Source organism: Pelophylax lessonae (genome assembly GCF_965119305.1).
Source record: "Pelophylax lessonae genome assembly, chromosome: 10".
Lineage (NCBI taxonomy): Eukaryota > Metazoa > Chordata > Amphibia > Anura > Ranidae > Pelophylax > Pelophylax lessonae.
This window is the reverse complement of record NC_138777.1, coordinates 5,857,252-6,145,609: the sequence shown is the minus strand read 5'-3', so window position 1 is coordinate 6,145,609 and position 288,358 is coordinate 5,857,252. Positions and strand designations below refer to the sequence as shown.

General features: G+C 46.1%; 3 protein-coding genes across 3 annotated transcripts in view; 1 reads left to right on the top strand and 2 right to left on the bottom strand.

Annotated features, from left to right (window-relative positions):
- The window catches only part of LOC309565560 (vomeronasal type-2 receptor 26-like), a gene marked incomplete at both ends in the record, with an annotated part of 39,968 nt that extends 2,822 nt beyond the window's left edge, over positions 1 to 37,146 (top strand). Inside the window, 4 exons of the mRNA XM_082270517.1 lie at positions 16,322 to 16,613; positions 17,076 to 17,885; positions 35,206 to 35,320; positions 36,404 to 37,146. Coding sequence (XP_082126643.1) covers positions 16,322 to 16,613; positions 17,076 to 17,885; positions 35,206 to 35,320; positions 36,404 to 37,146 — 1,960 coding nt within the window. The remainder of the gene's footprint in view (positions 1 to 16,321; positions 16,614 to 17,075; positions 17,886 to 35,205; positions 35,321 to 36,403) is intronic.
- Positions 37,147 to 81,573: 44,427 nt separating this feature from the next.
- On the bottom strand, positions 81,574 to 202,350 carry SWAP70 (switching B cell complex subunit SWAP70). The gene is made up of 12 exons (XM_082270753.1): positions 202,160 to 202,350; positions 171,803 to 171,943; positions 140,160 to 140,333; positions 104,975 to 105,202; positions 101,711 to 101,857; positions 97,394 to 97,502; positions 95,270 to 95,451; positions 91,956 to 92,063; positions 89,042 to 89,208; positions 86,471 to 86,669; positions 85,830 to 85,926; positions 81,574 to 82,239 (listed from the first exon to the last, which is right to left on the bottom strand). Exons 1-12 carry the CDS (start codon positions 202,256 to 202,258, stop codon positions 82,127 to 82,129), a joined length of 1,764 nt encoding a protein of 587 aa, XP_082126879.1. The 5' UTR covers positions 202,259 to 202,350; the 3' UTR covers positions 81,574 to 82,126.
- A 41,867-nt stretch (positions 202,351 to 244,217) lies between these two features.
- On the bottom strand, positions 244,218 to 280,197 carry WEE1 (WEE1 G2 checkpoint kinase). The gene is made up of 11 exons (XM_082270754.1): positions 279,725 to 280,197; positions 256,084 to 256,289; positions 255,912 to 255,975; positions 255,658 to 255,830; positions 255,243 to 255,364; positions 254,052 to 254,198; positions 251,928 to 252,023; positions 249,844 to 249,929; positions 248,891 to 249,061; positions 246,651 to 246,796; positions 244,218 to 244,396 (listed from the first exon to the last, which is right to left on the bottom strand). Exons 1-11 carry the CDS (start codon positions 280,088 to 280,090, stop codon positions 244,243 to 244,245), a joined length of 1,731 nt encoding a protein of 576 aa, XP_082126880.1. The 5' UTR covers positions 280,091 to 280,197; the 3' UTR covers positions 244,218 to 244,242.
- Positions 280,198 to 288,358: the final 8,161 nt, after the last annotated feature.

Below are 288,358 nucleotides of genomic sequence, written 5' to 3'. Positions count from 1 at the left end.
GGACCATGTTCCTGCCTGCTGCCTGGACCAATACATTCACTGTGCTGACCATATCTCTGCCTGCTGTCTGTAAGGAACCAGGACTTTTTATGGACCATGTTCCTGCCTGCTGCCTGGGCCAATACTTTGGCTGTGCTGACCATATCTCTGCCTGCTGTCTGTAACAAACCAGGACTTTTTATGGATCATGTTCCTGCCTGCTGCCTGGACCAATACTTTGGTTGTGCTGACCATATCTCTGCCTAATGTCTGTAACGAACCAGGACTTTTTATTGACCATGTTCCTGCCTGCTGCCTGGATCAATACTTTGGCTGTGCTGACCATATTTCTTTCTGCTGCCTGTATTGACCCAATAATATTTATGAGCCCTGTTGCTGACTGCTGCCTGAACCAATACTTTGGCTGTGCTGACCATATCTCTGCCTGCTGTCTGTAACGAACCAGGACTTTTTATGGACAATGTTCCCTGCCTGCTGCCTGGACCAATACTTTGGCTGTGCTGACCATATCTTTTCCTGCTGCCTGTAATAACCGAATACGTTTTATGGACCATATTCCTGCCTGCTACCTGGGCAAACACTTTAGGCTGTGCTGACTATATCTCAGCCTCCTTTCTCCACTGACCCTGGACTGTTTATGGACCATGTTCATGCCTGCTGCCTGGACGATTCCTTTCGCTGTTGCTGACCACATCTCTACCTGCTTCCTGGACTAATGCTCTGCTCTGTGGACAACTACTTTACTAAAACCATAGGTTATCTTTTGTTTAGTCTTTGTTCAGCTAGGCTGTAAAAAGGCTCACACGTGATATTTCCATACTCAGGAGAAGTAGCAGAATGTATTTTGGGGTATAATTCTTGGTTTGTCCATGCTGTGTGTTAGAAATATCTAATACATTTTAAAAAATTGTGTAAAAAAGAAAACTCAAAAATACTTTTCCATTTTCTTTCCAAATGTTTCAAAAACTTGGGGGAAAAGATCACTCATTATGCCTCATGGAATATACATTGGGGTGTTTGCTTTCTTAAATGTGGTTATTTTGTAGGTATTTTCATTGTCCTGGTGCTCCAGGCCTTCAAAAGTGTGATAGGTAGTCTGAAAATTAGATGTTTAATTTGTGCCCCTAGAACACCAAAAAGGGTTCATTTAGGGGGTATTTTTACTAGCCTGAAATCAACCTGCCTGAAGAAAACGGAAAATTGTTATCAAATACTTACCGTAATTTTCCTTTCCTGATGGACTCCATGGTAGCTTACGTGTGGGTTAGTCCCGCCTCCTCCTACCTCATAGGACCCTACTCCCATAAATTTTTACTCCGTGCCAGAGGCCGTGTTCCATAAACAGTCTACTCCAGCAGATGGGAGGGGACTCCAGCTGCCATGGAGTCCATCAGGAAAGGAAAATTACTGTAAGTATTTGATAACAATTTTCCGTTTTCCTGACAGACTCCATGGCAGCTTACGTGTGGGAAATAACTAGCCAAACACACAAGGGTGGGAAACTGCTGGCCAAAAGAAATTTAATTTGCACCATCAACAGACAGTACTTGCAAACCAAAGTTAACAGAAGACAATGAAGCTGGCTCAATAATGATTCATGAAAGTGTTAATGGAAGACCATGATGCCGCCTTGCATATTACTTCAGGGGTCACATGACAAGAAGCCGCCCAGGACGTGGACACCCCTCTTGTCGAATGCGCGGTCACCGCTTCTGGAGGAGCCAAGCCCTTAGCCTTATATGCCCATTGGATGGTCTGAACAATCCATGCCGCTATGGATCTTGAAGAGGCCCACAAGCCCTTGTTCTTTCCGTGGAGGAGAACAAATAGATAATCTGAACGCCTGAAGGATGCTGTTGCATCCAGGTACAGTCTCAGAATTGCACCCACATCTAATGGATGTGTATCCGGATCATCTGACGATTTGAATGTTGGAAGGACAATCTCCTGGTTCTCGTAGAAAACAGAGACCACCTTGGGGTGTGATCCCAACATGTGGATAAGAACCACATGATCTGGGAAGGAGGTCAGGAATGGTTCTTTGCAACCCAGAGAACCAATCTCGGAGACTCTTTTAGCCGAGGTGATGGCAACCAAGAAGGCCGATATCAGAGACAGATCTTTAATGGAGAGTTGCTCCGTGTGACTTCTTCTGACGTCAGAAAGGAAGTTCAAGACGAGTGGAAGATCCCATTTAGGGAACCTTGGCTTCCTCTGTGGCCTGAGTCTGGAAGCTCCCCGAAAGAATTGACGAACAAGTGGATGAGACGCCCAAGAAGTTCCTGTGAAGGCCGAAATAGCAGAAACTTGCACACGTAGTGAGCTAACGGATAATGGTAGGTCCAGTCCCGACTGCAGGAAACCAAGAATATGCTGGATATTCAGGTCATTGCATGACCCCCCCTTTCTTGGTAACAAAATCCATGAACTTGGACCAGATCCTTCCATAGACCTTGTTAGTGCACGCTCTTCTGGCACTTAAGAGAGTAGAAATTGCCCCACTCGGGCAACCTAACGCCTCCAGCCTTTCCCTCTCAAAAACCATACCTTCAGGTGCAGATGAGCCAGGCATGGGTGTAGAGTTTCTCCCTGGGACAGAAGGTCCGGCCTGATGGGTAGAGGAACTGGATCCCGAAAACTGAGGAGCATCAGCAGTGGAAACCATGGCCTGTTCGGCCAGTATGGGGCTATTGTTAGCACTTCCACATCTTCCATCCTGAGTTTCGCCAGGAACCGGAGAATGACAGGAACTGGGGGAAAGGCATATGCCCTGTGGAATCTCCAATGGTCTGTCAGAGCATCCGTCCCAAAGGCTTGGGGACAACGGAACCTCACATAATCCTTCGGAAGCTTGTGATTGCATGGAGATGCAAATAGATCCACTTCCGGGTGAAGCCACTGGAAGACATCGTTGTGAAGGCTCCATTCGTTGTTGTCCAAGCGGACTCTTGAGAGGAAGTCCGCTTGAACATTCTGTACCCCCGTAAGAAAAACTGCAGTGAGGTTGACCAGGTGTTTCTGGGCCCAATATAAGATTGGATCTACCTCCTTCAACAGGGAGCGACTGCGAGTGCCTCCTTGTCGCTTCACATAGGAGACCGCGGTCGTATTGTCCATCCTCAGGATCACAGAAGTCCCTTCTATTAGGTGACGGAATGCTTTCAGAGCGCAGAACGCGGCTCGCAATTCTAGAGTATTTGACACTACCCTGTGAGCTTGGAAATCCCAGCTGCCCTGGGCTATCTCCGTCTGACAGAGGGCACCCCATCCGGTGTTGCTGGCATCCGTGGTAACTGTGATCCAAGAGATAGGCATGATGGAATGGAAATTGAGGAGATTTTTGATCTGCAGCCACCATGGAAGGCTCTCCCGCATTGATGATGTTATGCGAATGAGGTGATTTTAATCTCCTGGACACCACTGATGGAGAAACCCCACTTGGAAAGGCCGCATTTTCCACTGTGCCCACTTCACCATTGGAGTCGTGGCTACCATGGTCCCAACCACTCTTAGACACTGAGATGCTCGAAGGTGAGGGCCGTCATAGCTAGGCGTACCCTGTCCCTGACTACCGGGATCTTCCCAAGGGGCAAGGAAATTCTGCCTCGACTTGTGTCGAACTGAGCTCCCAGAAATATTAATGACTGGGTAGGCTCCAGGTGGCTCTTCTCCATGTTCAGTAACCAGCCGAACTCGCGAAGAGTGGCTATTTCCTGAAACCTGTGTACCAGAAGTTGTTCTCGGTCTTGTGACAGCAGGAGCAGGTCGTCCAGATAATGGTGTAGACGGATGCCTTTGGTCCTGATCAAAGCCACCACTGCTAGTAAGACCTTTGAGAATACCCGCGGCGATGTAGTAAGCCCAAACAGGAGACAGACGAACTGTAGATGATTCTGATCTACTGTGAATCATAGGAACTTCTGGTAATCTGCTGCCACTGGCACATGGAAATAGGCGTCCTTGAGGTCGATTGACACAAGGCAGTCTGCCGGTTGTATTGCTTGACGGATGGTGAATAGTGTCTCCATCTTGAATTTCTCCATCTTGATAAAAGAGTTCAGGTGCGTGAGGTCTATGACCGGTCTCCAAGCACCGCTCTTTTTCTGAACCAAGAAGAGAGGGGAATATAGACCCTGGAACTTCTCATTGGTTGGAACTGGAACCACTGCGCCTTGAACCACCAACAGATCTACGTAAGACAGAAGGCCTTGTCTTTTCTCTTCTGACTTTGGCAATGAGGTTGGAATGAACCTCAGTCTGGGCGGACTGCAGAATTTCAAGGAATGGCCTGTTGATACTGTCTTGACGACCCAGAAGTCGTTTATCGAGGCTGCCCAGACGTGTTGGAAGCGTAGTAGCCGAGCCCCGACTTGCTCCGCCTGGGCAGGCACAACATCAAAAAGACTTCGTAGCCTCCCGACCACCAGAACACCCTCCTCTGAGTGCTTTCTGTCCTGAAGGCTGCGGTCTTCTCCAGTTCTTTCGGAATTGACGGCCAGGCTTATATAGGCGAGCATCCCTTGATTGATCAGCCCCTTGCCTGGGCTGAGACCTCTTCTGGTCCAGCAAGCGCCTATCCTGGGGAAGGAACCCTGACTTACCACCTGTGGCACAGGAAATGGCGCTTTCTAACTTGTTGCCGAATAGGGAGGACCCCTCAAATGGAATTCGGCACCAGGCCTGTTTTGACGCAGGATCGGCCAACCAAGGACGTAACCAAAGAGCCCGTTTTGCAGTAACCGATGAAAGCATTACCCGTGCCGCAAGGCGGACCATGTCTAGGGAGGCCTCCCCCAAAAAAGCCACCGCCAGCCTCAGCTCATGTACTGGCGAATTTCTTGCGACTTCTTCCGACACGCTTCTGAGTGTTGTGTCCACACTGTCTGTTCACACCTCCATTGATTTAGACAGGGCTGCGAGAGCCAATGCTGGCTTGCATGCCATTCCTGCTGACACATAGATGCACTTGAGGTCTGAATCAATGCGTCTCTCAAGGCCATCCTTAAAGGTGACTGTGTCTTCAAGCGGAAGGGTGACATGACGCACCAGATGCATCAGTGCTGCATCCACCAGAGGTGCAGATTCCAGGTGTTTAACCTCTTCAGTTTTAAACGGGTAAATTTTGTTCACTTTGGAGAGTAGAGAGTTTTTTCTCTGTGTGCAGCCCCATTCGTCTGTAATGATTTCGCCGACCTCCCCTAACAGGGAAAAGAAAGGGTGTTCCTTCTTGAGGTGCTTAAAATACCTCTTCTGTTTAGAGTGTGACTCTACCGGCTCATCCCACTTCAGGGCTTACTTCACAGCTTTGACCAAGGAGGGAACCATGGCAAAGTCAAAACCCGCACCAGGGTCGTCTGCTTCAAGCTCACCCTCAGAGTAGTCAGATGAGGAGTGACTGTGCTGGGAAGGCCCAGGGATATGAATATTTTCACCAGCCGGAGTACTCTCCATCCTGAGGGAGGAAGTTCCAGCACGAGCAGGATCCAAGTTTTTTAAGGACTCCTTAACTACTCGCCTGACCAGCAACTCCATCTGCTGGTTGCTGTCTTCCCTTTTCGTTTGCAGCATGTGCAAAACAGGGCTCACAGAGCGACTTTCCATCAGGCACCTGTGCCCCACATCCCCAGCAGGATCTTTTGTCAGAGTGGTGGTGTCCTGAAGTAGCTCCAGACTCTTCACCATGTCGCCTAGAGGACGACCGATGGTGCCTGGAACTTGATGATGAATGCCGCGTTTGCGACCTGGGAGGATTTATATCTTCACGGGCTGAGTGACATCTTTCAGACCTAGAAGGGCTTTAGGAAAGAAAATAAAGACTCAATAGAACAGCAGAAAAAAACCCCAAACATTACAGGTAGAGGAATAAAACCAACCTTACCTGTAATGTAAGGGCTGGCCACCAGGGGGCGGTGAGACATCCATATCACTTTAGGAAACTGCAAGAGATCATGAATGAGTGACATGCAGAAAGCAGGCAGGAAGCCTATTCAGCATAATCACAGCCATCTCTCACCTTTAAAAGATTCCTGCAGAGCACGGGGAAGCCGCTGGAAACACTGCTGAACAAACCCACAAACAGCTGAAACTGACAGCTATTTGAATTTGCTGCTGGAATGATGTCACCGCCCCCTCCCCCCACCTGTGCAAACCAAGCCTCGATTCAGATCGAGCCTGGAAGGCACCGCCCCCCCCCCCCCCCACCTGTGCGAACCAAACCTTGATTCAGATCGAGCCTGGAAGGCACCAGGAAGCAGTGGAGCGGAGGGGAAGGACGTGGAATGGAACGCCGTGCATCTCACAGCCAAACTAGACCCCAGGGAGAGATAATTAACAAACAACAGGAGAATATACACAAACAAACTGCTGCCATAGAATGTAAAGCAGGGGTACATCACCACTTCCACGACCAGACCTTGGACCATACGGACACCGCGGCTGCACACATGATGGGGCGTATTAATGGGCCTCCCGCTAATAGCTGGGACGATTGGCCAAATGTCGCTTTGCCTGCCATTGGCCAGGTTTGTAAGCTCTTCTGACAACTGACTCCACGCCCGTGTCCTAACCCGCTAATAGCTAGGGCGTGCTGGACATGAAGGGGACACCACTCGATCCAACGTGCAGACCGCCAGGCCTGAATCGGGAATCTTCATGAGGTAAGATTTGACCATAATCCTTTCAGGAGGAGGACAAAAAAGGAACACGGCCTCTGGCACGGAGTAAAAATTTATGGGAGTAGGGTCCTATGAGGTAGGAGGAGGCGGGACTAACCCACACGTAAGCTGCCATGGAGTCTGTCAGGAAATGAGGCAGTCAGTACAGGATTGATTTTCAATGATACGTACCATAGCTTGTGGACTCTATAACTTTCACTCAGACTAAATAATATTCACTGATGGGGGCTATGTTTACCAAAGAAATGTAGCAGTATCAATTTCAGTTTAAATTTATAAAGAAAATTTTCTCATTTAATAGAAATTAGGAAAACCCCCTTTTTTTTTTTTTAAAATCAATATTTTCTTTACTCATATCGCAGAAAATATAAAAACCAAGCGGTGATTAAATACCACCAAAAGAAGGCTTTATCTGTGACCAAAAAATGATAAAAATTTAGTTTGACTAATTTTCATTCAGTGTGACAGCACTGAAAGCTGAAAATTGGCCTGAGCAGGAAAGGGGTAAAAGTGCCCTGTATTGAAGAGGTGAATACTGCCCCTATCATGCTTCTTGTTTTTTTTTTTTTTTAATTCCACTAAATTTATGTTTTGTTTTTTTATTCCACTAAATTATGTAATATGTTCATGCTATTAGTATACATGCACAACTTTACATTGATCCATATTGATCTGAGAACTCAAAAATACAACTTCAGCGTCATATATGTTACAAAGGGCCTAATTCACTATAAGTTTGGAGTAGAGCTGCTCACTTCTCCAGAAATAACTCCAGCCTAAACTCATTAGCATCCTAATTAGGTAAGTGGCTAAGGGTTAAACCTTCAACTAGGTGCTTTAGTAAATTCGGAGTTGGAGTTAACTTAGACTGAATTCAGGTTTGGAGTTAACTTAGACTGACTTCGAGTTTGGAGTTAATCAAAATCCCTTTGTGTTTTTCATAAAAGGAAATTTGTCTATTCTGAATCACTATTACACAGCAATGTCATCTATTATGGTTTATTTTAATTTTAAGGTATAGTTATGTATCTTATGTGTTTTAATCTTTAGATTTACTAATAGCAGACTACACAGCTGTCTAATTTGCAATCTTCATTCTTTATTCATCTGAAACTTTCAGGCATATCTAATTGTATTCAGCACTTTGGTGTAGTGGGCTAAGCTCATAGACAAAGATTGCAAGGTCATGAGTTCAAGGCCCAACCACGATAACACCCTGTGTGCTCACAGTTGTGTGTCATTTTTTTTGGCCACATAGTAATACATTGGCTACATCCCCTAAAATTGCATGTCAATGGCCACGTATATTCAAGAAACAGACATGCATATGTGCAGGGTGCAATTATGCATTTGCCAAGTTTCAGTATTTATTTACAGTTGTCTAAAATTTAAGGAGGTGATGGCACACTTGGGATTTGAACTCATGCTCACAGAGTTTATAGACAGGAACACTAAAGACTTAACCATTGAGCTGAGCATGATTACCCATGGAATATTTATTCTCATGTTTCAATAGTTAACCACTTCCTTACAGGGCAGTTACACCCCCTTCCTGCCCAGGCCAATTTTCAGCTTTTTATACTGTTGCATTTTGAATGACAATTGCGCGGTCATGCAACCCTGTATCTAACACAAATGTATGACATTATTTTCACACAAATATTGCTTTCTCCTCCTCCTCCTCCCCCCCCACACACACACACACACTCCTTCCCCCCACACACACACACACACACTCCTCCTCCCACCCCCCACACACACACACTCCTCCCCCCCACACACACACACACACTCCTCCCCCCCACACACACACACACACTCCTCCCCCACACACACACACACTCCTCCCCCCCCCACACACACACACTCCTCTCCCCCCCCCACACACACACACTCCTCCCCCACACACACACACACACTCCTCCCCCCCCCCCACACACACACACACACACTCCTCCCCCCCACACACACACACACTTCTCCCCCCCACACAAACTCCTCCCCCCACACACACACTCCTCTCCCCCCCACACACACACACTCCTCCCCCCCCCACACACACACACACTCTTCCCCCCCACACACACACACTCCTCCTCCCCCCCACACACTCCTCCTCCCCCCCACACACACACACACTCCTCCCCCCCACACACAGTCTCCTCCTCCCCCCCCACACACTCTCCTCCTCCCCCCCCACACACTCTCCTCCTCCCACACTCTCCTCCTCCTCCTCCCCCCCCCCACACACACTCCTCCTCCCCCCCCACACACACACACTCCTCCTCCCCCCGCCATACACACCCATACACACTTTGCTGGAGTAAAGGGAGAAACCCTACCCATGTTCACACTGTACTGCCATTGCACACACACCAAAAATACAAGAAATGGATTACATTCAATAGACACAAAAGATATCTGAATTACATCCAGACAAATATGAAGAAAAGAAAACAAAAAAACAGGAGCTGTGTACAAATGAATAAGCTTTATTGAACATGTATAATACATCAGTAATCACTCAAGCAGGCATGTGAAATGTGAAATGTCCTCCCCCAAAACCCCCAAATCAAGTAATCTTTATTCAAATTACAGTGCAAAGATACAACATATGATGGATAGAGCTTACAATATCCAAAAGTCAAGCAAAATAAGTTGTAGACACCTTAGTATTAAGCATAAAACATACCCAACATACTTTTATGTTTATTGTTTGCATGAGCCTGCCTTTCCATTTAAATACCATCAAATCAGTAGAACATACAGCTACACAGAGGCATGAAAATAAAGACACACATACATAAAGACACACTTTGCAAAAACTATACAAAACATTTTGAGCATGAAAAGTATTCATCCAACAAAATACACTTACTGCAATATGGGTCCTTAGGCATGCCAGCAAACCCCCCACCACCCCCAAAAGCAAATTCGGACATAAAGACATGTGGCCCTGCCATAGGCCAAATGAGCTGCTCTTAATCATCCATTTATATAACCTTGGTTAAACTACACCCACCCAGTATAAGAAACGCCCAGCAAAATCACCAGTTCACTAATGAATGAGTGTTTGGCTGGCCATCTATGATCCAAGTTTCTTACAAGTCAATACACATAAGAAATGCTTTCAATAATCTCAGCATGAGCACAAAGTGGCTTTTTCATTTAGACTAAGGCTGGCCATACATGATCCAATTTTCTTACAATTTTCTGTCCAATTTTCTTGAAATTCACCTTCAAGTATGTAGTACAAAGGCCTGCCTAATTAGATACAAGTGAATGTGTTGTTTAGCTTTGAACTCACATTTTGTGGTTTGTGGTAGATCTACTAGAAAATTGTACAACAAAAGTTGAACATGTATGGCCAGCCTAAAGGGCCATACACACTATTAGATTTTCTGAAGACTTTTTCCTTTAGATTTACCTTTTCTATGTAGTGCAAGGCCTGCCAGATTGCATACAAATTGAAAGTGTTTAGGTTTGACCTCATATTATATGGTTTTGGTAAGTCTAAAGGAAAAAGTCTTCAGAAAATCTTATTGTGTGTATGGCCGATAATTATGGAAAGCATTTCGTATGTGTAAAAATGGAATAGAAAATCAGCGCAAATATTCTAAAATTGGTGAACCATAAATATACGTATAAAAGTAGATACTATAAATACTATAAAATCTTCATCAATCTTCAAAAATAAATATCAAAGTGCTCATGTGCCGAATAAATATCAAAGAAGAATGATAGTGGTGCAATTAAGTGATCCAAAGGTGATCAATATGAGTAAAATAAGATGAATTAATTAAAAAAGAATAGCGCGCAAATGCAAAAGAAATTACTACCAAATCTGAAGAGAGTCCATAAATAAAAATGGGGATTTGGTCCCACCATATGGCCATATCGTGCTCAAGCCCACTACTGCGTCAAAGTACCCCATTATCAGTGGGTCCTACACTATCCATGAAAAAGAGATGAATCCAGCCTTTCTAACCCTTGGAGATAATACTCCTTGCTGGGAAAGATGTGCAAATGCACTACAGGGGACTCCTCCTATATCCACTTGATGGTGGACACTGATTGAGTCTGATTGAGTCCCACCATATGACCAAATCCCCATTTTTATTTATGGACTCTCTTCAGATTTGGTAGTAATTTCTTTTGCATTTGCGCGCTATTCTTTTTTAATATACATGTCTTTTGGTTCATAGCTGCAGCAGCTTTAGAAATACATGGGTATGCTCCCCCAAATTTTTTGCTTGTTTATTATGTATTCGGTCTGACCAGACTACCGAGGTTGAGCAACCCTCCCCACCCCCCACACACACCTGTACTCAATCAGTGTCCACCATCAAGTGGATATAGGAGGAGTCCCCTGTAGTGCATTTGCACATCTTTCCCAGCAAGGAGTATTATCTCCAAGGGTTAGAAAGGCTGGATTCATCTCTTTTTCATGGATAGTGTAGGACCCACTGATAATGGGGTACTTTGACGCAGTAGTGGGCTTGAGCACGATATGGCCATATGGTGGGACCAAATCCCCATTTTTATTTATGGACTCTCTTCAGATTTGGTAGTAATTTCTTTTGCATTTGCGCGCTATTCTTTTTTAATATACATGTCTTTTGGTTCATAGCTGCAGCAGCTTTAGAAATACATGGGTACGCTCCCCCAAATTTTTTTGCTTGTTTAAGATGAATTAATTGCAACTGAGTGAATATCCTGTGCAAGGTGAACCACTGTGATTCAATTAGTTGCAAAGGTATAATTCCGATCAAGTGATCAAAGAAAAAGAGAAAAATGCAAAAAAACAAAAAAAAAAAAAACAAAAAAAAATGAATAAGTACCTTATGAAGAGTGAACCACTGCGACTCTTCAGTTGCACAGCGGAATAAATGAATGAATCAATTAATAGTGACAAAAGGTGACGATCATAACATATAGTTCCAAGTGCTGAAAGAGTGGAAGAAATAAAAAATATATATAAAAGTAAATAGTAAATAAGTGCCCAATGAAGGGCAAACCACTGCGACTCTTCAGTTGCACAACGGGAAAAAAATAAATTAACAGTGATAAATGTGATAGTAATAAATAGCTCCAAGTGCCAAATATATACACTGTGATCAGTGTGAAGATATTAATGTGTAACAGTCCCAAAATGAGATACAAGGACTGTACTCAATGCTGACAGGTATAGAGGCAAAGTTCATATGCAGTGCAGTGATCAAATGCTTCCGGTGACCCCCAGTGCGGACTTTGGTGAGCTATGAATCCATAAATAAGTGTTAAATAAGTGTAAATAAACAAAAAAATAAAACAATAAAATATATAAAATATATTTTGGGGATATATATACATACATATATATATATATATATATATATATATATATATATATATATATATATATATACATATATATATATATTTTTTTTTTTTTTTTTGGGGGGGGGGATGTTGAATTCTAAGTTCTGGGGTTCCACTGCATATGCTCAATCAATTTGCAAATTCTCAGATTTGCAAGCTCAAACACTGCTATTTTTCAGAGTGTAATGTGGCTCTATATAGGAAGCAACACCAATATGGCTCCCCACTCAACCAACAAATATATTAATTTCACACATATACAATGTTTTATTTTTGGGGAGAAGCCATATTAGTGTTGCTTGTCATATATAACAACAGACAGTTGTAGGTAGTTCAGGGATTAGAACACCCAAATACACTGCTGCATGGCAGATGTGCTAAACACTTGGATATTTTGGTCAGTTTATTTAATTAAGCTCAAACTCAATACATATTTGCAACATTTTGCAAAACACAATTTACACAAACATAAGCACTTTGTTATTTTTATTTCATAATATATGCCACTGATATTTTCTTAGCCTATCAATTTATATTTAAAATACTCATTTTTCACAGAAATAAATGTTTTAAACACCTATATATAATTTCCAGCATGCAGGATTATTTTTAAAAAATTGTTGATTTTATACAGTTTCACTAAACTAGGTTAATTATTTGGGAATTGTGGTCTCTGATGTTTTTTTTTTTGTTTTTTGTTTTTTGTTATCTTTATACCAAACATACATGCACTGGCACCTTAAAAATTAATATAGTTTGATTCGATTAGTCCATCAAAAAATTGTAAATAAAAATTATTTGAGCTTGAATTGGGTCTAAATAGAATACTGTATATATATATATGTATATAGATATATAAATATACATATATATATATTTATATATATATATATATATATATATATATATATATATATATATATATATATATATATATATATATATATATATATATATATTCTTCCTGAGGCAAATTTCATTAGCCTCAGGTAGTTAAGTGGTTAGCACAGCTGCCTTGCAAAAATGTATTTGGGTGTTCGAATCCCTGAACTACCTACAACTGTCTGTTGTTATATATAACAAGCAACACTAATAGGGCTTCTCCCCGAAAATGAAACATTGTTTATGTGTGAAATTAATATATTTTTGGGTTGGTTAGATATAGGAAGTAACAATTATATATTGTTTTTGCATATATATATGCATATGCAAAAACCCATATATTATTGTTACTTTCTATATCTAACCAACCCAAAAATATATTAATTTCACACATATACAATGTTTCATTTTTGGGGAGAAGCCATATTAGTGTTGCTTTTCATATATAGGCAAATCAATAGGCAAATCAATAAATAAAACATATATATATATATATATATATATATATATATATATAATTATTTTTTGGGCATCTATATATATATATATATATATATATATATATATATATATATATATATATATATATATATATACACACACACATATATATATATATATATATATATATATATATATATATATATATATGTATAGACATACATAGATATGTGCAAAAAAAAAAGATATGTGCATTTCTCTCATTAGTGCCAGAATAGCGCCGTTTTACCACGAATTTGCGGCGGTATTTGCTGCAAATCCATTATAACTCCCACTAACATTTTCAAAAATGTTATTTTCAGCCTAATTTTTGGTATGGAGCATGCGCACATGGGCTATCTGCCAGAAATTGACTCTGGAACTATTTTTGCATTTTACACTTTTATTAATATCTTTTTTTCTACTTAACTTTTTCACACAATTTAAAAGCAGTTTAGCTCAAAATCATATAACACATCTTTCCCACATATTTTTTATTTTTTTCCTGACATATTTTGTGATTTTGAAAAAATGAGTCCACCTTTTAGCTAGACTGTTTTTAAGTCCAGTCCTGACGTTATTTGATCTTAAAGCGGAGTTCCGGGCACAAAATCGGTATTTTTTTTTTGTGCCCCTCCGCTAGCTACACATAACCTGAAAAGGAATTGGATAGTTATTTCTTTTTTTTTTGTACACTCACCTTGTAATCGAAGATCGTAAATACTCACCTCAGGGTACTTCCTCCTCCAGCGCCGCGGCTCACCCCGTCACTTCCTGCCTCGCGATGATTCCTGTGAGCTGAACGTCATCGCTCCCAGGAATCAATGCGACGGCACCGGCCCCGCACGTCACTTCCGGGCGACGCCGCATTCCCCTGCTAAACAGCTTCTGGGCATGCCCAGAAGCTGTTTAGGAATGCGGCGCCGCACCGGAAGTGACGAGAGGGGCCGGTGCGGCGCATTCTGGGAGAAGAAGATGCGGAAGAAGACACCGAAGAGGACCGCGCCGGCTTCAGCTGCCCACAAGAGAGATGGAAACGCTGTGGAAGAAATTTTCAAAGTAAGTATTTCTTCCTGCAGGTAAGTGCGAACCGGGACAGATCAGAGGCTAGCCATTGTGGAATGTGCTAGCCCTGACTGTCCCGGGGGTATGTTCAGCAAAAAATGAGATCTGTGCCCGGAACTCCGCTTTAATGAATTTGACACTGCTCATAACGTTTCTGATGTTGTTATAGTGAATTGCATTTGCACCTAAAAATAGTCAAAATGGAGGTAAAATAGAACAAAATCACTGTTGGAGGTACAATGAATTAGGCCCATAGTTACATAGTTAGTGAGGTTGAAAAAAGACATCAGTCCATCCAGTTCAACCTATGATGTGTGTGTGTGTTTGCTGTTAACCGTACATTGTATACCCCTGTATGTTGTACATTGTATACCCCTGTATGTTTTACATTGTATACCCCTGTATGTTGAACATTGTATACCCCTGTATGTTGTGGTCTTTAAGGTGCCCATCTAATAGTTTTTTTGAAACTATCGATGCTCCCTGCTGATACGACTGTTGGCGGAAGAGAATTCCACATCCTTACTGCTCTTACAGTGAATAACCCCTTACGTATTTTAAGTTTAATCCGCCTTTCCTCTAGTTTTAGTGAGTGGCCACGTGTCTTATTGTATTCCCTTTCTCTGAATAGTTTGTTCCTTATGCTAGGGTCACCAGTACAGTATTTGTACATTGATATCATATCCCCCCTCAATCGTCTCTTCTCCAGAGAGAATAAGTTCAGTGCTTGTAGTCTTTCCTCAAAGCTGATGTCCTCCATTCCCCTAATTATCTTTGTTGCCCTTCTCTGGACTCTCTCCAGTTCCAGCACATCCTTCCTGAGGACCGGTGCCCAGAACTGGACAGCATACTCCAGATGTGGCTGGACCAGAGTCTTGTAGAGAGAGAGAATAATCTCTTTATTTCTGGAGTGCATGCCACTCCCAAGCCTGTTGTCTACCAGTACCCCCAGGTCCTTTTCCATCCTAGACTCACCCAGAGGTTTCCCCCCTAGTGAGTAGCTTGCTTTCTTTTTTTCTGGCACCCAAGTGCATTACTTTACATTTTTCAACATTAAACCTCATCTGCCATGTAGTTGCCCACCCCATTATTTTGTTCAGGTCCGCTTGTAAGGTTTCCACATCTTGCATAGAAGATATTGGCATGCTTAGTTTAGTATCATCCGCAAATACTGAGATTTTACTCGATATCCCCTCCTCTAGATCATTTATGAATAAATTAAACAGGATTGGCCCCAGGACAGAACCTTGGGGGACCCCACTTTCCACACCCGCCCAATCCGAGTACTCCCCATTAATCACCACCGTCTGGACTCTCCCCTGGAGCCAGTTCTCTATCCAGGTACACACCTTATGGTCCATACCAACCTTCCTTAGTTTGAACAGTAAGCGTTTGTGGGGAACGTGTCAAAGGCCTTTGCAAAGTCCAGATACACCACATCCACAGGCTTACCTTTATCTAGGTGGCTGCTCACTTCTTCATAAAAGGTTAATAGATTGGTTTGGCAAGAATGATTTTCCGTGAATCCAAGCTGATTACTACTAATAATACCATTTTCATTACTAAAGTCTTGTATGTGGTCCCTTAACATCCCCTCCAAAATCTTGCAGACTACAGATGTTAGGCTGACCGGCCTATAGTTACCCGGGATATATCTTGGCCCTCTCTGATATATGTACAAATTCTTCTAATAGTTGTTAATAAACTACTCAATGGCTGCATATGAAGTTTCAATAAGAGACAGATAGCCTGAAAGGAAACAACTCCTGCCAGGCTCTATTTAGAAAATCCAGCCTATGCTGGAAATAATTTATCCACTATAAACATTCTTTCTCATTTTTTTCTGTTTTGTTTTGCAGTCCTCAGCCACAATTTTATAAGACTCTGTTGACTTTCTTTTTTGCCATTGATGAAATTAACAAGAACCCTACAATGTTACCAAATATTACTCTTGGATATCACCTATATGACTCCTGTGGGGACACCAGGAAGGCATTAAAAAACACATTGCAGATTTTATCTGGACCGGGAAAGATGGTCCCAAATTACTCTTTCAGAGAACGTAAGAAAATACTGAGCTTCATTGGAGACCAGGGCTCTGCAACCACTGCCTCTATAGCACAGATATTGGCTTTATATCGGTATGTACAGGTGAGTAAAACCTTTTTATTTAAGAATTTAGACTTACAAGTTTTATTTTGGTTCTTCTGTATTTTTTTTTTTTTATATATATATATTTAACAAAAACCATTGATTTTCAGCATTTCCTCACTTGGCCTGGTAGTCATCATGGGGGTTAGTGTGTAATAATGGGAGGAAACAGGGAGCCGCACAACTGGTTGAAACCAGTTGTGCGGCTCCCTGTTTCCTCCCATTGTTGCTGTTCAGGATTGCGGATCCTTGCCTGCACCTGTGCTGGATGTGCTTGGGATTGCCCCCTCACCGGAGCGGTTCTCTTTCTCCTTACACGCTTGCGGTTAGGGTGTAATGTGGCATTTTCATTGATAATAAAAACCATCTGCTGAAAACTGAAATGTAAAGTTTGACCAGCCAGGTCCACCATGTTTTTATTTATCGTGCTACATTTTAGCATTGTCAATTCATATTTTATAGATAAGTTATGGTGCAACCAGTCCATCACTGAAAGACAAGAGGGTTTTCCCAACCTTGTTCCGGATGGTACCAAATGATTTTGTAATTTATTCTAACTTGGCTGAAATGCTGAAGTACTTTGGATGGAACTGGATCGGAATTATTCGATCTGATGATGACAGCGGGAAAGAAGGGTTCATTGTTTTGAGGAAAATCATGAATTTCTATAAAATTTGTATTTCTTTTGTTTTATTAATCGACAGCCACAAATCCCAAATTACAAAATTAGATGAAAAAGCACAGTCTTTTATGGAAACGTCTGTCAACGTCATTGTACTTTGTGGGACATTTTTTGATTTTGAGGATGACATTTTACATTTTTTAAGAGGTTATTTAGATGACAGAACGGTCATCCTCAGCCCTACTTGGGCAACAAGCATTATCCTCATTGATAAACACCCAGAAATATTTAATTGTAGTTTGTCCTTTGGGGCCAAGTCCACAAATATCTCAGAATTTCGTAGTTTTGCTAATGAATTCCAACCTCATAAGAAGCCAAAAGACAAATTGCTTGAAGATCTGTGGATGAATGAATTTGGTTGTTCTTCTATGGATAAACAAAGGAATCGTTTTTTTGAACATATATATAATAGGTTACTTCATGAGTGCAATGGCACAGAACATATTACTGATATCCAACACTTCCTTCATGGCGGTTATGCCTACCAAGTGTATCTCACGGTTTACTCTTTGGCCACCTCCTTACATGATATGCTTGAAATCATGAAGACACAAACATCTGGAAGTCAGTTATTTAGCTTTAAACACCAGGTGAGTGAGGCTTAGATAAATGTTATCAGTATTGTGACAGGAAGTCAGGTAAATCTGTGAGTGTTGTCACAGATGGGAGATACACTTTTGCTTGGTTTAGACAATTCACCAATTACTATAGGGTGTCGGCTGCAAAGGTAGCCAGGAAGGTTTAAGGAAGTTGAAAAACCTTCAGCTATTCAGAATGAGGAAATTAAGGCCTCTATAAGTTGTCCAGAGGAAGTCTATTGATTGCTGCCTCCTTACGCTGTGTGAGTAGAGGAGGGCAGTCAGATGTATGCCTCCTGAAGCTGTGTGAGTATAGGAGAGGAATGCCTCCTGAAGCGATGTGCGCTGAGGAGGGTAAAAAGACTGAAGACTTCTCAAGGTGAGGTCTAGGAATGTTTTCTATGTGAAGAGAAAAACAAATGGATGTTTTCTATGTGAAGAGAAAATCAAAGGGACATTTTCTGTGTGAAGAGAAAATAAATAGACTATTGATGGTCTGCTGTAGGATCAGCCAAGTCTGCCCAACAGTAGGTTGGGGAAAGACTCCTTAGGTAGGTTCCTGTGTGTGAAGGTAGCCGCCCACAGTGGCAAGGATTTATTTTGTGTTTTATTTTTATTTTTGATGTTTTGATGCTTGCACTTGTGTGAAGAAAATCCACACCCGCCACCGACCTAATCCCTCACAGTATATAAACCATTAGCGATTCCTATTGGTGATGGATACCCTGATTCTTACATCTGGCCCTGCATATAGTGGATTGATTCTCATCCTCACCTTGTAACGCTCCTGCGTTTTATGTATGATGTGGATTTTCAGCTGCAGAAATATTCCACTTCAGTAGTCATGTAGAGAAACGCTGAGACACCAATCCCAACTCCCAATGACTCATCATGTGTGGATGATCTCAATTAAGCAAGTAAATACACTCACTCAATAAGATGTTTCCTAGAGTGACTTATGTATATAGTAACACAGTGATGATAGGCTGAAGAGACAGGTTGGGTAGAGATGGTAGATGACAGACACTTGAAAGGAAATGTTCTTGAAAGTAAGATAGTAGCAGATGGGATGCAGATAGGTTTAGCAATCATGTATGGTAGCAGATGACAGAGTAGCAGGTGGACATACAGGAGAGATCAACCCAGTGCAAGAACAGGTGGTAGTAGGCTCAAGAGCTAGCAATCTTAGATAATGCAGATGTAGTAATAGTCCTTAGTATGCAGAGCTAGATAGTGTAAGCTTTAGTATGAAGGTTATAGAGGTTTCCCCTGTGGGGTACTTATCACTAATAGCAATGTAGCAGAGGAGAGGTTCGGCAAGAGCGGATGATCCGGTAGCGGGATACAGGGATCAGCGCAGCGTGGTTCCGACAGCGAGGTATGCTTGCAAGCATGAGAGCTTCAAGACAGGTTAGCATCAAGGCACAAAGCAGTTTGAACGAACACATGTGAGTGAGAGCCGGCGATCTAAATAGCCATCCAGTCCGGCGCTCAGTGATGACAGCATCAGTCTTAAAGGTGTATGCGCACCTTACCAAAAGAGAATGGTGGGGCGCATACACTTATGAAAGAGTAATTAGGGTACCCAAAGGTACCAGAACATTACAGTACCCCCCCCCCCTTAAGGCCGGCTCCTGAAGGCCTCTGGAGCTGGTTTGTCTGGGTACTTTGCATGAAAATTGCGGATTAATCTAGAGGCATGTATATCAGAGGTGTTTAGCCAGGTGTCTTCTTGGGGCCCATAGTTCTTCCATCGAACCAAGTACTGAAGTCTTCCTCTGTGGATACGAGAATCCAGAATCTCTTTTATCTCATATTCTTCTCCACCTTCAACTTGTACAGGAGGAGGAGGTGGGATAGTAGGCCTTATTCCTTGGTCAGGAACATGGGGCTTCAGTAGCGACACATGGAAAATGGGATGTATTTTGAGGTCTATTGGCAATGTAAGCTGTACTGCAGCTTTTCCAATAAGTTTCTTGATTGGGAAAGGTCCCAAGAACAGAGGTCTTTTCTTGTCTTAAATTTTTTGTTGAGAGCCAAACGAGGTCCCCGATAGCGTACTGAGGAGAAGGTCTTCTGCGAAGATCATAGTACTTCTTTTGTTGACTATGAGCGTGTGCAATGGTAGTATTAAGCAAACCCAGAGAGTCCTTTATTTGGGTAAGATAGTCTGAGGCTACTGGGTTATTTGAAGGAAGGATGCGTGGTGGAAGAATAGAGGGATGAAACCCATAGTTCAAGTAGAACGGACTCTGCTTGGTCGTACTGTGGGTTGCGTTGTTGTAGGCAAATTCTGCCAGAGGGAGAAGATCCACCCAATCATCCTGTTGGTAAGAAGTGTAACAACGTAAATATTGCTCGATGCATTGGTTGACTCTTTCAGTCTGTCCGTTGGTCTGCGGATGGTAAGAAGAAGTGAGCTTCCGCTCGATCCGTAGTATGTGACATAGTTCTTGCCAGAACTTGGAAATAAATTGTGATCCACGGTCAGACAGAAGAGTTTTTGGGATACCATGTAACTTAAAGACATGTTTCATCAGGAGTTCTGCCGTTTGTTTGGACGAAGGTAGTCTGCGAATAGCAATGAAATGTGCCATTTTTGTCAGATGGCCCACTGACACTAAGATGGTATTAAATCCTTTGGAAGGAGGCAATTCCACTATAAAGTCCAAGGACACAACTTCCCATGGAGTTTGGGGTATTGGTAGACTGCATAGTAGACCGGATGGTCTCGTAGTGTCAATTTTGGACCTGGCACAGACATTGCATGAAGAGACGAATTTTTGTATAGATGTTTTCATGTCAGGCCACCAGAATTGCCTGGTAATCAGATTAAGAGTCTTTGTCATACCCATATGTCCTGCCATAGGCACATCATGCGATAATTCCAAGATCTTGGTGCGTATGGTAGGTGGTATGTAAAGTTTGTCGTTGTAGTAGAGGAAGCCTTCTGCATCAGTATTTAGTTGTGGTGGGGGTGAATCCAAACTTATACCATGCAAAAACTCTTCCTTCAAGGAACGGACAACTCCAATAATGCGTTTGTGAGGTATTATAGGAACGGAAGGGATTTCGAAGTAGTTTTCTTCAGTTAGTCGTGATAGTGCATCCGCCTTTTTGTTCTTATCTGCAGGTGTGTAGGTCACTAGGAAGTTAAACCTTAGAAAGAATAGTGACCATCGTACCTGTCGGTGAGAGAGAGTTTTGTTAGTCTGAAGATATTGGAGATTTTTATGGTCCGTGTATATAAGTATTGGTAATTGGGTGCCTTCGAGTAGATGTCGCCAATTCTCCAGAGCCAATTTTATAGCAAGCAGTTCCTTTTCACCCACGGGGTAATTTATCTCTGGACTGCTTAGGGATTTAGAAAAAAAGGCGACTGGATGAAGTGGTGAAGTGTGAGTTGGTCGTTGGGAGAGTATTGCTCCTACTGCCATGTTTGACGCATCTACTTCCAGAATGTATTGGAGGGATGGGTCTGGATGGCGTAGTATGGGAGCAGAAGTAAACCTTGTCTTTAACAGGTGAAAAGCTTTATTTGCTTCATCTGACCATTTGAATGTTTTTTTAATGCTAGTGAGCTGTGTGAGGGATCTCACAATGGTAGAGAAGTTTCTAATGAACTTCCTGTAGAAATTCGAAAATCCAAGGAATCGCTGTAGCGCCTTGCGTGTGGTTGGTGTAGGCCAATCCTGAATGCAGGATATCTTACTCATGTCCATCTCGATTCCTGTTTTGGATATGATGTAGCCTAGAAACAGTACCTCTTCTTTATGAAACAAGCATTTTTTCAGTTTCACATAAAGGTTGTGTGCAAGCAATCTCGATAATACTAGTCTTACATGTCTTATGTGTTCAGACAGGGATCGTGAATATATAAGTATATCGTCCAGATATACCACAACACAGACATCTAGTAAGTCTCTGAAAATATCGTTTATAAATCGTTGAAAAACTGCAGGGGCGTTGCATAGCCCGAATGGCATTACAAGATATTCGAACAATCCGTATCTGGTTCTGAATGCAGTCTTCCACTCGTGTCCATCACGGATTCGAATGAGATTGTATGCTCCTTTCAGGTCCAATTTTGAAAAATAGGTAGCTCCACGCACCTGCTCAATGAGCTCAGGGATAAGCAGTAGAGGATAGCGATCTTTTATTGTAATAGCATTCAATTGCCTATAGTCGATGATAGGCCTGAGACTTGAGTCCTTATTGCGGACAAAAAAGAGTCCTGCTGCTGTGGAAGAAGTGGAAGGTCTAATAAAACCTTTTTCCAAATTCTCATCCAAATAGTCTTTGAGATGGGAAAGTTCATCCTGTGAAAGAGGATAAACATGACCGAACGGCAATTTGCTATTTGGGAGTAGATCAATGCTACAATCATAGTCTCGATGGGGAGGTAGTGCTTGAGCATTTTTCTCAAGAAAAACCTCAGAGAGATCCTGATAACATAGTGGTGCAATCTCATCTGTCACCACAGACAGGATCTTCCCGAAAGACGGGAGGTTACACGTACCCTCGCAATAGCAAGAGAGGAAGGTCAGGGTCCGTTCCTTCCAATCTATGGTTGGTTGATGTGTGTGCAACCAGGGAAGTCCCAAAACAATGGGAAAGTGGGGTGAAGGTATTAGATCAAAGGTAGTGGTCTCCATATGAGACCCGTTAGTAGTGACTAGGAGTGCCTGTGTCTGATCAGTGATCGGACCAGAGGATAAAGGAACACCTCACTGAGACAGGTTTAAGACTCACTGAGACAGGTTTAAGTTTAGAAATAATAGGAACTTTATTTAAAGCAGCAAAACGTATGTCAATATAATTTCCACAAGATCCTGTGTCAATCATGGTCTTAGTAGTAATCCTGTTCTGGTCCCACTGTAATGTTAAGCAAACAGAAAGGTAAGGGTTAGTGATTGAAGTTGTCAATCCCCCTAGGAGGACATGTGAACACTCACCCTTCTTTTTGTAGACTAGCGGACAGACGTTTATCTTGTGATCCGGGGATGCACAGTACAAGCAGAGATTACCAGATCGTCTTCTGGCTCTTTCCATAGTTGATAGAGGTGGGCGTATGGTTCCTACCTCCATAGGAACGGGGTCAACGGCCGAAATCTGAGAAGAACTGGATAATGGCATTCCCATTTTCTCAGCCTTTCTTTCTCGTAGTCTTCTATCTATGGTGATACTGAGTTGTATCAATGCATCCAGGGTTTTTGGCAGATCCGCTCGGGCGAGCTCGTCTTTAACGGCCTCTGATAGGCCAAGCCTAAATTGGGTTTTCAGAGATGCATCATTCCATTCTGAATCAAGGGTCCATCTCTTGAATTCTGCGATAAAGTCTTCTACAGGTCTCCCACCTTGTTTCAAGGATCTTAATTGAAGATCGGCAGTACTCTGCCTATTGGGATCATCATATAGGCTAGTGAGTTCTGCTAGGAACAAGGCATAGGAGTTGAGAAGCTGATCGCTTTTCTCAAAAAGAGAGTCTGCCCAGGCCCGAGGATTGCCTGTTAGGTAAGAAATAATAGTACAAACCTTAATGTGATCAGTAAGGTAGGTACGGGGTTTTAGCAAGAAAAGTAACTCACATGCGTTTTTAAATTCGCGAAATTTTTTGCGATCGCCTGTAAATACCAAAGGAGGATTTATTTTGGGTTCAGGGGACTGAGCAGTGGTAAGTTGTGTCAGTCTAATTACCTGCTGCGACAGAGCCTGATTGTCTTCTTTTAATTCAGCAAGTGCGTGTATTAACGCAGTTACTTGCTGTTTTAATTGTGTCATCTGAGTGGTTATTTCTACTGAATCCATTTGTGGTTCGTTCAATCTGTAACGCTCCTGCGTTTTATGTATGGTGTGGATTTTCAGCTGCAGAAATATTCCACTTCAGTAGTCATGTAGAGAAACGCTGAGACACCAATCCCAACTCCCAATGACTCATCATGTGTGGATGATCTCCATTAAGCAAGTAAATACACTCACTCAATAAGATGTTTCCTAGAGTGACTTATGTATATAGTAACACAGTGATGATAGGCTGAAGAGACAGGTTGGGTAGAGATGGTAGATGACAGACACTTGAAAGGAAATGTTCTTGAAAGTAAGATAGTAGCAGATGGATGCAGACAGGTTTAGCAATCATGTATGGTAGCAGATGACAGAGTAGCAGGTGGACATACAGGAGAGATCAACCCAGTGCAAGAACAGGTGGTAGTAGGCTCAAGAGCTAGCAATCTTAGATAATGCAGATGTAGTAATAGTCCTTAGTATGCAGAGCTAGATAGTGTAAGCTTTAGTATGAAGGTTATAGAGGTTTCCCCTGTGGGGTACTTATCACTAGTAGCAATGTAGCAGAGGAGAGGTTCGGCAAGAGCGGATGATCCGGTAGCGGGATACAGGGATCAGCGCAGCGTGGTTTCCGACAGTGAGGTATGCTTGCAAGCATGAGAGCTTCAAGACAGGTTAGCATCAAGGCACAAAGCAGTTTGAACGAACACATGTGAGTGAGAGCCGGCGATCTAAATAGCCATCCAGTCCGGCGCTCAGTGATGACAGCATCAGTCTTAAAGGTGTATGCGCACCTTACCAAAAGAGAATGGTGGGGCGCATACACTTATGAAAGAGTAATTAGGGTACCCAAAGGTACCAGAACATTACACACCTTTACCAATAGGCACAAATATAGTGGGCCATTCAGATAGGTCTCTCTGTATTTTGGTGTACCTTAGTCATTTATTATGCGAGATTATCAGCGTATGTACACTTTTCTGATATGCTTTTATGAGATTTTAAATATGTTGTTTCAATAAACTTTGTTACCTTTTATATTCTCTTTCATACTTGGGATTATCATAATTGGCATTATAGGTGACAGCGGTTAAAGTCCTATTTTCTGCTTTCTGTTTTTTTAATCGTATATACAGTGGGGATCGAAAGTTTGGGCACCCCAGGTAAAAATTTGTATTAATATGCATAAAGAAGCCAAGGAAAGATGGAAAAATCTCCAAAAGGCATCAAATTACAGATTAGACATTCTTATAATATGTCAACAAAAGTTAGATTTTATTTCCATCATTTACACTTTCAAAATTACAGAAAACAAATAAATGGCATCTGCAAAAGTTTGGGTACCCTGCAGAATTAATATCTTGTACTGCCCCCTTTGGCAAGTATCACAGCTTGTAAACGCTTTTTGTAGCCAGCCAAGAGCCTTTCAATTCTTGTTTGAGGTATCTTTGCCCATTCTTCCTTACAAAAGTCTTTTAGCTCTTTGAGATTTCTGGGCTGTCTGTAACGCACTGCTCTTTTCACGTCTATCCATAGATTTTCAATTATGATGAGGTCAGGAGATTGTGAAGGCCATGGCAAAACCTTCAGTGTACGCCTCTTGATGTAATCCCCCGTGGATTTCGAGGTGTGTTTAGGATCATTATCCATTTGTAGAAGCCATCCTCTCTTTAACTTCAGCTTTTTCACAGATGGCATCAAGTTACTATCCAAAATTTTCTGAAATTTTATTAAATCCATTTTTCCTTCTACTCGTGAGATGTTCCCTGTGCCACTGGCTGCAATACAGCCCCAAAGCATGATTGATCCACCCCCATGATTAACAGTTGGACAGAGGCTCTTTTCATTAAATTCTGTGCCCCTTCTTCTCCAAACGTACCTTTGCTCATTCCAGCCAAAAAGTTCAATTTTAACCTCATCGGTCCACAGAACTTGTTTCCAAAATGCATCAGGCTTGTCTATATGTTCATTTGCAAAGTTCAAACACTGATTTTTGTGGTGAGGACGTAGAAGAGGTTTTCTTCTGATGACTCTTCCATGAAGACCATATTTGTACAAGTATCTCTTTATAGTGGAATATGTACCACAACTCCAGTGTCTGCCAGATCTTTCTGGAGGGATCGTGCAGTCAAATGTGGGTTTTGAATTGTTTTTCTCACAATCCTACGAGCTGTTCTGTCTGATATTTTTCTTGGTCTTCCAGATCTTGCTTTAACTTCCACTGTTCCTGATGACTGTCATTTCTTAATTACATTCCGAACAGAGGATATTGACATCTGAAAATGCTTTGCTATCTTCTTATAGCCTTCTCCAGCTTTGTGAGCGTCAACTATTTTCAGTTTCAGTTTTCTAGACAACTGCTTAGAAGATCCCATGGTGCTGATTGTTGGGGCAAGGTCAGATGAGTCTGGGCATTTAAAACCTTTGAGATTGACATGACATGGTCTTCCCAGACGATGATTGAGAACAATCCATGACACTGGCAGGTCTCAGCCTTGCAAAGGGGGCAGTGCATGCTATAAATTCTGCAGGGTGCCCAAACTTTTGCAGACACCATTTTTTTGTTTTCTGTAATTTTGAAAGTGTTAATGATGGAAATAAAATCTAACTTTTGTTGACGTATTATAAGAATGTCTAATCTGTAATTTGATGCCTTTTGGAGATTTTTCCATCTTTCCTTGGCTTCTTTATGCACATTAATACAAATTTTTAGTTGGAGTGCCCAAACTTTCGATCCCCACTGTAAACCTTAGAGGTGGAGAATGGATTTGTTTTTTTCCCTTTACATTAACTTAGTAACCCTGTGAATAACAAAATACCTGTGTCTGGGCAGTTTTGCTCACTCCTCCACTGTAACTATGGAGGAAGCCATGGTTGCTGGCTAGGCAGGATTTTAAACATTAGTTAATTCACAATTCAAGATCTGACGCCTGCTGGAAAGTGATGGCAGGGTAACGTAAGCCTAAGATGTCCTAAGCTGCTCTGGAAAAACTCTCCATGGGGAGGAGAGATAATGACAAAGAACCCACAATGTAGTATACTAGAGTGCTAAAGGACAGGCTTGGAAGGGAATAGATCCACTGATGATCCTGAACAGAACTGTACAGAGACTTGATAGTAGCCTTCCTATGTCCTCTGTGGTTTCATCTGCATCTTTGTCCACTAAATTGGAGATGGATAGCCACACTTGCTGGCAGAGGGGCAAGCTAATGGAAGGCTCTGACTGGGGGGGACACACCAGTCCTGGTGAGGGAGCCTGGACAGCCAGTGGACAGGTGTACTAGATAGGTTGGAAGAGAGTCACGTTCCACATCCGGAACACATTGGACAGCTGGAAGTAGAAGGGACGCTCGGTGATGACGTCAATCACCGCGCATGGAAACCGGAAGAATCAGAGCATGAAAGGCACTAGAAGGCAAGCCTCGGAGGGTTGGTCCCATCACTATCACAACAGGTTTTGCGCGCATGCGCCTTATCAAGTCATTTGATTGCTTGACAAGGCGCAGGCGCACAAAACATGTTGCAATAGTGACTGCACCAACATTTAGAGGCTTGCCTTCCAGTGCCTTTCGTCCTCTGGTTCTTCCAGTTTCCAGGCCACATGCCCTCAACATGGGGGGGTGCTTTGGGGCAGGGGGGCTCTGCCCCCCCACCCCAAAGCACCTTGTCCCCATGTTGATGGGGAAAAGGGCCTCTTCCTGACCACCCTGGGCTGTGGTTGTCGGGGTCTGCGGGTGGGGGGCTTATCAGAATCTGGAAGCCCCTTTTAACAAGGGGGCCCCCAGATACTGCCCCCCCCATGTGAATGGGTATCGGGTGCATCTCACCCCTACCTATTCACCAAAAAAAAGTGTCAAAAAGTAAGAAACACAGGAAACAGGTTTTGTCACCTGTGTAATAAAATTGAATGACACAGGGAAAAACTATTAAATCTTACCTCTGAGGTTCACTTAACCAATTAAGCTCCAGAGCAATTTCTTTTCTTTGTCGCATACATGTAAAAATCTAAAGTTTTGTCAAAAAATTACCTAAACCCCCCGAACATTAAATATTTTCTTAAAGCTGAGGCCCTGAAGAATAAAAAGATGATAGTTGCGAATTTGTTTCACAAGATATTTCCACCCGCGATATTGCCAAAAACGATGGTGCCCAAAAATCACCATAGGCGACGCTTTAAAAGCCGTTACAGCTCATCAGAGTTAACTAAGAGCTCTTGTACTAGAATTATTGTTCTCACTCTGACGTTCACGGCGGTAGGTCACATGTGTGGTGCGACCGAAGTTTACATACACATTTGCACCCTGGACGTTTTGTTTTTTTTTAATTTTAATATAGTTTATTATAATTTTCTTTTTTTTTTTCACATGATTGCTATCACAAGGGGTTATGATACAGGTGACAGGTACTCTTCTTGGAGACATTAGGGGTCTCCCCTGCCCTTCACACCATCTAACCAAGCACAGATCGGCTTGGCACAGTATCGGCTTTGCTAGCTAATAAAATGGATGAGTTGGAAATGTTAGTACATGAGGAGGACATAGACCTTGTGGGAATAACGGAGACTTGGTTCGACCCCTCACATGACTGGCTGGCCAATATTCAAGGGTATTCGGTGTACCGGAAGGACAGGGTAGGAAAAAGAGGGGGAGGGGTATGTCTCTATGTCAAGAACAATGTAAGGGTGATAGAGAGGAGTGACATTATGGAAGGGATGAGTATGGATTTACAATCTGTGTGGGTAGAACTCCATAGGGAAGGAGAAAAGGGAAAAGTAATTGTTGGGGTTTGCTACAGGCCACCTAACCAAGGGGAGGAGGTAGAGCTGGAATTTTTAGCACTATTGGGTAAAGTGGCAAAACTGGGATCAGTCATCATATTGGGGGACTTCAATTATTCCGACATTGACTGGGAAGAGGGGACTACACACTCACAGAAGGCCCGTCTATTCACGGAAACCTTACAGGATAATTACATGTTATAGTTGGTGGACTCTCCGTCTAGAGAAAACACAGTCCTGGATCTATTGATCACTAATGACCCAGACCTAATCTCGGAGGTAGGAGTCCAGGACTACCTGGGCTCTAGCGATCACAGGATGATCACATTTAGTGTAAATAACAATATAACAAGGCAAGTGGGGAACATAAGAACCCTTAACTTCAGAAGGGCAAACTTTCCAAAATTGTACTCATTGATGGAAAGGGTAAACTGGGACCAAACCCTGGGATCCCTGACCACAGAGGAAAAAGGGGAATGCTTTAGGAACATATTAAGCAAATGCATCTTGCAGTGCATTCCTATGGGAAATACATTTAGAAGAGACAAAGCCAAACCTGGCTGGCTAAACCGCAGCATTAAAAAACTTATTAGGGGAAAAAAATTGGCCTTCAAGAAATATAAATCAGAGGGCACAGTATCTGCCTTCCAGCAATACAAGGAGGCAAATAAGAAAAGTAAACACAAAATCAAAATGGCTAAAATCAACTTTGAGAGAAAAATAGCGGAGGATAGTAAAAAAAAACCCAAAGAAATTCTTTAAATATATCAACAGCAAAAAAACTAGGGCAGAGCATATTGCACACATAATTAACGATGATGGGAGGATGGTTGCAGAGGACACTGAAAAGGCAACCGTGCTGAACGTTTTTTTCTCGTCAGTCTTTACACAGGAAAAGGAGGGGTACACTGACCATGACTGTATGGTTAGTAGTAATACACAGGACTTGCCACTATGGGTGAAATCAGGGAAAGGCTAGATAAACTTAACACAAACAAATCACCAGGCCCGGATGGCGTACATCCGAGAGTACTCAAGGAACTCAGTAAGGTTATATCTAGACCACAGTTCCTGATCTTTGGAGGAAAGCTAACGTGATTCCGATATTCAAAAAGGGGCAGAGGCATGTCCCGGCAAATTAGTAGTATGTAAACTTCTGGAGGGGATGATAAGGGACTATATCGTAGAGTTTGCTAAAGACAACAGCATCATCAGCAGTAATCAGCACAGGTTTACAAATGGGCGTTCTTGTCAAACCAATCTCTTAAAATTCTACGAGGAGGTGAGCTGTGAGCTAGATAGGGGCAGACCAGTGGATGTGGTGTACCTGGATTTCGCTAAGGTGTTTGATACAGTTCCCCACAAGCGCTTAATTTATAAAATAAGGTCTGCAGGCATTGACCGCAGGGTTTGCTCTTGGATACGGAACTGGCTAAAAGGGCGTGTCCAAAGGGTGGTAATAAACAGCGCATACTCAGACTGGTCTGAGGTAGTAAGCGGGGTCCCCCAAGGCTCTGTCCTGGGACCAACCTTGTTCAATTTATTCATAAACAGCATTGAGGTCTGGATCAGTAGTTCGATATCAGTTTTTGCAGATGACACAAAATTGGGCAGGGCAATAACTGCACAGCATGAAGCAGATATCCTAGAGAATGACCTGGACAAAATAACGGAGTGGGCAACGACACAGCAAATGAGGTTTAATGCGGAGAAGTGTAAGGTGTTGCACTTGGTGACTAAGAACATAAAAACACAATACACGTTAGGAGGGGAACCCTTGGGGGAATCAAAAATGGAGAAAGATCTAAGAGTCTAGGTTGATGATAGATTAGGCAATAGCATGCAATGTCAAGCGGCAGCTGCCAAAGCCAGCAGAATATTAGCATGCATAAAGAAAGGGATGTATTCCAGAGATGAGACTATAATCCTTCCACTTTATAAAACTCTGGTCCAACCGCATCTGGAGTATTCTGTCTAGTTCTGGTCGCCAGTCCTCAGAAGGGATGTGTTGGAGCTGGAGAGAGTCCAGAGAAGGGCAACTAAACTGATAAGGGGATTGGAGGACCTTAATTATGAAGAGCGTCTGCAATCGCTTGATTCATTCTCCCTGGAGAAGAGACGCCTGAGGGGGGACATGATAGCAATTTATAAATATCTCAATGGGGATCTCAGCTTAGAAAAAAAGCTATTCAGTCGAAGGGATTGCATGAGGACTCGAGGGCATACAATGCGGTTAGAGGAGAAGCGTTTTAACCTCAGGCAACGTGGGGGGTTCTTTACTGTTAGGGCTACAAGATTTTGGAATTCTCTACCACAAGAGGTGGGTTCTGCATTTCTGTGGGAAGTATGGTTGCTTTCAAAAGACTCTTAGACGTACATCTCAAGGATCAGAACATTCAGGTCTATGTGAGATGATTACAGCCACACACACACCTACACAGGTTGAACTGTATGGACTATTGTCTTTATTCAACCTCACCTACTATGTAACTATGTAACTATGTAACTATGTTTCCTGGCTGTACTGGCCAGGAAAGTGTGTATATGAAACTGGAAGTGACATCACTTCTGGTTTCATTGTTTGCAGGTGGGATCAAGACATGGATTTGCCTTGGTCTCACTGCAGTCTCTCAACTCCCGCCGGCGGTGGTGAGCACAGGACAGCCCGAAAAACCACGGGAAGAGGGTGGGCCACCGGTGGGATGCGGGGAGCACCTGGCTCTGTGAAAGTGGTCGCAGCTATGGAGCTGCCGCATCACTTTCACTTTGAAGCCCGTCACCGGCGCTACAAATCCCACACAGGCTGATCAAAGATTCACTCTATAGACTTACATAGCACACCCAAAGAGCTGAACTAGAGAAAATTTGACATATTCGGTTGGGTGGACTTTAGAGTAGCTTGCCAATCTTAGTATATACTAGACATATAGAGAAGATGGAGAAGTGGTAGCACTCAAGATATTAAAAGCACAGCTAGTTATGGTGTTGAATAAGTCCAGCATTCCAGAAACACGAGGTCCATGGTTCAGCAAGGGTTAGCTTCAATCAAACTTTTGTCCTTCTGCAGAAGTTGCACCGATATATACAAGCTTCATACTACTTCTCTGAAAACACTTTACGTAAATACTTTAATGAAGATGGAGAATTTGTTACACAATATGTTATCCAAAACCATTTATTAGTCAACAAATCTATTCTCACTAATGATGTTGGATTTTTTGAGCAATCTAATGCTAGTGATCAGAACATTTTTATCAATGCAAATTTAATAAAATGGAAGAATGACCAGAAAGAGGTAAGATTACCAAGGACCTGGAATGAGTAAGATCCCCGTAGACTCCTTGACATTGATCGTTTCCCTATCACTGGCTTGTCCTGATTTGTTGTACACTGTGGAGTTGATTTATTAAAACTGGAGAGCGCAAAATCCGGTGCAGCTCTGCATAGTAACCAACCAGCTTCCAGGTTTTTTATGTCAAAGCTTAATAGAACAAGCTGAAGAACCGTTGTTGAAACTCACTACCTCTAACAATCATTTTTGGTTTGGAGGTCATTATTGTTTACAGAATAATGGGGTAGCTATGGGGGCTAAATATGCCCCCAGCTTGGCTAGGTATATTGACGACATCCTTCTCCTATGGGAAGGTACATATAAGTCTCTCCAGTCTTTCATGCAAAGCCCTATTTTACAGCTACCGACTACTTCTTTATACCATTGGACAGCTGCCACCATCAATCCTGGCTGCAGTTAGCCCTTAAAAAAAGCCAGTTTATGCGTATAAGGCGCAACTGTACCACCTTACAAGATTTTTTCACACAGACAGACATTCTGAGAGAAAGATTTTTAGAGAAAGTCTATAAAGGTGAATATTCAGAAGATGTTGTTGTTACTGTGAGGGATATGAACCACAACTCTTTTAGTGGAATCCTTTAGGCATGTCTGTGGCAGAAGTGGTGTAGCCTTTTTATGGGGCATCAGAAAGGCCCAGGGGCAATTGCCACCACCCCCCCCCCTGCCCCCTGGCCCAGTCCTCCCCTGACACTGAAGCTAGACAAACAGGAGGAGAAAGTTGCATTTTCTGGGTTCAATTACCATTTCTAGATGTCTCTAAAAGATAGTAAACTTTCACTTTTTGAGTTTAGAACTACATTAGGAACAATAGTCTGCAAAAGGGAGTTTTCAGGAGTTGTGCTTTATAACTATCTACTGAAGTCTAACTGAAAATTTCTTTGACAGCTAAAATGTTTGCCGGTGATGGAAAGCACCCTACCCTCTAAGAAAAGTCTATAACATATCTTTTTTTTTTTCTTTGTATAAATATACCCCATTTTACCCAGTTCAATTTAAAACGGCACTTCATACACAAGTATTATAGCTGGCAATGCACCATGACCTTATGTTAAAAATAAAGGGAATATATTGTTACTTAAAAATATCACTTGAAAAACCTTTTGTCTAGATCCCGAGATCGCAGTGTTCTGAAGACTGTTTACCTGGAAACAGACAAGTGCCGAGCTTAAATGTACATGAATGTTGTTATGGTTGTGTCCCATGCTCAGAAGGAGAGATGTCCAATGAAACAGGTGAATTTTACTATTACTTTCTAAAACTTCTGTTGGTGGTAAAACCAATGCAGGGAAACCCATAGAAGGCACTGGAAACAAAGTAATGTTGTATTAACACACTAAAAAGTCTAAATATATTGCCATGTGCCCGTTTTTTTATTTGCTTGATAAACTTTCACATTGTAAACCATATTTAACAATTAATCTTTTTATACATCACTCATCCTCCATTACAAGAACCCTGAAATATTGGAGCGCCTTCAGAAAATGTTTAAAAATATTGGTACCAACATCCCAAAGTTGATTTATACAAAAAGAGGGACAAGTTCCCCATTTAACCTGTCTCCTCATGAAGGGTCAAACGGGACTTTCTAGGTACCTTAATTATGCAGACAGATACAAAAAAAAAACTTCTAAAAAATATATATATTTTTTTATTAAACAAGCCATTTAAAAACATTAGCACATAATGTCATAATTCAGCATTACCTTAAAGAATATATATATCACAGATGCCTACTCAGGCATTTCATCTGTTTACGTTGAAAATAAATACACATTATACAAGGTATAGCCATATATCACCTTCATGGTAGATTATTAGGCAATCCCCAACATGTTTCGTAGATCAAGGCTGCTTCATCAGGAGGGTAATGATTATAATGTATAAACAAGCAAAAAATTGGGGGAGCAAACCCTGAATATGTATATCTAAAGCCGGTGCAGCTATGGACCAAGCAACATGTATATTAAAAAAGAATAGCGCAACCATGCAAAAGAAATGACTATCAAATATGGAGACAATCCATAAATAAAAATGGGGATTTAGTTCCACCATATGGCCATATCGTGCTCAAGCCCACCACTGCGTCAAAGTACCCCATTATCGGTGGGTCCTAAACTATCCATAAAAAAGGGGTGAATCCAGCCTCTCTTACCCTTGGAGACAACACTCCTTGCTGGGAAGGTGTGCTAATGCACTGCAGGGGATTCCTCCTATATCTACTTGATAGAGGACACCAATAGAGTACAGGTGTGTGTGGGGGATGGGATGCTCAACCTCATAAGTCTGGTCAGACCGAATACATAATAAACAAGCAAAAAATTGGGGGAGCAAACCCTGAACATGTATATCTAAAGCCGGTGCAGCTATGGACCAAGCAACATGTATATTAAAAAAGAATAGCACAACCATGCATAAGAAATGACTATCAAATATGGAGACAATCCATAAATAAAAATGGGGATTTAGTTCCACCATATGGCCATATCGTACTCAAGCCCACCACTGCGTCAAAGTACCCCATTATCGGTGGGTCCTACACTATCCATAAAAAAGGGGTGAATCCACCCTCTCTTACCCTTGGAGACAACACTCCTTGCTGGGAAGGTGTGCTAATGCACTGCAGGGGACTCCTCCTATATCTACTTGATAGAGGACACCAATAGAGTACAGGTGTGTGTGGGGGATGGGATGCTCAACCTCATAAGTCTGGTCAGACCGAATACATAATAAACAAGCAAAAAATTGGGGGAGCAAACCCTGAACATGTATATCTAAAGCCGGTGCAGCTATGGACCAAGCAACATGTATATTAAAAAAGAATAGCGCAACCATGCAAAAGAAATGACTATCAAATATGGAGACAATCCATAAATAAAAATGGGTTATTTAGTTCCACCATATGGCCATATCGTGCTCAAGCCCACCACTGCGTCAAAGTTCCCCATTATCGGTCTGACCAGACACCGATGTTTATTATGTATTCGGTCTGACCAGACTTCTGAGGTAGAGCATCCAACCCCCCACACACACCTGTACTCTATCAGAGTCCACCATCAAGTAGATACAGGAGGAGTCCTTTGTAGTACATTAGCACATCCATCCCAGCAAGGAGTGTTGTCTCCAAGGGTTGGAGAGGCTGGATTCACCCCTTTTCTATGGATAGTGTAGGACCCACTGATAATGGGGTACTTTGACGCAGTGGTGGGCTTGAGCACGATATGGCCATATGGTGGGACTAAACCCCCATTTTTATTTATGGATTGTCTCCATATTTAATAGTCATTTCTTTTGCATGGTTGCGCTATTCTTTTTTAATATACATGTTGCTTGGTCCATAGCTGCACCGGCTTTAGATATACATGTTCAGGGTTTGCTCCCCCAATTTTTTGCCTGTTTATAATGATTATAATGTGTTTCAGAAGGAGGTGTATCGAGCGTTCACTGTGGCAGAGGGTTCCTTCATGAAGATACTCTCCCTGGCGGACACGGGGGATAAAATCTATAGCCAGGAGCTAAAGTTTTATAATCCAGGGTGTGAACACCAAAAAAACGGATCCCAATAGCCCTAACAGGGGCAACAGGTCTGGTAGAACATTTAAAATAGGGCTAGATGACACCATGAAGTAAATTTCTACTGTAAGAGATGGAAGGGTAATCCCAAAAGGCCTCCACAGATCCACAGCAGGAACAAGGATTGTTGCTGTGTGGGGGTCCCCGCCCAGCATCACCCTGGCTACAATGTCGCCCAGGCTATTGGGACCCTCCTGATGAAGCAGCCTTGATCTGCGAAACATGTTGGGGATTGCCTAATAATCTACCATGAAGGTGGCATATGGCTATACCTTGTATAATGTTAATTTATTTTCAACGTAAAAAGATGAAATGCCTGATTAGGCATCTGTGATTTATACAGTATATATTCTTTAATGTAATGCTGAATTATGACATTATGTGCTAATGTTTTTAAATGGCTTGTTTAATAAAATATATATTTTTTTAGAAAAAACATTTTTTGTATCTGTCTGTATAACTAAAGTACCTAGAAAGTCCAGTTTGGCCCTTCATGAGTAGACAGGTTAAATGGGGAACTTGTCTCCTCCCCCCTTTTTGTATAATTACAAGAACCCTGATGAGTCCCTTGCACTTTAAAAACATAAACCTTGATTATATGTTTTACTACGACTTTGCTGCTTTGGTGATATCACACACATATTACCGAACTCCAATGCATGCAGTACTTTGCTATGGACAGTCTCAGAAACCTAATAGAAAGAATAAAATGACGTCACTACCTACTGAAGACAGTTCCTAATTTATTACCATTGCCTTTTTCCGTATGAAAAAAATTGTGTGGACCTCTATAATATTTGTTCAATAGACTTTCTAATCTATATAAAATATAAAAAAAAAAAATCAAACGTTCTAAAAAAGTCCACAATTGGTTTTATTTTTCAGGAAGTGACAACTGCATGAAGTGTCTAGACCACGAATGGCCAAATGAGAACAAAACTCAATGCAATCCCAAGCAGATAGAGTTTTTGTCTTATACTGAGAACCTGTCTTTATTTTTCATAGTTATCTCTTTATTCCTTTGCATTTTAACTTTTTTAATAACAGGTGTATTTATCTCATATGGAGATACTCCCATTGTCAGAGCCAACAACAAGAGCCTCAGCTTTGTCCTCCTGGTGTCCATCATGTTGGGTTTCCTCTGTGTGTTCTTGTTCCTGGGTCATCCCATGGATACAACCTGCTGGCTACGCCAAACATCTTTTGGATTTCTTTTTACTATAGCGGTCTCCTCTGTGTTGGGCAAGACTGTGATGGTTTGGCTTGCCTTCAAAGCAACCAAACCAGGCAGTGTGTGGAAAAAATGGGTTGGAGTAAAGCTGCCCAATTTTGTTGTCTTCATCTGCTCATCATTCCAAGTTTTAATCTGCATTGCATGGCTGTCGATCTCTCCACCCTTCCAGGAGTTGGACAAACGCTCATATCAAACAAAGATCATCATTCAGTGTAATGAAGGGTCAGTTATCGGGTTTTACTCTGTCCTGGGTTATATGGGAATGCTGGCAGCTTTCAGTTTTTTTTCAGCATTTTTAGCAAGGACATTACCGGACAGTTTTAATGAAGCCAAATACATCACCTTCAGCATGCTGGTGTTCTGCAGTGTCTGGATTGCCATGATCCCGGCCTATCTGAGCACCAAAGGGAAATATATGGTGGCTGTGGAGATATTTGCCATCCTGACTTCAAATGCTGGACTTCTACTTTGTATTTTTTTTCCAAAATGCTACATAATTCTTTGTCAGCCTAACTTAAATTCAAAGAAGCATTTGCTTGACAACAAATGCAAATAATGTTTTACAGTGACATTAAAGATTTGTACCTACATATGAAAGTTAATACAGGCCTTCCACGAGAATTGAATATCTGCTTTAGTGATGGTCCTCCACCACCCTAATTAGATATTGGCTAAAACCACCAATTAAAAAGAAAAGGCCTTTTTCCTAACAGCCATTTTTAAGCAAATATGTGGGTCTGTCAGTAAAGCTGACCTTTCTTTTTCATGGAAGGTTGACTTTAAGGCTTGAACACAATGAATGATGCACCAAGTAGTATATTTTCCTTTTGCAATGTTGCACCACAGGCATGCACACCATTTGTAGTGCTTTGTTTTAACTTTATATATGCATTTTTTTTTAAGATAATAAACTTGTTCACAAAAGATGTAAAACAGATATATTCGGTAATTTCCATGTGTAATATTTTTATTGAAATATTTGCACACAAAGTTGGGAAATATGCAACACGGAAGTAAAATAAAATTGACCACCACTCAGGGAGGAAAAGTAGGCAACAGTTACAGCTTATAACAGATATCAGAACATTGACTTTTTGTATCGATGCCATGTAAATTAGTCCCTGAGTGTATCAATTTAGAATAGAGAAAAGATTTAGAAAAGATTAGAATCAAAACATTATATCCTTATTCTATGGAGTTTGTCAGAGGAATCAAGATTCAAAGGAGTCATAAAGTATTGAATCAATTAAAATAATATAATTTTATAAATATTAAAAATGTATTCCACATACAATGTACAGTATATCCCAATAAAACCTCTAAGGAATGTCTGTATAACAAAATACTCAGCAATAAACGTGCGAGGAAAGCTAAATACCAGAAAATAAATAAATAAAGGTAAAAATAAAGAAAAACCTCAAGGGGAAAAAGCGGAGAGGAAAGGAAAAGGAAACTATCCTTCAGGCATTATTATTAAAATCATTTACATCGCAATCAACCTTAAGACCATGAGGTGTAAAGGACCTCAAAGCAAAAATCCATTTAATCTCAAGCCTAAAAAATTTCTCTTTAATGGCAATTCTCCTTCAATGGGCAGTAAATTTATCTATAACCAGAAATATAGTACCAGAGGGGTATTTGTTGTGTACTGTAGCAAAATGTCAGGAGACACTGATTCCTAAAGCCCCTTTTAATGTTACCTAAATGTTCCCCTAGTCGAATGCTCAGTCCACATGTGGTCCTTCCCACGTATTGAAGGGCACACCTGCCTTGTCACTGAAGTACAGGTATAAATGACTTGATAGGATTTTTGCGTAACTGTGGAGGTAAAGTAATCAATCCTTCTCTTCTTACCCTCATTGAATTGGTAAAAAAATAATTTCTTGCATGGAAAATAACCTGTTAAATCTTGAAAAAAAGATAGAGGTCGGGGGGGGGGGGGTCAAGTACATTAGAAGCAACCAGATCCTTTAAGAAGGATACTCCTGTATATTTATTTTGAGGTTGTGGCAGTCTATGACTCAACATTGTATAATTTTGCAAGATGTGCCAATATTTTGCAAAACATTTTTTTAACAGCAAAATGTTAAAAAAAAAGGAAGTGATAAAAGCACATGAAAAATCCTTTCCCTTTTCAAATTATGGCTTCTCCAATAAAAGGATTCTGAGTATTCAGCTTTATAGACTTTCTCTCAGAATGTCTGCCTGTGTGAAAAAGTCTTGTAAGGTGGTAAAGTTGCGCCTTATACGCATAAACTGGATTTTTTTAAGGGCTAATTGAAGCCAGGATTGATGGTGGCAGCTGTCCAATGGTATGAAGAATTAGTCGGTAGCTTTAAAATAAGTAGATGTGACAAATTAATTTTCATCATGAGATATTTTGAGGTCAAGAAAGTGGCCTGGCTAGCCTCATAGTTAAAAAAAGGTTTCTCTATCATTCCTATTAGGGCTTTGCATGTCTGGAGAGATTTATATGTACCTTCCCATAGGAGAAGGATGTCGTCAATATACCTAGCCAATAGGGCCAATTCTGACCAACCGTGGGCACAGATGGCATTCTCCTCCCACCTAACAATAAATAAATTAGCCAAGCTGGGGGCATATTTAGCCCCCATAGCTACCCCATTATTCTGTAAACAATAATTACCTCCAAACCTAAAATAATTGTTAGAGGCAGTGAGTTTTAACAACTCCATAATGATAAAATACAGATCAAATTCTAAAATAAAAAGACATGCAGCGCATCACAAGAAATCCCAGATTAGAAAAATGGAATCAGTGGAAATAGGAAAGTCCAATCAATGGTAAAGTCCAAAAGTGAGCAGAATTCCTCCAGTATATTAAGGTCCACTCCAAACAGGATAATCCAAACAGATTGCCATCCACCACGCCCAGTGAGATAGGAACAGCACTCCCCCAAGGTAATGAACCTACCAGAATGCTAGCAAATTACCGCAGAACAAGCCCACCTCTTAGAGGGCTATATCATTGGACAATCATATGTATGTAATATGTAATCATATGAAAAATACAAAATAGGGAGGACCATAGCGTAATATTGCAAACACTCAAATTTATTTAAAAAGAAGAAAATGGTTTCACTCACATGTGAACAATGTAAAAGCGCATAGACTGATAACCACCAACAGCCGTGACTGAATCCAGGCAGCGGAGTAACATCAGAACACTGTAAGTCACACACTCGTCAGCTGCCTGTGGACCGCACGTCACTTCCGGTCAGGCGCAGTGTGTCTGTAATCACCTCTTGTTGCCGTACAAAGCCGATCCCGACATGTTTCGTCATACAGACTTAAATATGGGACTGGCTGTACGGATTAGCAGTGTTAATTTGTCTGCTGAGGGATGGGTGCAACAAACCAATCATCTGGCTCGTGTCCCCGCTGCCTGGATTACTGCAAAACCTGCAAATAATACCAGTCACAGCTATATTTATATAAAAAAATTGGAGTTATTTCATATTATATCATTATCAGATAAAATATATAACAATTGAATAAAAAAATGACCGATGACATTAATAACTTAACCACTTGCTGACCGCTCACATGGAGCGTACTGCGGCAAAGTGGTTCATTATCGTCCAGCGACATAGACCTACGTCGCTGGACTCATCCCCTTGTGGGCGGCGCGCGTGCACCACCGGAGGCTCGCTCCCACTGTATTCAGTCACAGCGGGAGTCGGGACAGGGGAGGAGAGGCGGTGATCACCGCCGCTCTTCCCCGATCGTCAGGGATCGAGTAAGGAAATCCGCCCGCTTGTGTAAACAAAGCGGGCGGATCTCCTATGTGACAGACAGTCACAGATTACAGGATTCAGCATAGCTGAACCTGTGATCTGTGCCTGTGTCACCCAGTCCCCTCCCCCCACACACGTCAGTAAGCACCAGGCATACAATTAACCCCTAGATAACCAATAAGGTTAACCCCTTCCCTGCCAGTGTCATTATTACAGTAACAGTGCATATGTATAGCACTGATTACTGTAGTAATGTCACTGGTACCCCCAAAGTGTCAAAAATGTCAGTTAGGGGTCCGATCTGTCTGCCGCAATTTCGCAGTCCCACAAAAAAAATCGCAGATCGCCGCCATTACTAGTTAACAAAAAAAAACAAAAAAAATGACATAAATTTCCCGTAGTTAGTAAACGCGATAACTTTTGCGCAAACCAATCAAAATACGCTTATTGTGATTTTTTTTTACCAAACATATGTAGCAGAAAACAAATTGGCCTCAAATGTTAAAAAATTTTGATTTTTACATTTTTTTGGGGGGGAATTTCATATAAAAAAATGTGAAAAATATTTTTGCAAAATTGACGCATTTTTTTGTTTATAGCGCATGATCAAAAAATCGCACAGGTGATCAAATACCGCCAAAAGAAAGCTCTGTTTGTGGGAAAAAAAGGACCTCAAATTCGTTTGGGTACAGCGTCGCACGACCGCGCAATTGTCCGTTAAAGTCACGCAGTGCCGAATCGCAAAATAGGCCCTGGTCAGGAAGGGGGTAAAATCTTCCGGGGCTTAAGTGGTTAAATAAAAAAAAGGAAAACAGTAAAGTTAGCCCATATTTTTTTCCCATAATGTGAAAGATAATGTTACGCCGAGTAAATAGATACCCAACATGTCATGCTTCAAAATTGCGCAAGCTCGCGGAATGGCGACAAACTTTGGTACTCAATAATCCAAATAGGCGACACTTTAAAAATTTCTATAGGTTTTCAGATTAGAGTTACAGATCTAGGGCTTAAATTGTTGCTCTCGCTCTAATGATTGCGGCGATACCTCACATGTGTGGTTTGAACACCATTTACATATGTGGGCGGTACTTGCGTATGCGTTCGCTTCTGCGTGCGAGCTAACGGGGACAGGGCGCTTTCATTTTTTATTTTTTATCCTATTTATTTTATTTATTATTTTAGATTTTTACACAGTTTTTTTTAAAAAAATGTATCATTTTTATTCCCATTACAAGGAATGTAATCATTCCTTGTAATAGAAATAGCCATGACAGATCTTCTTTATTGTGAGATCTGGGGTCAAAAAGTCATCAGATCTCTCAAGGACACTAAAAAAGAAAAAAAAATGGTTTAAAAAAAATCGGCTCTTTAAGCCAGTTGCTAGGCAACGACGTTTGACGTCCTCCAAGACCATAGAGTCGAGCGAGGGCCATCTTGCCCTCACTCGACTTCCTGTCAAAGAGGATCCAGGACCGGATCGTTTTCACAGCTGCCGGCGGGTCCGGTAAACGGGAAAAAAACGTCTGGGACGCCGAGGGAGGGGGGGGGCACCTCATCCGCCGCACTGTAAGGGTGAACCCGCGGCGAATCCGATGAAAGCCGATCGCCCGCCATTTTTAAAAATTCCAGGGTTATGGCAGTTATCTGCTGCCATAATCCTGGTATTTAGCGTCAAACTCCCGACGTAAAACGACAGTGAGCTGTCGGTAAGTGGTTAAGTGGACTGAAGTTTCATTGGGCTGATGTTGCCAAATCACAAGAGAAAACTGAAGACTTTCTTCCAGGTGTATAGGAATCCCTCAGGAATAAGTGACTAAACAATTCTAGAAATTGTCAAAACACCAAAATATATGTGAACAACTTCGGAATAGGAGGGCCCACCTATCTATCTATTCACTCTGCATCCAATCAGGCAGGCCCTTGCACTACATCAGGGATGTCCAACCTGTGGCCCTAGGGCTGCATGCAGGGCCTCTGGAGGTATGCTGGGGATGCCATGCAAACATAGCAGTTGTGGCAGCTTAGACTGAAAAGCCCGGAAAATGCCCGCGTGGAGGGATGCCGTACAAACCGAATTGATGGGTACAGGATGTGTGTGCCAATGAGGTCAGCTGGAAAACTGCTTCCTGTGTCTTAGTGCCTCTCATGTCCCAAATCTACATACCAGGAAGTCATGGAAGTTTTCTACGAACACAGGAATGGTTAAGGTAAGGCTTTGTTCTAAAATCAAAGAAAGCATTTGTTTTTCTGCAACCAAGGTACAAAATTGGTATATTGGTACATAGGGGAGTTGGAATTTAGAAAGAAATTGAACTTTACCATTAAGGTTGTTGGAATAAAACATTTAATTAAACTGAAGTTTCAATGGGCCGATGTTGCCATGGCACATAATGATAGTGGCTGGTGTGTAAAATAAAATTTAAATACAGTGAATTACCAGTCACAAGAGAAAACTGAAGACTTTCTTCCAGGTGCACAGGAATCCCTCAGGAATAAGTGACTAAACAATTCTAGAAATTCTCGAAACACCAAAATCTATGTGAACAACTTTGATTTAATTTTATAAATATTGGTATTTAAAGTGATTGTGACCCTTATTTTTTTTATTAATAAACATGTCTGTACCTACCAATAGTACCAATAGTTTTGCACAGAGCAGCCCCTGGCGCTCTAGGCTCCTCCTCTTCTCTCGTTGCCACCATAGGAAGCCGCTTCCTATTGTAGCACACCTGTAGGCTCGATCCCAAGCATCGCTACCTGCATCAACATACACAGAAAGCATGGCTTGGTCCCACCCTTGTCACAGGATTTGATTGACAACAACAGGAGCCAATGGCTGCCTCTCTTTTCTGTAATGAAAAAGAGGGCAGAGAAAGACACTGCTCTTGGGCACAGCGCTGGATCAAGATCAGGCTCAGGTAGGTATAAAGGGGCAGGCTGGGGGGGGGGGATAGCTCCAAGCCAAAAATAATTGTGTGGTTACAAAAGCTGCTGTAACTCAGAGGAAATCCCGGACGATGCCCCCAAATGTAGCACTGTTCCCGTAGGGCATGTTGTGAAATGAATTGTTGGGCCTCCCCTGATTACCTGCAGACAGTCACTAAGGGACAGTTCACACATAGTTACATAGTTACATAGTTACATAGTTTGTGAGGTTGAAAAAAGACACCAGTCCATTCAGTTCAACCTATGATGTGTGTGTGTGTTTGCTGTTAACCGTACATTGAATACCCCTGTATGTTGTGGTCTTTAAGGTGACCATCTAATAGTTTTTTGAAACTATCGATGCTCCCTGCTGATATGACTGCCTGTGGAAGAGATTTCGACATCCTTACTGCTCTGACAGTGAAGAACCCCTTACGTATTTTAACCGGTTGCCGACCGCCGCACGACTATATACTGCGGCGGTCAGCCCCGGCCAGGCAGAGTGACGTAGGGGTACGTCACTCGCCTGTCACTGACTTGCGAGCCAATTGCGGGCGTGCGCGCGCCCGCCGAGGCGCGCGCCCGCCGAGGCGCGCGCCCGCCCCGGCTCGTTCACTGACAAGTCAGTGCGTGTGACCGGTGGACCCGATCGTCCGCCGGTCACTCACGATCGCTCCGGTGAAGGGAGAAAGGCGGACGGCTTATGTAAACAAGCCGTCTGTCATTCTTCCCTGTGTAAAAATGAAGATCAGACGGTTCTACTATGTAGGACCGTTGATCTTTGTTTTTACACCAATAGCCATGTCCCTTTACAGTTAGAAACACGCACCTAGGACACACTTAGCCCCTCCCTCTCCAATACAGTTAACCCCTTCCCTGCCAGTGTCATTTTTGCAGTAACAGTGCATATGTATAGCACTGATTACTGCAGTAATGTCACTGGTAACCCCAAAAGTGTCAAAAATGTCAATCAAGGGTCCGATCTGTCCGCCGCAATGTCGCAGTACCGTAAAAAAAATTGCAGATCGCCGCCATTACGCGTTAAAAAAAAACACCAAAAATGACAAAAATCTTTCCCTTTGTTAGTAAACGCGATAACTTTTGCGCAAACTAATCAAAATACGCTTTTTGTGATTTTTTTTTACCAAACATATTTAGCATAAAACAAATTGGCTGAAAATGTTAAAAAATGTTGATTTTTACATTTTTGGGGGGGGGGGGAATTTCATATAAAAAAATTTGAAAAATATTGTTATTTTTGCAAAATTGACGCTCTTTTTTTGTTTATAGCGCATGATCAAAAAATCGCACAGGTGATCAAATACCACCAAGAGAAAGCTCTGTTTGTGGGAAAAAAAGGACGTCAAATTTGTTTAGGTACAGCGTCGCACGACCACGCAATTGTCCGTTAAAATCACGCAGTAAAAAATTGCAAAAAAAACCCTGGTCTTTTAGCAGCCAAATCCTCCGGGGCTTAAGTGGTTAAGGTTAAACCGTTTCTCCTCTAGTTTTTGTGAGTGGCCACGTGTCTTATTATCCATCCTTACTCCCAGTTGCTCGTTACTCAATAAACAGTCCAGGGGTTTTGGTTTTGTATTTATTGTAGAACCTGGATGGGAGAAGGGAGTAGTGGGTAACTCCAATTGGAACTATCTACAGTTGATAAGGACAACTCTCACTTATATTGCCACTTTTATGGAAGAATTAAGTCGTCTTGCTCTCTCCAGCAGCAGACTTGATACAACTACATTATCTTCAGGACACCCTCTAGCATCCCCTTAAATGACACCCGTCCACTGAATCTTCTAGCTGAAGGGATGACCCTCTCAGGACAAGCCCCATGACACAGATCTGTACTAACTATCTACTAACTAGGTAGAATCAGATCCTTTCCAGTATCTCCCTTCCAGTCAGCTCTGCAGGACCTCAGGGGGCAGCTCCTCTCTGACTCTCAGGCCCTCAGGTTGACCCCTTGAGGCCTCATGGCAACTTCTACAGAGGAGGGGTAGCCGCCCCCTCCCTCTGGGACCCCGTTCTCCAGCTGAAAGACCCCGAGCACATGTGCCCTTGGCATTTATACAGTATCCCAGCATGCACTGAGGCACTTTCCTCTGCCAATCACAAGGACTTTACTAAATGCCTGTGCACTCAGTTGTCAGGTTTTCTCCCACTGTCCAATGTGCCTCCCTATTGGACCAGTGTGAAACACTCCTGACAAACTGAGCTGCACCTGAGCACCACGAGCAGACCTCACTAGCAGATCCTGCTCTCTGGTAAGCAGAGAACAAATATAGATTTACCTGCAATCTCTCTGGTAAGAAGAAAAAATCCAAAACTATACTCTCTCTCCTAGCACCTAGCTAGGGGGGTGCTACACAATCATGTTACCTGCTCTGTGCAGTGGATTTGCACAGGGCAGCCTGGCTCCTCCTCTTCTCAGGTCCCTCTTCACTGCTCCTGGCCCCTCTCTCCTGTCAAGTGCCCCCACAGCAAGCAGTCTGTCCATTCAGACACAGAGCTGCAATTCTGCCCCGCCCCTTTCTCTCCTGATTGGCTAACTGACTTTGATTTGGCCCTGCTGCTGTGTCTCAGCCAATCAGGAGGGAGAGTCCTGATTGGCCGAGAGACTCGTAGACATCCTTGGATAGAGAGGGGGCTCAGGTAAGTATTAGGGGGCTGAGGGCGGCTGCTTCACACCGAAGGCTTTTTATCTTAATGCACAAAATTCCCCTTATGCCTTCACAACTCCTTTAACCACTTCCTAACTGCCCACCACAGATATACTGTGGCAGGGCAGGCACTCTGTGCCAGATCACATACCTAGTGCATGATCTGACACTTCTGGGTCTGGGGCACACACACGGCTGCCAGTGAACCCCTCCCACTGTGATCACAACAAGCGGGAGCCTAGCAGCAGGTACTGCAGACTCGATGTCTGCCGGCAACCGCTGATTGCACAGTACGCAGGCAGAACGATGATCTGCCTATGTAAGCAAATCAGATCGCCGTTATGACAGTAAGAAAGGTAATAATCCTGTGTCTCTGCAAAGCAGGAACACAGATCTAATGCCTTTCCATAGTAAAAGCACCTCCCCCACAGTGAGAAAGCACAGGCTAGGCACACAGTTAACCCTTTGATTTCCCCTGATGTTACCCTCTTTCCAGCCAGAGTCATTAGTACAGTAACTAAGTGGAAAGGGGGAGGGAAATTTGGACTTTATATGAGACTCGTGACCAATGAGTCTCCATCCCTAATGCATGCAAGCAAAAACAAAAGCAAAGGTTGGGACCTTATATGAGGTGTGACCAGCAATGGATAATGGTGGACGTATCCCCGGTTTACACATCACCCATGATACAGCTGTTATCTATTGTAAGTTACATCCCTGTTAGGTCTTTGAGGTACATGTATATATACGATATACTGTTATTTATGTATTTATGTTTTTCCTAGATATTTTACCTATGCATACCCCTCATGAAGTGAATCTTCACGAAACGCGTTGAGTCAGACATAGGCAAATCCAAACATTACCAGTCTTTATTATGTATTGTATTATACAACCTTATTATTTATTTACTATGCATCAGAATGTACCAGGTTTACGCTGTATTTTTTTGTATCATATCTTGGACCATGTACACCTATATGTGTATCACCTATGTCTATCCCACTACCATGGGTTTGCATAATCTTTGTGAACACTTTAGTTTACTGTTAACTGGTCTATAGATTTTTAATAAACAGATGTATCATTACCCTACTGGTCTTTCTTATGACGTACTCTTTATTTATCCATTGCTGGTCATACCTCATATAAAGTCCCAAACTTTGCTTTTTTTTTTTGCTTGCATTAGTACAGTGACAGTGCATATTTTTAGCACTGATCACTGTATTAGTGTCACTGGTCCCCACAAAGTGTCAAAAGTGTCAGTTAGTATCCGGTTTGTCAGCTGCAATATTACAGTGAGGGATGTGAGTGCAGCGCTGCTTTAAAATTATAAATCTATAAATATATATAAAAAATATAAAATTGTGCAATGACTTATTGCATCTGTGGTAATCTTCAAAGGAATAATATGAAGTGTACAATCATAAAAATCTAATATTTATACACAATGTGTTCCAAATAAATAAATATATAAATAATTGTCCATAAATAAATCTTTCCAGAATGCTGTGACTTTTTCCGATATTCATAAAGTGCTTGAGTGCTCAAATTGTGCAATAAGCGGGGTTTCCCCCTTAAGATGTCTGCTTACCATCAACTGGATGTAATCAGGCATGGAAAAAAGGCTTTACACTCTGTTTTTCAATTGGTGAGTGAGGAATATTTGCTGGAACCTCAAGATTCATCGCCCCCGTATCCTCAAAAAGAGAAGCTTTTCATGGTGAAGTTTGTTTCAAACAACACATTTATTGGGTACATGGCGGGGATTTATACTCACAAACAACAAAATATAACAAGCAGAGAGCTGCTCGGTGGTGTGCTGCTCCCGCAGCATACGATCCTCCGGCCGGGGATCACGTGGTACTCGCTCTACCTATCGCTAGACGCGTTTCGCTGTGACACACAGCTTCATCTGTAGCCGCTCTCTGCTTGTTATATTTTGTTGTTTGTGAGTATAAATCCCCGCCATGTACCCAATAAATGTGTTGTTTGAAACAAACTTCACCATGAAAAGCTTCTCTTTTTGAGGATACGGGGGCGATGAATCTTGAGGTTCCAGCAAATATTCCTCACTCACCAATTGAAAAACAGAGTGTAAAGCCTTTTTTCCATGCCTGATTACATCCAGTTGATGGTAAGCAGACATCTTAAGGGGGAAACCCCGCTTATTGCACAATTTGAGCACTCAAGCACTTTATGAATATCGGAAAAAGTCACAGCATTCTGGAAAGATTTATTTATGGACAATTATTTATATATTTATTTATTTGGAACACATTGTGTATAAATATTAGATTTTTATGATTGTACACTTCATATTATTCCTTTGAAGATTACCACAGATGCAATAAGTCATTGCACAATTTTATATTTTTTATATATATTTATAGATTTATAATTTTAAAGCAGCGCTGCACTCACATCCCTCATTATAAAAAGAGCACCAGCACTTTTCACTGCAGCTAGCAGCTTTATGCACAGTACTTTATTTTAATATCCGTAAGCGCAGGGCCCCTTAGTTATACATGCAATATTACAGTGCTGCTATAAGTCGCTGATTGCCACCATTACTAGTAAAAATAAAATAAAATAAATATCTCAGAGTTTGTAGACGCTATAACATTTGAGCAAACCAATCAAAATGCGCTTATTGGGATTTTTTTAACAAAAATATGTAGCAGAATACATATTGGCCTAAAATGATGAAGAAATTCGATTTTTTCAACTTTTTTATTGGCTATGTTTGATAGTAGACAGTAAAAAACATAGGTGTTTTTTTTTTTTTTTTTTTCAAAACTGGCGGTCTTTTTTTTTAAGTTTATAGCGTAAAAAGTTAAAACTGCAGAGGTGATCAAATACCACCAAAAGAAAGCTCTATTTGTGGGGGGGGAAAAGGGCATCAATTTTATTAGGGTACAGCGTCACACTACCGCGCAATTGTCGGTTAACCACTTAAGCCCCGGAGGATATTCCTGCTCAAAAACCAGGGCCTATTTTGCGATTCTGCACTGTGTGATTTTAACAGACAATTGCGCGGTCGTGCGACACTGTACCAAAATGAAATTTACGTCCTTTTTTTCCTACAAATAGAGATTTCTTTTGGTGGTATTTGATCACCTGTGTGATTTTTATTTTTTGCGCTTTAAACAAAAAAAGAGCGTCAATTTTGAAAAAATAGCAATATTTTTCACATTTTTTTATATGAAATTCCCCCCCAAAAAAATGTAAAAATATACATTTTTTAACATTTTAGGCCAATTTGTTTTCTGCTACATATGTTTGGTAAAAAAAAATCGCAATAAGCGTATTTTGATTGGTTTGCGCAAAAGTTATTGCGTTTACTAACTAAGGGAAAGATTTACAGTACGGTATGTCATTTTTATTGTTTTTTTTTTAACTAGTAATGGCGGCGATCTGCGATTTTTTTGGGGGGCTGCGACATTGCGGCAGGCAGATCGGACCCCTGTCTAACATTTTTGACACTTTTGGGGGGACCAGTGACATTACTGCAGTAATCAGTGCTATACATATGCACTGTTACTGTAAAAATGACACTGGCAGGGAAGGGGTTAACTTTATTAGTGATCAAGGGGTTAAGTGTGTCCCTAGGGGCGTGCTTCTAACTGTAAAGGGGCGTGGCTTGTGATGTAACCACAGAGACGTACGATCCTACATAGCAGGATCGTATAGTCTCTGCAGTTACACCAGGAAGAATGACAGGAGGCTTTGTTTACATCAGCCGCCTGCCTTTCTCCTTCTCCAGCGGGAGATTGTGAGTGACCGGCGGACAACGGAGCCGCCAGTCACTCGCGCGGGGATGGCCCTGAACGAGCGGGGGTGGGAGCGCGCCTCCGGCAGCGCGCGCTCACCCCCTGCAGGCTCCTGGACGAGCGACGTAGTACCACGTCACTTTGCCCAGGAGGGGCTGACCGCCGCAGTAAATATACTGTGGGCGGTCGGCAAGCGGTTAAAATAACGCAGTGCTGTGTCGGAAAAAATGGCCTGGTCATGAAGGGGGTAAAACCTTCTGGGGCTGAAGTGGTTAAAAAGGGACCTCTTTTATATATCTCTTTATAATAATCCACAGATCTACCATAACCATGTTAGCTGGCTAAGAGAGCTGAATTCTTGAGTTGCACTTGTGTTGGATGTAACCCCATGTGGGAGGATTGTTGCTGTTGAAGTTGGGCCCTTGTTGTTTACTCTGAGGATTTTAGAAGAAATACTGTATTTACTATTTTTTTTTTTATCAAAGATTAAATCAGAACATGGATCCTTCTTCTTCAATGTAGATCTGTGGGTCTGATGGTAGCAAGGGTATCCAAAGGTTGGAAGGTACAGAATGACGTATGCTATTTTTGCCAGAGAAGAGTGAAGAGATTTCTTTAATTCTTTATGTAACCCCTTCCTGCCACCTGTACACATATATGCGGCCTCACGGAAGAGGGACTTTTTCTGGGGGGGGGGTCACATTGATAAATTGGAGAGTCATGTCATCTGCTGGTTTTGGTCCGCTGTGTTTTATCAGGTCGAAAGTCAGTGCAGCCCTCTAGCAGGAAATTCTAGAGCACTTCGTGCTTCAATCTGCTGACCAGCTTTATTGAGATGCTGATTCCATTTTCCAGCAGGACTTGGCACCGCATACACCGCCAAACCTACTAATACCTGGTCACATGATCATGGGATCACTGTGCTGGATTGGCCAGTAAACTCGCTTGACCTAAACCCCTTAGAGAATCTGTGGGGTGTTCTCAGGAGGAAGATGAGAGACACCAGACCCAACAATGCAGACGAGCTGAAAGCCGCTATCAAAGCAACCTGGACTTCCATAACACCTCAGCAGTGCCACAGGCTGATCGCCTCCATGCCTCGCCGCATTGATGCAGTAATTCATGCAAAAGGAGCCCCGACCAAGTATTGAGTGCATCCTATACTGTACATGGACAGACTTCCCATCCTATACTGTACATGGACAGACTTCTCCCCCTATACTGTACATAGACAGACTTCTCATCCTATACTGTACATGGACAGACTTCTCCTATACTGTACATGGACAGACTTCTCCCCCTATACTGTACATGGACAGACTTCTCCTATACTGTACATGGACAGACTTCTCCCCCTATACTGTACATGGACAGACTTCTCCTATACTGTACATGGACAGACTTCTCCCCCTATACTGTACATGGACAGACTTCTCCCCCTATACTGTACATGGACAGACTTCCCATCCTATACTGTACATGGACAGACTTCCCATCCTATACTGTACATGGACAGACTTCTCCTATACTGTACATGGACAGACTTCTCACTAAGACAACATTTCTGTATTCATTTTTTTTTTTTTTTTATTGGTCTTATGTAATATTCTAATTTTGTGAGATACTGAATTTCGGGGTGTCACTCGCTGTAAGCCATAATCCTCAAAATTAACAGAAAGAAATGTGCAAAATCTCTCACTCTATATTTGCAGCAAATTACCATGATATTGGCCCATACAGCTGTATATGGTTAATTTGCAAAAAGAAAAGAAAAGAAAAGATGGGGCTTTCGAGGCCAAATGGTAGGAGGAGGATCATGAATATCACACAATTTGTATAAAACACATCTTTACTTTACACATATTAAAAAATGTACATCAAAGGGGCATAAATCCCATACTCATATAAAAAAAGAATAAAAGAGAAACACAGGTGATGTTAACCACTTAAGCCCCAGCCCTATTTCGGACACTTTTTGTTCACACGTTAAAACCAGTATTTTTTCCTAGAAAACAACTTAGAACCCCCAAACATTATATATATTATTTTAGCAAAGACTCTGGAGAATAAAATGTCGGTCATTGCAATAATTTTTGTCACGCGGTATTTGCGCAGCGGTCTATAAAGCGCCATTTTTTTGGAAAAATTTTGAAAAATCACATTTCACTGCATTTAAAAAATACTAAACAGTAAAGTTAGCCCATTTTTTTTGTATATTGTGAAAGAACATGTCACGCCGAGTAAATAGATACCCAACATGTTACGGTTTAAAATTGCGCCCCCCCCGTGGGATGTCGACAAACTACGGTCAATAGAGATCTCAATCTGCGACGCTTTAAATTTATTTAACAGTTTCCAGTTTAGAGGTAGAGTGTAGCTCTTTTTTTTAAATTATTGCTCACACTCTGGCAATCGCGGCGATACCTCACATGTGTGGTTTGAACAGCGATTTCATTTGCGGCTCGACTTGCGTATACGTTTTTTTTTGTGCGCGAGCTAACGGTGACGGGGGCGGCTAAAATTTTTTTTTTTTTCCCATTTATTTTATTTATTTTTTTAACTTTATTACAGTTTTTAAAAAAAAAAAAAAAATCTGATCACTTTTATTGCTGTCACAAGCAATGTAAACATCCCTTGTGACAGCAATATGTCGTGACAGGTACACTTTATGGAGGGATTGAGGGTCTAAAAGACCCCAAACCCCTCCACTACACTTCCCTGTATGCAAAACGCCGAAAACGGCATTTTTGCATACAGCCGATTTTCAAATTTGCCGCCTTTTGCAGCACAGTAACCCGGAAGTGACGTCATGGACGCCGCCTCCGGGTTACGTCAACGGAGCCCCGATCGATGCCGTTTCCGGCATTCATCGGGACTCCATCCAGCTGGCGGACGTGCCGGCTGGGTGCTCGGGGCTCCCGGTGGGACGGGAGCCCCGAGCAAAGCCACGGAAGGCGGCGGGAGGGGGGGGGACGTCCCCTCCCGCCCCCCCGGGTACCGATCGAGCGGCTCCCGAGCCGCATCGGTCGGTACCGACGGAAAGCCAACCGTCGGCTTCAAACCACGGTACCGGAATGATGCCTCTAACTACCGCAAAGTTTGCTGACGTAGGCCTACGTTAGTATGCGGTAAGTGGTTAAGGGTCTCTGATGGAGCACGGTCTAAGAGTCCCCAGCAAGGCTTGCTGAGGACCCTTAGACCGAGCTCCATCAGAGACCCTTAACATCACCATCTGATACCAAGTATCGGCATTCCCTTATGGGAATTTATTTCTACACATGTGTTTCTCTTTTTTCTTTTTTTATATGTGTATGGGATTTATGCCCCTTTGATGTACATTTTTTAATATGTGTGTAATAAAGATGTGTTTTATACAAATTGTGTGATATTCATGATCCTCCTCCTCCCATTTGGCCTCGAAAGCCCCATCTTTTCTTTCCTTTTTGCAAATTATATAAAATATATGTTTCAGTTTTTGAATTGACTTACTGGAATAAATTAACTTTTTGATGATATTCTAATTTTATGAGATGCATGTATATTTAATATTACATCGTAAAACATAAAATGTTCTGTGATGTGTAAATAAAGATTAGAAATTGGCGCAATAAATATGTTGTTTTGTTTATTTTTGGATTAATTCGTTAAGTTTCATCATATTGTTAGAATGATATGTTTTTGGAAACATTTTGTATATTCAAAATTTGTTTCAGATATTTGTTGTTCCAAATCAATTCGTATTTTTCGAAGTTATTTTGGAAGATCGGCAATATTAATTTTAATGTGTCAATTCGTTATTTTGGGAGATTACTTAGGCACTCTGAGTCATCCCTGCTAGTCCAACCCACAAAGAGAAATGGGATGGGCTGATTGGACAATATCAACTGGAGTCATGTACATCTGCAAGAACGAATGGAATTCAATTATTTTTTAATTAATTTGTTATGTTATGATTCGGAGATTCTGATATATCCACAAACCCAAAAACAATAGATAGGAATGATGATCTTATTTCACTTTGATACTTTTCTGTATTTACTGCAATATGTTTTCATTTCATATGTAGTGCAAATTCATTAGTATTGTTACATATACAGTATCTCACAAAAGTGAGTACACCCCTCACATTTTTGTAAATATTTTATTCTAACTTTTCATGTGACAACACTGAAGAAATGACACTTTGCTACAATGTAAAGTAGTGAGTGTACAGCTTGTATAACAGTGTACATTTGCTGTCCCCTCAAAATAACTCAACACACAGCCCTTAATGTCTAAATCGCTGGCAACAAAAGTGAGTACACCCCTAAGTAAAAATGACCATATTGGGCCCAATTAGCCATTTTCCCTCCCTGGTGTCATGTGACTCGTTAGTGTTACAAGGTCTCAGGTGTGTTTGGTGTTATCGCTCTCACTCTCTCATACTGGTCACTGGAAGTTCAACATGGTACCTCATGGCAAAGAAAAAAGAATTGTTGCTCTACGTAAAGATGGCCTAGGCTAAAAGAAGATTGCCAAGACCCTGAAACTAAGCTGCAGCACGGTGGCCAAGACCATACAGCAGTTTAACAGGACAGGTTCCACTCAGAACAGGCCTCGCCATGGTCGACCAAAGAAGTTGAGTGCACTGTTTAGACATTAATGGCTGTGTGTTGAGTTATTTTGAGGGGACAGTAAATTTACACTGTTATACAAGCTGTACACTCACTACTTTACATTGTAGCAAAGTCTAATTTCTTCAGTGTTGTCACTTGAAAAGATAGAATAAAATATTTACAAAAATGTGAGGGGTGAGATACATAGTTAGTCAGGTTTAAAAAAGACACAAGTCCATCCAGCTCAACCAATAAAAAAAACAAAAAAGAAAACACAACCATACCATCCCATATACACAATCCTATACCACAGTTGATCCAGAGGAAAGCAAAAATCCCCAGCAAAGCATGATCCAATTTACTCCAGCAGGGATAAAAATTATTTCCTGATCCCCCCAAAAGGCAATCAGATATTCTCTGAATCGATACATCCAAATTTGCACATGTCTAATAAATATATTATTTATATTTTTTTACTTTAACCACTTGCCGACCAGTCACTTTGACTGTACTGCGGCAAAGTGGCTCATTATCGTCTGGCGACGTAGACCTACGTCACCAGACATTCCCCTCTCTCGGCGGCGCGCGCATGCCGCCGAAGGCTCGCTCCTGCTGTATTCAGTCACAGCGGGAGTCGGGCCAGGGGAGGAGAGGCGGTGATCACCGCTACTCTTCCCCGATCCTCGGGGAATCGAGTGTGGAGATCCGCCCGCTTGTGTAAACAAAGCAGGCGGATCTCCTAAGTGACAGGCAGGGTCAGATTGCAGGGTTCAGCATAGCTGAACCTGCGATCTGTCCCTGTGTCACTCAGTCACCTCCCCCCACACACGTTAGTAAGCACCAGGCATACATTAACCCCTCCCTCTCCAATAAAATTAACCCCTTCCCTGCCAGTGTCATTTTTACAGTAACAGTACATATTTATAGCACTGATTACTGTAGTAATGTCACTGGTACCCCCAAAAGTGTCAAAAATGTCAGTCAAGGGTCCGATCTGTCTGCCGCAATGTCGCAGTCCCACAAAAAAATCGCAGATCGCCGCCATTACTCGTTAGAAAAAAAAACCACCAAAAATGACAGAAATCTTTCCCTTAGTTAGTAAACGCAATAACTTTTGTGCAAACCAATCAAATTACGCTTATTGCGATTTTTTTTACCAAAAATATGTAGCAGAAAAGAAATTGGCCTAAAATGATAAAAGATTTTGATTTTTACATTTTTGGGGGGGAATTTCATATAAAAAAAATGTGAAAAATATTGTTATTTTTTCAGAATTGTCGCTCTTTTCTTGTTTATAGCGCAAAAAGTAAAAATCGCACAGGTGATCAAATACCACCAAAAGAAAGCTCTATTTGTGGGGAAAAAATAACATAAATTTAATTTGGTTACAGCGTTGCAAGACCGCGCAATTGTCCGTTAAATTAACGCAGTGCCGAATCGCAAAATATGGCCTGGTCAGGAATGGGGTAAAATCTTACGGTCTTAAAGTGTTTAAAATTCACTCATTGAAAATTTTTTTGTCAAAGACATGTAGCTAATTACATTTTGGCCTAAATATATGACAAAAATTTAATATATTGGATATTTTTTAACTGTCAAAGTAGAAAAATATTGTAATTTTTTCAAAATTGTTGCTTTTTTTAATTAATATTGCAAAAAATGAAAATCGCACAGGTGATCAAATACCACCAAAAGAAAGCTCTGTTTGTGGGAAAAAAAGGACGTAAATTTTGTTTGGGTACGGCGTTGCATGACCGCGCAATTGTCAGTTAAAGTTGCACAGTGCCGAATCGCAAAAAGTGGCCTGGACGTAAGACAGCAAAATCCTCCAGTGGTAAAGTGGTTAAATGGTAACAATTTGTCCCAATGGAGGTCTAGATGTTTTGGGCTATAATTACTTTTTATGTTTAAATGACATTTTGTGATGCAGATTTGTAACCTTTTATGAATTTATAAAATGTGGTGACTAATTTTATTTTTCTAATCTTCATCACTGGAATTTGGAAACGTGGACTAGTCACGAAATTCACTGAGATCAATGCCACATATGCCACTGTGGTCATCAATATTTTATTGTACCGGCATAATATTTCTAAATGTAATATAATTTCCATTTTGCAATTTTTGCGATTACATACATTAGTTACATCATTTTCTGCATTTAAAAAATAATTTTTAAAATAATTAAATTACATAATTGTGTATTTGTCTCAAGCTACTATTATGTAACAGTTGTACAGAATTTCATATATTTCTGTTATGATACAGATGTATTTTTGTATTTAGTTCTGGCCAATAAAGAATTACAAAGCACTTTGGAAGAAATATACAAAATAAAAGGCCACTATTTGACATCAGGATGGCAAAGATCTCCACAGCCACCGTATATTTCCCTTTGGTGCTCAGATAGGCCGGGATCATGGCAATCCAGACACTGCAGAACACCAGCATGCTGAAGGTGATGTATTTGGCTTCATTAAAACTGTCCGGTAATGTCCTGGCAAAAAAAGCTATAATAAAACTAACAGCAGCCAGGATCGCCATATAACCCAGGACAGAGAAGAACCCGATAACTGACCCTTCATTACACTGAATGATATTCTTTTCCTGGTATGAGTGTGTGTCCAATTCCTGGAAGGGAGGAGAGATGGACAACCAACTAACACAGATTATAACCTGAACATTGGAACAAGCTAAGACTATACAGATGGGCAGTTTTACTCCAATCCATTTCTTCCACACGCTGTTGGGTTTAGTTGCTTTGAAGGCCATGCAAACCATAATAGTCTTTGCAAGTAAAGATGACACGGCTATCGTAAAAAGGATTCCAAAAGATATTTGGCGTAGCAAGCAGATTACATCCACAGGACGGCCCATGAAGAGGAACACACAGAGGAAACCCAACATGATGGAGACCAGGAGGACAAAGCTGAGGCTCTTGTTATTGGCTTTCACAACTGGTGTGTCCTGGTGTGAAATAAAAATAATGAGTACTAGAAGAGTTGTGGTAAAAAACAATGAGAAAAGGGCATTGTAAACCATGGAGATCTCATCAATGTAGGTAAGAAATTCGACTTGTTTGGGAAGACAGAAAGTTTTGTTCCCATTTGGCCACTCATAATCGGGGCATTTCATGCAGTTTTCACTATCTGGAATACAAAATAATGGTGAATGATTGTTAGAATATCTCCCTCCCTTATCAATGCCTCTTTTAAGTTAAAATGAGAACTATAGATATAGCCCCAAAAAAATTAGAAATTACACAGCCAGATGTTCTGATTTGTTTTTAAATAATATTAAAAACAATGTTTTTGTTAGATAGAAAATTCCAAAGAAGGTGACCGAATTGTTGAAAAAAATAACTCCCTTAGGAAATTTCCAACAGGATCTTTTTTGTTATCTGATCTGCCCATGTACTGTATGTTTGTTATTTTGACTGCCCCCCACCGGCAAACATCCACAAGCACCAAGCCAGGGTTGTAGGAAAGACGCCTTTGTCCTCATCAGCTTGGAGAGAAAGTGTTTTTCCAGGGGGGTCTCCCAGCAAGGTACCCCCTCCATGATGACGACATGAGTTTTGGCACAATTCAGAAGGGACAAGCCACATGCTATATAGGGACAATATAAGATTACACTGAAATAATTAATTGACAAAAATATAATTACTAACAAGAAAAACAACTATTGAAAATGTGATTGGGCAATCTTTGTAAATTTCCCTTAAAAGGATTCTGATCCAGGATTTGACTGATCCCCCCCACCTGCAGACCCCCACAAGCACCAAGCCAAGGTTGTAGGGAAGAGGCCCTTTGTCCTCATCAGCTTGGAGAGAAAGTGTTTTTCCAGGGGGGTCCCCCAGCAAGGTACCCCCTCAATGAGGACGACATGAGTTCTGGTACAATTCAGAGGGGACAAGCCACATGCTATACAGGGACAATATAAGATTACACTGAAATAATCAATTGAGAAAAATAAAATTAATAACAAGAAAAACAACAATTGGAAATGTGATTGGGCAATCTTTGCAAATTGAAACTTTACCAAATTCACTAAGCTCTGGTACAAATTCCCTTGCAAAGTGCAACTTCCCTTACACATTTGAAAGCTTATTTGCCTTTAGTAAATCATCCCAAGTATTGTAACAGCTTCATTATTAAATGATTGAGTCTGGTTTGGTTACTGTATTTGCTGAGAGCACAATTAAATAAAACAAAGTGGTTTTATAAAGTTTGATAATCATTACCGGTAATATTTGATACTTCTCCATATGAACATGGTACGCAGTCATAACAACAAGGGTATAGAGAATATCCTGGAACTTTCCTCTGTCCTGGCAAACAGCTTTTTGAGCACTGAGATCTTGGAATCTGACAAGAGAAATTTTATATAAAAAAAGTATATTTTTTATCCTAGATGGGCATCTGATATGGATTTTCAGGGGGTCCCCATGTAAAAAAAAAAAAAAAAAGGAAAAAAGATGGCGGTGGGTACTCTTAAAAATCTATACCAAACCTTAATCCAAGCATGCAGCTTGGCTAGCCAGGAAAGGGCAGGGCAGGAAACATGTGCCCCTCTCTCTCCTGAGCCATACCGGGCAATGTGCCTTCAACATTGGGAAGGGAATAGGGGCATCCTCTCCACACCAACCAGAAATGTGGATCCATCATGAATCATGGTGAATGGCATCAACACAACCAAGATGATCCTGCTCTCTATGTGAATGACAGCTCCCCAGCTCTGGTTGCTGAACGGGGATGCTTACTAATGTCATTGATGAAATATTTTTAATATCAACGACGTCACCTGGGATACCTGCTGGCTTTTTTAAATCATTATTATTATTAATATTATTATTTACATAGTTACATAGTTAGTGAGGTTGAAAAAAGACATCAGTCCATCCAGTTCAACCTATGATGCGTGTGTGTGTGTTTGCTTTTAACCGTACATTGTATACCCCTGTATGTTGTGGTCTTTAAGGTGCCCATCTAATAGTTTTTTGAAACTATCGATGCTCCCTGCTGATACGACTGCTTGTGGAAGAGAATTCCACATCCTTACCGTTCTTACAGTGAAGAACCCCTTACGCATTTTAAGGTTAAACCGCCTTTCCTCTAGTTTTAGTGAGTGGCTACGTGTCTTATTGTATCTCCTTTCTCTGAATAGTTTGTTCCTTATGCTAGGGTCACCAGTACAGTATTTGTACATTGATATCATATCCCCCCTCAATCGTCTTTTCTCCAGAGAGAAAAGGTTCAGTGCTTGTAGTCTTTCCTCATAGCTGATGTCCTCCATTCCCCTAATTATTTTTGTTGCCCTTCTCTGGACTTTCTCCAATTCCAGCACATCCTTCCTGAGGACCGGTGCCCAGAACTGGACAGCATACTCCAGATGTGGCCGGACCAGAGTCTTGTAGAGTGGGAGAATAATCTCTTTATTTCGGGAGTGAATCCCCTTTTTTATACATCCCAGTATTCTGTTGGCTTTGCTTGCGGCGGCTTGGCATTGCATGCCACTGCCAAGCTTGTTGTCTACCAGTACCCCCAAGTCCTTTTCCATCCTAGACTCACCCAGAGGTTCCCCCCCTAGTGAGTAGCTTGCTTTCTGGTTTCTGGCCCCCAAGTGCATCACTTTACATTTATCAACATTAAACCTCATCTGCCATGTAGTTGCCCACCCCGTTATTTTGTTCAGGTCCGCTTGCAAGGTTTCCACATCCTGCATAGAAGATATTGGCATGCCTAGTTTAGTATCATCTGCAAATACTGAGATTGTACTAGATATCCCCTCCTCTAGATCATTTATGAACAAATTAAACAGGATTGGTCCCAGGACAGAACCCTGGGGGACCCCACTTTCCACACCCGCCCAATCCGAGTACTCCCCATTAATCCCCACCCTCTGTACTCTCCCCTGGAGCCAGTTCTCTATCCAGGTACTCACCTTATGATCCATACCTACCTTCCTTAGTTTGTACAGTAATCGTTTGTGGGGAACGGTGTCAAAGGCCTTTGCAAAGTCCAGATACACCACATCAACAGGCTTACCTTTATCTAGGTGGCTGCTCACTTCATCGTAGAAGGTTAATAGATTGGTTTGGCAATTATTATTATTATTAATATTATTTTTAATATTATTAAATACAGGATTTATATAGGGCCAACAGTTTGCAAAGCACTTTACAATTAGGGATGATCGAACTTTTGAAAAGTTCGGTTCGAACAGAACACCCGAATTTCCCAAAAGTTCAGTTCGGATTCCAGAACCCCATTGAAATCAATGGGACCTGAACTTCTGGATTCAAAAAACACCATTTTGAAGCCCTAAAACCCAATAAATGCCCCTAAATAGTGCCTAGGGTTCTGGGTCATGCCCCAGGGACTATGAATCAGGCAAAAAAAGTTCTTAAAAATTGTCGTTTTTGATATATATATATATATATATATATATATATATATATATATATGTATATATGTATACCCCTAACCCAGAATCTGCATAGTGGGGTCACCCTGACATGGCAGAGTTCGGTCACCCTGACATGGCAGAGTCAGTTCACCCTGAACTACACTACGGTCACCCTGACATGGCAGAGTCAGTTCACCCTGAACTACACTACGGTCACCCTGACAAGACAGAGTCAGGTCACCTAAACTACACTACCGTCACCCTGATACTTAAAGCTATCCCTACAAAAACTAGATTATTGAATCTAACTATAGTGATATATAGTACCCTAACTACACTAATAATTGCAAAATGACACTGGAGCTTTACAAGCAGCAGGAGAAACCCAAATGCTTCCACTCTCTTCCACAGCCTCTGTATTACAGTGCTAGAGTTTTGGCGGGGCTATTTTATATACTGGGGGGCATATGGGGGGTGTATTCACTACTGATTGGGCTCTGGAACCCGTAGTCACTCCAATCACATTTTACTGATGTTTCTGGGCCAATCATGGGCTTTTAAAGCCCAGTTCCTGTCCCATTGCATTTTGGGCAGTTCTGGTGGTCGAATTCTGAACTTATACTGCAAAAAGTTTGGAATTCGGCCGAATTTCGAACACCCAATGTTCGGGTCGAACCGATGGTCGACCCGAACCGTTCGATCATCCCTATTTACAATATGAAATGAGACAATATGATTACAATGCAGTTCAATTCAGAAGGAGTAGGAGGGCCCTGCTTGTGGAGCTTACCATCTAAAGGGACGGGCAGGTGGTACCAAAGGTAATAGCTGGGGTGGATGATCTGATGGAGGTGGCCCAAATACAGTTTGAGGTGGAGGTGGAGGTGGAGGTGGAGGTGGAACAGGCTTCCCTGAATAAATGAGTTTTTAAGGGTTGCCTAAAGGCAGACAGGCAGGGCCGTAGATAAGGGGGTACCACCAGTCCTCCTGTACAGGACCCAGGCCAGCAAGGGGGCCCGTGCAGCAGGGTGAACTGGATGTGGATCTAGAGAGTGTTTGGTGTGGCAAGAGGGCAATTACTGGAACCAATCACTTGTATGGCTCTCTGCTGAAAGCTGGCACTTCTCCTCTCCCTCTTGTTGGCTTTCACCTGCTGCAGAGAGACCCATACAAAGAATCAGTTACAGTAATTGCCCCCCCCTCGCCACACTGATCTCCCTCCCTGTGCATCATATGTTTCCCCCTGTTGCCCAGGCCTCCCTGTGTGCCCCCCTACCCCAGCTTCCCTCCTCTTCTTCCCACCGGCAGCTGCAAGCAGACAACAGGATCCTTCAAGATTGAGAGTGGAAGGGTCCGGTAAATATGTCATATTTACCAGCCCCTTCCTCTCCTGAATGAACACAATCAGTGATCGGTACAGATCCCTCACTGTGTTCATTCATAACTGAAGCACTGGCTGTATTGGGCCCAATGTCAGATTATCTGTATAGGGCCCAGTGTCAGGTTGTCTGTATGGGGCCCATGTTGGGTTGTCTGTATATGGCCTTGTGTCAGGTTGTCTGTATATGGCCCGGTGTCAGGTTGTCTGTATACGGCCATGTGTCAGGTTGTCTGTATATGGCTCTGTGTCAGGTTGTCTGTATGGGGCCCCGTGTCAGGTTGTCTGTATGGGGCCCCATGTCAGGAACCAATATGATCATCTCTCATTGAACGTTCCGATCTGTATATGGCCCCGTGTCAGGTTGTCTGTATATGGCTCTGTGTCAGGTTGTCTGTATGGAGCCCCGTGTCAGGTTGTCTGTATGGGGCACCGTGTCAGATTGTCTGTATATGGTCCTGTGTCAGGTTGTCTGTATGGGGCACCGTGTCAGGTTGTCTGTATGGGGCCCCATGTCAGGTTGTCTGTATGGGGCCCAATGTCAGATTGTCTATATGGGGCCCCGTGTCAGGTTGTCTGTATGGGGCACCGTGTCAGGTTGTCTTTATGGAGCCCGTGTCAGGTTGTCTGTATATGGCCCCGTGTCAGGTTGTCTGTATATGGCCGTGTGTCAGGTTGTCTGTATATGGCCCTGTGTCAGGTTTTCTGTATGGGGCCCCATGTCAGGTTGTCTGTATGGGGCCCCATGTCAGATTGTCTGAATGGGGTCCCGTGTCAGTTTGTCTGTATGGGGCCCCGTGTCAGTTTGTCTGTATGGGGCCCCATGTCAGATTGTCTGTATGGGGCACCGTGTCAGTTTACCTGTATATGGACCTGTGTCAGGTTGCCTGTATATGGCCCTGTGTCAGTTGTCTGCATATGGCCCTGTGTCAGGTTGTCTGTATATGGCCCTGTGTCAGATTTTCTGTATATGGCCCTGTGTCAGGTTGTCTGTATTGGGCCCCATGTCAGATTGTCTGTATATGGCCGTGTGTCAGGTTGTCTGTATGAGGCCCCATGGTTTCTAACAACAGCCCTGCTGACAGGGAAGGAGCTAACCTGACACACTGGGATAGGGAGTTCCAGAGGATGGGAGAGGTTCTGGAGAAGTCTTGCAGGTGAGCATTGGAGGAGGTAACAATGGAGCTAGTAAGCAAGATGTCTTGGGAGGAGTAGAGAGGACTATTTGGGCGATATCTGCAGATTGATGATGTAGATGGGGGCTGCGTTGTAGATGGCGAGGGACAGAAGCCATGGATGGGTTAGTAAGATGTATAAATCTAGCAGTAGCATTCATGATAGATTGAAGGGGGATACAAGCTGGAGGGGGACCAGGAAGTCATTAATTTATTGGTGGTAGTGATACCACACAGATACACATGGTAGGTTCCACAAGGATGAACAGGCCAAGTCTTTCCATTTGGTTTGCCTATTCGATGAACTTTGAAGCACTAAAGTTCAAGTTGATCACTCTGTTGGATCAAACCCAACGCTCAACCCTCGTGTAGACTTATTGTCACTCGGTGTCCTCAAACGTTGGTTGGGGGGGGGGGAGACTTTGTAAGAACATTATCTTATTTCTTTCCTAGAGGTCCGTAGCCGGTCATAGATGGTTGGAATCTCAGCTCGTTCCACAGGGACTGGCCGAGAATTTAACCATCTATGGGCAGACTGATTGTACCCAAGTCAATCTATGGCCAGCAACTACATAGCAATATCCACTGTGACGGCTCCCCAACCGGGAGGACACAATAGCTCGATGGGAGGTGATTCTTCAAGTGATTTTCTTACCTGCAACCAAAGAAAATCACATCTTCTATGAACTTCCTTACTATACTTCAGGGAAGAAGGAGAAATTTGGCATTTAAAATTACTCATTGCATGCACAAGACCAAAATACTCATCCTGGTATACCCAGCTGCACCCCCGGAATTTATTGAACCATACCTGATTAGTGTTATTTTTCCACTCTATTATTATATCATTGATAAGTGGATGAAAACAGCCGGAAACATCCTTACGAAAATGTCCAACGACTTTTGTGAATAAAGTCCTGTTAACAAGAATATAATTCTCAACAGAAAACAGTTTAATAAATCCTTTTTCTTTAAATTGTGTATGAAGATCATTATTTATTTTCCTGTTTACGTACCATTTTAACTAAAGAGGAAAAATATTTTATTAATTTCATTGTTACCAAAACAGCTGATTGATTTTTGTTACTAAAATGTGTAACATTTTATTTTTTTTAGAAATCACTTTGAATAAAACAATAGCATATTCCAAATTTGGTTTTCCCTTTTTATTATCTGATGGGGAGGGAAAAAAAAAAAAAAAAAAACCCTAATTTCTATGTTGCAAATTATTTACCATGTGTTGACTGTGAAAACTAAAAGGCTAAAAAAATGAAGGGCACAGTGGGGTTTATTTACTAAAAGCAAGTAGACCATTCAGTGTGCAAGAGAGGATGCACTTTGAAATATTTTTACCCCAAACGTGCATAGGTTTTGACACATAACCCAAAGCTGATAGTAAAAAATAGTAATTGTTTTCATAAAAAAATTACTTTTACACCATTATTTTTATTTAGTCATTTAGTAATTTATTATAGCAGAAAAATTAAGGAAAATGTGAAAAAAATGCAGTTTTATTTTTATGAATAGGTAACTTGTTTTGTATAATTAATAATGGTAAATACCTATTTTTACCCCAAACATGCATGGGTTTTGACACATAAGCCAAAGCTGATGGTAAAAAAAAAGGAATTTCTTGTTATTATTAATAGATGTTTGGCAATTTTTAGCACAATGCCCTGGGTTGAAGGGCCAGCCTGGCACAACAGGGACTTTAAAATGTGTTACCAATCAAGTTTTGGGGTCCTTCTGCAGTACTCCTAAGCCTACGTTTGGATATAGAGCTAAAAATAATTTCTTTACAACAATATGGAATTGCATTTTCTTTAAAAAAAGGAAACTGATAATGCAAATACAAAGTTAGAAAAGTTAAAATGTTTTTAAAAAAATGTAATTTCAATGCTACAAATCAAAATTGTGTTTCCATTGTGGTGTAATTGCTGCTGGATCTTTTTTTTGTTTTTTTTTCTGTTTTCTTTCAATAAATTTTTATTCAAGAATAACAAGTACAGGCAAATGCAAAAATGATACAGAAATGAAAACTAAGTCAATACAAATGTTAATTGAGACAGGTAGTACAGTATAGTGTGATGGGTACGTAGCAAACTATGCTTATATATAGTATCCAGTAGTGAGTCACAACAAATGGAACCATACCTCGATCCAGAAAAGCCTAAATAATAAGATTGGGGATACCAGCTAATAGGTGACGGGAGCAACCCCCACAATGGTAGGGCGCCACTCTCGAGACACCCCAAAAGGGAGCAAACTGTGACCCGGAGGAAGCGCACCCAACCTCTATTAGTGAACCATGTGGCATCCCAAACACGAGAACTCTAAAGGAGAACTGGATAGAGGCACGTAATTCCCAGTCCTAAGCTAACCTAGCAAGGGACTTGCTGCTGGATCTTAATAAAACATTATCTTTTATGTTTATTTACCTTGTGTCTAAATCCCTGTTCATCTTGAACCTGACCACGAAGATGTGAACCTTTCTGTGAAGAGTACAGAGCATGTAAAGCATGAGCCATGATTTCAACAGCATAATAAACCGGCCCTGAAGTTCTGTTGGATGAGTAATCCATCATATCTGGGGTATGTTCCACACCAGTACAATTCTGAAGAGTTATTTTATAAATTCTTTCATATAAGTCATCTTTTTCTTGGTCTCCTGACAAACAGAAAAGTAACGTCATCCATAGATTTTCAAGCAACTTGTCTTCTGGGTAGACCATTGGATGGAAACCATCAATGAAACTCCTAAACATTTTATCAGCCTGAGACCCAAAACTCAAGGATAGGCTACAGTTAAAAATATCCGGAAACTTTTCTATAAGAGCAATGTTAGGAGCCCAGTTGGGAAGGAGAATAACAGTTACATCTCTGAGGATTTCCCTCATCCAAGAGTCAAAGATGGCGTCATGATACGATCCACAAAGTATAATCACTTTTACAGACAAATTGTGAATTTTGTCAAAATCGTTTGGCAAGTCAACTTCTTCTGATGTAAAAGAGGTAATACCAGCCTTTATGATGAAGGCCACACATATATGGTAATGTTGCAGAATAACGGATAACAGTCTTGATTCCTTCTCTCCGCTCTCGTCCTGAGATGCTATGATGCCAACCCAAGTCCATCCAAAGTGTCTAATTAGTTGGAAAATGCAAAAATAAATCTCATAATCAGAGCTGACAGTTTGGTACACATTAGTGAAAGAAAGTTTGTCACTCAAGGAAGGATCTGTTGTACCACAATTGATCTAAAACACATAAAGACGTGGAGGTATTACATTTCTAGTTGAAAAATTGGTCAAGCTTAGCAACTTATGTGAAGCTACAGTGCTTCAATATTACATAGTTACATAGTAGTTGAGGTTGAATGAAGACAATAGTCCATCTAGTTCAACCTGTGTCGGCGTGCGTGGACGTATTCATATCCCATACCCCTTAATAATGTTTTTATCCTTGAGATGTAAGTCCAAGAGTCTTTTAAAAGCAGCCATACTCCCCGCGGTAACTACCATTTGTGGTAGAGAATTCCACAGTCTTGTAGCCCTTACTGTAAAGAACCCCCTGCGTAGTCTAAGGTTAAATCGCTTCTCCTCTAATCGCATTGTATGTCCTCGTGTCATCAGACATTCATTGCGACTGAATCGTTTTTTTTCTATGTTGATATCACCATTGAGGTATTTATAAATTGCTATCATGTCCCCTCTCAGGCGTCTCTCCTCCAGAGAGAATAAATCAAGCACTTGTAAGCGCTCTTCATAATTTAGGTCCTCCAATCCCCTAATTAGTTTAGTTGCCCTTCTCTGGACTCTCTACAGCTCCAACACATCCCTCCTGAGGACTGGCGACCAGAACTGGACAGAATACTCCAGATGTGGTCGGACCAGAGTTTTATAAAGTGGAAGGATTATAGCTTTGTCTCTGGAAAACATCCCCTTCCTTATGCATGCCAATATTCTGCCGGCTTTGGCAGCTGCAGCTTGACATTGCATGCTATTGTTAAGTCTGTCTTCTACTAAGACTCCCAGATCTTTCTCAGACTCCCGGATCTTTCGCAAATTTAGATAGTTTTTAAAACAAAATCTATGTACTACATGCAACATATTTATTTTCCTTTTTCGAAAAATGTTCCCTTGCTTAGACAAACAAAAGTTGGACAAATAAAAATACTCAAATCAATTGCAATTTTATGTTTGTTAAAAAAAAAATTAAATTGTGTAGCACTGTTCCCGTAGGGCTTGCTGTGTGTTAACTTCTTAAACCTCCCTCTGATTACCTTCAGACAGTTTCTGGGGGTTTTCACACATCCCCCCCCCCCCCTTACTCCCATTTGGCTCGTTACTCAATAAACAGTCCAGGGGATTTGGTTTTTATGTAATTATTGTGGAAATTGGATAGGGTAAGGGAATAGTGGGATGATCCAACTGAATTATTCACAGTAGATAAGGACAACTCTCACTTGGCCTCACCGAATTATTTGTGGAAGCAGTCACACTGCTTTAAACCATACTGCCACTTGTATGGAAGTATAAGGTCTTCTTGCTCTCTCTAGCAGCAGACTTGATGCAACTACTTTATCTTCAGGACATTCGCTAGCATCCCCTTGACTGACACCCATCCACTGACTCTTCTAGCTGAAGGGATGGCCCTCAAAGGGCAGGCCCCATGACACAGATCTGTGCTCACTTTAGGCAGATTCAGATCCTTTCCAGTGTCTCCCTTCCAGTCAGCTCTGCAGGACCTCTAGGTTCAAATTCTATCTGACTTTCAGGCCCTTAGGGCAACTACCCAAGGCCGCATGGCAGCTTCTACAGAGAAGGGGCAGCCACCCCTTCCCTCCAGGACCCCTCTCTTTAGTCGAAGACCCCAAGCACATGTGACATTGGCATTTATACAGTCACCCAGCATGCACCAATGCACTTTCCTCTCCCAATCACCAGGGCTGTAACAATGCCTGTGCACTCATTTGTCAGGTTTCCTCCCACTGTCCAATATGCCTCCCTATTGGACCAGTGTAAAACATTCAGACATGCTGAGCTGCACCTGAGCACCATGAGCCGACCCTACCAATACATCCTGCTCCCTGGTAGGCAGAGAGCAACATAAAATGTACCTGTCAATCTTCCTGGTAAGCAGAAAGACCCAAAAACTATACTCTATTCTAGCACATATCTAGGGGGGTACTACAATTGAAAAATAAATTCACTATGGCTCAGACAAGCCTTTTTGAACCAGGGTGCCCAGACACCCCGGGGTGCCTTGAGGCTGTTAGGGTGCTGGTGGTAACCTGACGGCAGAGATAGGCCCCGATGTCCACTAGAGGGCGGAGCTTGGACGGGAACCCCCAAGGTAAGTGACACAGCTAGCCCGAGGTGCGGAGTCTAAGTATCCACCGGTTTTCGCCAGAGCCTCTGGTGGTGAGGATGGACTTCGCTGCGTGTGGATTCCAGGTCGCGGTCCTCAGGGTCGCCCCACCAAGGGAGAACCGATCAAGGTCCGAAGGCAGGTAAACAGACAAGGGAGATCCGAGAGAATGGTCAAACTAGCCGGGGTCAGGACGGGCAGCAGACAAGCGGAGTCAGGAACAAGCCAAAAGGTCAACAGGAAATCAGCAGGAAACAGGTCAATGGTTCAGGAACGGCAGGAGCTGAAGACAAGACAGCAAAGACACAGAGCTGCTGAGGAGTTTAAATAAGGCATCCTGTTGCCAATTATTGCAATTAAGTCTACACTGGGTTAACCCTTTTGATGCCATGACAGCACATCAATGTGCTCAGGGAGCGTTCCTAACAGAGGCTGCTTCAGTGGTGCCTTGGAAAAATGCCTAAAAATGTACCAAAAATTGTAAACAAGCCAGCAGGTGGATGAAGCCTTTTAGTTACACAAATCCACTCATTTTTATAATGCACCATTATGACTTTCTAGGCACTGGCATCCTAACAACCAATGACATCATCAGTTGATAAGGAGGATGTTTGTTGCCTCCACAGTATCCTTATGTGACCCTCCTGTGCCCCTCTCCCTCAGCACTGGGGTGACAGTAGCTGACTGATTGAGAGAAATCGAGGTAGAAGAGAAACATTGGAATACTAGTCAGTACCAGTGTGCAAAAGTGTATTTGCTTTGGAAGAACAAAACCCCTCTAACATTGGGTGTCCTACGTGTGGATGTTGCTGCATTGTGTAAAGCTGTTAGAATCTTTTTTTACATTTTACAATGGGGTGCCTCGACACTGTCCAGAATTTTCAATGATGCCTTGGGATTGTCTATAATTTAAAGAGTGCCTCAACTGAAAAAAGGTTGAGAAACATTGGTTTACACACTGGGGCGGTCCTTAAGCGGGTAATCAAGAGTGTTTATTTCAGTAAAATACATTTGAATGGGATTATGTTATGTAATAATTAATAGAGATTTATTATTAAAATACAAAAAAACAAAATGCAAATTGCAGAGTGTGTGGAAAGTTTAAAAAACAAGTGATAGAAGAGGAGATACTTATATATAATAATGTATGTACACTCGCTATGTAATTGCCACATTTTATTTGCTATACTCACTTGCACGTAGTTATACACAGATGATAGCTGGGCTATAGGCAGGGTTGTGGTTGAACTCTGGTCTCCAATAAAACCAGCTAATTTCTGGTGATCTCGGCAGGAATAATTTGGGATAGTCTCTCCCGTTCCCGATAAAATCTGTAGAACACTTTTTATGGCCTTTCTGGGATCAGAGTCGTAAAGATGATATCCTAGGGTCACATTAGGCAGGATTGTTGGATTTTTATTCATTTGGTCAATGGCAAAAAGAAACATTTGAATTTTTTTGTAATTTTGATGCAATGGCCTGTTAAAGAAGAAATTGCACTTTTTTTTTTTACTGATTCTACATGCAGAGTTTAGTTACAAGTCATGATTCATTTTTGCTTGATTTTCCCTTCTTTTATAGAGTTTGAAATTTCAATCATTGCCATGAAGATATGTGTCAGGACCCGGGTCTAAACCTGAGACCTCTGTTTCTGGCAATGTTTTGCCTGGGGTCCTGGACAGCTCCCTGAACCATTCCCTGATCAATCTTGCCTTAAACCTTGTTTCTCTTGAACCTTGAACCTTTGATCCTCCCATGAACTTCCTATTTTAGCCATGCCTTTGCACTTCCTGTTTGCCAGAGTACTGTGCTCTCTCCAGCCAATATCTCATTGATGTCACTCCTGCTGCCATCCATATCTCCACTATCACTCATCACAGACCTTTGGCTTGTTTACTGATTATGCTTCTGCTTGATCCCTACCTGCTACATCTGCTACTAGACCCTGTCTTGCTCACCTTCTGTTGGGTGTAGGTATATGTTATGTCTACAGTGGGGTGCTCCACCATCTTCACCATCAGGAGCTCTGGTGAATACCAGTTAGTGCTTACACTCTGCACCTCGGGTGAGCCCGTGTCATCTGTCAGGATGACTTGCCACTACACTTATCGGTGAACTGTGGGAGCCTCTCTACTGCTATAACTACTGGTCTCTGAGCCTGACTCCTGACCGTGACAACAATTACTGTGTCACTTGAATTACCATTTATTCTCTTGATTCTTTCCAACTGCTCTGCTTAGGATTCATCTTCTTTATCTGGTAAATAGGACATTGATGCCCATGATCATCCTTTGTAAGCTTTAGAGAAGTCTGTTTGCTATATCTGTAGCTGAGCTGTAAATGTGCTGCTCCTTTACATAAAGTATTGTGAGATGTTAAGAAGGACAACAGTGACAAGTATTCCTAATGCAATTGCAACTTCACAGCAGGGTTTGGAAATATCCATTAGGGTAATTCTTAACTAGGGTGCCACGGTACCCTGGTGTGCCATTTGAAATTCCCTAAGGGTGCCACAAGCACAAGACCCAATTTGCCTTGGACCTGAGATTGATAAGAAGACTCTGTGATCCAGGAAGAAAATCTATGGTGAAGGGGGATTTTGATCTGATGGAGACACTCGTTGTCATGGTCTAGCCTTCAGATTTCTGACCCTCTTGCTGCAGTTGTTCTGCTAGATCTGTGATTTCATTCACATTTACTGCTGGCCTCTCAGTTCACCTATGGGTGTCACCTGCTCTACTGTGGATTTATATCTGTGAAAGACCTAACCAGGACAGAGACTTTTGGAGAGGACTAGGGGCAAGCCTCTTACCCGCTGACTATGGGCCCTGGCTTTTAGGGGACCATTGCTCTTTGGAAGGTGTGCGCCTGGGAGATCCTTGGAGTGGTCTTGTTTCTGATTCGGGTTTGTGTCTCCCCAGAACACACAGACTCTGGGAGTCTAGGCCTGGGATCCATGGTAAAGGCCTACATGCCACATTACCAGAAATTACTGCTCCACACTGTGAGACTCATAGCAGATGTTAATCTCATCAGCTCAAGCCGCCTGTCTTTCACCCATTGTTCATTTTGCTAATTAACTCACCTATTGTCTGCTAGCAAACTGTGGAGATGTTAAACTTATGATAATGTGTAGTGCACTTTGTGAGCTCAGTGTCAGCCAGTCTGACCAGGAGTGAGATATCTGATGAATCACAACATTGTCCAGGTGGCTAGTTGTTTAATTAAACAAAATTAACTTAATGCTTATAGTATATGTTGGTTGCTCCTTAATTATGTTAATTATTTTCCTGTATACTATTTCCTTTGCATACGATAATGTAATCAGGCTCACCTGACCTGGTCTGGTATATAACTTCTGTGTGAGTTTTCAAATAAACAATTCCAGTTTTGCATCTGAGCTAGTTCCATCTAGTATCTTTGTTGCATAATGCAGTTATAATATCTGGTTCCTATGTCCAGACTGGAAGAAGCTGTATTCTGACAGAAGCACTCAAGTGGGGTGCTGGACGGTTCCGTCACAATATACTTTTGCCTTCAAATACTTCCTGGGTCGCCTCCATGTTTGCTTCCCTATATTTACATGTGCTCAGTGCAGCACTCCTTGCCTGAACAATTTCAACATTTTCTGAGCTCCTTTTACTACTACTCGTGAATCCTGTGTCTGACTACCCGTGTACCAATCCCAGCTTTTTCTACTGTTTGTGCTTGCCTGTTGTCTGTCCTGACCTCTGCTTTTCTTCTGGTTTCTGTTTGTCCCCTGCTGTTGTACTCTGTACATGCGATTGGTCTCCACATGCACGGCTGGGCATACCTGGAGTCTGCGACCTGGTTTCAGCTTGCTGCAAGACCATCCCCACCATCAGGGGCTCTGACGAAGAAGCAGGCTGGGGCTTAGACTCTGGAACCCCCAAGTTGCCAATCGTCTACTGTCTGTGCTTGTCTGTTGTTTGTTCTGACCTTGGCTTGTCTACTGGTTTCCGTTTGTCCCCTGCTGTTGTACTCTGTACATGCGATTTGTCTCCACATGCTCGGCTGGGCGTACTTGGGGGGGCAGCGACCTGGTTTCAGCTTGCTGCAAGTCCACCCCACCATCAGGTGCCCTGGTGAAGAAGCAGGCTGGGGCTTAGACCCTGGAACCCCCAAGTTGGCAATCCACAAGGGCTCATTGCCACAGACGCTTGACACTCATGTATAGAGGGAACACTGATGTGATAGGGGGCCTTTGATGTATAGAGGGGACTCTGACTCTGTGGTGGAAGACTCTGATATATAGAGAAGACTGTGGTGTGATGGGAAGACTCTGACATAAAAGGGTGATTCTGTACATTCGATTGGTCTCCACATGCTCAGCTAGGCATACCTGGGGGCCTGCAACCTGGTTTCAGCTTGCTGCAAGGCCATTCCCACTATCAGAGGCCCTGGTGAAGAAGCAGGCTGGGGCTTAGACCCTGGAACCCCCAAGTTGACAATCGTCTAATGTCTGTGCTTGTCTGTTGTCTGTCCTGACCTCGGCTTGTCTCCTGGTTTCTGTTTGTCCCCTGCTGTTGTACTCTGTACATGGGATTGGTCTACACATGCTCGGCTGGGCATACCTGGGTGGTCTGCGACCTGGTTTCAGCTTGCTGCAAGGCCATCCCCACCATCAGGGGCCCTGGTGAAGAAGCAGGCTGGGGCTTAGACTTTGGAACCCCCAAGTTGGCAAACCACAAGGGCTCATTGCCACAGACACTTGACACTCATGTATAGAGGGAACACTGATGTGATAGGGGGCCTTTGATGTATAGAGGGGACTCTTACTCTGTGGTGGAAGACTCTGATGTATAGAGAAGACTGTGCTGTGATGGGAAGACTCTGACATGAAAGGGGGATTCTGATTTGAAGGGGGGACCTGTGATGCAAAGTTAATTTCACCAAGGTGGTTTTATGCATCATCCCAGTGCCTAGGTTTCCCATTGATAAGCAATATTTACATTCTTTACATTTTAGACTGGGGGGCCCTGAGATTTTGCATAGTTTTAAAGGGAGCAGCAACTGAGAAAAATGTTGAAAAATACTGCATTAGAGACAGACAACCTAACCAATTTTTCATGACATCCACTGCTGTCAGTGACAGAAAATAAATGTAAAAATGCTAAAAAAAAAAAAACAAAAAAAAAAAGGGTTATCTATAATAAATAGTTTAAATATTATTATTTTTAATCATTTTTAATAATAATAATAATAGTTTATTAAATAAATAAATAATGAAATTAAAAAGTAAAAAAAAAAAAAAAAAAAAAATTACATGGCTAACACAAAAAACAGCTTTTGATGTTTAACCACTTCAGCATCTGTAGGTTTTACCCTCTTAATGACCAGGCCATTTTTTGCGACTCAGCACTGCATTGTTTTAACTAACAATTGCTCAGTCGTGCGACGCTGTACCCAAAGCAACTGACGTCCTTTTTTTCCCCACAAATAGAGCTTTCTTTTGGTGGTATTTGATCACCTCTGCGGTTTTTAGATTTTGCGCTATAAACAAAAAAAGCACTTGAAAAAAAAAAAAAAACAATATTTTTTACATTCTGCTATATAACATTTCCAATAAAAACATTTAAAAAATCCAAATTTTTTATCAGTTTAGGCCAATTTGTATTCTGCTACATATTTTTGGTAAAACAAAATCCCAAAAAGCGTATTTTAATTGGTTTGTGCAAAAGTTATAGCGTTTACAAACTATGGGATAGATTTTTGGATTTCTAATTTTTTTTGTTGTTTTAATTAGTAATGGCGGCGATCAGCGATTTTTAGCAGCACTGCGACATTGCGGCGGACAAATCTGACACAAAGTGACACTTTTTGGGGACCAGTGACACCAATACAGTGATCAGTGCTAAATAATATGCAATGTTACTGTATAAATGATACCGGCAGTGAAGGAGTTAATACTGGGGGGTGATGAAGGGGTTAATTGTGCTCCTAAATTGTGCTTACTAACTGTGGGGGGGGGGGGCGCTGTGACAGGCACACAGAGATGGGTGATTCAGCTTAGCTGAGACACACAATCTCACTGTGCCTGTCTGACAGGAGAGCCGCCTGCTTTGTTTACATAGGCAGGCGTCTCTCCTGTCAGTTTCCCTGAAGATCGCGGGAGGCCGCCGGCAATCTACATGATTGTGCACAGCAGAGCCACCCTGCCACAGTAAATCTGCGTGGGGCGGTCAGCAAGTGGTTAAAGCTAAAAAAGATTTTGTTTTTATAGAGTTTGGAAGGGTGAGAACCATTGTCAGGTATTATTGCAGTTTTGTGTTCTTTATGGGGAGACTAACCCTCTCTAATTGTCCCGGTGACCATTGCTGTGATCAAGTCATTGGAAATACTAAATTTTAAGATTTTCACTAAGATAGGAAAAGAGAAGAAACCTTCCAATAGGGATAACAGTTCCAATTTTGCTCACATTGGAGCAATTTCATTTCACTTTCTGTTGTGTCTCTGGGACAGGAAGTAATTGGATCTGGCCTTGTCATATAGTTTAAGTTCACGATAAGATCTCTAATAATGTATTTCCCTCTTTCTTGAAAGCAAGAATCGAGATGGGAAAATTCACACTCAGATAGTGGCCTCGGAATCTCTCGCCACCTCTAAAGAAGTGACCTCTTCTGCTTCAGAGCCTCTTCATTCAGTCATCGCCCTTTCTTCTACTTACTGAAAAACCTCTTCCAGTCATAAAACAGGACCCCAGTGACACACTGCTGTGGGTGGAAAGGGACCAACCTGTCGGCCCAACTCATGAAACTACGTACACTATATTACCAAAAGTATTGGGACGCCGGCCTTTACACGCACATGAACTTTAATGGCATGCCAGTCTTAGTCCGTAGGGTTCAATATTGAGTTGGCCCACCCTTTGCAGCTATAACAGCTTCAACTCTTCTGGGAAGGCTATCCACAAGGTTTAGGAGTGTGTCCATGGGAATGTTTCACCATTCTTCCAGAAGCGCATTTGTGAGGTCAGGAACTGATGTTAGATGAGAAGGCCTGGCTTGCAGGCTCCGCTCTAATTCATCCCAAAGGTGTTCTGTTGAGTTCAGGTCAGGAAAGTTCCTCCACCCCAAACTCGCTCATCCATGTCTTTATGAACCTTGCTTTGTGCACTGGTCCAAATCATTTAATGGAGGGGGGATTATTGTGTGGAGTTGTTTTTCAGGGGTTGGGCTTGGCCCCTTAGTTCCAGTGAAGGGAACTCTTATGGGCCATACACACTATAAGATTTTCTGAAGACTTTTTCCTTTAGATTTACCAAAACCATATAATATGAGATCAAACCTAAACACTTTCAATTTGTATGCAATCTGGCAGGCCCTTGCACTACATAGAAAAGGTAAATCTGAAGGAAAAAGTCTTCAGAAAATCTTATGGTGTGTATTTCCCTTTAAGGTGTCAGCATACCAAGACATTTTGGGCAATTTCATGCTCCCAACTTTGTGGGAGGAGTTTGGGGATGGCCCCTCCCTGTTCCAACATGACTGCACACCAGTGCACAAAGCAAGGTCCATAAAGACATGGATGAACGAGTTTGGGGTGGTGGAACTCGAATGGCCTGCGTGGAGTCCTGACCTCAACCTGATAGAACACCTTTAGGATGGATCAGAGCAGAGACGCAAGCCAGGCCCTCTCGTCCAACATCAGTGCCTGACCTCACAAATGCGCTTCTTGAAGAATGGTCAAACATTCCCATAGACACACTCCTAAACCTTGTGAACAGCCTTTCCAAGAAGAGTGGAAGCTGTTATAGCTGCAAAGGGTGGACCAACTCAATATTGAACCCTACGGACTAAGACTGGGATGCTATTAAAGTTCATGTGCGTGTAAAGGCAGGCGTCCCAATACTTTTGGTAATATAGTGTATATGGCCAGTGCTACTTGATTTGTATGTATAAAGACAAATAGGCTGTTGACTTTGCAAGGTAATTTTCACTTATTGAAGGTATTTTCCTTAGCGTAATGCATGTATTTACATTGCAATTAATACCCAATCACGCAAAAGGTAAATTAAAAAAAAATGCATTTTTGCTTGCACATGATTTACTAATGAAAAAAAATCATCTGTAAAGTGAACAGCTTATTTGTAGTGAATCGACCCCCTTTAGTAACCTTAACCTTTGATAAATCTACCCCCTTAGTCTTAAATGGGCTTGGGGTTATTTATTTAATATTTATTAAAGGAGTTGAAGATCTCGGCTCAATGAATTGTGTGAATATTCACATTAATTATCCAATAATTGAAAAAGAAGAATCCTGTTTACTGATCTTCTTGGTTGGGTATTCAAATTAAACAGAAGTTTGCTTTCACATGATTACATCATTTAACCTTTTCCTGTCCTTAGGCCGTTTATAAATGGCCTAAGGTTAAAGTGATTGTACTGGGACCATGGTTCAGGTTACAACCATGATCCCAGCATCATTTTTTTTTCAGTGGATGATTCCCTACATGATAAAAGTAAGCCTAGCCACTCTAAAGCCACTCTAAAGCTGCTGGATTACTTTAACAGGTGGCAAAAGGGGATTCCCACCTCCCGCCACAGCTGCTGCCTTTACCAGGTGCTCCCAACCAATCGGGGAGCATGATAGATTTAGATGTAAAGTCAACAAGAATAATTCTTACATCAGAAAAGTAAGCAACTGAATGTATTCAATATAGTGAATGATTATGATATGCAGCGTATTGTCATAGATAATGTCTGGTTAGAATTTTTATTTTACTAATCTGATATTCTGGGTGTTAAGGGATGATGCAATTTCCCAATTATTTCCCCATGTAATATTTTATAAACCTGAATTTGGTTAGGTGTGACATTGCTGAATTCTACTTACTTCATACAGAACATGACGGTGGCGGTTGGGTTCTCATGGATCATCCAATTAGCCATGAGGCAATGGACATCGAAGACTCCTCCAATGATGATGTCTCCATCCAGAACATATTCATAATCCTCATACGCTGATACAATCTGGAGATCACAAGCTTTCGGTGGAGTACAGACAATAGAAGTGCATAAAGCTAAGCAAGGCAGAAGAGTGCACCACATACGTTTTACAGATTGCATTTTGTGTAGATGTGGATACGTTGTATCGGTCAATGTAAAAGACTGGAGAACCTTGTGTAGATGTGGACACGTTGTATCGGTCAATGTAAAAGACTGGAGAACCTTGTGTAGATGTTGATATGTTGTATCTGCCAATGTAGAAGAGTGGAACACCTTGTGTAGATGTTGATACGATGTATCGGTCAATGTAAAAGACTGGAGAACCTTGTGAAGATATGGACACGTTGTATCTGTCAATGTAAAAGACTAGAGCACCTTGTGTAGATGTGGATACGTTTTATATCTGTCTATGTAAAAGCCTAGAGCACCTTGTGTAGATGTGGATACGTTTTATATCTGTCAATGTAGAAGACAAACACCCTGTGTAGATATGGACACGATGTATCTGCAAATGTAAAAGACTGGAGAACCTTGTGAAGATGTGGATACGATGTATCGGTCAATGTAAAAGACTGGAGCACCTTGTGAAGATGTGGATACGATGTATCGGTCAATGTAAAAGACTGGAGTGCCTTGTGTAGATGTGGATACGATGTATCTGTCAATGTAAAAGACTGGAGCACCTTGTGTAGATGTGGATACGATGTATCGGTCATGTAAAAGCCTAGAGCACCTTGTGTAGATGTGGATACGATGTATCTGTCAATGTAAAAGACTAGAGCACCTTGTGTAGATGTGGATACGATATATCGGTCAATGTAAAAGACTGGAGAATCTTGTGAAGATGTGGATACGATGTATCGGTCAATGTAAAAGCCTAGAGCACCTTGTGTAGAAGTGGATACGATGTATCTGTCAATGTAGAAGACAAACACCCTGTGTAGATATGGACACGATGTATCTGCAAATGTAAAAGACTGGAGAACCTTGTGAAGATGTGGATACGATGTATCGGTCAATGTAAAAGACTGGAGTGCCTTGTGTAGATGTGGATACGATGTATCTGTCAATGTAAAAGACTGGAGCACCTTGTGTAGATGTGGATACGATGTATCGGTCATGTAAAAGCCTAGAGCACCTTGTGTAGATGTGGATACGATGTATCTGTCAATGTAAAAGACTAGAGCACCTTGTGTAGATGTGGATACGTTTTATATCTGTCAATGTAGAAGACAAACACCCTGTGTAGATGTGGATACGATGTATCTGCAAATGTAAAAGACTGGAGAACCTTGTGAAGATGTGGATACGATGTATCGGTCAATGTAAAAGACTGGAGCACCTTGTGTAGATGTGGATACGTTGTATCTCTCTATGTAAAATATTACAGCACCATGCCTGCTTTTTATAAAGATCTGTGCAGTGTAAAGATACAATTTTAAAACATTTGTGATCACCGTCTTTTTTTTCTTTATTTCGAAATAAGAAAAATAGGTGTTTTGTTTTTCAGTTTAAGTCAATGTCAGGTCACTTGATATTTATTAAAAATAATTTATGTTTACTGCTGTTATAGGAGTATTTATTTTTAGTTTTTTGTGTCTGTACTGACTTTTCAGTTTTACCATTTTATCTCATCTCAAGTTAAAGAGGACCCTGCAATTATTGTGTATAAATGTAATGACTTGGGTTTTTTTCCTTATTTTGTATTCATCTGTTACATGTTAAGATACTTTATAAAATACAAAGCCTACAATGTACTGTCTCTATGCATTTTTAAAGGAAAATGAACTAACTCCAAATTAGGGATTGACCAATATAATTTTTTCATTGCCGATACCAATATTTTGGTCATCGCGTATCGGTAACGGCCGATATGGGCCGATATTTTCATACATTTAAATACATTTTTTTATTTTTTTTATTTTTATTTGACAGGTACTCTTGTGGAGGGATCTTGGGGTCTAAAAGGCCCCAAACCCCTCCTCTGTACTTAAAAGCATTCAAAACGCAAAGTTTGGCTGTTTTGAATGCTGTAATTTTTTTGAATCTGGCGCCAGTACCCGGAAGTATGATATCATTTCCAGGTTTTTGCATGGAGACCCGATCAGAGCTGAAAGCGGCTTTGATTGGGTCTTCGGTGGCCATGCAGGCTGGTTGCCTGGGTCTCCCTGTGGGACGGGAGACCCGGGCAAGCCACGGAAGGCGGCGGGAGGGGGGGGGACGTCCCCTCCAGCTCCTTGTAATGACAGCCGTGCGGCTTCTCAGCCGCATCGGTTGTCATTACATGACAGCCGACCGTCGGCTATGGACGCCGGTACCAGGGTGATGTCTCTAGCTGCAGGCATCAATCCGGTACAAGCGCTTTTCGAAATATCGGTAATATCGGCCACCGATATATCAGGGAAAAAGCGTACCGGCCCTCGATATATCGTTTTTGCCGATAATCGGTCGATCTCTACTCCAAATATCCTGGCTACCTCTCCTTATCCAACTGCACATAGTGGCCATGATGCCCCCTGCTTCGGGTGTAGTACGTTGTACACCACAATACAGTACACAGCTAAGCAGAGAGTATTCATCATAACACACGATGTCAAGTGCTTTTTAATCAGCCTGACCATGTGACCGTGCTGACCAATGAAAAGCACTTATTTCTTCAAGGACATGTTACCAGAATAAGCCTCAGATATGCTTTTCCTGCTCATTGATTGATGTATTTTGGTGTACGGTCTACACAGACCACTATGCCAGCAGCAGGGGTTTGAAGGGATGGCAAGGAAATTTGGAGTTAGTTAATTTTTCATTTTTTGTAGGGTAAGAGTAAGGTAAACTTATCCTTAAGGTGCCTTTCTCAAACCTTTTCCACGCCTACTGCCTAAAAGAAAGGTTCTCAATCTTATGAAGGCCAGTGCCCCTCAATGGCTTGCATAGCAGTGGATGGTGAATGGAACTTGTAACTGGAGAGAAAAAAACATCAATGGCTTGCATGGCAGAGGATGGTGAAAGGAACTTGTAACTGGAGAGAAAAAACCATCAATGGCTTGCATAGCAGTGGATGGTGAATGGAACTCGTAACTGGAGAGAAAAAAACATCAATGGCTTGCATGGCAGAGGATGGTGAATGGAACTCGTTACTGGAGAGAAAAAACCATCAATGGCTTGCATAGCAGAAGATGGTGAATGGAACTCGTAACTGGAGAGAAAAAATCATCAATGGCTTGCATGGCAGAGGATGGTGAATGGAACTCATAACTGGAGAGAAAAAACCATCAATGGCTTGCATAGCAGTGGATGGTGAATGTAATTCGTAACTGGAGAGAGAGAAAACCATCAATGGCTTGCATAGCAGTGGATGGTGAATGTAATTCGTAACTGGAGAGAGAAAACCATCAATGGCTTGCATAGCAGTGGATGGTGAATGGAACTCGTAACTGGAGAGAGAAAACCATCAATGGCTTGCATAGCAGTGGATGGTGAATGGAACTCGTAACTGGAGAGAAAAAAACATCAATGGCTTGCATGGCAGAGGATGGTGAATGGAACTCGTTACTGGAGAGAAAAAACCATCAATGGCTTGCATAGCAGAAGATGGTGAATGGAACTCGTAACTGGAGAGAAAAAATCATCAATGGCTTGCATGGCAGAGGATGGTGAATGGAACTCATAACTGGAGAGAAAAAAACATCAATGGCTTGCATAGCAGTGGATGGTGAATGTAATTCGTAACTGGAGAGAGAGAAAACCATCAATGGCTTGCATAGCAGTGGATGGTGAATGTAATTCGTAACTGGAGAGAGAAAACCATCAATGGCTTGCATAGCAGTGGATGGTGAATGGAACTCGTAAAAAGAGAGAAAAAAACCTATTGATGGCTTGCGTTGCAGAGATGCCTCCACCATGCAAGTCACAGAAGGTTTTTTATTCTCTCTACTTACAGATAAAGGAAACAAAAACTTTACAAATGTTTACTTTTTGTAAATGACTTTTTATGTAACAGTTGTTGGGACATATCCAATTCTCTGAATGGATCCAACAACATAACTCTACTCCTGTTGTCACATGGAATGCATTTCACAGACAAATATTTCAATCTTACATTCCAGTTTCAAATAAAAAATGAACATATGGAAAGTATGAGCACGTCCCAAAATCGAAACGCAAAATTAAAACAGATTCCCACACCTATTCTAGGGCATCTAATTGTTAAAGGGTTTAGTATGGACTGTTCTGTCCTAGACATGACTCGCCATCCGTAGGATGATCCTTTGGGTCGTGGGTGTTTTATCCGGCAGGTTCTTCTGATCTTTGTTGTAAGTTCTTTCTCGTTTTTGAAAAGTCTAGAAGTTCTTCGGGATTACAGTAGCTCACCAGTGTTTTGTTATCTCCCTTTTTGAAGTAGACACAACTTGGGAATACAAAAAAAATATTTCAAAAAACGCACGCACAAACTCTTCCGCTGTCACAAAGCTGATTTGGGGCCACGATCCTATCTGCTGGTCCACGTTGGGATGGACACTCTAGTCCGTGTTGGTGTTCTTCTTCCCTTGCCAGTTCCTCTCTCTCTCCTCGAGTTCACCTTGGGTGAAGGAAGCTGGTCCCCAGTTTGTGATGAACACGGGATTTTTAGAACCTGAAAATGTGACAGATAGAACTTAAGGAATGCATCAATGTAATAAAATAAACAGCAATCCAAATATTCCCAGATGAAGTAAAAGAGGGTCAGTGTATTTAAATCTGGAATTTTAGAGTTTGGTGGATACTAGAGAGTAAAACGCCCTGACAATGGAATAGTTCTCTGTACAACATTGCATAATGTGTCAGAGCTACAGTATATAAATGTATAATAATAATAGTGTGTGTCTGTGGGGGAGGGGACATTAGTGTAGATTTTAAAATCTTAAAAACATAATAAAAACATATTTACATATATACAAAATAATTAAAAATATATTTAAAAAAATAGCTTACATTAGCATAGAAACAGAAAATAGTTTTTTTGCCAGGAAAAAGAAAAACCATAAAGAAAACGAAATTTACCAACCAAGACACATTTTGATATTATTATTACCATGATTAAACTCAACAAAGCCCTAACCTCCTCCTAAACACACCCTCAGGCTAAGAAACACATTACACATTTATCCCATGCATGCAGCCTTTTTTTAAAAAAATCAGATTTTATTAAAATCTAGGGGGCGTGAAAGGACAGAAAGAAAGCCGCACACCCAGAGACTATCAGACAGCAGCTACGGGGACCTGACATTCCTCCACGCCTTTGTCCAGGCTCTCAGCTACCACCTGTCCTTCTCAAGACCCCAAATCTTCCCAACCTCACCCAGAATGTTGTGCATCACCACCTCTCCAGGAAAGACTTTTTTCTGAGTGGAAACCTGACACCGTGCATTCCACGTGAAGTAAGGTACTACTAAGCTAACTAGAACAAGTGTCTCAAAATCAAAATCCCAATGTGACTCAAAAGACCCGTACGACCACTCCGCATAACTCAAGTGGGAAAGGAAAGAGATACCCAGAGCCCCACCCACCCGCTTATAGACTTCTATATTGAAGGGGCACTGAAGCAATAAATGGTCCATCGTCTCCTCCACACCGCTACACTCCACTCTTGGACAACGACGGTTCTCCGCAGAGCGATGCTTCAAGTTGCCCTTCACATAGAGTCTGCCATGGAACGAGAGCAAGGCCAAATCACGAAACTTTAAAGGGATTCTCTCTAGATTAATCAAACGCAGACACTCCCTCATAACAGGGCCTGGGCAATCCCTCAAAGCCCATGGCTGGCTAATGGCAGATCTAACAACCCTCCTCTCACTGACCTTCCTAGGAAGAGACGTAATTTCCTCAGCCTTCCCTCACCACTCATTTTCAGGCAAATGACAATCTACCTTGGGAGCTTGCCATGTCGGTCCCTCAGACTTTTCCCTGGCCCACCATTCTCCCAGCTTCACAGCAAAGGCCTAAACCAGACCAACCCACCCAAGCAGTTCCTCTGCCAGCATGTTACCAAAATTATGTTTAAAAAACATCAAAGAAAAGAATACCACCAGGTTGACCATACTTAGGCCACCAATCTGCCTGGGAAGGTAGGTTACAGACCTCTTAATGAAGTTCAGTTTGTTCCCCCATAACAACTGGAAGAAACAGCTGTAGATATTTGCATAGGGAGACACTAAATCCAGACAAAGCTGACACAGAAAAACTGGGATCAGGTAAGTTTTAATTGGTTCAATCCTTTCCCTGTAAGAGAGTTTCCATTCCTTCCAGCTGGCAACCTTGGCATCAGCATCTTGAAGCCTGCCTTCCCAATTTGAAAGGCCTTAATCGTCGTGACCAAATTTGATGCCTAAAACTAAATTTTTTCCTGCCGGAGGTCTGGGAAGGTGCCCGGAAGCTCAAAGCCATCGCTTTCCTCTCCCATCCAAAAAACTTCAGTCTTATCCTGATTGATCTTTGAGCCAGAAGCCTCAGCAGTTGATTTTGGTGAATATATGGGGGATTTGTCTCTCTGTGTTCAGTAATACCTCATGTACTACACTATATATTTTATATGATCTAAATAAAATGTTCAATTTTTTATAAAATGGTCTCTTGGTTTTCCTGTTTCAATTGGGCCCTAAAACCCATACTTTCTCTATATTTTTGTGATATATATACCCTTTTTGGGGCCAATTTCACGGTTATTTTCTACAATGAAAATTATACCACAACTTTCTCCCTTACAGGCTGAGGGACGGCATCCTCATCTTCACCTCACGAGTTGGTGGAAAACCAAAACTTCCTGCCACTCAAGGGAGATTCCATTTCCGCAATGGCTTGCAGCAATCCCCCATTTTCCTCAACCTCCTCCTGAGGTGACCCAGGCTGCTGGGGTGGGAAGGGGGCAAATACCGACTCAGACATGACAGATCCTGAGACAGGGGTAGTACTGGGGCCACCATGTGAAGCCACTTCCTTCCCCCCCATCTGTACTGTCGCCGTTGCTGTGGCATCCACCCTCTGGCTGGTACTCACACTGCCACTCTCCTTCATCTTTTGGAATCTCTCCTCATTTTCATACTTCTCCTTAAACACACCGCTGCTCTCCTTCAGAGAGGCGACCAACTTCGCCTTACTCCTCCAAAGACTTCAGCTTGGAGTCTTCCTTCTTACTGCTCCCAGTATTACTGCAGAGATTTATTTTTTCCTGAAATCTGCTTTCAGGACAGAAAGCTTGTGTTCCTCCTTAGTAATACGGCGAAGTCTATTCACCACTCTATACTGGAAGCCTGGTAAGGATTCCCTTTGCATAGGAACAAGCCCAGGATTCATTGCAGCTTGAGCACATGGTGTAGGCCTCAGAGCCTCTGCAGAGCCTCCACCTTTGTCCTCCCCCACCCACTGCATGGTGATGGGGAAGAAGCATGTAGGAGAGCTCCCAGGCTTGATGTTTCCTCCAGCTGAGACCAAAGCAGAGTGAGCCAGCAGCACCTTGTAGAACAGCACCACCTAGTGGACCGAATGCTTCACAAATTTGCGTGTAGAAAGAAAGTGGCACTTCCAGTCTCAGGAAAGTAGAAACTTGAGTTTTATTTCTTCAAATCAAAAAGTCCAACATTGACATGTGCAAGACAAACAGGATAGCAGCAAACGCATTTCACACCATGTGCTTACTGTATTCATTGAGCACCCAGTCTTGCAGGACTACTACAGTTTACTTGGGAATCCTACTGGCCCAGCTGTCAGCCCTTTGAGCGGTGATTTGTTTCTTCACAAATTTGCGTGCCATCCTTGCGCAGGGGCCATGCTAATCTTCTCTATCATTCCAATTTTAGTATATATTAGACATTAGAGTGTAAGCTCCTCTGGTACAGAGGCTGATGTGACTGGCTCAGTGATCTCTGTACAGCACTGCGGTATATGTCAGAGCTATATAAATGTATAATAATAATAGTGTGTGACTGTGGGGGGGAGGGGACATTAGAGTGTAAGCTCCTTTGGTACAGAGACTGATGTGATTGGCTCAGTGATCTCTGTACAGCGCTGCGGTATATTTCAGAGTTATATTAATGTATAATAATAAATATAGTGTGTGGCTGTGGGAGGGACATTAGAGTGTAAGAGACTAACATGGTTCTAAATACTATGAAAATTTATTTTTCTGTATAAATGAATAAAATAAATGTCTTTTTCCTGCCACATTGTAGCACAGCAGTTATTCCATACCTGGCTGTATTAGTCGGATTAAGCCTTCATGTTGCGCCACTTTGTCCTTCCAGCTCCTGGTCTTACTCGTTGCAACTTCTAGATTATCTTTAATTTGCTGTAAAGGAGAAAAATAAATGTGAAATTTAGTTTTAAATTGGCATTATAAATTCCAAATAAAATACATTTATAAAATGGTGAGCTAAAATCAGAAAACATTTAAAAGATATTTATTCCTGAGATTTCATAATGCTACAAGTCTGGTAAACACTTTTATTTAGTGTTTTATATTGCAAAGAATGGTTGACACCTCTGCCAGATCTTATTGGTTAATATGGCTGCATGGGGGCAATTTCCCCTCATTTCCCATGTGACTACTGGGACAGGAAGTAAAGGGAAATGTCTCATAAGGTAACAGACAGTAGTATAACCTGGCAGAGGCTCAAACCCTTCCCTACTGCACCTGAAACTAAAAAAAAAATGGCTTAACCTCCTTTTTAACTTGGGGCAACCTTAAACATAAGTCATTAGAAAACACAGAAACAAGCCCTGAACTTCATCAACAAGTTTAGGGATGTTGTGACTCAGAATGGAATCTTCAATGGATCCTTAATTGCCCTAGGTTGACAAGTCCACATCTACATTGGATGGCTCCCAGTCACCTGGTATTGCTCCAGGGCCTCTATCCGCTCCTTCTCCAGCTGCTCCAGCTGTTGCATAGCCTCCTGTAGTGCTATATCTTTCATCTCCCGGATAGTTTCCAGTTCCCTCTTCTCAGCTTCCGTCATCTTGATAGCAATCTCCTGCTCCCGGTGGAGTTTCTCCAGCATGGCTCGCTTGGCTGCTTCCTGTTCCAGGAGTCTGGAAATTACGCAAGCACAAAGTCAGCTAGGACATGAAAATACTCAGGTCTGTTCAGCCCAACTTTTAACAAATTGCAGTTTGCAGTTTGTCATCCAGAAGTAGACAGACATATCCCCCCCCCCAATACATACACATGCCCCCCCCACCCCCCATACTAACTTTGTCTCTCACCCTATACACTGAAATGCCCTACCATACAAACTTTGTCTTTAATGAACATTCAGGCCAAACCTTACGGAAGCAAGCCTTGGCTTTCTTATACCAATTTGACCAGAATTTAATAAAAATTCACATCAAAGCAGGCCCTAATTCTTGCAGTAAACTAACGGCCATGCTCATACTATCAGAGCTTTTTGCTGTCTTTGATACAGCTGGCCACCTGTTCCCTCTCGAAAAACTACTTCTTTGACCTCAAAATCTCTGTTCTTTCCTGGTTCTCCTCTAGCCTATCTAAGCACTCCTTCAGTGTCACCTACAACTTTATCCCCTCCTCTCTTCATCCTTCTTCTGTAGAGGTCCCCCAAGGCTCTGTCCTAGGATAACTTCTACTCTTTATGTACACCTCCTCCCTTGGTCAGTTGATAACGTTTCTTAGCTACCATCTCTATGCTGACCACATCCAACCCTATCGCTCTACTTCTCAGCTCACAGCCTACAACTCTACCTTCCCCTCTCCTCTTCCTATAGGAGTCCCCAGGGCTCTGTCCTCGAACCGCTTCTATACTCTAGCTACACTTTTAGGTGATCCCTGAAACCCCTTCTAACCATCTTCTCTTATAACTGAACTACCTTCCATCATGTTTGAGATGGTAACCATATAATTACAATTGTAAGGCATAAATTCTTAAACTAAACCAAAGGCCATACTCATACATTTAGACCTTTCTGCTGTCTTTGATACAGTTGGCCACCTGCTCCTCCTCAAAAACCTCTACGTGTTTGAACTCAAAATCTCTGTTCTTTCCTGGTTCTCCTTCAGCCTATCTAAGCCCTCCTTTAACGTCACCTACAACTTTATCCCCCTCCTCTCTTCATTCTTTTGCTGTAAGGGTTACCCAAGCCTTTGTCCTTGGACACCTTCTATTTGCTATCTACACCTCCTCCCTAGGTCAGATGATAACCTTTCATAGCTTTTAATACATCTCTATGCTGACGACACCCAAACCTATCTCTCTACTCCTCAGCTCGCAACCTACAACTCTTCCTCCCCCTCTCCTCTTCCTCTTCCTATAGGGGTCCCCAAGGCTCTGTCCTCAGATGGCTTCTATTCCCTATATACACGTTTAGGCAATTCCTGAAAACCTTTTTAACCATCTTCTCTTGTAACTGTACTACCATCTATCCGGACAACACCCAAACCTATCTCTCTAATTCTCAGCTCACAAACTACAACTCTACCTTCCCCTCTCCTCTTCCTTTTTCCTGTAAGGGTCCCCCAGGCTCTGTCCTTGGATGGCTTCTATTCTCTATCTACATGTTTAGGCAATTCCTGAAAACCCTTTTAACCATCTTCTCTTGTAACTGTACTACCATCTATCCAGATGACACCCAAACCTATCTCTCTAATTCTCAGCTCACAACCTACAACTCTACCTTCTCCTCTCCTCTCCTCTTCCTTTTCCTGTAAGGGTCCCCCAGGCTCTGTCCTCAAGCCACTTCTATTCTCTATCTACACCTCCTCCCATAGTCAGTTGATAACCTCCAATTGCTTCCAATACCATCTCTATGATCTCTAATGACAACAAAATCTCTCTTCTCCTCACATCACCCCTTCAGTCTCCTTAACCCCTCTCTGCCAATTCTTCCACAGAGTTCTGCTAACCCAAAATACATAATTCAGAATCCTAAGAACAATATACAAAGCCACCAACAAATCTGCTCCAAGTTACATCACTAACCCTATCTCAGAATAACACCCAAACTGACCTCTTTGCTTCTCCTAAGATGTCCTGTTCTCTAGCTCACTTGTCACCTTCTTCTCCATGCTTACTTCCAGGACTTCTCCTGAGTCTCTTCCATCCTATGGTACACTCTACCCCAATCAGTCCAACTATCTCCAACTCTGTCCACCCTGAAAACCCATCTTCCCTTGTAACTGTACTGCCTTCCATCATGCTTCAGACGATTGTAGCCATATTAATGCACTTCCATCAAAACAACTTGCACTAACTGTCAGATCTTTTGGACAAGCTTTTGGGGTGTTTGGGGAATTCTGGCATGGTATGGTCAGCGGGTATTTTTTTTTTAAAATTTAAATAAAACAAAATGCTTTAAATGGTGCATAAAACAGAACAAAGGCGAAATGAGAGATGCTCATTGTTAAGGATTATACACGCTTCCATTCTTTTTTGTGTAGACAGCTCCCTCACCTGGCCTGTAAGAGCCGCGCACTCTCCTCTTCAAGGCGGGCTTGTTTCTCATCATCTAGCGCCTCCTGCAGGCGATGGTACATTTGTTCCAGCTCTCGCACCCTCTTCAAATACTGCTCTAATTCTGAGGACTTCTGTGCTACCTGTTCTTCCATTTCTTGCCGAATCTTTGGATATACAAATAATAGATAAGTGTTAACTAATTGCAACCAGCTGATCAACATCATGAGCCATTTCAGGCTAGGGAAAAGCTGAGAAAAGACTACCTGCTATGTATTCAATAAGAATTATAACATGTAAGGGACACTGGGTATGCTACACAAGCCCAAAAAAATGATGTACGCAAACTGTGTGTAGTTTAAGCTGTCCTTCTGCCCCACTGTCACTCTCCCCTCACACTTGCATGTTGGCAATTACCGACTGTCAAAATGACAGCCAACAGTTGCTGTCAAAATACAGCAGTTGTAATAGATACTATTTTAAAAATAAAAACAGCTAAGGCAGGGTCGGGTTTCGTCAGGATCCCTGTGACCTTAGATATAATAGAGAAGATTTTCTTCCAGTAGCTGGCGAGGCTTTCACAGGACCAAAATATATGGAGAAGGTTCCCAGTTTGGCCGCATTCTCTCCAACAAAGGTGCGATTGGGATTTGGAAAATTTGGAAAGTTGATATGGTGTTAGATACCACCGGGAGAGAAGTTTTTGTGACTATTCCCAATGTGAAATGTACTCTAATAAAAACTCTTCATGTAAGTTGTTTGATGCCACATGGAAACTTTGGATGGAAAGTCAATACGATAATAATGCCTTATGATATATTTTGGATTCATTATTCAAGTTCTCTGTTTTGTAGAACATCCTGATGTACTAACACATCTTTTGCTGTTTTATTTATGACTTGCTTAACCGGTTGCCGACCGCCGCACGACCATATACTGCGGCGGTCAGCCCCGGCCAGGCAAAGTGACGTACCGGTGCGTCACTTGCCTGTCACTTCCTTGTGAGCCAATAGCGGGCGAGTGCGCGCCCCCGGAGGCGCGCGCCCGCCGCGGCTCGTTCACAGGGAAGTCAGTGCGTGTGACCGGCGGATCTGATGTCCGCCGGTCACTCGCCGATCGTTGGTGCAGAGGGAGAAAGTCAGGCTGCTGATGTAAACAAGCCGCCTATCATTCTCCCCTGTGTAGAAACAGTGATCATATGGTTCTACTATGTAGGACCGTTGATCACTGTTCCTACACTAGTAGCCACAGCCAATCACAGTAAAAAGCACAATCAACATGGGGATAAGGTGCTTTTCAGTTGGAGGGGGCCCATGTTAAGGGCATGTGGCCTGAATTGGTTCGGGGAGGAACTCGCTTATCCCCCCGCCCCCTTTCTGTCCTGCTTGGCTGCATGCTTGGATAAGGGTCTGGTGTGGATTTTGGGGGGGGGACCCCACGCTGTATTTTTCTGAATTTTTAGATGCGGTCGGCAACCGGTTAAGCAAGTCATAAATAAAACAGCAAAAGATGTGTTAGTACATCAGGATTCTCTGTTTTGACGTCCTACAAAACAGAGAACTTGTATAATGAATTTTTAGATGCCAGCATTCTTTTGTTTAAATTTCAGCTGTCAGTGGGGAAGCCCGCTGACAGCTGATGAGTTATCGGTTGTTAAGGACATTGTGGCCAGCTTCCCAGGCCAATGCTTAACAACCAGCTATTCTTCACGCAGAATTCGAATTGGTCAATCATTTTTTGACCGATCCGATTTTGAAAAGTTATATAAATCTGGAATTCAAAAATTAATACATTTTAAAAATGTAAACTAAACTTAACCCAAACTAAAAAAATTCCGAAACTATTCAACTAAACAAAATTAGTAATATAATGAATCTAGCCAAAATGAATCAAATTTAATTGCCGGCATTCTTTTGTTTAAATTTCAGCTGTCAGTAGGGAAGCCCGCTGACAGCTGATGAGTTATCGGTTGTTAGGGACATGGTGGCCAGCTTCACAGGCCAATGCTTAACAACCAGCTATTCTTCACACAGAATTCAAATCAGTCAATCATTTTTCGACCGATCCGATTTTGAAACGTTGTATAAATCTGGAATTCTAAAATTAATAAATTAAAAAATGTAAACTAAACTAAATAAATTCAGAAACGTATCAACTAAACAAAATGAGTAATATAATGAATCTATCTAAAACGAAACAAATTAAATCTTTCCATTATGCACATGTCTTCTGCAATTGATGAAATAAATGTACAGACTGCGCTTGCTTCACCATAAACGAATTAATAATACCACTTCTATTTTAGTATATACTGAGAAAATATCACTACAACCAATCTGTGTTGGAAATTAATATTAGTGATAAGAATAAAGCCATAAAGCAAGGAATATTTTGTGCAAAAATAAAAATAAAAAATATTTTGTGATATGGTTATAATCAATCATGTACTAAATAAACATAAAGTGACAATTATGGTGCAAAAGATTATTTTGTGCAAAAAAAAAATATATAGCTTCTTTTCTGTGCAATAATATTTCCTGCGTCATGATTTTGTTATTGTCACTAATATTCATTTCCAACACAGATTGGTTGTAGTGACATTTTCTCAGTATATACTAAAATATAAGTGGTATTATTAATTAATTTATGGTGGAGCAAGCGCAGTCTGTACATGTATTACAAGTGCCTCACACTTTTTTTTTTTTTTTTCTGGTGTATGCAGGTATGACAGAGGTGCTTTATTTTTTTATTATTTTTATTTATTTTATATTTTTTTTTTTTCTTCATTGTAGCCTGCTTTTATTATAGAGTAAATTCAAGTCGTATGCCCACGTGACTGCATCAGCTCTAGTGGACAGGAACATACAGTATATTATAGAATTTGGCGTTTGGCTAAGCACCTTCCAATAATTACCATTTGCTCCCGTTCCAGCTCCTCTCTGAAGCGATCCTGTAACTCCATGTGCGTCTCGTGGCGTTTTTTCTCCTCTTGTGTGGCCCGTGCAGCGGCTTCCATTAGTTGCTGCCCAAAAAAAAAACACAGATCTAGAACACACATAGATTCTAAAGAAATAATAATATTGTATTATAGAAGCAAGCAAGCTTTACATTGAATATGTATATGATGTATATTATGTAAGCTAAAATAGAAGTAAACCCTAACTGAATGACATTTAGGGGTCTATTTATAAAACAAATCTGCAGTAGGAATGTGACAAACATTTGCACAGCCGCAGGAAAAATAATCAATATACTTTTTTTTTTATTTCCTATGATCATCAGAGCCATCTAGTGGGCATCATGCAGTATTTGCCTAATTGAGGTATTTCATGAAAATACCACATTATGGCCACTAGATGGTGCTTATGATCATAAGAAATAATTATAATAAGTGTTTTTTTTTTGTTTGTTTTTTTTTTTTAAAGTAGATGGCAATACTTTATACTTCAAAATGCACAATTTATCCTCTGAGATTAAGCCTGGATATATGATAGTATAACAAAGAATCCTGCAGCTAAATACCAGATTTTATTATTTTCTGGTGTGGTCATGTGACCACTAATCCTCTTACTGCTCCTTATCCTATGCAGTCGGTGGGAGGGGATTAAATATGCATTGACCTCATAACAGGAAGCCCTCTCCTCCCATGATTATTTGGAGCCCTGGTGCCCAAACTGGCACTTTTTGTGTGGCCCTTGGGGCCCCTGAAGACACTCATTTTTGATTACCGTTTTGTACTGGAAGAGCAATGATTACTAGCAGTCTCTTGTAACATGTCTGCAGTCTATGGCTGTCTCCTGAAGCACATCCCCAGTCTCTAACAACCTGCATAGCATGTTCCCAGTCTCTGAAAGTCTCCTACAGCATGTTCGCAATCTCTGACCATCTCCTGTGTTAAGGCTGCAGTCTCTGACCATCTCCTGTATTATGTCCACAGTCTCTAGTCACATCTTGTTTTAAGTCTGCAGGTGTCTCTGACCATCTTCTGCATCATGTCCACAGTCTTTGACCATCATCTTATGCAGTCTCTGATCATCTTCTGCAGTCTCTGACCATCTTCTGTAGTCTCTGACCATCTTATGCATGATGTCCACAGTCTCTGACCATCTCCTATGGCATGTTTACAGTCTCTGGCCATCTCTTTTATTATTATTTGCATAGTCCCTGACCATCTTCTGTATCATGTACACAGTATCTCACCATCTCCCGTATCATGACCACAGTCTCTGACCATCTTATGCATGATGTCCACAGTCTCTGACCATCTCCTACGGCATGTTTACAGTCTCTGACCATCTCTTTTATTATTTGCATAGTCTCTGACCATCTTCTGTATCATGTACACAGTCTCTCACCATCTCCCGTATCATGACCACAGTCTCTGACCATCTTCTGCATGATGTCCACAGTCTCTGATCATTTCCTGTATTATGTACACAGTCTCTGACCATCTCCTGTATTATGTCTGCAGTCTCTAGCCACCTCTTGTTTTAAGTCTGCAGGTGTTTCTGGCCATCTGCTCTATTATGGTTTCATAGTATTTGGCCATCTCCTGCATAAAGTTCATAGTCTCTGACAGACTCTTGTTTTAAGTCTGCAGTCTCTGACCATCTTCTACATCATGTTTGCAGTCTTTGACCATCTACTGTATAATTTCTTCAGTCTCTGAACATCTCCTGTGTCATGTCCACATTCTCTGACCATCTCTTGTACCATGTTCACAGTCTCTGACCATCTCCTGCATCATGTCCACAGTCTCTGACCATCTCCTTTATAAAGTCTATAGTCTCTGACCATCTCCTGTATAAAGTCTATAGTCTCTGACCAACTCCTGTATAAAGTCCATAGTCTCTGACCATCTCCAGTATAAAGTCCATAGTCTCTGACCAGCTCCTGTATAAATTCTATAGTCTCTGACCATCTCCTGTATAATGTCTATAATCTCGAACCATCTACTGTATAATGTCTAAAAATCTCAGACCATCTCCTGTATAATGTCCAAAAATCTCAGACCATCTCCTGTATAATGTCCATAGTCTCTGACCAACTCCTGTATAAAGTCCATAGTCTCTGACCATCTCCTGTATAACATCTATAGTCTCTAACCATCTCCTTTATAAAGTCTATAGTCTGTGACCATCTCCTGTATAAAGTCCATAATCTCTGACCATCTCCTGTATAAAGTCCATGTTCTCTGAGCAACTCCCGTATAAAGTCCGTAGTCTCTGACCAACTCCTGTATAAAATCTATAGTCTCTGACCATCTCCAGTATAAAGTCCATAGTCTCTGACCATCTCCAGTATGAAGTCCATAGTCTCTGACCATCTCCTGTATAAAGTCTATAGTCTCTGACTATCTCCTGTATAAAGTCTATAATCTCTGACCATCTCCTGTATAAAGTCATTGGCTCTCACCATCTCGTGTATAAAGTCATTGGCTCTCACCATCTCGTGTATAAAGTCCACAGTCTCTGACCATCTCCTGTATAAAGTCCACAGTCTCTGATAATTTCTTGTATCATGCTAAAAGTCTTTGACTACATCTCGTTGTCTTCCTGCTGTCTCTGACACTAAATATTCCCTGAATTTTATGTGTGGCTCTTTGGTGATGTTGGTCAAGAAGGTTGACAACCACCAATCTAGAGTAAATCTAGGAGGAGCTTTTTTATTGTTGGCCAGCACTAGGCATTTTCAGTGTTTTACCGCCCTCTGCTGGAAACTGTGTGAATGGCAAGGAACTGGCAGGATCAACTGGTAATTTATGTATAAGGACAATAAAGGTCTGGTATTTTTGAGCCTGCATTGTTACGTCTGTATACCAAGTGGATTTTTATATTGGCCTTGAGATACTGATGAAAGCTTCAGATTTAAAAAAAAAAACTGGAAAGCCTTTAAAAGGACATTAGTTTTTAGTGGTAGTTGGTTAAAGGAGCGCCAAAAATCAGCAATAAGAATCCCACTTGGATCAAAAGATCGTAGTTTTATTGGTAGCAGAACATGTTAAAGCCAACGCGTTTCAGGGGAACAGGGACTCACCCTTCTTCAGGGAGTAAATTCTGCTATTCGGATCTGCAACCGATAGCATAACCCAAGGAGGTTGGGTTTTTACATCTGCTTTAAAATAATCAGATACCATTGAGGAAAAAGATATATATTTTTTTAAATCTGCAAATTACTTCTCCCTCCCCCCCCGGCATAAGTCACCGGTTATCCTTCTCCCACCCTCACCGTCCTCATCATCTCTAGCTCCTGCTGCTTTGTCTCGTTTGACATCTGGAGGTCTTTCATCTTCTGCTGCAGCTCCTCCTGCTCCGCCTGTAGCTTCTGCCGAATCGCTTTTCGTTTCTGGCGCGCGTCCTTGTGTGGTGAAGGGATCCCCATCTTCCGTAGGTTCACCACCGTCTGGATGGCTGTGGAGGAACACAATGCGGGTCTTAAAGGTAGGCAGACAAGATAGAAATATGTTAATAGTAATAACCGTGATCAAAATGTATTCCTAGAATTCATAACCAAAAAATAATGAACTTATACCCAGTAATTAAATACATTTGAAAAAGTGCATCATAAATAATACATGTGTGCCAATCCAAAATGTCCATAGAAAAGCGTTTCAAATAGTTCAGAAAGGTGAGAAATGGATTGACCATCCGCCAGGACTCCTTCCCTGTGGATGATATGAAGTATAAAATAAAGCCCCCCCCCCCCCTCCCTGTGCTATCAGAGGAATGAATGAATTGCCAACTCACCAGATGCAGTTGATCTCACTTGCTATACAACAATAAGATCAAATCAAGCTTGTGTGGTCACCTTGACCAGGAAAAGAAATCTCCACAGAAAGATCCTGGATAAATTGCCAACTCACCAGATGCAGTTGATCTTACTTGCAGCGAGCGACAGCATGCGTTCCAACCTCGTCGTTTGACCTTACCACCCTTACGCGTTTCGTCATTAGCAGTGATGACGAATCTCTGAAGACGTCACTTCTGATGACGAAACTCGTAAGTTTGGAACGCACGTGGTAACGTCACACAACGAGGTTGGAACGCACGCTGTCGCTCGCTGCGCCCTACACACAACCTCGCCATTTCCGACAGACTTGCAGGGAACCGCTCAGAGACTACGAGTGGTTAGTATCTTAATCCTCAGCCCGTGATTTGGGCAATAAAAGTTTTTAAGATAATGCACTATGTGGAGCCCGATCTCCTTTTTGTTTCTACATGACTGACATGGATTTGGAGCAATTAACTCAAGAAGCAGCAGGATCTTTCTGTGGAGATTTCTTTTCCTGGTCAAGGTGACCACACAAGCTTGATTTGATCTTATTGCTATATAGCAAGTGAGATCAACTGCATCTGGTGAGTTGGCAATTCATTCATTCCTCTAATAGCACGGGGGGAGGGGGGGGGCGTTATTTTATACTTCATATCATCCACAGGGAAGGAGTTCTGGTCGATCCATTTCTCACCTTTCTGAACTTTATGGATCACTTTTCTATGGACGTTTTGGATTGGCACACATGTATTATTTATGATGCACTTTTTAAATGTATTTCATCACTGGGTATAAGTTAATTATTTATTGGTTATGTATTTTTAGGAATCAATTTTGATCACGGTAATTACTATTATCAAATACCACCAAAAGAAAGCTTTATTTGTGTGGGGAAAAAAAGGACATCAATTTTATTTGGGTACAGCATCACACGACCGTGTAATTGTCAGTTAAAGTAACGCAGTGCTGAATCACAAAAAATGGCCTGGTCATTAAGGGGGTAAATCCTTCCGGTCCAGAAGTGGTTAATTAAATCACTGTCATCTGTTAGTTGCTGAGGGGAGAGTAGAATACTGTTTGTGTTGGTTGTTCCTTAGATATGTTAATTATATTTCTGTACTCAATTTCACCTGCATATGATAATGTAATCAAGCACCTGATCTGGTGGGGTAATCTGATCAGGAGGAGGATGTCCTCCTGTGTGGTATATATTGTGTGTGAGTCTGTTCAATAAAAGTTGTTGTTATTGGTTCCAGTTCTATACAAGCTAAGTTCAGGCTAGCTTTGTATCGGGGGGCGGCTGTAATATCTGATATCTTTCAGACTGGAGGAAGCGGTGTTCTGACGGAACCCCAGAAGCACAGTGTGGGTCGCGGTTCTGTTACAGATGCCTTCAACTTTTAGAAGACAAAAAATATAAGGCTTGGGTGCATGGAGATTATTTATAATATGGGGTTTTCGCGTGTAAAACCTTTATATGCTGCCCCAAAATTTCTCAATACAGGTCAGTGCAGGCACACGGGCACCTATTGTCATCTTGGGAACTACACACCGGCACCTTCATAAATCAAATCAACTCACCCTGAATCCACTCCTGTTTCTTCTTTTTATCAGAGGCGCTGATCTCATAGCTTTTATCTACGCATTTCACAAGGAAAAGGCACTTCTTCCCATCTCTATCTGGTAAAGACTAAAAACAAAAAAAGGAATGTTACAGTCAGATATACAGCGCCTTGAAAAAGTATTCACACCCCGTGAAATTTCCCACATTTTCTCATGTTATAACCAAAAATGTAAATGTATTTTATTGGGATTTTATGTGATAGACCGACACAAAGTGGCCATAATTGTGAAGTGGAAGGAAAATTATAAATGATACAAATAAATCTGTGAAAAGTGTGGCTGCATTTGTATTCACCCCCCGGAGTCAATACTTTGTAGAACCGCCTTTCCCTGCAATTACAGCTGCAAGTCTTTTTGGGGATGTCTCTACCAGCTTTGTACATCTAGAGAGGACATTTCTGCCCATTCTTCTTTGCAGAATATCTCAAGATCTGTCAGATTGGATGGAGAGCGTCTGTGAGCAGCAATTTTCAAGTCTTGCCACAGATTCTCAATGTGATTTAGGTCTGGACTGTGACTGGGCCATTCTAACACATGAATATGCTTTGATGTAAACCATTCCATTGTAGGTCTGGCTGGATGTTTCGGGTCGTTGTCCTGCTGGAAGGTGAACCTCCGCCCCAGTCTCAAGTCTTTTCTTCTAAGATTGCCCTGTATTTGGCTCCATCCATCTTCCCATCAACTTGGACCAGCTTCCCTGTCCCAGCTGAAGAAAAGCATCCCCACAACATGATGCTGCCACCACCATGTTTCACAGTGGGGATGGTGTGTTCAGGGTGATATGCAGTGTTAGTTTTACCCTACACATAGGGTTGCAGTAGTCCCATACTTCTTTGCAGAATATCTCAAGCTCAGTCAGATTGGATGGAGAGCGTCCGTGAACAGCAATTTTCAAGTCTTGCTACAGATTCTCGATGGGATTTAGGTCTTGACTGTGACTAGGCCATTCTAACACATGAATTATGTGTTAGAAATATTCCTTTAACAATTCCTCAGTGTAACCTGAACTGCTTGCCAATCACACGCCGCATATATACTGCGGCAGGCTGGCTCGGCAGCACAAATCGCCGTACCTGTACAGCGGTTCACAGAAGTGGTCCTGAGGGGCGAGCACATGCACCTCTGGTGGCACGCGCCCGCACAACTAGACAGCGGGGATGCTGATCTACAGGACCAGCGACACTGATTGCCCGCGATCGCTCCCTGCTGAGAGAGAATGACGGTCAGCTGTTGTAAACACAGCAGACCGTTGTTACCTCTGAAATGATCCTTCTATATAGGATCACAGGTCTCTATGGTCATTTCACAACACTCCCCTAGGCTCACACTTAACCCCTTGATAATCCCTGTGTTAACCCCTTCCCTGCCACTGTCATTAGTACAGTGACAGTGCATATTTTTAGCACTGATTACTGTAGTAATGTCACTGGTACCCCCAAAAGTGTCAAAAATGTCAGTTAGGGGTCCGATCTGTCCGCCGCAATGTCACAGTCCCACAAAAAAAATTTCAGATCACCGCCATTACTCGTTAAAAAAAAAATAAAAATGACATAAATCTTTCCCGTAGTTAGTAAACGCAATAACTTTTGCGCAAACCAATCAAAATACGCTTATTGCAATTTTTTTTTACCAAAAATATGTAGCAGAAAACAAATTGGCCTAAAATGATAAAAAATTTAGATTTTTACTTTTTTTTTTTTTGAGAATTTCATATAAAAAAATGTGAAAAATATTGTTATTTTTTCAGAATTGTCGCTCTTTTTTTGTTTATAGCGCAAAAAATAAAAATCGCACAGGTGATCAAATACCACCAAAAGAAATCTCTATTTGTGGGGAAAAAATACATCAATTTAATTTGGGTACAGCGTCGCACGACCGCGCAATTGTCCATTAAAGTCATGCAGTGCCGAATCGCGAAATAGGGCCTGGTCTTTGAGCAGCCAAATCTTCCGGGGCTTAAGTGGTTAAGGGGGTAAAACCTTCCGCTCCAGAACTGGTTAAATTCTATTTTAGATTCTGTAACATTTTTAACCAATGTCATTTTTTGGAATGACCATAAGAGGGCGCCAAAGCCAATAAAAATGATGCTGAAAATGCATTTGTGATAAAGTTACAGCCTGGGGAAGCGGAATTCAGGAGTTCTGCTACATTTTGCAACTTTTTTTTTTTTTTCCAAGAATAAATACACGAATACCGAATATAAATAAACATATTGATATATAAGAACTCCTGTCATTATATACTTAAATTTGCAGTCTGTACCCCTGCTGGGGAGATTTCCCTGCTATGGAGACAGGAAGTGTCAGGAAGAGCTGGGAAATCTGCATTGGGGACACAAACTGCAACAAAATATTTTTATTTTCAGTAAAATAGAAAAGGGTTAAATGCTCTGTCTTATTATTATTAATATTTTTCATAGATAGATAGATAGATATCCACAGGGCCGGCCTTAGGTGTTCAGGCGCCCTGTGCAAGCTAATCCTGTGCCCCCCCCCCCCCGCCCATCTTCACCTCTCGCCCCCTGGTCACCTAAACATACATGTATACATTGCATACATACATGCATTACATACATTACATTACATACATGCATTACATACATTACATTACATGCATACATTACATACATTACATTACATGCATACATACATTACATACATACATTACATTACATACATGTATACATTACATACATTACATGCATACATACATTACATACATACATTACATTACATGCATACATACATTACATACATTACATACATACATTACATTACATGCATACATACATTACATACATTACATACATTACATTACATACATGTATACCTTACATACATTACATTACATGCATAAATACATTACATACATACATTACATTACATGCATACATACATTACATACATTACATACATACATTACATTACATGCATACATACATTACATTACATACATGTATACATTACATACATTACATACATTACATTACATGCATACATACATTACATACATTACATACATACATTACATTACATGCATACATACATTACATTACATACATGTATACATTACATACATTACATACATTACATTACATGCATACATACATTACATACATACATTACATTACATACATGTATACATTACATACATTACATACATTACATTACATGCATACATACATTACATACATACATTACATTACATGCATACATACATTACATACATTACATACATACATTACATTACATGCATACATACATTACATACATTACATACATACATTACATTACATACATGTATACATTACATACATTACATACATTACATTACATGCATAAATACATTACATACATACATTACATTACATGCATACATACATTACATACATTACATACATACATTACATTACATGCATACATACATTACATTACATACATGTATACATTACATACATTACATTACATGCATACATACATTACATACATACATTACATTACATGCATACATACATTACATACATTACATACATACATTACAGTACATACATGTATACATTACATACATGTATGTGACTGCCATTACCAATGCAATTATGTAGTAAACATATTATTTTTATGTATTAATTTATTGTATTTTACTTCTTTTTTTTTTTTTTTCCTTATGTTAAGACACTTAAGTCCCTTATATCCTCCCCTTCATTGTCAATAAAATAGAAAGTATTTAGCCTAATTTGTCTTAAAAAGTAGATACACACAGCAGTGACACTTACCGTTCTGTGGACGGTGGCTTTGCATTTAAAAATGGCGCCTCCCGGCGCTTAGACGCCACTGCGCATGCGCCGTCTGCCCGAGAATAGCCGAGCGTGTTCGGGTTTTCCTGAGCAGCGGCGCCTGCGCAGTGTGCCTTTCGGGAGACGGCAGCAGACATTTTTTTTTTTTTCAGGTGCCGATCCGATGCGATGCTCTGTCTTCACCCAGTCCCAGGGCAGGGGGACCTGGCAGCGCCTGCTGGTATGACTCGTTCGGACTCCACTGATGTGAGTAACTAACTGTCTGCAACTCACAGTCTGCGGGTTGTGATGGCCGCACGGCGCCCCTGTTGCCCATGGCGCCCCGTGCGGTCGCACAGCTCGCACACCCCAAAGGCTGGCCCTGGATATCCAGAAGGGGTTAAAGCATAACTCAAGCCAAATGTGTGATATTTTCTTTTTTCTGTCCACGCCTTCCCTATTTTTCTTCTCTGCTGTAAAAGAAAAGATGGCGGAATTATTACCTCGACGCAGCAGTTTGAATCCAGGATGACGTCTCCCTTTTTGTCCTTTAAGTCCTCGCTGACATAATAGGACAGGACGTTGGGTTTGAGGACGAACCAGCGCTCCGTCCAGTTTTTCCTCTTGTGGCCCTTCTTCCACAGATAGCCCTGCGGGGACAAACACAATGGATTACAGACTTACAGAACCGGATAATAAATGTAGAATGGACAAAACTAGAAATTCCAGAAAAGAGGAGAGAAGTACGGAGGAGAGAAGTACGGAGGAGAGAAGTACGGAGGAGAGAAGTACGGAGGAGAGAAGTACGGAGGAGAGAAGTACGGAGGAGAGAAGTACGGAGAAGAGAAGTACGGAGGAGAGAAGTACGGAGGAGTGAAGTACGGAGGAGAGAAGTACGGAGAAGAGAAGTACAGAGGAGAGAAGTACGGAGGAGATAAGTACGAAGGAGATAAGAACGGAGGAGAGAAGTACAGAGGAAAGAAGTACAGAGGAGAGAAGTACGGAGGAGAGAAGTACAGAGGAGATAAGTACGGAGGAGAGAAGTACGGAGGAGAGAAGTACAGAGGAGAGAAGTACGGAGGAGATAAGTACGGAGGAGATCAGTACGGAGGAGAGAAGTACGGAGGAGAGAAGTACGGAGGAGAGAAGTACGGAGGAGATAAGTACGGAGGAGAGAAGTACAGAGGAGAGAAGTAAGGAGGAGATAAGTACGGAGGAGATCAGTACGGAGGAGAGAAGTACGGAGGAGAGAAGTACGGAGGAGAGAAGTACACAGGAGATAAGTACGGAGGAGAGAAGTACACAGGAGATAAGTACGGAGGAGAGAAGTACAGAGGAGATAAGTACAGAGGAGAGAAGTACGGAGGAGAGAAGTACGGAGGAGAGAAGTACGGAGGAGAGAAGTACGGAGGAGAGAAGTACAGATGAGAGAAGTACAGAGGAGATAAGTACGGAGGAGAGAAGTACAGAGGAGATAAGTACGGAGGAGAGAAGTACGGAGGAGAGAAGTACGGAGGAGAGAAGTACGGAGGAGTGAAGTACGGAGGAGAGAAGTAAGGAGGAGTGAAGTACGGAGGAGAGAAGTACGGAGGAGATAAGTACGGAGGAGAGAAGTACGGAGGAGAGAAGTACGGAGGAGTGAAGTACGGAGGAGAGAAGTACGGAGGAGAGAAGTACGGAGGAGAGAAGTACAGAGGAGAGAAGTACGGAGGAGATAAGTACGAAGGAGATAAGAACGGAGGAGAGAAGTACAGAGGAAAGAAGTACAGAGGAGAGAAGTACGGAGGAGAGAAGTACAGAGGAGATAAGTACGGAGGAGAGAAGTACGGAGGAGAGAAGTACAGAGGAGAGAAGTACGGAGGAGATAAGTACGGAGGAGATCAGTACGGAGGAGAGAAGTACGGAGGAGAGAAGTACGGAGGAGAGAAGTACGGAGGAGATAAGTACGGAGGAGAGAAGTACAGAGGAGAGAAGTAAGGAGGAGATAAGTACGGAGGAGATCAGTACGGAGGAGAGAAGTACGGAGGAGAGAAGTACGGAGGAGAGAAGTACACAGGAGATAAGTACGGAGGAGAGAAGTACACAGGAGATAAGTACGGAGGAGAGAAGTACAGAGGAGATAAGTACAGAGGAGAGAAGTACACAGGAGATAAGTACGGAGGAGAGAAGTACAGAGGAGATAAGTACGGAGGAGAGAAGTACGGAGGAGAGAAGTACGGAGGAGAGAAGTACGGAGGAGAGAAGTACGGAGGAGAGAAGTACAGAGGAGATAAGTACGGAGGAGAGAAGTACAGAGGAGATAAGTACGGAGGAGAGAAGTACGGAGGAGAGAAGTACGGAGGAGAGAAGTACAGAGGAGATAAGTACGGAGGAGAGAAGTACAGAGGAGATAAGTACGGAGGAGAGAAGTACGGAGGAGAGAAGTACAGAGGAGAAAAGTACGGAGGAGATAAGTACGAAGGAGATAAGAACGGAGGAGAGAAGTACAGAGGAAAGAAGTACAGAGGAGAGAAGTACGGAGGAGTGAAGTACGGAGGAGAGAAGTACGGAGGAGAGAAGTACGGAGGAGAGAAGTACAGAGGAGAGAAGTAAGGAGGAGATAAGTACGGAGGAGAGAAGTACAGAGGAGATAAGTACGGAGGAGAGAAGTACACAGGAGATAAGTACGGAGGAGATAAGTACGGAGGAGAGAAGTACGGAGGAGAGAAGTACAGAGGAGATAAGTACGAAGGAGATAAGAACGGAGGAGAGAAGTACAGAGGAGATAATTACGGAGGAGAGAAGTACGGAGGAGATCAGTACGGAGGAGAGAAGTACGGAGGAGAGAGGTACGGAGGAGAGAAGTACGGAGGAGATAAGTACGGAGGAGAGAAGTACAGAGGAGAGAAGTAAGGAGGAGATAAGTACGGAGGAGAGAAGTACAGAGGAGATAAGTACGGAGGAGAGAAGTACACAGGAGATAAGTACGGAGGAGAGAAGTACACAGGAGATAAGTACGGAGGAGAGAAGTACACAGGAGAGAAGTACACAGGAGATAAGTACGGAGGAGATAAGTACGGAGGAGAGAAGTACAGAGGAGATAAGTACAGAGGAGAGAAGTACACAGGAGATAAGTACGGAGGAGAGAAGTACAGAGGAGATAAGTACGGAGGAGAGAAGTACGGAGGAGAGAAGTACGGAGGAGAGAAGTACGGAGGAGATAAGTACAGAGGAGATAAGTACAGAGGAAATAATTACGGAGGAGAGAAGTACGGAGGAGATAAGTAGGGAGGAGATAAGTACAGAGGAGATAATTACGGAGGAGATAATTACGGAGGAGAGAAGTACGGAGGAGAGAAGTGCAGAGGAGATAAGTACGGAATAGAGAAGTACGGAGGAGATAAGTATGGAGGAGATCAGTACGGAGGAGAGAAGTACGGAGGAGATAAGTTCGGAGGATAGAAGTACGGAGGAGATAAGTTCGGAGGAGAGAAGTACGGAGGAGAGAAGTACGGAGGAGAGAAGTACGGAGGAGAGAAGTACGGAGGAGAGAAGTGCAGAGGAGATAAGTACGGAATAGAGAAGTACGGAGGAGATAAGTACGGAGGAGATCAGTACGGAGGAGAGAAGTACGGAGGAGATAAGTTCGGAGGATAGAAGTACGGAGGAGATAAGTACGGAGGAGAGAAGTACGGAGGAGAGAAGTACGGAGGAGAGAAGTACGGAGGAGAGAAGTACGGAGGAGAGAAGTACGGAGGAGAGAAGTACGGAGTAGATGGTCTTCTCACCTGTTTCAGGACATCCTGCACCAGCTCATGGAAGACCTCGTTGATGGCCATGGACACGGTTGTGAAGTCGGTGCCTTTGCTGAATTGCCCGCTTCCAATCAGATCGATGAGCTCCCACGCGGACAGACCGCTCGGCTTATTGTGGAGGCCAATTTTATAGTCTTCAAACAGAGCTTGCTGCCAGCCGCTGCCCATCGCCTCCGCCAGCTTCTTCAGGAAATACTCCATCTGAGAAGAGACATCAAACCATCAGCATGGACCTCCTAGCATTACTTCTATGTGGTGTCATCACATGTGTGAAATGTTATTTCCTCCCACTAGGATCACATTACCCTCCATGACAATGCCTTCATCTTCTTTTGGCCAGCACCATCTTTGTTCAGGCATCACCATCCACTTTCTGAACTGGGATGTCGGCTCAAAGATGACAGAGTGCCTAGGAAGTGTTCACAAATGTCTGACACAGATTATCCCCTGCTGCAGGCTCTCAACTTGTGACTTGTTACAAAGTTACAATGTACAGTCTGATCACTGGGGAGAGGAGACTGAGGAAATGCCTCCTCCTCCTTCTACAAAGTTACAATGTACAATCTGATCACTGGGGGAGGGGACACTGAGGAAATGCTTCCTCCTCCTTCTACAAAGTTACAATGTACAGTCTGATCACTGGGGGAGGAGAGACTGAGGAAATGCCTCCTCCTCCTCCTTCTACAAAGTTACAATGTACAGTCTGATTACTGGGGGAGGGGACACTGAGGAAATGCCTCCTCCTCCTTCTACAAAGTTACAATGTACAGTCTGATCCCTGGGGGAGGGGACACTGAGGAAATGCTTCCTCCTCCTTCTACAAAGTTACAATGTACAGTCTGATCACGTCATGACATGTCGGGGATTTATACATGCAAAGTTATAATGTTACTAAAAGGTCAAGTGAACCCATCCGCAAGGGAAAAGTAACTGTGTAGCAACCCCCCCCCCCCCGTTGGTACCCCCCGCCCCCTCTGTTGGTGACTCCCCGCCCCCTCTGTTGGTGACTCCTCTCCCCCTCTGTTGGTGACTCCTCTCCCCCTCTGTTGGTGACTCCTCCCCCCTCTGTTGGTGACTCCTCCCCCCTCTGTTGGTGACTCCCCTCCCCCTCTGTTGGTGACTCCTCCCCCCTCTGTTGGTGACTCCTCCCCCCTCTGTTGGTGACTCCTCCCCCCCTCTGTTGGTGACTCCTCCCCCCTCTGTTGGTGACTCCTCCCCCCTCTGTTGGTGACTCCTCACCCCTCTGTTGGTGACTCCTCACCCCCTCTGTTGGTGACTCCCCTCCCCCTCTGTTGGTGACTCCTCTCCCCCTCTGTTGGTGACTCCCCTCCCCCTCTGTTGGTGACTCCTCTCCCCCTCTGTTGGTGACTCCCCTCCCCCTCTGTTGGTGACTCCCCTCCCCCTCTGTTGGTGACTCCTCTCCCCCTCTGTTGGTGACTCCTCCCCCCCTCTGTTGGTGACTCCTCCCCCCCTCTGTAGGTGACTCCTCTCCCCTCTGTTGGTGACTCCCCTCCCCCTCTGTTGGTGACTCCTCCCCCCTCTGTTGGTGACTCCTCTCCCCCTCTGTTGGTGACTCCTCTCCCCCTCTGTTGGTGAATCCGCCCCCCTCTGTTGGTGACTCCTCCCCCCTCTGTTGGTGACTCCTCTCCCCCTCTGTTGGTGAATCCGCCCCCCTCTGTTGGTGACTCCTCCCCCCTCTGTTGGTGACTCCTCTCCCCCTCTGTTGGTGACTCCTCCCCCCTCTGTTGGTGACTCCTCCCCCCTCTGTTGGTGACTCCCCTCCCCCTCTGTTGGTGACTCCTCTCCCCCTCTGTTGGTGACTCCCCTCCCCCTCTGTTGGTGACTCCTCTCCCCCTCTGTTGGTGACTCCTCCCCCCTCTGTTGGTGACTCCCCTCCCCCTCTGTTGGTGACTCCTCTCCCCCTCTGTTGGTGACTCCTCTCCCCCTCTGTTGGTGACTCCTCTCCCCCTCTGTTGGTGAATCCTCCCCCCTCTGTTGGTGACTCCTCCCCCCTCTGTTTGTGACTCCTCCCCCCTCTGTTGGTGACTCCTCCCCCCTCTGTTGGTGACTCCTCTCCCCCTCTGTTGGTGACTCCTCTCCCCCTCTGTTGGTGACTCCCCCCCTCTGTTGGTGACCCCCCCCCTCTGTTGGTGACCCCCCCCCCTCTGTTGGTGACTCCCCTCCCCCTCTGTTGGTGACTCCTCCCCCCTCTGTTGGTGACTCCTCCCCCCTCTGTTGGTGACTCCTCCCCCCTCAGTTGGTGACTCCTCCCCCCTCTGTTGGTGACTCCTCCCCCCTCTGTTGGTGACTCCTCTCCCCCTCTGTTGGTGACTCCTCTCCCCCTCTGTTGGTGAATCCTCCCCCCTCTGTTGGTGACTCCTCCCCCTCTGTTTGTGACTCCTCCCCCCTCTGTTGGTGACTCCTCCCCCCTCTGTTGGTGACTCCTCCCCCCTCTGTTGGTGACTCCTCTCCCCCTCTGTTGGTGACTCCTCTCCCCCTCTGTTGGTGACTCCCCCCCTCTGTTGGTGACCCCCCCCCCCTCTGTTGGTGACTCCCCTCCCTCTGTTGGTGACTCCCCTCCCCCTCTGTTGGTGACTCCTCCCCCCTCTGTTGGTGACTCCTCCCCCCTCAGTTGGTGACTCCTCCCCCCTCTGTTGGTGACTCCTCCCCCCTCTGTTGGTGACTCCTCTCCCCCTCTGTTGGTGACTCCTCTCCCCCTCTGTTGGTGAATCCTCCCCCCTCTGTTGGTGACTCCTCCCCCTCTGTTTGTGACTCCTCCCCCCTCTGTTGGTGACTCCTCTCCCCCTCTGTTGGTGACTCCTCTCCCCCTCTGTTGGTGACTCCTCTCCCCCTCTGTTGGTGACTCCCCCCCTCTGTTGGTGACTCTCCCCCCCCCTCTGTTGGTGACTCCCCTCCCCCTCTGTTGGTGACTCCTCCCCCCTCTGTTGGTGACTCCTCCCCCCTCAGTTGGTGACTCCTCCCTCCCTCTGTTGGTGACTCCTCCCCCCTCTGTTGGTGACTCCTCTCCCCCTCTGTTGGTGACTCCCCTCCCCCTCTGTTGGTGACTCCTCTCCCCCTCTGTTGGTGACTCCTCCCCCCTCTGTTGGTGACTCCCCTCCCCCTCTGTTGGTGACTCCTCTCCCCCTCTGTTGGTGAATCCTCCCCCCTCTGTTGGTGACTCCTCCCCCCCCCTCTGTTGATGACTCCTCTCCCCTCTGTTGGTGACTCCCCTCCCCCTCTGTTTGTGACTCCTCCCCCTCTGTTGGTGACTCCTCCCCCTCTGGTGACTCCTCCCCCCTCTGTGGATGACTCCTCCCCCTCTGTTGGTGACTCTTCCCTCTCTGTTGGTGACCCCCCCCCCTGTTGGTGACTCCTCCCCCCTCTGTTGGTGACCCCCCCCCTCTGTTGGTGACTCATCCCCCCTCTGTTGGTGACTCCTCCCCCTCCTGTTGGTGACTGGTAGTTTCCATAAATTCTCCCACTGGAGACCCGGGGAACAATATTGGTCAGCTGAGAACATGTGACTCCTTTGATCCCACAATGTAGTTCTCCCTGGCTGAGCAGCCAATGGCTAAACCTAAGGGATGGGGATGGTCCAACTTAGACCTAACCAATGACAGAGATGTGATGGGGAAGGGCTCTGCCAGACACACAAAGTTGAAGGTAAGTCCCAGCAGATGGAAGAAGGTCCCTGCGGCTTGGCAGACAACCTGTTATGTCGACCTGAATGAGCAAAGCTTTTTTCACATAAAAAATCTGCATTTTCTGCTAGAAAATTACTTCCAGCTCCCAAACATATTTGTGCAGCCATTTATCAAATGCAAGTTTTCAGGAAAAAAACGACACTAAAATGAATTTTAGCGCACGCAAACACAATATAATACTCTTTGCATCGAGTAAATAGATACCAAAAGTGTCAAGATTTAAAATCGAAAAGTCCTGTGAAATTGCAACAAACAGCAGTACCTAAAATTCTCCATAGGGGGCGCTTTAAATGCCTTTACAGGTTATTAGTTTACAGTGAATCATGAATTACGGCTCTAGAACATGGACACTGGTGGCCATCTTAGGTGTGGCAGAGTCTATTTAAGACTCTTGCCCCGAGGTTTGGCGTGCTTTATGTGAATGGGCAGTGTACAGAAAGGTGCCCCGTCAGTTAGGGACAGCACAGAGCAATAGGGTAAGGTTCCTGATGAGGATAGAAAGCATAGGGTTGCCTCTCTCTGGATACCTTCCTGATTGGAAAGGAGACGGTCAGGCCGCATTCTGTCCCCTCTCAGCGGGCACTGTTGGTTCGACTGAAACCTGCTCCTTCATGTCATTGGAAACCGTGAGTGTGCCAAGCTGGGTAGTTGTCCACCAGGACCATTGTCAGGATGCACATGCCAGCAAACTAGATATCTTCTCTGGACGAAGTTTTGGGCATAAGCTAAAACATATTCCTTTTCGTGCATGTAAGAATTGGGCACTGCCTAATAAATATGCGCATGCGCGAACTCACGCGTGCGCCCGGCACCGACACGTCATTGCGCACGCGCCGCCGCCGCTCGTATACTTTCGGCTATTCCCGGCCTCTCCCGAGCGGCGCCGGGAATAGCCGAAATTACACGAGCGGCGGCGGCGCGTGCGCGGTGACATGTATGCGACGGGCGGCGCCATTTTTAAACCTTAAACCCGTCGGAGCGGACAGAAATTTTTTTTTTTTTCCTTGACTCGAGTATAAGCCGAGGGGGATGTTTTCAGCACAAAAAAATGTGCTGAAAAACTCGGCTTATACTCGAGTAGTTCTATAAAAACTGGAGGGCTGTAGTTTGAGGGCCCCTGCTTTAGGGTAAGCCAGGGTCCCCATAGATCCCTCTTTAGAGCAGGCTAGGCAAGGGTCCCCCATAGAACCCCTCGTAGAGCAGGGTCCCCCATAGATCCCCATTAGAGCAGGGTCCCCATAGATTCCCCTCTTAGAGGAGGCCAAGAAATTTCCAGGGGGAGGCATTTTCCCTCCTTGCCCCCCCTTGCAGACGCCCATGGCCCTGAGCCCACCCAGTTGTGTGACAATAGCGAATGAATATTCGCTATTGCCACACTGATTTTCCTCCCGGCCAATCAGAAAGCGGATCCTGAGACCTGTTTCCCAATTGGCCGAAAGGAGAAGGCATGCTATCGGCCAAAAAGGGGGGGAGGAGACGGCCGCCAAGAAGGGTGGGAGGAGACGGCCGCCAAGAAGGGACATGAAGGAGCCTGAAGAAGAAACCGCCGCCTGTCATTCCAGAGGAAAAAGGTAAGTAAACTGGCGGGGGGGATAGAGATTAGAGATGTAGTGGTGCAGGCTGGCGTGATATGGGGGGGGGGCAAGTCTGTCTGCCGTCCCCTCCCCCCCCGACTGATGGAGCACCAGCCCCCACTGGTGATAGCCATTGTGAACTGAGGCTGCAAGTTTTATACGGCCCCCGACTATGTGAGTAACCATGCTGCACCCCATCAACAAGAAAACAAAGAGCAAATATTCTGCTGCAGGCACTAAATCCCCCCCCCCCCCCCGATAACAGAATAACACAATCTGGTTCCTGTAGTCCTCGGCCACTAACACAGTCCAAAGGCTCGAAAGAGGGGAGAGGAACCATTCACCATATTAGAAGCCTTGTAGCAATTTATTGAGTTATCTAACAAACGTGCAACTCCATCGGATGTACAAACCCCCTGCCCCAGGGGCGTAACTACAGGGGTTGCAGGGGTTGCAATCGCTACTGGGCCCCATGCTCCAGGGGGCCCGGTAGCAAACCAGTGGGTGAACTTCCAGGATCGCAAAGGTCACACTTGCGACCGGACCCTGGCATTGCACCACTGTGGGGAGGCCCCAAGATTGCAGGAAGGGGGCCCACTGCAGAACTTGTGAAAGAATCCTGCTGCGGGACCGTAATAAAAGGCCATGCAACGAGAGTAAAGAGCCCCAGGATTAGTGGGAAGAGCCCTGGGCTTGAAGGTAAGGGCCCCGGCCAGGGGTCTGGGGGGCCCTTCATGGTTACTTGCATCAGGGCCCTGAAGGTTCTAGTTACGCCTCTGCCCTGCCCAATGCGTTTCACTTGGTCAAGAGCTTACTCATAGGGTAGTGATTACCCACCCAAAACTAGAAGCGATTCAGGCAAATTAACCAAATATAATGAATCCATCTTAAACGAACAACTAGTGGGAAATTCCTTACAATTGTGCAACAGAGGATACAGGCAGAAACACGACCGCAAATTCTAAACACGAGAGGTGACGAAAGACGGTGGCGAGAGGGGAAAGTGCCACTTCAGCATCTTTTCTAGTTGAAGACCATTTCCTCAAATGTTGTGAATTCTGCAGCAGACAGATCTCATGAGGAAGACCACTTAAACCCGGGTCCTTCCTCTCCTCCCCTTCCGTTATTCACAGAATAGAACTAATGTATCGCTCCAAGCTGGACAACTGCTCAGATTGTTTCTGAAGAGTGAAAGCTCTAAAGTCAGCCTGCAGACCTTGTAACCGGGTAACAGGTTCCTTCACCCGTGTTCAGGTATTATACCTGGTCTACACACCCTACTATAGATGTGCACAGCCTATTGCATTATTGCCTATTGCATTAAATCAGAGGTCTTCAAATTATGGCCCTCCAGTTATTCAGGAACTACAATTCCCATCATGCCTGGTCATGTCTGTCAATGTCAGAGATTTACAATGCCTCATGGGAGGTGTAGTTCTGCAAAAGCTGGAGGGCCATAGTTTAAAGCGGTAGTATACTCAAAAAAAAAAAAAAACCTGCAAGACAAAGGCATAATGAGCTAGTATGCATCGCATACTAGCTCATTATAAAATACTTACCTTAAAACGAAGCCCCGACACTGACCCCCGGACATCGCTGTGGGAGGTGACATGATCCCTCGGCATCTCTTCCGGGTTCGGCGGCTCCGGCGCTGTGAGTGGCCGGAGCTGCGATGACGTCACTCCCGCGCATGCGCGCGGGGGATTAACTTTCCGGCAACTTCCCAGCAAGGAACTCTAAAGGTCCGCCGGACCTTCAGAGCGCATGCGCCGATAGCGTCAGCGGCTGCATGCAGCGCAAATATCTCCTTAACCGTGCAGGTTTAGGAGATATTAATTGTACCTACAGGTAAGCCTTATTATAGGCCTTATTATAGTATTACCTGTAGGTAAAAGTCACAAAAATCGGTATACTACCGCTTTTAGGATCCCTGCATTGGGTGGGCACCTCAAAGCTCAAACACATACGTATGTGTGCATGTGTATATATACTGAGGCTGTCAGCAGAGCAGTGGATGGTGTCAGTAGTTTTTATTTTCAAAATTTGTTTTTATTAATTTTTTACTATTTTTTTAGGAGCGGGTTTTGGTGAAATAACCGGGATTTAAACAGGGGGAATCTGCGCCACACAGGGGGATTTGAGTGTGCTCAGGCACACCTGGCACACCCTGTGCGCATGCCTATGGTGACCCTACTATTAACAGCTGTTCGCAGAAAAATGTTAATATTTAAAACCTTTAAAAAAGAAAAAAGAAGAAAGACGGCCTTTGTACATCATTATTGTTTTCCATAGTAAAGGATTCTGGGAGTCTCTCCTAATCTTTTTATCAAGTGGGACTACATCACCCAAATTGGAATGCTGGCCTGCAGTGCCATCCAGCACCCAGGGCAAAGATGCCAAACTGCACCCCCCCTTCCTTTAGGGTTAGGGTCGGGGTGCCCCCATCCCTGCAAAAAAACATTGCACCCAGGGCAGCCGTCCCTCTTGCCCACCCCTTGTCCCGGCCCTGCTGGCTTGTAACCACTGAACTCTTCCAAAAAAAAAAAAGCACTAATGACCTGAGTCACATAAGGGCCAATATAGTTTAGTATAGAAGTTTTCCATGTCTTTTTTATTATTGTCTATATACAACAATTAAACCCAAATTGAGTATTCAAAATAATTAAAAAAAAAAAAAAAAAACATTTATTATATAGAATTTTTTATATTTATGAATACTATTGTAATAATATAATAATAATAATAATAAAGTGTCATAAGAATATAATTATGTTTATTATATTTATTCTATATCATTTTATTATATTTAAGAAAATTGTCCTAATGATATAATTTTTTTAAAGTATATCGTTTATTATATTTATTTTATTATTTTTTATTAATTATTATCACAATATTATAATAATTAAAGAAAAAGTAAAAGAAAAGAATAATAATTAAAGAAAAAGTAAATAAATAAAAATATATATATATATATCTTGCACTGAAAGAATACTGTGTGCTGTTCGCCTCACCTGTGAAGCTATATATATATATATACACATATAGTCCAGTGAGTGAGGTGTAAAGTGCTCCGGTAACTGTTCACAGTGCGAAGCACTCCAGCATTCACACAGGCTTTATATAAAAAGTAAAAACAAGGGGTGCTGCATTTAAAATGTATTTAGAGATGTATTTAAAAAGTCCAAAAAGTTACAAAGAATGCATAGTGTGCTTCATAATACATTTTAAGTGCAGGAAGCCTTCGTTTTATATATATGTTTTGTGTTATATTTTATTATATTTAAGAATATTATCACATATAGGCATTGGTTTGATTTGTGGAACAGAATTAGGCACTTCCTCTTTAAATAGCACTTCCTCTTTAAAATGTCAGTTGTTCAAACATTTCTATGAGATGTCTCTGATAATATTATCATACATAAACTACTGCCATGGTTGTTCCACTATATAGAAACAAAGATTGAGTTTGTTTCTCTATGGATGTATTGTCATTTGTCCTAGAAATTGGTTTCAAATGGTTAGTGTCCTCCTTGACTTCTCTATTAGATAGTATTCATACATGATCATATACTGTATATGTGTGTGTTTGATACACAGCTCTATAGAAATGAAAAAAAAAAATATATATATATATATACACACACACATATATATATATAAATTGAAGAATGTTTACATTAACCACTTAAGCCCCGGAGGATTTGGCTGCTAAAAGACCAGGGTTTTTTTTTGCGATTTTTTACTGCTTGATTTAACGGACAATTGCGCGGTCGTGCGATGCTGTACCTAAACGAATTTGACGTCCTTTTTTTCCCCACAAACAGAGCTTTCTTTTGGTGGTATTTGATCACCTGTGCGATTTTTTGATCATGTGCTATAAACAAAAAAAGAGCAACAATTTTGCAAAAATAACAATATTTTTCACATTTTTTGATATGAAATTCCCCCCCAAAAAAATTTAAAAATCAAATTTTTTAACATTTTCAGCCAATTTGTTTTATGCTACATATGTTTGGTAAAAAAAATCGCAAAAAGCGTATTTTGATTGGTTTGCGCAAAAGTTATCGCATTTACTAACAAAGGGAAAGATTTTTGTCATTTTTGGTGTTTTTTTTTTTAACACGTAATGGCGGCGATCTGCGATTTTTTTGCGGTACTGCGACATTGCGGTGGACAGATCGGACCCTTGACTGACATTTTTGACACTTTTGGGGTTACCAGTGACATTTCTACAGTAATCAGTGCTATTCATATGCACTGTTACTGCAAAAATGACACTGGCAGGGAAGGGGTTAACTGTATTGGAGAGGGAGGGGTTAAGTGTGTCCTAGGGGCGTGTTTCTAACTGTAGTGGGACATGGCTATTGGTGTAAAAACAAAGATCAACGGTTCTACATAGTAGAACCGTCTGATCTTCTTTTTACACAGGGAAGAATGACAGACAGCTTGTTTACATAAGCCGCTCCACCTTTCTCCCTTCACCGGAGCGATCGTGAGTGACCGGCGGATGATCGGGTCCACCGGTCACACGCACTGACTTGTCAGTGAACGCGGCGGGCGGGCGTGCGCCCGCCCACAATTGGCTCGCAAGTCAGTGACAGGCGAGTGACGTACCGATACGTCACTCTGCCTGGCCAGGGCTGACCGCCGCATTATATAGTCGGCGGGTGACAATTGGTTAAATGCAACACATACTATATATATATATACAAACCCAATTCCAAAAAAGTGGGGACACTATACAAATTGTGAGTAAAAAAGGAATGGACTCATTTACAAATCTCATAAACGTATATTTTATTCACAATATAATATAGATAACATATCAAATGTTGAAAGTGAAACATTTTGAAATGTCAGCCAAATATTGGCTCATTTTGGATTTCATGAGAGCTACACATTCCAAAAAAGTTGGGACAGGCAGCAATAAGAGGCCGGAAAAGTTAAATGTACATATAAGGAACAGCTGGAGGACCAATTTGTAACTTATTAGGTCAATTGACAACATGATTGGGTATAAAAAGAGCCTCTCAGAGTGGCAGTGTCCCTCAGAAGTCAGGCTGGGCCGAGGATCACCAATTCCCCCAATGCTGCGGCGAATAAAAGTGGAGCAATATCAGAAAGGAGTTTCCCAGAGAAAAATTTGAAAGAGTTTGGAGTTCTCATCATCTACAGTGCATAATATCATCCAAAGATTCAGAGAATCTGGAACAATCTCTGTACATAAGGGTCAAGGCCGGAAAACCATACTGGATGGCGGTGATCTTCGGGCCCTTAGACGGCACTGCATCACATACAGGAATAATACTGTAATGGAAATCACAGCATGGGCTCAGGAATACTTCCAGAAAACATTGTCAGTGAACACAATCCACCGTGCCATTCGCTGTTGCCGTCTAAAACTCTATAGGCCAAAAAAGAAGCCAAATCTAAACAGGATCCAGAAGCGCAGGCATTTTATCTGGGCCAAGGCTCATTTATAATGGTCTGTGACAAAGTGGAAAACTGTTCTGTGGTCAGACGAATCAAAGTTTGAAGTTATTTTTGGAAAACTGGGACGCTATGTCATCCGGACTAAAGAGGACAAGGACAACCCAAGTTGTTATCAGCGCTCAGTTCAGAAGCCGGCATCTCTGATGGTATGGGGTTGCATGAGTGCGTGTGGCATGGGCAGCTTACACATCTGGAAAGGCACCATCAATGCTGAAAGGTATATCCAAGTTCTAGAACAACATATGCTCCCATCCAGACGTCGTCTCTTTCAGGGAAGACCTTGCATTTTCCAACATGACAATGCCAGACCACATACTGCATCAATTACAACATCATGGCTGCGTAGAAGAAGGATCCGGGTACTGAAATGGCCAGCCTGCAGTCCAGACCTTTCACCCATAGAAAACATTTGGAGCATCATAAAGAGGAAGATGCGACAAAGAAGACCTAAGACAGTTGAGCAACTAGAAGCCTGTATTAGACAGGAATGGGACAACATTCCTATTCCTAAACTTCGGCAACTTCTCCTCAGTTCCCAGACGTTTGCAGACTGTTATAAAAAGAAGAGGGGAGGCCACACAGTGCTAAACATGGCCTTGTCCCAACTTGAAATTTAAAATCAACTTATTTTTCCCTTAAAATTATACATTTTGTCAGTTTACATTTTTTTTTAAATGAATCTTTATTTATTGAACATGAGTACAGAGGAAAATAAGACAATAACAACAAAAAATGCGGGTGAGGGGTATAGGCCAAATAGTGCCATACCCCAGGGGGCATAAAAGTGCATTGTGGTATATAACACAGTGAAAAAAGGAGCAGCAATTATCAACACAATATAGTGCAAAAACCAGCATTCAATGAAATTAAAGGGCGGCCTGCCGGGTAGTACGCGCCACAGTCACCTGCGGACGCCGTGGATCCCAAGGGATGCGAACGCAGCCCGGGGGAGCTGTTGTCAGTTTACATTTGATATGTCATCTATGTTGTATTCTGAATAAAATATTGAAATTTGAAACTTCCACATCATTGCATTCTGTTTTTATTCACAATTTGTACAGCGTCCCAACTTTTTTGGAATCGGGTTTGTATTATATATACTGTATATATATAGTGTCCTCCTTGACTTCTCTATTAGATAGTATTCATACATGATCATATACTGTATATGTGTGTGTTTGATACACAGCTCTATATAAATGAAAAAAAAAATATATATATATATAAATAAATTGAAAAATGTTTACATTAAATGCAATTTTGCAAAAATTTGCAAAACAGACGTAATTCGGCAACAAGGGTTCAGCCCCCGTTCACACTGGGGCGACCTGTCGCCTGACAGGTCGCCGTAGGTCACCTCCCATACAGAAGATATGGACCCGTTCTAATAGGAGCAACACAAGTCGCTCCGACTTAGAAAAAGGGTCCGGAGCTTCTTTGGGGCGACCCGGAGCGACCTGCATAGACTTCAATGTTATGAAGTCCGTGCCGCGAGCAGCGCGCCGCGACCTGTGTGGTCGCCTGGGGAAGTCGGATCGCCCCAGTGTGAACGGGGGCTTAGTGTTCCTCTTACCGATCCCTACCTTGTAGCCCTTGGTCTATGCTGACCTCCATCAAGTGGGTGTAGCTGCAGGGGATCAGAGGTATGGCCCAAAACACTCGATCTGCTATGCTTCCACCACAAGTACCTTAACGCATTTCATCCATTGAATGACTTCCTTAGGGGCGTGGCTTAGAGAATCCTTTATCAAAAGTCCTAAATATGTCACCTAACATCTTTTTTCCTCCTCCTCTTGTTAGTTGGCATATAGAGGACTTCTGGGAAAGGATTTTTTAAGCCACGTTCCTCTGAGGAAGTCCCTCGAGGGGTAAAATGCGTTGGTTCCATTTCCTATTACAGTGACAACTCAGAGATTCAGTGAAAGTTGTACAAATGTAGCAAATGCCTCCAGATTGGCCTACATGTATGGTGTTGTGAAGTTCACTCTTCTCTTAGGGTTGTGTGACTTGTATGTGACCTCATCATGTAGATAAGAGATCCCTTTACTAACTCACAGGTTGCAACATGAAAATGTAACGTTCCACAGTTCATTTCCTCAAACTTTTTATTGGCTGATGTATATAGAAATATTTCACAGGAGCCTATCAGGACAGACTATTCATTCTGTGTTTTGCCAATAGAGTATATAAAGGGTGCGTTTCTAGAGGTTTCCTCTCTATAAGTTTCAGTCTCCTCTTATCTGATCTCTTCACAAAGTAAGAAAGAACTGAAGAAAAGAGGAAACCAAAGCGGAAACAGATGGGAATACGGGTTACATCAGCCTGATACCAAACTGAAGACGTGTCAAATCGCCATCTGAGTCAGAACAGCGGTTATTAACCGATCATCGGACTTTCCTTACAGATCTCTATCTGTAAAAAAAACAGCCCTCCACCCTCTGGGTGATCTATGCCCACCTTTTTCAACCAGGGTGCCGTGGCACTCTGGGGTGCCGCCTTCTGGACTCTTCAGGGGTGCCTTGGCAAAATGCTAAATATTGCCTCAAATTGCTGAAAATTGTCAGCATGTTGGCAGCTGGATCTCACCTGCATATTTTTGTTACACAAAGCCACAGTTTTTAATTTGTGCAGCATTCCAACCTTGGGCACTGTGCGAGTCAGCTGCTGGAATTCGAATAAATGATGTCATAAATTGATAAGAAAGACATTAACCAGTTCCGGACCGCCCGGGCAGCCCCTCCTGCGCGAACCAACGTAGTTCTACATCGGTCGCGCGCCTGGTGCTAAGGGGCGAGCGCGCGCTGCCGGCGGCGTGCTCCCGCCCCCACTCGGCAGCGGGGACCCTGATACATGGGGCTGGTGGCACCGATTACCGCCGGCCACCCGCGATCGCTCCCCGCTGAGAGAAAAGAACGGGCAGCTGTTGTAAACACAGCCAACCGTTCTTCTCTCTGGAAGGATCACAGAGCTCCTTCTATATAGGATCACAGGTCTCTATGGTCATTTCACAAGCCACGCCCCCATACAGTTAGTAACCACTCCCCTAGGCTTACATTTAACCCCTTTACCATACTTCCTTCCCTGCCAGTGTCATTAGTACAGTGATAGTGTATTTTTAGCACTGATTACTGTAGTAATGTCACTGGTCCCCCCAAAAGTGTCAAAAATGTCAGTTAGGGGCCGGATCTGTCCGCCGCAATATCACAGTCCAACTAAAAATCGCAGATCGACGCTATTACTAGTAAAACAAAAACAATAAAAATGACATAAACCTTTCCCCTAGTTTGTAGGTGTGATAACTTTTGTGCAAAACAATCAATATACGCTTATTGGGATTTTTTTTTTTACCAAAAATATGTAGCAGAATACAAGTTGGCCTAAAATTATGAAAAAGTTAGATTTTTTTTTTTTTGGGAATGTTATATAGCAGAATGTGACAACTATTGTTTTTTTGTTTTGTTTTTTCAGAATTGTCGCTCTTTTTTTTGTTTATAGCGCAAAAAAAAAAAAAAAAATCGCACAGGTGATCAAATACCACCAAATGAAATCTCTCTATTTGTGGGAAAAAAAAGGACATCAATTTTATTTGGGTACAACGTCGCACGACCGTACAATTGTCCGTTAAAGTAACGCAGTGCCGAATCGTAAAAAATGGCCTTGTCATTAAGGGGGTAAATTCTTCCAGTCCAGAACTGGTTAAGCACCTGAGGATGTCTTTGTTTGCCCTTCTCTGTCAGCATTGCAGTCACATTAGCTGAATGAGGGAGAGGAGAAACACTGGAATACTAGTCAGTGCCAGTGTGCAAAGGTGTAAAGGTGTATAAAATAAATCTTTACGAATGTTGGGTGTCCTGCGTGTGTCGACGCTGCTGCATTATACAAAACTATTTGTTTCTTTTACATTTTAGAATGGGGTGCCTCAAGATTGTGCACAATTTTAAAGGGTGCCCTGACTGAAGAAAGGTTGAGAAACTCTGATCTATGCACATTGCAGGGATTTTCACAAACTTTGGTGACCTTTTGTTATTCTGAAAATATATCGGTTTGTTTTTCTGTGTCCATGTACTAAGTGAATGTGAATGGGAGTGACTTTATAATTATCAATCAGCTGCTGCACTTGCAGAGTTCTAATGAGGAAAGTGGCAGGGTCTGCACCCCCTTAGAAGTGATTAACCCTTTGGGAGTATCTCACCATAAAATTACATTGCTGTTGCAGGGCATTCTAAAATCTGATTTGTATCTTAGTGCAGACTTCTGGGAAAATCCGTGAGCCAATCACACAAGCAGGAAATTATATTTCAGGGGGGAAGGGGGGGGGGATTTCTGCATACCATCTCTGTACAGCATGCTTCCAGGCGGCCATATTGCAATTTACAGAAAATTACAGCCTTGCAGATTGAAAAGGAAAAGGTAATTTTTATTAACAATCAATAACAATATGGGGGTTATAATGATAGGGGTACAGGAGCCCAGTGATGGGGTTATGGGAACTCCATGATGGGGGTTATGGGAACCCAGTGATGGGGTTATGGGAACTCCATGATGGGGGTTATAGGAACTCAGTGATAGGGGTTATAGGAACTCCGTGATGGGGGTTATGGGAACTCCATGATGGGGTTTATGGGAACTCCGTGATGGGGTTATGGGAACTCCGTGATGGGGTTATGGGAACTCCGTGATGGGGGTTATGGGAACTCCGTGATAGGGGTTATGGGAACTCCGTGATGGGGGTTATAGGAACTCAGTGATAGGGGTTATAGGAACTCTATGATGGGGTTTATGGGAACCCAGTGATGGGGTTATGGGAACTCCGTGATGGGGGCTATGGGAACCCAGTGATGGGGTTATGGGAACTCCATGATGGGGGTTATGGGAACCCAGTGATTGGGGTTTCGGAAACTCAGTGATGGGGGTTATGGGAACTCCATGATGGGGGGTTATGGGAACTCTGTGATGGGGGTTATGGGAACTCCATGATGGGGGTTATGGGAACCCAGTGATTGGGGTTTCGGAAACTCAGTGATGGGGGTTATGGGAACTCCATGATGGGGGGTTATGGGAACTCTGTGATGGGGGTTATAGGAACTCCGTGATGGAGTTATGGGAATCAAATGATGGGGTTATGGGAACCCAGTGATGGGATTATAGGAACCTAGTGATGGGGGTTATGGGAATCCAATAATGGGGTTATGAGAACCCAGTGATGGGGTTATTGGAACCCACTGAATTGCAATGAATGCAAGGAGCAGACTAAAGACAGTAAGGCTGGGGGTGAATGAGCTAAATGATGGTGGACATCCTCCAGCCAGAAAAAGTACCTGGCCAGGAGCTCGGTCTCCATGCTGGGAGTGTTCTTTCAGCAAAAACTCTGGTACACATACATGCAGTGCCCTGGAAGCAGGCCCACCTCTACAAGGCCATATATACCATATGCATTAAGCAGGAGGCAACGGAGTTAAAAGCCTCACCTTTTGGTGAAGACTCCAGGTCCTCAGGTACACTTTCCATGCCCAGAACCTCCATGCACATTAATCTCACTACCCTCTGAGCTTTACTTTTACTTTGTAAACTTTCACCACGAGCAGAGGCAGTTGGTTTACTTATCACCATTGACGCTGACCATTCCAGACTTCTATAAATAGGTGTCTGAGTTTTTTTAAATTACACTCTAAATACATTGGTACGTCCGGTGGAGAAGGTGTCTATGTCTCCACCAGCGGACTGATGGGAAGTCCAGTAAAGGACTTGAGGGAGAAGTATATAGAAAAAAGGAAGACAATACTCCATTGTGAAGTCACAATGCCAATGACCTGACCTTTTAATCAGTAGTTTTCCAGGACAAGGAAAGAAAGTTTATTTTGTAACTTAAGATGCTATTTTTACCAATTCTAATTAACAAATCTGAAGATCTTTCCTTCTCCCTTCAGACGTTAGACGCGGGTCACCAGATTTTATCTTCCATTCAAAAACCTTTCTATAAAAAAGTAACAGTTTTATCTACAGGAAGAATCAGTTGTTCACAAAATATAAATACAAAAGTATCAGATATCTAGGCCCCGTTCACATAGGGGCGACGCTACTTCGCACCGCGACCTCCGAGGTCGCGTGTGCGAGCAGCGCGGCGCGACCTCGGAGCGGCCGCCACGGACTTCATAACATTGAAGTCTATGGTGGTCGCCTCCTGGTCGCCCCAAAGAAGCTCCGGACCCTTTTTCTAAGTCGGAGCGACTTGTGTCGCTCCTATTAGAACGGGTCCGCAGCTTCCCTATGGGAGGCGACCTACGGCGACCTGTGAGGCGACCAGGTCACCTCACAGGTCGCCCTAGTGTGAACGGGGACTTAATGATGTGTTTGCGTATAAAACCAGGGATCACTAATTGATGGCTCACCCTCTGGACCTGGACCAGTTCTAGCCTATCTTATCTTGGGGTGCAGTAAAAAAGTCAAATGTCCCTATCAGAGTCCCCCTTTACATCATGAGTACTCATCAGAGTGCCTTCTTACATAAGGTGTCCCCCATCAAGAGTGCCCCCTTACATCAGGTGTCCCAAAATCCCCATCAAGAATGCCCTTTTACATCAGGTGTCTCTATCAAGAGTGCCCCCTTACATCAGGTTTCCCCATCAAGCATGCCCCCATCAAGAGTGCCCCCTTCCATCAAGAGTGCCCCCTTACATCAAGTGTCCCCATCAAGAGTGTCCCCTTTACATCAAGTGTCCCCATCAAGAGTGCCCCCTCACTTAAAGTGACCCCATTTAGAGTGCCCCCTTACATCAAGTGTCCCCATCAAGAGTGCCCTCTTTCATCGGATGTCCACATCAAGTGTTCTCTTACATCAAGTGTCCCCATCAAGAGTGCCCTCTTACATCAGGTGTCCCCATCAACAGTGCCCCCTTACTTTAAGTGACCCCATCAAGAGCGCCCTCTTACATTGGGTGTCCCCATCAAGAGTGTTCCCTTAAATCAAGTGTCCCCATCAAGAGTGCCCCCTTACATCAAATGTTCCTATCAAGAGTGCCCCCTTACATCAAGTGACCCCATTTAGAGAGCCCCCTTACATCAAGTGTCCCCATCAGAGTGCCCCCTTACATCAAGTGTCCCCATCAAGAGTGCCCCCTTACATCAAGTGACCCCATTTAAAGTGCCCCCTTACATCAAGTGTCCCCATCAAGAGTGCCCCCTTACATCAAGTGTCCCCATCAAGAATGCCCCCTTACATCAAGTGACCCCATCAAGTGTCCCCATCAGAGTGCCCCCTTACTTTAAGTGGCTCCATCAAGATTGCCCTCTTACATCAAGTGTCCCCATCAAAAGTGCCCCCTTACATCAAGTGCCCCATCAAGAGTGCCCCCTTACATCAAGTGACCCCATCAAGTGTCCCCTTACATCAAGTGTCCCCATCAGAGTGCCCCCTTACATCAAGTGTCCCCATCAGAGTGCCCCCTTACATCAGGTGTCCCCATCAAGAGAGCCCCCTTACATCAAATGTCCCCATCAGAGTGCCCCCCTTACATCAGGTGTCCCTATCAAGAGTGTCCCCTAGTAGAGGCAGCTATTGGCTGTTGGGGCCACCAATGTAGTCTGGGCCCTGCCCCGGCAATACAAAAGGACTGAAGTGGAATTTTCTCTGTCCATACCTGCAGCCTGCTCTGTCTCCAAGCTCATGTCCTCCGCCTAACTTGAGATAAAATGTAGGGGGTGGGGGAAGGAAATACTCTGATGGGCAGGGGCGGGGCAAGGGGTGGGCGAGAGGGAGTGCCTGCCCTGGGCATAATGACTTACTGTGTGGATGGGGGCACCTTCCTTCTATTACAGGGCTGACAGAACCTTAAATGGAAACAAACTTCAGTACCCGATATTTTCCATAGGCGAGACTTTAAAAGCCCCCCCCCCCCTATAGGTCATCAGTTTAGTGTTACAGAGGGGCTCTGGAGCAAGAAATATTCCTCTCACTCTGGCATGCATGGCAATATGTAACATGTATCGCAATCAACGCTTTACTGCGTAGGTGCCCCTGACGCGTACGTTTGCATTCCCACTGGCGTATATGTGGGGGTGGGGTGCCTCAAAAAAATATTTTGGGGGAATTTTATGTTTTTGGGTGTAACTTTATTTTTTTTACTATTTAAAAACACATTTTTTTACTTGAATTTTTTTCCCCCATCCCATAGGGGACAAAAAAATATTTTTTGATTATAGGTTCTCTTTAAAGACTTTAACCCCGCCCACCGTACATTTACTGCCGCACTCTGCCGCTGCGGGGCAAAATGGCGTAGCCCTACGTCATACAACTGGGTGGGCTCAGGTCGCAGTGCTCTGCCCCCCGAGCCCACCCTTTTCTGAAGCCTATTATTCTGAGCCTCTGGCTCCAATCACGTGCTTCAGAAAAAAAAATCCTCTATTGGAATCCATGCGTCCGGCGCCCCGCATGTAGATTAGAGGGCCGGACGCATGGATGGGGGGCGGCACCCCTGCGCCTTCAATGGACGAGCCGCCCCTGCTGCTAATAATGATTTTATTGTATTTTTATCGAAATATAGCTTTAATATTTTCTTGGGGGGGCTGTCAGGTAATCCCTGCCATTTCTATCAGCAGCCCTGCTCCTGTCCAAATTACATTTAAAAAAAAAAAATGTTTTTGCATTGGTAAATGTTCCCCTAGGCCAGAGATTCTCAAAATTTTTGCAGTCAGGGCACCCTTTAAAGATCATAGAAAAGTCTCGAGGCACCCCAGTCTAAAATGTAAAAACGATTCTAAAAGTTTTGCATAACAAAGCAGTATTCACGCATGCAGGAAACCCAACGTTGGAGGCGATTTATTCTTCCAAAGCCAATACACTTTTGCATATTGGTACTGACTAGTATTCCAATGTTTCTCTTACCCCTCAATTTTTCTCCATCAGGTGAGGTAAGGTGCCCTCAAGAAGGTTGTAATGGTGCCCAATGAAACCCTGTGGATTTGTTTAACTAAAAGGAAGCTTTTTTCGCACACCAGCTTGTATACAATTGTGGGGCAATTTTTAGGCATTTTGCCAAGGCACCCCTGAAGAAACCTCAAGGGACCCCAGGGTGTCTGGGCACCCTGGTTGAAAAAGGCTGCCCTAGGCAGCAAACAAATCCTGTGTATGCATAGAGGAACAAACGGGAGTTGGTAGGAGAACGATCATGGGGACCTATGCCGGAGGCTGGGGCGTAACTACAGGGGTAGCAATTGCAACCGGGCCCCATGCTGCGGGGCCTGTGCGGCTCCCCTGTACACCTGGATAGGAGGGGCGGCAGGGGCAGCGTGTAGAGAAATCACTGTCCTCCTTTTTCCTCCTGTAGCTGCAGGAGGAAAATGGAGGAGATTGGTTCCTCTGTATGCTGCCCCCATCACTCCTATCCAGTTCACTTGTGTTCTGCTGTCTCTGGGCCCCTGTGTGCTCCCCTGGCCCTGCAACAAGAGTAAAGGGCCCCAGGATCAGTGGAAAGAGCCCCAGGCTTGAAGGGAACTCCGGCCAAGGGTCCGGGGGGGCCCCTTATGGTTTCTTGCACCGGGGCCCTGAAGGTTCTAGTTATGCCTCTGGCCGGAGGATGAGGTTATCCCAGCAAGGCACTCTACAGGTCCCAGCCTGGCAAGGATGATGAGAATGAAGGACACACTGGGCATGTGCGGGTAGAAATTACCGGCTGCAAAAACTGTCCGAAAGGTGGATGGTTTGGAAAGGTGGATGGTTTGGAAAGGTGAAAGGTTTGGATAGGTGGAAGGTTTGGAAAGGTGGAAGGTTTGGAAAGGTGGAAGGTTTGGAAAGGTGGATGGTTTGGAAAGGTGGATGGTTTGGAAAGGTGGAAGGTTTGGAAAGGTGGAAGGTTTGGAAAGGTGGAAGGTTTGGAAAGGTGGAAGGTTTGGAAAGGTGGATGGTTTGGAAAGGTGGAAGGTTTGGAAAGGTGGAAGGTTTGGAAAGGTGGATGGTTTGGAAAGGTGGATGGTTTGGAAAGGTGGAAGGTTTGGAAAGGTGGAAGGTTTGGAAAGGTGGAAGGTTTGGAAAGGTGGAAGGTTTGGAAAGGTGGATGGTTTGGAAAGGTGGATGGTTTGGAAAGGTGGAAGGTTTGGAAAGGTGGAAGGTTTGGAAAGGTGGAAGGTTTGGAAAGGTGGAAGGTTTGGAAAGGTGGATGGTTTGGAAAGGTGGATGGTTTGGAAAGGTGGAAGGTTTGGAAAGGTGGAAGGTTTGGAAAGGTGGATGGTTTGGAAAGGTGGAAGGTTTGGAAAGGTGGAAGGTTTGGAAAGGTGGATGGTTTGGAAAGGTGGATGGTTTGGAAAGGTGGAAGGTTTGGAAAGGTGGAAGGTTTGGAAAGGTGGAAGGTTTGGAAAGGTGGAAGGTTTGGAAAGGTGGATGGTTTGGAAAGGTGGAAGGTTTGGAAAGGTGGATGGTTTGGAAAGGTGGAAGGTTTGGAAAGGTGGATGGTTTGGAAAGGTGGAAGGTTTGGAAAGGTGGAAGGTTTGGAAAGGTGGATGGTTTGGAAAGGTGGATGGTTTGGAAAGGTGGAAGGTTTGGAAAGGTGGAAGGTTTGGAAAGGTGGAAGGTTTGGAAAGGTGGATGGTTTGGAAAGGTGGAAGGTTTGGAAAGGTGGAAGGTTTGGAAAGGTGGAAGGTTTGGAAAGGTGGAAGGTTTGGAAAGGTGGAAGGTTTGGAAAGGTGGAAGGTTTGGAAAGGTGGATGGTTTGGAAAGGTGGAAGGTTTGGAAAGGTGGATGGTTTGGAAAGGTGGAAGGTTTGGAAAGGTGGAAGGTTTGGAAAGGTGGAAGGTTTGGAAAGGTGGATGGTTTGGAAAGGTGGAAGGCTCGGAAAGGTGGAAGGTTTGGAGGACTTTGCTACGATTGATGGCATGTAAAGATTTTGCAGTGCTGTGCAGGAACAATTCCATGGAGGGTTTAGTTCTGCTTTAAATGTGCAACTTTATGACGGCCACATCCTCTTCTATAGTTCATGACCTTTCAATTTACATAATATATATATATATATGACACTGCAACTGACAGATCTATGGTAAGGAGTCCAAAGTCTAACTTACTTCAATCGTTTGATGACTTCAGCTCATGCTGTTTTGTGTCAAAATGTATCTAAAGCTAAAACGTATTCCTTAGTTACATAGTTACACATGCAAATATAAACTCTGTACTATAGGCAAAAAATTAAACATTGGTGCTAAAGCTTGCAAACTGTGCTGAAATACAAAGATTACATAATTCTCTATAACCACTTCCGGAGCGGAAGGATTTTCCCTCGACGTTGGCGACGCTGTACCCAGATAAAATTGATGTAATTTTTCCCCACAAACAGACTTTTGATGGTATTTGATCACCTCTGCGATTTTTTCATTTTTGCGCTACAAACAAAAAAAGGGCGACAATTTTGAAAAAACACCAATGTTTTCTATTTTCTATTATATACTGTATTTTTCGCTCCATAAGACACACCCCCCCCCCCCCCCCCCCCAAAAAATGGAGGGGAAATGTCTGTGCATCTTATGGAGCGAATACTGACTTAATCTCTACATGTTGGGTGCCAGGCGGTCCGCGCACATTGATTCCAAGTCTCCCCGCGGTGTCTGGACTCCCGCCTCAGTTGTCCTGTACTAGAACGGAGCCACTACTTCCTGTATAGGTGCGGCTCACAGGCGGGGTGATATCAGATGCACTCCGCCTGTGACAGGAGGAGCCATACACAGGAAGCAGCTGTGACAGGAGGAGCCATACACAGGAAGCAGCTGTGACAGGAGGAGCCATACACAGGAAGCAGCTGTGATAGGAGGAGCCATACACAGGAAGCAGCTGTGATAGGAGGAAACATACACAGGAAGCAGCTGTGACAGGAGGAGCCATACACAGGAAGCAGCTGTGATAGGAGGAGCCATTCACAGGAAGCAGCTGTGATAGGAGGAGCCATACACAGGAAGCATGATAAAGAAAAAGGAATTGGCAGCACTCCAGGTTGAGTCAAAATCCAGATTTATTGACTGGACATCCAAATATGACAATCGTGGCAAGGTAGACGCATTTCACACACTGACTGTGTGCTTTATTATCAAGTTTCCACGGAGGCGAGCCGGGGCATGCAACGGTGTGAGTCATCAGGCAATCACACCACCTTGAGCAGTGAGATCTTGTCTCTTCAATTGCATTACACAGGAAGCAGTTGTGACAGGAGGAGCCATACACAGGAAGCTGCTGTGACAGGAGAAGCCATACACAGGAAGCAGCTGTGATAGGAGGAGCCATACACAGGAAGCTGCTGTGACAGGAGAAGCCATACACAGGAAGCAGCTGTGACAGGAGAAGCCATACACAGGAAGCAGCTGTGACAGGAGGAGCCATACACAGGAAGCAGCTGTGACAGGAGGAGCCATACACAGGAAGCAGCTGTGATAGGAGGAGCCATACACAGGAAGCAGCTGTGACAGGAGGAGCCATACACAGGAAGCAGCTGTGATAGGAGGAGCCATACACAGGAAGCAGCTGTGATAGGAGGAGCCATACACAGGAAGCAGCTGTGACAGGAGGAGCCATACACAGCAAGCAGCTGTGATAGGAGGAGCCATTCACAGGAAGCAGCTGTGATAGGAGGAGCCATGCACAGGAAGCAGCTGTGACAGGAGGAGCCATACACAGGAAGCAGCTGTGACAGGAGAAGCCATACACAGGAAGCAGCTGTGACAGGAGGAGCCATGCACAGGAAGCAGCTGTGATAGGAGGAGCCATACACAGGAAGCAGCTGTGATAGGAGGAGCCATTCACAGGAAGCAGCTGTGATAGGAGGAGCCATGCACAGGAAGCAGCTGTGATAGGAGGAGCCATACACAGGAAGCAGCTGTGACAGGAGAAGCCATACACAGGAAGCAGCTGTGACAGGAGGAGCCATACACAGGAAGCAGCTGTGATAGGAGGAGCCATACACAGGAAGCAGCTGTGATAGGAGGAGCCATACACAGGAAGCAGCTGTGACAGGAGGAGCCATACACAGGAAGCAGCTGTGATAGGAGGAGCCATACACAGGAAGCAGCTGTGATAGGAGGAGCCATTCACAGGAAGCAGCTGTGATAGGAGGAGCCATGCACAGGAAGCAGCTGTGATAGGAGGAGCCATGCACAGGAAGCAGCTGTGACAGGAGGAGCCATACACAGGAAGCAGCTGTGATAGGAGGAGCAATGCACAGGAAGCAGCTGTGATAGGAGGAGCAATGCACAGGAAGCAGCTGTGACAGGAGGAGCCATGCAGAGGAAGCAGCTGTGACAGGAGGAGCCATACACAGGAAGCAGCTGTGACAGGAGGAGCCATACAGAGGAAGCAGCTGTGATAGGAGGAGCCATGCACAGGAAGCAGCTGTGATAGGAGGAGCCATACACAGGAAGCAGCTGTGATAGGAGGAGCCATACACAGGAAGCAGCTGTGATAGGAGGAGCCATACACAGGAAGCAGCGACTTTGCTCTATACTGCAGCCGCATGCTTCCTCCCAGGCTCAGTGTAAAGAAGTATTTCGGAAACTGATTTCATGATTTAGGAGCCCATAGAAGTTAATCGCGAAGAACCAATATAATATATATGGTATGTAACCAGCATGAGCTTTACCTATAGAAGGTTACTAATTATGGGGTTCCTCATTAGACTATTACACTGAGCTCCTTGTATCATCTATAATAGACGCAGTAAGGCTGAATGATTCGTCCCAAAACAGGTGTCATGGTGTGTACCATCATGTTCACATATCCGGACAGTCAGACACTTCACTGCTATATTAATTATTATTTTAATAAATATTTCAGTAGACCATTTGGTTCAGAATATTTTTTTTTTCTTGTTTTCCTCCTCTAAAACCTAGGTGCGTCTTATGGTCAGGTGCTTCTTATGGAACAAAAAAATACAGTAACATTCCCAATAAAAAATGTTTTAAACAAATCTAATTTTTTTATCAATTTAGGCCAATTTGTATTCTACTACATATTTTTGGTAAAAAAAAAAAATCCTAAAAAGTGTATAATAATAGGTTTGCGCAAAAGTTATCGCGTCTACAAACGAAGGGAAAGATTTCTGTCATTTTTATTTATTTTTATTTTTTTTTACTAGTAATGGCGGCAATCAGCAATTTTTAGCAGACAGATCGGACACCTAACTGACATTTTTGACACTTTTGGGGGGACCAGTGACATTACTACAGCAATCAGTGCTAAAAATATGCACTGTCACTGTACTAATGACACTGGCAGGGAAGAGGTTAACCCAGGGGAGATCAAAGGGTTAGGTGTGAGCCTAGGGGGTGTTTTCTAACTTGGCTTGTGGAATCAACACAGAGACCTGTGTTCCCAAGGCTACGTTCACATGTGGGCGTAGCGGAGCGCGGGCAGAAGCTCTTGTACCTTTTTTGGGCGTCATGCGTCCCGCAATTCTGTTTGCACGATGTTACCGCGATTTGGCAGGCGGAAATCACGGCAACATCGCACAGCGTTTGGGGTGCCATTGCAAATCCTGGGCTTCGCACAGGTGTCCCGCGATTTGCAATGATTTCCGAATCGCGGGCAGAATCGCGGTGATTCTGCCCGCAATCCGCTACGCCCACATGTGAACATAGCCTTAATAAGAGGATCATAGGCTCTCTGTGTTCACTCCAGAGAGAACAACACTCTGCTGTGTTTACAACAGCAGACCGCCATTCTCTCTCCATGGGGAGCGATCGCGGGTGCCCGGTGGCAATCGCGGCCGCTGGCCCTGTCGATCAGTTTTTTTTCCGCTGCCTAATAGTGGCGCACACGCGCCCCCAGGAGCGCTCCCGCGGACCGGCATACCTATGCATCAGTATGCGCAGCCGAGCCAGCCTGCCGCAGTATATCTGCGGTGGGCAGTCAGCAAGTGGTTAAGCAATATAATTCATTGATTGATCCTGAGTGCAAATGTTGTCATGTGATCACTCAGAACCGTTGTTATAAAGATTGGCATTGGGGTGATGTCATGCGATTATTTCGAGATAATACAACAGTGGTGCACTGTGCAGTCCCATGGTCAGGCCTGGCATCCTCGGGTATAGAATGGCTTTTGTAGACTCTGCACTTCCTCCATTTAAAGCAAATATAACAATGTGTACACAGAACTAGTACTAATCTGTAATAAAACTAGAAAAAGCACTTCAGTGTTTAAAGCATGCACACAATGAAATAAAAGCATACAATTACACGTGCAAAGTTTGAAAATTAAGTCTGTTATATATATACGCTATTTTGTCAAAAGTATTGGGACGCCTGCCTTTACACACACATGACCTTTAATGGCATCCCAGTCTTAGTCCGTAGGGTTCAATATTGAGTTGGCTCCGCCCTTTGCAGCTATAACAGCTTCAACTCTTCTGGGAAGGCCGTCCACAAGGTTTAGGAGTGCCTGTGGAAATGTTTGACCATTCTTCCAGAAGCGCATTTGTGAGGTCCGGCACTTTTCTAATTCATCCCAAAGGTGTTCTATCGGGTTAAGGTCAGGACTCTGTGCAGGCCAGTCAAGTTCCTACACCCCAAACTCGCTCATCTATGTGTTTATGGACCTTGCTTTGTGTTGTCATGTTGGAACAGTAAGGGGCCATCTCCAAACTGTTCCCACAAAGTTGGGAGCGGAAAATTGTCCAAAACGGGGTGGAGGAACTTGACTGGCCTGCACCATTCAATGAGTCCTGACCTCAACCCGATAGAACAGTTAAAATCCACCCTTACCTCCAAAATGAAAAAAAGTTGGGTTCATAGTTCTACTTTAAGCTGATGTCCATGTGTTGGTGGCACTGATGGGGACCCTGATGTAAGGGGGGCTCTGATGGGGACCCTGTTGTAAAGGGGGGGCTCTGATGGGGACCCTGATGTAAGGGTAGGCTCTGATGTGGACTCTGACATAAAGAGGACTTTAGTGTAAGGGGGTATTATGTTGGGGACCCTGATGTAAAGGGGGGAGGGCTCTGATGGGGACCATGATGTAAGGGGAGGGCTCTGATGGGGACCCTGTTGTAAGGGGGGGCTCTGATGGGGACCCTGATGTAAGGAAGGGCTCTGATGCTGATGGGGACCCTGATGTAAGGAAGGGCTCTGATGGGTACCCTGATGTAAGGGGAGCTCTGATGGGGACCCTGGTGTAAAGGGAAGGGCTCTAATGGGGACCCTGATGTAAAGGGAAGGGCTCTGATGGGTACCCTGATGTAAGGGGAGCTCTGATGGGGACCCTGATGTAAAGGGGAGGGCTCTGATGGGGACCCTGTTCTAAGGGGGGCTCAGATGGGGACCCTGATGTAAGGGGGGCTTTGATAGGGATCCTGTTGTAAGCGGTGGCTCTGATGGGGACCCTAATGTAAAGGGAGGCTCTGATGTGGACTCTGACATAAAGAGGACTTTAGTGAAAAGGTTATTCTGTTGGGGACCCTGATGTAAAGGGGGGTAGGGCTCTGATGGGGACCGTGTTGTAAGGGGAGGGCTCTGATGGGGACCCTGTTGTAAGGGGGGGGCTCTGATGGGGACCCTGATGTAAAGAAGGTCTCTGATGCTGATGGGGACCCTGATGTAAGGAAGGGCTCTGATGGGGACCCTGAAGTAAGGGGGGCTTTGATAGGGACCCTGTTGTAAGGGGGGGCTTTGATAGGGACCCTGTTGTAAGGGGAGGCTCTGATGTGGACTCTGACATAAAGAAGATTCTAGTGTAAGGGGGTATTCTTTTGGGCACCCTGATGTAAGGAGGGTCTCTGTAGACTATGGGGACCTTCACGTACGGGGGAATCCGCCCTTGTGTGAACCCAGAGTACTGTATTTGTAATTTGTTTTATTGATAGATTTCTTCCCCACTCATTCAGTATCAGTGTATATTGTTTTATGATTATTGGCCAGTCTTTTGTACAATTTACAAATAACGATTTGTTCTTCGTATCTCACTTCCTCCGTTTCCTATCTATGAGTCAAAAATTAGGGAAAAATCCCTTTATATACTGTATAAACCAATCTTTAATAAAGGCAAAAAATATTTTTATTAGTGCATGGTACTAGCAAAACTTTCTTATAACAAATTTTGGAAATCTCATTCCAGAATTTATCCCAATAATTAGCATTTTTCCTAATTTCAGAAGAGTGGGTGGAGCCTGGAAAATCATGAGGGCTTTATGCCCCAAGAGACAGAAGCCAATCCAGAACCGCTGGTGTGTGTTGCAGATAAAATCTAATATTATAGAGCCATTTAATCCATATGGGGGTTTCAGGTTCAGGGTATGGAAACCATGCCATCTATGGAGTAGAGCTTGGGACCCAACAAGACAGAATAAAAATTAGTAATTGAGCATTTTTCCAAAAAAAAATATTCATTTATGATATCACATGAGGATATCTGCCTGATAGGTGTGTGATAGCTCTGAAATATTAAAAGTGAAAGTTGGCTCCAAAGGATCTACCGTAAAGTGGCTTTTTCTTAGATGGACACTGTTCTGGTGCTAGGCCACTAATTCTTTGAGAACAACAAAGAAAGAGCTTGCCAGACAGCAAATTTTTGGATGCATACTGAGGAGTGCCTGGCACAAAAGTTCATCTCACGTAAAGGACTTTTTGAAACATTCAATGGTAAGGAGCAGGGGTCTCCAAACTTTCTAAACAAAGGGCCAGTTTAGACTTTAGGGGGGCCAGACGTTGGTGTCACTAGGATTAATAGTTCCCTCATCATTGGTGTCAGTGGGAGGAATAGTGCCCCATCATTGTTGTCAGTGGGAGGAATAGTGCCCCATCATTGGTGTCAGTGGGAGGAATAGTGCCCCATCATTGGTGTCAGTTGGAGGAATAGTGCCCCATCATTGGTGTCAGTGGGAGGAATAGTGCCCCATCATTGGTGTCAGTGGGAGGAATGGAGCCCCATCATTGGTGTCAGTGGGAGGAATAGTGCCCCATCATTGGTGTCAGTGGGAGGAGTAGTGCCCCATCATTGGTGTCCGTGGGAGGAATGGAGCCCCATCATTGGTGTCCGTGGGAGGAATAGTGCCCCATCATTGGTGTCAGTGGGAGGAATAGTGCCCCATCATTGGTGTCAGTGGGAGGAATGGAGCCCCATCATTGGTGTCAGTGGGAGGAATAGTGTCCCATCATTGGTGTCAGTGGTAGGAATAGTGCCCCATCATTGGTGTCAGTGGGAAGAATAGTGTCCCATCATTGGTGTCAGTGGGAGGAATAGTTCCCCATCATTGGTGTCAGTGGGAGGAATAGTGCCCCATCATTGGTGTCCGTGGGAGGAATGGAGCCCCATCATTGGTGTCCGTGGGAGGAATGGAGCCCCATCATTGGTTTCAGTGGGAGGAATAGCGTACCATCATTGTTGTCTGTAGGAAGAATAATGCCCCATCATTGGTATCTCTGGGAGAAATTATGCCCCATTGTTGCTGTTAGTGGTTGGAATAGTGTCTTGTATTAGTGAGAGGAATACTGCCCCAAGGGCTGGATAAAGACAAGCAAAGGGCCGCATCTGGCGCCTAGGCCGCAATTTTGAGACCACTGGTTAAGAACATCAAAAACAGCCAACGTGCTTCAGAGGGAAAAAAGCCTCCTCCTTCTTCAGGGCTTGAGGCATTCGATGTTAATAAACTCATGACGAAATTGGATCAGTGTTTAGGCTTGATGAGGACTAACGTCTCCTGACGGGACTAAAGGCAGCTTTGATTTTAATTAACATCGACTGCTCAAGCCCTGAAGAAAGAGGAGGCCTTTTCCCCCGAAACACGTTGGCTATACTTGATGCTCTTAACCCTTAAATGTTTCAAAAAATCCTTCAAGTGGGATGAACCTTTATACCCGGCCTATAAACAGTGGCAAAGGTGGACACAATATATCTGACATACATACCAGGTGCAGTGAATACATCCAAGAATTCACTGTAATGTAAGGAGAATAGTTTGAGCTGGAGTCCACGCTGGACCTTAAAATGGTCACTGGTAGTTATTAGGCAGTTCTGTGGGTGAGTGGTGGTTAGGCAAGTGCATGCCGGAAAATTTAGTTCCGGGTGCATTCGTTCATTGAAGAATTACATTATGAACCGACTCGTTTTCAGGATTGGGCAGATTTGAAAAAGTTTGCAGTTGTTCCTGCAGATTGCTATATATTCGATATATTATCAAATCGGATGAATTTGAATCAGAAAGGATTACATATTTTCAGACGCCAATCAAATCCACCAAGAGAAATGGCATGAGCTGATTGGACAATATTGACTGGCTTCATGTGCATCCGAATTAACAAATGGAATAAAGTTTTCATCCATTGGTAATCCGAATCAAAATTATCAAACCAATTAAAAAATGTAATTAATTTTCCCATGGGCCCGAACGCATAATGTGGCGTCATCCAAATTAAATGAATGCATTCGTTAATTTCTTTATAACTTTTTTTCGGATTTATTGACATTAATTACTATTGAGGATGGGCTTTACGTTGGACTCAAATATTGGGTGTTCGTTTGTTTGCTGAACACACGAACATCCAGGGTGCTCGTCGGGAACTTCGCGCGCCGACGAGCGCCCCCATAATGCACTGCCCGATCACAGTGCATTAAGTGCTTGTGATTGGCCAAAGCATGCACCTGACCTGTATGCTTTGGCCAATCACAGCACAATGTCCTGTCAGAGCCATGATTGGCCAAAAGCAGGGTGCCTTTAGCCAATCATGGCTAAGGGCACGCCCCACACTATATAAGGCTGCTTACACGGCAGCTGTCAGTCGTGTGTAACAATGGAGATTAGGCAGGTAGTTAGTGGATAGTGAGTTAAGCCCTGTATTTAAGTGGTTAAGGGGAACCCTATGACAGAATAAAAAAAAAAGGTGTGCCCCCCCCCCCAAATTCCATACCAGACCCCTCTCCGAGCTTGCCGCTTGGCAGGCCAGGAATGAATGGGGGGGGGGGAACGAGTGAGCACCCCCCCCCCCTTTCTAAATCATACCAGGTGGCTTGCCATCAACATGGGGAGGGTGCTTTGAGGTGCCCCCCAAAGCACCTTGTCCCCATGTTGATGGGACAAGGGCCTCTTCCCGATAACCCTGGGCTGTGGTTGTCAGGGTGTGCGGGTGGGGGGCTTATTGGAATCTGGAATCCCCCTTTAACAAGGAGGCCCCCAGATCCTGGCCCTCCCTATGTGAAATTATGTCATGTGATGTTCGAAGGGGCGATGCCACCAGGTGACGCAGCCGGGTGGCCATGCCCCTTGCCTTTAAAAGAACTGGCAAACCTGAAGATCAGGCAGGTAGTCTCAGAAGAGGCGAAACGTTTTTTAATTTTTCTCTATTTTTCAGGTCCGATGGGCGCCATGATTGACGATGGATTTACATCGAGGGACACTTTTTTTTTTCTTTATAATAAAAGACTTGTCAAAAACTGTTTCCTGTGGTTTTTACTTTTTTTTACACTTTTTGGTGATTGGGTAGGGGTACGATGTACCCAATACCCATTCACATGGGGGGACAGGGTTCTGGGGGCCCCCTGTTAGCGAGGGCTTCCATATTTCGATAAGCCCCCACCCGCAGACCCTGACAACCACAGCTCAGGATTGTCAGGAAGAGGCTCTTGTCCCCATCAACAAAGCACCCACCACACCACATTGAGGGCATGTGGCCTGAAATGGTTCAGGAGGGGGGGGGTGCTCACTCATCCCCCCCCCCCTTTCCTGACCTGCCAGGCTGCATGCTCGGATAAGGGTCTGGTATGGGTTTTGGGGGGCCCCACGCCATTTTTTTCTTGTTTTGGCATGGGGTTCCCTTTAAAATCCATACCAGACCCGAAGGGCCTGGTATGAACTGGGGGGGAGACCCAATGCCGTTTTGCTTTTAATTTTTTTTTTATCGGTATTGCTGAGAGCTGATAATACATTACAGCCGCGAGAAAGTTTAAATTACATGTTTTCCTTTAGAAATGTCAGTATTGTTGCAGCAGGCTCCATACATCGTACAGATGCGCCACTTTGCAGGCACATTAAGGGGACCCCCCAGGCATGATATTTAAAGGGATTTATCATTGAAAAAAAATGTTTGCATTGATACATGACATTTTCCCTGTTCGACGTGTTCTGGTGCGAACCGAACAGGGGGGTGTTCGGCCCATCCCTAATTACTATGTCTATTCGAAGATTTGTATAGATTTGTACAGATTTGAAGCTCCAAAAATAATTGTCATCCGAAAAATTAATCATAATGAAAATGCACATGTCTAGTGGTGGTGCTAATCCCCCTTTGGAGGTTTGGGTTACTACCTTACTGGTACAATGGAGCCGTCATTTCAGCAGAGATAATACTTGAATGAGGAAGGAGGTGCTCCTTGGAGAATTGTCACGTGGGGTCTTCTCTTAGAGGTTGTGCTCCTTATCTTCAAGGATCTTTCTGGCTTCCGCATTATAGGTTTCCCAGGTCTTGTGTGATTATTCCACCTCCTTTGATGATGATACCGTTGTTCTCTTTTAGTGTTTCTAGTTCTTCACCTACCTGTCTACTTAGGTTGTTGGTTGTGTGTCTCAAGTGGTTGGATAGTCAGTTAAGATCAGCTGTGACCAAGGTCAGGAAGGTGGAGATGAAGTTGCCCTTGTGTTGTATGGGGTAACCTTCGGATTTGGCTTTGAAGTCCGTGGTTATACAACTGGATAGCAAGTCAATCTCTGGTGGGGGACAGTGGAGTAGAAATGGGGTGACTTTGTAATCTGTTGCTGTTTGAGTTTCTTGTGTGTGTGGTAAATTTCCTTATGTAGTTTTGTAGATCTACAAATAGTTTAAAATTGTTTGGTTTCAAGAAGCGTCTCCTCAGTTGAAGAAAGTTTGCAAGTGGATAAGTTAAGATCATTACTGTTTCCTGTGTTTCTTGTTGTGGTTTCTTGTTTCTTTTTCTAGTTCCTCCTCTTCATCTCCTTTTGTGGTGTCTATGTGTTGGCATTTGGATCTTAGAGGTGTGAAGAAGTTCATTCATTTCTGGGGTTTCGGGCTCTGAATTGGAAGGTGTATCGTGATTGTGGTGGAGCTGGTAGAAAGATCTCAAAATTGGATAGAGGACATGGTTGTGGATTGGGAATGGTTGAATGGGGGAGAAGACCAGTCATCGGTGATTGTCACTAGTGGCGTTATGGTGACTGGTGAGGAGGGTCCTTCTCACCTTCCTTTATACTTATGCCCCGTACACACGCGTCGATAGTTGGCCGTGAATTTTCGGCCAACGTCCGATCGGCCGTTTTTCGGCTTGTTAGTATGATGCTTCCGACAACCGACTCCGACTTTGCGGCCGAAAAAAATCTGGTGTGCAGGCTATAAAATTTTTGTTGGCCGTCACCACAACGGCCGATTTTCCGTCAGTCAGTACAGATTTCGGCAGACAAAAATCTGATGAGCAAGACTGGGCATGCTCAGAGATGAAGAAAAACACGGAAAGTAAACATCACTTCTGAAGTAGATTTTTGTTGGCCGAGAAAATTTGTGTGCAGTCTAGGCACATTCCAACCAACACAACAACACTGGACAAAAGTCGGGCGATCGGTCGGCCGATAATCGTTGCGTGTGTACAGCTTTAGGTTGTTGGTTGTGTGTCTTGAGTGATTGGATAGTTGGTTAAGATCAGCTGTGACCAAGGTCTGCAAGGTCTGGAAGGTGGAGATGAAGTTGCCCTTCTGTCGTATGGGGTAACCTTCGTATTTGGCTTTGAAGTCCGTAGTTATACAACTAGATAGGATGTCAATCTCTGGTGGGGGACTGTTGAGTAGTATTGGGGTGAATTTGTCTGTAATCCTTTGCAGTTTGAATTTGTGTGTGTTAAGGAGTTCCCTTATGTAGTTTTCTATATCTACAAATAGTTCAAAATTGTTTGGTTTGTCTGTAGGCCAGGAATTGAGGCCTTTTTCTAAGAAGCATCTCCCCAGTTGAAGAAAGTTTGTAAATGGATAAGTTAAAGATCTTTACTCTATACTGTGTTTCTTCTTGTTGTTTTTTTTTCCTAGTTCCTCCTCTACATCTCCTCCTATGGTGTCTGTGTGTTGATGTTTGGATAACCGAGGGAGGCAATTGATCGCCCAGTCGATTGGCTGTTCATTCCCCGACCGAGGGAGGCAATTGGTCGCCCAGTCGATTGGCTGTTCATTCCCCGACCGAGGGAGGCAATTGGTCGCCCAGTCGATTGGCTGTTCATTCCCCAACCGAGGGAGGCAATTGGTCGCCCAGTCGATTGGCTGTTCATTCCCCGACCGAGGGAGGCAATTGGTCGCCCAGTCGATTGGCTGTTCATTCCCCAACCGAGGGAGGCAATTGGTTGCAGTCATGATACATTAGTGTGATGGTCAGTGGGAAGAATGCTCCTTACACTTGTGGTCATTGGGAAGAATTACCCCCTTACAGATAGTTAAAATGATCAATGGTGTCACTGGGAACTCATCTGAGAGGCGGTATTTGCTCGTTGCTCAAGAACCCCTAGCAACCTGAGGAGGAACCCTAGTTGAGTAACCCTGCCCTAACACAATAGGCTGCGCACACCTATGAGGAGAAGGCTGCAGAAGGGAGTCACTCACAAGACTCTCTGGAGTTCCTATACCCACAGCAACCTCTTCTTCCTCTGCAGCAGTAGCAGCTGTTGCTCCATGGGCCGGTGTGGGCGATGGACCACACCATCCCCCCCCCCCCCTGGACCACACCAGCCCGCACACCGTACCCCCTCCCCCGGGTCACCGGCTCACTCACCATGTGGAGGGCAGGCAGGCAGCAGCGGTGGCGGCTTCCCCTCAGTCTCCTGCGTCTCCTCCCTCCTCCTCCTTCTTGGCAAATTGCATGGCATCTCCTTTCGGCAAATCAGGAAACGGGTCTCAGGACCTGCTTCCTGATTGGCAAGGAGGAGGATCCATGTGACAATAGCGAATATTCATATTCATTCGCTATTGTCACACAACTGGGTGAGCTCAGGGCGCAGTTCTCTGCGCCCCGAGCCCACCCTTTTATGAAGCCTATGAGAGCCTCACGTGCTTCAAAAAAAAAAACCCTATTGGAATCCATATGTCCAGTGCCTCGCATGTAGATTAGGGGGCCAGATGCATGGATAGGGGGGTGGCGCCCCTTCGCCCCCCAATGAACGGGCCACCACTGTTCTGCAGTCCTTTGATTGGAAGACTTCAGGGTTTACCAGGAGCTTATGATCAAACTACCTCCTATAATGAACTCTGATTTTAATTTTTTAAAGCAATGTTAGGTCAGGATTGGGTGGCAAAAGGGTGGAGCTTAAAGAAAAGGGGAGAAGGTTCATCAGATAATGGCATCTTTCCCATGCGTTAAAGCAGCATGGACCCAGGAAACAACTTTAATGATGGTGATAGGATAAAATGAAGCAGGTGCACACCCCTGGGGCCGCATGCGGGACTCACCTCTTCGGGGACGATAGTGAGCGGGTACTTCTCATCGGACAGGAAATTAAAGATGCACCACACCTTGAAGGCGCTGTCCTCACTGATACACAGGGGACCTCTATTCAGATGCTTCTTTGCGCAAAGAGTCCAGCACATCCTATAGAACTCCACCTTGTCAAAGTCTCCCTGTACCTGAGAAATAAAATGGGGGAAAAAACTCATTAATCTGATTATTGGAAAGATTTTCAGGTCAGGTTGGTCTTTGCATCACATAGCATACAGTATTGTTTAAAAAGTAACACAATCTTCATTGTATCCAAAGAGTATTTTAGATGATTATTATTTTTTTTTTTTTTTTTAGCGCTTTTCTCCTTGTTGGGGTACAATGCATCCCGAAAGTATTCACAGTGCTTCACTTTTTCCACATTTTGTTATGTTACAGCCTTATTCCAAAACTGATTAAATTCATTATTTTCCTCAGAATTACACAAACGATCCCCCATAATGACAACGTGAAAAAAGTTTGTTTGAAATCTTTACAAATAAAAAAAGGAAAAAATCCCATGTACATAAGTATTCACACCCTTTTGCTATGACACTCAACATTGAGCTCAGGTGCATCCTGTTTCCACTGATCATCCTTGAGATGTTTCTACAACTTTATTGGAGTCCACCTGTGATAAATTCAGTTGATTGGACATGATTTGGAAAGGCACACACCTGTCTATATAAGGTCTCACAGGTAACAGTGTATGTCAGAGCACAAACCAAGCCATGAAGTCCAAGAATGTCTGTAGTCTGTAGACCTCTGAGGCTGGATTGTATGGAGGCACAGATCGGGGGAAGGGTACAGAAACATTTCTGCAGCATTGAAGGTCCCAATGAGTACAGTGGCCTCCATCATCCATAAATGGAAGAAGTTTGGAACCACCAGGACTCTTCCTAGAGCGGACCTCCCGGCAAAACTGAGCGATCGGGGGAGGGGGGGCCTTCGTCAGGGAGGTGACCAAGAACCCGATGGTCACTCTGACAGAGCTCCAGCGTTTCTCTATGGAGAGAAGAACTTCCAGAAGAACAATCATTTCTGCAACACTCCACCAATCAGGCCTGTATGGGTGTGGCCAGACGGAAGCCACTCCTCAGTAAAAGGCACATGACAGCACGCCTGTAATTTGCCAAATGGCACCTAAAGGACTCTCAGACCATGAGAAACTAAATTCTCTGGTCTCATGAAACAAAGATTGCACTCTTTGGCCTGAATGGCAAGCATCATGTCTGGAGGAAACCAGGCTCTGCTCATCACATGGCCAATACCATCCCTACAGTGAAGCATGGTGGTGGCAGCATCGTGCTGTGGGGATGTTTTTCAGCGGCAGGAACTGGGAGACTAGTCAGGATGGAGGGAAAGATGAATGCAGCAATGTACAGAGACATATTTGATGAAAACCTCCTCCAGAGCGCTCTGGACCTCAGACTGGGGCGAAGGTTCATCTTCCAACAGGACAACGACCCTAAGCACACAGCCAAGATAACAAAGGAGCGGCTATGGGGCTATTTTATTTTTCTAATCCTTAAAAAAATTAAATAAAATAATAATAAATGACTGAACACCCTAACCCTAACCCAAAATAAATAAATACATTATTATTCTAGTAATAGTAATGTATTTATATTTTTGGGGTAGGTGTTTATGTATTATTATTTTTTTATTTATTAATAATAATAATATTAATAATAATATATTAATATTTTTTTTTAAGGTTAGGGGTTAACTATTATTTATGTATCGGAAAGTAGCATTGAGTAGTGTTAGGGCTTTTAAGGTGCAAATTGACATAAGGAATAATAAAGAAATCATAAAAAAAATCAGTTTTTATTGAATATGAATTTAAAAAGCATACATAATAGTATACATTATAAACTTATACATGTAATAAGCATTTTTCCACATTCCACATTTATGTATTATTACATATTATTCATTTATTTTAATTATTTATTATTTTTGATTATTTTTGTAATTTCTGTATTTTTTTTTAATTTATTCTTTCATATATTATTACTATTTTATTTAAAAAAAAATTTTTTTCCATTTGAGCAGAAAAACGTGCAAATACATGCGATAAAACGTGCAAATGCGCCCAAAAATGCGCAAATAATGCGCCTCCATATGTTTCTATAGGAACAAAAACACGCCAGAATGCTCAACTTTTTTGAGCTTCAGGCGTTTGGCTTCAGGCGACTTGGAGTGGAGATGTGAACCGGCTCCATAGAGAATAATTTTGTAGCTTCAAGCTACAAAATGCTGAGGTGTGAATGGGGCCTTATAGGTTGGGGTGGTTGCCATTTGTAAGTACTGTGAGTATACAGAGAAGGTTTTTTTACTTTTATACATAGAAGGTAAAAAAAAAAAAACCTTCAGCCTTTAGAACCACTTTAACAGATAAAAAACATTCATAGTGGCAAATCAGTCCATCTTTTATCCATACAATTGGTCAATGGCATGGCTCATATTTCAATTAGACATCATTCTTCTTAAAAGATGACAAAATCAACATGAAAAGGCTCAACGCATTTCGAACACTTGTCTTCCTCAGGAGAACACGTAGATTGTATCTGAGGCAAGGGGAAGCAATCAAACTCCCACCCTGTGAGCAGTGGCAGGACAAGGTCATCTAGAGCCCAGGGCAAACATGCCAAACTGCCCCCCCCCCCACCCAAGATGTTTGAGCATTATGTGTTCGCAAAAATCCCCCCACAAAAACGTATTGTGCACCCTTACTTATCTGCGTGCTTACCCCCTAAAAACAAATTCTACCTCTTTCCAGTACAAATCTACCCCCTACTAAAATACCCCCTTTCAGCACAAATCCTTGCCCCCTCTATCCCCCAAACCCCCCCCCGCTCAAATCCCCCCCCCCCCCCCCCCCACTCTAAAGAAAATCACTCCTCCTAGCACAAATGCTCTATCCCTTAAATTTCCCCTCCTAGTACACATCTTCTACCCCCCTCCCCCCACACTTCAAATTCTCCCCTCCCAGCACAAATTTTCCCCAAATCCTCCCTCCCAACACAAATCCACCCGCATCATCACTCCTAGAACCCCCCCCCCCCCCAATTGCCCCTCCTTAAACCATCCTTACCCCCTGCTGCCAGCAAAATTTCCCCTTTCAACGCAAATGTCTTCCCCCCGATCTACTTGTGGCATCCCCCGCCCCCCCCCCCACACCCACACACACCTCACATGATGCCACAATGCCCAGGGCAGCCGCCCCTCCTGCCCACCCCTTGTCTCGATCCTGCCTGCCTATGAGACCCTGAAAAGGCCAGAAGAAACAATTACTGCTCTCTTGATTGCAGAAGGAGCAACAGCTAAAATTTGCCAAGCAACCTGCGCTAGGAGGGTCCTAAAAAAAAAACACACCTGGGGAATGAGATGACTGGGTTCCAATCAGACAAAGTGAGCCTCAAAACAGGCAGCTTCTGTCCCTAAGTTAATGCATAGTGCTAAAGAGGACAATTTTCATGTATTAAATGTTTAGCAAACAAAAATTGCAAAAACAATACAAATAAATAAAGAAACTAAAAAAAATCCCAAACAGTTCTATTTTCTGTGTATACAGAAAGTGTATTAGGTAACTGAAGAGGACTATAGACAGCCGGTAATCTTCGTCTGGAGGGTAAACACAGCTTGGCAATGATTGCCATTAGTCTGGGTGTAGTTCTCAGTCTTGTGTCTATTTTTACTTTGGGAAAATCCCACGTTTGTCTCAAGAAGTTTTTACAAGAAATGCTGAGACAATAAATATAGACCTCCCGGGTGTGGGACCTTACCCCCCCCCCCCCCCCACTCTACTGAAAAATACCCAAATCATATTCGTATCTTCTACCTTGTTGTGTCCCGGGACTGATTCACTTTTGTTGCTTTTTATGTTTTCAGCATTTGTTTCATGCCAAATTTTTATACAGCATTACAAAATACATAAAAGCATTCACATCTGTTCCCCTCCCCCACTGGGGTTCAATGTTTAATATTCCATATTCATATACCAGCTAGGGGCAATTTTGGGAAAAGAGGCAGGTTAACCTGCTAGTATGTCATTGGATTGTGGGGGGGGGGGGGGGGGGGTTGAGCAAACCAACACAGACATGGGAACATTGACCTTGATGGGCCTTGGGCTAAACACTTAGACACCACACTCAATGGGAACATTGTCCTTGCTGGGCCCTAAGCTAAACAGATAGACACCATGCTGTCCTGTGTATTGGACAAGCTTCCAACAAGAATAGCAGAGAGAAGGAGGAACATTCTTAAATGACCAGAAGGGAAGGGAATCAGAGCAAGTCAACAGAAACTCCATGGGAACATTGTCCTTGATGGGCCTTGGGTTAAACACATAGACACCACACTAAATGGGAACATTGTCCTTGTTGGGCCCTGGGCTAAACACATAGACACCATCAGTGGTGTATTTTGGTTTTGTGCTGCCCTAGGCAAGACTAAAATTGGGCACCCCCCTTTGGACTCCTATGTAAATTTGCACCACTCCTTCCTTGTGACTCCCTCCAAAATTGAAGGACTCCAAGTCCCAGCATGAACCCCTGAGATCTCATGAGAGGGGGTGGGAGAGAGAGAGGGGGGATGAGAGAGAGAGGGGGGATGACAGAGAGAGAGAGAGAGAGAGGGGGGTGAGAGAGAGAGAGGGAGAGGGGGGGTGAGAGAGGGGGGTGAGAGAGAGAGAGGGGAGTGAGAGAGAGAGAGGGGACGAGAGAGAGGAGGGGACGAGAGAGAGAGAGGGGAGTGAGAGAGAGAGAGGGGGGATAAGAGAGAGAGAGGGGGGTGAAAGGGAGAGAGATAGAAGATGAATGAGAGAGGGGGAGGTGTGTGAGAGAGAGAGAGAGGGAATGAGAGAGAGAGAAAGAGAGAAAGAAAGAGAGGGGGGGTGAGAGAGGAGGGGTTGAGAGAGAGGGGGTGAGAGAGAGAGAGAGAGAGAGAGAGAGAGAGAGAGGGGTGAGAGAGAAAGGAGGGGTGAGAGAGAGAGAGAGAGGAGGGGGGTGAGAGAGAGTGAGAGGTGGGAGAGGTGGCTCTAGCAACCAGTGGCCAAAAGAGTCTCAGGTGGAGGGGAGGCGGCTTTTTTGCTGCCCCCCTGCAAAGTGCTGCCCTAGGCCTGGGCCTTGTTGGCATAGGCCAAAATACAGCACTGGACACCATCAGAGATGTATAGTAACGAAGTAGAACTACTTAAGTACTGTACTTAAGTACCGAAATGCAGTATCTGTACTTTCCTAGAGTAGAATTTTTTTCTCCTACTTCTACTTTTACTTCACTACATTTTTTCGATGATTTCGATACTTCTACTCAAGTATTTTTTTTTGTGCTGCATAGTTACTCGTTACTTTTAAAAAAATTACCACTGCCAGAACAGTAGATGGCAGGTTGCATAAAGCTCAAAAAAATGTGTATAATGTCATTTGTAAATCAGCGCATACGAAAATAAAGGCTGTGTATAATAAAAGCTGCTATACCAAATCTTTCCAATAAAAAGAAAATATGAAACAAACAAATAAATTGTGCTACAGCGCTTAAAGTGCATCAAGAAACTACTAACAAACACAGGTTAATCATTTGAATAAATCATTTGAAATAATAAAAAACAATATGATGTTCAAACTTTTGACTTCTTTCTTTAATAACTACATAACACAGTACTTGTACTTCTACTTTCAGTACTTGAGTAGAATTTTTTTTTCAAAACTACTGGTACTTTTTACTTTTAGTACTTAAGTAGCAAATTTTTTGAAAAAACTACTTGCAATACTTAAGTAAAAAAAATGTTGAATACTTTAGTACTTCTACTTAAGTAACTTTTTCTGTGAGCACTTCCACTTCTACTCAAGTCACTTTTTGATCGAGCACTTGTACTTTTACTCAAGTAGAAATTTCGAGTACTTTATACAAGTCTGGACACCATGCTGCCCCATGTATTGGACAAGCTTCCAACAAGAATAGCAGAGGGAAGGAGGAACATTCTTTAAAGCAAAGCAACAACCACTGGCCCTACCTAAACAACTTCTACATCCTAAATGACCAGAAGGGAAGAGAATCGGAGCAAGCCAACACAAACTCCATGGGATCATTGTCCTTGATGGGCCTAGGGTCAAACACATAGACACCACACTCAATGGGAAAATTGTCCTTGCTGGGCCCTGAGCTAAACACATAGATGATAGACACCATGCTGTCCTAATAGAACAAGCTTCCAACAAGAATAGCAGAGAGAAGGAGGAACATTCTTAAATGACCAGAAGGGAAGGAAATCAGAGCAAGTCAACACAAACTCCATGGGAACATTGTCATTGATGGGCCTTGGGCTAAACACATAGACACCACACTAAATGGGAACATTGTCCTTGCTGGGCCCTGGGCTAAACACATAGACACCATGCTGCCCCATGTATTGGACAAGCTTCCAACAAGAATAGCAGAGAGAAGGAGGAACATTCTTCAAAGCAAAGCAACCACCACTGGCCCTACCTAAACAACTTCTGCATCCTAAATGACCAGAAGGGAAGAGAATCGGAGCAAGCCAACACAAACTCCATGGGAACATTGTCCTTGATGGGCCTTGGGCTAAACACATAGACACCACACCTAATGGGAACATTGTCCTTGATCGGCCTTGGGCTAAACACATAGACACCACACCCAATGGGAACATTGTCCTTAATGGGCTCTGTCAAAACAGATAACCACTATGCTGCTCCATGTATTGAAAAAACTCACCACAAAGGGCAAAGTGAAGGAGGAAAATTCTCTAAAACAAAGCAAGCTCCACTGTTCCTGCCTAAGCACCCTCTACATTTAAAATGGCCAGAAGGGAAAGGAATTAGAGCAAACAAACACAAACTCCATTGGAAGATTGGCCTTGATAGGCCCTGGGCAAAACACATAGCCACTATGCTGTCCCATATATTGGACAGGTTCCCTACAAGAAAGGGAGAGACAAGGAGGAGCATTCTCCAACACAAATCAACTACCACTGGCCCTGCCTTAGCACCGTCTACATCTAAAATGGCCAGAAGGCAAGGGAATTGGAGCAAAACAATGCAAACTCTATGGGAGCATTGTCCTTGATGGGCCCTGGGCAAAACAGGCATTATGTTGGACAAGCTCCCCACAAGATGGGCAGAGAGATGGGGGACATTCTCTGACACAAAGCAACCATCACTGGGCCTGCTTTAAGCACTGTCTACTTCTTAATGGACCAGAAGGGAAAGGGACTGGAGCAAACCAATGTAATGTCCTTGATGGGCCTTTAGAAAAACACATAGTCAATATGCTGCCTCATGTATTGGAAAAGCTTCTCACAAGAAGAACCGAGAGAAGGAACATTCTCCGACACAAAGCAACCACCACTGGCCCTGCTTTAGCACCATCCACATTAAAAAAGATGGTCAGAAGGGAATTTGGAGCCAACCAACACAAACTCCATAGGAGCATTGTCCTAGATAGGCCCTGGGCAAAACACATGGCCGATATACTGCTGCATGTATTACACAAGCTACCCACAAGATAAGCAGAGAGAAGGAGGAACATTCTCCGACACAAAGCAACCACCACTGGCCCTGCTTTAGCACCGTGACCGTCCACATAAAAAAAATGGCCAGAAGGGAAGGGAATTGGAGCAAACCAAGGCAAACTCCATAAGAGCATTATCCTAGATATGCCCTGGGTAAAACACATGGCCGCTATACTGCCACATGTATTGGACAAGCTACCCACAAGAAGAGCAGAGAGAAGGAGGAACATTCCCCAACACAAAGCAACTACCACTGACCCTGCCTTAGCACTGAAGGGATTTGGAGCAAACCAATGCAAACTCCATGGGAGCATTGTCCTTGATGGGTCCTGGGCAAAATACATGGTCGCTTCCCATTTGTAGGCAGTGGCACCCCTACATGTTTGCATGTGCATGTACAGGGATATTCGTATGTGCATGTACAGGGATATTCGTATGTTCATGTAAAGGTTGGAGCAGGCTCAATTTTTTTTAAGTGCTTGTGCATAATATTTTATTTTTTTACAATTTTTTTTTCTTTACTAAAGTTTTACTCATATCTCATAGGAGACACAGTTCCGTTTTGTGATATAATGTCTTTGTGAGAGGTTCTTTTTATTCAGACATCAGGGGTCTTATATACCCCTGATGTCTCATCTGCCCAGATTGCAAATTCACCTGAAACCGGAAGTAACATTGTACACGCTGCTTCCGGGTTCTGTACAGCAAGGGGAGAACAGACATTCGCAGGTCTCCCTCCCCTCCATCTGCCATGCCAGTCCCAGCACCACAAGTGGAACTGTGGAGTCTGAAAAAAAAGGCATGGCGAGGGAAGTTGTCCAAGGGGCACACTTCTGAGGGGTCAGAGAAATAGATCCGATGGCGGTACATCACTTCCACCAGAAGGCCAAAAGATGGCTTGTAAAACGAACATAAACCACTCCCCCATGACTGTTATACTTTTCATCATTGAGGAGACCTGCCAGGTGTCCTTGGAGGTGCAATATGTTACCATTAAAGCTACACACAGCAATATATCAGGTTGGGAATTTTGGAACACTTGTACTTTACTGATGCAAAAACGGGGGGGGGGCTGTTTAGGGCCAGGACAGGGGCTGGGCAGAAGGGGTGACTGCCCTGTGCACTGTAGTATTATGTGCTATGGGGGGACAATACAAGGAGATTGGGGGGAGAGGGTGTGTGTTGGGTGGGGGAATGTTGGGGGCAGCAGGGAGTAAGAATTGATCTAGAAAGGGGAAATTTGGGAGGGGTTGCTAGGAAAGTTGATTGTTGGGGGGGGATTTAGGTTGAGAGGGGGAAGAGGATTTGTGCTAGGAGGGGGGATTTGGGGTCTTTCTGTTAGAAAAGGTGATATGGTAGAGGGGGAAGGGGATATGTACTAGGAGGTGAAATTATTTCTTGGGGGTGGGGGCTTTGTGCTAGGAGGGGGGATTTGGGATGTCCATGCTAGAAGAGGTTATATGGTAAAGGGCAGAGGAGATATGTGCTAGGAAGTGAAATTATTTCTTTGGGGTGAGGGCTTTGAGCTAGGAGGGGGGATTTGGGGTGTCCGTCCTAGAAGAGGTCATATGGTAGAGGAGGGAGGAGATATGTGCTAGAAGGTGAAATTATTTCTTTGGGGTGAGGGCTTTGTGCTAGGAGGGGGGATTTGGGGTGTCCTCCCTAGAAGAGGTGATATAGTAGAGGGGAAAGGGGATATGTGCTAGGAGGTGGAATTTTGGGGGTGGGACCTTTGTGCTAGGAGGGGGGATTTGAGGTGTCCGTCCTAGAAGAGGTTAAATGGTAGAGGGGGGGGGGAATGTGCTAGGAGGTGAAATTATTTCTTGGGGGTGGGGGCTTTGTGCTAGGAGGGCAGGATTTGGGGTGTCTGTCCTCGAAGAGGTTATATGGTAGAGAAGGGGGGGGATATGTGCTAGGAAGTTAAATGATTTCTTTGGGATGAGGGCTTTGAGCTAGGAGGGGGGATTTGGGGTGTCTGTCCTAGAAGAGGTTATATGGTAGAGAAGGGGGGGGGGATATGTGCTAGGAAGTGAAAATATTTCTTTGGGATGAGGGCTTTGTGCTAGGAGGGGGGATTTGGGGTGTCTGTCCTAGAAGAGGTTATATGGTGGAGGAGGGAGGAGATATGTGCTAGGAGGTGAAATTATTTCTTGGGGGTGGGGGCTTTGTGCTAGGATGGGGGGATTTGGGGTGTCTGTCCCAGAAGAGTTTATATGGTAGAGGAGGGGGGGATATGTGCTAGGAGGTGAAATTATTTCTTGGGGGTGGGGGCTTTGTGCTAGGATGGGGGATTTGAGGTTTTCCTGCTAGAAGAGGTTACATGGTAGAGGAGGGAAGGGATATGTGCTAGGATGTGATTTTTTATTTTTTTTTTGGGGCGGGGGGGGGCTTTGTGCCAGTAGGGATGATTGAGGAGTATTTGTGCTAGAAGGGGACATTTGGGGAGGGGGGGATTTGTGCTAGGAGGGGGGATTTGTGCTGGGAGGGGGATTTGGAGTAGGGGGGGGGGATGTGTACTCAGGGGAGACATTTGTGCTAGGAGGAGTGATTTTTCTTTTTGGGGAGGTGTGTTGGGGGGATTTTGGAGGATTTGAGCTGGGGGGGGGGGGGGCAAAGATTTGTACTGGGACGAAGGATTTCAGCAAGGAGAATTTATGCTTGGGGTAAGCATGCAGACTAGTGCTCAATTTTTTTTTTTTTTGGGGGGGGGGGGGGGTTCTGACTCATAATGCTCATACATCTTGGGAAAGGAGTGGGGGGGTCTAGTTTGGCATGTTGTTGGGCTTTACATGGCCTTGTCCAGGCACTGAGGGTGTTCCTCATTTTCAGGAGTCTACTCATCCTCTAAAGAAACATTATGGAGACCTCATTTGTATGCGGTCTGCAGGCCTCCAGTTAAATTAACCACGTCATTAAAATTCCACATACCTATTATTTATGCTGAGAACAAACAAGCGTATCTGCGTCCATCTAAAAAGGTGGGGAGGGGATTCATACCAGGAAAATAAAACCCAAATGTTTCTCCTTGAAGGGTTGCCTATAAGTGGAGATATTTGTGTAGAATAGCAGAATACGAGGTGGGAACGAGAACTTTAAAAGAACTTTTATCTCCCTGGAACACCGGTTCTGAGCACGCAGATTTTAATCCAGGCTCCGTGCCAAGGTGCCTCCGACGTACAATACGCTTACTGTTGACCGAAAGCTCATTTCCTTTCTCCAAAATCAATAATTCATTTGCATTTGTGACAAGGAAGAGCTTTCTTCAACGGCTTGGCAAGGGTCTCCGGCTCCCCCCAGTAAAAACATCGGCTTTCACAACCAACATAACACGCATTCCGTCACCACGGTGAGCCGGTTGCTTTTGGCTACTGCTGGCATGAATGAAGACGGGAAAAGGATCTTCAAATTGCAAGAAAGCCTGCAAGCTGTGTCCCTGTGTCATAAAAATATATACAGTATCTTGCAAAAGTAAGTACACCCCTCACATTTCTGTAAATATTTTATTCTATCTTTTCATGTGACAACACTGAAGAAATGACATTTTGCTACAATGTAAAGTAGTGAGTGTACAGCTTGTATAACAGTGTAAATTTGCTGTCCCCTCAAAATAACTCAACACACAGCCATTAATGTCTAAACCGCTGGCTAACAAAAGTGAGTACACCCCTAAGTGAAAACGTCCCAATTGGACCCGATTAGCTATTTTCCCTCCCCGGTGTCATGTGACTCGTTAGTGTTACAAGGTCTCAGATGTGAATGGGGAGCAGGTGTGTTAAATTTGGTGTTATCGCTCTCACTCTATTATACTGGTCACGGGAAGTTCAACATGGCACCTCATGGCAAAGAACTCTCTGAGGATCTGAAAAAAAGAATTGTTGCTCTACATAAAGATGGCCTAGGCTATAAGAAGATTGCCAAGACCCTGAAACTGAGCTGCAGCAGGGTGGTCAAGATCATACAGTGGTTTAACAGGACAGGTTCCACTCAGAACAGGCATTGCCATGGTCCACCATAGAAATTGAATGCACATGCTCAGCGTCATATCCAGAGGTTGTCTTTGGGAAATAGACGTATGAGTGCTGCCAGCATTGCTGCAGAGGTTGAAGGGGTGGGAGGTCAGCCTGTCAGTGCTCAGACCATACGCCGCACACTGCATCAAATTGGACCTTTCTGACTCTGTATACCTCCTGAATTCGCAAGATATGATGTCTATGATGTTGTATTGTATTTTCATGTTGCACCTGTTTTGTATGATTTTTAATGAGCAATGAAATAAAAGATTTTAATACTAGTGGTTGTTGATCTGTCTGTGCCAACACCATTCACCTTTAAAGTCCCACACTTGGGTAGCTCACTGACTGCTTAGTCAGTTTAGTGAACACGCCTTTATGGTTTTTTGGTCTGCATGGCTGTCGTCCCAGAAGGAAGCCTCTTATAAAGATGATACACAAGAAAGTCCGCAAACAGTTTACTGAACACATGCCATGGATTACTGGAACCATGTCCTGTGGTCTGATGAGACCAAGATAAACTTATTTGGTTCAGATGGTGTCAGGCGTGTGTGGCGGCAACCAGGTGAGGAGTACAAAGACAAGTGTGTCTTACCTACAGTCAAGCATGGTGGTGGGAGTGTCATGGTCTGGGGCTGCATGAGTGCTGCCGGCACTGGGGAGCTGCAGTTCATTGAGGGAACCATGAATGCCAACATGTACTGTGACATACTGAAGTAGAGCATGATCCCCTCCCTTCGGAGACTGGGCTGCAGGGCAATATTCCAACATAACGACCCCAAACACCTCCAAGATGACCACTGCCTTGCTAAAGAAGCTGAGGGTAAAGGTGATGGACTGGCCAAGCATGTCTCCAGACCTAAACCCTATTGAGCATCTGTGAGGCATCCTCAAATGGAAGGTGGAGAAGCGCAAGGTCTCTAACATCCACCAGCTCTGTGATGTCATCATGGAGGAGTGGAAGAGGACTCCAGTGGCAACCTGTGAAGCTCTGGTGAACTCCATGCCCAAGAGGGTTAAGGCAGTGCTGGAAAATAATGGTGTTCACAGAAAATATTGACACTTTGGGGCCAATTTGGACATTTTAACTTTTGTTGCCAGCAGTTTAGACATTAATGGCTGTGTGTTGAGTTATTTTGAGGGGACAGCAAATTTACACTGTTATACAAGCTGTACACTCACTACTTTACATTGGAGCAAAGTGTTATTTCTCCAGTGTTGTCACATGAAAAGATAGAATAAAATATTTACATAAATGTGAGGGGTGTGCTCACTTTTGTGAGATACTGTATATGTTCCCAAGCTGATGTTCACCTTTGTAACCCAAAGGAACCCCTAAAATAGTGTCCAGGTCTCAAGGGAACTCTTACTAAAATCAATTAATTGGGGGTCAATGGGAAAAACAATGCCCCTTACTTAGGTACATGAACCCATCTGCCAGTTTGTAAGACTTTCTTAATGAAGTCCTGACATAGGTCGCCTATTGGGTTTCATGCTAGCAGCAACTGCTCAAGCCCTGAGGAAGGGGGAGGCCTTTTCCCCAAAATGTGTTGGCTGTATTTGATGCTCTTAAACCAGGGGTCTCTAAACTATGGCCCGTGGGTCAAATTTGGCCCGCTGCAGGATTGCATCCAGCCAAAAGCCAGGGTCAAGGTTCCACCCACTGATGTTGCCCCATCCAGAAGGAACTTCCCCCGTCCATAGCTGCTCCACCTCCCACCACTCAACCTGTAGCTACAATGATTACAGCCATTCTGAAAGCAAGATAAGGACAGCCACTCATAGGGAATCTGATATGAATGGGGCCCTAAGGGGGGTGGGGGGGGGGACTCTTAAGGCATACTATGACGTGTGTGGGGCTCTGGTGAGGAACCTAATATAAGAGGGACTCATAGGGTAGACTATGATGTAAGTTGTTTTTTGTTGGGGACCCTGATGTAAGGGGGATTCATAAGGTGGACTATGATGTAAGGGGGGCTCTGATGGGGCCTGAAATGCAAGGGGGGAATTTAATGGGAAGTCTGATAAAAGTAGGGACTTCTAAGGCAGTATATGATGTATGTGGCGATCTGCTGGGGAACCTGATGTAAGGGGAGACTCCTAAGGTGGACTATGATGTAAAGGGGGCTCTGATGGGAGACCTGATGTAAGGGGGGACACCTAAGGTGGACTATGATGTAAGGGGGGATCTGATGGGGACCTGATGTAATGGGGGACTCCTAAGGTGGTCTATGATGTAAAGGGGGCTCTGATGGGAGACCTGATGTAAGGGGGGGACACCTAAGGTGGACTATGATGTAAGGGGGTTCTGATGGAGGACCTGATGTAATGGGGGACTCCTAAGGTGGACTGTGATGTAAGGGGGGGATCTGATGGGGACCTGATGTAAGGGGGGACTATGATGTAAGACGGGCTCTGATGGGCGACCTGATGTAAGGGGGGATCTGAAGGAAGACCTGATGCAAGGGGGGACTCCTAAGGTGGACTATGATGTAAGGGGGATATGATGGGGGACCTGATATAAGGGTGGACTCATGACGTGAACTCTAATGTAAGCAGGCCTCTGATGGGGACCCTGATGTAAAATGTATTGGTCTACTATTTGATAACGATAAAGTAATGTAAGGGGGGACTTTAATGTAAGGGGGGATCTGATGGGGGACCTGATGCAAGGGGGTACTCCTAAGGTGGACTATGATGTAAGGGGTGATCTGATGGGGGACCTGATGTAAGGGGGGACTATGATGTAAGGGGGGGCTCTGATGGGGACCTGATGTAAGGGGGGACAATGACGTAAGGGGGGCTCTGATGTTGGACCTGATGTAAGGGAGGACTCTGATGTAAGGGGGATCTGATGGGGGACCTGATGCAAGAGGGAACTCCTAAGGTGGACCATGATGTAAGGGGGGATCTGATGGGGGACCTGATGTAAGGGGGACTATGATGTAAGGGGGGGCTCTGATGGGGACCTGATGTAAGGGGGGACAATGATGTAAGGGGGGCTCTGATGTTGGACCTGATGTAAGGGAGAACTCTGATGTAAGGGGGATCTGATGGGGGACCTGATGCAAGAGGGAACTCCTAAGGTGGACCATGATGTAAGGGGGGATCTGATGGGGGACCTGATGTAAAATCTATTGTTCTACTATTTGATAGCGATAAAGTAATGTAAAACAAAAAAAAAAAGAAAAAAATGTTGTGTAAAAAAAAGGATTTAAAAAATTTGAAGTGACAAAGATTTTTTTTTTAAAGCACCCCCACCCCCACATGTACATACATACATACAAAAACACTTGTATGGGGTGCTTATGTAAAAAAAAGGCGATCGCCCTACACACATTGTATATCACCACACACGCTGGAGGGAGGGCAATATTTCTATGGCCATTATTCATGATTAACTCCAAACAGTAGGGATTTTCGACTATGGAAAATAACATGCCCCTTTTCTGCCATAGGCACCACTGAACTATGCACCTCCCCTTCCCTAGATCCCATATCCCTAGGTCCTTCCATCCCCTCCTTCCACTAGCATTCAATGACTTGCACCAGTCACTTTGGCAGCATTGGTCTGCTCACTACCTCATTCACCATGGAACGTCTTTGGTCTGCTCTTTATCTGTTATGTGCCTTGCACTGTTTTTAGTTTAACCTTATTTTTTTTTTTATTTTTTTAGCGTTTTTAGATTTTTAGGCTATATTGTTAGTGTTATCTGTATGCACCAGGGGTCTAAGAGTAACGTAATTTTCGATTCTCTGTATGTATGTATTGTACATGTGGAAGAATTGACAAATAAAGTCGATTTGATTTGATTTTGATAAGGAGGAACTGAAGTTTGTTGCTGTTTCGCAGGCACACGCATTTTCAAGGCTAGACATGTTGGGTATCTATTTACTCGGTTCAACTTCCTCTTTTATATTTTACAAAAAAAATGAGGTAATACTTTGCATTTGTGTGTCCTTTTTTACTGAAATTTAGCTTTTTATAAACTGTTATATGTTTTATGTTAAACGCTGATATCGTGCGACATAAAATAAAAAGAACTTCCACTGTTTAATTCTCCAGAGTGACTGCTTTCCAGAAAATATAAAAAGTTTTGGGGGGTTTAGGTCATCTTCTTATCTTTTATAAACATTGAAAATGAAAAAATTCCAGCACTAAAGTGGTTAATCCTGAACTAGGGGAGAATTCAATCTTCCCTGAAGTATGTAAAGCAGACACAGGTGAATAGCAATGCCTGAAGGAGGACAGGTTTGATTGAAGTCCGGGGTACAAGGTTCATCTTTTTGTGTTCCAACATGACCCCGCGGGAAATTCTGCAGCAAACAACAATCACATACAAGACCAATCAGATGGAGCAGAGCTCAGCCTCCCTGCCACGTCCGCACAAACTGCTCTGCCAAGACACAGAGCTCAAATCCAAACCGCTTTTCTGGTTCTAAATAGACCGGGAAAGAACCGCAATCTGTACTACTGACCCCACTGGTGTGTTTTCCCCTCACTCCTTGTCCTGGTGACACAACAGGAAGTAAAAAGAAATCCCTCCAACCCGAGGGGTAACCCCACTCACATGGCTGTGACCAAGCATGCTGCTTTTACTATGGAGCTCAGGTGAGATTTACTAATATGTAGGGTAGGGAGCAACGCTGTGTTATCAGGAGAAGGAGGAGGTGTGTAGTAGACATGTGAGGTTCGTTTAGTTCCAAATCAAAATTTGGACAAATTTTTTATTATTGGGAAATTCGGATGTAATAAAAATCTCCAGTACTGGTGTCGGTGAAGTTTAAAATAACCTTCAGCATTGGTGTCAATGGACAGAATAATAACCCCCAGCATTGGTGTCAGTGGACACAATAATAGCCTCCAGCATTGGGGTCAGTGAACGCAATAATAACTCTCTGCACTGGTGTCAGTGGACTTAAAAATAACCTCCAGCATTAGTGCAATGGACACAATAATAACCCCCAGCATTGGTGCAATGGACACAATAATAACCCCCAGCATTGGTGCAATGGACACAATAATAACCCCCAGCATTGGTGTCAATGGACACAATAATAGCCTCCAGCATTGGGGTCAGTGAACGCAATAATAACTCTCTGCACTGGTGTCAGTGGACTTAAAAATAACCTCCAGCATTAGTGCAATGGACACAATAATAACCCCCAGCATTGGTGCAATGGACACAATAATAACCCCCAGCATTGGTGTCAGTGGACACAATAATAGCCTCCAGCATTGGTGTCAGTGGACACAATAATAGCCTCCAGCATTGGTGTCAATGGACACAATAATAACCCCCAGCATTGGTGTCAATGGACACAATAATAACCCCCAGCATTGGTGTCAATGGACACAAAAATAACCCCCAGCATTGGTGTCAGTGGACACAATAATAGCCTCCAGCATTGGTGTCAATGGACACAATAATAGCCTCCAGCATTGGGGTCAGTGAACGCAATAATAACTCTCTGCACTGGTGTCAGTGGACTTAAAAATAACCTCCAGCATTGGTGTCAATGGACACAATAATAACCCCCAGCATTGGTGCCAGTGGACACAATAACTCCCTGCACTGGTGTCAGTGGACTTAAAAATAACCTCCAGCATTGGTGCAATGGACACAAAAATAACCCCCAGCATTGGGGTCAATGGACACGATAATAAGGCCCAGGATTGGGGTCAGTACACGAAATAATAACTCTCAGCATTGGTGTCACACTAATAACCCCCAGCATTGGTGTCAGCGGACACAATAATAACCCCCAGCATTGGTGTCAGCGGACGCAATAATAACCCCCAGCATTGGTGTCAGCGGACGCAATAATAACCCCCAGCATTGGTGTCAATGGACACAATAATAACCCCCAGCATTGGTGTCAGTGGACACAATAATAACCCCCAGCATTGGTGTCAGTGGACACAATAATAACCCCCAGCATTGGTGTCAGTGGACTTAAAAATGATCTCCAACATTGGTGTCAGTGGACACAATAACTCCCTGCACTGGTGTCAGCGGACACAATAATAACCCCCAGCATTGGTGTCAATGGACACAATAATAACCCCCAGCATTGGTGTCAGTGGACACAATAATAACCCCCAGCATTGGTGTCAGTGGACACAATAATAACCCCCAGCATTGGTGTCAATGGACACAATAATAACCCCCAGCATTGGTGTCAATGGACACAATAATAACCCCCAGCATTGGTGTCAGTGGACTTAAAAATTATCTCCAACATTGGTGTCAGTGGACACAATAATAACCCCCAGCACTGGTGTCAGTGGACGCAATAATAACCCCCAGCATTGCTGTCAGAGTGTAAGATAAACCCCACATGTTGTTAATGGTAATGTTTTAATCCCCCCCGCCCCTTACTGGTGGTTTGTGGCAGTGAAGTTTAACACTCCCCTCCCCCCTCTCCTCCAGGTGATCATTCACCTGGTGACACATTCCCACGTTGCTCTTTCTCCCCCAGAGGCCGGGACTTTTACAGGTTATTTCAGTGTCAGGTGCAGGAACACAGAAAGCATTTCAGCACTGGCTGCTGCTCTGGAGCCAACCTAACACATGGTGGTCTGTACACAGAGAGCCAGGGGGCTGCATGGAGAGAGCTGGGAGGGGGCTGCACGCAGAGAGCTGGGGGGGGGGCTGCACACAGGGAACTGGGGGGGCTGCTCACAGGGATCTGAGGGGGGCTGCACACAGGGAGCTGCACACAAGGAGCCGGGGGGCTGCACACAGGGAACTGGGGGGGCTGCTCACAGGGATCTGAGGGGGGCTGCTCACAGGGATCTGAGGGGGGCTGCACACAGGGAGCCGGGGGGCTGCACACAAGGAGCTGAGGGGGGCTGCACACCGGGACCTGAGGGGGCTGCACACAGGGATCTGAGGGGGGCTGCACACAAGGAGCCGGGGGGCTGCACACAAGGAGTAGGGGGGCTGCACACAGGGAGTAGGGGGGCTGCACACAGGGAGTAGGGGGGCTGCACGCAGAGAGCCGTGGGCCTGCACACAGAGAGCAGGGGAGGGCTGCACACAGGGAGCTGACGGGCTGCACACAGGGAGTCGGAGGGCTGTACACAGAGAGCTGGGGGGCTGCACACAGACAGACAGGGGGCTGCACACAGGGAGCCGGGGGGGGGGGGCTGCTCACAGGGAGCTGAGGGGGCTGCACACAAGGAGCCGGGGGGCTGCACACAGGGATTTGGGGGCTTCACGCAGAGAGTCAGGGGGCTGCACACAGGGAGCTGGCGGGCTGCACACAGGGAGTCGTAGGGCTGTACACAGAGAGCCAGGGGGCTGCACACAGGGAGACAGGGGGCTGCACACAGGGAGACGGGGGCCTGCATGCAGGGAGATGGGGGGCTGCACGCAGGGAGCTGGGGGATGGTGTGTTGGGTATCAGGGCTGTAGTATTATAGAAAATATTACATTTGTGCTGTATTAGGCCTCATGCACACCGGGTGTTTGGCCATTTGGTGCAGGTGGAAGGCGCAGGTGCGTTGTGCAGTCACTGCAGCCGGCAGCCTGTAAAACCCTTTAAAAGGCTGAAAACTGCTGCAGCTGGAGAGTGCACAGAACAGTACTAACATTTAAGGCAGCATGTGCCCAGGGACGGATGCCCACAGGTGATGCTGAGCATCCATGATTGGCAAAACTGAAATCTAATGAATAAAAGGGGCGGGTCAGGCACAGTTAGGCTGGGGAGGAAAGAGCTAGATGATGCTTGATGTCTTCCAGACAAGAAATGAGGCGGGGCTCTGTCTGACTTGCTGCAGCTTCTAATGCACATGGTGAGAAGCTCAGAGTGTACAGTGAAATCAGAGGAAGCCGTTTCAGTATGGTAGAGGAGCCGCTACACCTGTGCAAGACTGAAGGGAAGCTGAGATTTATACATTGATCCACCTACTTCCCCTTTCACTGGGATGTGTGAATGAGCTATAAAAGGATTCACACTGACATTTGCTTAAACAGTAACTTCCAGGGGTTAAAGTCCAGAGCCGTAAATCCAGATGTGTGAGGGTTTCCAGCACCGGGTTATCCAGGTATGAGGAATTCCCCGAGCTCCGCCCCTCTGAGATATTTCACCAATTCCCAGAGATAAGAAGACTCAGCCGAGGATGTGATCACCGCGGAGAACCGTACCCGAGAATTGCCACACAATGCTTAACTACTTACCTACCCCATCTCCAACTATCCCCCTCCTGCCCAGGTCAATTTTCAGCTTTCAGCGCCCTCACACTTTGAATGAAAATTGGCGGTCATGCAACATTGTACCCAGATGACATTTTTATCATTTTTTTGAGACAGAGATTTATTTTGGTGGTATTTAATCACTGCTGAAGGGGGGGGGGTATTTTTTGCTAAACAAATAAAAAAAAGACAGAAAATATAAACAAATAAACTTTTTTTGTTTCAGTTATAAAAATTTTGCAAATAAGTAATTTTTCTTCTTCACTGATGGGTGCTGGTAAAGCTGCACTGATGAGGCTGCACTGATGAACGCTGATGAGGCTGCACTGGTCAGCCCTGATGAGGCTGCACTGATGAGGCTGCACTGGTGAGTGCTGATGAGGCTGCGCTGATGAGGCTGCACTGGTGAGCGCTGATGCAGCTGCACCTGATGGGCGCTGATGAGGCTGCACTGATGGGCACTGATGAGGCTGCACTGATGAGCGCTGATGTGAGGCTGCACTGATGAGGCTGCACTGGTGAGCACTGATGAGGCTGCACTGGTGAGCACTGATGAGGCTGCACCTGATGGGCGCTGATGAGGCTTCACTGATGGGCGCTGATGAGGCTGCACTGATGGGCACTGATGAGGCTGCACTGATGAGCGCTGATGAGGCTGCACTGGTGAGCACTGATGAGGCTGCACTGGTGAGCGCTGATGAGGCTGCACCTGATGGGCGCTGATGAGGCTGCACTGATGAGCGCTGATGAGGCTGCACTGATGAGGCTGCACTGGTGAGCACTGATGAGGCTGCACTGGTGGGCGCTGATGAGGCTGCACTGATGGGCACTGATGAGGCTGCACTGATGGGCACTGATGAGGCTGCACTGATGAGTGCTGATGAGGCTGCACTGATGGGCACTAATGAGGTGGCACAGATGAGGTGTCACTGATGAGACAGCACTGATAAGGTGGCACTGATGGGAACCGATGAGGCTGCACTAATGGTCACCAATGAGGTGGCACAGATGAGGTGGCACTGATGGGCACTGATGAGGCTGCACTGATGCACACTGATGAGTTGGCACTGATGAGCACTAATGAGGCTGCACTAATGATCCCCAATGAGGTGGCACAGATGAGGTGGCACTGATGGATGCTTCCATTAAGAAAAGGCCTTGTGTTCCTTCCACTGAATCCAAGGCACTCTGATTAGGGGAGGTGGAGTGGCTCAGTTCTGGGACTTGTAGTTCTGCAGTACAAATATCACAGAAGGTTGCTCAGTTGGCACCTCTTCCATTAAGAAAAGGTCTTGTATTCCTTCCACTGAATCCAAGGCACTCTGTGATTGGGGGGGGGGGGGGGGGGGGAATCGGTGCCGGGACTTGTATTTCCAGCTGCAGTACAAATATCACAGAAGGTTGCTCAGGCGGCACCTCTTCAGAAAAGGCCTTCCACTGAATCCAAGGTGCTCTGTGATTGGAGGAAGTGCAGATAAACGACTCAATCTCCCCTGCTCCATTTACCTATGGGAGTACAAACACTGGTGACTGGAGCATGTTCCTGACTGATAAGAAATGTAGATGTTACTTGTATGAGTCTTCAGCATTCTAGAAGAAGTCCTATTGGATGGGCCTATCTACCCCCAGCTCTACTATGACCAGGATAAATGAGAAACTACCAACAAATAAGAAGATGGTGACCATGAACAGCAAGACCCATCCATGTGGTCAGAAACTAAGGAACAGTTTCCTTGTGTCACACCGCCAGAAACTTGCCGACACCGCCAAACTTTCCGAAGAGTCTGTCTGCTCACATGACAATTAGACGGTGAAGTTCCTCCGGTTATTTTTGGAACAATAAAAGATCCTCTGTGGAAATCCTTTGTGATGAAGGAAGATGTGAACACCGGAATGTCTCTCAATCCACACCGCCAACTCTTACGGGGAACATTGAAATACTGTAAATGGCCATTGAGGAGGAACATGTATAAACTGCACATCCCCCAGAGGGTGCCGCCAAACGAGGTTGCTGTGGGTGCCTAGGGGAATTATGAGAAATCTCAATATAAAAGGGAACCAGTAGCATTCAGTCACATTCAGCTGGACTTGTTCTGTAATATTGTAAAAGTTTTTTTGCTTCTTCAAGGCCGGGAGATCGATAAGGGGGATAGGGAGGTCCAAACCTCCCAGAGCTCCCTGGACACTACTGGCTGTGACCCCTAAGTGCTGCAGCCCCCACGTGGAACTCAGTGACAGTCAGTGGCACTTCAGATAGAGGGAGGCTCTTCCTCTGGTCATATGATACAGCTAAGGGGGGCTTTCCCCTCACTGAGTGTATACTGCACCACCTGGTCTGGTGAATGGATTTTAAGGAGGGAGGATGGTTACACAGGGGGACTCTGTACTGGGGGAGCTGCACTGCAGGGGGGGGATCTGTACTGTGGGGGTGGAGATTTGTGCTTGGGGAACTATACTGGTGAGAGAGGAGATCTGTAATAAGGGGGAGCTGTACTGGGGGGAGCAGCTTTTCACCGAGAGGGGGTACTGGTTGGGGAGCTGCACTGGGGGGGTGGAGATTTGTACTGGGGGGAGCTATACTGGTGGGAGAGGAGATCTGTAATGAGGGGGAGCTGTACTGGGAGCGGATATGCACTGGAGGAAGCCGTACTGGTGGGGGATCTGTACTGGTGTATTGGAGGAGAGCTGCACTTTAGAGATTTTTTCTAGGGGGAGCTACACTGGTGAGGAGATCTGTACTGGAGATCTATAATGGGGGGAGCTGTACTGGGGAAGAGATCTGTACTGGGAGGGGAGTTGCACCAGGGGAGTGGCAATTTGTACTGGGAGCGGATATGCAGTGGGAGAAGCTCTGGGGGATCTGTACTAGCGTACTGGAACGGGGTTGAAATGGGGGGGGGGTGGAGATTTGTGCTGGGTGAGCTATACTGGTGGGAGAGGAGATCTGTAATGGAGGGAGCTGTACTGGGCGGGATGGATCTATACTGGGGTGTATATTTGTGCTGGTGGAAACTATACTGGTGGGAGAGGATATCTGTAATGAGGGGGAGCTGTACTGTGGGGAGTGGATTTGCACTGGGAGAAAATGTACAGGTGGGGGAGCTTCACTGGAGAGGTAGAGATTTGTACTGGGGGAGCTATACTGGAGGGAGAGGAGATTTGAAACTGGGGGAGTTGCACTGGGGAGGGGTCTGTAATGGGGGGAGCTGCACTAGGGGGTGGAGATTTGTACTGGGAGCAGATATGCACTGGGAGAAGCTGTACTGGTGGAGGATCTGCACTGGTGGGACGCTGCACTGGAAGAGGGGCTGAGTTCCTGCACCATGGGCCTCTGGTTTGTACTTGCCCCCCTGGTTTGTAATTTGCACTGCGAGGAGTTATACTGGTGGGAGAGGAGATCTGTAATGAGGGGATCTGCACTGGGGGGATGGATATTTGTACTGGGAGGAGATCTGTACTAGTGGGAAGCTGCACTCAGTGGGGGGGGGGGGCTGATCTGCACTGGGCGAAGCTGTACCAGTGGAGGATTTGTACTGGGAGGAGATCTGTACTAGGGGGGAGCTGCACTGGGGGGGGGGTGGAGATTTGCACTAGTTATACTGGTGGGAGGCAAGATCTGTAATGGAGAGGAGCTGCACTGGGAGAAACTGTACTGGTGGGGGATCTGTACTGGCAGAGGGGGGAGTTCTGTACTCCTGGGGAGTGATCAGCACCATGTTTCAATATAATAGGAATTCCCCTCAATGTTGTGCATTCAGCTGAGCTTGGGAGCCCCAACACCTTATTGCCATGTGATTCCAGGTGACATCACGGCTGTGAGTGTGATGACCTCATTGTCTGTTCCAAAATGACATCATGATGCTACTGAAGCCTAGTAGGGAAATATAGTGGTCACAGAGAGCCCCAAATATTTATAGAGAAGCACCACAAGCCGTGCGCGGCCATTGCTACACAAATAAAGGTTCATCGTATTTGAGAACTCTCCGCCATAAATCGAGACTCCACAATAACTTGTCCTGATTGCTCGGTCAATATCACAGAGAGGACGTTTATTTTGAATAAAATTTGGTATCTTTGTATAAACATCAATTAAAATGTTATAAAAAGTATCATTGTCACTTCCTCTTTGTATCTCTATCTGGACAGAGATTCTCTAATGTTTACTTTTTACAGCCTGGGGTTAAAATTTAAGGAAACGAAATAAAAATACAGATTTCATTGAAATGTGGACAAATGCTATGGATGTGAACGGAAGAAGGAATCTGATCAGGAGAGAAATCACTATTACACGCATTATTATAGTGAACAAATTTATAAACACAACACTTTTGTTTTTGCCCCCCATTTTTCATGAGCTGAACTCAAAGATCTAAAACTTTTTCTATGTACACAAAAGGCCGATTTCTCTCCAATATTCTTCACAAATCTGTGTAAATCTGTGTTAGTGATCACTTCTCCTTTGCTGAGATAATCCATCCACCTCACAGGTGTGGCATATCAAGATGCTGATTGGACAGCATGATTATTGCACAGGTGTGCCTTAGGCTGCCCACAATAAAAGGCCAATCTAAAATGTGCAGTTTTACTGTATTGGGGGTCTGGGGTGGGGGGGGGGGGTCGGAAAACCAGTCAGTATCTGGTGTGACCACCATTTGCCTCACGCAGTGCAACACATCTCCTTCACATAGAGCTGATCAGGTTGGTGATTGGTTCCTGTGGAATGTTGGTCCACTCCTCTTCAATGGCTGTGTGAAGTTGCTGGATATTGGCAGGACCTGGAACACGCTGTCCTATACGCCGATCCAGAGCATCCCAAACATGCTGAATGGGTGACATGTCCGGGGAGTATGCTGGCCATGCAAGAACTGGGATGTTTTCAGCTTTCAGAAATTGTGTACAGATCCTTGCACCATGGGGCCGCGCATTATCATGCTGCAACATGAGGTGATGGTCGTGGATGAATGGCACAACAATGGGCCTCAGGATCTCCTCATGGTATCTCTGTGCATTCAAAATGCCATCAATAAAATGCACCTGTGTTCCTTGTCCACAACATACGCCTTCCCATACCATAACCCCACCGCCACCATGGGCTACTCCATCCACAAGGTACGCCTGCCCATACCATAACCCCACCGCCACCATGGGCCACTCCATCCACAACATACGCCTGCCCATACCATAACCCCACCGCCACCATGGGCCACTCCATCCACAACGTACGCCTGCCCATACCATAACCCCACCATGGGCCACTCCATCCACAACGTACGCCTGCCCATACCATAACCCCACCGCCACAATGGGCCACTCCATCCACAACATACGCCTGGCCATACCATAACCCCACCCCCACAATGGGCCACTCCATCCACAACGTACGCCTGCCCATACCATAACCCCACCGCCACAATGGGCCACTCCATCCACAACATACGCCTGGCCATACCATAACCCCACCCCCACAATGGGCCACTCCATCCACAACGTACGCCTGCCCATACCATAACCCCACCGCCACCATGGGCCACTCCATCCACAACATACGCCTGCTCATACCATAACCCCACCGCTACCATGGACCACTCCATCCACAACGCTGACATCAGCAAACCGCTCATCCACACCAAGCCATACACACTGTCTGCCATCTGCCCTGTACAGTAAAAACCGGGATTCATCCGTGAAGAGAACACATCTCCAAAGTGCCAGATGCCATTGAATGTGAGCGTTCGCCCACTTAAGTCGGTTACAAAGAGGAAATGCAGTCAGGTGGAGACCCTGATGAGGATGACAAGAATGGCGATGAGCTTCACTGAGATGGTTTCTGCAGAAATTCTTTGGTTATGCAAACTGATTGTTGCAGCAGCTGTCCGGGTGGCTGGTCTCAGACCATCTTGGAGGTGAAGATGCTGGATGTGGAGGTCCTGGGCTGGTCTCAGACCTTCTAGGAGGTGAAGGTGCTGGATGTGGAGGTCCTGGGCTGGTCTCAGACCATCTTGGAGGTGAAGATGCTGGATGTGAAGGTCCTGGGCTGGTCTCAGACCATCTTGGAGGTGAAGATGCTGGATGTGGAGGTCCTGGGCTGGTGTGGTTACATGTGGTCTGTGGTTGTGAGGCCGGTTGGATGTACTGCCAAATTCTCTGAAACGCCTTTGGAGACGGCTTATGGTAGAGAAATGAACATTCAATTCACGGGCAACAGCTCTGGTGGACATTCCTGCAGTCAGCATGCCAATTGCACCCTCCCTCAAAACTTGGGACATCTGTGGCATTGTGCTGTGTGATAAAACTGCACATTGTAGAGTGGCCTTTTATTGTGACCAGTCTAGGGCACACCTGTGCAATAATCATGCCGTCCAATCAGCATCTTGATATGTCACACCTGTGAGGTGGATGGATTATCTCGGCAAAGGAGAAGTGATCACTAACACAGATTTACACAGATTTGTGAAGAATATTGGAGAGAAATCGGCATTTTGTGTACATAGAAAAAGTCTGAGATCTTTGAGTTCAGCTCATGAAAAATGGGGGCAAAAACAAGTGTTGTGTTTATAATTTTGTTCAGTGTATAAAACTTTTTGAAAAATGTCTTTGCAAGATGATTCCAAGCTGACCCTTTCTACAGAGCAATGGTAGGAAAGTGTTATCTGCCTATGCCCAGATATGGAAGTCTGTCTGAGCAGCACGTAAGTCCATGCCAGGTCTCAGGGGCTTTGAGGGTTGCAAATATTTAATTGCCCATTGTTCCTGTTGAGATATCTGCTGGGTATATCCAGCTATTTAGGTGAACTGATCAATACCAATCTATGCACTTTGGTGGTGATATACAACATGTGGGACACCGCTCCCCCAGCTGTAAAGTGTTGGAGGGGCCTCAGCCAGCACTACTCCCCTAACCAGGCTTTCACCCCATCTACCAGGGCTTAGTCATAGAGCCCCAGTGGGCAGGTTGAAATGCATCAGGGTTTGTGGTTAGTGGAGTAGTGCTGGTTAATGCCACCCAACACCTTACAGTGGACGGGCTGGGGGAGCGGTGTCCCACATGGACTGTATATCACTACCATTGGATGAGTTGTTTGGATGCTGGCCCCCCAATACCTGAAGACAAGGAGAAAAGTGTCCTTTTGCTTGAAGCCTGAGTTTTTTCAGGTAAAGTATGCACTTTGGTGTTGTTGGGTGCAGAGGACCTTCATGACAAATTCAAATTTGTATTTGTAAGTTCAGGAGTACAATGAGTTTCAGGGGTAATCAGGCACCCCCTTTATCTGGGTTCTAAACCGCAGCTAATAAAGATCCAGTAGGAGGCTGTTCCTTAGTTCTTGAAGGCTCTTTGTTTTGCAGTGGGCTATTCTCCATGTCTTCTGTACCATGGCTGATAGGTACATCTGTCCTAATCAATCATGCCCAGAAATGTGACCAAAATTGCTCGATCAAGGAATTAGGAACATCCAACTGATAAAGTAGCTGTGATCCTTGCCCCATATAAGGGCTGACTTTAATTAAAGCAGAACTTCTATCAAAAAGTAAAGTACTTATGATTCACTACCTCCAGCCAGCCTGTAACTGAGTTGCATTTTTTTTTTGGGGGGGGGGGGGGGGAAGTACTGATTTTTGTTGATACTTGCTCCCACTTCCACAATCCTCATTAGTCCCAACCTATTCCCTGCCCACAGCCCTCTGGGACATGTCACATGCAGGACCAGTTATGAAGTGCCATGGGACCTTCACCATATGTAGTAGGGAGCCAGCTGTAATTCCTCAGCAGCCATAGCAGGGGCGTATCTACAGGGGTCGCAATTGCAACCTGGCCCCATGCTGCAGGGGGGCCCTGTATGGCGCCTGGATAGGAGGAGCCGCTAAATGCCTACAGGAGGGAGAGGAGAAGAAGAAGGCTCTTTCTTTCTGCTGCCCCCCCCCCCCCGTGTGCTCTCCAGCCCCCCTGTGTGCTTTTCCGCCCCCCTCGTCCCTCACAGCTCTGCCAGGGGGATCTGTCAGGATGGAGAGCGGGAAAGGGGCTGGTAAATGTCCCTTTTCTGAATGGAGAGTGATCCCTACCGATCAGCGACTCTGTCCATTCATAACTGAGGCATTGTTAACTGTGTTTCCTATGCTTCAGTTTGTGAATGAACTGGAAGCTCTGTACTAAGCTATTCCTATCCATTCATTCTGTGCAGCTGAGGCTGTAGAGATGAAGGTTGAGGGTTGTGTACTCAATCTTATTTCTCTGCCTCAAAGGTGGAAAATCAGAAGTCTGTGTAGACCCCTGATATCTCACCAAAGCCCCCCAATGGGGCTCCTAAAAAAATGAAAAACGGAAAAAAATACTATTGTAAAAAAAATGAAAAATTATAAAAAATAAAATAAAAATTACAAACTACTGGAAACCAGTGGCAGAACTACCAGGGTCACAAAGGTCCCACTTGCGACCAGACCCCGGCATTCCTCCACTGAGCTTTGAGAGAAGGGCCCCACCTGGGGGTCAGGGAGGCCCTTCAGGGTTTCCTGCACCAGGCCCTGCCTGAAGGTTCTAGTAATAGGTCAATCCCTCCCTTAAGCAGTGTGCCTATTAAATTTCATATGCTATAAAAAGCCAAACAAATCTGGGTGCATTGAGTGATTTTCTACACAGATTCAAGGTGAATTTAGAGGACTTTCTAATTTTAGCACAGCTGCATGGTTTCCTGGACAGCACTAGCATGCTATATTACCAAAAGTATTGGGACGCCTGCTTTTGCATGCACATGAACTTTAATGGCATCCTAGTCTTAGTCTGTAGGGTTCAATATTGAGTTGGCCCACCCTTTGCAGCTATAACAGCTTCAACTCTTCTGGGAAGGCTGTCCACAAGGTTTAAGAGTTTGTCTATCATAATGCTTGACCTTTCTTCCAGAAGCGCATTTGTGAGGTCAGGCACTGATGTAGACGAGAAGGCCTGGCTCGCAGTCCTTGCTATAATTCATCCCAAAGGTGTTCTTTCGGGTTGAGGTCAGGACTCTGTGCAGGCCAGTCAATTTTCTCCACCCCAAACTCGCTCATCCGTGTCTTTATGGACCTTGCTTTGTTCACTGGTGTGCAGTCATGTTGGAACAGGAAGGGGCCGTCCCCAAACTGTTCCCACAAAGTTGAGAAATGGAATTGTCCAAAATGTCTGCTGACGCCTTAAAAGTTCCCTTTACTGGAACTACGGGGCCAAGCCCAACTCCTGAAATACAACCCCACACCCTAATCCCCCTCCAACGAATGATTTGGACCAGTGCACAAAGAAAGGTCCAAAAAGACATGGATAAGTGAGTTTTGGGTGGAGGAACTTGACTGCTCGCACAGAGTCCTGACCTCAACCCGGCAGAACATCTTTGGGATGAATTAGAACGGAGACTGCGGGCCAGGCCTTCTCTTCCACATCAGTCACTGAACTCACAAATGAGCTTCTGGAAGAATGGTCAAATATTCCCATAGACACACGCCTAAACCCCGTGGACATCCTTCCCAGAAGAGTTGAAGCTGTTATAGCTGCAAAGGGTGGGCCAACTCAGTATTGAACCCTACGGACTAAGACTAGGATGCCATTAAAATTCATGTGCGTGTAAAGGCAGGTGTCCCAATACTTTTGGTAATATGGTATATCACACTGACTGGTGTTCTTCATTGTCAGCATTTCTTCTTTAAATTCCACTTCCCCAATTTTGTAAATTAGATTATTCTTAGAAAAGCAAAGTTAAATGAGAAAATTAACATAAAATGTTTTTCTATTAAGATTGAATGGCATCAAAAATTTGCTAGAACAGCAATGGGTGCCATTACATCCCCTGTGTCTGCTGTGGACAATGAAGGGCAACTTCAGATTGTTGTTGAGACAATGACTGACCTAACAGAAGGTCACAGCACTTGGAGACCCATCTCTTACCAAAATTTCAAAGTGGTTACCCCTTTCTCCACACTCTGCCTCCTCCTCTTTGCCAGTGCAGAAACTGGGATGATTGAAAGGAGTGCCTGGGCACACTCACCTACCAGGAAGAGCACTGCTGTTTTTCCAGACAATAGGTAGATTTTTTAGGGTACTAATTTAGCATTTCTAACTCTTCCCTATAACATAAAAAATCTTCCATTTTTTAATTCAGGTCCACTTTAATGCCGACATCCTTCAGGGAAAAGATTAGAAATGGTGTTTTCTTCTAAGATTGAATCCTATGAAAAAACTTTAGTGGAATGGCAATGGGTGCCGTCACATCCCCTCTGCCGGAGCATGAAGGGCAACAGCAGGTTGTTGCTGTTGAGACAATTACTGATGTAACAGGAGGGCTCAGCACTGGGGAAACCCTTCACTTATCAAAATTCCACAATGGTCACCTCTTTCTCCTCATTCCACCCTGTCCTTTTCGCCATCTATGATGAGTCACAGGAGTGCCTAGGCACACTCACATACCAGGAAGTGTTATTTTTCAGGAGGAATTGCTTGAGAAACAGGTACATTTTCCAGGGTACTGATTGGGCACAATGTATAAATGTTCACTATAATTTAAAATATATCTAAATTTTTGGAGTTTAGGTCCACTTTACTGCCAATATTTTTTAGCAGAAGAACGGAGGATTTGGTGAATGAGGCGAGTATTTAAAACATGCCGTTAGTTTCCTGTTAGGGCAGCCATTCTCAACCAGGGTTCCTCCAGGGGTGGCTAGGGCTTCCTTGAGCTGTGCCTAACTGACTTCTTATCTGATGGTGCTGGCATAGTTCCAGGTAAAATGCCACTTGGCAGAGCCAGCGGCAAGTCTGCAAGGGTGATTCTGACCACCCCTGTAGGGGGAGGGCGTTCTTCCCACTTACTCCCACTAATGTCAGGGACATTTTACCACTGACCCTCAACTTATCTTACCAGGGGGGTTCTCCAAGACCTAAAAAATATTTTAAGAGTTCCTCTGGGGTAAAAAGTTTGGGGAAGGCTGTGTTAGGGTCAGTGATGTATTTTGGTTTTGTGCTGCCCTAGGCAAGACTAAAATTGGGCGCGCCCCCCCCCCCCCATGTAAATTTGCCCCACTCCCTTTTTAATGGATGTGGCTCCCTCCAAAATTGAAGGACTACAAGTCCCAGCATGAACCCCTGAGATCTCACGAGGGGGGGGGGTGAGAGGAGGTGGGTGAGAGAGAGAGGGGGATCATAGAGTGAGAGAGAGAGGGGAGATGATAGAGAGAGAGGGGGGATGAGAGAGAAAGAGAGAGGGGGTGAGAGAGAGGGGGTGGAAGAGAGAGAGGAGGGGTGAGAGAGAGAGAGGGGGTGAGTTAGAGGCGGGTGAGAGAAGCTGCTCTAGCAACCAGTGGCCAATAGAGTCTCAGGTGGAGGGGGGGCCACTTTTTTGCTGCCCCCCTGCAAAGTGCCGCCCTAGGCCTGGGCCTTGTTAGCCTAGGCCAAAATACAGCACTGGTTAGGGCTTCGTTTGAGGGTAATTCTAGGTTAATGTTAGTCCCATGGTTATGGATTGCAGCTTAAGCCCTAGAAGAAAATATAAGGTGTAGACCAATTCATAAATTTGAGAAAGTTTGAGCTGTTCTTATCTTCACTATTTTGCAGTAGTTTGAGAAACACAAGCTGGAATGGTGCCAAAACTTAAAGTAATTCTAACACTGATGTCCCAAATTAAATTTTTGCTTTTTACTACATCAAAGGGACTGATAATGAAAAAGATGAAAGATCTAAATTAGCACGGAAAGATTTTAGCTGATATGGTCTAGCTTAGGATCTATAGGGCAGAAGCAGGTAAGGCTCTTATGGTACAGTCTCTAGAAGGAGTTATATCTTTCAATTGTTGAAATTTTATTTTAAATCCCCTTTGTTGGCTCCAAGCTATAATAGTTAGACAGAAGTCTGGTCTTACCTTGTCCAGAATGAATTTGTTGAGGTAAGGCATATAGCCCTGGTTAGACACCGGACCTTCGTCATCGTCCCTGAAGTGTTCTTCCAGGGCCACCGGATCATGAGGAACATTGAGCAGCGTGCAGAGGTTGTGTGAGAGGACCTGCAAAAATACGCAGAGAGGATTTTATTAACCTTTTCCAGGACTATGGAGCCGGGTAGACAATGCAACTATGGAACTTCCAACTTTTCCAAGTCTTTCCAGTCCTTGGACTCGTTCAGGGCTGGAGTCCTGGACCTGTTATCTCTTAACAACATTAACCACATTTAGCATCGGTGGGCCTCCTCTTAGAAGGCAAATATTATGCTATATAAATTGTCCAATTTTGTTCTACTGTGTATGTGATCAGAATGTTACATTGTAGCAATTTTCATTTCCTTTATATATTTTCCCTTTTCTCATTACCTGTTGAGCTCCTAAAAGGGGGGTAATCAGTGGCTGCAGACATGGTTCGGGGGGTGATCGGTGGCTGCGGACATGGTGCGGGGGGCAAGTGGCTGCGGGCATGGTGCGGGGGGGGGGGGTGATCAGAGGCTGGGGACATGGTGCAGGTGGTGGTCTGGTCAGAGGCTGTGGACATGGTGCAGGTGGTGGTCTGGTCAGTGGCAATGGACATGGTGCAGGGGGTGGTCAGAGTATGTGGAAAAGATGCAGGGGGTGGTCAGAGGCTGCGGACATGATGCAAGAGGTGGTAAGAGGCTGCGGACATGGTGCAGGGGGTGGTCAGAGGCTGCGGACATGGTGCAGGGGGTGGTCAGAGGCTGCGGACATGGTGCAGATAGTGATCTGGTCAGAGGCAACGGACATGGTGCGGGGGGTGGTCAGAGGCTGCAGACATGATGCAGGGGGTGGTCAGAGTCTGCGGACATGGTGCAGGGGGTGGTCAGAGGCTGTGGACATGGTGCAGGGGGTGGTCAGAGGCTGCAGACATGGTGCAGGTGGTGGTCTTGTCAGAGGCTGCGGACATGGTGCAGGGGGTTTGTAGAGGCTGTGGAGATGGTGCAGGTGGTGGTCTCGTCAGATCTCTGATGTGACGAGGTGCCATCACTGATGTGACGAGGTGCCATCACTGATGTGACGAGGTGCCATCACTGCCCTGAGACCGAGTGCCTCGCTTTAAAAAATGGCGCCATAATGTCATTGCGCATGCGCCCGCTCTGCCAACGAGCTTTCCCGAACCCGTTAGGCTTTGGGAATGGCGCATGCACAGTTGCACTGTTGGCCAGCAGCCATACTGTTTATGGGCGCCGCTGCCTAAATTTTGCCTTGACAAAAGGGCATCAGAGATCCATCCCAGCAACAATTGATCCCCAGCAGAAATAACAGATCTCACTGCAGCCAGCACCAATAGACTTCCCAGCAGTGAGCAACAATGGATCACCTGCAACAGGATACCCCCTCCCCCAGTAACAATAGACCCCCAGCAGCAACAATAGATATCCTTGCCGCCAGCATCACTAGATCCCTCCCAGCAACAACTGATCCACAAAAACATAAGACCCCCCCCCCTCGGCAACAGTAGATCCCCCACCAGCAACAATATACCTCCTTAGAAGACCCTACCCCACAAAAATAGACCCCCTCCAGCAACAATAGACCCCCTGCAGAAACAACAGATTTCCCTGCAGCCAGCATCACTAGATCCCTCCCAGCCACAATTGATCCCCGGCAGAAATAACAGATCTCCCTGCAGCCAGCACCAATAGACTCTCCAGCAGTGAACAGCAATTGATCACCTGCAACAGGATACCCCCTCCCCCAGTAACAATAGACCCCCAGCAGCAACAACAGATTTCCCTGCAGCCAGCATCCCTAGATCCCTCCCAGCAACAATTGATCCCCAGCAGCATGCTAATGAAAAATGTCATCACCAGGTCTCTGTGCTTCTCTATGCAATGCAGGCAGATCATGACTGGTGGGGGTGCCTGGCAGGGGGCTGTACATAAATTCCTGAAAACATCCCAGCCCCCGCCCTCAGTACTCCTCTCAGGAGCACTCAGTCCTGATGCAAGCAGTGGGAGGAGTTCTACAAATATCACTGTGCCATGATGGGCAGCTGTCAGTCTGGAGGAGTGGGTGTTGAAGACTGAAGGGGAGGAGCCAGTACAACTTATGCAAGATTGAAGGGGAGGAGACGGTACACCTGTGCATAACTGAAGGGGAGGAGCCAGTACACCTGTGCAAGACTGAAGGGGAGGAGCCAGTACACATGTGCAAGACTGAAGGGGAGGAGCCGCTACACCTGTGCAAGACTGAAGGGGAGGAGCCAGTACACCCATGCAAGATTGAAGGGGAGGAGCCGCTACACCTGTGCAAGACTGAAGGGGAGGAGCGGGTACACCTGTGCAAGACTGAAAGGGAGGAGCCACTACACCTGAGCAAAACTGAAGGGGAGGAGCCGGTACACCTTTGCAAAACTGAAGGGGAGGAGCCAGTACACCTGTGCAAGACTGAAAGGGAGGAGCCGCTACACCTGTGCAAAACTGAAGGGGAGGAGCCGGTACACATGTGCAAGACTGAAGGGGAGGAGTCTGTACACCTTTGCAAAACTGAAGGGGAGGAGCCAGTACACCTGAGCAAAACTGAAGGGGAGGAGCCGGTACACCTGTGCAAGGCTGAAGGGGAGGAGCCGGTACACCTGTGCAAGACTGAAGGGGAGGAGCCGGTACAACTGTGCAAGACTGAAGGGGAGGAGCCGGTACACCTGTGCAAGACTGAAGGGGAGGAGGCGATACACCTGTACAAGACTGAAGGGGAGGAGTCGGTACAACTGTGCAAGATTGAAGGGGAGGAGCCGCTACACCTGTGCAAGACTGAAGGGGAGGAGCGGGTACAACTGTGCAAGACTGAAGGGGAGGAGCCAGTACACCTGTGCAAAACTGAAGGGGAGGAGCCGTTACACCTGTGCAAAACTGAAAGGGAGGAGGCGGTACAACTGTACAAAGCTGATATTCTATATCTGAGATCGGGTTCAGATTATTTTTCCCTCCAGTATATAATCTGCACACTGGGAGAGGTTAGTCACCCCTTACTGGAAGGCTGGGGGGGGGGGGGGTGATGTCACCTATTCTTCTCTGGGGAGGAAGTGGCTCCCTCCTTGTCGGCACAGGAGACAGAATGGAGGACAATGGTGACAGAAATAACTCAGATGATGGACTTGAGTCCCCATTCATCACCCTTCACCCCTCCCAGCACAGGCAGAGGCTTCTACGAGGTAAAGCAGAACTCCAGGCAAACACAGAGAGGACATACTGTATACACAGCAAAGTGTGTATATATATATATAATGGAGAGGTTTTACCTTCCAAAGAATTTGTACCTCTGTCCATCCAGTCCTGAGATCTACACAGCTCTGCCACACTGCACAGCCGTGTCTAGAGGGGCAGGGGAGCTGATTTAACTCTGCTGCAGTCAGTCCCGGGACAAAGTCAAACTGCCCCCCCCCCCCCCATTACGTGTCAGCAAATCTTACTTCCTGCTGCCACCCAAATCCCCCCCCCTTAATAAATCCCCCCCCCCAAGAAAAAATGTATGGAGCAAATCTTTCCCCCATCACCCCCCCCCCCCCCCCAAATTCTCCTCCTAGCTCTAATTCTCTTCCCCACTCTAGAACAAATTGTACTTCCTGCTGCCCACCAAATTCCCCTTCCCATCACAAATCTCCCGCCCCCAATCCCCCAACACAAATATCCTCTAGCACAAATCCCCCCCCCCCCCATAGTTCCCCTCTTAAAACAAATCCCCCCAAATTGTCCCTCCCAGAGCAGCTATTACCCCGTCACCTCCCAAATTCCCCCTCCCAGAAGAAATCCCCTCCCCACGATCCCCCCAGCAAAATTCCCCCTAACAGCACATTCCCCCCCCCCCACATTACCCCTCAGAGCACATGCCCCCCCCCCCAATTTTCTATCCTAGAACAATTCTTACTTCCTGATGCCCCCCAAATTCCCTCTACCAGCACAAATCCCCTTCTCCCCCAATCCCCCCTAGCACAAATTCCCGCTTTACCCCCCTCCTGAAACAAATCCTGTTAAAATGTTCCCTTCTAGAGCAAATTTCACCACCACCCAAATTCCCCCTCCCAGAACAAAATAACAAATCATCACCCCTTCTACTACAATTCCCCCCTCCCCCCATCCTTTTTCCTAGCTGAAATCCTCTTTCCTCCACCCCAGCACAAATCCCCCTCCAAGCACATGCCCCTCAAATGTCCCATTCTAGAAAAGATCTTACCCTCTGCTGTCCCCCAAATTCCCCCTCCCAGCACAAATCTCGTGCCCCCATTTCACCCTGGCACAAATCCCCCCCCCCCCCTCCATCCATATTCCCCTCCTAAAACAAATCCCTTTCCAAATTGTCCCTCCTAGAGCAAAAATAGTGCCCCATAATTGGTGTCAGTCGGAGGAATAGTGCCCCATCATTGGTGTCAGTGGGGGGAATAGTGCCCCATCATTGGTGTCAGTGGGAGGAATAGTGCCCCATCATTGGTGTCAGTGGAAGGAATAGTGCCCCATCATTGGTGTCAGTGGGAGGAATAGTGTCCCATCCTTGGTGTCAGTGGAAGGAATAGTGCCCCATCATTGGTGTCAGTGGGAGGAATAGTGTCCCATCCTTGGTGTCAGTGGGAGGAATAGTGCCCCATCATTGGTATCAGTGGGAGGAATAGTGCCCCATCATTGGTGTCAGTGGAAGGAATAGTGCCCCATCATTGGTGTCAGTGGGAGGAATAGTGTCCCATCATTGGTATCAGTAGGAGAAATAGTGCCCCATCATTGGTGTCAGTGGAAGGAATAGTGCCCCATCATTGGTGTCAGTGGGAGAAATAGTACCCCATCATTGGTGTCAGTGGGAGGAATAGTGTCCCATCATTGGTGTTAGTGGTAGGAATAGTGCCCCATCATTGGAGTAAGTGGGAGGAATAGTGCCCCATCATTGGTGTCAGTGGGAGGAATAGTGTCCCATCATTGGTGTCAGTGGTAGGAATAGTGCCCCATCATTGGTGTCAGTGGGAGGAATAGTGCCCCATCATTGGTGTCAGTGGGAGGAATAGTGCCCCATCATTGGTGTCAGTGGGAGGAATAGTGCCCCATCATTGGTGTCAGTGGGGAAGAATAGTGCCCTATCATTGGTGCCAGGGGGAGGAATCGTGCCCCATCATTGGTGTCAGTGGGATGAATAGTGCCCCATCATTGGTGTCAGTGGGAGGAATAGTGCCCCATCATTGGTGTCAGTGGGGGGAATAGTGCCCCATCATTGGTGTCAGTGGGGAAGAATAGTGCCCTATCATTGGTGCCAGGGGGAGGAATCGTGCCCCATCATTGGTGTCAGTGGGAGGAATAGTGCCCCATCATTGGTGTCAGTGGGAGGAATAGTGCCCCATCATTGGTGTCAGTGGGGGGAATAGTGCCCCATCATTGATGTCAGTGGGAGGAATAGTGCCCCATCATTGATGTCAGTGGGAGGAATAGTGCCCCATCATTGGTATCAGTGGGAGGAATAGTGCCCCATCATTGGTGTCAGTGGGAGGAATAGTGTCCCATCATTGGTGTCAGTGTGAGGAAGAGTGCCCCATTGCCACTGGGCACCCGCGATCACTCCCCACTGAGAGAGAAGGACAGTCAGATGTTGTGAATACAGCTGACCTTTCTTCTCTCTAAAATGATCACAGAGCCCCTGTGATTCTTCTATATAGGATCACAGGTTTCTATGATCATTTAACAAGTCCCTCCCCCATACAGTTAGAAAACACCCCCTAGGCTCACACTTAACCATTTGATCACCCCTGTGTAAACCCCTTCCCTGCCAGTGTCATTATTACAGTGACAGCCCATATGTTTAGCACTGATTACTGTAGTAATGTCACTGGTCCCCCCAAAAGTGTCAAAAATGTCAGTTAGGGGTCCGATCTGTCCGCCGCAATGTCACAGTCCCGCTAAAAATCGCAAATCGCCGCCATTACTAGTAAAAATAAATAAATAAATAAAAATGACATAAATCTTTCCTCTAGTTTGTAGATGCAATCTTTTGCGCAAACCAATTAAAATACGCTTATTGTGATTTTTTTTTTCTACCAAAAATATGTAGCAGAAAACAAATTGGCCTAAAATTATGAAAAAAAAAAATTTTCTTTTTTTTTTTTATTGGGAATGTTATATAGCAGAAAGTGAAAATTATTAATTTTTTTTTCAGAATTGTCGCTTTTTTTTTTCTTTATTGCGCAAAAAAATTGATCAAATACCTCCAGCAGAAAGCTCTATTTGTAGGAAAAAAAAGGACATCGATTGGATTTGGGTACAGCGTCGCACGACCGCGCAATTGTCAGTTAAAGTAACGCAGTACCGAATCGCAAAAAATGGCCTGGTCACTAAGGGGGAAAATCCTTCCGGTTGGGAAGTGGTTAAGGTTGTGCTGTGTTGGTGAGCTCTGTGTAATATTATCTCCTCCATAGGATTCTGTGATCCCTGCATACCTGACATACCTGTTTATAGCTCAGCTGGTCATACCGGTCGATCGCCATTGTTCACTCTCCTCTTTCTAACTGATTTATCGAGTTCTTACAAAACATTGGACTCCTTCCTGCACGACTTCCACTCATCAATACCTGAAATCTTAGAACAATGACCCCCGGCTCTGGGATGTGGCGCAAATTTAAATATTTGGCGGTTGCTAAAAAAAACTCGCAAAGCGGGAACTGGGCTCACAGGCAACATCTTCCTCTGATGTCATAGAGATGGAACATGACATCATTGTATCAATGTGTTACATTGTAGGTAATGCCAATCACTGAACTCTCCTATCATCCTATATCATCGTAATACAAAGTTACAGAAGAGACAGAAATCATCTACTTCATCTTCTTCAAACTACGACCCTCAGCAAGATTTCATCCAGCCCTCTGATGGGGATTCCGATAGGGACTCTCATATAAACTGACTTTGATCTAAGGGGCACTATGATTGGGATTCTGGTGTAGGGGGGGCTCTGATAGAAATTGTCATATAAGGCAAACTTTGATGTAAGGGGGCCTTGATGTAAGGGGGGGACTATGATATAAGGGGGTTTCATAAATCAGGCTCTGATGTAAGCAGGGTGTAAGCGGGGGGCTCTGATGTGGACTCTGATGTAAGTGGGGCTCTGATGGGGACACTGATATAAGGGGGGACTCTGATATAATAGGGGACTCATATGGAGGGCTCTGCTGTAAATGCTGTAAGGTGGGGGGGGGCTTTGTTTTGTTTTACTGATATTATATCACATTCATTACAAAAACTCTCATGTAAGGGGACTTTGATAGGGACTCTGATGTAAGGTGGGGACTCTGATGGGAACTCTGATGTTGGGGGGGGGCTCTAATATATAAGGGGGTCCTCTGATGTAAGGGAGATGTTGATGGAGACTCTGATGTAGGGGGATGTTACGCCAATAATCTCCCCAATAATCGCCCTAATAATCTCCCCAATAATTCCCCTAATAATCTCCCCAATAATCACCCCAATCTACTCCAATAATCTCCCCAATAATCGCCCTAATAATCTCCCCAATAATTCCCCTAATAATCTCCCCAATAATCTCCCCAATCTACTCCAATAATCACTCTAATAATCTCCCCAATCTACTCCAATAATCTCCCCAATAATCTCCCCAATCTATTCCAATAATAGAAATAATCAATACATAGAATAAATCATTTATTAAAGGAATAGAAACCCTCCATACACACCCTCCATACACACCCTCCATACACACCCTCCATACACACCCTCCATATACACCCTCCATACACACCCTCCATACACACCCTCCATATACACCCTCCATACACACCCTCCATATACACCCTCCATATACACCCTCCATACACACCCTCCATACACACCCTCCATATACACCCTCCATACACACCCTCCATATACACCCTCCATACACACCCTCCATACACCCTCCATATACACCCTCCCTACACACCCTCTATATACACCCTCCATATACACCCTCCCTACACACCCTCTATATACACCCTCCATACACACCCTCTATATACACCCTCCATACACACCCTCCATATACACCCTCCCTACACACCCTCCATACACACCCTCCATATACACCCTCCATACACACCCTCCATACACACCCTCCATATACACCCTCCATATACACCCTCCATACACACCCTCCATTTACACCCTCCTTATACACCCTCCATATACTATACACCCTCCATACACACCCTCCATATACACCCTTTATATACACCCTCCATATATACCCTCCATATACTGTACACCCTCCATATACACCGTCCCTATACACAGTCCTCCACACACAGCTGATCCAGAGGAAGGCAGATACTCCAATATAGAACCATGCAATTCACTCCAGCCGGAGGGAAAATAAATTCCCTCTGTTACCCCAAAGACAATCGGAAATTCCCTGAATCCCCGACCTCTGGTGTCATTATCTATAGATGGTAATATCTAGTAGGGAACTTTGGCTGTTCAGGTATTTGGACAAATTCCTAATCATTTACCTGTTCAGTGGTTGCAGAGTGTCGCACATAATAACGGTGTTACCTCTATGGTTGTACATAACGGCTTTCTATTGTCACTACCAAGTCATGTCACCGTCCCATTCACTTACATGGTCGGAAATCCCCAGCCATAACCAAAAAGTCCCCTTCCTTCATGCTAGGCCCTAGGGCAAATCTACATCCGATAGGGGGGTGCAGTAGAAGGGGGCACACTGCCAACATTGTGAGTCACTGACCGTCCATCACACAGTGTGATAGAGATGCAGGGAAGCCGTATTCCCTGCTCACCCAGCGTGCTTCTGTACCACCAATCACAACCCAGAAGGAACAGCTAAGGTAGTGCAGAGGCAGTGCAGGAGGGAACAGGTAACGTCAGTATGTATTAGGCTGTCAATAGATTAACATGACTAAACAAAACATGTACCCCTTTATAGCAGGTGTCTCTATCAGGGTCCCCTTTTACATCAGAGGTCCATCTTTACATCAGGGTTCCCATCATTCCCTCCTACATTAATTTCCCTTACGGGAAAGCCACCTTACATTAATATTTCCATCAGAGTGCCCCATTACAGTCATTTACCCCATTAATATTCCTCTTCAGAGTGCCCCCTTACATTAATTTTCTCCATCAGAGTGCCCCCTTACATCAATTTTCATCATCAAAGTGTTCCTTCACATCAATTTCACCTATCAGAATGCCCCTTACATTAATTTTCTACATCAGAGTGCCCCCTTCAATCTATTTTCCTCATTAAAGTGTTCCTTTACATCAATTGCCCCATCAGAGTGCCTCTTACATTCATTTTCTCTATCAGAGTGCCCACTTAAAGTCATTTTCCCCATCTATTGTACTCATCAGAATGCCCCCTTACATCAATTTTTCCATCAAAGTGCTCCTTTACATTAATTTCCTCATCAGAGTGCCCCTTTACATGAATTTACCCCAACAGAGTGCCTCTTACATTAATTTGCCCCATCAGAGTGCCCCCTTACAGTCATTTTCACCATCAATTGATCTCATCAGAATGCCCCGTACATTATCTTTCAATATCAGAGTGCCCCCTTACATAAATTTTCCCCATCTAAGTGCTAATTTTCATTAATTTCCCCCATCCAAATGTCCCCTTACATAAATTACCTACATCAGAATGCCCTCTGCATTATCTTTCAATATCAGAGTGCCCCCTTACACCAACTGTCCCCATCAAAGTGCTCCTTTACATCAATTTTCCTCATCAGAATGTTCCCGTACAATCATTTTTTCCAACAGAGTGCCCCCTTACATTAATTTGCCCAAACAGAGTGCATTTTACATTCATTTTCTCCATCCGAGTGCCCCCATTTTCCCAATTATTTGTCCTCATCAGAGTGCCTCTTCGATTAATTTCCTCCATTAGAATGCCTCTTTACATTATTTTTTCCCAACAGAGTGCCTCTTACATTAATGTCCTCCGTAAGAGTGCCCCTTACAGTCATTTGTTCCATCAATTGATCTCCTCAGAATGCCCCCTACATTAATTTTCAACATCAGAGTGCCTCCTTACATCAATTTTCCCAAACAAAGTGCTCCTTTACATCAATTTCACCCATCCAAATGTCCCCTTGCATAAATTAGCTACATCAGAGTGCCCCCTTACATCAACTGCCCCCATTAAAGTTCTTCTTTACATCAACTTCCCTCATCACAATGTTCCCTTACAATCATTTTTTTCCAACAGAGTGCCCCCTTACATTAATTTGCCCCAACAGGTGCCTCTTACATTATTTTCCCCATCAGAGTGCCCCCATACAGTAATTTTCCCCCTTCATTGTCCTCGTCAGAGTGCACCTTAGATTCAGTTCCTCCATCAGAATGCCTCCCTACATTATTTTTCCCTAACAGAGTGCCCTCTTACAGTCATTTTCCCCATCAATTGATCTTATCATAATGCCCCCCCCCCCCTACATTAATTTTCTACATCAGAGTGCCCCCGGCTCCTTACATTAATTTTTCCCATCAGAGTGCCCCCATGCACCATTTTTCCCATCAGAGTACTCCTGTACATAAATTTTCCCCATCCGAATTGCCCCTTACGTGAATTATGTACATCAGAGTGCCCCCTTACATAAATTTTTCACATCAAAGTGCTTTTTTACAGCAATTTCTGCGATCCAAATGTCTCTTCACATAAATTATCTACATCAAAGTGCCCTCTTACATCAATTGTCCCCATCAAAGTGCTCCTTTACATGCATTTCCCCCATCAGATTGTCCCCTTACATTAATTTTCTCCAACAGATTGCCCCCTTACATTAATTTACCCTATCAGAGTACAGTAATTTTCCCCATTAATTGTCCTTATCAGAATGCCCCCTACATTCATTTTCTACACCAGAGTGCCCGCTTACATCAATTTTACCCATCAGGGTGCCCCCATTACATCCATTTTCCCCATCAAAGTGCTCCTTTACATTAATTTCCCCTATCAGAATGCCCCCTTACATTAATTTTCTACACCAGAGTGCCCACTTATGGCAATTTTACCCATCAGAGTGCAACCATTACATCGTTTTTACCCATCAAAGTGCCCCTTTACATTAATTTCCTCTATCAGAATGCCCCCTTACATTAATTTTCTACACTAGAGTGCCCGCTTACATAAATTTTACCCACCAGAGTGCCCCCATTACATCCATTTTCCCCATCAAAGTGCTCCTTTACATTAATTTCCTCTATCAGAATGCCTCCTTACATGAATTTTACACACCATAGTGCTGCTTACGTCAATTTTACCTATCAGAGTGCCCCCATTACATCCATTTTTGCCATCAAAGAGCTCCTTTACATCAATTTCCCTCATCAGAATGCCCCCTTACATTAATTTTCTACACCAGAGTGCCCACTTACATTCATTTTCCCCATCAGTGTGCACTCTCAGAGACTTGAGTAGACACAAGTAAAATCTGGGGGGGGGGGGGGGGGCTACAGCACACTCCTGCACCATGCTTAGACCCAGACTTGCCACATTCTATAGGTCTAGTATGAATTTTAAGGGGACCCCACAAAAAAAAAAAAAAAATGGCTCGGGTCTTCCCCAAATTCTATATCTGGGCTTAAGGGGGGGACCCAACACAAAAATGAAAAAAAAAAAGTGTGGGGGAAATATTTGATCTTTTCTATATATTTTGTATATCTTTTTCTCTATGTGATGTTGATGGTTGTCCCTCCGTGCTTTATGGGTGGTCCCTCCTCTATGATTGGTCCGGAGTATTCTGGGACGGCAGTATATATAGAGATTTCCATGTTGATGAATTTTAATTTTTTTTTTATTTTCTATTCCGTTGAACCACCCTGTCCCCGACACCCTTCCCTATAACACTCAATGTATACACTATAATACACTATTGATTATAGTGATCGCCAGACCATTATTCTTGATCTTTAAGGATAGTTTACAGACAGGTATGGTGCCAGCTGATTGGAAAAAAGCCAACGTGGTACCAATATTTAAAAAGGGGCCGAGATATATCCCGGGTAACTATAGGCCGGTCAGCCTAACATCAGTAGTCTGCAAAATTTTGGAGGGGATGATAAGGGACCACATACAAGACTTTAGTAATGAAAACGGTATTATAAGTAGTAATCAGCATGGATTCATGAAAAATCGTTCATGCCAAACCAATCTATTAACCTTCTATGATGAAGTGAGCTGCCACCTAGATAAGGGAAAGCCTGTGGATGAGGTGTATCTGGACTTTGCAAAGGCCTTTGACACCGTTCCCCACAAACGCTTACTGTACAAACTAAGGAAGGTAGGTATGGACCATAAGGTGAGTACCTGGATAGAGAACTGGCTCCAGGGGATAGTCCAGAGGGTGGTGATTAATGGGGAGTACTCTGATTGGGCGGGTGTGGAAAGTGGGGTCCCCCAGGGTTCTGTCCTGGGACCAATCCTGTTTAATTTATTCATAAATGATCTAGAGGAGGGGATATCTAGTACAATCTCAGTATTTGCAGATGATACTAAACTAGGCATGCCAATATCTTCTATGCAGGATGTGGAAATCTTGCAAGCAGACCTGAACAAAATAACGGGGTGGGCAACTACATGGCAGATGAGATTTAATGTAGAAAAATGTAAAGTAATGCACTTGGGGGCCAGAAAGCAAGCTACTCACTAGGGGGGGAACCTCTGGGTGAGTCTAGGATGGAAAGGGACCTGGGGGTACTGGTAGACAACAGGCTTGGAAGTGGCATGCAATGCCAAGCCGCTGCAAGCAAAGCCAGCAGAATACTGGGATTTATAAAAAAGAGGATTCACTCCAGAAATAAAGAGATTATTCTTCCACTCTACAAGACTCTGGTCCGGCCACATCTGGAGTATGCTGTCCAGTTCTGGGCACCGGTCCTCAGGAAGGATGTGCTGGAACTGGAGAAAGTCCAGAGAAGGGCAACAAAAATAATTAGGGGAATGGAGGGCATCAGCTATGAGGAAAGACTACAAGCACTGAACTTATTCTCTCTGGAGAAGAGACGATTGAGGGGGGATATGATATCAATGTACAAATACTGTACTGGCGACCCTAGCATAAGGAACAAACTATTCAGAGAAAGGGAATACAATAAGACACGTAGCCACTCACTAAAACTTGAGGAAAGGCGGTTTAACCTTAAAGTGCGTAAGGGGTTCTTCACTGTAAGAGCGGTAAGGATGTGGAATTCTCTTCCGCAAGCAGTCGTATCAGCGGGGAGCCTTGATAGTTTCAAAAAACTATTGGATGGACACCTTAAAGACCACAACATACAGGGGTACACAATGTACAACATACAGGGGTATACAATGTACGGTTAAAAGCAAACACACACACGCATTCATAGGTTGAACTGGATGGACTTGTGTCTTTTTTCAGCCTCACTAACTATGTAACTATGTACTATGTAACTATATTACCAAAAGTATTGGGACGCCTGCCTTTACACACACATGAACTTTAATGACATCCCAGTCTTAGTCCGTAGGGTTCAATATTGAGTTGGCTCCGCCCTCTGCTGCTATAACAGCTTTGACTCTCCTGGGAAGGCTGTCTACAAGGTTTAGGAGTGTGTCTATGGGAATGTTTGACCATTTTTCCAGAAGTCTTTTTGCTGAATATATGAGGCCCTCTCTTTACTGGATTGGGATGTCTCTTTGCTGAATATTTGGGGATGTCTCTTCGCTGGCTTGGATTCATTTTCATATATTAAGTTGTAAGAGTGCCAAAATAGAAGTGGGTGCACTGAAGGACTCGTTGGTATGGCCAGTGGGTGGATTTGGTGGGATGGCCAGAGGGCGGGCCCTGCGAAATGTTGGTGGACTGACGCTGTCCACTGCCCTACTGACACCAATCTCTGCCCTACTGACACCGTCCACTGCTCTTCTGACACCGTCCACTGCCCTACTGACACCGTCCACTGCCCTACTGACACCGTTCACTGCTCTACTGATACTGTCCACTGCCCTAGTGACACCGTCCACTGCCCTAGTGACACTGTCCACTGCCCTACTGACACCATCCACTGCTCTACTGACACCGTCCACTGCCCTACTGACACCGTCCACTGCTCTACTGACACCAATCTCTGCCCTACTGACAAAATCCACTGCTCTACTGACACCGTCCACTGCCCTACTGACACCATCCACTGCTCTATTGACACCATCCACTGCTCTGCTGACACCATCCACTGCTCTACTGACACCAATCTCTGCCCTACTGACACCGTCCACTGCTCTACTGACACCATCCACTGCTCTGCTGACACCATCCACTGCTCTACTGACACCATCCACTGCCCTACTGACACTGTCCACTGCCCTACTGACACCGTCCACTGCTCTACTGACACCGTCCACTGCTCTACTGACACCATCCACTGCCGTACTGACACCATCCACTGCTCTACTGACACCATCCACTGCTCTACTGACACCATCCACTGCTGTACTGACACCGTCCACTGCCCTACTGACACCGTCCACTGCCCTACTGACACCGTCCACTGCCCTACTGATATATCCTCTGCTCTACTGACACCATTCACTACTCTACTGACACCATGCACTGCCCTACTGACACCGTCCACTGCCCTACTGATATATCCTCTGCTCTACTGACACCATTCACTACTCTACTGACACCATCCACTGCCCTACTGACACCATCCACTGCCCTACTGACACCATCCACTGCTCTACTGACACCAATCTCTGCCCTACTGACAAAATCCACTGCTCTACTGACACCGTCCACTGCCCTACTGACACCATCCACTGCTCTACTGACACCATCCACTGCTCTGCTGACACCATCCACTGCTCTACTGACACCAATCTCTGCCCTACTGACACCGTCCACTGCTCTACTGACACCATCCACTGCTCTGCTGACACCATCCACTGCTCTACTGACACTGTCCACTGCCCTACTGACACCGTCCACTGCTCTACTGACACTGTCCACTGCTCTACTGACATCGTCCACTGCTCTACTGACACCATCCACTGCCGTACTGACACCATCCACTGCTCTACTGACACCATCCACTGCTCTACTGACACCATCCACTGCTGTACTGACACCGTCCACTGCCCTACTGACACCGTCCACTGCCCTACTGACACCGTCCACTGCCCTACTGATATATCCTCTGCTCTACTGACACCATTCACTGCTCTACTGACACCATCCACTGCTCTACTGACACCATCCACTGCCCTACTGACACCGTCCACTGCTCTACTGATACCGTCCACTGCTCTACTGACACCATCCACTGCTCTACTGACACCGTCCACTGCTGTACTGACACCATCCACTGCCCTACTGACACCATCCACTGCTATACTGACACCGTCCACTGCTCTACTGACACCATCCACTACTATACTGACACCATCCACTGCCCTACTGACACCGTCCACTGCCCTACTGACACCGTCCACTGCCCTACTGACATATCCTCTACTCTACTGACACCATTCACTGCCCTACTGACACCATCCACTGCTCTACTGAAACCATCCACTGCCCTACTGACACCAATCTCTGCTCTTCTGACACCATCCACTGTTCTACTGACACCGTCCACTGCCCTACTGACACCGCCCACTGCCCTACTGACACCATCCACTGCCCTACTGACATGTCCACTGCCCTACTGACACCAATCTCTGCTCTCCTGACATCATCCACTGCTCTACTGTCACCGTTCTCTGCTCTACTGTCACCGTCTGCTCTACTGACACCATCCACTGCCCTACTGACACCAATCTCTGCCCTACTGACACCAATCTCTGCCCTACTGACACCGTCCACTGCCCTACTGACACCGGTAGTATATATACACATGTACACATATATGTGTTGGAGCTTTGGGGTGCACACCCTAATGCCAGAGGCTGCTCACACCTATGGAGTCACTATTGAGGAGTGGCTGGCGATCATTGCTGGATAAATTTTAACCCTCAAGGGGTACATGCCTGTATTGCCGAACGTGAGAATGTGAGGCGATTATATCTGGTGAGTTGATACAATAAAGGGGATTGCTGTCACGACTTTCACGAGGTGCGGTGGGAAGAATTTTAACAAGATTGATTCATCGCAGATTCACATTTTTTATTTTTTATTGGGAATATTAGAGGACTTCTTTTCCCTGGACTTAATTCACATTTTTATTTCACTGTTTGTTATTATTTGTTAATTTTGGCAAATGCCTTTATTGTTTCGGTTTCGGTGTTGTGCGGTAATTTATTTTAATCAAAGTGGCAGAGACATTGTACTCGTTGTTCACTGGGAATCACATATTATTTGGCGCAGTGGTGGGATCAATAACCACTTGCCTACCAGGCGCTGTCACCCCCCTTCCTTTCCAGGGTCATTTTCAGCCTTCAGCGCTGTTGCACTTTGGATGACAATTGCGCGGTCGTGTTCTGTTAGCCGGAGCATGTGACTTAAAAAAAATATGGAACAATTCACGACGCGGTCATGCAACACTGTAACCAAATGAAAATGTTATCATTTTTTTTTTTTCAAACAAATAGAGCTTTCTTTTAGTGGTATTTTTTCACCACCACTGGGGTTTTTATTTTTTCTGAATAAAACAAAAAATAAAAAAAAATAAACAAAAAAAGACAAAAATTTAAAAAAAAAAAACCTTTTTGTAGTTTGTTATAAAATTCAGCAAATGGGTAATTTTTCACCTTCATTGATGTGCGCTGATGAAGCGCCACTTATGGGCACTGATAGGCACTGATAGGCTGCACTGATGGGCACTGATAAGGCGGCAATGATAGGCACTGATAAGGCGGCACTGATGGGCACTGATAAGGCGGCACTGATGGGCACTGATAAGGTGGCACTGATGGGCACTTTTAAGGTGGCACTGATGGGCATTGATAAGGTGGCACTGATGGCTGGCACTGAAGGGTACTAATAGGTGGCACTAATAGGTGGCACTCATGGGCACTGATGGGCACCCATAGGTGGCACTGATAGGCATTCTGCTAGGCAGCACTGATGATGGGACACTGATTGGCACTGATAGGTGGCACTGGTGGGCATTGATAGGTGGCACTGGTGGGCACTGGTAGGTGGCATTGGTGGGCACTGGTAGGTGGCACTGGTGGGCACTGGTAGGTGGCACTGGTGGGCACACATGCAGCAGCAGTGGCTCTCCCTTTTCGGGACTGATGTCCCTCTGACAGCAGCCGGTGATCGGCTATTTTTTTTCTCCTCACTAACAGCGTGAGGAAAAAAAAAAAACTGGTTACCGACTCTGTTTACACCACGTGATCAGCTGCCATTGGCTGACAGCTGATCACATGGTAAGGGCCGGGACCAGTCCCTCACTCCGATATGTGATCAGCCGAGTCTCATGGAACCCCCCAAATGACCCCTTTTTTGGAAAGTAAGCAGTTCAAGGTATTTAGTAAGAGGCTTGGCAAGATTTTTGAAGTTGTAAGCTTTTGCCAAAGTTTTTTGAAAAAATTAAAAATTAAAAAAAATATATATTTTTTTTTCACTTTTTCTTTTTTACATACTGTCACCAGTACAGTGCAGTATTATCATAAAACGGGTGTGGTGGCGATCAGGGTCTCTTTTTTCTTTTTTTTTTACGATTTTTTTTTTTAACACACTGTAACCAGAGAAATACAGTGTTACCATAGTAACACTGTACTATCCTAGGAAAGAGAGCAAGATTTTATTTATTTTTTATTTTCTTACACATTATGATTGCACATTATGATTGCTTATATCAGTGAATTCCATTGGTATAAGCAAACATTTTTACTGAATGAAACTGATTCCTTCAGTGTGTATTATTGTGATTAGCTGTGGTTGAGCGGAGGGATGGGGGAAGAGGATTTTTGCTAGGAGGGGGGATTTGGGGAGGTTTGTGCTAGAAAAGGTAATATAGTGGGGGGGGAGGGGATTTGTGCTAGGAGGGGGGATTTTTTTGCGAGGGGGATTTGCGCTAGATAGAGTAGTTGAGAAGAGGGGGAGATTTGTGCTGGGGAGGGGGAAATTCAGCAAGGGGTGGATTTGTACTGGGAGGAGGGGTAAATTATGCTAGGGGGGGGAGTAAGCATGCAAATTGGTGCTCAAAAGTTTTTTTTGGGGGGAGGGGATTTTTTCTGACACATAATGCTTATACATCTTGGGGAAACACAATTTGGCATGTTCGCACTGTGCTCTAGATCAGTGGTTCTCAATTCCGGTCCTCGGGACCCACCAACAGGCCAGGTTTGCAAGATAACTAAATTACATCACAGGTGATCTCATTTGCTGCTCAGTGATTGCAGTATTTTAGTCTGCATCCCCCAAGGTAATACTTAAAATCTGGCCTGTTAGTGGGTCCCGAGGACCGGAATTGAGAACCACTGCTCTAGATGACCTTGTCCAAGGCACTGAGTAGCCCAACTGACCAATAGGAAGGCAGGGTGGGAGGAGCCAATCATAGATTTTCCAGTAACTTCAAGAAATTGAAGAAAAAGAGCGCACGACGCCCTAGCATAACACCGTTTATTTGGATAAAAGTTAAAACAATCAATGATACACTCACATGAAACAGATGAATTAGGGCACATCAATACATCAATTGACCCCAGCTCCCTGTAGTGTAGACCGCGCTCCCGCTCACCGTCCAAGTGCACTGTCCCTCCTGTGTTCCGAAACTCCCGTAGATGGAGACTTCCATCTCAGGGTGAGCCGCTTGGAGTGCGCGTGCGCCCGGTCCAGTCGACACCGCGCATGCGCCAAAAGACGGGAAGGAGAGCCGTCAGAGCCATAACCAGAGGAGCTACAGAGAGGCTTCAGAGGATCAGCCCCCTGACCTCACTACATCACAGGGGGTTTCTATGACTACGCGTTTCGGAGGTGTGGCCTCCTTCTTCAGGTCCAGCTGAGCTGCAACGCCTCATTGCCTATATCACCGTGTGTTATTTCTAAGAATTACCTGCCTGGATGGTTTAAATCTAGGATCAGCGCATGAACTGGTAATGTGTCCTTCAGTTCCAGTAACTTCAGCTAACTCTTTATTAACCACTTGCCGATCGCTCACTGAGCTGGTACTGCGGCAAAGTGACTCGTTATCGTCTGGCGACGTAGACCAGATTCTCCCCTCTCTCGGCGGCACGCGTGCGCCACTGGAGGCTCGCTCCCCCTTTATTCAGACACAGCGGGAGTCGGGCCAGGGGAGGAGAGGCGGTGATCACCGGCCGCTCTTCCCCGATCGTCGGGGATCGAGTGAGGATATCCGCCCGCTTGTGTAAACATAGCAGGCGGATCTCCTATGTGACAGACATTGACAGATTACAGGATTCAGCATAGCTGAACCTGCGATCTGTGCCTGTGTCACACAATCCCCTCCCCCCACACACGTCAGTAAGCATGAGGCATACATTTAACCCCTTGATCACCAACAGTGTTAACCCCCTTCCCTGCCAGTGTCATTATTACAGTAACAGTGCATATTTTAAGCACTGATTACTGTAGTAATGTCACTGGTCCCCCCAAAAGTGTCAAAAATGTGTCAGGGGTCCGATCTGTCCGCCGCAATGTCGCAGTCCCGCAAAAAAAAAAATCGCTAGTAAAAAAAAAAATAAACAATAAAAAGGCCATAAATCTTTCCCGTAGTTTTTTTTTTCCCGTTTTTTTTACCAAAAATATGTAGCAGAAAACAAATTGGCCTAAAATGTTAAAAAATGTTTATTTATAAAAAAAAAATTTGGGAATGTTATATATCAGAATGTAAAAAATATTGTTTGTCGCTCTTTTTTTTCAAAAATTAAAAATCGCACAGGTGATCAAATACCACCAAAAGAAAGCTCTATCTGTGGGGAAAAAAAGAACATAAATTTAATTTGGGTACAGCGTCGCACGACCGTGCAATTCTCCATTAAAGTAACACAGTGCCGAATCGCAAAATATAGCCTGGTCAGGAATGGGGTAATATCTTCCAGTCTTAAAGCAGTTAAAAATACGCTCATTGAGAACTTTTTTTGTCAAAGACATGTAGCTAAATACATTTTGACCTAAATATATGAAAAAATTGAATATATTGGATATTTTTTAACTGTAAAAGTAGAAAATGTCAATTTTTTTGCAAAATTTTCCCTCTTTTTTTATTAATATCGCAAAAAATGAAAAGCGCAGAGGTGATCAAATACCACCAAAAGAAAGCTCTGTTTGTGGGGAAAAAAAGGACGTAAATTTCGTTTGGGTACGGCATTGCACGACCGTGCAATTGTCAGTTAAAGTCGCGCAGTGCCAAGTTGCAAAAAGTGGCCTGGACGTAAAGCAGGAAAATCCTCCGGTGGTAAAGTGGTTAATTGATCCTTCTGAAGGTTCCATCTGACTCCCGGTTGGAATTGCCAAGATTTGCCCCAGGTTTGAGGCAGGTCTACTTTAAGCATTCCTCCAGACCAGAAGAAAGCCAAGCTGGGAAACCTTAGAATCTTTGTGCAGGAGATAGAGATCAGCGCTTGGCGTAGATAAAACCGAAGTTTGTAACAGTATTTACTGTACGCTAAGCTCTGCCGGGACACGGCAATGAATGATGGCGATTAATAATGCATGAGCCCCCCCGCTGCTCTAATTGTTCCATTTAGATGAAGCAGATCACGTGTCATCGGGAGAACGGAGAATTGTATGATCGGGATATATAAGAACCCGCTGGATGGAAATGAGGCTTTCCTACCAATTCAGTGCTCAGCGGTATCACATTCCAGTGCCGGGCCGGTGTGTGGAAAAATATAATGGAGAGGCACGGGATTTACGTAACTGTGGATTTCTACATCCTTTAGGCTCCGTTCACATCTGAGCGCTCCGCAAAAGTGTGCGTTTTCACGTGTGCTTATGAAGTGTGCAAAAAAAAAAAAAAACACCCACATCACGCACGTCACAACAATGTTTTGAAGCTCAACACCCAAACCAGTATAGGAGCTTCTTTGGCGTGTTTGTCACTCATAGGCATGCCCATTCAATTGAATAGACTGCCCTACGCGCGTAACACATAAAATGTGCAATAAGAAGTGTTAGAAAATGTGCGTTCATAATACGCCGGCAGTGCTGGATTAAACTCATGGAAGGTTATCAAATGACCAAGAGAAGACATATAGATAGAGAACAGAAATTGTCCAAGAATAGAGCCTTGAGGACCCCCTATGAAAAGAGGGAGAGGAAGAGGTGTAGATGAGACTAATGCCTCGTACACACGCAGGGCTGGTGCTTCCACTAGGCAAACTAGGTAGCCGCCTAGGGCGCATTGCCACCTAGGGGCGCAGCCATGAGTCGGCACTCTCTCTCCATCATTAATGATCCTTGTGAGCTGAGGGGAGAGGTGGCAGTGGGCAAGGAAGAAGAGACAGAGGAAGATGCCAGGTGTCTGGGGCAGTGGCAGAACTACCAGGCCTTGGCTTTCCACCGCCGTTTGGGGGGGCCCCAATAGGCAGGAAGGGAACCCACCGGAGTGCTGCCTGCATGATGATCCTCTTCGGCTGGAGCTGAGTGGCCTAAACCCGGAGCAGGAAGTGATACTCTGCACTGAGCTGGTGGGCAGCCGTTCACGTCCCTGGGTCGGTATTAAGCAGGGAGCGGAGGAGAGCTGAACCTGAGCCGGAGCTTGGCACTGACTGCTGCTTCTCCATCCACCACGAGCCGGTTGGAGCCATGGTGAGCACTGTGGTCCAGGAGAGGAGCATCCTGGGAAAAGGAATCACAGTGAAGGAGGGCAGAGTGTGGACCACTCTCTTCATACTGCCCAGTGGGTGTCCCCAGAACAGGGGATTGGGGTCCCGGGGTGTGACATGGAGGATCCCTGGTGTGAAAGGGAATCGGGGTCACCAGGTTTGCCATGGTGAATCGGAGTCACCAGGTGTGACATGGTGGATAGGGGTCACTGGGTGTAACAGGGGTTCGGGTCACCATGTGTGCCCTGAGAAATTGGGGTCCCTTTGTGTGCCATGGGGGATTGATGTCCCCAGGTGTGACATGTAAAAACATCAGGGTCTCTCCGAGTATGACATGGAGGAACATCAGGGGGCCCCTGGTGTGACATAGAGGAACATTGGGGTCACTGGGTATGACAGCATGACATTGAGTAATATTGGGGTCCCAGGATGTGACATGGAAAAACATCAGGGTCCGTGGGTGTGACATAGAAGGACATAAGGACATGAAGGAATATGGGGGTCACTGGGTATGACAGCATAACATGGAGGAACCATCAGATCAGGGTCACTGGGTATTACATAGAGGAGTTTTTAACCCTTTCCCTTTTTATTTTATTTTTTGGGGGGGGGGGGGGCGCAAGTAGCTGGTCTTGCCTAGGGCGTAAAATAGTCTAGCACCGGCCCTGGGTGTTCTAGGAGTTTGTAGGTAAACGGGAGCTATGTGATGGCTCTTAAGTTGTTCAAAATGTTGGGGTGCAGTGAGGACTTGTTAAGTATGGGGTGAGCACTGCATGCTTTATTATCGAGAGGAAAATGCCACGAGAGGGGGAACAAGCTGGAGGAGGTAGAGTTGTAGGTGAGACTGAAGGTGCACTGAGCAAGGTAGGAGAAGTCTAAGAGGCCAAGGGAGGAGAGCTTTTTGAGGAGGGGTGGGTTGTCAACTGTGTTGAAGGCAGCAGAATGGTCTGAAAGTAGGAGTATGGCGTAACGGTCATTGGTTTTAACAGTTACCAAGTCATGTGTGATTTTTAGGGGGGAGTTTCTGTGGAGAATTGTGGGTGAAAGTCAGACAAGTAAGGGGCCAAAAAGGTTGCTATGAGTGAGATGGTGGCACAGATGGTTGTAGACTGGGTGCTCTTAGAGTTTGTACGCAAACAGTAGCAGAGATATGAGTCTTAGCTTGTACAGACTGGTGGGATTCAGTGAGGGCTTGTTAGGTATGGGGGTGACCAGTGTATGTTTGAGAGAGAAAAGGAAAATGCCAGTAGAAAGGGAACAAGGAGGAGGAGGTAGAGTTGTAGGTGAGAATAAAGGTGAGCTGAGATTGGTAGGGGGGGAACCATAAAAGTGCAAAATCTAGGGGGCCGAGGGAGTGGACCTTTTTGAGGAAGAACGAGTGCTCAATTGTGGCAGCAGAAAGATCTAATAGAAGGAGTATGAAGTAGTGGCCATTGGTCACTAGTGAGTTTTATGAGGGCAATCTCTGTTGAGTGTTGTAGGTGAAAGTCGGACTGTAAGGAGCCAAGAAGGTTGTTATCAGTGAGGTGGTGGTTTAGATGGTTGTAGATTAGGTGTTCTGGGCATTTGGAGATAAACGAGAGCAAGGAGATGGGTATTAGTTTGCTCGTACCAGTGGGATCCAGTGAGGGTTTATAAGTATGGGGGTGACCAGTGCGTGTCTAGAGGGGAGAGGAAAGTGTCACTAGAACGGGAACAAGGAGGAGGAGATAAAATTGTAGGTGAGATTGAAGGTACTGAGATAGGTAGGAGGAGAACCTTAAAAGAACAGAGTCTTTGAGGCCAATGGAGAGGAGCTTTGTGAAAAAGGAGTGGTCAATTGTGTTGAAGACGGCAGAAAGGTCTGATAGTATGAGTACGAATTAGTGGACATTGGTTTTAGCAGTTAGTAAGTCACTAAGGAGATTTATGAGGGCAGTTTCTGTAGAGTGTTGTGAATGAAAGTCAGACTATAAGGTGATGAGAAGGTTATCAGCGAGGAGGTGACCCAATTGGTTCTAGACCAGGCATTCTAGACAATTTGAGAGAAACGAGAGAAGGGAGATGGGTCCTAGCTTGTTCAAACTGGTGGAATCCAGTGAGGACTTGTCAAGAATGGGGGTGACCAGTGCATGTTTTAGAGGGGGAGATGAAGTTGCCACTAGAGAGGGGACGATTAAAGATGTGAGCAAGAGGGTGACCAGAATAGTAGTGAGGTAATAGGGTCCAGGGATCCAGTGGAGAGATGGGCATCAGAGAAAAGATTGGCAACTTTCTCTCTAGTTACCAGGTGTTGAATTTGGTATTAGAGATGGTATGTTGAGCATGCTATATGTTGGGTACAAGTGTAGTTTTTCTCTTAGCCCATTATTCAATAATAACCAACAAGGCAAATTGGTGACTTCCCCGGTACCTAGAAAACAGGTTGGCGGTTTGTTGGTTAAGGATACAAGATGGCTTCCTCCACTGACAACCAATCACTTTGAGTGTACATTTTTAGCTGGTATTGGAAGCCAAATTGAGGGGTAGATAGAGAATAGAAGGGGCCCAAGGACAGAAGCTTAGGGGCCCTCATTGAAAGGGGAGAAAAGAGGAGGGGGTTAAGTTGTAGGTTGTGAGCCTTAAGAGTAGAGATTTTGTAGGTCATGGAAGGTTATCAAATGACCAAGGGAAGACGAATAGATAGAGAATAGAAATTGTCCACGAACAGAGCCTTGAGGACCCCCTATGAAAGGAGGGAGAGGAGGAGGTAGAGTTGTAGATGAGACTGAAGGTGCACTGAGATAGGTAGGAGGAGAGGAATAGATTTCGGTGTTTTCAGCATAGATGGTACTGTAGGTCATGGAAGGTTATCAAATGACCAAGGGAAGACGAATAGATAGAGAATAGAGATTGTCCAAGAACAGAGGCTTGAGGACCCCTATGAAAGGAGGGAGTGGAGGAGGTAGAGTTGTAGATGATACTGAAGGTGCGCTGAGATAGGTAGGAGGAGAACCAGAAAAGAGTAGAGCCTAGGAGGCCAAGGGAATGAAGCTTTTTAAAGGAGGAGCAGGCAGTCAACTGTGTTGAATGTCTGCAAAAAGATCTCATAGTATGACCTTAACCCTAGAATATAGTCATGCCAGCTTCTAGTGTAGCCTTCTCAGTGAGGGTTCTCTGATGTAAGGGGGGCTCTGTGTGGGGGGTCTCTTATTTAAGGGGGGCTCTGTGGGGGTCTCTCATGTAAGGGGGGCTTTCTGTGGGGGTCTCTGATGTAAGGGGGGCTTTGTGTGTGGGGTCTCTGATGTAAGGGGGGCTCTGTGTGGGGGGGTCTCTGATGTAAGGGGAGCTTTGTGTGGGGGTCTCTGATGTAAAGTGGGCTTTGTGTGGGGGGGGTCTTTGAGGTAAGGGGGCTCTGTGTGGGGGGTCTCTGATGTAAAGGAGCGCTGTGTGGGGGGTCTCGGATGTAAGGGGCGCTGTGTGGGGGGTCTCTGATGTAAGGAGGGCTCTGCGTGGGGGAGGCTCTGATGTAAGGGGAGCTCTGTGGAGGAGGGTCTGATGTAAGGGGGGCACTGATGTAAGGGGGCTCTGTGAGGGGGTCTCTGATGTAAGGGGAGCTCTGTGTGGGGGGTCTCTGATCTAAAGGGGGCTCTGTGTGGGGGTCTCTGATGTAAGGGGGCTCTGTGTGGGGGGTCTCTGATGTAAGGGGGACTCTGTGTGGGGAGGCTCTGATGTAAGGGGGGTCTCTGATGTAAGGGGGGTCTCTGATGTAAGGGGGGCTCTGTGTGGGGGTCTCTGATGTAAAGGGGGCTCTTTGTGGGGGCTCTGATGTAAGGGTGCTCTGTGTGGGGGGTCTCTGATGTAAGGGGGTGCTGTGTGGGGGTCTCTGATATAAGGGGGCACTGTGTGATGGGTCTCTGATGTAAGGAGGGCTCTGTGTGGGGGAGGCTCTGATGTAAGGGGAGCTCTGTGGGGAGGCTCTGATGTAAGGGGAGCTCTGATGTAAGGGGGCTCTGTGGGGGGGTCTCTGATGTAAGGGGAGCTCTGTGTGGGGGTCTCTGATGTAAAGGGGGCTCTGTGTGGGGGTCTCCGATGTAAGAGGGCTCTGTGTGGGGGGGGTCTCTGATGTAAGGGGGGCTCTGTGTGGGGGTCTCTGATGTAAGGGGGAGTCTCTGATGTAAGGGGGGCTCTGTGTGGGGGTCTCTGATGTAAAGGGGGCTCTGTGTGGGGGTCTCTGATGTAAGGGTGCTCTGTGTGGGGGGTCTCTGATGTAGGGGGGGCTCTGTAGGGGGGTCTCTGATGTAAGGGGAGCTCTGTGTGGAGGGGCTCTGGTGTAAGGGGGCTCTGTGGGGGGTCTCTGATGTAAGAGGAGCTCTGTGGGGGGTCTCTGATGTAAGGGGGGGCTCCGTGGGGGGTCTCTGATGTAAGGGTGGGTCTTTAATGTAAGGGGGGCTCCTTGGGGGGTTTCTGATGTAAGGGGGGCTCCGTGGGGGGGTCTCTAATGTAAGGAGGGGTCTCTAATGTAAGGGGGGCTAAGTTATTAGTGATCATAAAAAAGAAAAGTCAAATGAAGTGCATAAAAAGTGCAAGAAAATGTGCAGGGCGCTGGGGGGGGGCGCCACAGAATTAGCTCGCACAGGGCGCCTGAACACCTAAGGCTGGCCCAGGTGTTTTGCTTCATGATCGATTCCCTTTAATCACCTCCATCAGCGGGGAAAGTGATAAAAGAGGGGAATGATTGCTCGCCCATGATACGGCAGATTGTTTGTAGTCTGAGATGATCGTTTGGAGTATTTTTATCCTTCGACTTTCCGGGTGATCATTTCACAACTTCCTCTTCGAGTTAAGAGTTAACCGAGTGAGTTCACACCCGTACTTGTGAAATCTGTCACACTGCTTGTTCTCCTGCCCTCAGGCTTTGTGCTGTGACACTGGATCACCGTTTGTACCACAACTTCCGCCTCAGCCCTTTAAGACACCTAAAACAACCTCCATTCACATAACCACAAGGCTGGCACCTGTGACCTCGATGGGTGACACCGATCTGTGCCACCCCTCAGCTGAGGACATAGTCGAGGGGAGTTCAATAAAGTTATATAGGGACGATTTTATTACAATATGGCCCTTTAAAAGTGCCTGCACCAGATTCAAAATTCCTCGCCGCCCATTTCCATAGATTTACCAACACGTGCGGCAGATTCCGGGAGTTCTTAACCATTTGAAGACCGGGCATTTTCTGGTACTTTTTGTTTACAAGTAAAAATCATATTTTTTGCTTGAAAATTACTTAGACCCCCCCCCCCCCCAAACATTTTATATTTTGTTTTATTAGAGACCCCCAGGGAATAAAATGGCGATCGTTGCAAAATGTATATGTCACACAGTATTTGCGCAGCGGATTTTCAAACGCAATTTTTTGGGAAAAATTACACTTTAATGAATTTTAATGCAAAAAGAACATAAAATATAACCCAATTTTAACCACTTGCTGACCAGTTACGTTGACTGTACTGCGGCAAAGTGGTTCGTTATCGTCTGGCGACGTAGACCTACGTCACCAGACATTCCCCTCTCTCGGCGGCGCGCGCGCGGCGCCGGAGGCTCGCTCCCGCTGTATTCAGTCACAGCGGGAGTCGGGCAAGGGGAGGAGCGGCGGTGATCAACGCCGCTCTTCCCCGATCGTCAGGGATCTAGTGGGGAAATCCGCCCGCCTGTGTAAACAAAGCGGGCGGATCTCCTAAGTGACAGGCAGGGTCAGATTGCAGGTTTCAGCATAGCTGAACATGCGATCTGTCCCTGTGTCACACAGTCACCTCCCCCCACACACATCAGTAAGCACCAGGCATACATTAACCCCTCCCTCTCCAATAAAATTAACCCCTTCCCTGCCAGTGTCATTTTTACAGTAACAGTGCATATGTATAGCACTGATTACTGCAGTAATGTCACTGGTACCCCCAAAAGTGTCAAAAATGTCAGTCAAGGGTCCGATCTGTCCGCCGCAATGTCGCAGTCCCACAAAAAAAATCGCGGATTGCCACCATTACTCGTTAAAAAAAAAAAACACAAAAGATGACAGAAATCTTTCCCTTAGTTATTAAACGCAATAACTTTTGCGCAAACCAATCAAAATACGCTTCTTGCAATTTTTTTTACCAAAAATATGTAGCAGAAAACAAATTGGCCTAAAATGATAAAAAAAAATTTTGATTTTTACATTTTTTTTGGGGGGGGGAATTTCATATAAAAAAATGTGAAAAATATTGTTATTTTTTCAAAATTGTCGCTCTTTTTTTGTTTATAGCGCAAAAAGTAAAAATCGCACAGGTGATCAAATACCACCAAAAGAAAGCTCTATTTGTGGGGAAACAAAGCACATAAATGTAATTTGGGTACAGTGTTGCACGACCGCGCAATTGTCCATTAAAGTAACGCAGGGCCGAATCGCAAAATATGGCCTGGTCAGGAATGGGGTAAAACCTTCCGGTCATAAAGCGGTTAAAAATACGCTCATTGAGAATTTTTTTGTCAAAGACATGTAGCTAAATACATTTTGGCCTAAATATATGACAAAAATTGAATATATTGGATATTTTTTAACTGTCAAAGTAGAAAAATATTGTTATTTTTTCAAAATTGGCGCTTTTTTTTAATTAATATCGCAAAAAATGAAAATCGCACAGGTGATCAAATACCTCCAAAAGAAAGCTCTGTTTGTGGGAAAAAAAGGATGTAAATTTTGTTTGGGTACCGCGTTGCATGACTGCGCAATTGTCAGTTAAAGTCGCACAGTGCCGAATCGCAAAAAGTGGCCTGGACGTAAGACAGCAAAATCCTCCGCTGGTAAAGTGGTTAAGTAAGATATAAAAGATGATGTTAGGATGAGTAAATAGATACCAAACATGTCATGCTTTGAAATTGCGCACGCTCTTGGAACGGCGACAAATTACGATACCGACAGTGAAAGTCTCCATAGGTGGCGCTTTAAATATTTTTACAGGTTACCAGTTTAGAGTTACAGAGGAGGTCTGGTGCTGGAATTATTGATGAGGTCCCCTTTCTGCCACAGCAGCAGCTGGTCCATAGACAACGCAGCGCCCAAGGAGCTTTGCAGCTAAGTGGGTGGAACCTCAGGAGCATCATGTGACCACAGTGACAGCCAATCACCCCTTAGTGTACAGACCTGGGAACTCAGCACAGGGATGGTGGGAACCCCTCATAATGGGCACAGCAGGTGTACAGGCCCGGGAACTCAGCACAGGGATGGTGGGAACCCCTCATAATGGGCACAGCAGGTGTACAGACCCAGGAACTCAGCACAGGGATGGTGAGAAACCCTCATTATGGGCACAGCAGGTGTACAGACCCAGGAACTCAGCACAGGGATGGTGGGAGCCCCTCATAATGGGCACAGCGGGTGTACAGACCTGGAACTCCGCACAGGGATTGTGGGAACCCCTCATAATGGGCACAGCGGGTGTACAGACCCGGGAACTCAGCACAGGGATGGTGGGAACCCCTCATAATGGGCACAGCAGGTGTACAGACCCGGGAACTCAGCACAGGGATGGTGGGAACCCCTCATAATGGGCACAGCGGGTGTACAGACCCAGGAACTCAGCACAGGGATGGTGGGAACCCTTCATAATGGGCACAGCAGGTGTACAGACCCGGGAACTCAGCACAGGGATGGTGGGAACCCCTCATAATGGGCACAGCAGGTGTACAGACCCGGGAACTCAGCACAGGGATGGATGGTGGGAACCCCTCATAATGGGCACAGCGGGTGTACAGACCCGGGAACTTAGCACAGGGATGGTGGGAACCCCTCATAATGGGCACAGCAGGTGTACAGACCCGGGAACTCAGCACAGGGATGGATGGTGGGAACCCCTCATAATGGGCACAGCAGGTGTACAGACCTGGGAACTCAGCACAGGAATGGTGGGAACCCCTCATAATGGGCACAGCGGGTGTACAGACCCAGGAACTCAGCACAGGGATGGTGAGAACCCCTCATTATGGGCACAGCAGGTGTACAGACCCAGGAACTCAGCACAGGGATGGTGGGAGCCCCTCATAATGGGCACAGCGGGTGTACAGACCCAGGAACTCAGCACAGGGATGGTGGGAACCCCTCATTATGGGCACAGCGGGTGTACAGACCTGGGAACTCCGCACAGGGATGGTGAGAACCCCTCATAATGGGCACAGCAGGTGTACAGACCCAGGAACTCCGCACAGGGATGGGGGGAATGTTAGAGATGTCAGGGAATGTAAAGGATGTTAGTGGCCCCTGATGCCTGCTTTGGGACCCCCCCTGGTAGATTATACATTGATACATCTGTAGCCAATATCTCTGACCTCCTCCTCCTATAGATTATAATGTAGGGGGACATAAAGGTCAGATAATGAGAGTTGTAGTCTTCTAGATTCTCATTCCTCCTGTATTGAATTGTACTGTAACTGTATTGCCTTCCCTCACATTGTAAAGCGCTGCGCAAACTGTTGGCGCTATATAAATCCTGTATAATAATAACACAGCAGCCTGCAGGTGGGATGGTGGGGGTTGTAGTCCCTGGCCTCCTATGTACAATGAGAAGAACGGGGGACTCTGCTTACCTTCAGCTGCGACTTGGAGACTTTTCCACACTTGTCGACGTCCAGGGCGGTGAAGGCGTGCCAGATGGGCTTCAGCAATTCGTCTTTCGTCAGGGCCATGGCGCTGCCCGAGGAAGGAGGAAAAAAGAAAAGGTTCCTGCTTCAACTTTTACACAGATCTTGTCTGTAGAAAGCTCAGGACTTTTCTGCTCCCCCCCCCCCCCTTTGCTGTCATATGACCTTCTCTCCTTCCTCAAACCAATCACAGCCCTCCCTGCACTTCCCTGTATGAATACCTAGGACAATGAACGCGCCTGTGTCGTCTACTCACTGAGCCGGCCATGCCAACGGGCACACAGGCCACCCAGGCTTTCCGCCCAGCTGCACCTGCGAGTCATTGGCAGAGCGTTATGAGGCTTCGCTCACGCCAAACGCGCAGAAAAACTGATGGAAGCTGACGCACGGATTTCACTTACAAAGACATCAGCTTACATCAGTTTTCCTGCGCGCTCCGATGAGTTTATACACATTGCAGATTCCTGCGCAGAAAAAAATCCGCACAACGTGATACTTGTGTTGTGGTGTGAACAGGGCACATAGAGAAACATAGAGAACAAATCATTACGTTGTTGCAGAACGCGTGCAGAAAAACCGACGTCTCTGCACCACGGTGTGAACGGGTCCTTAGGCAGCTGCCTTCCCCTCGCCCACAGACCCGAGACACTCCAAAGATCACAATTTATATTCAAGATCAATAAATGAATTAAGTTATTATTATCTTGTTGTTATTTTTATTATTATTCTTTTTAATTACTATTCTCATTATGATTATTATTATTTTAATATTATTATTTATTATTTTTTATTAGTGTTGTCATTATTAGGTTTTGTACTACTATTTCTAATATTATTATTATTATTATTATTATTATTATTGCTCATTATTTATATTCAAGCTCAATAAATTTATTACATTATTATGATTATCTTGTTGTTATTTTTATTATTATTCTTTTTAATTACTATTCTCATTATGATTATTATTATTTTTTGAATATTATTATTATTTTTTATTAGTATTGTTATTATTAATATGTTTCATACTACTATTGTTAATATTATTATTATTATTATTTATTTTATCCTTCTATTGGTTGAACTGGATGGAAATGTATGTAACTATTTTTTATTTCTTTTTTTATTAATATTATTATTATTATTATCTTTATTTTTTTAATTACTATTATTATTATAATTATTATTATTATTATTATATTTATTATTTTAAATTACTATTATTATAATTATTATTATTATATTTATTATTTTAAATTACTATTATTATAATTATTATTATTATTTATGATGACTTTTTATTATATTTTTTGCTAGTTAATGTATAATAGTAAATTATGAACTTATTTCATGGAATATCTATCAGTATATTCTCATGATGGAGTATATCAGTTATATACACAGTATCTCATAGAAGTAAGTACAACCCTCACATTTTTGTAAATATTTTATTCTATCTTTTCATGTGACAACACTGAAGAAATGACACTTTGCTACAATGTAAAGTAGTGAGTGTACAGCTTATGTAACACTCCAAAGATCACAATTTATAATCAAGCTCAATAAATTAATTAAGTTATTATTATTATCATCTTATTATTTTTATTATTATTCTTTTTAATTACTATTCTCATTATGATTATTATTATTTTTTGAATATTATTATTATTTATTATTTTTTATTAGTATTGTTATTATTAATATGTTTCATACTACTATTGTTAATATTATTATTATTATTTATTTTATCCTTCTATTGGTTGAACTGGATGGACATGTATGTAACTATTTTTTTTTATTAATATTATTATTATTATCCTTATTATTTTTAATTATTATTATTATAATTATTATTATTATTTATTTATTATTTTATTTATTTATTTCAGGTTCTTATATAGCGCTGTCAATTTACGCAGCGCTTTACATATACATTACACATTCACATCAGTCCCTGCCCTCAAGGAGCTTACAATCTAAGGTCCCTAACTCACATTCATACATACATAGTAGGGACAATTTTTTTATACAGGATCCAATTAACCTACCAGCATGTCTTTGGAGTGTGGGAGGAAACCGGAGTACCCGGAGGAAACCCACGCAGGCACAGGGAGAACCTGCAAACTCCAGGCAGGTAGTGTCGTGGTTGGGATCCGAACCTTATGATTACTTTTTATCACATTTTTTGCTAGTTAATGTATAAAAGTAAATTATGAACTTATTTCATGGAATATCTATCAGTATATTCTCATGACGATTGAGTATATCGGTTATATACACAGTATCCCACAGAAGTGAGTACACCCCTCACATTTCTGTAAATATTTTATTCTATCTTTTCATGTGACAACACTGAAGAAATGACACTTTGTTACAATGTAAAGTAGTGAGTGTACAGCTTGTATAACAGTGTAAATTTACTGTCCCCTCAAAATAACTCAACACACAGCCATTAATGTCTAAACCACTGGCAACAAAAGTCAGTACACCCCTAAGTGACAATGTCCAAATTGGGCCCAAAGTGACAATATTTTGTGTGGCCGCCATTATTTTCCAGCACTGCCTTAACCCTCTTGGGCATGGAGTTCACCAGAGATTCACAGGTTGTCACTGGAGTTCTCTTCCCCTCCTCCATGATGACATCACAGAGCTGGTGGATGTTAGAGACCTTGCGCTCCTCCACCTTCCATTTGAGGATCCCCACAGATTCTCAATAGGGTTCAGGTCTGGAGACATGCTTGGCCAGTCCATCACCTTTACCCTCAGCTTCTTTAGCAAGGCAGTGGTCGTCTTGGAGGTGTTTGGGGTCGTTATGTTGGAATACTGCCCTGCCCCCCAGTCTCTGAAGGGAGGGGATCATGCTCTGCTTCAGTATGTCACAGTACATGTTGGCATTCATGGTTCCCTCAATGAACTGTAGCTCCCCAGTGCCGGCAGCACTCATGCAGTCCCAGACCATGACACTCCCACCACCATGCCTGACTGTAGGAAGACACACTTGTCTTTGTACTCCTCACCTGGTTGCCCCCACACACGCCTGACACCATCTGACACCAAATAAGTTTATCTTGGTCTCATCAGAGCACAGGAGATGGTTCCAGTAATCCATGTCCTTAGTCTGCTTGTCTTCAGCAAACTGTTTGCAGGCTTTCTTGTGCATCATCTTTAGAAGAGGCTTCCTTCTGGGATGACAGCCATGCAGACCAATTTGATGCAGTGTGCGGCGTATGGTCTGAGCACTGACAGGCTGACCCCCACCCCTTCAACCTCTGAAGCTGTGGATCATAGGAAATAACACATCTTGGTAAGAAGAAATACAATGTAATCATTCTAGAGAACCCTGGAGGGAATTAGCAAATTATTCAAATATTATGGTCGAAGGTTCTTCAAATATTATGGGAAGTGGAGATACGGTCATTTGTAGCATAAACAGTCAATCAGGAAAATACTGCATCATGACCACCAGGGGGAGCCGAGGATCATAGGAAATAATACATCTTGGTAAGAAGAAATACAATGTAATCATTCTAGAGAACGCTGGAGGGAATTAGCGAAGGAATGGGGATCCTGTAGTAACATTGTTTACATTTATTTGCTCATTCAAAACAAAAAAAGGAATCAAATGTTCTCATGCTATTTCCTCTTCTGGTTGAAGGTTCTTCAAATATTATAGGAAGTGGAGATAAGGACATTTGTAGCATAAACAGTCAATCAGGAAAATACTGCATTATGACCACCAGGGGGAGCTGTGGATCATAGGAAATAAATGGAGATATGGTCCTTTGTAGCATAAACAGTCAATCAGGAAAAGACTGCATCATGACCACCAGGGGGAGCTGAGGATCATAGGAAATAATACATCTTGGTAAGAAGAAATACAATGTAATCATTCTAGAGAACGCTGGAGGGAATTAGCGAAGGAATGGGGATCCTGTAGTAACATTGTTTACATTTATCTGCTCATTCAAAACAAAAAAAAGGAATTACATTTTCTTATGCTATTTCCTCTTCTGGTTGAAGATTCTTCAAATATTATAGGAAGTGGAGATACGGTCATTTGTTAGACCTATAGGCACACAATTTTAGTGGACCCAAGAAAAAAAAGTGGGGGGGGGGGAAATGGGCCAACGGGGCAAATAATGTTCCTGTACAGAGTCTGTAGAATCCACATCGATAACACGGAGTCTTCCCGATCCAAAATTAGTAGAAGATGAAACAATAATTGTTTTTATGCTATTTCCTCTTCTGGTCGAAGGTTCTTCAAATATTATAGACAGTAGGGAAGGTAAATTCATTCATAGCGAACACAGTGAATGAGGAAAATACTCCTATTTTATAGGAAATAAAACATCTTGGTAAGAGAAATACAATGTAATCATTCTGGAGAACGATGGAGGGAATTGGTGAATAATCAGGGATAGTGTAGTAACATTGTTTACATTATATGCTAATTCAAAGCAAAAAAAGGAATTGAATGTTCTTTTGCTATTTCCACTTCTGGCCGAAGGTTCTTCAAATATTACAGGCAGTAGTGAAGATGAGTTCATTCATAGAGAACACAGTGAATGAGGAAAATGAGGCATCATGTCCACCAGGGGGAGCCGAGGATCAAAGCAAATAATACATCTTGGTAAGAAGAAATACAATGTAATCATTCTAGATCCTGTAGCAGCAATGATTACATTTATTTGCTCATTCAAAACAAAAAAATAAACTAAATGTTCTTTAGCTATTTCCACTTCTGGTCGAAGGTTCTTTAAATATTATGGGAAGTGGGAATAAGGACATTCATAGCATAAACAGTCAATCAAGAAAATACAGCAATAATACATCTTGGCAATAAAAAATACAATGTAATCATTCTAGAGAACACTACAGGGAATTAGCAAATAAATGGGGATCCTGTAGTAACATTGTTTACATTTATTCGCTAATTCAAAACAAAAAGGAAATCAAATGTTCTTTAGCTATTTCCTCTTCTGGTTGAAGGTTCTTCAAATATTATGGGAAGTGGAGATAGGGACATTCGTAGCATAAACAGTCAATAAGGAAAACACTGCATTATGACCACCAGGGGGAGCCGAGGATCATAGGAAATAATACATCTTGGTAAGAAGAAATACAATGTAATCATTCTAGAGAACGCTGGAGGGAATTAGAGAATGAATGGGGATCCTGTAGAAAAATTGTTTGCTCATTCAAAACAAAAAAAGGAACCAAATGTTCTCATGCTATTTCCTCTTCTGGTCGAAGGTTCTTCAAATATTATGGGAAGTGGAGATAAGTTCATTCATTAGACCTGAAGGCGCACAATTTTAGTGGACTCAAGAAAAAAAAGGGGGGGGGGTAAATGGGCCAACGGGGCAAATAATCCTCCTCTACGGAGTCTGTAGAATCCACGTAGATAACACAGAGTCCTCCACATCCAAAAATAGTAGAAGAAACAAAAACAGAAATAAAAATCTTTTATGGGCCCCATAAACCCAACGATTGACCCGGGGAGACTTTTCCAGACGTCTGTGAGTACATTTTATGCTCCTATAATAAAGTGTTGATAATGCACTAGGAATGCTCGCTGTGCTCGCTCCCCGTCTTACCGTCTGAGCTCATCTATTGGCTTATTTACTGCCCATTGGATCCCTTTTTGCTGATCAGCAGTTCTGGGGACTTAGAGATCGCTTCGACCAGGACGCACGTTCGATGATGGCGCCATTTCCGTCATTGTGAGTGCATATTATTATGTCTACATCTCTAAAGATAACATGCGGGTCTATTTATCAACAAATTGCTGTTCATCAAATTGCATCAAAGCAACCAGCCGATGTGAGAATGGAGAAAAGTCGAATGTTCCTATGCTATTTCCTCTTCTGGTCGAGGGGTTCTTCAATTATTATGGGAAGTGGAGATACGGTCATTTGTAGCATAAACAGTCAATCAGGAAAATATTGCATCATGTCCACCAGGGGGAGCCATGGATCATAGGAAAAAAAAACATCTTGGTAAGAAGAAATACAATGTGATCATTCTAGGGAACGCTGGAGGGAATTAGGGAATGAATGGAGATCTGTGTAGTAACATTGTTTACATTTATTTGCTTATTCAAAACAAAAAAAAAAAGGAATCAAATGTTCTTTAGCTATTTCCTCTTCTGGTCGAAGGTTCTTCAAATATTATGGGAAGTGGAGATAAGGTTATTCAAAGCATAAACAGTGAATCAGGAAAATACTGCATCATGACCACCAGGGGGAGCCGAGGATCATAGGAAAAAATACATCTTGGTAAGAAGAAATACAATGTAATCATTTTAGAGAACGCTGGAGGGAATTGGTGAATAATCAGGGATCCTGTAATAACATTGATTACATTATATGCTAATTCAAAGCAAAAAAAGGAATTTAACGTTCTTTTGCTATTTCCACTTCTGGTCGAAGGTACTTCAAATATTACAGGCAAGATGAGTTCATTCATAGAGATCACAGTGAATCAGGAAAATACTGCAACATGTCCACCAGGTGGAGCCGAAGATCAAAGCAAATAATAAACCTTGGTAAGAAGAAATACAATGTAATCATTCTAGAGAACGATGGAGGGAATTAGCGAAATAATGGGGATCCTTTAGCAGCATTGTTTATATTTATTTGCTCTTTTAAAACAAAAAATACATCAAATGTTCTTAAGCTATTTCCTCTTCTGGTCGAAGGTTCTTCAAATATTATGGGAAGTGGGGATAAGGACATTCTTAGCATAAACAGTCAATCAGGAAAATACTGCATCATGACCACCAGGTGGAGCCGTGGATCATAGGAAATAAAACATCGTGGTAAGAAGAAATACAATGATGTAATCATTCTAGAGAACACTGGATGGAATTAGCAAATGAATGAGAATCGTGTAGTAACATTGTTTACATTTATTTGCCTATTCAAAACAAAAAAGAAATCAAATGTTCTCATGCTATTTTCTTTTTTGGTCGAATGTCCTTCAAATATTATGGGTAGTAGTGAAGACCGTTTTATTCATAATAACCACAGAGTGAATCAGGATAATACCACATTATGGCCAATAGGTGGAGCTGAGGATCATTGGAAATAAATACATCTTAGTAAGAAGAGATACAATAGAGGGAATTGGTGAATAGACGGGTATCCTGCAGTAGTGATGATTACATTTGTTTGCAAATTCCCTCCAGCGTTCTCTAGAATTGTTACATTAAATCTCTTCTTACTAAAGGTGTGATTCCTGACCCTCAGCCCCATCTAGTGACCATAACGTGGTATTTTCCTGATTCACTTTACCTCCGTTATGAAGGATCCTATCTTCACTACAAATCATGTAAAATACATTCGACCAGAAGAGAGCGGAGCTTATGAACATTTAATTTCTCTTTAGTTTTGAATAGAGACGGAAATAATTAAAGCCCCAGTTAGTTATTTCTGTTGTGTGTCCCATTGGGGAGATTTCCCTTCACTTCCTGTCCTGAGACACATTAGGCCATATAGGGGAGAAGAGGTGGGGGGAGAGGAGTCTGGGGGGAGAGGAGGCTGTGGGGGAGAGGAGGCTGGGGGGGAGGAGTCTGGGGGGAGAGGAGGCTGGTGGAGAGGAGTCTGGAGGGAGAGGAGTCTGGGGGGAATGGAGGCTGGGAGGGGAGAGGAGGCTGGGAGGGGGAGGAGTCTGGGGAGGAGAGGAGGCTGGGGGGAGAGGAGGCTGGGGAGGAGAGGAGGCTGTGGGGGAGAGGAGGCTGGGGGGAGAGGAGGCTGGGGGCGAGAGGAAGCTGTGGGGGAGAGGAGTCTGGGGGAGAGGAGGTTGGGGGGAGAGGAGTCTGGGGAGGAGAGGAGGCTGTGGGGGAGAGGAGGCTGGGGTAGAGGAGTCTGGGGGGGAGAGGAGGCTGGGGGGAGAGGAGTCTGGGGGAGAGGAATCTGGGGGGGAGAGGAGTCTGGGGGAAGAGGAAGCTGTGGGGAAGAGGAGTCTGGGGGAGAGGAGGCTGAGGGGAGAGGAGTCTGGGGGGGAGAGGAGGCTGGGATGAGAGGAGGCTGGGGAGGAGAGGAGTCGGGGGGAGAGGAGCCTGGGGGGGAGAGGAGGCTGGGGGTGAGAGGAGTCTGGAGGGAGTGGAGGCTGGGGGGGAGAGGAGTCTGGGGGCAAGAGGAAGCTGTGGGGGAGAGAAGTCTGGGGGAGTGGAGGCTGGGGGGGAGAGGAGTCTGGGGGGGAGAGGAGGCTGGGGTGAGAGGAGGCTGGGGAGGAGAGGAGGCTGTGTGGGAGAGGCGGCTGGGGTAGAGGAGTCTTGGAGGGAGAGGAGTCTGGGGGAGTGGAGGCTGGGGGGGAGAGGAGTCTGGGGGGGCAAGGAGGCTGGGGGAGAGGAGTCTGGGGGAGAGAGGAGGCTGAGGGAGAGGAATCTGGGGGGAGAGGAGGCTGTGGGGAAGAGGAATCTGGGGAAGAGGAGGCTGAGGGAGAGGTGGCTGAGGGAGAGGAGTCTGGGGGGAGAGGAGTCTGGGGGGAATGGAGGCTGGGAGGGGAGAGGAGGCTGGGGGGGAGAGGAGGCTGGGAATAGAGGAGGCTGGGGAGGAGAGGAGTCTGGGGGGGAGAGGAGCCTGGGGGGGAGAGGAGTCTGGGGGGAGAGGAGTCTGGGGGGAGAGGAGGCTGGGGGGGAGAGGAAGCTGGGGGGAGAGGAGGCTGGGGGGGAGGGCAATCTGGGGGGGAGAGGAATCTGGGGGGGGTTCTAGCAGCGTGGAGGAACCTGCGGGAACTGAGGATCAGGTAAGTAAATCGGCTTCCCAAGTTGGGCAGTTGGCCCTTGCGGTGCGGGCCCCGACCACACTGCAAGGAAGCATTGTTTGCTTTTCCTGGCATTCACCTTTAGGGCTCTTGCACACGGTCCGCCTCCGTAGGCAGATCCGTGCTGCTCAGCGAGGATCGATCCGCCGATCCACGCTGAGCCGGCGGATGACAGCTCCATCTCCGCTTGCAGTGCGGAGAGGGAGGTGTCACAGCTCCCACTGCTCTCTATGGGGGATCGGATGAGAGCAGACTGCCTGTCCGCTCTCATCCGATCCGATCCGATCCCTGGACGGATGGAAAAATAGGGTTTCCATCCGTCCAGATTTCACGGACAGGATCGGATACGGATGGCAGCGGGTGTCAGTGGAGGTGTCTCCGCTGACATCCGCTGCCCCATAGAGCTACATGGAGGATCCGATCAGATCCACCTAAAAAACTGACAGGTGGATCTGATCGGATCGCTCGTTTGAAAGAGCCCTTAAGAGCCAATAGAACTGTCTGTTTATATCAGCCACAACATGAGAAGAAAGGCCTGTCTCCTGCCAGCATGCTGCTCTCTGTGGAAGCAGTGGTCTCTCTGCAGAGGTCTGACACGCTCTCCAATCAGTGCGGAGTATACACTACTACTCCCTGCAGAGGTCTGACACACGACACCCCCTTGCTGAGTCAGACCCTATAGATCTGCAGTCAGCTCCGGCTCTGACTGCAAGGGGGTGTGTCAGACCTCTGCAGGGAGTAGTAGTGTATACTCCGCACTGATTGGAGAGCGTGTCAGACCTCTGCAGAGAGACCACTGCTTCCACACAGGATTCTTGCACATTTTTAGTAATTCTTTTCATAAAAAACAAAATCTATAGTATATTTTATAGTTGGTCTTCTCTATAAAGCAGCCACAGCCTGAGTAGAAAGTCCTGTCTCCTGCCAGCATGCTGCAGAGAAGGTCCCTTGCTCTCTGTGGAAGCAGTGGTCTTTCTGCAGAGGTCAGACGCACCCCCTGCTGAGTCAGACAATATAGATTTGCAATCTGTGAAGTTTATGTTCCCCACTGATTGGAGAGCTCCAGCTCTGATCAGCAAAGGGGGCGTGTCAGACCTCTGCAGAGAGACCACTGCTTCCACAGAGAGCAGCATGCTGGCAGGAAACAGGACTTTCTACTCAGGCTGTGGCTGCTTTATAGAGAGAACCAACTATAAAATATAATACAGATTTTGTTTTTTATGTAAAGAGTTTACAAAATTGTAGAAGAATCCTGTGTGGAAGCAGTGGTCTCTCTGCAGAGGTCCGACACCCCCCCCCCCTCGCTGGGCAGAGTCCAAGCTCTCCAATCAGTGGGGGGCATAAACTTTGCGGATTGCACAGCAAAGCTATAGGTTATCTGCTGGAGGGGGAGGGGTGGGGGGCTGTTGGACCTCTGCAGAGTGACTGTTGCTTGAAACAGCCCCTCCCAGAAAACCTATAGCTTTGCTGTGCAATCAGCAAAGTTTATGTCCCCCACTGATTGGAGAGCTTGGACTCTGCCCCAGCAAAGGGGGCATGTCAGACCTCTGCAGAGAGACCACTGCCTCCACTCAGGGTCCTTCATAAAATGTTTAAATTATTTGTGGTATCTTTGTAGTCCTGATGAAGGGGCTGTTCTCTGACCCCAGAAACACGTTAGCTCTGAGATCTCACTTCATAACTAAACTTATATCTGTGTGATCAGCTGCCAGTTTGGTGTCAGTTTTCACTCGGCACCAGCAGGGCGGCAGCAGGCAATAATCATTTCTACAGATCCTGGGATAAGGGATTGCTCTTTTGGTTTGGCTGCGGGGGGGGGGGTGTCCCAGGCCATGGGGGGGGGCATTGGGGTGTCCCAGGCCATGGGGGGCCATGGGGATCCATGGGGTGTTGTCCCAGGCCATGGGGGGTGTCCCAGGCCATGAGGGGCCATGGGGGGCCTTGGGGTGGTGTCCCAGGCCATGGGGGGCTATGTGTTTTTGTCCCAGGCCATAGGGGGCCCATGGGGGTGTCCCAGCCCATGGGGGGCTATGGGTTGTTGTCCCAGGCTATAGGGGGGCCATGGGGTGGTGTCCCAGGCCATGGGGGGCATGGGGGGAGGTCCTAGGCCATGGGGGGCCATGGGGGGTGTCCCAGCCCATGGGGGGCTATGTGTTTTTGTCCCAGGCCATAGGGGGGCCATGGGGGTGTCCCAGCCCATGGGGGACTATGGGTTGTTGTCCCAGGCCATAGGGGGGCCATGGGGTGGTGTCCCAGGCCATGGGGGGCATGGGGGGATGTCCTAGGCCATGGGGGGCCATGGGGGGTGTCCCAGCCCATGGGGGGCTATGTGTTTTTGTCCCAGGCCATAGGGGGGCCATGGGGGTGTCCCAGCCCATGGGGGGCTATGGGTTGTTGTCCCAGGCCATAGGGGGGCCATGGGGTGGTGTCTCAGGCCATGGGGGGCCATGGGGTGGTGTCCCAGGCCATGGGGGGGCATGGGGGTGTCCAAACCCATGGGGGGCTATGGGTTGTTGTCCCAGGCCATAGGGGGGCCATGGGGTGGTGACCCAGGCCATGGGGGCCATGGGGTGGTGTCCCAGGCCATGGGGGGGCATGGGGGGTGTCCTAGGCCATGGGGTGGTGTCCCAGGCCATGGGGGCCATGGGGTGGTGTCCCAGGCCATGGAGGGCCATGGGGGGTGTCCTAGGCCATGGGGGGCAATGGGGTGGTGTCCCAGGCCATGGGGGGGCCATGTGATAAAGTAGAAAAAAAAAGCAGGTGCGCTAAACTCATATGTACTAATCAAACAAATGAAATGATGTAAACCTCTTTGTGTAATAACAAGCAGAAGATCCGTCACGAAAATAATAAACCCATTGTGAAAACAATAGATGGCTATCTGATGTCACCAGTAAAAACCAACAAAGGAAAACTGGTAAGATGAACAGCTTGAGTGACTGAAAGAAATATACAAACAAGTGTAATAAAGTGCAAAAGCACAAAATAACCAGTGAAAGGTAGTAACAAAAATGTAGGTATATACAAATAAATTCAACGAAGTAAAGGTGCAAAGTCCAAAAGTCTGTGGTGTATCAAAACTCATTCAAGGTGACTCCAGGTGAAAAATCCACGGCAACTCAATGTGCAGTATCCCATCCCCCCCCCCCCCCCCCCCCCACCACCATATATGGACTGGCCCCTTACCAGAGTGAGAGAATACAAGGAATTGTGTGTGTACTCTAATCCAGATAAGAAATGTCATACTCAGGTGAGGATAGAGTATTGGTAAAACTGTGGGATAAGTGGATAAGCCTCTTACCAGATGACAAAATATACGGGGCTGATACATAGACTCCACTGGTAATGGATATCCTCCTGTATGTACCTGGATCGATCCCCTCTGGTTATTGGTCCTTACGATGTATCATGTAAAGAAAGAACCGACTATGACTTTGACAAAGTAAGCGTCGGCTTCAAAGTTATTCTGTAAGAAGTGGATGGAGTTTTCCTCGGAACTTCCTTTGCCGAGTACGATGATGTCCAGAATTCCGTCTTCGTAAATGTCAAAGAATGTCGCCACCACCGCGTCTTTTATTTGATTTAGGTCAGAGAGCTCCCAGTGGACTTGGAACACCCGGGAGCATGTGCTGTTCTTGCAGGGGACCAGCCCATGGGGTGCCATGGGTTATTGTCCCAGGCCATAGGGCGGCCATGGGGTGGTGTCCCAGGCCATGGGGGGATGTCCCAGGCCATGGGGGGGCATTGGGGGATGTCCCAGGCCATGGGGGGCCATGGGGTGGTGTCCCAGGCCATGGGGGGGGCATGGGGTGGTGTCCCAGGCCATGGGGTGCTGTCCCAAGCCATGGGGGGCCATGGGGTGGTGTCCCAGGCCATGGGGGGGATGTCCCAGGCCATGGGGGACCATGGGGTGGTGTTCCAGGCCATGGGGGGCCATGGGGTGGTGTCCCAGGCCATGGGGGAGCCATGGGGTGGTGTCCCAGGCCATGGGGGGGATGTCCCAGGCCATGGGGGAGCCATGGGGGGGATGTCCCAGGCCATGGGGTGGTGTCCCAGGCCATAGGGGAGCCATGGGGGGGATGTCCAAGGCCATAGGGGGGCCATGGGGGGTGTCCCAGGCCATGGGGGAGCCATGGGGGGATGTCCCAGGCCATAGGGGGGCCATGGGGGGGTGTCCCAGGCCATGGGGGGGATGTCCCAGGCCAGGGGGGCAGACATTAGTCAGAAATCATACATGTTATTATTAAATAAAAAAATTAATTTTTGGTATTAATAGAGCAGCGGCCACAAATTTTTTATTATTTTCTTTCGGGGGGGGGGGGGGGTTCAAAGTTTCTGCTGTTTGGGGGTTCTCAGGGATTTCTGCAGCTGTGCTTCAACAAAGAGACTTTCACTTCCCTCGCTGGCTGGAAATCACAGAGTCAGACCACCGGGGGGGAGGGGGAGGGGCGCCATCTGCCATCGTTCCCCGCAGCGCCCCTCTTATACCCCTGAGACCCAACATTGTCCCCGCAACCCCCCGAGTCATTTACATGTTTCACGCCAGGTGGGCGAGGGCCGGCCAAGCGTTACTTTCCTGTAAATTCCCAGCCTACGCAATTCTAATCGCTCAGCACGCCGCAGCCATCGTACGGGGGAGGGGGGGGGGGGGGGCTGAGAAAATATAACACCTTCATCCATTATATCAATTATATCCAATGTAATCCTTTATTATATAAAACTCCACCCATATCCACCACACCAGCTGAAATCTCACATCAGGCTGGCAGCAGAAGTGTCCACATATAATATATCTTATATCTGGAGAGCGGTGATGTCACTCTGTATAATATATCTTATATCTGGAGAGTGGTGATGTCACTCCTGTATAATATATCTTATATCTGGAGAGTGGTGATGTCACTCCTGTATAATATATCTTATATCTGGAGAGTGGTGATGTCACTCTGTATAATATATCTTATATCTGGAGAGCAGTGATGTCACTCTGTATAATATATCTTATATCTGGAGAGTGGTGATGTCACTCTGTATAATATATCTTATATCTGGAGAGCAGTGATGTCACTCTGTATAATATATCTTATATCTGGAGAGCGGTGATGTCACTCTGTATAATATATCTTATATCTGGAGAGCAGTGATGTCACTCTGTATAATATATCTTATATCTGGAGAGCGGTGATGTCACTCTGTATAATATATCTTATATCTGGAGAGCAGTGATGTCACTCTGTATAATATATCTTATATCTGGAGAGCGGTGATGTCACTCTGTATAATATATCTTATATCTGGAGAGCAGTGATGTCACTCTGTATAATATATCTTATATCTGGAGAGCGGTGATGTCACTCTGTATAATATATCTTATATCTGGAGAGTGGTGATGTCACTCTGTATAATATATCTTATATCTGGAGAGCAGTGATGTCACTCTGTATAATATATCTTATATCTGGAGAGCGGTGATGTTACTCCTGTATAATATATCTTATATCTGGAGAGCGGTGATGTCACTCTGTATAATATATCTTCTATCTGGAGGACGGTGATGTCACTCTGTATAATATATCTTATATCTGGAGAGCAGTGATGTCACTCTGTATAATATATCTTATATCTGGAGAGCGGTGATGTTACTCCTGTATAATATATCTTATATCTGGAGAGCGGTGATGTCACTCTGTATAATATATCTTCTATCTGGAGGACGGTGATGTCACTCTGTATAATATATCTTATATCTGGAGAGCAGTGATGTCACTCTGTATAATATATCTTATATCTGGAGAGCGGTGATGTCACTCCTATATAATATATCTTATATCTGGAGAGCGGTGATGTCACTCTGTATAATATATCTTATATCTGGAGAGCGGTGATGTCACTCTGTATAATATATCTTATATCTGGAGAGCGGTGATGTCACTCCTGTATAATATATCTTATATCTGGAGAGCAGTGATGTCACTCTGTATAATATATCTTATATCTGGAGAGCGGTGATGTCACTCTGTATAATATATCTTATATCTGGAGAGCGGTGATGTCACTCTGTATAATATATCTTATATCTGGAGAGCGGTGATGTCACTCTGTATAATATATCTTATATCTGGAGAGCGGTGATGTCACTCTGTATAATATATCTTATATCTGGAGAGCAGTGATGTCACTCTGTATAATATATCTTATATCTGGAGAGCAGTGATGTCACTCTGTATAATATATCTTATATCTGGAGAGCGGTGATGTCACTCTGTATAATATATCTTATATCTGGAGAGCGGTGATGTCACTCTGTATAATATATCTTATATCTGGAGAGCGGTGATGTCACTCTGTATAATATATCTTATATCTGGAGAGCGGTGATGTCACTCCTGTATAATATATCTTATATCTGGAGAGCAGTGATGTCACTCTGTATAATATATCTTATATCTGGAGAGTGGTGATGTCACTCCTGTATAATATATCTTATATCTGGAGGGCGGTGATGTCACTCTGTATAATATATCTTATATCTGGAGAGCGGTGATGTCACTTTGTATAATATATCTTATATCTGGGGAGCGGTGATGTCACTCTGTATAATATATCTTATATCTGGGGAGCGGTGATGTCACTCTGTATAATATATCTTATATCTGGAGAGCGGTGATGTCACTCCTATATAATATATCTTATATCTGGAGAGCGGTGATGTCACTCTGTATAATATATCTTATATCTGGAGAGCGGTGATGTCACTCTGTATAATATATCTTATATCTGGAGAGCGGTGATGTCACTCCTGTATAATATATCTTATATCTGGAGAGCGGTGATGTCACTCTGTATAATATATCTTATATCTGGAGAGCGGTGATGTCACTCTGTATAATATATCTTATATCTGGGGAGCGGTGATGTCACTCTGTATAATATATCTTATATCTGGAGAGCGGTGATGTCACATGGTACGCTCAGTGAAGGAAAAAGGAAAGAAATGAAATGAACACATTGAAAACACATCAGATCTCAATGCAGAAAAATCTCATGCTGGATATCTATACTGGTATGGACTGGGTAATGTGTTAGAATCTCCAGTATACTGGTATTGGTGTTTCTATGTATGCCTGACAACATCGGGGAATGCTCCTAATGAGACAACGGATGGTGTCCTGGGGTATTTCCTCCCAGATCTGGACCAGAGCATCACTGAGCTCCTGAACAGACTGAGGTGTAACCTGGTGGCGTTGGATGGACCGAAATATAATGTTCCAGAGGTGTTCTATTGGATTTAGGTCAGGTGAGTGTGGGGGGGGGGGGGGCATTCAGTGGTATCAATTCCTTCATCCTCCAGGAACTGGCTGCATACTCTCACCACATGAGGCCGGGCATTGGCATGTACCAGGGGGAACCCAGCAGGGCCGGTGCTTCCACTAGGCAAACTAGGCAGCCGCCTAGGGCGCTTTGCCACCTAGGGGCGCAGCCAGGAGTCGGAACTATCAGGCCCTGGCTTTCCACCACTGTTGGAGGGGCCACAAGAGGCAGGAATGGAGCCCACCAGAGTGCTGCCTACATGAGAATCCTCTTCAGCTGGAGCTGAAAGGCCTTAACCCCAGGCAGGAAGTGACTCTCTGCACTGAGCTGATGGGCAGCCGTTCATTTCCCTGGGTCGGTACTAAGCAGGGAGCGGAGGAGAGCTGAACCTGAGCCAGAGCTCGGCACTGGAGGGCGGAATCTTTACTGGGGCAGAAGCGACGAGGCACCGGAATGGTCGGAGGAGGTTGGTGATGAAGGGCATGCGGAGCTCTCTGACTGCTCCTTTTCCCTAAACCAGGAGTCGGTTGGAGCTGTGGTGAGCACTGTGGTCCAGGAGAGGAGCATCCTGGGAGAAGGAATCAGCAGGATCACTGTGAAGGAGGGCAGAGTGGGGGCCACTCTCTTCATACCGCCCAGTTAGTGTCCCCAGAACAGGGGATCGGGGTCCCTGGGTGTTACATGGAGCATCCCTGGTATGAAAGGGAATCAGGGTCACCAGGTGTGCCATGGAGAATCAGAGTCACCAGGTGTGACATGGGGGATAGGGGTCACCGGGTGTAACAGGGGTTTGTTTGGGGTCACCAGGTGTGCCATGGGGGATTGGGGTCCCCAAGTGTGACACGGAGGAACATCAGGGTCCCCAGGTGTGACATGGAGGAACATCAGGGTCTGACATAGAGGAACATTGGGGTCACTGAGTATGACAGCATGACATGGAGGAAGACAGGGGTCCCTGGGTGTGACATGGAGGAACATCAGGGTCAGTGGGTATGACATGGAGGAATATTGGGGTTCAAGGGTGTGACATAGAAAAACATCAAAGTCCCTGGGTGTGACACGGAGGGACATTAGGGTCCCCGAGTGTGACATGGAGGAATATGGGGGGTCACTGGGTATGAAAGCATAACATGGAGGAACCATCGGATCAGGGTCACTGGGTATGACATAGAGGAGTTTTTAACCCCTTCCCTTTTTTTGGGGAGGGGGGGCGCAAGTAGCTTGCCTTGCCTAGGGCGTAAAATAGTCTAGAACCGGCCCTGGAACCCAGGACTCACTGCACCAGCGTAGGGTCTGACAATGGGTCCAAGGATTTCATCCCGATACCTAATGGCAGTCAGGGTGCCATTGTATAGCCAGTAGAGGTCTGTGCGTCCCTCCATGGATATTCCTCCCCAGACCATTACTGACCCCCCACCAAACCGGTCATACTGAACGATGTTACAGGCAGCATAACGTTCTCCACGGCTTCTCCAGACCCTTTCACGTCTGTCACATGTGCTCAGGGTGAACCTCCTCTCATCTGTGAAAAGCACAGGGCACCAGCGGTGGAGCTCCCAATTCTGGTGTGCAATGGCAAATGCCAATCAAGCTCCACAGTGCCGGGCAGTCGCACAGTCTTGGTTCCCAAACCAGAGGGGTCCTTAAGATTTTGCAACGACTTCCAGAAACTGAACAAAGTGTCAAAGTTTGGCACCTACCCCCAGGGCCATCTTTAATATAGATTGGACCCTGGGCAAACATTTTCTTGGGCCCTCCCAAATCCACTTATCAACTATTTGCGGGCAGTGCGGGCTCAACGGGCAGCTGCTTTGGACCCTACAACAATGACTGGGCCCGGGGCAGCTGTCCCTTTTGCCCTGCGTTAACCGCTTGCCGACCGCCGCACGACTATTTACGTCGGCGGCCAGCCCCTCACAGGCAGAGCGACGTAGTACTACGTCGCTAGCCTGTGAGGGTCTAGAGAGCGAGCGAGCGCACGCCCCTGGAGGCGTGCTCCCGGGCGGTCACGGACCACCCCGCGCATGTGACCGGCGGACCCGATGTCCGGCAGTCACTCAGCGATCGTTGGTGGAGAGGGAGAAAGGCAGGCGGCTGATGTAAACAAGCCGCCTGTCATTCTCCCCTGTGTAAGAATAGTGATCATACGGTTCTACTATGTAGGACCGTTGATCACTGTTCATACACCTCAAGCCACAGCCAATCACAGTTAGAATCACGCCCCTAGGGACACACACAGTCCCTCCCTCTCAAAAAAAGTTAACCCCTTCACTGCCAGTGTCATTTTACAGTAACAGTGTATATGTATAGCAATGATTACTGCAGTAATGTCACTGGTACCCCCAAAAGTGTCAAAAATGTCAGTCAAGGGTCCGATCTGTCCGCCGCAATGTCGCAGTCCCGCAAAAAAATCGCAGATCGCCGCCATTACTCGTTAAAAAAAAACAACAAAAATGACAAAAATCTTTCCCTTTGTTAGTAAACGCAATAACTTTTGCGCAAACCAATCAAAATATGCTTTTTGCGATTTTTTTTTTTACCAAACATATGTAGCATAAAACAAATTGGCCGAAAATGTTAAAAAATTTAGATTTTTACATTTTTTTGGGGGGAATTTCATATAAAAAAATGTGAAAAATATTGTTATTTTTGCATAATTGTCGCTCTTTTTTTGTTTATAGCACAAAAAGTAAAAATCGCACAGGTGATCAAATACCACCAAAAGAAAGCTCTGTTTGTGGGGAAAAAAAGGAGGTCAAATTCGTTTAAGTACAGCGTCGCACGACCGCGCAATTATCCGTTAAAATCACGCAGTGCCGAATCGCAAAATAGGCCCTGGTCAGGAAGGGGGTAAAATCTTCCGGGCCATCTCTGCCCACCCCATGCCCTGGGTTGAATTAGTGGAGAAGTTGGGTCCTGCCAGGTACATAACCACCCTAGAGGGCATTGGCAGGTTCCTCTGACAGAGGAAGCAAAAGAAAAAGAAGCTTTTGCAACTCGGGAGGGCTTGTGGCAGAATGTGGGGAAAATGGAGCTGCCGCTACATTCTATAATGATTGAGAATCTTAGCCCACATCAAAGCTATTCTGCAGCCTATATAGATGATTTGGTTATTTGGACCACAGATTGGGAAAGTCACCTGCAGGCTGTTATAAATTCCATTAACAGCAAATCCAAAGAAGTGTGCCGTAGGGTTAGAAGAGGCCCAGCAACTGGGATCCACCATTGAGGGGGGCCTAATAAAACCCCAAGTCCATAGGGTAGAAGCCATTAGAGACCGGCCTGCTCCTGCCACCAAGAAACAAGTGAGAACCTTCCTTGGCATGGTTGGGTATCATCGGAGGTTCATCCCAAACTTTGCCACAAGGGCAGCACCCATAACTGATTTTACCGAGGGCAATTAAGTGATATCCCGAGGCTGAAGCAGCTTTCGAGAGTCTGAAGGAGGCCTTGTGTAAACTGCCCCAGACTTCAGCAAAGAGTTTGTGAGCATTCAGAGGGGGGGGGGGCCTTATATATCGGTGCACCATCACCTAGATAAGATCACAATCTAAACTAGAGATATTGGTGACCAGTAGGCTGAGGTCTCAAGTTCACCTCCCCCCACCGATATTATACAAATAGGATTAGTGCCCACCAATCAGACTGGTTTACCTGTGTGTGGCTGTGTTAGGGACGGTTGTCTGTGAAATGTTGTGGGAAAAGTATAAAAGTTGTATAAATGGGACAAATCAAATTGATACATTGTGACTGAACACCAGATTGTGTGTAAGGACACTCGCCCCCTCTGGTGGATCATCTTGGAACAGCACTTTACCTAAGAAGAGGTTCTACATTCACATCAGTAACTGCACCACCAGAGCTTTCACCAGAGGCGTAACTAGAACCTTCAGGGCCCTGGTGCAAGAAACCATGAGGGGCCCCCAGACCCCTAGCTGGGGCCCTTTTCTTCAAGCCCCGGGCTCTTCCCACTGATCCTGGGGCCCTTTACTCTTGTTGCGGGGCCCTTTCACAAGTTCTGCAGTGGGCCCCCTTCCTGCCATCTTGGGGCCTCCTGACGGTGGTGGAATGCCAGGACCCGATTACAAGTGTGACCTTTGTGATCCTGGAAGTTCACCCACTGGTGTCAGTAGTTTTTATTTTTTGGTATTTTAATTGTATTATTTTTTTATCATTTTATTTTATTTTTTTACAATGTGACTGACTATGACTCTGTCCATTCAGAAAAGGAAGGGGCTGGTAAATTACATATTTACCGACCCCTTCCTGGTTCTCTATTGTGACACATTCCCTGCAGCAGCCGGCAGGAGAGGGGAGGGAGCATAGTGTGGGGGAGGGGGGGACCAGGGGAGCACACAGGGGCCCAGAGACAGCAGAACACAAGTGAACTGCATAGGAGGAGCGGCGGGGGCAGCATACAGAGGAACCAATCTCCTCCATTTTCCTCCTGCAGCTACAGGAGGAAAAAGGAGGACAGTGATTTCTCTACATGCTGCCCCCGCCGCCCCTCCTATCCAGGTGTACAGTGGAGCCGCACAGGCCTGGAGCATGGGGCCCGGTTGCAATTGCAACTCCTGCAACCCCTTTAGTTACAAGTCACAGGGCCACTGATAGGGGGGGCACCAATCCTCCTGTAGGGGGCCTTGGCACACCGGGGGGCCCCAACAGCACGGGGAATCGGTGCGGTCGGGCAGAGCGGCAATTACAGAAGGAAGCCCTTTGCGGCTCTCTGCAGCAGCTGAAAGTCAGTTTCTCCCCCTCCTGTCAGCTTTCTGCTGCTGCAGGGAGAGACACAGACACAGGGCATCATTCCTGTAATTGCTTCTTAGACACCGATCCCCCTCCCTGTTCTGCCTGCTTCTGATCCCCCCACCCCCTCCCAATGTGCCCCCCTTTCACTGTTTAAATAGTGAGTCTCCCCCTCCTGACTCCCCACCAAACGTAAAAAGTCCAGGCAGGAAGGTGGAGAAGAAGGTGAAGGGCCCCTGGCTAAATCCCATTCCTCACTACAACCAATGAGGCCTCCTGAGGACTTTCCTTCCTCTGCCCAACCTGCCACCATTGCTGACCTTAAAGACACGCTTCTGTCTTCTCAAGGAATCTTTGCAAATGGGCACAGTATCTCACAAAAGTAAGTACACCCCTCACATTTTTGTAAATATTTTATTCTATCTTTTCATGTGACAACACTGAAGAAATGACACTTTGCTACAATGTAAAGTAGTGAGTGTACAGCTTGTATAACAGTGTAAATTTACTGTCCCCTCAAAATAACTCAACACACAGCCATTAATGTCTAAACCGCTGGCAACAAAAGTGAGTACACCCCTAAGTGACAATCTCCAAATTGGGCCCAAAGTGTCAATATTTTGTGTGGCCACCATTATTTTCCAGCACTGCCTTAACCCTCTTGGGCATGGAGTTCACCAGAGCTTCACAGGTTGTCACTGGAGTCCTCTTCCTCTCCTCCATGATGACATCACAGAGCTGGTGGATGTTAGAGACCTTGCGCTCCTCCACCTTCTGTTTGAGGATGCCCACAGATGCTCAATAGGGTTTAGGTCTGGAGACGCTTGGCCAGTCCATCACCTTTACCCTCAGCTTCTTTAGCAAGGCAGTGGTCATCTTGGAGGTGTTTGGGGTCGTTATGTTGGAATACTGCCCTGCCCCCCAGTCTCTGAAGGGAGGGGATCATGCTCTGCTTCAGTATGTCACAGTACATGTTGGCATTCATGGTTCCCTCAATGAACTGTAGCTCCCCAGTCCCGGCAGCACTCATGCAGCCCCAGACCATGACACTCCCACCAGCATGCCTGACTGTAGGGAAGACACACTTGTCTTTGTACTCCTCACCTGGTTGCCCCCCACACACGCCTGACACCATCTGACACCAAATAAGTTTATCTTGGTCTCATCAGAGCACAGGAGATGGTTCCAGTAATCCATGTCCTTAGTCTGCTTGTCTTCAGCAAACTGTTTGTGGGATTTCTTGTGCATCATCTTTAGAAGAGGATTCCTTCTGGGATGACAGCCATGCAGACCAATTTGATGCAGTGTGCGGCGTATGGTCTGAGCACTGACAGGCTGACCCCCCCACCCCTTCAACCTCTGCAGCAATGCTGGTAGCACTCATACGTCTATTTCCCAAAGACAACCTCTGGATATGACGCTGAGCACGGCTCTCAACTTCTTTGATCGACCATGGCGAGTCCTGTTCTGAGTGGAACCTGTCCTGTTAAACCACTGTATGGTCTTGGCCACCGTGCTGCAGCTCAGTTTCAGGGTCGTTACCCCCCTTCACCCCTCCGACACCATTACACCACCACTTACAGCCTGAACTGATACCCCCCTCCTCCCCCACATCATTACACCACCACCACCAGCCTGAACCATAGCCCCCCCCCTCCCCCACACCATTACACCACCACAACCAGCCTGAACAGTTACCCCACCCCCACACCATTACACCACCACAACCAACCTGAACTGTTACCCCACCCCCACACCATTACACCACCACAACCAACCTGAACTGTTACTCCCCCCCCTCCTGCCCCACACCATTACACCACCACCAGCCTGAACCCTTACCCCCTCCTTCCCCCCCGTCCCCCCACACCATTACACCGCCACCACCAGCCTAAGCCGTTACCCCTCCACACCATTACACCACCACCAGCCTGAACCAGTGATACAAGGCGGGATGGATCCATGCACCAAATTCTGACCCCACCATCTGAAATCGAGACTCATCAGACCAGGCAATGTTTTTCCAATCTTCTATTGTCCAATTTTGGTGATCTGTGCCAATTGTAGCCTCAGTTTCCTGTTCTTAGTTGACAGGAGTGGCACCCGGTGTGGTCTTCTGCTGCTGCAACCCATCTGCTTCAATATTTTGTGCATACCTTGGGTGTAACGAGTGATTATTTGAGTTACTGTTGCCTTTCTATCATCTGGAACCAGTCTGTCCATTCCCCTCTGACCTCAGCAAGGCATTTTCCTCCACACAACTGCCTCTCACTGGATATTTTTTCTTTTCCCCACCATTATCTTTAATCCTGAGAGATGGTTGTGTGTGAAAATCCCAGAAATACTCAGAGCAGCCCGTCTGCCACCGACAACCACGCCATGTTCAATCCCCTTTCTTCCTCATTCTGATGTTCGGTTTGACCTTTAGCAAGTTGTCTTCACCACGTCTAGATGCCTAAATGCATTGAGTTGCTGCCATGTGATTGGCTGATTAGCAATTTGTGTTATCAAGCAACTGAACAGGTGTACCTAATACCTGCGTTGCTAGCTGCCAGCATTATTCACTCTAGAGCTGACTTCTACTTTGCATACTATTAGTAGGGATCAGCTGTAGGGATCAGCTGAGCAGTTTTACACACAAATCCAAAGATGTGAAGCAGTGAGCGGAGTGCATTCCACCCAGACTTACAGAGGATTCCCACACTGATCCTCCTATCCCAGGATGGGGGTCACACTGCGCTCACGCCACCCGTAGAGTTCACCGCGGGCTCCTTCCGCTTGTGTACGCAGCTACTACGTGTGATCGCCACACTCAGCGTTACATATTTGTACCTTATTGAAGGGACGCAGTGCTGGGATATTTCTTTATGTGCTTACAACTTTTTTTTTTCTCACAAAATGCAGTTTTTAGCTTTGTTTTACCTTTTTTCCCCATCTTATTGCTGATCTCTTCCATCCTCTTCCAGCCTCTTCCCTTCTACATGCACACTGTCCAGCGTAGGCTGCATATCATTGCTCTGGTATGCCTTCCTCATAGGCTTCCAATGATGAATTATGCTAGTGCAATGTCCTTCCGGCACCTGCCTGTGGTCACCACCAGGGGTCGTGTGACTGACAGGGTGACAACACACAAGCACAATAGGGAGACAGGACAGAGGGTTGTCACCCTAGGGACACAAAAAGGAGACAGGACCGAGTGTTGTCACCCTAGGGACACAACAGGGAGACAGGTCAGAGCGTTGTCACCCCTTAACAGGAAGTACCTGATCCACTATCATGGCTGGATCACCAGCGATTATAATTCAAGGTGCAGATTTATTTATTAAAATGACCCTTGAAATTTTATCAGTCACTTGCCAGGTTCTGATGCTCTGATGTGCCCATTGTAGGTGCTTTTGGCTGTGGACACGGGTAAGCATGGGGCACCCTGACCGGTCTGCTGCTACGCAGCCCCATACACAGCAAACTTCCATTCTCTGCGTGTTCTGACACCTTTCTATTAAAACCAGACCTAACTTTATCAGCAATGTGAGCTCCAGTAGGCTCTTCTATTGGATGGGACTACAGGGACCAGACTTCCCTCCCCACCTCCATCAATGAGCCTTCCTTCCCCACCTCCATCAATGAGCCTCCCCTACCTCCACCTCCATCAATGAGCCTTCCCTCCCCACCTCCATCAATGAGCCTTCCCTCCCCCCTCACCTCCATCAATGAGCCTTCCCTCCTCCCACCTCCATCAATGAGCCTTCCCTCCCCCCTCACCTCCATCAATGAGCCTTCCCTCCCCCCTCACCTCCATCAATGAGCCTTCCCTCACCCCACCTCCATCAATGAGCCTTCTCTCCCCACCTCCATCAATGAGCCTCCCCCCCCCTCACCTCCATCAATGAGCCTTCCCTCACCCCACCTCCATCAATGAGCCTTCTCGCCCCACCTCCATCAATGACTCTTCACTTCCCTTTCTCCTCCATAAATGATCCTTCCCTCCCCTCTCACCTCAATCAATGAGCCTTCCCTCACCCCACCTCTATCAATGATCCTTCCCTCCCCCCACCTTCATCAATGAGCCTTCCCTCTCCCCACCTCCATCAATGATCCTTCCCTCTCCCCACCTCCATCAATGATCCTTCCCTCCCCCACCTTCATCAATGACTCTTCACTTCCCTCTCACCTCCATAAATTATCCTTCCCTCCCCTCTCACCTCCATCAATGAGCCTTCCCTCCCCACCTCAATCAATGAGCCTTCCCTCCCCACCTCAATCAATGAGCCTTCCCTCACCCCACCTCTATCAATGATCCTTCCCTCCCCCCACCTTCATCAATGAGCCTTCCCTTCCCTCTCACCTCCATCAATGAGCCTTCCCTCTCCCCACCTCCATCAATGAGCCTTCCCTCTCCCCACCTCCATCAATGATCCTTCCCTCCCCACCTCCATCAATGAGCCTTCCCTCTCCCCACCTCCATCAATGATCCTTCCCTCTCCCCACCTCCATCAATGGGTCTTCCCTCCCCACCTCCGACAATGAGCCTCCCCTCACCCCACCTCTATCAATGATCCTTCCCTCTCCCCACCTCCATCAATGGGTCTTCCCTCCCCACCTCCGACAATGAGCCTCCCCTCACCAATGAGCCTTTGCCACTCATGAACCTGTCACCTGTTGGCGGGTTCTCCTTCCTTGGACCACTTTTGGTCGGTCCTGACCACTGCAGAGCTGCAGTTTTGTAGTTGCTCTGACCCAGTCGTCTAGACATTATCATGCGTCTCCATGTTTCCGGGACCACCCTACCTGGATCAGCATCATGGATCTCCATGTTTCCGGACCACCCCCGCTCAGTATCATGCGTCTCCATGTTTCAGGAACACCCACCCTGGATCAGCATCATGCGTCTCCATGTTTCAGGACCACCTGCCCTGGATCAGCATCATGCGTCTCCATGTTTCAGGACCACCTGCCCTGGATCAGCATCATGCGTCTCCATGTTTCAGGACCACCTGCCCTGGATCAGCATCATGCGTCTCCATGTTTCAGGACCAACTGCCCTTTATCAGCATCATGTGTCTCTGTTTTGGGACCACCTGCCTTGGATCAGCATCATGCGTCTCCATGTTTCAGGACCACTTGCCCTTTATCAGCATCATGTGTCTCTGTTTCGGGACCACCTGCCCTTTATCAGCATCATGTGTCTCTGTTTTGGGACCACCTGCCCTGGATCAGCATCATGTGTCTCTGTTTCGGGACCACCTGCCCTGGATCAGCATCATGTGTCTCTGTTTCGGGACCACCTGCCCTTTATCAGCATCATGTGTCTCTGTTTCGGGACCACCTGCCCTGGATCAGCATCATGCTTCTCTGTTTCGGGACCACCTGCCTTGGATCAGCATCATGCGTCTCCATGTTTCAGGACCACTTGCCCTTTATCAGCATCATGTGTCTCTGTTTCGGGACCACCTGCCCTTTATCAGCATCATGTGTCTCTGTTTTGGGACCACCTGCCCTGGATCAGTATCATGCTTCTCTGTTTCGGGACCACCTGCCCTGGATCAGTATCATGCGTCTCCATGTTTCAGGACCACCACCTGCCCTCGATCAGCATCATGCTTCTCTGTTTCAGGACCACCTGTCCTGGATCAGCATCATTCATCTCCATGTTTCAGTTATCATAGTGGAGAGCCAATTAAACCCAATCCAGGCGGCTTTGTATGGGTCTCCGACTAGCTGGCGGATCTGCCGGCTGGTTGCTCGGGCTTCCTGGTAGGACGAGAGAGCCCCAGAAGGCGGCAGGAGGGAGGGGATGTCTCCTCCCTTTGCTTGAAATAGCAATCCAGCAGCTAGTAAGCTGCTCCAGTTGCTATTACAAGAGAGCCGACCACCAGCTCCAAATAACAGTAATGGGGTGATGGCTGAAGCTGCATATCATCCCGCTACAACCACTTGAAATCACATGATGTACCAGGTATGTGATTTGGCGGCAAGTGCCTATATACTGGTTCATAAATACAAACCCGACATCCTTTATATGGCCACTAGGTGGCAGCAATATCAAACAAGTGAGCCTAGAAGTAAGTGGAACTAAACTCATTCCAACATCTATTTTTTTTGTGTTTTTTTTTTTATGTAATCCCTTCCCCCCACCCCCTCCTCCCTCTTAGAAAAACTATAAAAAGTATGATTCCCCTCCCCTCTTTACATCTTTTTTTCTGCAAATCAGCACTTTCAGGTATCCGGCCTAGGGTGGGCCCCATAGCCACCGCACAGTGATGTGCAATGTACTGGCAACCCCAGGGCCATCTTATCGATTGGGCATGCTGGGCAGTTGCCCGGGGGCCCCAATTGCCCAGGGGGCCCCACCTGCCCCAGCCAAGCATTAGTCCTTATTCCTGTGTGCATCCTGCCGCCACATTTAGCAGGTGGCAAGCGCCTGTCGGCCCTGCGCTGCTGTCAGGCCACTTGGGTCGTGGAGGGGAAGCCCACAACTGCAGAAATGCCTGTCCGCCTCCACTGGAACAGGCACACACAGGACAGTCGAGTCTGACTCCCATCCGTCTGTGTGTTCACCGGACTTGGAAGCTGGTATTAGCCTGGCACTGCTGTACCAATAAATATCGCCTCATCGATAATTTGCATTTTTATTCTCATGGGTGATCATGTAGGCAGGGCCCCAGGGCACTGCATTGCCCAGGGGCCTATAATGCTCTTGAGATGGCACTGGGCAACCCGCCATAACCACTTACCCTCCGGAAGATTTAACCCCCCCCCCCCCCTCACAACCAGGCCATTTTTTGCTAAAGAAACGATACTGCATTACTTTAACTGTCATGCAACACGGTACCAAAATCTATATCATTTTATTCCCACTACTAGAGCTTTCTTTTGGTGGTATTTGATCACCTCTGTGTTTTTTTTTTTTTTTTTTTGCGCTATAAACAAAAATGCCCGAAAATTTTTTACTTTCTGCTATAAAACATATCCAAAAAAAATGTAAAAAATCAAATTTCTACATAAATTTAGGCAAATTTGTATTCTGTTATGTTTTTGGTAAAAAAAAATCCCAATAAGCCTATATGGATTGGTTTGTTCAAGCAGTGCAGTGTCTACAAACTATGGGATATACACCAGAATTGTTATTTATTTTTACTAGTAATGGCAGCGATCAGCAACTTATAGTGGGACTGCGATCAGTAAATCTGACACTTATTGGGAACCAGTGACACTAATACAGTGATCAGTGCCAAAATATGCACTGTCACTGTACTGACACCACACCCATTTTTTGCCGCAGCGCGGGTTTAAAAATGCAAAACGTTCCTGAAAACCGCACCGACCGTAACCGCGTGGATGTAAACCTAGGGCAGTGATGGTGAACCCACCCCTGGCACGCAGAGCCCTCTACGTGGGCACACGAGCTATAGTTTTCTGAGCCGCTCCGGGCACACAAAAGCTCCACATACTTCCCTTGGTGGACAAAACGCCCAGTGTCCACGCACTGTCCTGGCACCGCCGGTCTCCTCCAGATCACCCAACAGCACTTTGACTCAGAGCACAACTCTTTTGGAGAAAACTCTGTGGGACCGACTCACAGACCGGCAGGAAGGGCAGCCAATCATCTCCCTCAGCCATGGGATGAACAGCCAATTGACTGGGCGACCAATTGCCTCCCTCGGTCGGGGAATGAACAGCCAATCGACTGGGCGACCGATTGCCTCCCTCGGTCTGGGAATGAACAGCCAATCGACTGGCCGACTAATTGTCTCCCTTGGCCATGGGATGAACAGCTAATCGACTGGGAAACCAATTGCCTCCCTCGGTCGGGGAATGAACAGCCAATCGACTGGCCGACTAATTGCCTCCCTTGGCCATGGCATGAACAGCTAATCGACTGGGCAACCAATTGCCTCCCTCGGTCGGGGAATGAACAGCCAATCGACTGGGCGACCAATTGCCTCCCTCGGTCGGGTAATGAACAGCCAATCGACTGGGCGACCAATTGTCTCCCTCGTCGGGGAATGAACAACCAATCGACTGGGTGACCAATTGCCTCCATCGGTCGGGGAATGAACAGCCAATCGACTGGGCGATCAATTGTCTCCCTCGGTCGGGGAATGAACAGCCAATCGACTGGGCGATCAATTGCCTCCCTCAGTCCGGGAATGAACAACCAATCAACTGGGCAACCAGCCAAAACACATGATATAAAAGTTATAAAAGGAGTTGCAGTTCAGTGAGTAAAATAAGTATTTGATCCCCAAGTAAAACATGACTTAGTAGTTGGTGGAGAAACCCTTGTTGGAAGCACAGAGGTCAGACGTTTCTTGTAGTTGGTGACCAGGTTTGCACACATCTCAGGAGGGATTTTGGTCCACTCTTCTTTACAGATCTTCTCTAAATCCTTAAGGTTTCTTGGCAACTCGAAGTTTCAGCTCCCTCCATAAATTTTCTATAGAATTAAGGTGTGGAGACTTGCTAGGCCACTCTATGACCTTAACGTGTTTCTTCTTGAGCCACTCCTTTGTTGCCTTGGCGATTGAAGATGGGTCTTCCAGCATGACAATGACCCAAAATATGTGTTCTGGATGAGGGAAGAAGGGTCTAATCCAATATTTTACAATGCATGGCCCCTCAATGCGGCAATGTCCGCCTGTACCTTTAGCAGAGAAACAGCCCCAAAGCATAATGTTTCCAGCTCCACCTCCGTGCTTGACTGTAGGGACGGTGACTGTAGGGATGGTGACTGTAGGGAAGGTGACTGTAGGGAAGGTGACTGTAGGGACGGTGACTGTAAGGAGGATGACTGTAGGGATGGTGACTGTAGGGATGGTGACTGTAGAGATGATGACTGTAGGGACGGTGACTGTAGGGACGGTGACTGTAAGGAGGGTGACTGTAGGGACGGTGACTGTAGAGATGGTGACAGTAGGGAAGGTGACTGTAGGGACGGTAACTGTAGGGACGGTGACTGTAGAGATGGTGACTGTAGGGATGATGACTGTAGGGAGGGTGACTGTAGGGACGGTGACTGTAGAGATGGTGACTGTAGAGATGGTGACTGTAGGGACGGTGACTGTAGGGATGGTGACTGTAGAGATGGTGACTGTAGAGATGGTGACTGTAAGGACGGTGACTGTAGGGACGGTGACTGTAGGGACGGTGACTGTAAGGAGGGTGACTGTAGGGATGGTGACTGTAGGGACGGTGACTGTAGGGTTGGTGACTGTAAGGATGGTGACTGTAGGGACGGTGACTGTAGGGAAGGTGACTGTAGGGAAGGTGAGACTGTAGGGATGGTGAGACTGTAGGGACGGTGACTGTAAGGAGGGTGACTGTAGGGACGGTGACTGTAGAGATGGTGACTGTAGGGAAGGTGACTGTAGGGACGGTGACTGTAGGGAAGGTGACTGTAGGGACGGTGACTGTAGAGAGGGTGACTGTAGGGATGGTGACTGTAGGGATGGTGACTGTAGGGAGGGTGACTGTAGGGACGGTGACTGTAGAGATGGTGACTGTAAGGACGGTGACTGTAGGGACGGTGACTGTAGGTATGGTGACTGTAGGGAGGGTGACTGTAGGGAGGGTGACTGTAGGGAGGGTGACTGTAGAGACGGTGACTGTAGGGATGGTGACTGTAGGGATGGTGACTGTAGGGACGGTGACTGTAGGGACGGTGACTGTAAGGAGGGTGACTGTAGGGACGGTGACTGTAGGGACGGTGACTGTAAGGAGGGTGAATGTAGGGACGGTGACTGTAGAGACGGTGACTGTAGGGACGGTGACTGTAGGGAAGGTGACTGTAGGAATGGTGACTGTAGGGACGGTGACTTTAGGGACGGTGACTGTAGGGACGGTGAGACTGTAGAGATGGTGACTGTAGGGATGTGACTGTAGGGATGGTGACTGTAGGGACGGTGACTGTAGGGAAGGTGACTGTAGGGATGGTGACTGTAGGGACGGTGACTTTAGGGACGGTGACTGTAGGGACGGTGAGACTGTAGGGAAGGTGACTATAGGGATGGTGACTATAGGGACGGTGACTGTAGGGATGGTGACTGTAGGGACGGTGACTGTAGGGACGGTGACTGTAGGGATGGTGTTCTTAGAGTCATAGTCAGCATTTTTCTTCCTCCAAACACGGCAAGTTGAGTTAATGCCAAGGAGCTCAATTTTGGTCTCATCTGACCACAGCACTTTCTCCCAATTCTTCTTTGAATCATTTAGATGTTTATTAGCATGACTGTACAAATGTGCCTTCTTAAGGAGGGGGACTCTACTCCTCAAGGAGAGTCCCAGGAGGAAAAATGCTGACTGTGACCCTAAGAACACCATCCCTATAGTCAAGCACGGAGGTGGAAATATGATGGTTTGGGGCTGTTTCTCTGCTAAAGGTACAGACCGACTTTGCCGCATTGAGTGGCCAATGGACAGGGCCATGTATTGTAAAATCTTGGATGAGAACCTTCTTCCCTCAGCCAGAACACTGATGATGGGTCATGGATGGGTCTTCCAGCATGACAATGACCCAAAACATACAGCCAAAGCAACCAAAGAGTGGCTCAAGAATAGTGGCCTAGTCAGTCTCGAGACCTTAATCCCATAGAACATTTATGGAGGAGCTGAAACTTCGAGTTGCCAAGAGACAGCCAAGAAAGCTTAAGGATTTAGAGAAGATCTGTAAAGAAGAGTGGACCAAAATCCCTCCTGAGATGTGTGCAAACCTGGGGGCCAACTACAAGAAACGTCTGACCTCTGTGCTTCCAACAAGGGTTTCTCCACCAACTACTAAGTCATGTTTTACTTGGGGATCAAATACTTATTTTACTCACTGAACTGCAACTCCATTTATAACATTTGTATCATGATTTGTATCATTCTGGATTTTTGGTTGATATTCTGTCTCTATCATATAACGACTTGCTTACCGGGCACTTCTACCCCCTTTCCTGCCCAGGCCAAGTTTCAGCTTTCAGTGCTGTCACATTTTGAATGACAATTGCGCGGTCATGTAACAATGTACCCATAGGACATTTTTTACACACAAATAGAGCTTTTTTTTTGGTATATAATCACTACTGGGGGGGGGGGGGTATTTTTACAAAACCAAAAAATGTGTCTTAAAATTTTGCAAACAGGTAATTTTTCTCCTTCATTGATGTGCTTTGATGAGGCTGCACTGATAGGTAATGATAAGTGGTACTGAGAGGTGACACTGATAGGCAGAATTGATGTTGCGGCACTAATGGGCACTGATGAGGAGGCACTGGTGGGCACTGATCAGGTGGCACTGATAGGTAATGATAAGTGGCACTGAGAGGTAAAACTGATAGGCAAAATTGATGATGAGGCACTAATGGGCACTGATGAGGAGGCACTGGTGGGCACTGATCAGGATGCATTGTCACATTTTGAATGACAATTGAGCGATCATGCTACGCTGTACCCATAGGACATTTTTTTACACACTAATAGAGTTTTTTTGGTTTATAATTACTGCTGGGGGGGGGGGGGGGGTATTTTTGCTAAACAAAAAAGACCAAAGTTTTCAAAATTTTGCAAACAGGTAATTTTTCTCCTTCATTGATGTGCTCTGATGAGGATCAGTGTGCACTGATCAGGAGGCACTGATAAGTGGCACTGAGAGGTGACACTCATAGGCAGAATTGATGATGAGGCACTAATGGGCACTGATCAGAAAGCACTGATGAGGAGGCACTAATGGGCACTGATCAGAAAGCACTGATGAGGAGGCACTGGAGGGGACTGATCAGGATTCACTGATGAGGAGGCACTGGAGGGGACTGATCAGGATTCACTGATGAGGAGGTACTGGAGGGGACTGATCAGGATTCACTGATGAGGAGGTACTGGAGGGGACTGATCAGGATTCACTGATGAGGAGGCACTGGAGGGGACTGATCAGGATTCACTGATGAGGAGGCATTGGAGGGGACTGATCAGGATTCACTGATGAGGAGGCACTGGGGGGTAATAAGTGGCACTGAGAGGTGACACTGATAGACAGAAATGATGAGGTGGCACTGATAGGTACTGATAAGCAGCAATAAGCAGAAGGGAAATGAAAGGTGGCACTGATGAGGAGGGATTGGTGGGCACTGATGGGTATTGATAGGGGGCACTGATAGGCAGCACTAATGATGAGGCACTGATAGGTAATGATAAGTGGTACTGAGAGGTGACACTGATAGGCAGAATTGATGTTGCGGCACTAATGGGCACTGATCAGAAGGCACTGATGAGGAGGCACTGGTGGGCACTGATAGGTAATGATAAGTGGCACTGAGGGGTGACACTGATAGGCAAAATTGATGATGAGGCACTAATGGGCACTGATCAGGATGCACTGATCAGGTTACTGATGGGTATTGATAGGGAGCACTGAGAGGTGACACTGATAGGCAGCACTAATGATGAGGCACTGATGGGCACTGATAAGTACTGATAAGCAGCACTGAGTGGTAATGAGAGGTGGCACTGGTGGACACTGATAGGTATTGATAGGGGGCACTGATAGGCAGCACTAATGACGAGGCACTGATGGGCACTGGTAGGTGGTACTGGTGGGCACTGATTAGCAGCAGCGGCTCTCTGTGTATGGGACTGATGTCCCGTTTCCACAAGTTGCTAATCTGCTTCTTTTTTTCTCCGATTGCCAGCTTCTCTTAACATCATGTGATCAGCTGTCATTGGCTGACAGCTGATCACATGGTAATGGGCCGGGATCAGCCCCTTACACTGATCAGCCGAGTCTCATGGCATTCACATACATGGATGCCCTCCCAGCAATTTAGGCCTGTGCTGTAGTGGCCTTTCGGCTTTAGCACAGGCGGAAAGGGGAGGATACACCTATGATAAGAATGATAGACCCTTCATTTCTTTGTAAGTGGGCAAACTTCCACAATCTGCAGGGATCAAATCATTATTTTCCCCACACTGTATAATTACCTCTGCTTTGCTGAAAGTGGCAAAATACGCATTGACCCACCAGAAATCCAGTGCGCTCCTTTCTGTAGTGAGCCGACAACTCTTCCACTGCTGCACTGGAATGCCAAGCAGCGTTGTCAGGCCTGACATGTCTCCCCTGCTGGACTGATGAGGGGGGAGGTGTTCTGTAGTCCAAAACGCAGGAGGAATGACAAAGCAGCTTAGGATTTCAGTGTGTAGGCAGGCTAAAGTCATTGCAGCGGTAATTGTTTTGGTAAGAAGGAAATCCACATGGGGGAGGGGCAGAGATAGGAGTTCTATAATCTAGCAATGCTGACTGCAATTTCAGAGCAGCAGATGCACTGTGTTGTCAGCCCTAGACAGGAAGTTTGCAGCACTCCGGGTTTCTGGAAGATCAATTAGTATTTTTCTGTACTGGAAAACATGTTGAAAAGTGTGTTTTGCATTTTTTTTTTTTTTTTTTAAATTTCCCTTTTTCTGCCCTGATGTACACTTGGAACAGAATAGACATGATCAAAAACTGCCATCCTGTATACAGCCACTAGGTGGCAGCAATATCGAGTTTATGGATTATCCACTTGGCACCACATCATGCAGCTGGCATGTCATGTGACTTCAAGTGGTTGTAGCGGGATAATATGCAGCTGCAGGCATCACCCCAGTACCGCTTTGAGCTGGTGGTCGACTCTCTTGCAAAAGCAATTGTAGCAGCGAACTAGCCAGAAGGGGTCTTGTCTGCGGGTCCAAAGAAACTAGCTCCAGGCTTACCAGATAAAGGATGCTTGGAACCTCCCGGGGAAGATTTGAAAGATCCATTTGCCTTATTCTCAGTCCCAAAAGCATTTTCTATGTGCTGGTGAGGCTCCTTTCCTAGACTAGGACAGGAAGCTACTCCCCCCCGTCATACCCTTAACCACTTTAGCCCGGAGGATTTGGCTGCTCAATGACCAGGCCCTATTTTGCGATTCGGCACTGTGTGATTTTAACGGACAATTGCGCGGTCGTGCGACGCTGTACCCAAACTAAATAGACGTCCTTTTTTTCCCACAAACAGAGCTTTCTTTTGGTGGTATTTGATCACCTGTGCGATTTTTATTTTTTGCGCTATAAACAAAAAAAGGACAATATTTTTCACATTGTTTTTTATATGAAATTCTCCAAAAAAAAAAAAAAAAGTGAAAATCAACATCTCCCCCCCCCGTGCTCTCCAGTCCGCCCCCCTGTGCTCCCTGGCTCCCCCCTCCATGATACACACCCCCCCCCCCATGCTCTCCATCCCCCTAGTTTTCCCTGCCCCCCCCACAGCTTTTCCAGTGCTCTCTGCTTCCCCTGTTCTCTTCTATCATGTCTGCAATCTCTGACCATCTCCTGTATCATGTCTGCAGTCTCTGACCATCTCCTGTATCATGTCTGCAGTCTCTGACCATCTCCTGTATCATGTCTGCAGTCTCTGACCATCTCCTGTATCATGTCAGCAGTCTCTGACCATCTCCTGTACCATGTCTGCAGTCTCTGACCATCTCCTGTATCATGTCTGCAGTCTCTGACCATCTCCTGTACCATGCCTGCAGTCTCTGACCATCTCCTGTATCATGTCCCCAGTCTCTGACCATCTCCTGTACCATGTCCCCAGTCTCTGACCATCTCCTGTACCATGTCCGCAGTCTCTGACCATCTCCTGTACCATGTCCGCAGTCTCTGACCATCTCCTGTACCATGTCCGCAGTCTCTGACCATCTCCTGTACCATGTCCGCAGTCTCTGACCATCTCCTGTATCATGTCCGCAGTCTCTGACCATCTCCTGTATCATGTCCGCAGTCTCTGACCATCTCCTATAGCACGTCTCCAATCTCCTACTCAAACTTAAACACATTTCTAATAGTCAGGGTTCATACACATTTTTACCAATAAAATTCCATGAGTAAGTAAGCTGGGAGCCGGTGTCACTTCAGGCACACGGGTGAAAAAGCCAGCGATCGGATTGGAAGCTGTCGAGCACGCAGCTGCAGACTGGTGCTTTGCACCTTTAGCGTGGCTAGACAGCGCTGCCTCTCCCATGTTTAAAACATCAAACGTTTTACGACACACACTGTACATTTAGCACGTCCCGGGTCCTGATCTTTCTCCAGCCACCTCTCATACTGTTCATGATGAAGCCATACATTTTTAAAGCTGCATTTCCCTGGCATTGCTACACACTAACTTTAGCTGAAACTGTGTTACCCCCCATAAAGTTAACGATTGTAATTTGACCAATATACTGGAGAAAGAAGATTAATGGGCGCTCCTGCTTGGGGATAAAGCTTCAGTTCAGGCAGTCATGATGGAGGTGCAGCTGGGACTGGTGGATGGCACAGATTGCACAAATATGTGGTGCTTACTCTTTGTAGGCCAAAGCCACAGTCCTACAAACAGGTAGGAAAGACAGAAAGTCACCACTGTGGAGCAGATGCTTAATAATTTTATGACATTTTCCATGGTGTCTATCTGCATAGGAGGTCGGCGTCCTTCCGGGTCCGCGGTTTTTCCCTGAGACTGGCCAACAGCAGCCGAGAGATGACACTAGAGAACCAATCAGGGACTCGCTTTTGATCGAGGCAGCGGTGAAGTGCATAGTCATTGGAGGGCCGCATGAAGGTGATGAGGTGCGGGGGGGGGGGGGGGGGGCATTAACCGGTTTCAGGGCACGTGGGACCGGTTACCGCCGCCCCGCGTCATCGCGTTCATGCGGCCCTCCAGTGATCATGCGCTTCACCGCTGCCTCAATCAGAAGGGAGTCCCTGATTGGTTCTCTAGTGTCATTTCTCGGCAGCTGCTGGCCAGTCTCAGGGAAAAACCGTGGACCCAGAAGGACGCCTACCTCCTATGCAGATAGACGCTTACACCATAGGTCAATAAATTTATTAAAGCATCGGCTCCACAATGGCGCCTTTCTCAATTCCATGACTTTTCCCAGGCCTGGAAAGTGCCATTTCAAAATCCCATGACTCTTCCAGGAATTTAATGACCTTACGAACCCTGTAATAGTATTAGCTATCGGTTTATGCTGAAGTTAGGACTATTGTAAAAGGGGGCACTGTGATTAGACCGGGGGGGATAGACTGCAAGGGGCTCTATGATGGGGGGGGGGGGCTGTAAAATTTGTGCAATAAATATTCTTTGAAAACATTACTAATTTTGGTGGGTGTTTTTGCATTTTAAAGTTTGGGGGGGGGGGGCAGGTGCCAGATATAGGATCCGCCCCGGGTGCCAAATGCTCTAGGTATGCCACTGGGTATGTCGCGGCCGACCTAGCGTGGAGCCGAGATCTGTGCACACCCGCTGGCCAGACTGGGGCGACCACTGGATCTGGATTGCCCAGCCTGGCAGTTGATTGTAGATCTCACAGGGGGAAAAAATAAAAAAAATCTGAAAAAAATGCCAGGGTCAGAGATCCCAGCAAGGAAATAGATCCTTACTCCTGACTAGGCAGAAGAAAAAAAAAAAAAAAACTTAGTACCTTTAGCAGAGAGGGAGAATACCCTCGTAGGCATAGCCAGACTTTCTGCCTAGTGTCCTACTCCTGTAGGGGGCAGTATAACCCAATTGCTAAGAAGATCAGGAGCTGTCCATTGATGAACAAAAGAAATGTTATTTAGTAGGGCTGCGCATCTTCACTTACCTCACGATGCGTTTATGATTATTAGGGTCGCGATTCGATTCCACGATGCATCACAATTACTATAGGGACCCTGCTCTAATGGGGATCTATGGGGAGCCTGGGCCTGCCCTAAAGGGGATCCAGGGGAACTGAGCTCTAAAGGGGGATCTATGGGGACCCTGCTCTAAAGGGGGATCTATGGGGAGCCTGGGCCTGCCCTAAAGGGGATCCAGGGAAACTGAGCTCTAAAGGGGGATCTATGGGGACCCTGCTCTAAAGGGGGATCTATGGGGACCCTGCTCTAAAGGGGGATCTATGGGGACCCTGCTCTAAAGGGGGACCTATGGAATAGATCCCCTTTAGTGCAGGGTCGCCATAGATCCCCTTTAGAGCAAGCCAGCATCCCCAGAGATCCCCCTTTAGTAGAGCAGGTCCCCTCATAGATCCCCTTTAGTAGAGCAGGTCCCCTCATAGATCCCCTTTAGTAGAGCAGGTCCCCTCATAGATCCCCTTTAGTAGAGCAGGTCCCCTCATAGATCCCCTTTAGTAGAGCAGGTCCCCTCATAGATCCCCTTTAGTAGAGTAGGTCCCCTCATAGATCCCCTTTAGTAGAGTAGGTCCCCTCATAGATCCCCTTTAGAGCAGGCCACATCAGGTTAGAAGAGTTACCTGATGCTAGTTGTAGTACTGTAGGCCCTGGTAAGGAGGAATGCTGGGCTCTGTAGTGCCCCTAGTTGTATTATAGCAGGCCCTGGTAAGGAGTAATGCTGGGCGCTGTAGTGCCCCGACTTACCAGGAAGCAGAGCTGCAGCCAGTTGTGGGTGAAGTAGCGGTAGCCGGTAGGTGTATGGAGTAGGGCTCGGACACAGACATGTCCCGGGTGATGAGCCTCATGCATGGGTACAGGCAGAAAGCACGAGGAGCTCCGTGTTCGCAAGCCCGGCCGCCGCCGCTCCCATCAAGCGCCAGCGCCGCCCACCCCGGAAGTGACGTCAAGCTAATCGATTTTGCAGTCACCCCGAATCGATGCAGAATCGCATCGCGATGCATCGATTCGGCGATTATATTCCGCAGGCCTAGTATTTAGTAGTTTATATTTCCTAAAATAAATTACATTTCCATGTTGTGTGTACTGTGAGAGAGCAGATATAAGGACCGCAGGCTCCTGGGTTTAATAACACTTTAAATACCAGTAAACCCAGTATTTCCAATTTGGAAGACAACAAAAGAAACCTGGATGGAAGGCAGACAATAAATTGACAATCAATGATCCTTGGACCATGGAAGAGAATAGAAGCACCAACACTGGAAAGGCCAGGGAACTTTATTTACAGGTAAGAATTTACAAAGGTCAATGTACAAAGGAGCTGAATACATAATCATACAACAGACATAGCGGAGGATCGGGGAGACCTGAACATTACGATTTTTAAGCTTTGCCTAAAAAAAAAAAAAAAAAAAAAAAAAGCAATAATCCTGCGGAATCTAAAAAACGGACTTTAGCACAGAATTCATCACTTTAGGTCTTTTAGACAATGGGCACCAGTACAAAGAGAGGGGGGTGGGGGGGACACAGGCATTAATAAAAACCCAACAGAACTGCTGACCCTCCCCACTCCATCCAAAGATGAGAAGTTTGGGCCATGTCAGTTTTTTTTTTTTGGGGGGGGGGGGGGGGCCGCATTTAATACCTGGAACAAACACAATATTGCCAGTACAAACAGGACGGGGGGGGGGGGGGGGTCACAAAACAAAGGCGCATTGTGTGACTGGGACAAGAAAACACCCTTTGGAATGGGGTAAAATGTATCATTCAATCCAGGGGGGGGGCGTGGTCAGAGATGGGGGCCACCTCAGCAATGTGGGAAAATTAATCCACCAATCCATGGGGTGGGGTGTCACAGAGATGGGGAGGCTACCTCTGCAATGGGGTAATATACCAACCCAGTATCACCCTTATTCAGGGGGTGTGGGGTAAAAGATTTGGACCACCTCTGCAATGGGGTAACATACCAACCCAGTACCACCTCTGCAATGGGGTAACATACCAACCCAGTACCACCTCTGCAATGGGGTAACATACCAACCCAGTACCACCTCTGCAATGGGGTAAAATTAACCCTGCAATCCAGAGGGTGCAAGAGGACAGATGAGTTCACCTCTACAACGGGGTATTACAATCCAGCATCACCTCTGCAATGCAGGAAAATTAACCCTTAAATTCAGGGCATGCGGGGGTGACAGACGGGGGTACCTCTGCAATGGGGTAAAATGACCCTTTTTATTCAGGGGGTGTGGGGAAAAGAAAAAGATGGGGGCCACATCTGCAATGGAGTATTACAATCCAGTATCACCTCTGCAATGCAGGAAAATTAATCCTCAAATTCAGGGCATGCAGGGTGACAGATGGGGGGGGGGGGCACCTTTGCAATGGGGTAAAACCCCCTTCTTACTCAGGTGGTGTGGGGTAAAAAATGGGGACCACCTCTGCAATGGGGTAAAATTACCCTTCTTATTCAGGGGGTGTGGGGTAAAAGATGGGGACCACCTCTGCAATGGGGTAATATACCAACTCAGTATCACCTCTGCCATGGGGTAAAATTAACCCTGCAATCCAGAGGGTGCAAGATGATGACTGGGGGCCACCTCTACGACTGGGTATTACAATCCAGTATCACCTCTGCAATGCAGGAAAATTAACCCTTAAATTCAGAGCATGCGGGGGTGACAGATGGGGTAAAATTACCCTTCTTATTCAGGGGGTGTGGGGTAAAAGATGGGGGCCACATCTGCAATGGAGTATTACAATCCAGTATCACCTCTGCAATGCGGGGAAATTAACCCCTCCAATCCAGGGGGTGTAGGGTCACAGATGGGGAGGCTACCTCTGCAATGGGGTAAACTTAACCCTCCAATCCAGGGGGTGTGGGATCACAGAGATGGGGGGGGCACCTCTGCAATGGGGTAATGTTCCAATTCAGGATCACTTCCGCAATGTGGGAAATTAACCCCTAAATTCAGGGGGCATGGGGGAGGGCGGGGTCAAAGATTTTGGGGTTCCCTCTAAAATTGGGCAAATATTACAATCCAATATCACATCTAATGGGGTGCAAATATTCCCATCCAGGGACAAATTTACAAACATATGGGCAGTGTATGGGTTGTCACCCCTGCAATGGGGTAAAATATTCCAATCCAGGGGCACAGTTACAAACATATTGGGGGGGGGTGTATGGGTTGTCACCCCTGCAATGGGGTAAAATTGCAATCCAGGGACCCATTTACAAACACAGGGGGGGGGTGTATGGGTTGTCACCCCTGTAATGGGGTACAATATTCCAATCCAGGGGCACATTTACAAACATATGGGGGGTGTATGGGTTGTCACCCCTGCAATGGGGTAAACTATTCCAACCCAGGGGCATTTACAAACATGGGGGGGTGTATGGGTTGTCACCCCTGCAATGGGGTAAAATATTCCAATCCAGGGACCCATTTACAAACATAGGGGGGGGTGTATGGGTTGTCACCCCTGCAATGGGGTAAACTATTCCAATCCAGGGGCATTTACAAACATGGGGGGGTGTATGGGTTGTCACCCCTGCAAGGGTGTAAACAATTCCAATCCAGGGGCACAGGGTTAGAGATTCGGGGGGGGGGGGGGGGTTACCAGCAATGATTGTTTAATGCTACAATTTTGTACATCAAAAATACAAAAAAAAAAAAAAAAAAAATACAAAAATAGGGGAAAAACACAAAAATATTCCTAAAAATAGCAGCAAGTTTCACGTGGCGGAAACCTGGAATCGTTCCAGCGATCCGCCCGTTGCTGAGAAAGTGCTCAAAGTTGAACAGACAAGACATAAAAAAAAAAAAGTCACAATAAAAATGTACCGAGGTACCGAGGTACACAGTACAACCACCTCTGGCGCCAAGTCTCCCTCCCTACGTCCTTACTTTGTAACCTTCTGCAGTCAGATATCATATCATACACATGTACATTAAAAAGGAATTACCGTATTAGTACAATCCGTTGAATTTCAACTAAAGAACCTACTACAGTAAAGTTTTTAGAAAAGCGTCACATTATATAAAGACAGCGCGGTTTTGTTTTTTATTGGGACGCCATCTTGGAGTAGCGCAAACTTTTGCCACACTAAGCGTTTAGCTTGATTTTTTTTTTTTTTAAAGGTAGAACCTTTACCCCTATAGAGGCTAACGTGTACAGGTCCTAGATGGACATAAAACACTATAAAACCACATCGCCCCCTGAAAATGCCCAACGTGCGGCATTGCCACCGCCAATCAACACCCAACAAGGGGATTGGCGGCAGGGACAGACATGGTGACGAAAAGAAAATAACTGTCGGTGCTGCCATCGTTATGGCAGGTCGGACTTTTCCTCAAGGCCTCGAAGTGAATCAATTATCAGCCGTCATTCGTGGAGTTTTCTAGGAAAAAAGTGTAAAAACCTAAAAAATCAGCAGCGATGCTCCTGGTCGGCGAATCCGGCAAAGAAAACAAATGCTAAGCACGTAAAAAAAAATATATATATCTTAACGAGTAAGTCCAGCTTTGTACGCAGCTCAGCACTTTATATATAGATCAGTATATAGTCAGGCTGACCGATCGGTTCATTTTCTTCCCTATGAGGCGGGCGGCTCTGCCGCTTTGCGCCGTCGATCGCGTGGTCATTCTGTCGGGAAACAAGGCTCGCTCCTCCGCCGCTGCTTTTGCTATCTGCGCTTTCTTCAGTTCCCTGGAAGAAAGAAAAAACGAGGATCAGCAAATCAGAAATTCTAGGAACCTTTATACAATGTATCCGGAAAGTTCTCAGCGCTTCCGGAAAGTTCTCAGCGCTTCCCTTCTTCCACATTTTGTTATGTTACAGCCTTATTCCAACATGGATTAAATTCATTATTTTCCTCAAAATTCTACAAACATCCCCCATAATGACAACGCGAGAGACTTTTTTTTTTTTTTTTTTAAATCTTTGCAAATTTATTAAAAATAAAAAGGGGGGGGGGTATAAAAAAAAAAAACGCATGTACATAAGTATCACAGCCTTTGCCATGACTCTCCTAACAGAGCAGCGATCGGTGTGTCACTCTGACACCACATCTCCGATCCCGGCAAAGAGCCTATGACATAGGCTCTTTACCATGTGACCAGCTGTGTCCAATCACAGCTGGTAACATAAAAGAACATAAATAGGAAGTGCCGTTGATCAGCTATCCTGAATTCAGAGTAGAAGAGAGGAGAGCCGATCGGTGGCTTTCCTGAAAAGGGGGGGGGGGGGGTCTGTGCTGGCAATCAGAGCATTGATTACCCGTGCAGACTCTTCATGGGACTGCCCCCCCAGCCCATGGCCGCCAGGGATTGCCCCCCCCCCCCAAAGCCGCCAGAGGATTGCCCCCCCCCATAGCCGCCAGAGATTGCCCCCCCCCCATAGCCGCCAGAGATTGCCCCCCCCATAGCCGCCAGGGATGCCAATCAGTGCTCAGGGAGCCTGTCAGTGCCACCCCACCAGTGCCGGGAAAAACGTATTTACAAAATTTTCTAACGAAAAAAAACAGGAAAGAAAAAAACCTTGTGGTGACCAAGGCGTACCACCAAAAGAAAGCTCTATTTGTGGGGGGAAAATGACAAATTTGGTGTAGGTACAGTGTTGCATAACCGCGCAATTATCATTCAAAATGCAACAGCACTAAAAGCTGAAAATCGGCCTGGGCAGGAAGGGGGTGAAAGTGCCCGGTATTGAAGTGGTTCATTTTTTGCGCCATACAAAAAAAAAAAAAAAATTATATATATATATATATATATATATATATATATATATATATATATATATATATATATATATATATATATATATATCTATCTATATCTCTATCTATATCTCTATCTATCTCTATCTATATATAATTTTTTTATACATTTACTTTCTGCTTTGAAATCCATCTAAAAACAAAAATTATCAATTTAGGCTGCATATTGTTGGTTAAAAAAAAAAATCCCAATAAGCGTTAATCGATTGGCTTGCGCAAGAATGTCTCCCCTGAATGTTTTGCAATGCATATCGCACTATAAAACATTACTTCCTGGCTAAGCTAGACAGGGACACCTAGATGCGCGTGTCGCTTTCCGGGGTCACAGCAAGAAGGGTAGGACAGCGGAGGCAGGAGAACGCCTTTCCGTTTCACATACACAACCCTGATAACTGCAGCCACTAGATTGTGTGCAATATACCGACACCCCCCCCCCCCCACTGTCAGGTCTGTACAATGTACAGACCTGGCAGCGAAAGGGTTAAAGTGCAGGCCTATAATTTTGCTGAATAGGACTTAGAATGTCGCAGGGGGGGGTATGCATGCTTGTGCTACTGGGGTAAGTAAACGGATGTGGTAAAGCCAAATACACTTCTTCAGCTCTCCTATAAGGAATAGGGACATCCTCTAGTTTACCCCCGGGGGAAAAATAAGGAATAGGGACATCCTCTAGTATACACCCGGGGGGAAATAAGGAATAGGGACATCCTCTAGTATACACCCGGGGGGGGGGAAATAAGGAATAGGGACATCCTCTAGTATACACCCGGGGGGGGGGAAATAAGGAATAGGGACATCCTCTAGTATACACCCGGGGGGGGGGAAATAAGGAATAGGGACATCCTCTAGTGTACACCCGGGGGGAAAATAAGGAATAGGGACATCCTCTAGTATACACCCGGGGGGAAAAGGTATAGGGACATCCTCTAGTTTACCCCTGGGAAAAAAAATGGCAGCTGAAGCAAAAAGAACATAGCCAAATTATTAATGTGCGATTCCATTCTGTACAGGAGAGCTACATAGAGAAATGTGATAGAAGATCCCTTTCCATAGGTAGGTGGAGATCAGTGACTGAGTAACAGACACACATTGAGAAAAGACTTCTGTAGTACAGACACCTGCAGGTAGGGGGAGTAGAAGGTTTCATATTCAGGCTGTAGGTTTGTTGGGGGGAAGGGCACTCACTTCTGTAGAAGAGCGTTTTTAAACCTCTCGGCGTTGAGTTCTATTCGGAGTTGCTCGGCACTTTTTCGGGAGGCAGAAAGGAGCACATGGTGTTTGATGAGGGCCACCGAGGACGGCCTTTTCGATGGATCTGGGGAAATCATTTGCTGAACAAGAAGAGAAATGTCAGTAACAAGTCAGTAACAAGTCAGTAACAAGTCAGTAACAAGTCAGTAACAAGTCAGTAACAAGTCAGTAACAAGTCAGTAACAAGTCAGTAACAAGTCAGTAACAAGTCAGTAACAAGTCAGTAACAAGTCAGTAACAAGTCAGTAACAAGTCAGTAACAAGTCAGTAACAAGTCAGTACAGTAAAGAATTATTCAGCAGTACACAGCAGCAATGGCACGGTGCTAATGACAAGGCAGCCAATCAAACTGCATGAAGGAGATGTAAAGTCAGAGGGTGCATTCTGTGCATTAGGATTAAAAAAAAAATAAAATAATAAATATTCTGGGTGTAGCAGCCCCCCTAATACTTACCTGAGCCCCATCTAGATCCAGCAGTGTCCACGAGTCCTTTGGCCATCCGGGACTCTCTCCGGATTGGCTGAGACACAGCAGCGGTACACCATTGGCTCTGCTGCTGTCAAACTCAGTTAGCCAATCAGGAGAGAAGGGGGCCAGGCCAAAAACGGCAGCGCAGTATCTGAATAGGCACAAAGCTGCAGCTTGGGTGCCCCCATAGCAACCTGCTTCCTGTGGGGGCACTCTACAGGAGGGAGGGGCCAGGGGCACTCTACAGGAGGGAGGGGCCAGGGGCACTCTACAGGAGGGAGGGGCCAGGAGCTCCAGCCAGGGACCTGAGAGGATCTGAGCTGCTCTGTGCAAAAAACTGCATGTAGGTGGAAAGTATACCATGGTTTGTTTTAATAGGGAAAAAAAAAAAAAAAAACTTTAACCACTTAAAGGACCGCCCACCAAACATACACTCTGGCAGGGCAGCCCTTAAGCGCAAAATCATATATATATATATATATATATATATATATATATATATATATATATATATATATATATATATATATATATATATATATATATAGGATTTTGTTTTAAGGATCCAAAGGGGGTGGCGTGCGCCCCTGGAGTCGCACTTCCGCTGCGATTAGACACAGTGGGAGTCAGTCCATGGGACCGAACACTGCCGGCCTCCCGCAATTGTCAAGGAGAATGACAGAACAGCTGTCTGCCTATATAAACAAGGCAGACAGCTGTTCTGTCAGACAGGATAAGGGAGAGAGAGAGAGAGAGAGAGAGAGATTGTGTGTTCCTACTAATCAGGAACACAGATCTCCCTCATCGCAGTTAGGAGGAGAAAGAAGAAGAAGGAAAGAAAGAAGAAGAAGGAAAGAAAGAAGAAGAAGGAAAGAAAGAAGAAGAAGGAAAGAAAGAAGAAGAAGAAGGAAAGAAAGAAGAAGAAGAAGGAAAGAAAGAAGAAGAAGAAGGAAAGAAAGAAGAAGAAGAAGGAAAGAAAGAAGAAGAAGAAGGAAAGAAAGAAGAAGAAGAAGGAAAGAAAGAAGAAGAAGAAGGAAAGAAAGAAGAAGAAGAAGGAAAGAAAGAAGAAGAAGAAGGAAAGAAAGAAGAAGAAGAAGGAAAGAAAGAAGAAGAAGAAGGAAAGAAAGAAGAAGAAGAAGGAAAGAAAGAAGAAGAAGAAGGAAAGAAAGAAAGAAGAAGAAGAAGGAAAGAAAGAAGAAGAAGAAGGAAAGAAAGAAGAAGAAGGAAAGAAAGAAGAAGAAGGAAAGAAAGAAGAAGAAGGAAAGAAAGAAGAAGAAGGAAAGAAAGAAGAAGAAGGAAAGAAAGAAGAAGAAGGAAAGAAGAAAAAAAAAAAAGGAGGAAAAAGAAGAAAGGAAGGAAGAAAAAAAGAAAAAAAAAAAAGGAAGGAAGGCAGGAAGGAAGAAAAAGGAAGAAGGAAGGAAAGAAGAAAGGAGGAAGAAAGAATATTGTTGCCATTACTAAAAGAGAAAGTCCATAAATCTACAAAAGAAAGCTATTTGTGGGGAAAAAAGGACATCAATTGTTATTTGGGTGCAGCGTCGTGCGACCAAAGCAACGCAGTGCCATTTTTCAACAAAATGGCCTGGTCATTAAGAGGGTAAAACCTTCCGGGGGCCAAAGTGGTTAAAGCCAATTTCTAGCCCACACACAGGGCTGGTCCCCCGTGTCACAACTCTTCCAGGCAGCCAAATGCGTCACCACTTACCTTAATGAGATCCATCAGCTCCTGGGACAGCACCTGAGGCACGGTGGGCAATTTCCCCTGCCGGATTTCATGCCACTGATCTCCATTGGATGGGAGGGGATCGGTGCCGGCAGCACACCAGACGGTCAGCGCCAGGGCGAATATGTCTGCTTTTGGCAGCTGGGAGTAGTCCTGCAGGAAAGATTGCAATGATGAGAGTTGTGTGGTTTTTGGTAAACCCAATAGAAAAAAATTGTACATGTATGGCCAGCCTAAGTCGCAGCGATTTCAAAGTAGTCCCTGCACTGCTTTGGCCTGACTTTGATGTGACTTAAAGTCCACAGACCTCAAGATTACACGGGCATTGCGACAATCACGCGACTTTCAGGTCATACAAGTGTGAAAAGGGGCCTCAGGGCCGGTTCACATCACAAAAGGCATGTAGGGAAATGCAGGAAAGGTAAGTTTCCAGGACTGCGCTCAAAAACGCACCGCCTCTGATGAGGGCACCGATGTATTCTTAACAGCACCCCCAACGCAGTGCATTTGTGGTCACTAAAATCGCACGGTACCGCAGGATCATGCAATTTAGGTGAGGTACTAAGTGTGGCCTGCAGCCCATTCAAACTTATGGGCTGAAAAAAACTCAAGAAAAAAAAAGAAAAAAAAAAAAAAAAATAACTCCAAGAAAAATAAAATGGCCCTGCATAGGAAGATGCGGGATTCCAGCGTGATCCGGCCCTGGCTGTCTTCAACTTTGCTCTACATCGTCTTTATAAAACATTTCCATAAGAAGTATAGGAAGATGCGATTGCAGTAAGATAAATTTCCCCACACATCTTATGATCCACCTTTTTTTTGCTCGTCATGCAGAAAGATAATCGCTTCAACGAGGACGTTTATAACCGTCATCGCCCTACATATACAGAACACAGACTGCTGAATCATCACATGATCCAATCCACAACACTCACTTCTTGTAAGACTTCATTGGCCAGGAACCTGCAGTCTCCCTCCTCCACCTGCGGACTGCATACTCTGGTCACATGACCCAGGTCACCTGTTCAAAGAGAAGCAGAATCATGATGAATTAAAAATCGATTAAAAAAAGAAGGAGGAAGGAAGGGAATAAAGGAAGGAGCACCAGCAGGGCACCCAAGGAGGAGGATCAGGGCTGCTCTGCGTAAATCCACTGCAAAGCACAGGTAGGACATGTTTGTTATTTTAAAGCTCGTTTGGCTGTACATCTCCTATGGATCACAGGAGTGCAGTTTCTTCTGCACTCCTGTGCCCATTTTTCAGCAGAGAGCGGACTTCGTCACAGATGTCGGTCCAGGCACCGCGTCATTGAGACCACAGAGATGGCCTCGCAGTGAGTTGCTGAGAGCCTGAGCAGGCCACTCCCCGCCCATCCACAGCCCAGCGCTCCAATGAGGGAGGAGGGCAGAGCAGAGAAGCTGCCGGGGGGCAGAGGGCAGAGCAGAGGAGCTGCCGGGGGCAGGGGGCAGAGCAGAGGAGCTGCCGGGGCAGAGGGCAGAGCAGAGAAGCTGCCGGGGGGCAGAGGGCAGAGCAGAGGAGCTGCCGGGGGCAGGGGGCAGAGCAGAGGAGCTGCCGGGGCAGGGGGCAGAGCAGAGGAGCTGCCGGGGGGCAGAGGGCAGAGCAGAGAAGCTGCCGGGGGGCAGAGGGCAGAGCAGAGAAGCTGCCGGGGGGCAGAGGGCAGAGCAGAGAAGCTGCCGGGGGGCAGAGGGCAGAGCAGAGAAGCTGCCGGGGGGCAGAGGGCAGAGCAGAGAAGCTGCCGGGGGGCAGAGGGCAGAGCAGAGAAGCTGCCGGGGGGCAGAGGGCAGAGCAGAGAAGCTGCCGGGGGGCAGAGGGCAGAGCAGAGAAGCTGCCGGGGGGCAGAGGGCAGAGCAGAGAAGCTGCCGGGGGGCAGAGGGCAGAGCAGAGAAGCTGCCGGGGGGCAGAGGGCAGAGCAGAGAAGCTGCCGGGGGGCAGAGGGCAGAGCAGAGAAGCTGCCGGGGGGCAGAGGGCAGAGCAGAGAAGCTGCCGGGGGGCAGAGGGCAGAGCAGAGAAGCTGCCGGGGGGCAGAGGGCAGAGCAGAGAAGCTGCCGGGGGGCAGAGGGCAGAGCAGAGAAGCTGCCGGGGGGCAGAGGGCAGAGCAGAGAAGCTGCTGACTGACAAGTCAAGCAGCCCTCTGCTCGGGGAGCTGTCAGAACCGAGCGATCGTGGTGTTCGATCACTCAGGTCTCAGTAAAGAGGAGCCGGGGGACTGATGCTGCATCTACCCATGTATAACTGGGGAAAAAAGACAAACCCCACACTTCTCTTTTAACCACTTCAATATCAGGCACTTTCACCCCCTTCCTGCCCAGGCCAATTTTCAGCGCTCACAATTTGAATGACAATTGCGTGGTCATGCTACACTGTACCCATAGGACATTTTTATCTTTTTTTCTTAACAGAGCTTTTGGTGGTATTTAATCACCACTGGGTTTTTTTTATTTTTGCAAAAAAATGCAACACTAATGGGCACCGACTGGTATCACTAATAGGCACTGATGATCAAGGCCCCAATTATCAGTACAGGTCTCCCCTATGAAGAAATGCCGCTGATCGGCTCTCCCCTCCCCCCACACACTCAGTGTGAGAACAGGAGAGCGGATTACCAGCACTTCCTTGTTTATATGTGATCGACTGATTGGACACAATTGATCACATGGGTAAAGAGCCACCTCATCGGCTGTTTACCGAGATCGTGCCATGTCCCCGGGACGCAGTGCGATCACCAGGTGCACGAGCGTGGAATGTCATATGTCGTCCCAGAACGAGGGAATCGCACCCGCCATTTGTCTATATGGTGGGCGGTAGTTAATAAAATGACAGCCTAAATTTACAAGCACTAAGTTCTAATTAAAAAATGTCTGATTATATATATATATATATATATATATATATATATATATATATATATATATATATATATATATATATATATATATATATATATATATACACACACACACACAAAAAAAAAAAAAAACAGCTAAACTTGAGAGCTCACCTATTTTATAAATCACTTTTAGAGGACCGCAATCTTCATCATCCACTTCTTCTATGGATGAGCTGGGCACCACCGTCCGAGATATAAAGATGTTACCTAGAAGAGTGAAAAGCGTAAGTTTTAAATTCAGATTTCCAACAGGGCTGCTAACCAGGGGGTTCCTCCAGGGGGTTGCGGAGCCATCGGGTTCCCCCAGGGGGTTGGTGGGGGTTCCCTGAGCAATGATAAGCTTCACACTCAACCACTGCCATCAATTATCTCGTATGCTGTGTGCACACACCGATCAAGAGAGTGTTCCTCTCCCACCCACCCATAATATAAGGGGTCCTCCTTCCATTCACCACCAATGTATGGGACCACTAAACTACTAATAAAAGGCCGCACTTTTCCAATGACCACCAATGCAAGGGGCACTACAATTTCCACCATTAGTCCCCCCCTTTTCTTGCCATTACTATTCTTTGTTCAAATTCAGGTTTGTTACAGAAAAAAAAAAAATGTTTCTACAGTAATGCGTGCTAATCTGCGCTGGGTGTCAAATATGCAAAGGCAGGCCATACATGATGCTATTTTCTTGTGGGTGAAGGAAAATAAAATTGCTCAATCCCCCCCCCCCCCCCCCAGAGTCAGTGGTGATGGGGGAAGATTCCTCTCACAGCGCTATTGTGTTCTGCCAGCAGGGGGCGCATGGAGTTTTACCCCACCAGCAGTATACGATCGTTCTAGCTGCAGGCAGTGATCGGGTGGAAGAAAAACCCAACAGGCTGTTAGTACAATTTATGTGACTTCAGTACATCCGGCCTCCTCATAGACGGAACAAAATTAGAATGGTTTCTGCCAAACCAGCCAAATGTTGATCAGCGGCTGTAGTCTTCTGCATTATTATATTTACAACTTACTGACCACACAAACGTGCCATAAATTTAAAGTGGTCTAAAGGGTCAAGTTTTTTTACCTTCATGCATGAAGGAAAAAAATAAAAAAATCCCTGTGTGCGGCAAAATTTATTTTTCTCCAAAACGTGAACTTATCCTTGAAATGGTCGTCATGTCTTGGGGATCCACTGCTAAATTATTTAAAGGATTCCTCTATATCAGGAGTCTCCAAACTAGTGATCGACCGATTATCGGCAAAGCCAATATATCGAGGGCCGATATGCACTTTGCTGGATATATCGGAATCGGACTTTTGATTTACCGATATTTCGGGAAAGTGCTGTACCGGAGTGATGTCTGCAGCTAGAGACCTCACCCCGGTACCGGCGTCCATAGCCGACGGTCGGATGTCTTGTAATGACAACTGAAGCAGGTGAGAAGCCGCTCGGCTGTCATTACAAGGAGCGGGAGGGGGCGTCCCCGGGGCATCTCCCACGCCGCCACCGTTTTAGCTGTCTGGCACAAGTGTTTCCTGCATCGGTCTTCTGTATACTGTTGGTCCACCTGGAGCCCTGTCACATCAAGCATCCATCCATCCTTGTGACGGCACGGACGCCTGCTGGCGGGGTTGACACTGGCCAGAAACCCAGCTAGTGGTGCATCGGCGGTGGGGGGAAGTATACATCTGACCAGTGTGTGGTGTTTTTAACTTCTATTGATTTTATGCAATAAACTGTGTAGTTTTTTTTCTACCTCTATGCCGTTGACCATCAGGTGTTTGTGACGGATTTCAGGAATACAATTATTACCAGAAGCGCTCCCCGACTTCCAGCCTTCTCACTCAATATTTGGAAGATCGGCCATTTCAGGGGCCGATACAGAATAGGTCAAAACTCAATATCGGCCTTGCCGATAATCGGTCGCTCTCTACTCCAAACTATGACCCTCCAGGTTGTTCAGGAACTACAACTCCCATCATGCCTAGTAAAGACTCTGAATGTCAGTTTTACAATGCCTCATGGGACGTGTAGTTCAGTAACGGCTGGAGGGCTGTAGTTAGGCGATCCTGGCTCTATATTTAAGTTGAGTAGTTCTTTGATGCGTGTGAACTCTCAGCTATTGGATCATTGTTGGATTGTATGATCTAATGTTATTTCAATAAAGCTTTTTTCAGGTAAAAAAAAAAAAAAAAGAAGAATAAGTTGAGTAAGGCTGGTGTAGAATGAGAATGATGTGGCTGGAGACTTACTTGGCTTGATGTCCATATGAACCAGCGCCATGGAGTGGATGTACTTCAGTCCTCGGGCCACTTGTAGGAGGAGGTCCTTTAATTCGGGTTCAGTGAAGTAGCGCATATTGCGGTAGTTTTCACTGATGGAATCCGCTAGACTGCCCCCTGCAGAGCGACAGAAAACAGCTTTATAGGATAACAAAAATCACAGCAGTAGAACATTCCAACAGCAGAGAAAGTGAAGGCGGCCGGATTCCAACTGTCACATTTTCAGCAGACATCAGAAAACTTCTGTAATCATCCAACTGACCGCTACAAGCAGAGTCACTTCATTCATTCTGGCTTGTTTGTATAACCCGAGATGGGGGGGAGAGGGGGGATGTCCGCCGGAATCCACCAATCATTCAGGAGAGAGGCGACCACCTTTCTGCCTATGTAAACAAGGCAGACCGTCGTTCTGTGAGAGGGGAATGTGCTGAACCTGTGTTCTTGCTAAGCAAAATCATGGATCTTTACGTTCCCCTCCAGTCAAAGCACTTGCCCCACAGTGAGTAAGCACACCCAGGGAACTCATTTAAACCTTTGACTTTCCCTGTCAGTGTCATTAGTACAGTGACAGTGCATTGCACTGATCACTGTATTAGTGTCACTTGTCCCCAAGAAGTGTCAGTTAGCATCGCTGATCGCCACCATCGCTATAGAAGAAAAAATAAATAAAATGTAGCATAGTGTGTAGCCGCTATAGCTTTTGCGCAAACCAAAATACACTTATTGGGATTTTTTTTTTTTATTTTTTTTTTTAATAGATGTAGCAGATAAATATTGGCTTAAATTGATGAAGAAATTAGATTTTTTACATTTTTTTTATTGGGAATGGTTTTATAGCAGAAAGTAAAAAAAAAAAAAAAATTTTTTTTTTTTTATTTTTTTTCTTCAAAATTGGTCTTTTTTGTTTATAGCGCAAGAAATAAAAACCGCAGAGGTGATCAAATACCACCAAAAGAAAACTATTTGAAGGGGGGAGAAAAAAAAAAAAAAAAACACAAATTTTGTGTACAGCGTCGCACGATTGCGCAGTTGTCAAGTAAAGTAACGCAGTGCTGTATCGCAAAAAATGGCCTAGTCATATGGGGGGGGGGGGCTATTCTTCCAGAGCTGAAGTGGTTAAACAATAAGATTATAATTGAAAAGAGCGTTTGTGTTACTCACCATTACAATATTCATTCTGAATAAGCATGTGATCGTCTTCTGCCCACGCCGAGTAGTATCGTACTACATGTGTGTGCTGACCCAGGACCGCGTGTGCGTAAACTTCCCTCAGCGCGTTCTGCCTGCAAGCAAACCCACCGTCACTATACAAGACCTCAGATCCCACCGGGGTACATCTTACAGATCCGGTGCCAGGCTTACAGATCCGGTGCCAGGCTTACAGATCCGGTGCCAGGCTTACCACTCCCCATTGCTGTGACTTCTCAACACTGCGACAAGCGGCCGCTTTTCCATTTCATGAGAGTCACAACACTGGAGAACGCAAGTCTGGCCAAATCTGTTTAATTTTTCAGTTTGGGACAGAAAAGTCCAATAAGGCGGTTCTGTCCGGGTGACAAATCTGAACCCAACTTACTCATCAACGGAGCCAGCGAGGGGCTTCTTAGAGCGTTTGATGGCGTATATGCATCCATCCAACCTCTTCACGCATTTATAGACCGCGCCAAACTGGCCCGAGCCGATCTTCTCCAACTCATGGAACTCGATGGCGTATCGGGACTTCATGTTACTTTCAGTGATGGTGATCCTCTGCCGGTCAGAAGACAAAACATTAATCTCTGCCAACTCTTATCACATATTTAATGTTCCAAATCTGACGCGATGATTTACCTTAGCCGGCCGGATCCCATCATCCAACTCTCCATCACTTCCTTCCATCGCCTCCCCGTCAGAGCTAAGACAGAAAACACAGCAAAAAGGTAAGAAACCGGGCAATTCTGGAATCACCAGCAATACAGCTCATCACCACCAGAGGCAGCGTTCCAAATAAAGCAATCCTTACTCTAGCACACAGGTCCTCTTCCTCCTGCGATGGTTCCCCGATGACGCCTGCAGATCCACCGACTCCGGTGTGAACGGGTTGACGTTGCAGTGAGGCGTGCTGAACCGGGACTCCGACCGATCCAACCTTTCCGCATCCTGGAACAGAGACGTGCCGCGGTTCCTCAAGGCACTGGAGGCGATTCCACGGGCCCTGGACAGTAAACTCTGCGGATAAAACAAGAAATGGAATTGTTACATTGTGATTGGTGGAACTCTGCAAGAGAAAGACTGAAACTTTGTATGGAAACCCATTGAATGATCAGTGTCTGACCACCATGTTCATAAGTAAATGTCAGATATTATTATTATTATAAATATATATATTTTTTTTCTATAATAGTGAAAAATTATAAAAATTATAATAAAATATTATAAAAATGATAAAACACATAATACAAATACAAACTGTGTGGAACCCATTAATGATCACTGTCTGACCACCCTTTGTTCATAAGTAAATGTCAAATATTTTTATATTTTTATTATTAATACAAATAAATAAAAACAACAACAATAATAATAATAATAATAAACAACAATAAAAATAAAATAAAAAATAAAAATAATAAAAAAAAAATATATATTTTTTTTTTCTATAATAGTGAAAAATAATATTATAATAATGATAAAACATAATACAAATACATACTAGCACATTTAGGCATTTGCCTTGCAGACAAGACGGGGGGGAAAAAAAAAAACGTTGAGTGGTTTACAACCGCTTTAAAAAGGACAAGTTCACCTTTTGGAAAAAAAAAAAAGCACTTTTTGCAGGAAAAAAAAAAAAAAACGTGCATTTACTTTTTTAGGCCTGGAAAGCATTGCACCAGCAATAATCAAATGACCGATACCATGATGATGGCTGGCAGCGTAGCGGTCACGCAGTGTCACACTGACAGGAAGAATAAATTAACTTTTATCCTTTCAACTGGTGTTGGGGGGAGGGGGGAGGTAGTGGGGCCGCCATATTGGGAAAGCTCAGCAGATCATCATTTTAGGGCCAATTTAAATAGGAGCCGATAAACCGGTCAGTTTATCTTTGGAGTTTGGGAAGAAAGCAGAGTACTCCAAGAAAACCCGTCCATACACGGGGGAACATGCAAAGTATTTATCTTGGGATTTGAACGGAAGACCGAAGTGCTGCAAGGCAGAAGTACCGACCGCCGAGCCCCCGGCTGAATGCCAGTACGCGTCAAATGAAAGGATTGGGTTTTGTATTAGTGAGCGCAGTTTTCCAATTACTTCTCCCTTTCAGGGATCTTGGTGGTGATAGATAAGGTCCCGGCCTTATCTATCCATCCCACCCAATACAATCCATCTCCCCCACCCATTTCAAACAGTTACTTAAACTCAGAATGTAAGATGCGGTGATTAGAGGGTTAATACCAATTAATAGCTTACAAAAAAAAAAGATCCGCCTTTTTGCTCACAGCCATGACCTTTGCAGTGTCCAGTCTCCAAGAATGCCACGCCATGATCCCTTCCCAACCCAGGGGCCGCCGCGACCCCCTTCCATTCCCTCTACACCCAGGGCCGCCGCGACCCCCTTCCATTCCCTCTACACCCGGGGCCGCCGCGACCCCCTTCCATTCCCTCTACACCCGGGGCCGCCGCGACCCCCTTCCATTCCCTCTACACCCGGGGCCGCCGCTACTCCTTCCAATCCCTCTACACTCGGGGGCCGCCGCAACTCCTTCCAATCCCTCTACACTCGGGGGCCGCCGCAACTCCTTCCAATCCCTCTACACTCGGGGGGCGCCGCAACCCCTTCCAATCCCTCTACACCCAGGGCCGCCGCGACCCCCTTCCATTCCCTCTACACCCGGGGCCGCCGCGACCCCCTTCCATTCCCTCTACACCCGGGGCCGCCGACACTCCTTCCAATCCCTCTACACTCGGGGGCCGCCGCGACCCCCTTCCATTCCCTCTACACCCGGGGCCGCCGCGACCCCCTTCCATTCCCTCTACACCCGGGGCCGCCGCTACTCCTTCCAATCCCTCTACACTCGGGGGCCGCCGCAACTCCTTCCAATCCCTCTACACTCGGGGGCCGCCGCAACTCGTTCCGATCCCTCTACACTCGGGGGGCGCCGCAACCCCTTCCAATCCCTCTACACCCAGGGCCGCCGCGACCCCCTTCCATTCCCTCTACACCCGGGGCCGCCGCAACCCCCTTCCATTCCCTCTACACCCGGGGCCGCCGACACTCCTTCCAATCCCTCTACACTCGGGGGCCGCCGCGACCCCCTTCCATTCCCTCTACACCCGGGGCCGCCGCGACCCCCTTCCATTCCCTCTACACCCGGGGCCGCCGCGACCCCCTTCCATTCCCTCTACACCCGGGGCCGCCGCGACCCCCTTCCATTCCCTCTACACCCGGGGCCGCCGACACTCCTTCCAATCCCTCTACACTCGGGGGCCGCCGCGACCCCCTTCCATTCCCTCTACACCCGGGGCCGCCGCGACCCCCTTCCATTCCCTCTACACCCGGGGCTGCCACAACCCCTTACAATCCCTCTACACCCGGGGGCCGCCGCGACCCCCTTCCATTCCCTCTACACTCAGGGGCCGCCGCATCCCCTTCCAATCCCTCTACACCCAGGGCCGCCGCGACCCCCTTCCATTCCCTCTACACCCGGGGCCGCCACGACCCCTTCCAATCCCTCTACACCCAGGGCCGCCGCAACCCCTTCCAATCCCTCTACACCTGGGGCTGCTGCCGCGACCCCTTCCAATCCCTCTACACCAGTGGCTGCCGCCGCGACCCCTTCCATTCCCCCTACACCCAGGGCCACCACGATACCTTCCATTCCCAACCTGGGGCAGCCATGATACCTTCTTCACTGAATCTTCCTTCTCTAAACCAATGGTTGTCTACTTAGGAGTTAAAGAGGCCATTAAATGTGGCCCCCAAAGAGCCACACAAAGTTCAATATATGTAATGTTGGAGAGGACTGTCAGACAGCAGATCTAATAGAAGAAATGGTCAGAGAGGACAGGATACATTGTTGGTGAGGAGATGCTGCAGAAGACAATACCAGACTGGGAAGATGATGTTACATGAGACTGGTAGAGACCAATACTATTACCCTGATCAACGTTCCCACCGCCGAGGGCTGCAGCTTGGGCACCAGAGCTCTAAAAACCTGGTTTCTGCTCACTCAAGATCAACCCCCCCCAGGCCTGGAGTCCCAAAAACAGACACTGCCACACTAATGCTGGTTTCACACAAGCTTCAGCATGTATAGGAGCAATGTGTGAGCAGCGAGCTTCGTTGAAGCTTTTAAAAGTACCAATCAGCTCCAGTTTGTAAATGTTGAGCGCACAGGTCCTAATGGGGAGTGCTGATTGCCACTTTAAACAAGCTGCTAGCAGGCTTTCAATAATCTTCCAAGAAACGCTGAAGCCTGCTAGTAGCTTGCTGAAAGTGGCAATCGGCACTCCCCATTCGGACCGTGTTCACCGTTTACAAGCTGGAGTTAAAATGGTACTTAGAGCGTCAAAGCTCGCTAAAGAGGTACCCGGCCTAGAAATGCCGCTCTAGGAGTTTGCATTGTCCACCCACCAAACTTTTCCTCTACGCCCCACCAAACCTTTCCTCTATGCGGCAGCCACTATTATACAGCATTTATGTTGCACCGACAGATTGTGTAGCGCTTCACACAATACAGTGACTATACAGGATGATTCAGAGGGTCCTGCTCGTCAGAGCTTACAATCTAACAGGAAGATGGGCTGAAAGACCGAGGATTCCAGTAGCGGGGGATGGAAAGGTGGGCGTGGAGCAGACACGCCTGAAAGACGGCCCGAGTACCATTTAAAATAAATGGAAATGCCAACACACTGCAACTTCATAGGCAAAACAAGTCTTACTAAAAACAACGCACACAGATACGACTCCCAAATTACCGGATACAAAATTACACACTAAATTCTAAAACAGAGTACGACTCACCATAAGACCAATGATAGGAAAATCTTGCATTCCCAATTTTATCAACAAAATATAAAAAAAATAAACCAAAATGGGGGGAAAAAAAAAAAAAAAAAGGGGGGAACCAGAATCTAAAAAATAAAAACAACAAACAAAACAAAATAAAAAGCAAAAGCAAAAAAGAATAAAAAAAAAAGCAAACTATATAAACAAGCCTTGTACAGAGCTTTTCGGTTAAAAAAAAGAAATTGCCATTTATTTTCACTTTTGAAATTTTGTTTTTTGTTTGGGGGGGGGGTAAAATATTCCCAGCACTATAAGAACATTTCTCAGAACACGGTAATTTACCAGAAAGGTGAGGGTATTTTACGGAGGCTCACAACAATTTCCTGAGCTAAACTTTCGGCTTCATAAAAAGGCCTTGGCTGACTCCTGAGATAGGAAGCACTCCCCTCCCCCACCCTGGGATCAAATTCCAGAGGAGAGGGCAGTGGGGGGAAGGGACACAGGAGCCTCCTAAACACTGCCTTGTAGTAACCAAGACTCATTCATCACATTATTCCAATACAGAGCCCCCCCCATATACACTCTGCACCACCCTGACCGACCACGAGACACCAAAATAAACCGAGAGAGGAACAGCTGGAAGTATCCGGATCAGAGCCGGGGACACAATCCACATATTACACATCAGGCGTGTTCACTCATCATACATGTGCTGGAAGAGCAACCAACAACTCCAACATTCCTCCACAATGTGTGCTGACCATAGAGGACAATGGAGGGGGGGGGGAGTACGGAGACAACAAACACATCCGGGATCAAAACTACAGCCGTTTCCCATAGCAACTCATCTGATTCTGCAATCTATACAGCACCCCTCAGCCCGCTCCCCTCCATCACTTCACCGCACGCTCCCCTCCATCACTTCACCGCACGCTCCCCTCCATCACTTCACCGCACGCTCCCCCCTTCATCACTTCACCGCACGCTCCCCCCTTCATCACTTCACCAAACGCTCCCCCCTTCATCACTTCACCAAACGCTCCCCCCTTCATCACTTCACCAAACGCTCCCCCCTTCATCACTTCACCAAACGCTCCCCCCTTCATCACTTCACCGCACGCTCCCCTCCATCACTTCCCCCACTAACCTGCGCCCCTCAACCCACTTCCCCTCACCGCCCACTCCCCTGCGCTCCTCAACCCATCACCTCACCGCCCACTCCCCTGCGCTCCTCAACCCATCGCCTCACCGCCCACTCCCCTGCGCTCCTCAACCCATCGCCTCACCGCCCACTCCCCTGCGCTCCTCAACCCATCGCCTTACCGCCCACTCCCCTGCGCTCCTCAACCCATCACCTCACCGCCCACTCCCCTGCGCTCCTCAACCCATCGCCTCACCGCCCACTCCCCTGCGCTCCTCAACCCATCGCCTTACCGCCCACTCCCCTGCGCCCCTCAACGCCCACTCCCCTGCGCCCCTTAACCCATCGCCTCACCGCCCACTCCCCTGCGCCCCTTAACCCATCGCCTCACCGCCCACTCCCCTGAGCCCCTCAACCCATCGCCTCACCGCCCACTCCCCTGCGCTCCTCAACCCATCGCCTCACCGTCCACTCCCCTGAGCCCCTCAACCCATCGCCTCACCGCCCACTCCCCTGAGCTCCTCAACGCCCACTCCCCTGCGCCCCTTAACCCATCGCCTCACCGCCCACTCCCCTGAGCCCCTCAACCCATCGCCTCACCGCCCACTCCCCTGCGCTCCTCAACGCCCACTCCCCTGCGCCCCTTAACCCATCGCCTCACCGCCCACTCCCCTGCGCTCCTCAACCCATCGCCTCACCGCCCACTCCCCTGCGCTCCTCAACCCATCGCCCCACCGCCCACTCCCCTGCGCTCCTCAACGCCCACTCCCCTGCGCCCCTTAACCCATCGCCTCACCGCCCACTCCCCTGCGCTCCTCAACCCATCGCCTCACCGCCCACTCCCCTGCGCTCCTCAACCCATCGCCTCACCGCCCACTCCCCTGAGCCCCTCAACCCATCGCCTCACCGCCCACTCCCCTGAGCCCCTCAACCCATCGCCTCACCGCCCACTCCCCTGCGCTCCTCAACGCCCACTCCCCTGCGCCCCTTAACCCATCACCTCACCGCCCACTCCCCTGCGCTCTTCAACCCATCACCTCACCGCCCACTCCCCTGCGCTCTTCAACCCATCGCCTCACCGCCCACTCCCCTGAGCCCCTCAACCCATCGCCTCACCGCCCACTCCCCTGCGCTCCTCAACCCATCGCCTCACCGCCCACTCCCCTGAGCCCCTCAACCCATCGCCTCACCGCCCACTCCCCTGCGCTCCTCAACCCATCACCTCACCGCCCACTCCCCTGCACCCCTCAACCCATTGCCTCACCGCCCACTCCCCTGCGCCCCTCAACCCATCGCCTCACAACTCGCTCCTCTGATCACCGCCCGCTCCCCTTCAATTGCCTTAACCAACTGACCTGCCCCCCCTCACAGACTGCTCCCCATTATAGTCTCAACCCAGTGACCAGCACCCCTCACGGCCCCCTTCATCATCCCAACCCACTGACCTGCGCCCCTCAACCCACTTCATCGTCTCACAACTCGCTCCCCTTTGACCCTCACCGCCCACTCCTCCATCACCTCAACCCACTGCCCTGCGCCCCCCTCACAGTCCGCTCCCCATTATCTTCTCAACCCAGTGACCTGTGCCCCTCAAAGCCTGCTCCCCTTCAATGCCTCAACCCACTCCCCTGCGCCCTCATCGCCCCCTTTATTGCCTTAACCCACTCCCCTGCGCCCCTCAAAGCCCACTCCCTCCTCCATAATGGCCTGGCTTTCCTGTGTTTGGTGGCTCCATCCCCTCACAGGATATTATGGAGCTCTACAAGAGCCACTCCTGGCATTCGACTACAGGACATTGGGACAGGCAGTGTCCCCACATCACAAAAGGTTATCAGTGGGGGGGGGGGGGGGGGGGGCACCTGTGCTGTACATGATGTTCATGTCCTATACTGAGTTTTCAGTGCACACCCCCAGACAGAAGTGTCATTCCGGAGATTCAGAGTATGCAGTCTGGAGGGGGGGGGGGGGTCTACAATTTAGGATAAGGAATCTTTTAGTTGGCTGGAGAAAGCTATTAATACATTTCTCTAGTAATACTGTAAGGACATCGCTGACCTCCAACTGCCAACCTTGCTGACCTCCAACTGCCAACCTTCCAACATAACTCCAGAGATCTTCCCACCACCACTTGTCCAGCAGATGTCGGAGTATTTGGAATTCTGACCTCAGTGACACCTCCAGGCTAATTCTGACATCCAGGCCTGGATAGTGGAGGGCAAATATTCACCATCACATGCCAAAGCGGGATAATTAGAGCCACCATTTAACTGCTTTTACTATAGGGGGTCATCGCCTCCCATAGGTCCTGGAGAGCCAGTGAAGCATCACCCCGAGAAGGACCCCAATTCTGCTGTGAAGCATCAGCCATCCTCAACCAGGATTCCTCCTAGGGGTCCCTGAGCTGTATGACCGACCTTCCCGTCTGATGGTGCCGCTCATTCCTGGAGTGACACCACCTGGCAGAGCTTGGGGCATCACACCATCAATACCGGTTAGGGACTGACCAATTATCTGTGCGGCTGATTGGGGGCAGATATTCACATTTTTTTAAAATCGGTCACAAACTTATCCATTTTGGTCTCCCCCTGCTGCGGCAACCATCTTTTTGAAGCCCACTGTGTCATCAGCCCGGGTAGAAGCAGCCAGGATTCAGGTTTTTTTTCTGTGCGCGGAGGCAGTGGCCCTGCAAACGTTCTGCAGTCTAAATCCTGGCTTCTGCCAGCCAGCCAGCCACCGCAGGGAGCCAGCCAGCCACCGCAGGGAGCCAGCCAGCCACCGCAGGGAGCCAGCCAGCCACCGCAGGGAGCCAGCCAGCCACCGCAGGGAGCCAGCCAGCCACCGCAGGGAGCCAGCCAGCCACCGCAGGGAGCCAGCCAGCCACCGCAGGGAGCCAGCCAGCCACCGCAGGGAGCCAGCCAGCCACCGCAGGGAGCCAGCCAGCCACCCACCCACTCACCGCAGGGAGCCAGCCAGCCACCCACTCACCGCAGGGAGCCAGCCAGCCACCCACTCACTGCAGGGAGCCAGCCAGCCACCCACTCACCGCAGGGAGCCAGCCAGCCACCCACTCACCGCAGGGAGCCAGCCAGCCACCCACTCACCGCAGGGAGCCAGCCAGCCACCCACTCACCGCAGGGAGCCAGCCAGCCACCCACTCACCGCAGGGAGCCAGCCAGCCACCCACCCACCGCAGGGAGACAGCCACCCACTCACCGCAGGGAGACAGCCACCCACTCACCGCAGGGAGACAGCCACCCACTCACCGCAGGGAGCCAGCCACCCACTCACCGCAGGGAGCCAGCCACCCACTCACCGCAGGGAGCCAGCCACCCACCCACCGCAGGGAGACAGCCACCCACTCACCGCAGGGAGACAGCCACCCACTCACCGCAGGGAGACAGCCACCCACTCACCGCAGGGAGCCAGCCACCCACTCACCGCAGGGAGCCAGCCACCCACCCACCGCAGGGAGCCAGCCGCCCACCCACCGCAGGGAGCCAGCCATTCATTGTATAAAAATAACAAACATGTTAGGCTTCTTCACATGGAGCGGACCGTATTGTGATCCGCTCCGGTACTTTTTTTTTCACGGACACAGATGACACTTGTGTCATCCGCTCCGTATGTCCGTATATCATCCCATCCGTTTGCGGATGATATACGGACATAATGCAAGTCTATGGGATTGCGGATGACACCGCTGACATCCGATTTTGCATCCTTTTCGTTTTTTAAAAAACGGAAGAAAAATAGGGTTCTGTTCCTTTCCAAAAAATGGAACAGAGCTGAAAGGACGAAAATCAGATGTCAGCGGATGGTCATCCGCAATCCCATTGACATGCATGATGTCCGTATATCACCCGCAAACGGATGGGATGATATGCGGACATACGGAGCGCCCGTATGAAAGGGACCTTACACTTACTCTGAAGTTGGTTTTGCACAGAGCAGCCCTGAGCCTCCTATTCTCGGGTCGCTCTTCAGCTCTCCTGGCCCCGCCCTCCCTTTGATTGCCCCACAGAAAGCAGCTATGGGGGCACCTTAGCCGCTGCTTTGTGTCCATTCAGACACGGAGCTGCAGCCCGCCCTCTCATTGACTCACTGAATTTGACAGCAGCAGGAGCCAATGGTGCACCACTGCTGTCTCAGCCAATGAGGTGGGAGAATCTCAGGCAGCCAAGCCTCTTGTGCAACATCACTGGATAGAGAGGGGGCTCAGTTTTGTATTGGGGGGGGGGGGGGGTACAAACAGGAGGCTTTTTATCTTCATGCATAGAACGCACCTTCTGTTCTTTACAAAAATCGCATTGCCCCTGCAATCTTCTGTGGGTGTCAGTGTAACGTCAACGCCACTCCAAGCACAAATTGCATGGTACAAAATGACTGTTGCTGTATGCATGACACTGGTGCAACACGGTGCGATTTGTTCCCATTCAAAATGAATGGGCTCAAATCGCACCGCACTGAATCGCATGTGAACTGTACAGGAATATAATGCGATTCCTGGGAGATTTATAGTGTGAAGACTGTAAGCTCCAAGGAGCAGCACCCTCCGATTCCTCCTGCATTGTACTGCTCTGTCTGCCCCCAGGTTGTAAAGCGCTGTGCAAACTGATGGCCCAATAAATCCTGAATAATAATCAGGGATAAGGATTTCTCTGGGGGGAGAAGTATGAGGAAGGCTTCAGCGGGGGGGGGTGAGACCTCAATGTTCACACAAGTCAGAGTTCAGCAAATACATGGAGGATTGATCAATATTTGCACAGAGCCCCCATCCACCTGCAGATCTATAGAGAAGGCCCAGCCACCTGAACAAACATGACACGCCTCCCGCACATCTACCCCGACCCTGCAACTACCAACTCACTAACACCACACAGCGAGCGAACCGCAAACACCGCCTGCCGTACAATCTACACACACACAGCCAATATACACCACCCACAATATACCCAGACAAATGACAGATTTTAGGAGGGGGGGGGCAACCCCCTAAATCACAGCCGGTACCAGAGTGCTCCTAGAGCTACAAAACACTACAATCTGATTGTACAATCTCCTCTCATCTGCCATGTAGAGGAACAGCCTGTCTGGTTATGTGATTGGACAGATTCCGTAGATCACGGCTTGACCGGTTTGCTTTAAATCCAGCAGCTAGCTAAAAAAAAAGTACGGCGCGTGAGCAGCGATATGTAACGTGCCTAGCAACTGGTATTTTCAGCCTTAGGTGCCACAATGGGTCCTTAGAAGGGGGGGGGGGGGCTGCAGGAGGAGGTGGGTTGGCCCACAGCAGGGCTAAGGCTCGGTTCACACTGCAGCGGCACGACTTCGGGGGGCGACCTGTGAAGTCACGTGCAGCGCGACTTGCACGGACTTCATATAAATGAATGTCTATGCAAATCGCTCCAAGGTCGCCCCGAAGTAGTACAGGACCCTTTTTCTAAGTCAGAGTGACTTGTGTCGCTCCTATTAGAACCGGTCCTGTAGCAGTCAATGGACCGAGACTTGTCAGGCTGACCAAGTCGTATTAGTGTGAACCGGCACTTAATGTAAGAAAAAAACAAAAAATAGAAGACCTACCTGGCGCCTGAAACTGCATGTCCCGAGCGTCAGGTGATGCAAATTGTGCAACAGTGAATGGGCTGGCAAAAGCCCAGGCGCCAGGATGCAATTTCTAGTCACCATGGCAACCAGGCGCCTGGGATTTGTCGAGCCCCAAGATAGATCCTCACACTGTACAACTTTAATAGATGTAGTAGAAGTTCAGATTGCATGGTCACATAATACGGTGAGCCTAAAGGTGCACCGAAAAGTGTGTGATGACCCCCCCCCCCCTCCAGATAAGAGTGTGCCCGGGCACACTTCATTTATCACCTCTGCCAACGAGACCACAGAGATCCCGGCTTCTGCAATCGGTGATCTCTGGGGAGTTCTGTACTTGGTTGAAGTGAACTGTACCGGACCTCCTCCATGTGTTCCTGAGAATGGATCAGAGGGCTCACAATGCACAAATTAACTGGACTGATGGGGGGGGATATGAACCGTGACAAAACCGTAATTCTCCGGTGCTGTGCTATAAGGGAAAAGTCTCTGTTGATAACGTCTAGGATCTTGCTGCCCTCTCAAGACCATGGGTGTCCATACATAGTAAATAACAAACAAAAAAAGGGTGCACCGACCAAGTGCAGCACCACTAACGAAGGGTAAAAGAAAAGAAAAAAGTTTCATACACACAATTCGGTGCACCTTCAGGCTCACCGTATTATATTGTGACCATGCAATCTGAACTTCTACTACATCTATTAAAGATACAGTATGAGGATCTACCTCAGGGCTCGACAAATCCCAGGCGCCAGGGTGACTAGAAATCGCATCCTGGCGCCTGGGCTTTTGCCAGCCCGTTCCCTGTTGCACAATTTTGTATCACCTGAAGCACGGGACATGCAGTTTCAGGCGCCAGGTAGCTCATCAAACAGGTTGCAAATAGGCTTATGCATCATCCCAATATAAAAAGGTGACCTCTAGGACATGGATACATACGGGTATGGATGGTGTTCGTACTAAGGTAAGGATGACGCGTTTCAAGAGAGAACCCTCTTCATCAGAGCCATCAACCAGGGGGGGAGCAGGCACGGCGCCCGCTCGCCCCCAGGAGCGCTCTCACGAACCAACATACCTTTACGTCGGTTCGCACAGCATATCTGCGAAGGGTGGTTGGTAAGTGGTTAAAGATAAGTTCACTTTTTTTAGAATAAATATGTTAAATAAACAATCATAAATAAAATATAACTATTTATAATAAACATAATAAATAAAATTTAACTATTTATATTAAAACATAATAAATAAAACATAACATAACAAACATAAATAAAAATATGTTTTTTTTAGAATAAATATAGAATAAAATAAAGAGAGAAAAGGGGGAAGGGGAATAGGGAAGGTAACAGTTGGCATATGTTAAACATAGGTATAACCATAAGGATAGAGAGGTATATATCGTAATGTAATATAATTAAGCCAGCTGTTGTATATGAGGAAATTAGGGTAAAGGAGGGGGGGAATTTTGGGACTTTAAATGAGGTGTGCAAAAAAATATGTTGCATAAACAAACAGATAAAAGAATAAATTTAGGCGGGTCTGGTATAATCCTACAGAAGCAATTTACTAGAGAATAAAATGCACTGTTTTTGCAGCGGGGGGGGGGGGGGTGCTTTTTGGATTTTGATTTTTTTTTTTCGTGTAAAGCATTGCACTAGCAAAAAATAAAAAAAAATAAAACTTTTCTAAAAAGAGGAGCTTATACTTTGAGAAAAAAAATAAGTAAAAAAATTATGATGATGGTTTATAAATTAAATTATCAAGAATTATAAATTAAATGAATAATAAAATATGGATAATTATAAATAAATTTATGAATAATAAAACAATATTGAACCTTCAGAACCACTTTAGGTTCCACTTAAATCTGCAATCTTGAATTCGGTCACATGACAGTTGGAAAGTACAAATTAGAGGCGGAACAACGACCAGCAGAACCTCCGTCTGAAGAATCCACAGAAAAGTCACCACATAACCCAGCAATCCTCCAGGACCGACCTACAAACACCCAGCGATAAATCCCAGCCAATCCTCATCTAATAATGTGTAAAACTACAAAACCGCACCGTGAGCACTGGGACTGTAGAAGTTCTATGCAGACACTGTGTGTCCCGCACACAACCTCCAGCAACCGTCACCCGGCTGGAAACTCCCCGTCATCATCACACAAACAATGTAGTAGAGAGCGAGGAGCGAGGTCCGGGCATGTCTCCACCATTCATCCGCTGTGTGCGGCTTGTGGTTGGAGGAGGGGCTCATTCACATCATGCACAGAGCTCTGTTTACTTTTCACCTCCATGCTGTGTGCGGGGAGCCCATAGATCAGGGCTATGCAGCAAACTGGGGCCCTCCAGATGTTGCAGAACTACAAATCCAATGAGGCATAGCAAGACTGACAGCCACAAGCATGACACCCAGAGGCAGAAGGCATAATGGGACTTGCAAAACTACAACAGCTGGAGGGCCACAGTTTGCAAATCCCTGCCATAGAAGGTGAGCGCACCGGGAGTCCCCCGCACAGCTGAGTGACAGTGCACGGACCCAGGCAACTGTGCGGGCGACTCTCCCATTCACCTTCTATGGGCTGCCCACATGCAGCTCTGCAATGCAAAAAAAAGTAAAATGTCTTCAGATGCTGAGCACATCCGACTGAGCCCCAAAGACCCTCCCACCAACACACATGAGCGAGCCCCAAAGACACCCCCCCCCCCCCCACATGAATGTGCATGAGCCCCAAAAGTACCGCACCTCTCTGAACAAGCCCCAATGCAACCCCCACATGAATGAGCCCCAAAGGACCTATAACCCTCCCCCACATGTGAGCGAGCCCCAAAAGGCCCCAGAACCCACAACCCCCTACATGAACGAGCCTCAAAGGCATCAGACCCCCCCCCCCCCATACATGAACAAGCCCCAAAGGCCAACATAAATGAGACCTTAAAATCCCCTCTGCCCCCATGTAAACAAGTCCCACCTCACATGAAAAAGCCCCAAAAAGACCCCGCCCCATGTGAATGAGCCCCCAGTGCACCCCACACATGAATGCACCCCAACCCCCCCCACATGAAAACGCCCCAAAGGCACCCCCCAACCATGTGTGTGAATGAGCCCCAAACAAGAGGCACCCCGGCTCCTCCCCCACGCATGAACAAGCACCGAAGGTACCCCCCCCATACACGTGAACAAGCCCCAAGCCCTGCTTCACACTGAACACAACTTTGAATTCGTACAATTTCCAAGTTGCATGAGACATCAGGTGCGACTTCATGCACAGAATCCTATGGAAGTCGCACCTGAAACAGCAAAATCACTGCAACACCGAAATCACAATGTGACCGGTCCCATCACCTGTAATAGTGACTTGTCATGCGATTCCTGAACTATCAAATCGCACCGGTGTGAGCGAGGGCTTAGGGCGGCTTCTGTACACATTTATCAGCATTAGGAAGAACAAAGTGACTTTCATATCAGAGGAGGGACAGCGAGAAGAGCAGAGAGGATCCCCACAGCTGCACCTCATTCTCATTTTATTTAAAGTAGAACTCCAGGCAAAACCTTTTCTCCATTTCTGGATGCAGTAATGAAGGGTTATAACACCAGATATGTCCCACTGCCCAGATTTCCCCCCACTTCCTGTCCCACTGCCCTCCCCCCCACTTCCTGTCCCACTGCCCAGATTTCCCTTCACTTCCCGACCCATTGATGAGATTTCCCTCCACTTCCTGTCCCATCACCAAAGCAGGAATGGAGAGGAAATCCAGGCAAATTAAGGGAGTCACTTTGGGGGCCCCCAGCTCACCATTGGAAGATTTCCCCTTTATTCCTGTTCTGGTGTGACAACCCAAAAATAATGGATTCTCCTTCCCGTCCCACTGCCGAGATTTCCCTTCCCGTCCCACTGCCGAGATTTCCCTTCCCGTCCCACAGCCGAAATTTCCTTTTCCACAGCCGAGATTTCTCTTCACTTCCCACTGCCGAGATTTCTCTTCACTTCCCACTGCCGAGATTTCCCTTCACGTCCCACTGCCGAGATTTCCCTTCCCGTCCCACTGCCGAGATTTCCCTTCCCGTCCCACTGCCGAGATTTCCCTTCCCGTCCCACTGCCGAGATTTCCCTTCCCGTCCCACTGCCGAGATTTCCCTTCCCGTCCCACTGCCGAGATTTCCCTTCCCGTCCCACTGCCGAGATTTCCCTTCCCGTCCCACTGCCGAGATTTCCCTTCCCGTCCCACTGCCGAGATTTCCCTTCCCGTCCCACAGCCGAAATTTCCCTTCCCGTCCCACAGCCGAAATTTCCCTTCCCGTCCCACAGCCGAAATTTCCCTTCCCGTCCCACAGCCGAAATTTCCCTTCCCGTAGCCGAAATTTCCTTTTCCACAGCCGAGATTTCCCTTCCCGTCCCACTGCCGAGATTTCCCTTCCCGTCCCACTGCCGAGATTTCCCTTCCCGTCCCACTGCCGAGATTTCCCTTCCCGTCCCACTGCCGAGATTTCCCTTCCCGTCCCACTGCCGAGATTTCCCTTCCCGTCCCACTGCCGAGATTTCCCTTCCCGTCCCACTGCCGAGATTTCCCTTCCCGTCCCACTGCCGAGATTTCCCTTCCCGTCCCACTGCCGAGATTTCCCTTCCCGTCCCACTGCCGAGATTTCTCTTCCCACAGCTGAGATTTCCCTTCCCGTCCCACTGCCGAAATTTCCCTTCCCGTCCCACTGCCGAAATTTCCCTTCCCGTCCCACTGCCGAAATTTCCCTTCCCGTCCCACTGCCGAAATTTCCCTTCCCGTCCCACTGCCGAAATTTCCCTTCCCGTCCCACTGCCGAAATTTCCCTTCCCGTCCCACAGCCGAAATTTCCCTTCCCGTCCCACAGCCGAAATTTCCCTTCCCGTCCCACAGCCGAAATTTCCCTTCCCGTCCCACAGCCGAAATTTCCCTTCCCGTCCCACAGCCGAAATTTCCCTTCCCGTCCCACAGCCGAAATTTCCCTTCCCGTCCCACAGCCGAAATTTCCTTTTCCACAGCCGAGATTTCTCTTCACTTCCCACTGCCGAGATTTCCCTTCCCGTCCCACTGCCGAGATTTCCCTTCCCGTCCCACTGCCGAGATTTCCCTTCCCGTCCCACTGCCGAGATTTCCCTTCCCGTCCCACAGCCGAGATTTCCCTTCCCGTCCCACTGCCGAGATTTCTCTTCCCACAGCCGAGATTTCCCTTCCCGTCCCACTGCCGAGATTTCCCTTCCCGTCCCACTGCCGAGATTTCCCTTCCCGTCCCACTGCCGAGATTTCCCTTCCCGTCCCACAGCCGAAATTTCCCTTCCCGTCCCACAGCCGAAATTTCCCTTCCCGTCCCACAGCCGAAATTTCCCTTCCCGTCCCACAGCCGAAATTTCCCTTGCCGTCCCACAGCCGAAATTTCCCTTGCCGTCCCACAGCCGAAATTTCCCTTGCCGTCCCACAGCCGAAATTTCCTTTTCCACAGCCGAGATTTCTCTTCACTTCCCACTGCCGAGATTTCCCTTCCCTTCCCCAGAGGGTGAATCTCCCTAAATGGAGACACAGACAACAATAAAAACCTGACAGAGGTTCCAATCCCCCCCCCCCCCCCCCCCACTATCCAAAGCTTAACAAAAAGCTTGTCTTCAATTCTACTTTAACCATTTAAAGTTCTATGGCGGCAGGTCGGCTCTGTCCCACTAAATTACGTAACTGTATGTCGCTTCAAAGGGGGCGTTTTTGAAAATAAAGCCCATTCCCATCCTCAGTCCCAGCTCTGTGCTGCTGATCTCCTGCAGCCTCATTGCAGCCACTTCCTGTCGGCATGAACTCCAGTGAGGGCTGTGTGGCACTTCTCAGGGCGGATTCCTGATGGTGACAACTGTCAGTGTAATGTGTGGTGAATCGGCCACATTGGAAGCCCCTGTGGCAAGGTGACAACGCAGGAGCACAGTTGGGAGACCGGGACACAGCGTTGTCACCCTATAACAGGAAGTGTCTGGAGCAAACACCGTGATGGCAGGATCATCAGGGATCATTTTAACCGCTTGCCGACCAACCGTTGTAGTTTTACTGCGGCAGGTCAGCTCTGTCCAGCGAAATAACGTACATGTACACCGCTTTGTGGGACCGCTATCGGGGGGCGCACGCGCCCATTGGTCAGGGGGAAGCCAATCAGTGGGCCCAGCGGCTCCCCATAAAGACAGAACAGCAGTCTGCCATTGTAAACACAGCACACCGCTGTTCTGTCAGATCTGTGATCCTAAATAAGGAGGATCCCTGTGTTCATTACCATGTTCATGCAGCAAGCCCCTCCCCCACACAGTTAGAAAACACCACCTAGACTCACAATTAACCCTTTGATTGCCCTGGTGTTAACCCCTTCCCTGCCAGTGTAAATACAGCACACTGCTGTTCTGTCAGTAACACAGGGATCCTCCTATTTAGGAACACAGGTCTCTGTTCATGCAGCAAGCCCATCCCCCACACAGTTAGAAAACACCCCCTAGGCTCACATTTAGCCCTTTGACTGCCCCTGGTGTTAACCCCTTCCCTGCCAGTGTTAACAGCACACCGCTGTTTTGTCAAAAATGAACACAGGGATCCTCTTATTTAGGAACACAGATCTCTATATTCATGCAGCAAGCCCATCCCCCACACAGTTAGAAAACACCCCCTAGGCTCACAGTGCTTTGATCACCCCTAGGTTAACCTCATCCCTGCCAGTGTCATTACAGTGACAGTGCATATGTATAGCACTGATTACTGTAGTAATGTCACTGGTACCAGTGACAAAAATGTCAGTCGGGGTCCGATCTGTCCACCACAATGTCGCAGTCCCGCTAAAAATTACAGATCGCCACCATTATTAGTATAAAAAAAAATAAAAAATTACAAATTGTTCCCCTAGTTTATCAATTATTTTTCAGAATTGATCTGTTAATAGTGAAAAAAAAAATAAAAAAAAAATAAAAAAAAAGAAACAAAATATCAGATCGCCGCCATTACTAGTAAAAATAAATAAAAATGACAAATCTTTCTCCTAGGTTGTAGATGCGATAACTTTTCCACAAAATACACTTCTTGGGATTTTTTTTTTTTTTAACCAAAGTAGAATACAAATTTGCCTAAAATGATGGGGAAAAAAAAAAAAAAAAAAAAAAAAAAAGGAATGTTTTATAGCAGAATGTAAAACAAATGTTTTTAGAATTGGTCTGTAGTCATGTGACTTGTAATGTGATTTCTAACTGTCAAATTACACTGGAAAAAAGAGCAAACAAATGCATCCAAGGGCAAAATCTGTGGCAGTAATAAGTAGTGGGGGGTCCCTAGTGAGCACCCCAACATGTCCCTGCGGTGCCTCCACTGCGCTGTCAGTGCGGTGTTCCGGGGATTTTACAGCGCCTGGAAAAAGTATTTACACCCCCTGAAATCTCCCACATTTTCTGATGTTACAACCAAACACGTAATTGTATTTTATGTGATAGACCGACACAAAGTGGCCATAATTATGAAGTGGAAGGAAAATGATAAATGATACAAATAAATCTATGAAAAGTGTGGCTGCATTTGTATTCACCCCCCGGAGTCAATACTTTGTAGAACCGCCTTTCCCTGCAATTACAGCTGCAAGTCTTTTTGGGGATGTCTCTACCAGCTTTGCACATCTAGAGAGGACATTTCTGCCCATTCTTCTCTGCAGAATATCTCATCTCTGTCAGATTGGATGGAGAGCGTCTGTGAACAGCAATTTTCAAGTCTTGCCACAGATTCTCAATGGGATTTAGGTCTGGACTGTGACTGGGCCATTCTAACACATGAAACCATTCCATTGGAGCTCTGGCTGGATGTTTCGGGTCGTTGTCCTGCTGGAAGGTGAACCTCCGCCCCAGTCTCAAGTCTTTTCTTCCAAGATTGCCCTGTATTTGACTCCATCCATCTTCCCATCAACTCGGACCAGCTTCCCTGTCCCTGCTGAAGAAAAGCATCCCCACACCATGATGCTGCCACCACCATGTTTCACAGTTGGGATGGTGTGTTCAGGGTGATGTGCAGTGTTAGTTTTCCCCCACACATAGCGTTTTGCTTAAAGTTGAATTTTGGTCTCCTCTGAGCAGAGCTCCTCCCCCCACATGTTTGCTGTGTCCCCCACATGGCTCCTCCCAAACTGCAAACAGGACTTCTTATGGCTTTCTTCCACCAATGGCTTTCTTCTTCTTCTCACTCTTCCATAAAGGGCAGATTTGTGGAGCGCACGACTAATAGTTGTCCTGTGGACAGATTCTCCCACCTGAGCTGTGGATCTCTGCAGCTCCTCCAGAGTTCCCATAGGCCTCTTGGCTGCTTCTCTGATGAATGCTCTCCTTGCCCGGCCGGTCAGTTTAGGTGGACGGCCATGTCTTGGTAGGGGCCCGGCCGGTCAGTTTAGGTGGACGGCCATGTCTTGGTAGGGGCCCGGCCGGTCAGTTTAGGTGGACGGCCATGTCTTGGTAGGGGCCCGGCCGGTCAGTTTAGGTGGACGGCCATGTCTTGGTAGGGGCCCGGCAGGTCAGTTTAGGTGGACGGCCATGTCTTGGTAGGGGCCCGGCAGGTCAGTTTAGGTGGACGGCCATGTCTTGGTAGGGGCCCGGCCGGTCAGTTTAGGTGGACGGCCATGTCTTGGTAGGGGCCCGGCAGGTCAGTTTAGGTGGACGGCCATGTCTTGGTAGGGGCCCGGCCGGTCAGTTTAGGTGGACGGCCATGTCTTGGTAGGGGCCCGGCCGGTCAGTTTAGGTGGACGGCCATGTCTTGGTAGGGGCCCGGCAGGTCAGTTTAGGTGGACGGCCATGTCTTGGTAGGGGCCCGGCAGGTCAGTTTAGGTGGACGGCCATGTCTTGGTAGGGGCCCGGCAGGTCAGTTTAGGTGGACGGCCATGTCTTGGTAGGGGCCCGGCAGGTCAGTTTAGGTGGACGGCCATGTCTTGGTAGGGGCCCGGCCGGTCAGTTTAGGTGGACGGCCATGTCTTGGTAGGGGCCCGGCAGGTCAGTTTAGGTGGACGGCCATGTCTTGGTAGGGGCCCGGCCGGTCAGTTTAGGTGGACGGCCATGTCTTGGTAGGGGCCCGGCCGGTCAGTTTAGGTGGACGGCCATGTCTTGGTAGGGGCCCGGCAGGTCAGTTTAGGTGGACGGCCATGTCTTGGTAGGGGCCCGGCAGGTCAGTTTAGGTGGACGGCCATGTCTTGGTAGGGGCCCGGCAGGTCAGTTTAGGTGGACGGCCATGTCTTGGTAGGGGCCCGGCAGGTCAGTTTAGGTGGACGGCCATGTCTTGGTAGGGTTGGTGAATACAAATGCAGCCACACTTTTCACAGATTTATTTGTATCATTTATCATTTTCCTTCCCCTTCACAATTATGGCCACTTTGTGTCGGTTCTATCACATAAAATCCCAATAAAATACATTTACAATTTTTGGTTGTAACATGGGAGAATTTCAGGGGGTGTGAATACTTTTCCCAGGCGCTGTCCATCCCCCTCCTCTATGTATGACTACTGGGAGGGATCAGTGATTCTGATTGGTCAGCACCAGCACAGAGCATCACTGGGATCCGTCCTGGAAGCTCAGCTCAGAGGTGAGGGAGGAGAGCCGGATGACAGATCCCTGCATCAGCTGTGTGACCAATGACAGCTTGTCACCCCCCCCACAGGCAAGTCCACCTGCGGGAGGGAGGGGGGCGCCGATTCTCCCAGAAATTCCATAACACTCATGTCTGCTATACAAGCAGAGCCCCCCAATCAGATGACAACGATATGCACCCCCCCCCCCCAATCAGATGACAACGATATGCACCCCCCCCCCAATCAGATGACAACGATATGCGCACCCCCCCCCCCAATCAGATGACAACGATATGCGCACCCCCCCCCCCCAATCAGATGACAACGATATGCACCCCCCCCCCAATCAGATGACAACGATATGCACCCCCCCCCAATCAGATGACAACGATATGCACCCCCCCCAATCAGATGACAATGATATGCACCCCCCCCCCAATCAGATGACAATGATATGCACCCCCCCAGATGACAATGATATGCACCCCCCCCCCCAATCAGATGACAATGATATGCACCCCCCCAATCAGATGACAATGATATGCACCCCCCCAATCAGATGACAATGATATGCACCCCCCCAATCAGATGACAATGATATGCACCCCCCCAATCAGATGACAATGATATGCACCCCCCCCCAATCAGATGACAATGATATGCACCCCCCCCCAATCAGATGACAATGATATGCACCCCCCCCAATCAGATGACAATGATATGCACCCCCCCCAATCAGATGACAATGATATGCACCCCCCCCCCCAATCAGATGACAATGATATGCACCCCCCCCCCAATCAGATGACAATGATATGCACCCCCCCCCCCAATCAGATGACAATGATATGCACCCCCCCCCCCAATCAGATGACAATGATATGCACCCCCCCCCCCCAATCAGATGACAATGATATGCACCCCCCCCCCAATCAGATGACAATGATATGCACCCCCCCCCCAATCAGATGACAATGATATGCACCCCCCCCCCAATCAGATGACAATGATATGCACCCCCCCCCCCAATCAGATGACAATGATATGCACCCCCCCCCCAATCAGATGACAATGATATGCACCCCCCCCCCAATCAGATGACAATGATATGCACCCCCCCCCCCCCCAATCAGATGACAATGATATGCACCCCCCCCCCCAATCAGATGACAATGATATGCACCCCCCCCCCAATCAGATGACAATGATATGCACCCCCCCCCAATCAGATGACAATGATATGCACCCCCCCCAATCAGATGACAATGATATGCACCCCCCCCAATCAGATGACAATGATATGCACCCCCCAAATCAGATGACAATGATATGCACCCCCCCCCCAATCAGATAATACCAATATGCACCCCCCCCATCAGATGATAGAGATATGCAGTTGCACCCCCCCCAGATGACAACGATACACACCCCCCCATCAGATGACAATGACACACCCCCCCCCCCCATCAGATGACAATATGCACCCCCCCGACAAGACCGATACACCCCCCCCCCGACAAGACCGATACACCCCCCCTTTAGATGACACCGATATGCAGTTGTCATCTGATGGGGGGATGCAACGATATAAAAAAACATTACAAAGCTGCAACCACCTTCATCAACATAAATAACACTCATCGCTCCGGAATACAGGAGACCCCTCCCCTCCCCCACCATAGAGGGGGGGGACACAGGAGACCCCCCCACACACACAGGGGGGACACAGGAGAGTAATATATCCATACAGTTGATCTGACACCCCGATGTCGGGGGAGGGGATGGACCCGCACAGATCTCCCATCATCAGCACCCAGGAACACCGACTGTCAGACATCAATGGGGGAGATGACAGGGGGGGAGGGGGGGGTCTGTCAGTGTACATAGGGGTCAGGTTATGGGGTGTGTGGGGGGAGGGACATTCACTTTGGGGTGTCATGAATAGAAGGAACACAAATGAGGGTATCAGAGGAGAGGGGGGGTCAGATGACGGGTGTATAATGGGGGAGATCAGATCTCAGGGAGACCCATACTGGGGTGTCAGTAGATGATGTGATTGGGGTAACAGATCTCAGGGAGACCCGTATCCGTGTGACTCAACTTTGGGGGAGGTGTCAGGTGACCAATAATGGGGTGTAAGTAGAGTAGCCCAGTATTAGGGTGTGACTCAACTTTGGGTTCGGCAAGGTGTCCAGTATTGGGGTGTCTGTAGAGGCAGGTGACCCGTATCGGGTGTGACTTACCTTTGGTGTGTGTGGGGTGTCATGTGACCCCTGTTGGGGTGTCTATAGAGGGGGGTGACCAGTATTGGTGTGGGACTCACCTTTGGGGTGTGCGGGGTGTCAGGTGATCAGTATTATGGTGTCTGTAGAGGAGAGGTGACCCGTATTGGGGTGACTCACCTTCGGGATGTCAGGTGATCAGTATCGGGGTGTCTGTAGAGGGGGGTGACCCATATTAGGGTGTCAGTAGAGGAGAGGTGACCCGTATCGGGGTGACTCACCTTCGGGGTGTGCGGGGTGTCAGGTGATGAGTATTGGGGTATCAGTAGAGGAGAGGTGACCCGTATCGGGGTGACTCACCTTCGGGGTGTGCAGGGTGTCAGGTGATGAGTATTGGGGTGTCTGTAGAGGAGAGGTGACCCGTATTGGGGTGACTCACCTTCGGGATGTGCAGGGTGTCAGGTGATCAGTATCGGGGTGACCCGTATTGGGGTGACTCACCTTCGGGGTGTGCAGGGTGTCAGGTGATGAGTATTGGGGTGTCTGTAGAGGAGAGGTGACCCGTATTGGGGTGACTCACCTTCGGGGTGTGCGGGGTGTCAGGTGATCAGTATGGGGTGTCAGTAGAGGAGAGGTGATCAGTATTGGGGTGTCAGTATCGGGGTGACCCGTATTAGGGTGACTCACCTTCGGGGTGTGCGGGGTGTCAGGTGATGAGTATTGGGGTATCAGTAGAGGAGAGGTGACCCGTATTGGGGTGTCAGGTGATGAGTATTGGAGTGTCAGTATCGGGGTGACCCGTATTGGGGTGACTCACCTTCGGGATGTCAGGTGATCAGTATCGGGGTGTCTGTAGAGGGGGGTGACCCATATTAGGGTGTCAGTAGAGTAGCCCAGTATTGGGGTATCAGTAGAGGAAGTGACCCGTATTGGGGTGTCAGGTGATCAGTATCGGGGTGACCCGTATCGGGGTGACTCACCTTCGGGGTGTGCGGGGTGTCAGGTGATCAGTATTGGGGTATCAGTAGAGGAGAGGTGACCCGTATTGGGGTGTCAGGTGATGAGTATTGGAGTGTCAGTATCGGGGTGACCCGTATTGGGGTGACTCACCTTCGGGGTGTGCGGGGTGTCGAAGAGCCGTAGTTTCCGGAAGGTTTTATGGGGCGGAGTCCCGGGACAGTCGGGGATCGGTGAACTCGATCCCTCCCGTTGCCCCCTCCGGTAAGTGTCGGGCGATCCTCCGGTGGTTGCCCGGTACGGGTACGGTGACCCGGGACTCATGAATAAAGATTTGACAGGTGAGACTCCGATTCCCTCCTCGTCCTCCGCCCAGGCCCGGCTCCCCGGGGGGCTCCCCTCCTCCTCCTCCCGGCCCGGTTCGCTCTCCTGGAAGGCGGAGTCGTCTCCGGTGCTGTGTCCGTCCTCCTCCTCGCAGTCGCTGGCGGGGGAGAAGGTGAGTTTGTGTCGGGCCTCCATGGTGCGGCGATCAGCGGCTCCGGTTCTCCATGCCCCTCCTCCTCCTCCTCCGGTGACGGCCGATCCTTCTCCTCTCTCACTCCTGGGCGACCGTTAGTCACAGGGGGCGGGGCGCGGGGCGGGCCAATGGGAACGCGGAGGGAGCCGAGCGGCCGGGGGCGGGGCCCAGAGCGACCAATCGCGCGAGGACTGGGCTTTCAAAATGTCTCCGCCTGCAGAGCCGCGTGCGCTGCTCTGCGAGATTTGGCGCCAAGTTGAGTTGTATTGGGGCGGGGCGCGGAGCGGGAGTCATGTGACGGGGGGGATGATAAACACACCGAGCTCCTCCTACTGCCCCGCCCCCTTTTGGTGAGTCACACGTCTGCCCACCGCCATATTGTGTCCCCTGTCACCCGGATCGGGTGTACGCCCTGTGTGTGTCACCTCTCCCCACATTACAATGACGTCATCCCGGATAGTGACTTCAATACATACTATCTACAAAGATGGGGTGTACACCCTCCTCAGAGTATAAAGATGGGGTGTACACCCTCCTCAGGGTACAAAGATGGGGTGTACACCCTCCTCAGAGTACAAAGATGGGGTGTACACCCTCCTCAGAGTACAAAGATGGGGTGTACACCCTCCTCAGGGTACAAAGATGGGGTGTACACCTTACTCAGAGTACAAAGATGGGGTGTACACCCTCCTCAGGGTACAAAGATGGGGTGTACACCTTACTCAGAGTACAAAGATGGGGTGTACACCCTACTCAGAGTATAAAGATGGGGTGTACACCCTCCTCAGAGTATAAAGATGGGGTGTACACCCTCCTCAGAGTACAAAGATGGGTGTACACCCTCCTCAGAGTACAAAGATGGGGTGTACACCCTCCTCAGAGTATAAAGATGGGGTGTACGCCCTCCTCAGAGTATAAAGATGGGGTGTACACCCTCCTCAGAGTACAAAGATGGGGTGTACACCCTCCTCAGGGTACAAAGATGGGGTGTACACCCTCCTCAGAGTATAAAGATGGGGTGTACACCCTCCTCAGAGTATAAAGATGGGGTGTACGCCCTCCTCAGAGTATAAAGATGGGGTGTACACCCTCCTCAGAGTATAAAGATGGGGTGTACACCCTCCTCAGAGTATAAAGATGGGGTGTACGCCCTCCTCAGAGTACAAAGATGGGGTGTACACCCTACTCAGAGTACAAAGATGGGGTGTACACCCTCCTCAGAGTACAAAGATGGGGTGTACACCTTACTCAGAGTACAAAGATGGGGTGTACACCCTACTCAGAGTACAAAGATGGGGTGTACACCCTCCTCAGGGTACAAAGATGGGGTGTACACCTTACTCAGAGTACAAAGATGGGGTGTACACCCTCCTCAGGGTACAAAGATGGGGTGTACACCCTCCTCAGAGTATAAAGATGGGGTGTACACCCTCCTCAGAGTACAAAGATGGGGTGTACGCCCTCCTCAGAGTATAAAGATGGGGTGTACACCCTCCTCAGAGTACAAAGATGGGGTGTACACCCTCCTCAGAGTACAAAGATGGGGTGTACACCCTCCTCAGGGTACAAAGATGGGGTGTACACCCTCCTCAGAGTATAAAGATGGGGTGTACACCCTCCTCAGAGTATAAAGATGGGGTGTACGCCCTCCTCAGAGTATAAAGATGGGGTGTACACCCTCCTCAGAGTATAAAGATGGGGTGTACACCCTCATATTTACCTCCCACCTATACCATAAGGAAATCAGGTGCCGTCCTCCTCAGGCTGATACGGATTTGTGGACAACCAAAACCCCAAATAGACTCCCAGGACTGCAAACAATCATAAAAACAAAGGGAAGCAGTGGCTCAATGTATGTAATGGGGGGGGCTCTGATGTGATGGGAGGACCTCTGATGTGATGGAGGGACCTCTGATGTGATGGGGGGACCTCTGATGTGATGGGAGGACCTCTGATGTGATGGGAGGACCTCTGATGTGATGGGAGGACCTCTGATGTGATGGGAGGACCTCTGATGTGATGGGGGGACCTCTGATGTAATGGGGGGGCTCTGATGTGATGGGGGGACCTCTGATGTGATGGGGGGACCTCTGATGTGATGGAGGACCTCTGATGTGATGGAGGACCTCTGATGTGATGGAGGTCTCTGATGTGATGGAGGTCTCTGATGTGATGGGAGGACCTCTGATGTGATGGGAGGACCTCTGATGTGATGGGGGGACCTCTGATGTGATGGGAGGACCTCTGATGTGATGGGAGACCTCTGATGTGATGGAGGACCTCTGATGTGATGGGGACCTCTGATGTGATGGGGGGACCTCTGATGTGATGGGGGACCTCTGATGTAATGGAGGACATCTGATGTGATGGGAGGACCTCTCGTGTGATGGGGGACCTCTGATGTGATGGGGGACCTCTGATGTGATGGGGGACCTCTGATGTGATGAGAGGACCTCTGATGTGATGGGGGGACCTCTGATGTGATGGGGGGACCTCTGATGTGATGGGGGGGGGGCTCTGATGTGATAGGAGGACCTCTGATGTGATGGGAGACCTCTGATGTGATGGGGGGGCTCTGATGTGATGGAGGACCTCTGATGTGATGGGGACCTCTGCTGTGATGGGGGGACCTCTGATGTGATAGGGGGATCTCTGATGTGAAGGGGGACCTCTGATGTGATAGGGGGATCTCTGATGTGAAGGAGGACCTCTGATGTGATGGGGGGACCTCTGATGTGATGAGGGACCTCTGATGTAATGGGGGACCTCTGATGTGATGGGAGGACCTCTGATGTGATGGGAGGACCTCTGATGTGATGGGAGGACCTCTGATGTGATGGGAGGACCTCTGATGTGATGGGGGGGCTCTGATGTAATGGGGGGGCTCTGATGTGATGGGGGGACCTCTGATGTGATGGGGGGACCTCTGATGTGATGGGGGGACCTCTGATGTAATGGGGGGGCTCTGATGTGATGGGGGGACCTCTGATGTGATGGGGGGACCTCTGATGTGATGGGGGGGGGGCTCTGATGTGATGGAGGACCTCTGATGTGATGGGGACCTCTGATGTGATGGGGGGACCTCTGATGTGATGGGGGGACCTCTGATGTGATAGGAGGACCTCTGATGTGATGGGAGACCTCTGATGTGATGGGGGGGCTCTGATGTGATGGAGGACCTCTGATGTGATGGGGACCTCTGATGTGATGGGGGGACCTCTGATGTGATGGGGGGACCTCTGATGTGATGGAGGACCTCTGATGTGATGGAGGACCTCTGATGTGATGAGAGGACCTCTGATGTGATGGGGGGACCTCTGATGTGATGGGGGGGGGGGGGCTCTGGTGTGATGGAGGATCTCTGATGTGATCGGGGACCTCTGATGTGATGGGGGGACCTCTGATGTGATGGGGGGGCTCTGATGTGATGGAGGACCTCTGATGTGATGGGGACCTCTGATGTGATGGGGGGACCTCTGATGTGATGGGGGGACCTCTGATGTGATGGGGGGGGGGGGCTCTGGTGTGATGGAGGATCTCTGATGTGATCGGGGACCTCTGATGTGATGGGAGACCTCTGATGTGATGGGGGGGCTCTGATGTGATGGAGGACCTCTGATGTGATGGGGACCTCTGATGTGATGGGGGGACCTCTGATGTGATGGGGGGGACCTCTGATGTGATGGGAGGACCTCTGATGTAATGGAGGACATCTGATGTGACGGAGGACCTCTGATGTGATGAGAGGACCTCTGATGTGATGGGGGGACCTCTGATGTGATGGGGGGGGGGGCTCTGATGTGATAGGAGGACCTCTGATGTGATGGGAGACCTCTGATGTGATGGGGGGGCTCTGATGTGATGGAGGACCTCTGATGTGATGGGGACCTCTGATGTGATGGGGGGGCTCTGCTGTGATGGGGGGACCTCTGATGTGATAGGGGGATCTCTGATGTGACGGAGGACCTCTGATGTGATGGGGGACCTCTGATGTGATGGAGGACCTCTGATGTGATGGAGGACCTCTGATGTGATGGGGGGACCTCTGATGTGATGAGGGACCTCTGATGTAATGGGGGACCTCTGATGTGATGGGAGGACCTCTGATGTGATGGGAGGACCTCTGATGTGATGGGAGGACCTCTGATGTGATGGGGGGGCTCTGATGTAATGGGGGGGCTCTGATGTGATGGGGGGACCTCTGATGTGATGGGGGGACCTCTGATGTGATGGGGGGACCTCTGATGTAATGGGGGGGCTCTGATGTGATGGGGGGACCTCTGATGTGATAGGGGACCTCTGATGTGATGGGGGGACCTCTGATGTGATAGGGGACCTCTGATGTGATGGGGAGACCTCTGATGTGATGGGGGGACCTCTGATGTGATGGGGGGACCTCTGATGTGATGGAGGACATCTGATGTGACGGAGGACCTCTGATGTGATAGGGGGACCTCTGATGTGATGGGAGGACCTCTGATGTGATGGGGGGACCTCTGATGTGATGGGGGGGCTCTGATGTGATGGAGGACCTCTGATGTGATGGGGGGGCCCTGATGTGATAGGGGGATCTCTGATGTGATGGGAGGATCTCTGATGTGATAGAGGACCTCTGATGTGATGGAGGACCTCTGATGTGATGGAGGTCTCTGATGTGATGGGGGGACCTCTGATGTGATGGGAGGACCTCTGATGTGATGGGGGGACCTCTGATGTGATGGGGGGGACCTCTGATGTGATGGGAGGACCTCTGATGTAATGGAGGACATCTGATGTGACGGAGGACCTCTGATGTGATGAGAGGACCTCTGATGTGATGGGGGGACCTCTGATGTGATGGGGGGGGGGCTCTGATGTGATAGGAGGACCTCTGATGTGATGGGAGACCTCTGATGTGATGGGGGGGCTCTGATGTGATGGAGGACCTCTGATGTGATGGGGACCTCTGATGTGATGGGGGGACCTCTGATGTGATGGGGGGGACCTCTGATGTGATGGGAGGACCTCTGATGTAATGGAGGACATCTGATGTGACGGAGGACCTCTGATGTGATGAGAGGACCTCTGATGTGATGGGGGGGGGGGGGCTCTGATGTGATAGGAGGACCTCTGATGTGATGGGAGACCTCTGATGTGATGGGGGGGCTCTGATGTGATGGGGGGACCTCTGATGTGATGGGGGGGACCTCTGCTGTGATGGGGGGGCTCTGCTGTGATGGGGGGACCTCTGATGTGACGGAGGACCTCTGATGTGATGGGGGGGATCTCTGATGTGAAGGGGGACCTCTGATGTGATGGGAGGACCTCTGATGTGATGGGGGGATCTGTGATGTGAAGGGGGGATCTCTGATGTGATGGGGGACCTCTGATGTGATGGGGGACCTCTGATGTGATAGGAGGACCTCTGATGTGATGGGGGACCTCTGATGTGATAGGAGGACCTCTGATGTGATGGAGGACCTCTGATGTGATAGGAGGACCTCTGATGTGATGGGGGACCTCTGATGTGATGGAGGACCTCTGATGTGATGGGGGACCTCTGATGTGATGGGGGACCTCTGATGTGATAGGAGGACCTCTGATGTGATGGGGGGATCTGTGATGTGAAGGGGGGATCTCTGATGTGATGGGGGACCTCTGATGTGATGGGGGACCTCTGATGTGATAGGAGGACCTCTGATGTGATGGAGGACCTCTGATGTGATAGGAGGACCTCTGATGTGATGGGGGACCTCTGATGTGATAGGAGGACCTCTGATGTGATGGAGGACCTCTGATGTGATGGGGGACCTCTGATGTGATGGAGGACCTCTGATGTGATGGAGGTCTCTGATGTGATGGGGGAACCTCTGATGTGATGGGAGGACCTCTGATGTGATGGGAGGACCTCTGATGTGATGGGGGGACCTCTGATGTGATGGGGGGGACCTCTGATGTGATGGGAGGGGGACCTCTGATGTGACGGAGGACCTCTGATGTGATGGGAGGACCTCTGATGTGATGGGGGACCTCTGATGTGATGGAGGACCTCTGATGTGATGGAGGACCTCTGGTGTGATGGGGGACCTCTGATGTGATGGGGGGACCTCTGATGTAAAGAAGGGACCTCTGATGTGATGGGGGGGTCTCTGATATGATGGGGGACCTCTGATGTGATAGGGGGACCTCTGATGTGATGGAGGACCTCTGGTGTGATGGGGGACCTCTGATGTGATAGGAGGACCTCTGATGTGATGGAGGACCTCTGATGTGATGGAGGACCTCTGATGTGATAGGAGGACCTCTGATGTGATGGGGGACCTCTGATGTGATAGGAGGACCTCTGATGTGATGGGGGACCTCTGATGTGATAGGAGGACCTCTGATGTGATGGAGGACCTCTGATGTGATGGAGGACCTCTGATGTGATGGGGGACCTCTGATGTGATGGAGGACCTCTGATGTGATGGAGGTCTCTGATGTGATGGGGGAACCTCTGATGTGATGGGAGGACCTCTGATGTGATGGGAGGACCTCTGATGTGATGGGGGGACCTCTGATGTGATGGGGGACCTCTGATGTGATGGGAGGGGGACCTCTGATGTGACGGAGGACCTCTGATGTGATGGGAGGACCTCTGATGTGATGGGGGACCTCTGATGTGATGGAGGACCTCTGATGTGATGGAGGACCTCTGGTGTGATGGGGGACCTCTGATGTGATGGGGGGACCTCTGATGTAAAGAAGGGACCTCTGATGTGATGGGGGGGTCTCTGATATGATGGGGGACCTCTGATGTGATAGGGGGACCTCTGATGTGATGGGGGACCTATGATATGATAGGGGGGCTCTGATGTGATGGGGGACATTTGAAGTGATGGGAGGATCTCTGATGTGATAGGGGGACCTCTGATGTGATGGGGGGGACCTCTGATGTGATGGGGGGGGACCTCTGATGTGATGGAGGACCTCTGATGTGATGGGAGGATCTCTGATGTGATGGGGGACCTCTGATGTGATACGAGGACCTCTGATGTGATGGAGGACCTCTGATGTGATGGGAGGACCTCTGATGTGATGGGGGAACCTCTAAAGTGAAGGGGGGCCTCTGGTGTCAAGGAGGAACCACTGATGTAAAGAGGAAACATCTGATGTGATGGGAGGACCTCTGATGTGATGGAGTATCCTCTGATGTGATGGAGGACCTCTGAAGGAATGGGGGACCTCTGATGTGATGAGGGACCTCTGATGTGATTGGGGGACCTCTGATGTAATGGAGTATCCTCTGATGTGATGGGAGGACCTCTGATGTGATGGGGGACCTCCGATGTGATGGGAGGACCTCTGATGTGATGGGGGACCTCTGATGTAATGGAGTATCCTCTGATGTGATGGGAGGACCTCTGATGTGATGGAGGACCTCTGATGTGATGGGGGACCTCTGATGTGATGGAGGACCTCTGATGTGATGGAGGTCTCTGATGTGATGGGGGAACCTCTGATGTGATGGGAGGACCTCTGATGTGATGGGAGGACCTCTGATGTGATGGGGGGACCTCTGATGTGATGGGGGACCTCTGATGTGATGGGAGGGGGACCTCTGATGTGACGGAGGACCTCTGATGTGATGGGAGGACCTCTGATGTGATGGGGGACCTCTGATGTGATGGAGGACCTCTGATGTGATGGAGGACCTCTGGTGTGATGGGGGACCTCTGATGTGATGGGGGGACCTCTGATGTAAAGAAGGGACCTCTGATGTGATGGGGGGGTCTCTGATATGATGGGGGACCTCTGATGTGATAGGGGGACCTCTGATGTGATGGGGGACCTATGATATGATAGGGGGGCTCTGATGTGATGGGGGACATTTGAAGTGATGGGAGGATCTCTGATGTGATAGGGGGACCTCTGATGTGATGGGGGGGACCTCTGATGTGATGGGGGGGACCTCTGATGTGATGGAGGACCTCTGATGTGATGGGAGGATCTCTGATGTGATGGGGGACCTCTGATGTGATACGAGGACCTCTGATGTGATGGAGGACCTCTGATGTGATGGGAGGACCTCTGATGTGATGGGGGAACTCTAAAGTGAAGGGGGGCCTCTGGTGTCAAGGAGGAACCACTGATGTAAAGGAGAAACATCTGATGTGATGGGAGGACCTCTGATGTGATGGAGTATCCTCTGATGTGATGGAGGACCTCTGAAGGAATGGGGGACCTCTGATGTGATGAGGGACCTCTGATGTGATTGGGGGACCTCTGATGTAATGGAGTATCCTCTGATG

Bases quoted from the DNA above. Each gene is read 5' to 3' on its own strand.
- SWAP70 (XM_082270753.1), bottom strand. From the start codon at position 202,258: ATGGCCCTGACGAAAGACGAATTGCTGAAGCCCATCTGGCACGCCTTC. The intron at 140,334-171,802 runs GTAAGACCAGAC...TTTATTTCTCAG, and splicing joins ACAAATTCATTCTGGACAAG to GTACAGGGAGACTTTGACAA. The intron at 92,064-95,269 runs GTGAGGGTGGGA...TTTTTTGGGCAG, and splicing joins AGCTAGAGATGATGAGGACG to CAACTAATGGAAGCCGCTGC.
- WEE1 (XM_082270754.1), bottom strand. From the start codon at position 280,090: ATGGAGGCCCGACACAAACTCACCTTCTCCCCCGCCAGCGACTGCGAG. The intron at 255,831-255,911 runs GTAAATCATCGC...TCTGACCGGCAG, and splicing joins ATGGGATCCGGCCGGCTAAG to AGGATCACCATCACTGAAAG. The intron at 249,930-251,927 runs GTGAGCTCTCAA...CTCTTTGAACAG, and splicing joins AAAAGTGATTTATAAAATAG to GTGACCTGGGTCATGTGACC.